Below are 284343 nucleotides of genomic sequence, written 5' to 3'. Positions count from 1 at the left end.
ATTATTCAAATCAGCTCCATAGTTTAGGCGCTACGCTGGAACATACATTAATACAAATACATACAAACATACATACACTGCTGAAAGCATAACCCTTCCTTTGCCTTAATCGGTTAAAAATATTCAATGGGCGGACAAATTATTTTATATAGTTAGTAAAACGGATACGTACAAGAACAATGGGGTGTCGAAATCATCGCGTTGGGTGGCATTGCATTGTGTTAATAAAAGCAAGCTTTCACAGCAATATATCTCGAATAAAAAATGTTATTCAAATTTAACACTTAAAATTAAAGAAATAAGTTCAATTATAGAATATTAATACGATTGACTACTGCACCTACCTACACCGTCGGCTCACTACCGAGCACGGGTCTCCTTTCAGAGTGATAAGGTTTTGACCTCTACTAAAGAAGTCTACCACGCTGGTCAAACCTAACTTTCATAATATCGTCATCATGATCAACCCACCGTCGGCTCACTACCGAGCACGGGTCTCCTTTCAGAGTGATAAGGTTTTGACCTCTACTAAAGAAGTCTACCACGCTGGTCAAACATAACTTCTCATAATATCATCATCATCATCATCATCATCATCATCATGGTCAACCCACCCGCGTCGGCTCACTAGCGAGCACTGGTCTCCTTTCAGAGTGATAAGGTTTTGACCTCTTTTAAAGAAGTCTACCACGCTGGTCAAACCTAACTTTTCATAATATCATCATCATCATCATGAACAACCCACCATCGGCTCACTACCGAGCACGGGTCTCTTTTTAGAGTGATAAGGTTTTGACTTCTACTAAAGAAGTCTACCACGCTGGTCAAACCTAACTTTTCATAATATCATCATCATGATCAACCCACCGTCGGCTCACTACCGAGCACGGGTGTCCTTTCGGAGTGATAAGGTTTTGACCTCTATTAAAGAAGTCTACCACGCTGGTCAAACCTAACTTCTCATAATATCATCATCATCATCGTGATCAACCCACCGTCGACTCACTACCGAGCACGGGTGTCCTTTCAGAGAGATAAGGTTTTGACCTCTATTAAAGAAGTCTACCACGCTGGTCAAACCTAACTTCTCATAATATCATCATCGTGATCAACCCACCGTCGACTCACTACCGAGCACGGGTGTCCTTTCAGAGAGATAAGGTTTTGACCTCTACTAAAGAAGTCTACCACGCTGGTTAAACCTAACTTCTCATAATATCATCATCATCATCATCATCATCATCATCATCACTGTCGGCTCACTACCGAGTACGGGTGTCCTTTCAGAGAGATAAGGTTTTGACCTCTACTAAAGAAGTCTACCACGCTGGTTAAACCTAACTTCTCATAATATCATCATCATCATCATCATCATCATCATCATCACTGTCGGCTCACTACCGAGTACGGGTGTCCTTTCAGAGTGATAAGGTTTTGACCTCCATTAAAGAAGTCTACCACGCTGGTCAAACCTAACTACTCATAATATCATCATCATCATCATCATCATCATCATCATCATCATCATCATCATGATCAACCCATCGTTGGGTCACTACAGAGCACGGGTCTCTTTCGGAGTGAGATGGTTTGGCCTCTACTAAAGAAGTCCACCACGCTGGTCAAGCGCGGATTGATAATATTATTATAATTGTTGTAATTATTTATCAATATTTTTAAGATAGGTATGTATTTGTAAATCAAGTCAAGCTTTGCAGCCGGGTTTCGTCAATAAAATATTCATTAATTAAATCAGTTCGTAAAACGTTCAATAAACGGACATGTAGATACATGCCCATTACTCATGAACATTACTAGGAATGAAATTTCGAAATATCAAACAATGATCGTTTAGGATGTCACATGAGTAGGTACCTGAAGCTCTCTACGGTGATACATGTTTTTCCAATAATTCGATTTTTTAAATCTTATTTAAACATTTACTACTTCTTCAATATTCGCTTCCATCACAACGGACGTGTCACGATGTCCTCAGTAAGTAAAATAATAAATTTTAACATTAAGTATAAGTTTTTTAATTTTCTTTCTATTTTTATCTATGAAACCTAATAAATACTAACAAACTGAAATCCTCTAAGAAGTTTAGAAGACTATGTTTTATAATACTCCTACTATTTAGATAATAGATTTCGATTGTAATGGATTTTAAACTCAAGTACTTTTCTAGGATAATGAGGGCCTCTTCAACTTCGTGGAAAGAGTGCAGTCTGAGCCATCAAGCAGGAAAAGAAGAAATAACGATGATCACCTCTATACATATATCAAAGTCCCTGTGCGAGGAACTAAAATTGTGAAAATAGAGATATTTGATGTAAACAATAAAGACATCTGTACTGACCTAGAAGTTTCAGTGCAACACGTAGTCACATGTGGACTTTTTGACGATCTTTATATTAAAATCAAAGAAATAATAGCACAAATTCAACAAAATATAGGTAAAAATATCTCATAAAAACAAATTTACAATATTAAATTTAAATTTAAATTTGGATTACTTGTGTTTTATTCTACCTATTTAAATAAGTGAATTGTAATAAATAAATAACTAAACTCCATCTTTTAGTGTTTTATTATTCTAATAGATATTTTGGAATTACTTGAAATTTAAACAGATAAGTGATATATCATTTCAAACTTTATATTTTAATAAATGAACTCAAATTTATATTATTTTGTTTTAGTCTTACGTTTCACCTACCTACCTATCCTTTCAAATTCATCCATCCTAATTAAGCGGGTTAACAAATAGATACATTTTGATCAATGTGAATAGGTAAATTTCGTCTATTCAATTTCATTTATATTATACTTATTCATTTACATCTATTTGAATAGATAAATTGGATCTATTCCTAATTGATTTTAAAATACGGTTTGTTCAATGTGAATAGGTAAATTTCATCTATTCAATTTCATATATTTATACCTATCCACTTACATCTATTTGAATAGATGAATTGGATCTATTCCAATGGATGAGAAGCGTCGTATTCTATTAAAACTTATGTTTAAGAAATACATTTTGCTCTATTTGAATAGATAAAATTTCATCTATTCAATTTCACCTATTCATTTACGTCGATTCAAATAGATGATGTTTATCTATTCTAATAGATTGTGGCATCTATTCTAATAGATTGTGGCATCTATTCTAATAGATTGGGGCATATGGATCTCCTATGATCCAGATGCCCCAATAATACCTACTACTCTTGGACGTCACCGGACAAAATATAACTACATACTAGCATTTGGGTCACCTCGAACTTGATTGTTTTTGACGTAATAAAAAAATTAATTTTTTCGTGGCGGAACGTCATAAGTATCATTTCTAGGGTCCCGTTGGCACTCTTCGGGTACGGATTCCTACAAATGATCCTGATGAGTTGATGAAGAAAAAAGAAAAGTTTGTTTATTTTATTATTAAAGAAAGAAAAATCTCAATTGTTCAAGTTAGGATTTTAGATTTTAAGTCTCACTTTGTCCGATGACGTCAAGTTCAATGGAACAAAATGGGACTTACTTACCCATCAAGTTACATAAATAATAATTATCTATTTCCAAAAAACAGTAAGTAGGTATCTACGCGCAATAAGGTCGGAACTCGGAAGGATTTCGGCTCCACCACGCCACATCAGAACGAAATGTTGGAGGTTATGCTTATAAATACAAAAGATATAGAAACTGAACATTGCGGTCGGAGAACGGAACGCGACGGGCGTGAATCGGCGCGCGCTTGGGGCCTATTCTCTCAACTCTGCGATATTTTTAGTGTAAAATGGATATTTGTAATAATCGTGAGAAACCCTACCACGATCATGCTCTTCATATTATACACGGTTGGATCATGAGTCCTAGCCTCCTCCTACTACCCGAAGTTGGAATGAATGCAGGTGGTGTATCCACGAATGTACCTATATAGATTTCATGATCAACCCATCGCCGGCTCACTACAGAGTCAGAGGGTCTCCTCTCAGAGTGAGAAGGGTTTTGGCCATAATCCACCACGCTAGCCATGTGCGGATTGGCAGACTTCACACATCTTTGAGAACATTATGGAGAACTCGGGTATGCAGGTTCCCTCACGATGTTTTCCTTCACCGTTAAAGCAAGTATAAATTGAATAGACCAATAGATTGGACCGACTGCTCATACTGCCACCAAATAGACGTAATATCCCTCCCATTGTTTGGCTTACTTTAGCAACGTGGGTCCCCATTTAATATTGAATGACTCTACCTACACCGTTCGATAAATTTCCGTACAGCATTGGTCATAGGTCCCGGACGCGGACTGACGTCAGGGATTCTTGCGCTCGCGCAGTACCTATACCTTGTGAATCATGCGCCGATGTGTCACCTACGCGCCGCCAACGTCGAAATTCGCTCGACCGAAGTAGCGATGCCTGTTAGGTATAATCGACTATCGATAAAACTCAATACCACAGTATCGATATTTTGACAACTTTCAGGCTATTAAAACGCTCAACGGCCATCATCATCATCAACCGATAGACGTCCACTGCTGGACGTTATAGGTCTCTTGTAGGGACTTCCAAATGCCACGGTCTTGCGCCGCCTGAATCCAGCGGCTCCCTGCGACTCGTTTGATGGTGGCTCATCTGTCCACCTAGAGTGAGGTCAAGGAACGGACTTTTAAGTATCATTACCTATAGCATAACAATATTTTCCTGTATCAATACCCCTACGATACATCGATCGATACGCGGCGGTATATCGGTGCTAGCTCGACGCAGGGCGCTGTTGATAGGTATACCTACCTATTCCATGTAGATGATAAGTGATACCTATAGCTATCAGTTCTTAGAAGTTATAGAACTAGCTGCCTCGCGTATAGCAGCCGGTGTTTCGCGATTAACATGTTTTTAATGAAATGCGGGTAGTCCAACATTAAAATAAATCCGGCTAAGTGTGAGTCCGACTCACTGAGGAGTCCGTACATTATGTAAATATTTTTTCAGATCAGAACCCTTTTTTTGGGGTCCTAAAACTTTGTCTGTAAAGGATTTATAATTCCTAAGGTATGTAGGTCACCGGGCGATGGAGAGAGCTATGCTTGGAGTTTCTAAACGTGATCAAATCAGAAATGAGGAGATCTGTAGGAGAACCAGAGTAACCGACATAGCTCAACGGGTTGCGATCAATGGGAATGATGACCTCACACCGGAAAGCGCAGCGTTGGAAGACCCCCCCCCCCCCCCCCCCCACAAGGTGGACGGACGACATCAGACGAGTCGCAGGGAGCCGCGGGATTCAGGCGGCGAAAGACCGTGCCTTTTGGAAGTCCCTACAAGAAACCTCTTATGTCCAGCGGTGGACATTTATCGATTTATGATAATATCGGTATAGGTATCTCTCAAATAATTTTTGTACCTCTTCTTTGGTTGAGGACTCATCCATTGACGCTCCCACATGGGACTTGTGATTGTTATGAAACGCACATAGGTACTTATAATCTGCAACAGGTCGAGATTGCCATCGGGGAGAGAACGCTCCGTACACCCGCAAAACCCACGCGCTATCCCGGTGAGGACTCATACCCTCAAAGCCATCTCGTTCTGTCGCGTACTATAGCTTATAGGCATGAACTGTGTGCTATATTCACGGTATCTTAGTGCCGATGTCGGGGGCGAATTGAGGGCAATTTGATAAGAACCGCCTCATTTCCATGAAGAGCTGAGGGCGAGGTCACACTTGCTTGTGAAAACTTTAATCTGGCTAAGTTTCGTGGTAAATGATCTCTACCGTCTATAAATCTATTAGATGTTTCGATGATTCTCTACGAAGTTCGATTTTTAGAAAAGTTAATTGTAAGTAATGCTTTTAGCAAGTGATATTTAATTATTACCTAAAACCCACATACTTGACTTCGAAAAGTAATATGCAGGTGCGTACCCGGGATCGAACCCTGGACACCCCGACCGGAGTTATGTGCGTTTTTGTACGGAGAAGGAAAACGTCGTGATGGTGCCCACGCACCTGAGCTGCGTTACACTGCACTTCACCTCGCGGCACATAGCGTCAAAATATTATTATACTTATCATTTTGTATGGTGCATACCGCACTAGAGCGGCGCTGCACAGCGCTTCACCGCGCGTCGCGGCTGGAGAGAATATTGTGAAGCGCAGTGCAGCGACGATAGTACGACATACCCAGGCGGCGCGGCCTGATAAGATACACGCGCATCGTATTAAGTATTTAATGTACCGGCATGATAGACCTCAAAATAAATAACGTAAGTGGTTTTCATTTTTGGCACATGACGTGTTCCTTATGCTCTTAGAAGTATATCCTCAAAAAAAAACGGGCCGAATTGAGAACCACCTCCTTTTTGGAACTCGGTTAAAAAATCCCAACCCCTAGGATGTCGGCTTCCCCACTTTCCCTCTTCACTGTCGCTCATCTTGCGACGTTGTTGCTCGTACGCGAACGGGTATAAAAGTGCCGCGCAAGTGACGCGAGCTGCTGCTTACTGCAGTTCTACACAAATATTTAGTGCGATAGGTACCGACGCGACGCGCGGCCTGAAGTGACGCACCCTGTAGTGCAGTGCCCTGCGCAGCGCAGCTCAGGTGCGTTGGCACCTTAAACTGCATGCATGTTCATAATTCATAATCCATACTCCATACTAATACCTATTATAAATGTGAAAGTGTGAAGTGTGTCTGTCTGTCCGTTTCTCTGTCTATCTGTCTGTCTGTATGTCTGCTAGCTTTTCACGGCCCATCCGTTCAACCGTATTTGACGAAATTTGCTAAGATAGCATCCCGGGGAAGGACATGGCTATTTTTTATCCCGGAAAATCAAAGAGTTCCTACGGGATTTTCAAAAACCTAAATCATCATCTAGTGTTCTCATAAAGATGTATGAATTCAGTCAATCTGCAGTTGGCCAGCATGGCGGACTATAGGTGTGCTATAGCCTAAACCCATCTTATTCTGAGACGAGACGTATGCTCAGTAGTCGGCTGGCGATGGGTTGATCATGATGATGATGGTGATGATACTTGATAGTTTGTGTTGGGGCATTACATCGGTATAAAAAGTAGGCACTGGTATGAGCCAACCGGTACCGGTAGCTAAGCGCGTATTTTTATGTAACTTGTTACTTACTCTGCGCGTTGCGCCATGCCCGACGCGCAGGTTGGCCCGCTGTTCAATTGCGGGAATACTGTATCAATCATTATTACAATCGCAATCGTTGTGATTGGCTGAATGTATGAGGTTCTTGTTACAGCAATACATTGCAGCCAATAGTAAGCAAGCATCAACAAATCAGAGATGATTGCGATCGTGACATTGTAGCTGTCATTCTAACGCAATCGAGCCGCTGGTAAATATATAAACTCACATTCGTAACCGACAAAGAGTACGTAACCACTACGCGACCCGAAGGATGCCAGCGAGACTTGCCTATTATTAAACCTCCGCTATTCGTCCGTCTGGCTATCTGTCAGCGACCTGTATCTCATGAACCGTATACCTATGTATGTATGAATGTAGGTAGAGTTGAAATTTTCACAGAATGTGTATTTCTAATGCCGCTGTAACAACCAATAATAAAAATTTCAAAACGGCTGCGCGTGCCATGTAGATATGGTTACCAATATTTTTTTAATATAGTTACCTTTATATATACCTACATAATTTTGTACGACGGTGGTATAATACGAATTACGGCCAGAATAAATTTTCTAGTATTCACCGTTTAGTTGATTAAAAGACATAGTTTTGAAAAATTAGAGGTGTGTATACATACTTACCCGGAATTGATTCCCAGACCCCACGAACAGGCGGCCGATGACGTCTCAATCACTAGGCAATCACCACTTTAATAACCAGGTAGGTGCAAACTGTGGAACCAACTCCCATCGGCGGTGTTTCCACTAGATTATAACATGGGGTTATTCAAGGGGCGGACTAACAAATTCCTAAAAGGCCGGCAACGCATCGGCGGCGCTGCAAATGTTCATGGGCGGCGGTAATCACTTAACATCAGGTGACCCGCCTGCTCGTTTGCTCGCTATATCTATTTAAAAAAAAACAGGTAGGTACCTAACTACATAAAAAAACTAGTGCCTAATAAAAAACAAAGCATCCGTCCGTAAGATCCATTGATCTACCTACTGCTACCTAGACACATGGTTTACCTTATACAGCCTGCCATTAACCGATGTAACTGCGCGGGGAGCCCTGCAAAACAGCGGGGGTCTACAGTCTAGTCTAGACCCTATAGGTAGGTAAAATCTAAATATATAAAAGGAAAAAGTGACTGACTGACTGACTGATCTATCAACGCACAGCTCAAAGTGCTGGACGGATCGGGCTGAAATTTGGCATGCAGATAGCAATTATGAGTGACGTAGGCATCCGCTAAGAAAATTCCTCCTCTAAGGGGGTGAAATAGGGGTTTGGTGTAGTCCACGCGGACGAAGTCGCGAGCATAAGCTAGTACAAGATAAAAGATGATGCGGTTTTTTTTTACTTTAAAGTTCGATAGTTTTATTCTACTCGTCTTTATTCACATGAAACGCACAAAAACTTCAGTTTTTTAGTAATTTATACGTTTTTAGGGTTTATACCTGCAAGTCGGACTCGCACACCAAGAGTTCCGTGGTATCGTACCAGAAATAACACTTGATTTTCATTTTTTTTAATGGCCGCCATTTTGAAATTATTAATTGTTGTTGTAGCGATAATAGAAATACACATTCCAACTCTCTACCTATTACGGTTCACGAGATACAATCCGCTGACTAATAGGATTCCGTAACCCGTTGGCACCCTTCGGGTATGGAACCTTCAAAAATAAGGTATAGACACTTAGGTACGTACCTACTTATCTATACCATTTCGATATAGTTTTCCAATAATTTGTACCTAGTACAAGCACGCTGAAACCCGATCTAAAACCACGTAAAGCTGCATTAAAACTAAACAATACCTACCTTATCTCGAAAGCTCGTGAAAGTTGCCTCTCGCGAGGGCTCGACGTCCTCCGTACCCTTGGCCTGCAGTTCGCCCTCACGACCCTTCGCCCTTGCCTACGAAGTTACGAACCCTTGTCGCTTCTACGCGTCCCTACTCTCTACAGTCTACCCTACATGCTGATGTCTACTTGCATCAAAGGTGCTTCTTTATTTTTTATGCATTTCACTTGATATTATGTGATGTGAAAGTTTCATCTGTCGTATCTATTTTGATATTTATAAATACCTACTTACTGCTTTTTTAATGTTTGTGTGAAAATCAATGATATCAAAAATCTTGATTAGATGTTAAATTATGATGTGGCAAAAAATCTCGAACAATTTTCTTTTAATTTTTAATATTTATCAATCGCTGTCACTAGATGGCGTTAATAGATCTAATATCATGTGTCTATAAAAACAAAGTTACGAATGGTTTTAAAATCTTTGACAAATAACAGCTAATCCTACCTGCGAATGTCCAATAGGTAAATAATATACCTATTATGCCGCCCTGTAGCGAAACGTAGGTACCTACACATTTTTCATGATATGAATATATTATTAGGTAGGTACCTATGTATGTAATAATTTAATGGTTTTAGACCACATAATCAACCTTGTGGCCTTAACGTAACTAATTATTTCACCGATTATTAATTAATTATTTCATTTAAAAAAGCAATAGAGCATTAAAAACTATAGACAGCGACACTAGCGCCTCACACCTTTCTAATTCGTACTAAAGCAAGCAACGGGTTTTATTTTATTCCCAAGCTTTCTAAATTTTCGTCTGTTGACCTTCCGTTGCCGACAAACAATAAAATTATTCTCTGTACAATTTTCGTGACATACCTAGGTACTCAATTCATGAAAATTAGGTACAGACTTACGTTTTAAAATCTGTAGGTACGTATAGTACGCGACAGCTCGAAATGACAATCGAGGTGCGGACGCCCCGCACACGCGCACAGCCCCCACGCTAACCCGGCGCGGGATAGCGCGGGTGTGCGGGTGGACCTATCGCGAACTATACCTACCTACCTACCTATAAGTACCTACTAGGCTGATCGCTCAGGGTTTAATTTCTGAAATTCCCCTTTTCCTATAGTAAGAGTACGACGCATGAAACCCCTGCATGCAATTTTTTGTTTCTAGACCCATTTGAGCCTTTCACTAGTAAATAAGTCAGTTAGTTTTGTCTTTTATCTGTACCTACCTAACTAGTGACAATATTAGTCCTCTTTACTCCATATCCCGTGGGAGTTTTGAAAATTCCAGATTGTTACCGTGAAAATCAGTTTTGAAATCCCTCTAGAAATTGAGAACCTCTATATAACAGTCTTCTAAGTCAAACAGTTTAGAGTGGCCGTTGATGAGTCAATCAGTGAGACAGGGCTCTCCTTTTAATATTATGGATAAAATGTTTTCAGATTCAAGCCACTTAAAAGTAGAAAATCGTTCAAATGTTATTGGCAACGTGAAAAATCAGTCAAGTGCGAGTTTAACTCGCACAGGAAGCGTTCCGTACTTACCGACGCACAAGAAATAACAATTCTTAATTTTTTTTAATTTTCATAGCGGCAATTTTGAAATTTTCAGTAGATTGATTTTTAGGATTGAAAATTTCAGGTCAATTTCTCTACCTATGGTTCACGAGATACAGCCCTCTGACAGACAGACGGACGGACGGACGGCCAGCGGAGTCAGGATGAAATGTATAAAGCGCACTCTGACTTTGCTTAGTTAAAACGAGACACATGTACCTACATCTCTCAAGTCTCACATAAATCTGTCTCGTTTTAACTCAATCTTAACTCTGAGCAAAGTCAAAGTGCGCTCTATGGATCTCAGCTTCCTCCCGTTAACACCCTTCGGGTACGGAACCCTAACAATGAAAATGTTATTCGTGGTGATTACACTAAGTGCGTTTACTAATAAATAGATCTAATCATTACGTTTTAAAAGTTATTCAAAATAATAAATTGAAGCTCATTAAAAAGTTTGAGCCAGCTGCATTTGGTAAATGCGATCAAATTGGGTGCTTGATAAAATTCGCGGCGTTCCTATACATTTTTGACACCGAATTTGTGGCGCTTTCTGACCACGAATATCGGACACCTCGTACCACGACAGATTGCTTTTAACTATCGATATACTTAATAATGAATTATTTTCAGACTAAAATCGAAAAGACTGAAAAAGCAATGAGAATTGACTTCTCTTGTGCATCCTGAACTCTTTTTAGGGTTCCGCACCTCAAAAGGAAAAAAAGGCACTCTTATAGAATAACTTACTTAATTGTCTGTCTGTCTATCCGTCTATCTGTCGTGTATGTCAAGAAAACCTATAGGGCACTAGGTAGGTAGGGCACTAGCTAGGTAGGTCTTATATGATGTAGATGCATTTGACGATTCAAAACTCAAAAGTACTTGTAAAAGTTAAATTAAAAAAAACTTATTTATTTATTTATTGCACACATAAAGGGAAAATCAAAAAAGCGTGAATTTGTGGTTATATCACAAAAAAATGTGTTCATGAAAAAATTAATTTACTAAATCACATATAGATGTCGCAGTCCTTCATTAACTTACGATGTTTACTTAATATTATAAGTGTTAGGTATACTTTTAAGTTTTAACGATGGTATGGTACGGAACTGTCCGACTCGCACTTGACGGGGTTTTTACTTTTTTTAGTCCAATGATAAGACGTAAGAGACACACTTAGGTAATAATTAGGGTTCTACACTCATAAACTTGTTTTCATGTTGCAGCCAAAGCAGTAGCATCATGATCATCATCATCACCAACCCATCGCCAGCTCACTATCGAGCGCGGGCCTCCTCTCATAATGAGAAGGGTTGGCCATGGTCTACCACGCTCACTGGCCAAGTGCGGATTGGCAGACTTCACACACTTTCTTTGCAGGTTTCCTCACGATGATATCGTTCACCGTTAAAGCAAGTGATACTAATCGCACATAGCTCCGAGAGGCCCGGGATCCATCGTTACCGGGATGAACCCCTGACCCGCCGAATAGGAGGCTGACGTTATCTACATTTTTAGTTAGTCTCACGGAACAGAAAAGTCTGATAACAAAATTCTGCTGCTTAAAAATGGAAGTTTTTTTTTTCAAAGAATATTAGCCATATTAAATGACTAATATTCCTCTTTCATCTCCAATTAAGCGTCAGGCTTGTACTAGGAGTAGGTACGACAATAGTGCAACGGGCGGGATTTGAACCGTCGACCTTTCGGTTTTCAGTCCACTCCTTTACCGGTTGAGCTATTGAGGCAAATCTGTTCCTATAGGAACATCCTATTCACCTGGTAATTCCAAGAAAAGGTAGGACCAAAGAAAATTTAATTATAACGGGTAGCTAGGTAAGACTTTTAAAAGCAGGTAAGTAGTTGTGCATGTTCACACACATGTCCTGCCCACTACAAATAGTAGAATTTGTTTTTAACATTACTAAAAAAAAGAGAAATACTTAATGATACAAAATATCGCATCCATAGAAAAAGAAGCGCATCGTAGGTACCATCGTAGTTTTGTAGTGCAAATATCTATTATGCAAGTAGAAAGAGAACTCTAGTTTCATGAAAACGCTTTCAGTAAATATGAACATAAGTAATTTGCGTTGAAAATTACGCGATTTTTAAATACAAGTTGATATTTTAGTTCGAGTGTCGTGGTAGCGGCCGGCGTAGCTGTTTTTCTGATGCGATCACAGAGTACAAACCGGTTGACCATCGGCGTAATGACGAGCGCGGCCGTTCGGTGTCACCACAGTTTCACAAAAATATAGTTGGGTATAAAAATCAAAATACCCATACTTAATACTATAAATGCAAAAGTGTGTCCGTCTGGCTGTTCAACCGATTTTGACGAAATTTGGTACAGTGTTAACTTGCATCCCGGGGAAGGACATAGACTACTTTTTATCCTGGAAAATCAAAGAATTCCCACGGGGTTTTCAAAACCTAAATCCACGCGGACGAAATCGTGGGCATCATCTAATAGTATATGTAATAATAAGCTGTAATAGGTTAGGACGTCCGTCTCCTAATTAGAGCTCGGGGGTTCGTACCCGGGCACGCACCTCTAACTTTCGGAGTAATTAATTAAATATCACTTGCTTAAAAAACGGTGGAGGAAAACATCCTGAGGAAACCTGCATGCCCGAGAGTTCTTCATAATGTTCTCATTGAAGTTTGCCAATCCGCACTTGGCCAGCCTGGTAGAGTATGGCTAAACCCTTCTCACTCTGAGAGGAAACCCGAGCTCTGTAGGGAGCCGGTGATGGGTTGATCATATGATGATGAATTCTGTATTGAGACTCTTTATTGCCACGACTGCGTTATCCTCTGCACCGCAAGGTCACAACTTTTGCACAGGAGCATTCCCTGCCCAACTGTATAACAGCTAAACTGTGGCATCGGTATAGGTGAATGTCGAATTACTACCTACTTTGCATTAGTCGGAATAGCGTCACATTTTTCTTCAGATATGGCCCCAACGTTTCGAGATATGACCTGACAAATGAATGATTATATGGATGGGTAAAGGGTAAATGATTCTTGTTTTTTTGTTGTGGAAATATATCACTGACAGAGATTTTCTTTGGTTTTAATGATTTTCTGAACATAGGTGGTAATTAGGTATATTTGGCTATGAGAGAACAAATTCCCATGTTAGTGATATTTGGTTACAACTTTACAAGCAATGTACCTACAAGTTAAGGTAGTAGGTAAAATAATACGTTTATGGTACGCGTATATAGGTACATAATGTACTTATAATACACTCGACGATGCCTGACGATGTATTTTTATTAAAAATCTTTCAATACTTTTCATGGTGCAACCCTCTTACCCCCCGTTCCCACTTGTCATTTATCGGGCATGATTTGTACAGTAATTAGATAAGACTAGCTGTCTAAGATGGAAGCACTATCCTCGAAAGGAAATCTCTGGTGTTAAATTAGCCATCCAATCTCTATGTGAGTGGTTTCTGCGTGGCATCCTCGAACTCCTGGATATAGAATCTCTACGCCAGGAAGGTCGTCAATTTGGTTTATGATAAAAGATAAGTAGGTACATTTTTAACTTTTATTTAGTTAGATACCTACTTAATTTTCCTTCTGATTTCATATTAAATACTCCCCATTTTTCGGGTTCTAATTCTTGCACCTTTGCTTAATTTACATATTAATCTTATGGCCTAAATTGTAGTAGTTTTTCCCTTCATTTATAAGCTCGCGTTTGCATAACTGCGTGAAATGGCGGTACCGGCGTAGACTGTAACCCAGTTAAGCAAAATTCGACTTACGACATCATTTGTTGTTACTTGCTGCTATTTATAAGAAGTTGACAAATAATAATATAAACAAAGTAGTAGGTACTTAAACTAGTCTAGAATATAAAACAATAAATAAAAATAATACATAAAGTGATTAAGGGTGTCTGGCAGGGGGTTGCCACGATAGTAAGTGTCTGGCAATGCAATGATTTATACTTAATACTATTCCGAAGAAAATATAAAAAAAAAAACACTTTATACTTTTACCTTTGTTACCTGTTATCTCCCAAAGTCACCAGGATCCAAACTTCATAGTCGCTGATCGTTCCTTGCGGAAACTTCATCATGGAGCATAAAGGTCTGGGCCTCCCGGTCTCTCTCTCTATTAGTAAAGTTTGAGAAACTATACCTAATAAAGTGATTCCCTGTCTACTTTTACTCTCTTTTTCTCTTTATTGTAACTGTTTTTGGTAAAAATAAAAAAATAATAAATAAAATATATTTGTTAGTTATATGTATAATGTAAGTTAGTTTCTATTTACTGCATGAGTTTTCCCAAAAGTATCCCAAAACAGTAGGTAAGTACCTACCTATGCTTTAAAGTAGTAAATAGGTAATATTTGACGATTCAAAAGAGCTTATAATGTAAGCATAAAGGCCTACCTAAGTTATAAGTAGGTACTTGAATAAAGCGTATTTTGGTTATGAATTCGACTTTATTTACGCGACATTATATGCTAAAACCATATGCCTGACAAACAGGCATACCGAATCTAGAACAAGTGCACCGTCAGCTATAAATTACCAAAATAGTGAAAAAGTAAAGATCCTCGTTAAAACCGGAAATAAAAATCGGCCAAATGCAGTCGGACGCACACACAAAGGGTTCCCTACCATCGTACAAGAAATAATACTTTTCATATTTTTTTAATTTGCATGACGGCCATTATGAAATTTTTATTATTTGTTAAAAAATACACATTCTGTGAAAATTTCAACTCTGTACCTATTACGGCGCCCGCTGGCAGACAGGCGGACGAACGGACAGCGGACGCTCAGTAATAAGGTCCAGTTGGCACCTTTCGTGTACGGAACCCTAAAAATACAAAAAATATCTATCAAAGAAGCACTGTTCAACTCTAGGTAATTCAGTGGTTTGCAAAGGGCGGCTTAACTCTGAACTGAACTCTTTCGTAGGTCTTTTTTAGGGTTCCGCACCTCAAAAGGAAAAACGGAACCCTTATAGGATCACTTTGTTGTCAGTCTGTCTGTCTATCGGTCTGTCAAGAAACCTACAGGGTACTTCCCGTTGACTTAGAATCATGAAATTTGCCAGGTAGGAAGGTCTTATAGCAGACTTAAGGGGAAAATCTGAAAACCGTGAATTTAGGGTTACATCACCCAAAAAAAATTAAATTGTAGTCATGAATGATGAATTAGTATTTTCAATTTTTGAAGTAAGATAACTGTATCAAGTGGGGTATCATATGAAAGAGCTTTACCAGTGCATTCCCGCGACTTCGTCCGCGTGGATTTACGTTTTTCAAAATCCCGCCGGAACTCTTTGATTTTCCGGGATAAAAAGTACCCTATGCCTTAATCCAGGGTATAATGTATCTCCATTCCAAATTTCAGCCAAATCCGTCCAGAAGTTTTTGCGTGAAGTCGTAACAAACATACACACACATACAAACTTTCGCCTTTATAATCACTTAGTGTGATGTGATTATGCATCATAGTTTTTCTCGTCATGTCGTCTCTCCATCTAATAGGGTATTAGTATTTCAATTTTTTACGAAAAATTAATAAAATTCGACTGCTCTGCCATATCAGAGTTTTTGGAATTTTTCTCAAAAATATTTATAGCCAGTGTCACTCAGGATGATATAAGGATTCTTATGTTACCCAATATACATCCAAATCTGTTCAGAGCATTTAGAAGTTATGGTGAAACAAACAAACTCAACTAAGGTCATAAACATGCATGAAACCCTGAAAACATTACATTAAGTAAGTAGGTACACTCCTTTTTTTGGCATATTACTTAGTAAAAACACAACTTTCCCAATCCATTCCCAAAGCAACAGATTATAAAATCCAGTTAAACAACAGAGTATAAAAGCGCGGGAACGGTCCCCACTCGCCGCCATCTTTGTCGGGAGTGCGTCCCATTGTGCGCTGGTCGTTCGCCCGCGCCGCCACGTGCAACGCACATCTGTCCAACAATCGGGGTCGGCTGACACTACTGCACCCTACACGTCACATTCTCATGCCAGTGAGCTCACAAATAAACTTTGGAGTGCAGCGAACAGCTTCCAAATAAACATAATATACTTAAGTAGATTAACTTAGGTACTTTAAGACTAACATAAAAATATCATATATAGTCAGATTTCTGAGTTCCAAGGGTTTGTGTAATGTGTTCCTCGTTCACTGATGAGCAATAAAAGATTGGTTGCTTCCAATGACTTATATGTGTTATATTTATATACTTACCTACTACTGCTTCTTTGACTCTCGCCGTAGGGCAGTCAACTTTTTGGGTGCTCTAGAGATTAATTACAATGAACGCGGAACGCAGAAATCTAGACTTTTGCCTATCGGATAGATGTTAGGTAACAAAAAAGGAGGTAGTCGTTGTTACGTATTATTTGGCGTACTAGGTAGGTATATACACCGTCAAGTCACTTTTTGGCAAATACTTATACCTATGTCATTGCACTTTAAATCTATTTTAAGCCGTTTGCATTTTCCTCTTAAACTAAAGAACAGCAAGAACTAAACACGAAAATAAGAACAAGAAAACAGTAATGCGAAAAAGCAACAAAAACGTTCTAATAAAACCGATTGTGCTATATGCGAGGCGCATGCGCGGCGAGAGGGTGACCCTCCAGCCTCCCCTTTCTATTACGCACTCTATTTAGGGGCTGCTACAAAGAACTCGGGGCCTATCTATTTTGGTCTCTCCAGAACATTGTCTGAGACTTCATTGGATTCTGAAAACTCCATCTTAACGCGAGTAGTAGAAGGAAATGATTTCTACACTACTAGCTGTGACCCAGGAAATTTTCAGTATCGTATTTAAGTTTCCAGTGTCGGCGGCACTGAAATAGGCGTCAAGTTCGCTGCAAGAGGTGTGCCCATAGACTAGTATATTTATCTCTATGGGTGTGCCGTACAAAAAAGTGACAGTTATTTTTTGTGCCGATTCGAATCAGCTCATTGACCGTACTGGGAATTAGAGCCACTTTGTGCCAAATACGGGTCTATCCGTTGACGATGACGATGATGACAATGATGAATAAACGTATAGCAAATATTTATCTAAATAAGTAAATAATAAAGCGAAATTATTTACCGTTAATTTGTAGGTTGTGAGTAATTATTGGAAATCCGAAGTTACCCGGAAGCGAGTCGGCAGCCGGGTGCGGCGGGCGCTGGGCGGGCGGCAACTGCTAAAGGTCGCAACTCCGATTGAAATTGAACCAGATCAACAAATTATGAAACTATCACTCACTTCGATGTCTGTCTGTCTGTCGTGTCGTAAAATGAGGAGAATCAGAGTAACCAACATATTCGTAGCTCAGTGGGTTGCGAAGCTGAAGTGGCAATAGGCAGGGCACATACAAGTAGTTCGAAAAACCGTCAGACGTTGAGATCCCGAGCTAGGTACTGGAATGGCGACCTCGCACTGGATAGCACAGCGGCGGAAACCCTCCACTAGGTGGACAGACGTCATAAAACGAGTAGCTGGAAATCGCTGGATGGCGGCGGCACAAGACCGTGGCATATGGAAGTCCCTACAAGAGACCTTGTCCAGCACAGGACGTCTAACGGTTGACGATGATGATGATGATGAATAAACGTATGGCAGATATTTATTCAAATAAGTAAGTAATAAAGCGAAATTATTAACCGTTAATTTGTAGGTTGTGAGTAATTATTATTGGAAATCCGAAGTTTTCCGGAAGCGAGGCGGCCGGATGCGGCGGGCGCTGGGCGGGCAGCAACTGCTAAAGGTTGCAACTTGCAACTCCGATTGAAATTGAACCCAGATCAACAAAATTATAAAACTTCATACTTATAAAATCTAATTTATAAATATGTTGCAGCGAAATGCCACGTCCACATCTAGTAGACACAATTAACAACTAATATTTCTGTATATCTATTAACTTGTTATCATACAATAATTGTAGTCAGTTTTGTGGACTAATAAAAAAAAAAAAAAAAAAAAAAAAAAAAAAAAAAATGGTATAAACTGGGATTTGGTCATATCCTTTATTATATTATCGCTAGATTTGTTTAGTGAAATAGTCAAATTGAGTTGTCGTTTTAACATTTCCCGGTGTTTGACCACATTCCTAAGTGATATGACCAAATCTCGGTTTATGCCATTTCCCTGCAACAGATACATACCTACTACATAGGGTAAAGGTAGGCTATGTAGTGATACTAAGAATTCAAATAAGTCTTAGAATTAATCTTATTATTCAGTTTTTATTTAGATCTTTTCTTAAATCACAGATTAATTATAATCTTAAGTATTTAATTATGACCCTTTTTTTGTATTTAGATCTTTTAAATTAAAAGTTATTCAATTTTACTGACCTCTATTAAGTATGTGACCATAAGTACCTACTACAGAATATATAGTAGTAAGCATACCTAGGTACTAATACGGTGGCAATAATTTGATAACGCTTTTCTGGTGTCAAACCGTCAAAATAAAAATAAACATAATATATTACCCTATATCACCAATTACCTTTGCCCTACAAATAATTGAGATAAGTATGTCTATCTGTCTGTCTCCTAGCTTTTCACGGACTATTCGTTTGATCGATTTTAACGTATCTTTGTACAGCGATAGCTTGCATCCCGTATAAAATCCATTTCAAAATTGAAATGATTTTTGAAAATGAATCACTAAATGTGTTGCTGATCGCAAATCTCGAGAACCGCTGAACCGATTTCGCTAATTCTGTTTTATAATATTCCTTGAAGTACGAGGATGGTTGGTTACGGAGAGAAAAATTCAAAAAATTAGAATCAACTGGTAGGCGGTACGAAGTTCGCCGGGTCAGCTAGTATTTTATATTTATTCGCGCCGCAAAGACGTGTCGAGATTATAAACTATACCAAGAATCAATTTTCCAGCATTATTGTCGTCGTATGAAAAAAAAACTTGAGTTTAATCCGCCTTTACTTTTTTGAAATAAATTGTCTATGTAGAAATCAAAGAAAAACTCTGATAATACTTAACAAGAGCAGCTTTGCCTTTCCAAAAGGAAAACTGATTCTTCATTAGCATTTTTCCCGTATTTCTGCAGTTTTAAATGAAAGTATGCGATGTGAACTATGCATAGAATATGTACTGACTTTAAAGTTATTATGCTAGAGTCTGATGGTACCTATGTGATAAAAATAACATACCTTTTAGCTGTTAAATTACATTAATAAGCTCTCAATCCTTTATTTATTTATTTTTTATTAAAGAAATATTACTTAAATAGGCGGCCAAGTGCGAGTCGGACTCGCGCACCGAGGCTTCCGTAATACAGTCGTATTTTTTCCACATTTTGCACGATAAATCAAAAACTATAATGCATAAAAATAAATAAAAATCTGTTTAAGAATGTACAGTGTACTCTTTCGAATATGATACCACACTTGTTATAGTTATCTTACTTTGAAAGTTGAAAATGAAAATAATAATTATTTGTTAAAATGAAGGTTTCTTGACAGACAGACTGACAGAAGACAACGAGGTGATACTATAAGGGTTCCTTTTTGCTTCCCTAAAAAAGTCAAAAGCAGAGAAAATGATAACGCTAATCGCTACGTCTCGTAGCAACGCATATTATGTATAGAGTTGTAGACGTTTTTTATTAGTAGACAAGTTTTCCCTTGACTACGATTTAACTTACGAAACTTACAGAATGTGTATTTTTATTGCCGCTATAACAACAAATACTAAAAATTACAAAATGGCCGCCATAAAAATAAAAGTGTTATTTCTTGTACGATGGTACGGAACCCTTCGTGTGCGAGCCCGACTCGCATTTGACTGATTTAATATTTCCTTTTGACCTCATTGAAAAATAATCTTCAACGATTTTGCATTAAACTCGTTTTTACATTGATTCTGATTTAATTCTTTGGCAATAGCATTTGTTAGAATTTTCTACCTGGTCTCTTTGTTGTGTAATTTTTTCTTGATTTTAAGATTTTTTTTGTAATTTTTTTATACCAATGGATAGTTAACAAAACGTAGATGTTTTTAAATTAATCCGCAAGATAAGTTCCAAATTAAATTTAAAAATCGAAAACTTGTACAGTTTTTGGGCTGTAATTTGTATACATTATGAATTTACTAAGTAGACTTTTATTTTATTTATTTTTTAATAACGTAACCTAACATAAATCTTAAAGCTAGTAATAATTCCCGCGTGGAACGGTGCTGCATTTCCGCGCTGGACAGCCAGGCTGATCCGTTGCGCAAATGACTTAGCTATACTATGTATTTATGTACTTATAGTAGCCGTAGAATATTCGTTGCGACCGATGTCACAGAAAATGTTAGCTAGCGTACTTTATACATCGAAGTAACTTTCACTTAACCTACATGTTTATGTAAGCTTTTTGGTACGGCTTTCGGTTGAAGCTTTGGAGCCCGCCCGCCTTTAAATCTAGCCCCTAACTTTTTATTTGCCCTTGAATTTAACTCCAAAATTAAATATTAATTCAAATATATTCATTTTTGGGATTTGCTTATATTTATCATATCAGTAACATAATATACCGTTTATATACCTAATATATTACATAAAAATTAAAAACCGACTTCAATACCTACCTGACCACAAACACTAAAAAAAAAAAAAAAATACCGAATATAATTATGTACACAAAAGTTAATAATTATATTTTTTGGAGCTGGTGCCAATTAGCTTATTAGCTGCGCGATCGTCTGTACCTACTTCATATTTTTTTGAGACTCTACAATGGCACCTCATTGGCAACGACCCCAAAAATATTGTTATAGAACTATTTATTAACTCTTGTATACATGATATATCTATACATACTTAAAATAAAACTGTAACTGGACGAATTCTGTACATTTTGAAAATTTTAATCGGAGGAAACATTATTATCGATATAGACTCCAAAACAATAATTATTTTTGGAATTTTTGGCCAAAATTGGGAAACATGGCAGTAGGAGTAGGCGCACTTACCTCCGGAAACGGGGCAAACACGCCTATGCGAAAACAAGTGCGAGTCAGACTTGTGCACTGAGGGTTCCATATTACAGTTTTTTTTATCAAAAACTAGGTATTATGCGTAATAAAAAATAAAACTCTGTTTTCGAATGTACAGGTAAAACCCTTTCATATGATAGGTACCTCACTTGGTAGGTATATGTATTAATTAATCTTATTTTGAAAGTTAAAAATACTAATTTGGACACATTTTCGTTTTTTTTGTGATGTTGCCACAAATTCACGGTTTTTGGATGTTCCCCCTTATGTGTGCTATAAGACCTAACTACTCTATAATACTCTTTGATCCATCTATTGTGTAGGTCTATATTACTTTACTCTATGGAGTAGGTACAATGTGGAACTATTTAAGTATTCGCATGGACGTAAGATGTCGCTAGTTGTATTGTTGTATTATTACAATAGTTTTCGATATTTTAAGGGTAGGCTCACTCACTTCGAAAGTGCACTTACCCGAACAAACCTTACTTTGTCGTAAATCCTATAAGTACATATAGGTACTAAATAATATAAATTTTAAAACGGTTTTTTTAAATACTTAATAAAGATTGACAATTTATCAGTAGTGAGTAGGTAGACCTATAATAGTAAAAATTTACAATCGACAAGCATTCTAACCTTCTCAATTAATTTTTCTAACTAAAACTCACGTTCAAAAACCGCACTACAGTAATGAGCACGACGCGATTGTCCCAGTTCAAACGGGAACTTACCAAGTTGCAAACGTCGCCGAATATTGGCGGTTGGCGAATTTTGCGGGAAATATTGGTACGTAGGCAAATATTGAAGATGTTTTGGCGGATCCTGTGCCTTAGAAGTTAGAACAAAGCTGACAGGTTGCGCCATACGGCGCCAGCTTATGTTTTTTTTGTGTGTTGTTTCGGATTGACTATGCTGCGTAGGCCCTACTGGCCGCTGTGTGGCGTGGCTTATGTTGTGTGGCGTCAGGTTTTTGTATCAATTTGGTAGCTCAACTCGCCTGAAGGGAGGCGGGGTTTATTTTCCGGGGATAAAAATAAAATCGCTTATATCCTACTACATCTATCTCCAGGATACAAACCTGTAGATCTGTAGGTACTAAATAGGAGACGCCCCCGACTTTGTCGGTGTTGACTTTCCAGGTCAAAAAGTAACCTAATATATTTTAGCCCAGGGATGTAAGCTGTCTCTATAAGTAGCAAACATCAAAATTGGTTAAACGGATGGGCCATGAAAAGCTAGCAGACAGAGAAACACATTTATAATATTATTACTATGGAAGTATGCATAAATAATAATATGTCGCTACGCACGAACACAGAAAGTCCAAAACATCCACAACTCACGCATGTAATATTATCGAATGTTTAAATTTCATTGATCACTTGATCAATTTGCCCAGCAGAATCTTGCGTTACAAGATCGGTTGCATATCGTATCGGTCTACGCGGTCGATAAAACTATTCTTTGTCTAAAAATACTTTACCAAGTTTTGCTTTCAATAAAGACATTTCCCAGACACTTAGATAACTCTATGCTAAGGGAATAAGTAGAGGTTAGGTAGGAGGTTTTTAAGTTTGCTAATTTGAAACAAGCCCGAGCCGCCATTTTTTGAAGCACGCTCGAAGGTATTATCAAAACTCAAAAGGTCCGAAAAACCAAGCGCCAAACAGACCATTCCCTGCCGTCATGTTACTACTGTGTGATTTGCAATGATGCCAACCTGGGCGTCAGGGGACAACTTATAGGTAGTATCCGGTAGTCTGTGACGCTACGGTACGTGTCACACACACACAAGCGTCGTACTTTGTCTTCACTTTTAATTAGGTACTATTGTATGAGCTTAGCATATTTTGAGTTTTATAATAAGTAAAGTAAATAGATTTTAAGATGGTCGCTCAATTAAGTATCTGAGTAAAATCAGACATTGGGCGTTTGTGCACTCATCCGTATTCGGTTCGTATCCCTCCCTGATTCTTCGACGTGGCCGTCATACAAATACCTACGTGCATTTGATTCGTATTTTTTACAGATCCGTAAAATCACGGATGAGTGCACAAATGCCCGTTACGTACCTATTTAGGTAGCTGGAGGCTATAAGTACATAAAGTACCTACCTACCTAGGCAAGGCAGAAGAAATAAAAATCCGAGAACGAGAAATCGTTAGTAGTGCAACATAGGTTCTCTTTTCAATGCCACAATGACACTCCATACTCCTCAGTCTAAATGAAATCTCTTCTATTCTAAAAACTATACGAGAAAATGCGAGAAAATTATGACGTGCATTTCAGAAACATTGCGGATCCACGGAAAACTGAAGGAAATGCGACATCTATGAGCGGCACCGCAAACTTCAGCGTACAGAAATGCGTTTAATACAATCTTTATTATCGGCAGCATGGTACTACAAATTTAGTTCTTGCCCTACAAAAAGCGTTTCTCCTTTCATAATAATAAGAATACGTCGAGCGAGTCGGTCGGTTAGCGCACCCGCTCGTTCGATACGTACGAACGAGGCGGGTGATGATTGTGTGCGTGGGCGAGAGAGTGTGCATGGGCCACCCCCCCGCGTACCTCCCGCACCCCCGCCACAGCCGCGTCCGCCGAACGTAGCTTTCTGTTCGCTTATATAACGACATACATATATAAGCGCTGTAAATAATATATACGTTCTGAATAGCGAGCTATGTGCTGCCACCTAGCGGCCCGCTCGACTCAGCGAGCCACAGACTACGTAAACTAGGTTTCTTTTATGCAGCATATTAACGCTCAAGGACCTAAAGTTTTACTAAACTCTTGTTGTAATTTTGTGCGGAACTGGGAAACTTTATTTTTACTTATGCATGTCAATAATGTTTTTTACGACATGCACTCATAAAAACTGTTCAGCCACCGAACAATAACACTGCATTACGAGGTAATTAAATGTGCAACGTTAAAACTTACGTAATCAGGGTTCAGGATTAATTCGATAGTTAGGTAGCTGGTAGGCTTGTCCGCGCATTTATGATATAATTAATATCTAGGCAGTTTCATTTCAATTCTTAACTTACTTGCTTAACTTAAAATGCATACCTAGTTACAAACTATGAAATTATTAATGCGCTGAAAAAATTCAAGCTAATATATTATACGTAATATTTATTAAATAAGTAGGTAAAGGAAAGCGTTGGGTCTACGTTACCAAATTCAAAATAGTAAACTTACCTGCCTCGTAGAAAAGAATTTGTAGAACTTGAGTATGATTCGAAGTCTATGGAAAATGGGAAGATACTAAGAACAGAATGGGAACATGCTATAAAACATAGTACAGTACGCGGTCAAAAGTGATGAACATCGATCTTTAGAAGGAGACAGCAAATTTGTAGAGCACTGTCTCGGTCGTTGAGCCCGACAAAGCGTCATATGGGTATGAGTATGAGTGACAGAGACAACGCTCTAAAAAGATGAAATGTCATTCTAAAAGCCGATGTTCATCACTTTCAGCCGCGTACTGTAACTACATTCTGCTTTTCAATTCTTTGCTAAATAAAAGTTAAATAAAATAAAATAAAACATAATAATGTACTTACTGAAAAAAAATTAAAATTCGTTAGTCTGTGGCTTATAACGTGGCTGGCAGGCTCGCCTTCAAAGCGAGTAGGTAGGTATTTTTCGTATTAGGTACGACTCGACTTGGCTCGTTTGCCTCGACTCGACTGGCTCGACTTTTTGAATCTCAAGCCAATTCGAGCAAACTCTGGCTAACTCGAGCCCAGCTCGAGCTCATAGCAACGGCAAAATTTCACAAGCAGCCATCCATGACGCAGCCAAGTTAACGCGCACCCAGTCCAACTTGTCTTAAAAATGGCGATTGGCGCGCTAGCCTTTCGTTTTTGAACGTAACGAAACAAGGCAGCAATGTTAATTATCTGTAATTTTCTTAAATTTAGATATCAGAAGAAGAACCTACTTATCTATTTTTATTTTCTATATAATATTGTCTGTACATAATAAGTAGATTTTTAGTAGTGCCCTACCCACGAAAATTGACTGTTTTTAACTTCATAATCCAATTTACATGAAGAGTCAAGTCAAGATGCTGTACCTACAGGATTTTCTTACAGTTTTATTTAGTAGTAGCTATAAAATTAGCTTATACATAGTTCCACGTACACCTATAAGGTGCTATTTTAGTGATAAATCTTGACACAAAGAAAAATTTCATTTTAACCACAACTGACTATTAAGTATATATAATTACTAGCTGACCCGGCGAACTTCGTATCGCCTAACGGTCGATTCTTTTTCAGGCAATTTTTAAAATTTTTCTCTCCGTAAGAACCATCCTCGTACCTGCTTCAAGGAATATTATAAAAACAGAATTTGCGAAATCGGTTCAGCTGTTCTCGAGATTTGCGATCAGCAACACATTCAGCGATTCATTTTTATATATAGAGATGTATTTTGTAATTAAGGTGATTTATACCTACTTACTCTAAATTTTATACCATACGGTCTACCAACCATACATTACGGTCAACCATACCATATTAAAAGTAATGCTATGCTTTTCCGCAGAGAACATTGTGAGAAGGATAGCAATATATTTTTAGACTTCTCACGGGCCATTTTAACTTTTTGTGTCAAATTTCATATCAAAAGTACGATTTTAGTTCGTAGGTATTTTAAAGGCATTGACTTATAGTAGTATCACTGTTTAAAGGTGAACCTTACCTACTTTTGACATGACAGTTGATCCAGAGTCAAAATGGTGCATGAGGAGTCATTTTGTACCAAGTCTATAAATCTTGAGATTTTTAGAGATTGTTTTGAATTTGAATAGAACCGAATTGACCCTATCTCAAAATTATTGGTTATTATATTTTACTTAACTGTTTTAGACAGATAACCTAATATATATATAGCAAGTACATGTAGATAAGAAAAGCGGATCATTACCTAAGTAGGTATATAAGTCCCGCACATTACTATTGCGCTGGAACCATGTCTCATTAATTAAATGACGTCATTTTGAGGTCAGCCGAAATAAAAATATACCTACTTACCATCAGCTTGAAACTTCAGTTTAGTGCTGACGTCGCTAAAATGGCAGCCACGCGTATTAGCAATTTGCGGGACTTATACCTACTACATACGTCGAAAATCCTTTTTATTAACGAAAGCCTTCATCTCTTTGTATATAATACCGTTACCTGGTGGGATATTTTCTACGTCATACAGTTCTGCATACATTTCGCATTCGGCGGCGACCTACTAACAGTTTTAAAGGAAAACGTTCGATGTAAACTTCTTGTTAGCGGAAAGCTGAGGGTTCTACGCCATTTATGTCCGGGGAACATCCCCGCGAGTTCTGACGGATTTACCATCTGTTGAGCGAAGACTATACGAAAAAGATAGATAAATAGCCAATGCTACAATATCACTATCCATCTATATTATAAAATGTGATGTTTAAAGTACAAAAATTACAAAAAAAATAAAAACCGACTTCGATATACAAACACTAAAAATTGAAAAATAATTTAATTTTTTACCGAATATTTATGTCATATAAGAGTTAATATAGTTCCATAATAATACTTTTTGGTGCCGGTGCCAATTAGCTTTAGCTGCGCAAATCGTCTAGACTTCATATTTTAATGAGACTCCACAATGGCACCTCATTGGCACCGACCCCAAAAAATATTATTATGGAACTATATTAACTCTTTTATACATAATATATTCGGTAATAAATTAAATTATTTTTCAATTTTTAGTGTTTACAAAATAAAAAAAACCCGATTTCGACAGGTACTATCGAAGTCGGTTTTATTTTGTAAAAAAAAATTATTTCACAATTTTTAGTGGCCCCATAGTATTAAAATATGCTAAGCCTGGTAACACTGATCCGTGTGAATTCCGACGAATTGAGAACCTCCTCCTTTTTTGAAGTCGGTTAAAAAGGCTCAAAAATAGTACCTACCTTCTTGACAAACAATTAATTTTCCAAAGTTATCCATCAGCAAAAAACCGCGTTGTAAATTGTACTTAATTCGTAAAGTTTTGAGACAAAGTTCATAGGTGCCTAAAGGCCCAGAAATCGAATTCGATATATTATGTACCTAATATGTATATGGTTGTTTTTCGAAGATTTTCTATCAACAAAAAACTGTGTTATAAGTTATAAATACTTAGAGCACATCACTATCTAGGCATCACAATCTAGCTAGGTTTTGAAATAAAGCTCATATTGATACCCAAAGGCCCACAAATCGAATCCGTAATCCATTGACATACAAAAGCCTCTAGAGTCTTCTACTTTAATTGGCCTAAAGCCACCAATTTAAATCAACTTAATTTTTCCTTAGACTTGCTTCAGCTTCTTGGACACGTTTATTCGCGAACGCTTCTTCTAAAATATTCTTTGAGTCTGTATTATTGACCGAATGTACACAATAATAGACATTATTTCCTTTCTCTAGGAGTAATAATGCATTGGCGGTATTATGAAGAATTTTTAATAGCAAACGCGTTGCGCGTCGCATGTCAATGACTCAACAGCGCGCAATGAACACGAAACACAAAAACTCTTGATTGTGAGGATATTGCAGGTTGCATGTGCTGCGATGATTCTCACTACTCAGCAGTATTTTTCAACTGACTTAAAAAGAAAGAGTTGTTGCTTATTTACGATGGTATAGTCCGCGACAGGTACAGATGGCAATCGGGGTATGAGGCGAGGGGACGCCTCGCACACCCTCACGTCACCCGCGCTCACCCACACTGCTGCACAGCTTACCCGCCATGGCTTCGATCGAGTGGAATTTTGAAAATCGGTGAGGAGGTGGAATTTCCAAAAATCCTGAACCACATAGATACCTAACTACTGACCTATTTGTTTATTTTTAACTAGCAGCCCAAACAGGTACTAATTTTCATGGAAGTAACTTGAAAAATAACGGGCTTTCATACAAACTTTCAGGTAGGTATATTTAATACCTAAAGTAAAGTAACTAAAGTAAAGGTAGAATTTTCAAATACCGTGAAATGCGTATTTCTTCATTTTTAACCGAAATCCAAAATATTAAGTTTCATGGCCAAAACTTAAAAAATGACGGACACGGATGGAAAAACTGGCTTGGAAGACGGTTTTTTTTAAATAGTTTTTTTTTCGGTCTCATCCCGGATTCAAACCCAGTGTATCTTTTGATCCGCAGCCGCTCAATAATCTCATTAGTTATATAGGCCAACTATGCACCAGAGTCCAGACTATCAAATGTATGGGAAATCCGGAATTATAACAAAAACCTCAACGAACCATTTTAAAATCTTTTCCTACCAAACATGAAAGTCATAAAACAATGAATTTTTGATAGGTAAGTAGGTTCATTGAAAGCAATTTTAAATGAAAAAACCATTCGACAATTTGCTGCAATAAATTCATCAAATCGAGTTATCTTGTGAACTAATCTAAAATTTATTCCATATCCAAGTCGGTTAGACACAAGAAGTCAAAAGTTTTCAATAGATCATGCAAGTCTTGCGAAATACCTAAGTCCTATTTTGTTTTCATTTAAAGCAAAATAATAACCTAATGATTGGAGACGTAAGGGGCTAAACAGGTGTCTTCATAAAGTGCACATAAGAATAAGGTTAAATAATTAGATCCAATTTTATAGAGGAAAAATTGAATAAATAGGTAATAAAAAAATTATTTATGGTTTTATAGACCTCATTTTTTTATTCTGTATCGTATTGAGTTGAGTACTGAGGTTGAGTTAGCTTTCAAATTAATTTTTAAATATACGTTAATTCATAACTAAACACGCAGCATCTATAATAAAAAAGCGCGAGCAAAACGAGCATGAAATTTTAAATTAATGATCCTGATGAAATATGTCAACCTGATAGACTGAAAAGATTTTTGAGGCCCGGGACTAGGGCTTCAAAACCAACGATGTCGACTGTCCGAGGTAACGAAGGTAAATGGCGACTGTCGAGGTAATGATATTCGATGTTGACTATCGAGGTAACGACGTTCGATATCGACTGTCGAAATAACGAAGGTCGTGTCAACTGTCGTGGCAACGAAGATCGATATCGACTGTCGAGATAACTATGATCGATGTCGACTTTTGCGGTAGGTTGCGAAGGTTCATGTGGACTGTTTATATAACGAAAGTCGATGTCGACTGTAGAGGTAACGAGAGTCGATTTCGGCAATCGAGGTAACGGGAGTCGATATTTACTGTCGAGGTAACGAGGGCCGATGTCGTCTGTTGAGGTAACGACTAACGAGGGTCGATTTCGTCTGTAGAGGTGACGAGGGTTGATTTCGACTGATGAGGTAACGAAGGTCGATGATGACTGTCGAGTGAACAGAGTCGATGTCGACTGTCGAGGTTGCGACGTTCCTCCCGAGTAATTACTGTTTTTATACCTATAAAAATGTTTGTCTGTCTATTTTGTTACATGTGTATTCGCGCGTAGGTAGTTCAGTCTACGTTGAAACTTTGTACAGGTGTTGTTGGGACTTACGGGAAGGTTTCTAACCGAGCACGATCAATGTATAGTAAGTGGCGCGTGAGTCGCATTGCAAGTTAAAATACAACGTATGATTGATATTAGCCAATAGGACTTAAAGCTAGCCTTATCTAATTACTATATAAATCATGACCGCGTGGAATGGTGCCAAGAATACTGGCTGCATTTCCGCGCTGGACAGCCAGGCTGATCCGTTGCGCAAAAAATGAGCCAGCCCTTCTGTCACCAGATGAGGCTATTAATCGCGGTGAAATGTCTCGTAAAAATTTTTTAGCACTAAGACTCCATAGCCCCAGGGTCTCCACGGCAAACGGCACAAAAATGTAACTCTCTATAAGAGAGGCATACTTGCGCCGCTTGCCGTTTTCAGCTGTTTCTGCTGCGGCTCCCGGTCTTGATGCTGTCTTCCTGATATGACACGGGCCAATGTGTCAACGCAAGTTGCGTCCCACATTAGCGCCCGTCCCCGTTCCCAGGGAACCAATAGGTAAAATATATTTTATAACAGAACGTGAAAAAGTCTATAATATGTTATTATTTTTATAATAATTATTACAAATCCTGTTGGAATGCTTTGATTTTCCAGGATAAAGAGTATGTCGTAAGAGCCTGTGTCATTCCCGGGACGCAAACTATTTCTGTACCAAATTTTGTCAAAATTTGTTAAACGGATGGGTCGTGAAAGGCTAGCAGACAGACTAACAGACAGACACACTTTCGCATTTATAAAATTAGTCTGGATACTTATATTATCCACTACATCGGCACACAAAACTAATATCACGAATTACAAAGTGGGTATGCAAACATTGATATTACAATTAGGGCTACGAATTCAGTTTGTAAGTTTTCTTCTTATCTTCTATCTATCTAGGTTCCGTTGCATTAAAGTTGCAACGACGCAAAAACTTGAAGGATACTGTCACAGGATATCATGCAATGGTGCGTTGCTATCCTATGTGTCCACTAGGAATAAAACTTGCAGAATTTAAATTGCGTTGTACCTACTTTCCATTGTAAAGCTTGTAGAAATTACATTAGTGTTTACACCGCGGGCAAGTTACTATTTTTATTTTATTTATTAGATGTGTGCCAATAATAGTTAAAAGTAGGTTACAAATAATATTAGTAGGTACGTTACTTACCTACTATTACATATATGTACCAATTACTAGCGAACCATCCTGGCTTCGCACGGGTAGCTTATTACGATTTTCATAGGGATCTCTAATTTTTTTGAAAATAAAATATAGCCTATGTCACTCAAGAATAATGTCGCTTTCTACTGGTAAAAGAATTTTCAAAATCAGTTCTGTAGTTCCAGAGACTTCCTACAAACAAACTTACAAACTTTACCTCTTTATAAAATGCAATTTTTATAATATTAATATCTTCTCGTTACGGAGTCATAAGGAGCTATGTTATACCCGTAGTATAAGATTTTTCGTCTGATCAAATGTTGCTAGAATTCGAGAATCGAAACACAATAACATCAAAGTAAAATGGACCTAAAGAACCTTCAATTGAAGTCAAAAATTCAATGTCACTGATTTTAATTTCGCAAGGTTTCCGCTTGGAGCGCTGGCTATAGATGTGTAGACAAACTTGAGCTTTAAAACAAGGTAATTAAGATCCAGTTTACTATAACGCAGAAGTGTTTCGACTCTCGGATTCTAGCAACGTTTGGTGTGACATAAAATCTTATACTACGGGTACTGCAAGCACGCGTTGGAACCGCGCGCGCAGTTCTGCAGTTGTGCGCTGTCGGAGTCATGCCCTAGCGACTTACTCCATACAATTCTTCTACTTATTTTTTTTTTATTAAAACGGGCCGAATTGAGAACCACCTCCTCTTTGGAAGTCGGTTAAAAAGGAAAAGGACGGATCGGGCTGAAATTTGACATGTAGTTAACTAATATGACGTTGGCATCCGCTAAGAAAGGATTTTTGAAAATTAATCCCCTAAGGGGGTGAAAAAGGGGTTTGGAATTTGTGTAGTCCACGCGCACGAAGTCGCGAGCATAAGTTAGTGAATTATATAACTCATACACACATACGCGCGCGTTCAGTGTGACATCCTTCCGTGGCGTGTTGTGTGTTTCAGATTCAGTCTAACGCTAAAGGATGACTTATGTGGATGTAAATAGAAGCGAGCTAGCCAGCTAGCTCAGTAATCAATACTGCACAGAGCTTATTTGACATTTATTTTTAATCCATTGAAGGTTTTCTATGAAAAATTATTTTAATATCACCCAGTGAAGCGGCAATGTAGAACCAACTAATGCCAAATGAGCCTGATGGGATGGCTATCATTTTAACATCGATCGATATTAAAATAGTGAAAGAGCCGTGATAGCCTAGTGGTTAAGACGTCCGCCTCCTAGACGTGAGGTTGGGGGTTCGATCCCGGGCACGCACCTCTAACTTTTGGAAGTTATATGCGTTTTAAGAAATTATATATGACTTGCTTTAACGATGAAGGAAAACATCGTGAGGAAACCTGCATACCTGAGAGTCTCCATAATGTTCTCAAAGGTTACCTAGGTACCTACGTAAAGTCTGCCAATCCGCAGGTGGCCAGCGTGGTGGACTATGGTCTATGACCAAGCCCTTCTCATTCTGAGAGGAAACCCATGCTCAGTAGTAAACCGGCGATGGGTTGCTCATGATGATGAATTAAACAGTAAATAGGTACCTACCTACCTACGTAGGTTTTAATATTGATCTGTTTATATGTAAGTAGGGTAGGTAGGTATTTATTAGGTTATTCACTTCAGTATAGAGACCCCGAAACGCATCCTTAAAGTAAATTCCCTACCATGGTCCATGACCCAAGTCTTACTGGGCTGGTGGTAGGTAGGTACTTGGTAACCATGGACTTGTTTCACGATCGTTTCCACGCGGTTCCGTGCAGCAATAACCGCGATATTGTATCCTACGCGCTCCGCTCACGGTACAATTTACATCGTTATCAGCGGTCGGCTGATAACACGCCACCTACAATCGAACAACAAACGAAAACACCCACGCACAACCCTAAAACCTTTAGGCTATCCCCGAGCGCGCTCTAGCGGCAGCGGACGGCAAAAAGTGACGCAAGACGGCCACTCAATTTAGTATTTAACTATTTACTCCCATAAATTAATAACAATTAACACCGAATTGGCACAACAAGGAATATTCTGCATGACAAGTTAAGGTTTGTCTTGTTGATGAAAAAGAGGCGTTATTTCAAAATACCTATTTCGGAATTTCAGGACCGAAATCAACTTCATAACAATTAACGATACGACCCCCGCCTCTAAATTCCTCGCCCCGAGCGTGCCCGCTATACGAGGCGATACGACGCCTTCGCATAGATAGAATAGAGAGCGGTTTCGGAACGCACCGTACACGCTGCGCAAGTGTGCGCACCGCGTTGAAGTGTGCGCGCGTACGAGAACCCGCACACAGGCGCGGCGCCGGTGAGCGCTGTTCACCGCACTCTGTGAGCGCAAACAACCATCTATAAGGCCACGCTATAGCTGACACAGGGACGCGCCGCGCTACAGGCCGATCATCGTTTCATATTTTTCTTTATTGTTTACATCGGGCGATGTGCAAATTGTTTACGTTTGAATATGTACGAATTAATTTTATGTTTATGAAAGGACCATGGGCATTTTTGTATGAACTTTTTTTAAGAAGAACATTAGCCAATAATGACTAATATTCCCCTTTCCTCTCCAACTAAGCGTCAAGCTTGTGCTAGGAGTATGTATGACAATAGTGAAATGGGTGGGGTTTGAACGGGGTTTTCGGACGACACCAAGTGTCTGGCAATGCATAACGTGATTTCTAATACAAATATAAAAAATTGACTTTATACTTTGACGTAAGATTTCTTACACCTTTATTACCTGTTAAAGCCACCATGACCCAAACTTCATACTCGCTGATCGTTCCTCCCTGTGCTGGAGACATTACGCAGAGAAACTTTCAGCTTTTTTTGGCTCTTAGTCCATTAAAATTTGCAGCAGATAACAATTAAAAAAAACCGGCCAAGTGCGAGTAAGCCTCGCGCAATGAGGGTTCCATACTACAGTCGAATTTATTCGACATTTTGCAGGATAATTCAAAAACTACGATACATAAAAATAAATAAAAATCTGTTTAAGAATGCACAGGTGAAGACCTTTCATATGATACCCCACTTGATATAGTTGTCTTACTTAGAAAAGTGAAAATACTAATTCATAATATTACATGTTTGTAAAGATATTAAAGATTTTATTTATTTATTATTTATTTATAATTCATAATTTATTGCAAAAATACACGTGAATTGGTGTTACAAAAATATTTTTTTGGCAGCAGTGTATTACCAATTTGGAGTGCAATGTTATTAAGTAGGTACAATAAATGTCAATAATATGTACCTAATTTAAATAAGTCATCAATAATAATTACTACAAGAATATTGAATACAAAACAAAATAAAATACTGCGATTACAAAATATCAATATTAGAATTAATAAAACAGACATCAGAAGTGTAAAAATAAAATACAAAAAGAAGTATGTCAACATGCACTCATTAATTATTATTACTTAGTCATATAGTACTTAGATTAATAGTACTTAGACTAATTATTATTAGTTCATGACCACAATTTAATTTTTTTTGTGTGAGGTAACCACAAATTCACGGTTTTCAGATTTTTCCCCGAATGTCAGCTATAAGATCTACCTACCTGCCAAATTTCTTGAAGCTTCACTTATTCCCACTACACCTTAGGACTTTGTAGTAAATCATCTTTACTATTAAATTTTATATCATCAAGATAGCAGTGCTAGTGATAAGGTCAAATGTCCTTTGTCAGAAGACCACAATGTTAGTTATAATTTGAAATATTTCATGGGAAATACCTATGGGCTGGCTAAATCCGTTGGTAATAAAAAACTTGGTCTTTTTGGATGTTGGTAGACTGTGACAACACTGTAGTTCATGATAAGTATGATAAGTTAGTTGACTGTGACAGCATTATTTCAATTGCAATTTATTTATTTATTTGACAAAAATAAATGTACTTCTAAAATTACAGTCGAACCTCTTTAACTCGGACCCCCTTAACTTGAAATCCTCTCTAAGACAAAGTAATTAATCATTTCCTTCCGTTGAAGTACAAAAACCCTACAACTTGCATTATTTAGATGCTATAACTGGAACTAAATATGATTTCCCTACGATGTACTATTCATACATATCACGTTCCTGTAACGCGAACTACAAAACTAGCAGACTCTCGATCTCGAAGAAGCAATATGCAGCCTCTGTACGTCGAAATTTTGTGCGTAAGACTGTGTAACACGAAGCAAGAATCATTCAATAACCAATTCCAAGAAGAAAGAATTTAGCTCCTAGGGCAATTTTCGTCCTAAGGACTTTCTCACTTATTAATAAATATTGTTTACATTTTTTACATTTTACGTTTACGTTGAAAGTGTAATTCCTGCGCTATCTACATAAAATATTGGTTTACTACCTATTTTCATGTTCATACTTTTTCATTTAAAAGTTGATGTTTTTTCTCTCATGAGTCAAGACTATAACTTGAGGTATTACATAGTTAGTTCATATGCCTCTGTAAATTGAATAATTTAAAACTCCTTCTTTCGAAGTCCTCGATAAGTCAAAGATTCGTTAACTCGAAATTTTTATGCTTTTCCTTGAAGTTCAAGTTAAAGAGGCTCCAATGTATTACTCTTTACAAATTATGATAATAGTGTTGTTTTACATGTGATCCTGAAAAAGAAGTGCTTAGACACTCGTACTAAGACAGCTTGTGTTACGAGTGTCGTCGCCTTCCTCTGCACCTTGCTACATATTATGTATTGATTGTTTTCTAATGGAAAAAATTAATTGAAAATTTATAATTATAATTATGTAATCATTATTACTTATATAATATGTCTGTATAGTGTATGAATTTGATTTGTTGTCAGCTAAGTAAAAAGATATCTTTTTTAAATTAAAACTGGTAACACTGGTAAAATCATTATCTTTACATCATTATCTTATGTTACATTAACTTTAAAAGTGTTTCATTGAAAAAAAAAGAATTCCATTGCATAAACTCAAAATCTTATGATTAGCTGTAAATAAATAATGGTCGTAAGTTATTTAAACAGTAGGTATGAAGAAAACGTGTAATCCGATTTTTTGTCAAATAGTTTATCTTATTTTATTATAAAATATATTATTCGAATAATAAATTGGAATTAAGTTCTTGTTTCGAAAGGAGTTCGTAATTTTATTGATAAGTAGCTATCAAGAGTCAGGGTGTTATTATCAGTATGTACATACAATATTAATTTGATTGTAGAACAGTGGTTTAGTCCTGACTCTGTTTCTAATTGTTACTATATTTTATTATAAAAATGTAAGGGAAGGTTTTGGATAAGATTTTGGTATAAAAAAACTTTTAAAAAATATGTAAGAAAATAATTTTAACTTTAGATTAAGCAATAAATGTGTTCAATGGAATGAGCTAATGCTGTTAAGAATATTTTTACGAAAATTCACATGTCAACAATAATTTTGAAATTTGAACTTTCAGAACACCCCAATACACTTTCTGGGAAAGCTTACCCTATACTTTATAATTTACCAGTAAAATTATTTTAATAACCCTTTCTAATCCTTAAAAAAATCCAGAATAAACTTCCCATACAAACTAAATAGTAAAACGGCGAATCGGCTCGAGGCGCGGCGCAGCCGGTATATTTCCGACATAATACCGCTGCGTCGAGCGATTACTACTATATATTCTATATACATTTAATAGCTATACAGGCGCGCATAGAACTGGCCGTACTTATGTGAGCGCTGCGGAGCGTATCTCTGCATCGCTGTAGCGCTTTTCAGCGGAATGGCGTCTAGTAGAGCAGTATGCTGGAGCGCTTTAGCGCATCGCTCTCTGGGAGCCAGGCTTATTATTATCGTAGATTGGCGTCGGCGCAACTACACGGCGTTAGAAGGACGTTCCGTTTTAAATATCAGGTTTTATTATTATGAAGAGTGGCGCAGCGGAGTGCGGACGAGGCGGCCGGCGGACGGCGGACGGTTGCGTGCGATAACATTTGACATTCGTAATTAGTCGAGCGCGGTCGGTGTCGCAGCGGCGAGGCCGGCTCGGCGGACATTCCGCTTGAGTCCGTGGGGCCGGACAAAGAGGTCGCGCGTTGCGTCAGCGCTGCTCTCGGCGACCGGAGCAGCCGAGCGCGGCGGCCAGGCAGTGCTCGCGGTCGCCGCACGCTGGACGATCGCTCTCGAGTCTCGGCGCCGCGACGTCGTCGCACCTCGCAAGCCCGCATACGCCGCACCTAGTCCTACAAAACCTCCGTCAACCTTGAACACTCTGCCTTATTTATTCAGCTCCCAAAACTCCACATGCGATTTCTTTATGTTGATGCCTACCTACTGGAAGAAGTCGCACTTTTTTATGTGAAACTATAGTTAGGGACTACCAGCGACCTCTACCCACATACTTTCATGAAAGTTTTTGGTAGGTAACTATACTTACTTAACCTACCTACTGAGACTTATTAGCCATAGAATCTTAGAACTTATTGTCCAGAGATCCTATGGCTCTCTGCTCTACTTTTATAAAATGTAGGTTCATTAGGTAAGTAATGTACCTACCTATAATTAATAAATTAGGAAATTATTAAGTAGGTAGGTACCTACTAGTTGTAGGTAGATTAGGTGTAGGTACTTACCTACCAATTAGGTACGTAGTTACTTCCTAACTAAAAATAAGTTGGTATGTACCTTTATATTACAAAAGCTTACAGCTAACAACCTACCGATATATTTTTGTATAAAACTACTGAGATACCTACGTACCTAGGTAGGTACTTACTTAGTAGGTAGGTACCTAGGTACTTTGATTTAAAATGTACCTATATTTGTTTTGATAATATGAACCTACATCGATATCCTATGGTGCGTAGAAGTCACATATCCCAGTTGCCCCGTTAGGTAGGTAGGTACCTACTCACAGAGTTCCACAAAATATTGTGCACCCGTACGCGCGTGTTTAGTGTAAATGCCGAGCAAGTTACCTTCACACGTGGCTGCTGCTGAGTGCCATCACGCTTTGGTTGGCTCCCAGGCCTCATCCTATAATAATTTTCATTCATCATGCCTATCTTTGCTACCGGATGCATGGCATGTAAAATAAGAATGAATCAAAAACTTTAATTTCCCATTAAGTCGCATATTATTGCTACTGTTAACAAAAATGCAAAATACCAAAAGTCGCGACTAATGAGTCCAAAAACGAATTCGCTATCATTGCAATAACTACTCTATCTCATGGAAAATAAAGTTCAAAATATAGAGACACTATTTTTATACGTCAGACGAAGTCAAAGAGCAGAGATATAGATAAAAACGACTGAGGAAAACATCGACGCTGAGCGCCGAGCGATACCAAGTAACGTGGAGTGTACGATACTCCTAAATCCTAAAATACAGAAATGTCTACGCGCAAAAATAGAACCTGTGTTCTACAGAAAAAGAGAGAAAATCGCGTGGAGTTTCATGTCAAGTTGAAGTGATGTTGATCGTTGACATAAGTCGCAAAATCATAATGAGAATGAGATGAGTACACACCGTCCTCTACGGTTCACCTGCAAAGAATGAACAAGGTGTATTCAAATTTCAACTCATTAAAGCATGAACAACGTTGATACATATCCGCCCCACTCTTATGAAAGTTTCAGTAAGAAATAAATTAATAATTGTTTGTTTATCGGCCGAGTACTGAAGGTATGAAACGTCAGTTATTATAATATAAGGCTACCTACGGCATTGACGACTAACGTAAGGCCACGATTACACCTGCAAGTTTTATTCACGTATTGTAGCTTACATGATTAACTTACGACAATTTTCCTAAAATATAAATACATTAAGATTAGTAAATTTGTTGTAAATTAATCACGTAGCCAAGCTACTTACGCGAGTAAAATTTACAGGTGTAATCGTGGCCTAAGGACAAATAAATGAAGTCAGTTAAAGAAAACCAAAGGATCCCTGGACCGTCACCGACGAGTTTCGTGCTGGTTCTTCTCGGTAGGAAAGGCATGAGCCAGTGGTAGATGCATTTGACAATTCAAAAGTAACAGCCGCACTCAAAGTCGCTAATCGTTACTCAAGGCTGAGTTAAAACGAGACAGATTTATGAGAGATATAGCTTTCTCGTTTTAATTAAACTTAAGTAACGTGTAAGTGACTCTGAGTACGGCTGTTACTTTTGAATTGTCAAATGCATCTACCAAACCTAAGTAAGTAAGTAAGTTGTAAAAGCTTAATTGAATAAAAACATATTTTTATATTTTTTAACGTTGTTACCTCGACAGTCGCAATTGACCTCCGTTATCTCGACAGTCAAGATCGACCTTTGTTATCTCGACAGTCGAGATCGACTTTCGTTAACGCGACAGTCAACTTCGACCTTCGTAACCTTGACAGTCGACTTCGACTTTCGTTACTTCGACAGTCGACTTCGACCTTTGATATCTCGACAGTCGATTTCGACCCTCTTTGCCTTGACAGTCGACTTCGACCTTCGTTACCTCGACAATCGACTTCGACCTTCGTTACCTCGCCAATCGACTTTGACCTTCGTTACCTCGACAATCGACTTTGACCTTCGATACCTCGACAGTCAATTTCAACCTTCGTTACCTCGACAGTCGACTTCGACCTTCGTTACCTCGACAGTCGATTTTGAACCTCGTTACCTCGACAGTCGACTTCGACTTTCGTTACCTCGACAGTCGACTTCGACCTTCGTTAATACGAAAGTAACTAATTATAAAAGTTTATGTGAATAAAAGTATTTCTATTCTATTCTATTCTAAAAAGAACGGTGACCGTTAGCCGAAAAGTTCTCAAGCGGAGAAGACCGTGTAAGTCAAGTATGGACTGAGCGCCTTTCAGCACAATGAACTGCAGACGATATATTAGAGAGAGAGCCAGCGCGTGCCAGATCTTCGTTATTTTATAAAAGCCAAAGCTTGGCTGGTTTTTTTATATTTTCTTCGAAATAGTATCAGAAATCACGTCATGCATTAGCAGCAGTCAGACACTTCGTGTCGTGGCAACCCCCTGCCAAAATTGTTAAAGTTTAAGGCTAGAGGCTGAAAGATGATGACAAAATTAACTACATTAGTCAAACTTTTAACGACAAATACCTACCTACCGGTGTACTCACAATGTCTTGTATCGCTTGTGTCCAACAGCTCCGTGCTACTAGTATGATGGAGTCTATGTACCTACTCTTTACCGGGTACCTTCACATGGAGGCTCTACGGTGTTTTACACAATCGGGTAGGTAGGTACGTATTGTTTACTACAAAATCGTAAAAACTTATTTTTTAAATAATCAATCCCATAGTTATTTTGACCCAGCTACAGCCTATTAAATCGTATTTTAATATGGATTTTTTTAAACAAAGAAATGCATTGTTCCTTTGTTTCAATTTTCCACTGATCGTTGAAAAAAATAAGCACGACTCTATTCGTCTGAATAAAAAGTTAAGCTCTCGTTGAAATCATGTTGAAGTTGGTCATGTATCTCTTTTATCCTCAACGAGTCACACTGTGGCACGATTGAGTGTGACTCATTGGGCACCCATCTCTCTTATCAATAACTAGCTGATGCCCGCGACTTCGTCCGTATGGATTTCGGTTTTTAAAAATCCCGAGCGAACTCTTTGATTTTCCGGGATTAAAAGTATGTCACTGTCCAGGTCTTTAACTATACCCATGCCATAAATTACATCAGCCCGGTGTTGCTCCGTCGCGACGTGGTTGAAGGACAAACCAACAAAGACACTTTCGCAGCACCACTCATATTATTGTAAAATGTGATTATTAATATAATAAAAAAAAATAAAAAAAATGGTAAATGTGGTATAATAAAATATGGGATGCATTTCTGTCTGGACCCTGGACGCACCTTTTTAGCCCGAGAGTTCATGGGAAATGAGGATAGGTAGGTTAGGTCTGAAACTTTCAGTTATTATCAGGCATCTTAGAACTCCTAAAATCCTCTTGACCCAAAGAGCCAAAACATTTCGTAATAAAAACGGGTCTTTTTTAAAATAAAATAAATATTAGGATTTCTTTAGAAATGACGTGATAAAATTATTATATTAGTCGAAAACACACGTTTCCGATCCACTTCCCTTCAATGGAAACGCACCTTAAAGGATTTTTAGCTGCAGGTATAGAATAAAATTATAGGATTAATGAACAGAACTACAGTTGCAGTTATCCGAAGTACATAATTTATTACAGATGCTCTTCATGGCCCCTTCGTGATTAGCCTATTTCTTGAGTAGAAAGTCCCTATAGTAAAATTTCACAATAATATTAAATTAAATTAACGTCTCTTTAGATAAATAAATACGAATATGAGTCACGTATGATAACGCGGGGGACACCAGACTTTATCTCCGCAAATCATGCAAAGTTCAATCTGGGCAATTCCAAATTGCAATCGGGACAAACTCCGATTTTTTATGACCCTTCCTTATGATTTAACTTGAAATTTTTACTGGAGTGAAAGTAAGTTGTTAACGATATTTAACGTTAATGTTACGAAGTTACAGGCGCAGCTAGTTAGGGGTACGTTTACACTGAAGCAGAGCGTAGCGGAGACATCTTCAATAGACCAATATATGTATACCTACAGTAAGTTAAGTATTTTATTACTAATTACTACTAACCACTCATTTTAAATTTGTTTATACATTATGCACATTGCACAAGGTTAATAAGCTCTTTTTTTTCTTTTTCTTTTTTGATATTTTAAAGCTATCTGCAATCAGTCATTGGATGGACTTTTATCAGATTTTTATGAGTGCATTCAAGGTTGAGAGAAGGTCACTCCATCAAGAAACAGGTTAATAAGCTAGTTTTCTTTCTTTCATCTTTCAATAATCTGATTTGTCGAAAAGTTATCGCTCTGCTCTGCTATAGTGCTTTAGTAATTATTAACGCCAAAATAGCAAAAATCAAGTTGCTTCAAAAACAGGTCGGCAATCGCAGGTCCAGCGTACCTACTTGTATTAGTAGAGATCAGTGGCTCGAACCAAGCTGTACGTTAAGAAATGAACTGAAAATGAGTGAACGTGCGAAGTGTCTAGAAACTAGACATTTTGCACGTTGGCTTTTCAGAAATTTCTAACGGACGAAGCCGGCGCGAGTTAACTTGTTTATTCTTCTATCTTATTTAAAAATCAATTCTATCTGCTAAAGTTATAATTTTCTTCGTAGAAATAAACACCTGAGGAAAACGGTTGACGAACATTTACGTCATCCATCGAGTATATCTACTGTATAATAGTTAGTTATCCCTACTACCAAGTAGGTACTAACGCTACAGGTCTACTGCCAACGCTACTAACAATGCGAATTTATGTCTTATTTTCTTTATAAATAAGGTTTATTATGTACCTACATATATCATATTAAGGCTGAAGTATCGTAAGTTACGTTTTTCAGTCAGGTACTTGAATATTTTTTAAGTATTGTTTACGAGTTCGCACTCGACTAAAATCTTACAACTTAATAAAAAAACGGTCATCAGGAGCAATCAACTTTGTAATATTTCACTTCTTGCGTCCACGTTCAAGAGCGTTCAATCCGAGAGGAGACCCGCGTTTAGTAGTGAGCCGGCGATGGGTTGATCATGACTTACGAATTTGAATATTATACAGAGACTAGCTGATGCTCGCGGCTTCGCCGGCGCCGGCGTGGATATAGGTTTTTAATATCCCGTAGGAACTTTTGATTTTACAGGACAAAAATAGCCTCTCCGTAGTAGCCCGTCCCCGGGATGCAAGGTAACTCAGTACCAAATTTCGTAAAAACATTTACTTAAACGCATGATTCTTTAAAAAATCGGTTCAGAAATCTCGGAGATTTCGGTGATTTGAAAGTCGGTTTAAAAATATGCCTATGTTACTCCTTGGTTAATCTTATACTTGTCTGCAAAAGTCCTGTCAAAATAGGTTCAGCCGTTCCGAAGATAAGCCCGTTCAAACAGACAGACAGACAGGCAGACAGACAAAAATTTTAAAAACGTGTGATTCATTTATGGTGCAGTTAAATAACCATATGAGCTTAATATGAGGTATTTATTTCTAAATTACAGACAGACACTTCAATATCATTTATTAGTATTCAGTAGTATAGAATATAGATAGCTAGAAACCATGCTTTATGATCAGATGAAATAATCAGCGGCTGAAATCATTTAGGCTTTAACGAGGCCTTTACAGTATTTTCATATGGAAATGCTTTTCCAATGTACAATTTTTTTTAAAATATAAATTGTTAATCGTAATTCGTAGCTATTGATGCTATTCGTAACAGCGTAATAAATGCGTGGTGGTGGCACACGAGGTGGTGGTGCATTTTGCTTGCTTGGTGGTTGGCTTTTCCTACATGTTTAGCAGTGGGAGGGCGGGCGGTGCATATCGCATACTGCATGTTGCACCATATAGATTAATTGATCTGTTATAGCGGAAAATATCAAATTAAGCTTTTGGTTCATTGTGTACCGTAACACTTAGGCGGCCTGCACTTCATACATAAAGACATTGCCTACAGACTAAATAGTTTTTATAACCCACTAGCGACCCGCCCCGGCTTCGCATGGGTGCAACGTAGATACTAATGTGGTGTCATTGAGGTGTCATTGCCTCGGAAACTCTCAAATGAGAGGATTTTTTTCCGACCTAATTCACATTATTTCAATTTCTCTAGGGATCTCTAATTTTTTGAGAATTAAAATATGGCTATAAACCTTCCTCTTGAATCACTCTATCTATTGGTGAAAACCGCATTAAAACCCGTTGCGTAGTTTAAAAGATCTACGCGTTCATACATACATACAGACGCGGGAAGCGACTTTATTTTATACTATGTAGAGATTTATAATCCGTATTATGATTAGAGAAGGATTCTACCTTAGGATTTTACATTATATACCATCTACGTAGTGGCAAAAGTACCAAACTAACTGCAAAGTACCAAAGTAGTGGTAGTAGCGTAGTCAGCGTCATCATCATTATCAATCGATCACTAGCTCACCACAGAGCACGGCTCAACTCTCAGAATTGCAAGGGTTTTGGCCATAGTCTACCACGCTGGCCAAGTACGGATTGGCAGACTTCACACACCGTTGAGTACATTATAAAGAACTCTCAGGCATGCTGGTTTCCTCACGATGTTTTCCTTCACCGTAGCAAGTGATATTCAATTACTTAAAAGTTAAAACGCTATATGCGTAACTCCAAAAAGTTTGAGGTGCGTGCCCAGGACCGAACCCTCGACCTCCGATTAGGAGGCGGACGTCGCATCCGATCCGAATCCGAGAAAATTCAGATATATAAAACTAGAAAACTCTAATCGAATCCGGATATCGATTTTACGCTGCGACCGTTTCGACGTTGTTGCTTGCGTATTCTTGAGACTGGCATGACGCATGACGGCTCGAATTCGGATCGGACGCAGTGGGCAGGCGTTCATAGTTCATACTGATACAAGATTTACTTACTTATAGATATATTTCGGTTAGTAAATAATGCTCCGATTTAGAGATATTCTTGGACTCTAAAAATGAAATTCAGATCTAGTGCGCAACCCTTCAAAGAGGTAATATCTGTAAGTTTGTTTGTAGGGGGTACCTAATCTTTGGAACTACTAAACCGATTTTGAAAATTCCCTTCGAAAATTGCAATAAAGTAAAAAAAGTCGTCTCATCTGTGAGCTTTCGTGGGCGTGCGCTGCCTCACGAAAACAATGTTTAGTGAAATTGTTCATCTTAAACAGCTCTAAAAAAGTCCGCGATAGCATATTATATCTATCTTTTACGGTAGGCTCACAATAACCATTTTTATGATTTTCAAATGTGGTCTAAAACAAAGCTTTACTTTCGAAGATGTTTTTACTATCATAGTGTTATTAACCTTCTGAAAATAAAAAAAATTGTCATCTCAAGTATTTAATTTAGACCAAAATTGTCCTTTGTATCATTTCATTTAGAATAATATCTTAGGAGATATCACGAAATTAAAATAAATTGCGACGGCCGCGGCAGTCCGTGCATGCAGCGCGATTACGTCGCAGTACGATGATATTGGAGCTACGTACCTAAAAAGTAAAGACTTTTTGAACTCGAGGACCCAACTCCTCAGCCCTGATGGTGTAAGGAATTGCATACTTAAATTGTGGGTATACCACGGGATTTTTAAAGAATCATGCGTTTAAATGTTTTTACGACTGAGATATTTATCTTGCATCACGGGGACGGGCTACTACGGATAGGTTACTTTTTGTCCTGGTCAAATCAAAAGTTCCTACGGGATTTTTAAAAATCTAAATCCACGTGGGGATCAGCTAGTAATAAAATATAGTAGGTAGGTACCACGGCTATTTCGAATCGAGAATTTTCAGATTCGGATCGGAATTCGGATGCAATGCGCAAAAATCCTTACTACTGCTAGGTGCTTACTTATCTATTTTTATAGTAGTCTGATGGCTAGTCGTCTTTGTTTATAAGTTGAATAATGTTTCATAACAGAGTGACTGTGCAAGGCGTGGAAATTACTGGGCCCAATCAACTTCAATGAACGTTGGTGCCATCGCATTCGAGTTCGCTACAAATTCAGGAATTTATACTTTTACACAACTATATCAATGGACTAAGAGCCACCGCGGGCCAGACCTGCGTTATTTTATAAAAGCTGAAAGTTTCTCTGCGTAATATATTATCCCCAAATAGAGAGGAACGATCAGCAACTATGAAGTTTGGATCATGGTAGCTTTGGCAGATACGCTCTTGGCATACGCTCGGCGGGGCTCTTCGAATCGGCACAAAAAATAACTGTCATTTTGTATGGCAGTGGCACACCTCTTCCAGCGTACCTACTTCTCTACATAGTATAAAATAAAGTCGCTTCCCGCGTCTGTATGTATGTATGAACGCGTGGATCTTTTAAACTACGCTACGGATTTTAATCCGGTTTTCACCAATAGATAGAGTGATTCAAGAGGAAGGTTTATAGCTATAGTTTAGTTCTTCAGAAATTAGTGATCCCTAGAGAAATTGAAATAATGTGAATTAGGTCGGAAAAAATCCTATCATTTGAGAGTTTCCGAGGCAAATACACCTCAATGACACCACATTAGTATCTACATTGCACCCATGCGAAGCCGGGGAACTTGTATATATGTATAATGTATATCCATTCCAGTATTTAAAGTTTTAAAGTACTTTAAAGGCTCCCCACACATAATAACGCCGCAATGGAAGTAGGACGTATTATCGCAGCAGTGTGTAACTACATGACCATCCTAATACAAAACGTACTGAAAACAGATATCGCAATAACGCATGCGATATTATCGACCTATAATAACGCGCCTGTGTGGGGGAGCCTTAAACCTTAATTTGCTTTAAATTCTGAATTCTGAAATAGAACGTAACAAAATTTGAAAGACGTGCCCGTCTCTCATGACATTGCAGCAAACTTGACATTTCGCCTCTGCAGGCTGAACGGCTGAGATTCGGTGACGGACATACAAAGCTGCCAAAATCTGTATATAGACTGAAACCCAGTGACCGTTCTTTAAACTACGGTAAGCTGAACGAATTGTGTATTGTGTAAAAAGCTAATGTTAACAAGTCGAACCTAATTGAATTGAATTAAAAAGACGACTGCCTTGGCAAAAAAACCCGCCCAAGTGAGAGTTAGACTCGCGCACTGAGGGTTCCGTACTCAATACCAGCCTGTTTGCGTCCACTGCTGGAAATAGACCTTCCCAAGAGCGCGCCACCACTCACGATCCGCCGCCTTCCTCGTCAGTCCAGCGAGTTGGAGGTCGTCCCACATTGCGCTTGCTGATTCACGGTCTCCACTTTAGAACACGTCTGCCCCAGCGGCCATCGATTCTGCGGCAGACGTGGCCTGCCCACTGCCACTTCACTCTGGTTCTCCTGCGGATTTCCTCATTAAGGATTTTGTCTCTCATAGAGATACTCGACATAGCCCGCTCCATAGCATACTGAGCAACTTTGAAATTGTGGACAAGGCCAACGGTATCAGTGTCCATGTTTAAGCGCCATACGTCATCACTGGTAGGACACACTCATTTAAGACTTTCGCCTTTAGGCTTTGGGGTATCAACAAATTGAAGACTTGGCGCAATTTTCCAAATGCTGCCCAGCCCAGCTGTATTCTTCTGTGAGGGTTCCGTACTACAGTCGTATTTTTTCGACATTTTGCACGACAAATCAAAAACTATTAAGTACACATAAAAATAAATACAAATCTGTTTTATTATATTTATTCATGAACACATTTTTTTGTGAAGTTCACACAAATTCACACTTTTCGGATTTGTCTCTTTGTGTGCCGATAGACCTACCTATCTGCTTGATTCTAGGTCAACGGGAAGTACCTTATAGGTTTCTTGACAGATACACAGACAACAAAGTGATCCTATAAGGATTCCTTTTTTCCTTCTGAGGTACGGAACCCCATACTTAATTTCTCAAAACGCAAGTAACTCCGAAAAGTTAGAGGTGCGTGTCCGGAATCGAACCCCCGACCTCCCGAATAGGAGGCGTACGTCCTAACCACTAGGCTATCACGACTCTCACTCTAGGCTACTACTACTAAATGTATTAATAAATATAACTAAGTAAAACATTAGTGTATCACTTTTGAAAATACATACCTACCTCCCAACATGGCCTGCTTTCTCACATAGCCGCGTAAAGTGACACCAACTGAGGAGTCAGCTTTGCGTTCGACACGGTACAGTAAACCACAAACGATGCTGCATATTCGAAAAAATGTCCAAATGAAAATGTACCTTTGAGCAATCACAATAGAGGCCAGAATTCCTTGGGTTAAGTATAGTGTGTAAAAGTTATGCGTTAGCTAGTGTCAGCGCATTGCAGATCGTGCAATATACATGACTCGTCTGCACATGGATCCAGCGCGCGCGCACCTTGCGAATTTAAAAGTGCCTAGACTGTGTTTAGCGATGTCCAGCTTGTAGAAAAAGTTTTTTCTACTATAATATTATATACGAGTAGGTAACTAAATGATGCCCGACTATAATATTATAATATGGGTATAGTCCGCGACAGATTGACGTCACCCGCGCTCGCCCGCACCGGGTTAGCGCGGGGGCTGTGCGGGTGTACAGAGCGTTACATCCCGATTCCCATCTCGACATGTCGTGTTCTATAACTAAATAATGCCCGCGACTTCATCCGTGTGGATTTAGGGTTTTTTTTGGTTCCGTACCTCAAAAGGAAAAATATATATAAATATAGGATCACTTTGTTGTGTCTGTCTGTCTGTCTGTCTGTCAAGAAACCTACAGGGTACTTCCCGTTGACCTAGAATTATGAAATTTGGCAGGTAGGTACTAGGTACATCTTATAGCTGACATTTGGGGAAAAATCTGAAAACCGTGAATTATAAACTAATAATTAGTATCAAGTGGGGTCAGTAGAGTGCAGGTCATAGAGGCATAAATACACTGCTTACCCCAGTTGTAAGCTCAATGCATATTTTTCATTAAGACCTGCCAGTAAACAGGTTCCTATTTAACTAATGCCTACCCTGGCTTCAAACCCTGTGCACGCCACTGAGTGGGGTATTATATGAAAGGTCTTCACCTGTACATTCTAAAACAGATTTTTATTTATTTTTATGCATCAAAGTTTTTGAATTATCGTGCAAAATGTTGAAAAAATACGACTGTAGTACGGAACTCTCATTGCGCGAGCCTGACTCGCACTTGGCCGGTTTTTCAAATTTCGTGCCTCGTGGTTTAGATTCCTAGCATAACAATTACCTAATATAGCAATTTATAATTTCTAAATTGTGTCTGGTCTAGTCTAGTGGGTAGCCTGCGACCGTGGCTGGTTACCACTGTACTACCCGTGCGCGATAAGTTGAGACTCGCCTGGAATGAAACCCTCCGCCCGCTTGCCCTGTAACTTCCCCTCAAGCTCCCGTGTTGTACTGTAGACAACGCCATTTTTTTAACGTCTGTCTCGTACTTGCTTATGTCACGCAACGACGACGCGCTCCGATTTTTGTCTACAGTACAACCACGCGTCTGTGGCGTCACCGCCCCCGGTCTCAACTTATTGCGCACGAGTAGTACCGGTAAAGCCATGCCGTCAAGCGGTTTAGCGCTCCGGTACGATGCCGCGTAGAAACCGATCAGGGGTATGGGTTTAATAAAACTGCCATGTCCTTGCCAAGTTAGCCCACTTTCATCTTTGATTGCATTATCAGTCATCACTTACTAGCTACCAGCAGGTGAGATTGCAGTCAAGGGCTAACTTGTACAATGGAATAAATTAAAAAACAAAATTTAAACCGCTCGGCTTAAAAAGTTATTGCTTCAATACGTAGGTACCTACTCTCTGCAACGTATATAACGTATATAGTCTCTCTATATCTCTCTACCCACGAATGGATTTAGAGAAATTCCAACGAAATCTTTAAAAACCCTAACTTGACGCGGACAAAGTCGCGGGAAAAGCCCATAGTTTATGGAATAAAACTGCATGAACCAATCATAATGTGTAAAATATTTAAATGACCCATATTGGTTCATAATATTGGAAAACTTACAAAATCACCGGCTAAATAGGTTTACTTTATCCCCTGAATCAAAACCGCCTAGTCATCGCGATAAGAAACGCCGGTACAAACAGACGAAAGTATGAAATGCAATTACATTAATTTCGTATCTGTTTGGAGTTTTCATCGGAATCGGAATAGAAATTGGCGCGGATTTTTGGAAATTGGAATTTTCTTTGTTATATGAGTAGTACTTTGTAATATTATCGATCTGCGTGCGGCACATTGCTGCGGAGAGGGGCGTGTGACTCTGCGCCGCGTGAACCGCACGCGGCATGGACCGACTATTAAATGCCGTGTCAAGAATTGTTTGCGAAACTGACTACAACGCGGTAAGGGCGTCCTTGCTAGTCATGCAAGTGGCGCTCTCTCGTGAGAGATGACGGAATAGATAAATACACCAACTAAATGAAGAAATGATTATATTTATTATTCGATGTACATCGATTGTTTTGTTTTACTTTATTAAAAAATGTGTTGAACATAAACAGCAATGCAATACATCCAACTGCGAATTATAGAGCAAATTAGGAAAAGTGCGAGCACGAGTCGCAGGGCCAGGGAGCTAGTGCGGCCTCGCGGCCCTCTTTGCGGCAACACAAATCGTTGAAATCAAAACTTTCACGCTACGAACCGCTACGAAGTTTTGCTACGAACTTCCTGCTACGCCGTTGCGCCCTGCACTCGAAACTTTGTTTGGAAAGCGTTTTTATCAGTCACATTCCGAGCCGTTATCAGTGCTTGCACTGAACTTCACGTCTTTATGTCTGCGTCTTAACGTACGCAGTTCTCTGCGCTGTTTTGTTATCGCATTCGCGAATAAATACCTCGGTCACATATCAATCTTTATCAGATATTGCCAGCTTATATCTATCGAGATCTTTATTTTTATTAATCGACTAAATAGGGAACTAAGTATGACTTGATAATGGAAATTATTTTCCTAGGAAGAACCAACCAACTATCTAACATCTAACACCTACTGGGTCCTACCTACCTATGTACATTTTACTATATTACACGACACTATTAGTAACTTGGTAAATAACGGTATAGTAGGATTTCACAACGCTTTAACGCGATTAAACTCAAAGCGTAATCAGCGAGACCTTCAAATACTCAGAAGGTATTTCTAGCAGGTAACTGGTAAGAGGTAGAACCCAGTACTGGGTACGGCTGTACAGCGGTGGTTTTGTTGTTCGAGTTGCAGGTGGGCCGAGAGCTGCCGACGCGCGTCGAACGAGGAAAGTCGTAACCGCCCGCGAGCGCTCGCCGTCGTCGCCTCAGTCTGCGCTCGGCCTCCGCACACAACGCCAGTGAGTGACGCCAGTGCGAGTGACTTTGAGTTTTGACAGTTGTTATCGTGATCGTGTCATGTTTTCATATTGGAACTATGGTGTATCCCCATGAAAATGTGGAGTGATTTCCAGGTAAGACTACTCAGATTCACCTCTTTAACCATATTAACAATTTGAGTGTTAATTTTGTCAAGTTTTTATTCAACTTCAACTTAGTTTCCAACTTCGTTATGTTGAGTAACATTTCGGTGTTTCTGTTATAGAATGGGTTGAATTGTATTTAACTCTAATATCTTAGTTTTGAAAGCCTTGTTTGGTTGAATTTCGGAATAAAATTTAATTTCACAACTTTCCGTTAAAATCTTTGAAATTCCGCATTTCGCAATCGTGGCTCGTTTTTAAATGCCGCAATGCAAATTTGTGGCATTTTATTTTAATTTAATTTTACAAAATTAAAAATTGACATTTGCTTTGAAGATAAGTTTATTTTAGTTTTAATATTTCTTTCTACCCACATCATTTCAAATGCACTCTAAAAGTTAATTTAGTTTTAGTTTCCTGTAAAACTTTCAAACTTTTTTGTACGTAATCTGGCTATTCAGACCATAATAAATAGTTTCTACCATTTTCGTGATATAATCGCTAGAAACTTGATTTGTCAATGTAGGTTTTTCAAATACATACCACATACCAAGTACATACCAAGTTAATACTTTATGCTTTTCAATTTAATTAAGTTTTATGTGGAATCTAAAATATAATGAGCAAGAGTTTTTTAAAGCTATATTTTCCGTGCCATTAGATGTAGTCACAGGATGTAGTGTTAAAATTGTGAAACGCGAAAAATGTTGTTTTGTTTCAAGGAGCGCGCCTTTTTCGAATCTGACATCTCGGTGCGTTTCCAGCGACCTGTCAAACGTCATGTGATAAATAGAAGGGCGCACTCTGTGGAGTATTAAATCAAATCGCCGTATTCTGATAACTGCGCCGGGCTCGAGGCGAACGAGAACTCGTCACAGAAATACGTGCTCGTTGCCGTCTCGCTCTATCGCATGGGGGCGTCTCGCTCTAGCGACGGGTGTTTTTGTGGCAGAGCGGGTTTTTTGTCGACGGGCGCGAGGCTGCCGGCGCCGCTCGCTCGCTCGACTCCACATTAATTATCGCCGAGTTGGCTCGCCAGTTGCCAGCGCGAACGCACTTTACTTTCTATAACGCTTTATTATGGATTCTTGCTTATTTTTCGGCAAGTCTTACCGTAGAACAATAATACTTGCGCAGCTTTTTTTAATTTTTATTCTAAATGGTTTTTTTTTCATTTTGCAGACACTTAACAATAAGACTAAATTGACACTAGAATAATACGGAAGAATGTCTTACGGACTGTTGGATGTTTTTAATACTAGTTATGAGTCGTTGGGTTTTCCTATGAGCGAGTCGAGGGGCGAATTGCCATAGCAACAGCCTAGGGGCCCCGCCCAGAGCCTACCTTTTACTTGAAGGCATCTACTTATATTATTTCAACTCGGTTTTCATTACTAAAACTTTAATAGCTAGGTATTTCCTCAATCCTCATACATAATATCAGCAAATAATGAGTTACCACTATCAGAGATAGGCTGATAAAATTTGCCTACCTACCATTTGCGAAATCTGTTGTTTTTATAAGAATCGATATTTAATGGAGTTTTTCGATAAAGCAGTTCAACGTCTTCCCTTGAAAACGCGGAATTGAGAATGGTTCTAGGAAAACTTCCATTTATATCTTGCGGTCTTTATTTAAAAAAAAATTACCTAACTTCGCAAATTTGAATTCCGAACTTTTTTACAAAGTAGATAGGTACATTATTTTTGTAGTCCTACATTGAAGATTTTACAAATACATACCTACCTAGTACCTACCTACCTACTACATAATGCCCGTAACTTCGTCTGCGTAGCTTAAGGTTTCCATAATCCCGTGAGAATTATTGAATTTCCGAAATAAAATGTAGCCTGTGTGCGTCCCCGGAATACAAGCTATCTCTGCACCAAATTTAGTTAAAATCGGTTACACTGTACACATATGGGCCGTGAAAAGCTAGCAGACAGACAGACATACTTTCACATTTATATTTATTAGTAAAATTAGTAGGTACCTATTATGGATAAAAATGTTTTTGCTCGTTCTATTTTCGTGTTTTATCATCTTAGCCTTGACATTTAGGCTACACAAGGTGCATGTTTTCAAGACTGACATAACATGATAGGCCATATTATAAATTATAATCAACTTACCACTTAGGCGGGCCAACCCGTCGATAAAAACTAGTAAAGTAAGAACTTTATAAAAACTTAAAAGTTTCTAAACTATTAAAAAAATCTATCACTGACCACTGTTGTTGATCGAAGACCTTCTATTTATAATGAAGTGACCGCTTTTCGTGTTCTGGCGTGCCGTTGCTTTGAGCATAGAGCCTCTTTCCATCACGTAAAAAATGAATAGGACGTAGACTTCATAATTAAATTAGGGAAATTATAAAGGCTGTTTTACTCCGGAGGAACAACATGCGACAACAACAACTTTAAAAAAACAATTGTGTTGCTTGTGGCAGTCTATTTTATGCCAAGACATTATAAAACTGGTAATTAGAATATAGTAAGACAGTCTGCCGACGATTCTTGTTGCATTTTAAATTATTGTAGTAGGTATGCAGCTCTCGACATCCCCATAATATATATTATTATGTCGCATAGTATTGCTATGCAGTTTTGTTGTTGCTTATCGGCTTACCTCCACTACTTTTTCCGATCATGAACAACAATCCCTTACTTTCGTGTATTAATTTTTCATGGAAAATAGCCTTTAGATATCCTTAAAAGTGGGCATAGATTTAAACATCCACAACGTCAAAGCTTTCTTAGGCAGTAATAACTTGTAGATTCTTGGTTTACATTACCTACGAAGTAAACCTCTGTGCAAAATTTCAGCTTTCTAGGTCCGAGGGTTTTGGGCTGGGCGTTGATGAGTCAATCAGTGAGTGAGTCAGGTCTTTTCTTTTTTTTGTACAAAGATGAATGTATCCGAATTGTTGAAATAAAAACTCTATATACTTATAATAACTAAAATCCTCGGATGGATTCCTCCATATTCGTAGAGATATCCAAAGGTTTTGGACTGGGTGTAGATGAGCCAGTCAATGAGTGAGTCAGGTCTATTCTTTTCGTTGTATGAAGACGAAGGTAAAACTGTAATCCAAAATGTTAAAACAAAAATGCTCTTTTACCTAAGATCCTCGGATGGTTTCCTTCATAGTCGCATATGATATCTTCATCATTCGCGAGATATTTACGAAAGTCTGACTTCTCAAATCTCTCCGCTTTAATATGTAGCAAGATGTACATGCAATGTAAATAAACCCCCACCTCTGCTCTGTTAGTAAAAAGTTGTAGCCTAAAAACTTTTAGGAACAAACTACTTCCATTTAGGCCTAGTGCGTGGAGGTGGTTGGGTGGGAAAGGGTGGGTGCACTCAGGAATGCGACTTGTTGCAGTCACGTGCATCCGCTGTCAGACGTCACACGTTAACGGCTTACATTAAAGCCTTTGACTATTTGCCTTTGTTGCGTTTGACGTAAAGGTCAAACTAAAAAGTAACTTTGATTTTAGGAACACCCTCAATTATTGAAATTATTGATCAAATAGGTAGGTATATCTATTAATAACTTGATGCTGCTGGAAAATGAACTGATCCTTGTGGTTTAGCAATGTATTTATTAGTACTGAAGATATAGAGTGTATGTAGTCAAAAAGACGATAAATTCGTAGCTACATAATAACTTGGAGTAACTTAACAATTTAAATCAGTTCAAAAAAAGACGAGTTTGTTTTATTACAACGCAGCGAGAAATGTAGAAAAATAATGTGAAGAGGTAATCTCGTTGCCGACGGATAATAAACACACGCAGCATTTCGCGCATCTCGTCACCATTTTTATTACACATCACGCCCGTTAACAATCAACCACGTGGGGCAAGTAAACATATAAACAAATGAATGAATTTGCCGGAACGCATCCGACGTCATCGACGAAGACACGCATAATAATCGCTTATGCAAACGAGCCTTATTATGTAAAACATTATGAATCGTGCCGACATGTTTTGACATAAACATTTACGACCAATTATGAGCCTATTGTGTGACTCAATGAACTTGAAAGACATTACAATAATATAGGGCATCGACACCGGCTTATGAATGGACATAAAGAAACACCTGTTTAGAAAAAAATACGAAGCTTAGCCGTTGTCAGGTGTACCGAATTGAATACGGACGATCATAATATTTTTATTACCGTTGTATTGAGTTACACAGTTAAGATTCTTTCCTTTCTTCGCCGCATATCGCATTGTGGCATTCTGGTATATCACGGATTCACATGTGGCGCCAGCAAATTATTACATGTTTTATTATCTTCGCAAGTTTTTTATCCTCTTACATTATAAGAAGCGCAATTAGTATAAAACTTGATTCTTTTCTATTTTCGTCGCATATAGAGTCATGGCAATTATGACTTATCACGGATTCACTTGTGGTGCCAACAATTTATTTTACGACAAATTATTTTGGGACTTTTTGTCTTTTTGCATTGTACAAATCTTAATCACGAAATGAATTTAGACATGACATGATAGTCTAAGAAAATCATTCGATGCCACAATGCGGCAAAATATGATTTCTTTATCGTGGCATCGTCGCGCGTCGTGTTTAAAATAAATGATATCATGAAATGTATTATTTGCAAGGAATTAATATGGGATAAGGGATAAGTAATAGATGGATGGGATACAATATGTGAAATAAACAATAAATAACACAAGTGTCGCATACCTGCCTATTCAATCAGAAAATCCTGACATACCTACCTACCTACAGAAATGTTATGGAGCATTTACTTACCTATAACTGCCTATAATTAATACAGCATTCCTATAAGTCGTACAAATCACAACCTTTAATAATAATCTAGTACAATTTTATACCCACCACCCAAAAAAAAAGAATAAAATAGGTACATACGTACCTATTGCACTAAAATCAAAATATGAAACCAGAATCAAACTACCTGATTCATGCGATTATTCTATCTGATTTAATATTTACGAAATCTGTCTAGAAAAAACCCGGCCAATTGCGAGTTAGGCTCGCGCAGCGAGGATTCCGTACTACCAGTCGTATTTTTTCGACATTTTGCTCGATAATTCAAAAACTATGATACATAAAAATGAATAAAAATTTGTTTTAAAATGTACAGATGAAAACCTTTCATATGATACCCCACTTGATATAATTATCTTACTTCTAAAATTGAAAATACTAATTATTACTTCACGACCACAATTTAATTGTTTTGGTGTGATTTAACCACAAATTCACGGTTTTCAGATTTTTCCCCGAATGTCTGCTATAAGACCTACCTACCTACCAAATTTCATGATTCTAGGTCAACGGGAAGTACCCTGTAGGTTTCTTGACGGACCGACAGACAGACAACAAAGTGATATAAGGGTTCCGTTTTTACTTTTGAGGTACGGAACCCTAAAAATCATGTCTGCAAAAAGGTGGGACTCCGCGAGCGAGACTTGCGAAGTGTGTGAAACATTGCGAATTCCTAGCTATACCAAAGTAAGGCAAGTGACGAATGTCGAGCAGTGAGCACGGAGCAACAAGCAAACGTACAGAACAAGTACACCGTCATTATCTCGACTCTCGAGTCATGAATGAAACGAAACGTAAATTGAAATGTATCGCGTGCTATAATCCGCACATTAATCTCACTCAAATGCCGATATCGTTGCGTAACATTGAACACAAACGGCTCAAGTTCATTGATCCACTTAATGTCCGCTAAATGTGTCGTTGTTGTCGAATGTCAAAACAATGTTACATAATTAACGCGTTTACATGCCATCTGGGCACGTTCGTTCCGGCGCCGCGCCTGCCCGCTTCCGAGGCGCCGCGGCTGATCACCACTGATACGTCACCATGTTTATTTATGAGCTTATGATTATAAAATGACGTTTTAGCCCATTCCGATATCGTTGACCGCTTGCCGTATAATAATAGCATTCATTCATAAGTGATTTATAGTAACTACCTACCAAATAGATTTGTAGTGGCATTAATAAAGCCATTATCGCATAATGATTATACCTAGATACAAGATTTTACACCACTTGCCGTCTTGTGTCTGTAGTAAAACATAAATCAACCTCGTTTTGTTTACATGTTTCGCATCTAATTTACGTAGGAATGCTTAACATTTTTTTTGTTGCATTTAATTAATTTACTACACGTAGTACCGACATTCCTTGCTTCAGTGTTATCATTGATTCTGAGTTCCGACCAATGAAACAAAAACTTACTTTTATATCTATTAACAATCCAACTTCTTGAGATTGAAAATCAGTAAGTATAGTCTGCGTTTATGAAACCAACCTTTAAAACGAGAGGCATGTGAAATTATCGATGTAGTTAGATACTTTTTTGGATACACCTAATTAACCTAGTAAGGATACTCGTAAAAGAGTTCATCGCAACAGATTACAGAATAACAAGAATCGAAGGCCACTGAATAAACTTAAAATGTTAGCAGTTAAACAACAAAATGTATGCGATGGTCACAAAAAATTACTTTTAAGATTTATTGCAGTAGTTAAACTTTCACCCCGGGCCTGAACTTGACCGTCAAAATGAGAAAAATGCCCATAAAAAACATCAGTCTTGTGCGATGATGTGAATTTACATAAATTATTGGCGGCGGCGCGTCTGGGGGCGCCCGTGTTTACCCAATGCACTGTTTACATAGGCATACCGAACCAGAGTTCAACGACTCGTATATGGTTTTAATGTTTTACGGCCATGAAATTGGGTCGCCTTATTCCGGACACATGCGAATAAACGGAGGCTACTTGCGAAATGCGAATGTCAGGTGCTCGATTTCAGGGCTTTTTTGCACATTTCCGGCAAGTGACCGACCGCTACGGAACATACGTGTTATCTAGTCGAATAACTTACTATTAACTACAAGTTTGAGGAGACGGAGGGGTGAAGGGAGTACGTCTTCACTCATTGACGGTTGAAGCGGCCCGCGACACTTTCACTAGCTCCGTTATTGCACTGCGCGCCTACTGCACCGCTCCCCCTCGGCCTGCCTCCCCAATGCATTCACCCCTGCCTCCCTATCCCTGCACAGGGCCACCCGAATGTAAGGGTGCCTTTCAAACCCAAGAATAGCAGCTATCTTTGAATAACGTTAATCATTTAACTTTTTACGAAAGCTTGTTAAGATCTTATTGTGCTAATCAGAAGCCCGTGCTTCGACTAAGAAGCCTGGGAAATCGTTATTTTACTGTTTTCTTTAACTGTTCCGTAAATATCAGCTGTTGGAATGCGACAATGAGTGGGCGCTCTTGACAGCTAACGGATTAGAATGCTCGAAAAAGTAACATTGTTAAAGATATCTCGGGAGAAGGTCGGCGACCTCTGTCACTATGTCAGCCGTGCAAGGAGACAATGCTCGGTATGCTAATAGTACAATGATTGCATCAGAGCAATCGGTATATCAACGATCGTATCTTGAGTCTAGACGAGGAGCCGGCGGGCTGCGGAGGCGAGTGGCGAGTGAGGGCGAACTGGGACAATGTCATTGCTGAGGGCTCGCCGTTATTTGCGTAGCCGTGTGTCAAGTAACGCGTCCCCGAGTGACAAGTGCTCGCAGGTCGTGACGGAAGTTTGTAAACACGGCCGGCCTTGCTCCCGACTACCACCGCACCGTTAGTCACGCACGAAATACCCCGATATCGCATCTCTCAATGAGTCGATCGCTATCTCCGCACTATCGATACTATGCAATCAATAATGCAAATCAATACGAAACGATTCAGTAATCATTACGTAAACCGAGTGACGCGGTTAATCTAACTGTAATTAGCTATTAGTTTCAATCGTTAAAGTACAAGATATGCGATCCCGTTCAAAATGTGGGTACTTAATACAAAAAGTGTTCGCTAGCTTTGAGTTTATACTTATTGTTTCTTATCATCATCTTTATCAACCGATAGACGTCCACTGCTGGACATATCACATAGGTCTCTGTGGGGAGTTTCAGACGCCACGGTCTTGCGCCGCTTGAATCCAGAAGCTCCCGATTCGTTTGATATCGTCTGTCCATCTAGTGGAAGGTCTACTAAATATTCTCAAAGGTGTGTGAAGTCTGCCAATCCGCACTTAACGTGGCGTGCGGATGGACTATTATTATACACAGCGTGGCGGACTATTACCTAAACCCTTCTCATTCTAAAAAGAGACTCGTGCTCAGTAGTGTGCCGTTGATGGGTTGATCATGATGCAAGCATAGCCGTAATGCCTGCCATAGCCTGCTGTACAGGACGATATTGCCTACACCATGTACCACCTATATACCTCGAATAAACATTATTCTATTCTATTCTATTCTAATAGTAATTGCGATAAGTTTGCGTTGCCCATGGGTGTGCGCCGCGAAGGAAATCGACGTCGGGAACGGGCGCGGCGAGCGTCGGGCGCCGGGTCCCGGCTATCGTTGATTGATGGCCGATAGATAGCTCGACATTGAACCCGCTGCACGGCTACTGTAAATATATCTAGCGGACTTCCGCCTGTGACGTCGTAGCGGTGACGCGGCGTGACGTAGCACCACGTACATATTCTTTTTGTGTTTAGTGTTTACACTATAAAGCGTATTTATTTACATTGTTATTGCATAGCGGGGTCGTCGCCTTATCTTTTATTGCTTTTGGCTTTTCTCACGTGTTTGTACTGCCTAACTTTCCGTTCTGTTTCGGAGTAATATTTGTTACTCAACGATTTGGTTTTATCGTTTGTTTATGTAATAACTAATAACACTTAAGATTATTTGCTTTGAATACATTAAATGTTTTAAATGGCATTACTTTATCATGAGTTGTTAACGGTCGTCTATTATTATGACTGGTTGATTGCTAATTATGTTTATCTATCTATTAGTAAATATGCCTACGTAAGGTGGTCGCATATCAGTCTGCAAGAGAAGAGAAAATCTGCAAAACGCTTGTAAGTTACTAGCTATTGGCTCCGACTGCGTCCGCGATACATATAGAATTTATAGCCTAAGTATGTTACTTCTAGACGAATTAGCTTCTAATGGTGAAATAATTATTAAAATTGATTCTATAGTTTCAGAGTTTATCGGTTACAAACAATCTTACCTTTTTACAATAAGTAGATACTATATTATAGTTTAGCCATTTTCAACACTGTTTAGTTCAAAATGAAAGATGACATTCAAGCGCTCGAAGAAATTGTCAAGCATATTTTATTCGTTGCGACCTATGCCACCGAATCTGTCAATAGGAATGTTGCCTATATTATCACAAATAAATTATTTCTCAGTAGTTATTAAATAGAGGGTCTTCCAAAATACGTAAAATCCACGATTATCGATTAAACTAAAAGAGCACGTCAAATCATTGTGACGTCACATACTAGTTTTTCGTAGAAGCTCGCATTCTAAGCGCGCGTTTTGACATATGATAAAAAGTTACCGATTTGACTAGTAATTGTGAAATACCGGAATTAACGTGACGTATCTTACGTCCGTGTGCAATCACCTTTATTCCACTTTTATAATTCCCGCGAGTTAAATACAAAGCTAATGTGATAGTAAGAGGCAAGAGCTCGCCTTTGACCTGTTATAGGATTGTTGTTAGTCATTCGCCTAGAAGGCTCCAGGGACTAATCTTCTAAGTGCGCAGCCTTCAGAAGAGGGCACGAGCCCCCGTCAGGGCGGGCGGGGGTTCATTAAAAATTCATTCTTATTTCGGAGCGCTGTAATCAGCCGCAAAGGGGGAGACGCACGTTTCAGCTTCTCTCATTATTTAGTATCGTATCCATTAGTATTGTTAATGTATAATGTCTGAATGAAAAATAATGTGTTATGTGGGTAAGTATAGTCCGTACAAAATTACTTCTCACGCGCCATCTTAACTCTGTGGGTCAACTGTCATGTCAAAAGTAAGGTTCACCTTGAAAATAAGGACTAAAATCGTACTTCACATGAAATTTGACACATAAGGTTTAAAAGAAGTCATTTTTTTACGCGTTATAGGTAGGTTGACATGTCTGAAAAGTGAAAACTTATAACTTTATTTACTCTATATATATATAGAAGTATAGGTATACTTTATTTGATAAAGCTATACTTTTTTTGATAATCGTAAATCGTAATAGCCTTGTACGGCTACGCAGGCGCCTACGCGTAATTTAGGTTCTACGACATTTATGATAATTCGACTTTACGCTAATCACGACAAAAATAAAACCCTAACTAAAAGTAAGTGTAATAGGTAATTCGATCCTTTTCTATAGAGTACCTACCTACATTGTGAAAAGGATAGTGTTACGTTTAGGTTTGTCCGGTTCTGTCGAAACTCAGTTTAAGTCTAGATTTGTGTGCAACCGCATTAGCACCTATGTCTGTTATTGTTAGAGAGACCTTTACCCAAACTTACAAACTTTACCTTTTTATAATATCTATATTTAGTAGGTAAGTATACCTAGATATAGATAAAGATTTCAATAAAGTTTGCGGTAAATTCAACCCCGTACACTTGTTGTTGTATAATATTGTACCTACTTAACCCTAAAGCATGCAATAAAAATTACGATTTTTGGTTCTATCATTTCGAATAGGTAGATTTTGTTTTGAACACAGGCTGCCCGATAGGGTCGTAGGATGACAGCTACAATGTCACCATCGCAATCACGTCTGATTGGTTGATGCTCGCTCACTATTGGCTACAATGAGTTGTTGCAATAAGAATACCATAAATTCATTGTAATAATGACTGATGCAGGTTTACCGGAATCCTACAGATTTCGATGATGACACAAAATTAATGTGCTATAAATACTAATACGTTTTTCATAATTGGATAATTACGGTAATGTAATGCACGAATGTGTGGGTTTTGTTCGACACATTTCTATGGGGAGGCCTCCCTTTCATCCCGTCCCACGAATGATCTACCATTTGTTCACGATTATATTCTAGGTTCTAGTTTCGAGTAAACTCGAAGTTTTTTTTAAATGCTATGTATTGTAAAATGCAATTAGAGAGAGTGCCAGCGCGTGCCAGAAAATCTAAAAGTTTTGCTGCGTATTGTTTCCAACACTGGGAGTAACATTTGTTTGGATGTTTGTTTGGATCATGGTGGCTTTGGAAGATAACAGGTAATAAAGTGCGTAATACGGTGACGTATGGGTATCGACTTTAACAGTATAATAGAATACATAATATTGAGTAGATACAGTAGTAATTTTTTGTAGATACATTACAGAAAAAAGGAAAAACATCAGACAAAACAGAGATTTTGATATTCTCCTCGATTTCAATTCGAGTTCTATATTTAGTATCAATGGTAGGGGCCCCGGGGAGACGTCGTCGGCGTCAGGTCGCCCCCGCATGCCATCCCGTCTCCTCCCCTCCTAATCTTTTTTAGTCCTCCCATCGAGCCAGTGACGTCACTGCTCACAGGTTTTTGCAATGAAAAAATGATTAAGGTTTTTTTTATAGTGAAAGGTTAAATCTATACATTGCGAAGTAAATTAGTAACTGCTAAAATACTTACTGGGCAGACTTTCATTCGAATTTTAACGAATTATTAAGTACTGGCTGATGCCCGCGACTTCGTCCGCGTGGATTTAGGTTTTTAAAAATCCCCTAGGAACTCTGATTTTCCGGGATTTAAAGTAGCCTATGTCCATCTCCGGGATGTAAACCAACACTTTGCCAAATTTCATCAAAATCGGTTGAACAGTTAGACAGTGAAAAGCTAATAGGCTGGAAGTATGAATTTTTAAACAGGTGTATTCGTAATTCAGGTACCTACTTTACGAAACGTACGCGTACAAAATTTGGTACAGAGATAGCCCGCATCCCGGATGCCGACTTTGTTTTATACCGGAAAATTGATTGATTGTTCCCACAGGCTTTTTAAAAATCTAAATTCACGTGAACGAAGTCGCGGGCATCAGCTCGTAATTAATCATTTAAAGGATTATTGTAACGGTAGAGATGAACAGGTTGGTTTGCACGTTACGGGGTTGCAATGCCAGGTAATCTAGTATCTGGATGCACGCATCACATCAGCTGATCGGGCGTTTTCCTTTTCATCTCGCACTTCGCGTAATTAATTGAACGCCACGGGCGGTGCGAGCCGGCGATCGACTTTCATACTTAACTACATCACCGTTATAGGCCGAGAGATCAACGATAGTTTTCCTGTCAATTACACAAAGACTTTACATTGTTAGAATTTTATTATTAAATATTTCATCAAAAATAAGAAACTTACCTGCCAAATGCCAATATATAAACAGTTTTTTTTATTTTACAAAAGCTGTGATAGCCTAGTGTTAGGACGTCCACCTTCTAATCGGAGGTCGGGGGTTCGATCCCGGGTACGCACCTCTAACTTTTCGGAGTTGTGTGCGTTTTAATTAATTAAATATCACTTGCTTTATCGGTGAAGGAAAACCTGCCTCCCTGAGAGTTCTCAAAGGTGTGTGAAGTCTACCAATCCGCACATGGCCAGCGTTGTAGACTATGGCCAAAACCCTTCTCACTCTGAGAGGAGACCCGTGCTCTGTAGTGAGCCGGTGATGGGTTGATCATGATGATGATGATTTTTTTATCATGCAATATTTATAAAACCTAATAAGTAAGTACTATAGAAACTTTTAACATTACGACATAACTAATTGTGAAATAAATAATTTTAAAAATAGTGGCGACTAATTGTTTGTTAATCTCTTTGTTACCATACGTGATCAAAATTTTGAAATTCTTGGTGATGCGACCTCCAAGATATCATATTATACGTTTATACAAAAAAACATCACAGTGTTTATGCAGCTCTTATAATATATACATATATACTTAGTTTTAATATTTTTTTACGAGCGACCGCCCATCGCTTAGCTCGGCGAAAAAATACTTAAAACCTCGTTATTACCTATCCATAATTTTGAAAAATCAGGCCTCCTTATATATATTTACATTATAAAGGGACCTTCTGTGCAAAATTTTAGCTTTCTAAGTGTTTGGGATAGACGTAGATGAGTCGGTGAGTGACCTCAGACTAAGGATTAAGGAGACTTGGCATAAAAATAATAATACCTTGTTAGAGCAAGCTAGGTGTATAGAAAAGCTCTCAAGAGTGATAAAGACAAAAACACATTTTTTGTCTTTGTCATAGTTTAGCTTTTTGGGCACAGATGACAACTGTGCCCAACAAACCTCTGTGATAGTACCTAATTTATTGCGAGTATTACGAGTTTTTACTACTGTAACAGTTGTAGCGAACGCAAATTATGAAACATAACCTTTCATACGTAAGCATGATTTCTTTTGTTGTTTTGTCCCTTTCGGGTATACGCGTCTGACAAGTCCATTGATCCTTTGTCCGAGGTCCCGACAGAATGATGTAAAAATATCTGTGTATTTTTTCGTAGATAATCTAGTAGCTGTCTCTTATCCTACAACCATCAAGTGCACCAAAGCCATTAACCTTGATTCTGATTACTGAATGAATCTACGCCCCATCTTTAGTTTAATCTACACTCGCCCGTGGACAGACGTCGCATTTCGCTTTTTATTGTCTCATTTTTTGCAACGCGATGTAAAGAAAATGTTTTTTTCCCGCCGCATTCAGTTTACCTTGTTATGTCATAGAGTTCATAGACAATGGCGGTTTCTCAACCATTGACGATTGACGATTGCATATGGCTGACGTTTGACGCATTTTTTAACGTGATAAGCCTATCGCTTAATGAACAGCTAGTGATGCAGTCGACGACCATCTATGCATGGTGATGCAATGCAGTCCATGGGGAAAAGTGAGTCGCCCCGGTTTCGCACGGGTGGACTTACTTATTTTATGCGCTATAAAATGAGAATGTGAAATGTGAAGCCGGACATTTAAATCCACTAGGAAGTTAAGAAATTATAAGTTGATATTTAAAGTAGTAATGTATAGGATTTTTTTGTCCTTGGGCTTAAAACAAAACAGTACGATGTGTAAAGCCAAATTAGTAGTATGTTCCGTTGAACAATATTTTCCATGCCCTGGAACGCGACTCATTAACCTCGCACTGCGTCATACATACCACCAAGTCAAATAAAAAAAAAAATTGGCAGGCAATGGGAACTGCTGATAGAAGTAAAACAAAACTGTGAAACAACAGCGGATTTTTCTTGGATTTTCAAATTAATTCCAATAAAATGAAGGCCAATAAACAATACTAGTTTAGTTTTTACATCTGTCAGCTCTCCGAGCACTATTAATGTTAGCATGTCGATGACGCGACCTTGAAGCTTTTTTTTACCCATCCCAAAACCGTCCAACGTGCCTAAAGAAGTTTTCTCAAAAAAAAACTGGAGTCAATCGCACAACCTGTCATCGATAACAAAAATAATCTCGCTGTCAAAACAGGTTCAAAAGGGATTAACAGGTGTAATATTCATATCGTCCGTATATCGAAAGAACGCAAGGAGCTACTGGCCTAAGAGCCAGCGCGTGCCAGACCTTTCTTATTTTATAAAATCTGACAGTTTCTCTGCTGATTGTCCCTAATACTGAGAGGAACGTCTGTTTGGATGTTTGTTTGGATCATGGTGACTTTGGGAGATAACAGGTAGTAAGGTGTAAAAAATCATACGTCAAAGTATAAAGTCTATTTTTTTACATATTTCTCAGAGTAGTACCTATTAGAAATCACGTCATGCATTGCCAGACACTAAGGGTGGTATCTATAGAGCGCGCTCTGACTTAGCTTAGACTTAAGACAGAGTTAAAACGAGACAGAGTTATATCTCTCACATAAATCTGTATCGTTTTAACTCAATCCTAAGTCTGAGCAAAGTCAAAGTGCGCTCTATAGATCTCAGCCTTAGTATAGTGGCAGCCGGACCGCCTGCCAGAAAACTTTAAAGTTTAATAAATTATTTCTTAACGTTTAGGGGTGTCTGACAAGGGTTCCCACGACACAGTGTCTGACAAAACATGACGTGGTTTTTAATACTACTCCGAAGAAAATATAAAAAATAGACTTTATAATTTGACGTAAGATTTTGTACACCTTTATTACCTGTTATCTCCCAAAGCCAACATAATCTCAAAAAAACGTTCCTCTCAGTGTTAGGGACAATACGCAGAGAAACTTTCAGCTTTTATAAAATAAGGAATGTCTGGAACGCGCTGGCTCTCTCTCTATACAGCCCGCATTCACTAACAAGCCCGTATAGAAGCCAATTAGTAAGAGACGGGGAACGCCCATAATCCTCGGGTAACAACTATTTGCGTTAACATCCATTTTATTGATGATTAAACTAGTGCGTAAATAAACGTGTTTCTAAACTAGTCTAGTTTAGTAATAGGTTCATTTATGCACTAGTTTGTTAAACGATCACGGGTCTCAACATTTTTTTAAAATTATGTTTTCGTTGTTACACTCAAAAGAACAATTGAATAGTTATGCTTATAACTTATAGCTATTAGCCTTCATAGTTAAATATCAGGTATTGGTGGTATTGCAGTGCAGTAGGTAAAAAGCCTAGATAGAAGCGTATGATGTGTTCGATCTTTTCCAATATAAGAGAAAATACTCGTAGGTGTGTGTAGGTAAGCTCTTAGACTAGCTATCATCTATATCAAGTTTTTCTATGGTCAAGATTCAAGTGATCTTCTTATTTAAACATAATAAAAGTGTTTTCCTGTTATGTAAGCCAATGTACCTGGTTTTGTTCTATATGTGCCTTTATATCTAATCTACTATATTTTATGATAATGAAAGTGTACCTAGTATTTAAACAGGAGTGGAATTTATAAAAATCGGTGCCAATTCCACATTGGCAAAAATCCTGTAACGCGTCCTTTTTCATTTTTTACTGAAAGCCCGAACACCTATTTACTAATTTACATCGATATAACTTGAAAAATTCATACAAACTTTCATTCTAGGGGTGGAAATATGTATATCCAGAACTTCTTCTTTCTTTCTTCTCCACAACTGAGTTTTCTAGTGAGCCTATGTTATAAAAGGTACCTACTATCAAATTTTCAAAGTAGAATAATTAATGTACTTACATAGTAATTCAATGGTTTCTATCCCAACCTTAAAGCCTATGCGTTGATAGAACAGTTAGGGTCAGGACAAGCCTTTTTATATGTAAAGATTTTATTGTACATATGTGTGAAGCGGAGTCAAGCCAAGCTTGCATAAAGTATTTTTCTGTTGGGCAAGCGAACGTGTCGAGAGAGGCCAGGCCGCGTATCGAGCCGGTTGAGCGTATTTCTCATGCGCGGTGTTGCAACGCGTGGTTGTGGCAAGACGCAAGAGTAAAGCCTGCAACACACAGGACGCGTGTTATATTACGATAAAATTGGATACATAATTAATATGCTAAAATTCATCTAATCATAAACTTGGGAGTCTGAAGTAAATGTTTGTTGTGATGTTTAAAACAGAATCGTTATTCCGTTTCCGGATACAATGTCAATGTTCCTAGTTTCTTACTGTCATCATACAATACAATAGTGTAAAACTATTATTGTTTATTTTTGTTTAATTTGGTATCTAGGAATATGAAAATATGAAAAATAATATTATATAAATTATCAATACATGTCACTAATTATTCATTGTAAATTAAATATTGTCACTGTACTAAGAGTGACATTATACTAAGCTATTGTCAACATACAGTTGGCAATAGCTATTATGTGAAATAATAATGTTGTGTAAACTGACAATTTAAGTCGCTTATTATTATTGTAAATTATTAATACGTAGACCATCAATGTCACTGATTTTATTATTGTAAATTGGGTGTGTCAACATACCTTTTGTCAACAAACCTAAAATAAATAATGATTAATATTAAGATCATGTGATAGTCGATATCCGCCTTGTTTGCGATGGCAGTGTTATAAAAGTACCCTACCTCGACAGAGAGGGGACAGTCTTGTATCGACAGCTCAGAGCAAACACAGCGGACCTTACTGAAGTTAAGTATTCTAATGTTTTATAATGTAATGTAATCATTTGCCTTTTATAGGTTACCTGTTGTAACTGTGTACCAAATATGTACCTACTACTTTACTCAACGTTCTAATGTTTTAAAAGATGTGTGTTATGGAGTTTCTTTGCCCTTTCTTCTCCATGACTAAACACCTTAGCGAAACGGGTGGTAGATTCATTTTAATATCAATAGATCAATGCTGAACAATACAATTCAATTATTATTCGACTTGGTTGGTTTTACTTCTGTATTTATCACCTACCCTCTTGTACTATTTATTTTATACATTGAGATAAAAGTAAACACTAGGTTGTTAGCTTCTAATTATTATAGAAGCCTGTTTAGATGATTAGGATTCTTACTTTGAAATAATACGGCAGATGCTTTGCTTGATTTTTAATTACTTAGTATTTGGCCTTACCTGACAAATAATTGATAAATGATAACTTTCATTAGTAATCATTGGATTTAATTTATCATCACTATTAAAGCCCACTGTCTTAACTTCTCTTTTTTTTATCTAAATCTCACATCAGAAGTGGGATACGATAATTCTTTTCTTGTCGAAATACTAATACTTTTCAAATGCTTTCAGCAATCGTGGATACGGCTTCTCCTCGAAGCGACAGGCTACCGCCTGTCGTCGGTGGCACTTGATGTTGGTGCCCGATGATCCCAAAGCGAGGGGCAACTCTGTTGTCAGTGGCACTTGGTGCTGGTGTGGCATCGCCGGTTGAAACGTCGCGTCGTTGAGCAAGCTAAGTACAATTTTGTGCGTTGTGTGTGAAGAAAAGTGTAAATTTAAAACCACGATTTTGTGGTATAGTTTATATGAAAAAAGTTTCTGTGAGGTGAATCAGTGAAGATTTTTAATTAGTTAGATAAACCACGTGTTGTGGTATAATTTATTTAGATAAGAATAAGTCTAGTTGGAGGTCAGATTAGCCGAACGGTTTTTGATAAAGTATATGTAAATGTGAAATCATTTAGAAAGTTATGATATACCGAAACAATAATACTAATCAAATCAGTAGGTTTGCTTTTGAGAAATTGCATCGTACTTACAACTCGAAACTTGAAGAAATTACCTTATTCTGATTTATGTAACTTAAACATAAACTATATTTATTTATTTATTTTGCTTCTTAAAATAACTCAACCATTTTTCTTCTCTTAAAACAACACAAAAGAGATGGTCCATTCAAGTAACTTTTATTATTTAGCTAAATTACTTTTTTAGCAACGTAAGGCAGATTACCTGCTCAAGTTTTTTTTTCTGTTTAGTAATGCTATCAGAACATTTTAATTTTATAAATACCTACGTTACGTGTTATCAATTTATTCTTGTTTTGAGTTGGTTTGATGTACATACACTACACTTGTTTATAAGACATAATCAACAGAAAACATATTCTCTTCTACTCTAATTTTGGTCTGACGTCTAGCTATTCTAGTTTTTATGACAGTAACATTGACATTGAATCATTGAATATCGTTTTGTGAATGAAGCAATCTTATATTTTTTTATGTCAGTACTTTTGTTGCCGCTGTTCATTTAAGTTCACTGGCTGCATTTTTCTATTTTCCTATGTACTTCGGGAACGAAGTACTTATCAAGATGGCCGAATTGTAATAAAACATACTAATAATTTATGCTAAATGACAAAAGCAGAACAGAGAAAAAAAAGAAAGAAAAAAAAGAAAGAAAAAAAAAAATTTTTTTTGGCATATGATACAAAATGTTAAGACTCCCAATGGGACAAAATGTTAAGACTCACTATGTGACAAATGTTAAGACTCCCAATGGGACAAAATGTTAAGACTCACTATGTGACAAATGTTAAGACTCCCAATGGGACAAAATGTTAAGACTCACTATGTGACAAAATGTTAAGACTCCCAATGGGACAAAATGTTAAGACTCACTATGTGACAAATGTTAAGACTCCCAATGGGACAAAATGTTAAGACTCACTATGTGACAAAATGTTAAGACTCCCAATGGGACAAAATGTTAAGACTCACTATGTGACAAATGTTAAGACTCCCAATGGGACAAAATGTTAAGACTCACTATGTGACAAAATGTTAAGACTCCCAATGGGACAATTTTTTTTCTTTTCTTTCTGTTTTTACCTATGTACTTCGGGAGCGAAGTACTTGTCAGTATGGCCGTGTTATATTACGATAAAATTGGATACATAATTAATATGCTAAAATTCATCTAATCATAAACTTGGGAGTCTGAAGTAAATGTTTGTTGTGATGTTTAAAACAGAATCGTTATTCCGTTTCCGGATACAATGTCAATGTTCCTAGTTTCTTACTGTCATCATACAATACAATAGTGTAAAACTATTATTGTTTATTTTTGTTTAATTTGGTATCTAGGAATATGAAAATATGAAAAATAATATTATATAAATTATCAATACATGTCACTAATTATTCATTGTAAATTAAATATTGTCACTGTACTAAGAGTGACATTATACTAAGCTATTGTCAACATACAGTTGGCAATAGCTATTATGTGAAATAATAATGTTGTGTAAACTGACAATTTAAGTCGCTTATTATTATTGTAAATTATTAATACGTAGACCATCAATGTCACTGATTTTATTATTGTAAATTGGGTGTGTCAACATACCTTTTGTCAACAAACCTAAAATAAATAATGATTAATATTAAGATCATGTGATAGTCGATATCCGCCTTGTTTGCGATGGCAGTGTTATAAAAGTACCCTACCTCGACAGAGAGGGGACAGTCTTGTATCGACAGCTCAGAGCAAACACAGCGGACCTTACTGAAGTTAAGTATTCTAATGTTTTATAATGTAATGTAATCATTTGCCTTTTATAGGTTACCTGTTGTAACTGTGTACCAAATATGTACCTACTACTTTACTCAACGTTCTAATGTTTTAAAAGATGTGTGTTATGGAGTTTCTTTGCCCTTTCTTCTCCATGACTAAACACCTTAGCGAAACGGGTGGTAGATTCATTTTAATATCAATAGATCAATGCTGAACAATACAATTCAATTATTATTCGACTTGGTTGGTTTTACTTCTGTATTTATCACCTACCCTCTTGTACTATTTATTTTATACATTGAGATAAAAGTAAACACTAGGTTGTTAGCTTCTAATTATTATAGAAGCCTGTTTAGATGATTAGGATTCTTACTTTGAAATAATACGGCAGATGCTTTGCTTGATTTTTAATTACTTAGTATTTGGCCTTACCTGACAAATAATTGATAAATGATAACTTTCATTAGTAATCATTGGATTTAATTTATCATCACTATTAAAGCCCACTGTCTTAACTTCTCTTTTTTTTATCTAAATCTCACACGCGCGACGGAAGTGGCGCGATGGCAACTTGTTATACAACTGTATGAAGACATTCACACTGCGAATGGCGTATTGTCTCGCAGCTTTTCTGCAGGGCTAGAATCGTAGTTTGACAGCTACAGAGTGATTGACACCGACACTAACTCTATGTATTGATTCCCACTTATGGGTAAAATGCCCTGTCGCAGCAAGAATACCATTACTTATTTTTTTGTATTATGGTCCAAACTGAGTAAACAATGTGACTAATATCAATAACAAACATCTTATAAAGAGAAACTTATAGATACAGACTTGCTACAAACCAATAATTCAGCAAATGACAACAACTGCGATTCTAGCAATAAGATAATCAAAATTTTCGTGCTAAGAGGGTGGCAGTAGACGTCACGCGCTCCAGAAGAGTGACTATAGAGTGTTACTTGTACACTGAACGCAAAACAAGCAGGTCATAATCAAGGATGTACACAGGCACCAGGAGACAAACCCCGCTGAGATCTGTTTTTGTAGCATAGTACGCCTCGTGTTCAAATTGGTCTACTTACTTGCGATCACTGTACATTTATTACAAGTTCAAAGTGGAGTTTTGCCGTGCATTTTCCGACACGCGTTGTGTGTGTTTCAGGCTTAACGGAGAGCGGCGCCCGCGCAGCTGTCACGTCGCCATCGCCTTACAGATAGTGATGGTCTTTATACTAGAATTCCAGCGAGTTTAAATCGATTAAAACACAAATCGAATCAACTTAAGACTTATAAAGATTCGTTTGGTCCAATCGCATTATTATCAAAAATAATAAAAATCATCATCATCGTCAATATATAGATATAGATATTTTGTACGGACTTTCACATACCACGGTCTTGCGCCACCTGAATCCAGCGGCTCTCTGTGACTCGTTCGACACCACCTAGCGGGAGGGTCTTCCAACGCTGCGCTTTTAAAGCGAGGTCCCAAACAAGCAATAATGCATATGCTGAAAGCTAAATATTATGTAGATAGAATTGCCGAAAATTAATTAAACAAGAGTTTCATGGACAGCTCAAAAGTCATCATGTTAGACTAGATATTATATTCTATGCACCTAGAACCCAGATATTTGGAGTAAACCATTCGCAGTTCGAATCATTAACTATCGATATCGCTCAAGTCGAGTCGGTGCTACCTCTAGCTCATCACTTGGGAGCAGCAGCCAGCAGCGCACAGCACGCACGTGGTGCGCGTGTGTGGGTGACGTCAACGCGCCACTTTCACCGCACTTTCGTCGCTGGCGCGCTAAAAAACGGAGCGCGATTAGACGTTACTATTGGTACATGCGATGCGACTTGCGTTCTGTCGCGCGAAACGATACGGAATTATTTTCTAAAGCGCTGTATGATGTTATGTATAAACTTATACATACTGGAGTTTAGACGTTGCACGCGCGACACGACATCGGGGGATGAACTAGTACGAGAGCACATGAGGTAGAAGACAAACTCGCTCTAGAAAGTTCTTGTTTGATTGGATGACTGCAGTGAAAAGGAAACAATAAAGAGATGTCGCATAACAGATGAAAACCAGCCCAATATAAAAAGAAATTAGAAGAAAATTATTTCTACCAATATCATCATCAACAACCCATACCCTGATCATGGGTCTTCTCTCGCAACGAAAAGGGCTTAGACCATAGTCCGACATGCTGGCCAAATGCGGATTAACAGACTTCAGACCTTTGAGAACATACTGGAGCTCTCAGGCATACAGATTTCCTCACGATGTTTTCTTTCACCGTTAAAGCATGTGATATTTAATAACACTGAAAAGTTAGAGTTTCGTGCCCGGGATCGAATCCCGGACCCCCAAAATGGAAGGCCGACATCACCATTAGGCTATCGCCACTTTTTCACCTAACGTTCGTACATTTAGTCCCGCACTAGGTCTGGTACATAAGCTTTTACTGTTGAAGGTGTTGGCCACATGTTGCCATGTCGACTGTGGAGAGTTGCATAAGGCTTCACGACTAGAGAGACCAGTCTTGCGTCCTTTCATTTTTGACCTAGTCATACCAGTCTCTTTTTTAATCTAACTCACATCATCTGCACCGTCGTGTCCCATACATATTCAGTCAGAAAGATCTTTAAGAATCCTCTTTTCGTTGTACAAGAGCAAAAAGTTTCTACTCTCGCCTAATCTATATCTAAATAGGTACACTTATTAAAAGAAAAGTCCTGACTCACTTGTCATCGCCCAGCCAGGCCGAATCCTTGGACCAGCTAGGTGATTCGCTAACTCAGTGTCAGTAACACTGAATGATAGTCACAGAGGTTGGGTGGTTCTTCATTGCTGCTTCACTGGGTGATATTAAAATATTTTTTCGTAGAAAACCTGCAACGGATTAAAAAATGAGGTTGGTGTGCCTATCATTAGGTACCTTAGTGTTAGAGACCGAGTTAGCGAATCACCCCGCAGAAATCTAAAATTTAGTATAATGTAAGTATAATGTAAACAAGGAATATGGCCGGATTTTTTTGAAATGACCACGAAAGCGAAGCCGCGAGCGGTCGCCAGTATTTAATAAAGTATTAAACATTAGGCACGATAAGAAAAAGGTTTTATTTTATTATGAAGCGAATAGAAGATCCATAACGTGATGCGAATGGCGACTCCACGAGACGGTGCTAACTCGGTCTACAAATACCTACGGCCCGTCAATTACAGGTTTCAGTCGGCACCTGCCTGCACTCCATATACCTTCGACTAATTTTAAATCGCCTACGATCGCAAGGACTCGCGCGCCGTTCGCTGCAAAACAAGTAAAATCCATTTGTTGCTATCACGCCTGTCTAATTACCGCTCTGTCATAGACTCTTCGAAGGCTCTATTACTGGTTCCAAACTTAGAGCGGACTATAACACATTTGGTAGCCCGTAGCACGCAGGGTAGAGTGGATTTTATGCGGGGGTAGTAAGGTCGATATTGAGGGTGGAGTTTAATTTCGCTCAGTGTGACAATTACGGCGATGCGGCCCGCCCTCGCGCCGCAATCGATAGGCCTAGCGCGGGCGAGGGCGGGCGGGCGCGGGGGCTGGATTGAGGGGGGAGGAATGGTCATTACTTATGCAAAGCAGCGGCAGCGGCAGTCGCGACCACACGTCCGTGGCCTCCGCTTCATACCTACCATCATTGATTTGGGCTGATGACGCGCATGATCATTAATAATTTTGACCTTGCGCTATTGAGGCTAATTCTGTTGTACAGTATCTAAACTAAACCTAAATCATCATGATCAACCCATTACCAACCCACTACTGAGCACGGGTCTCCTCTCAGAATGAGAAGGGTTTAGGCCATAGTCTGCCACGTTGGTCTGCCAATGCGGATTGGCCGGCCTCACACACCTTTGAGACTTTTATGGAGAACTCTCAAGCATGCACGTTTCCTTACGATGTTTTCTTCACCGATAAAGCAGGTAATATTTAGTTGCTTAAAATTCAGATATTATATCTAACTCCGATAAGTTAGAGGTAGTTAGAGGAGGGATTGAACCTTCGACCTCCCGAAAAGAAGGTGGACGCCGAAACTAACATAAATGACAGGTCTATATATTGCTATTCATTCAGTAATGTTCCTTGCTGAAAAGAATAGCACTCACTTAGATCTGTAAATTTTTCAATAAGTAGATATTCCTGCCATTCTTTAAATAAAACAGAAAATGTGCGCAAGCTAGCCAAATTCAATTTTCGAAAATTGCCACTCGAGAATCGAATGTGGGACATTTGCGATGTGAGAATTCCACTACGCCAGAAGGGCCGTCCAACGTATTTCTATCTCCTCCATTTGAATGTAGCAGGGGACGTTACAAAGGGACTCGCAGGGCCCCTAATCTGCGAGTTAGCAATGGGTTAAGGGAGCTCATTTCGAAATTCGGGGCTTGGTCTTTGTACGCTCCCTCGGGCGCGGGCCCCTTGCAGCGGGAACCTTTATTGCTTATTTCGACTAACGGTCTAACGAAGTAATATAAACTTTGCATCTTGATCTTGCTTACTAATAACATTTACCTGTACTGATGCAACTACGTAGAAAATATATAGTGCACATGACTGTGTGTGCCCAAACACAGACGTGATCTCTATCTACTCCCTCACTCTCATAATCCAAAGAGACGACAATCCGGCGACCGGAGAGAGATCCCAATTACTTTTTGGCTCGACAACGTCCCTCCGGGACGCGAACCCGGGACCTCATAATCCGTAGACAAATAAGCTCAAATCAACGCTCAAACCTTGATTTGAAGTTTAATACGAAATTTTCTAGTTTTCTAGATTACACTCTTACAGTCTGATGGGAGACTTCGCCCGTGGCTAGTTAGTAGTTACCACCGTCCACCCCACAGGCAAACGCCCGTACCGCCAAGTTTAGCGTTCCGGTGTGATGCCGCCTATAAACCGATCATGGGTTTAGGTCTAATGAAACTGCCATACCCCTTCCAAGTTTACCAGCTACCATATTAATAAGTATATCGCAGTCAAGGGCTTAACTTTTATCAGAATTAAAAAATCCTCTAGAAACAAGCGTATAATTTGTGCTATGAATAAGAAGGTACGACAACTAACATTTGAACCAACGCGAACGTATTAGGGTTTCAGGCCGCCCGCACGCTTTCTACAAAATTCTAAACAAACTATTCTGACATGCTCTACCGTAAAAAGTCAAGAACGTCTAGCTTTATACTGATAAAAGAAAAAAGTGTCCGAGAAAATTCCTGAAAAGAAAATAGCTTGCAAGTTCAGCTTATAATCAAATTCTCGCACGAAAGACAATTCGCTGGCTTAGCTTGCGGCGGCGACGCGACGTCATTCTAAGCTTAGCTCGTGAAAAACTGTCTCGCAAAGACCAAGCAGTAAGGGCCGGTATAAGTTTTCGCGGGAAAATTCATTCCCGCGCTTTGTAACGAGTTTTCTTGGGAGGGAGGCGGGTATATAAGGACGTCGCCGCCCTCCGGCACTCACTACCTAATGTAATTGAGAGCGGAGAGGAGCTCAGTCCTGTAGGCTTTGGCTCGTGGGCGCACGTTTAAGAGATTACGAATTCATTGTCATTACACTTTCATGTCGTACGAGTCTACTGCGATATGTTGTGTGTCTGCTATTGGCTTATTGTGCTGTTACGAATATTTATTTCTGAATATTATGTAGGACATGTATGTACTTATTATGTATGTTATAAAAGCCGATCCTTGATGGTTGAGTGGTTGGACCTAAGGGTTGCAGATCAAATCCACAGAGACAATATTTGTATTCCTGAAAACTGCTTCTAGTTTTCTTATGCACTTAATTCTATATAATTTGATTAGACTTTATTTGTCAGAGATATTTTGTGATTCTCATACCCATACTTCAGTCGCCGTCGCATACTTACGCATATAGGTACTTTTTAATCTTACTTATTGTAATTATCAATTTTCTGTAATGAAAAATATTATCTTGTATTAAAGCTTCAGCAGGTGTTTTCATCCTTTTCCACCTCATCATTGCTCTCCATCGCGTATGATCGCGTTAAGCGCATGGCTGTTGCATGAAAAAAAAAACTAAACTCAAACTAATGAACAAAAGATATTTCCACAGTTCGGCATTCAATTTAAAGAAATCATTATGAGACAACGGCTGTCACTCCTAGATTTGCGTAAGAATAAAATATAAAACACAAAGCAAAGCGCTAACTCGGAATGTTGCAAGCGATATCGCTCTTATCACCGCTTATCACCTTCAAGGTGACGGTCCGATGTAACTCCCGACGATTGCCGTATCACCCGCAATTAAATACATAAACGCCTATTACACAAGTATAAAAATATATTATATGTTCATCCAATGTAATATGAAAATTACAATTTTTCGTTCACAACAAAAGATATGTAGTTTTTCTTTTAAAGAATATTAACTTCTTTTAAAGAAGTTTATCATGCTGACTAATATTCCCCTTTCCTCTCCAATTAAGCGTAAAGCTTGTGCCAGGAGTAGGTACGATAATTTATAGTGCAACGGGTGGGGTTTGAACCGGCGACCTTTTGGATTTCAGTCCGCTCCTTTAACCGTTGAGCTATCGAGGCTCTGTGAAATAAGTAAATGAGATATATAAGTACGCACACTCATTGAGTTTCACGTAGGTTCTAATTTGGTGCCGTAGAATTGAAATAATTTAATAATGTAAGTGTATAAAAATTGGGCGGGCGAAACAGCTGTAGGTAGGTACGGTACATCGTATCACAATAACTCGACGGAATAAGGCTGGAACCATGAATAGTCGTAGATTCGAGCTTGAACCATACTTACCTACCCCTTGGGTGATTGGATGTTGTACTTATCTCATATAGACCTAAATTATACTGAAAATGCGCCACTCTTTAAGAACTTTTAGATACATGACTATGATATAAAATACTTATCTAGCGAACGATAAAATTTTATCATTAAAGTGGATATTTCGCAAATTGCAATCGCAATTAAAATCACACAAAATAAAACAAAGCGAAACAAATAATAATTATCGAAAATCGCAAATTAGTCGAAAATATTGACATTGATTGTTGAAACTCGAAAGTATCGGCGATAAGTTTTCACGAAAGGCGGGAGACGCGGCAAATTATGTATAGGTAATATCGAAGGCCACGTGCTCGGTTGACGTTAACAAAGTTTCCCGATGCGGAGAAAACTTTGTGACATGTGAGTGGTAGACACTTACAATATGTGCCCCTCCTAGCCGCCCGCCGCCCTCGCCGCATCCGCCGTCGTGACTCAGCGGCGCCCTCGCGCGACGTCGCACCGTCTGCCCCCATGGAAAATTTATACCCACCCTCTACCCAAGAATATTAGACTTCCACCCGTCTGGATTCGACTCTACCGCTCCGTAATACAATTCATTTTCCCCCAGCGGTCGGACCAAAGACAAAGGAGCGCTAGCAATTTTGCCGAAAACAAACCCTAACTCCAGAGGGATATAGTTTGTAATTTATGAGACGAGGTGACTCACGTGCTGCGAATCGCCACATTGACATCGCAGAGTTCGGACGCCAGCTGGGTTGTGAAATAAAACTCTTTTTGCTAAGACCAAACCGACGTACCTAATCGTACCTAGCTACCCTACCAGGAGGCTACAATGTTATTAAAGACTACAGAAATGTCGCATTTGCATAGTTTCCTTAACTCTCTTTACTTTAGAGTTTTGTCTGATACAAAAAAGAAAATGCAAAAATCAGTAAAGAGTCTCCAATCAATTCATTAACGTTCCTCATCCATAGTGCATCGTCAGCAACATTGGCCGACTCAACAATTTCTCGTTTATTCGTCGCTGGCTCGATGTTTCGCTTCTCGAGAGCGTGTGCTCTCTCATCTCCTTAATTCGTCCTTCGCCACAGCCCCCTGCCCCATCCAGCGCTGCCCGGGGGCGGGTGCTCACTCTCTCGTTAAGCGGAGTTGCCCCCCTTATTTATGCCTGGCGCGCGGTGGTGGGCGGCGGGCGGCGGACCCGGGGGCGCTCTATCGACGTCGGTTCGTATCTATGTACTGGTGAATTAAGAGCGAGTCGGCTTTCATTTTACTTTAAAGCTTCCACGCTCGTGTGCTCGCCTTTCAGACGAACGACTCCGCCCGCGCAAACTTCGACTCTGTAGCCCCCGGCTCTACGGTTAGAAACTCCGTCGCCGTTATATTCGCCTTCAGTGTTATAACTTCAGAGTGGGCGAATCGGGTGGCATGGCGGGCGGGTTTTTGTGAGTAGAGAAGTACTTTTTTGACGTACGTTTTTTATGTTTTATTCGTTTAGGGTTCGCTAAGATAACGATGTCATACTGAGGGTGAAAAGTACGCTCAGAGGAGCAGGTTCGGAGTGCTGCATATGTATTGTTGCTGAAATAGTTCTGAAAGCATGAATTAGCACAAGAATCGCTTTTTAGGTCTATTTCATGTTTTCAGTTCTATATCATCTCACTATCCCAGCACTATAGAAGCAACTGCCTTCAGAATTCAGATACTACAATGTAAGCCTGTAAAATTAATCAAGGAACAAATGTAAGTTGTAACTACACAACTTATTTGGAAGTAGGCGAGGGAAAACTATTTTCTAAAGTTTGTAAGCGAGAACGGGTGGAGTGGGCGGCTAAGTGTAGGTACGCACAACGTCTTCAGAGAAAGTGAAATTTAGCACAAGTTCGGAGAAATACAACTCTACGCGGTTCCCCCTCCGCCCTTTGAGGAGTCATCTTCGAGGGTGGGAGTCGGCAAACCCGGCTTATAACAATTAAGTTTATTTGCTCGCGCGTTTTCCACTCTGCCTCAGTGAGGCAACATGATTTTCCAGCGCGTCTTATAATATTCATACATACTACACTTTGTTACACTTTATCAACAGTTTAGATAACTTTACCGCAACTTGTACTGCCTATCTTTAAGTTTGTATTGGGCGTAACATAAAAGAGGGATCGTATTACGTTTACGGTCTCGAGTTTGGGCTCCGACTGGGTAGATGGGTACTAGACGTTAGGGGTCTTTGTATCACACGTGAAAAATCAGAAGTGGCAGTACCCCGTGACGGTTGAACGACCTTTGTTAAGGTGTCGCTTTCGGGCAGGTTATTTAGTGCGGCGGGCGCTCGGGGGCGGCGCAGGGCGGGCGGGAGCTCGGCCGGGCGCCCGGGTCGCCGGGCAACGCAACTGGGTCACACCGGGCCTTCCACCACCCACCAATTATGTACACGCTCGTTACCGGACACGCGTTTTTCAATCACATCCATATTTAATTGGGCATCACAGCCTGAAAATATGTACCGCCCTGTTTTACCCGGAACTCTATTTAAATTGCTATGTCACCGTTCAAAGGCAATGTGCACCATTGCAAATAGTGCACGGCTGCGATTGGGTGTTTATATAATCGATAAATTAGTTCGATACCACTGAACTCTGTGGACGATTATAACTTTACGTTTTTGAGTTTCGTAGAAACTATAAAGTAGAGTTTAGAATGTTTAGACTTTAGGTGCGCGAAGCGAGAAAGTTTGGGTGGGAGCGTGAGTAAAGTAGTTTCAGAGTTTTAGTGCGTCGTCTTGCGGAACTCCTTACAAGACGGAAACTGTGCCCTAACTTGTTGCATGGATGCACCGCGGGGGGTGCGGGTGGCGGGCGTGCGCGGGTCGCGGGGCCGTCTTCATAGTGAATGGGCGCGAGATGTCGTGGCCGGCCCGCGTATGGAGATGCCGCCATTGATAACCGTGACCTAGCCCTTATCGCGGACGCTTGCCGATGACTCCCGCATAGATTACCCTTTACACCTATGAGTACTGAGTATACGGCTCATATTGTTTTGTATTTTCTAGTCTAGAAAATACTTAGGACGCCCATAAGTTGTACTAACTTACCAAATTTTGCTTACGGATGGTGTTTATTCGAAATTAGGGCGAATGATCGAAGATCGACTTTTGTATTTGTTGTTTACAAAGTTATCTTCTTACTGTTTAAGAGTTAAAGGTTTATAGGGAGGTTTAGAGTTATAAATTATTGTCCTAATGCTTAATTTCATACGAATTATTATTTTTTCGCTATTTCTAAGTAAAGAGATCAGATGAAAATCGTTGTAGAAATGATAATAAAGCAGCAGAGAAATTAGTATTACGGAAACAATTGATAGAGTCAAGGAAGTGATGAAAAAGTGATAAGAGAATGGGGGCGGCGCTTATCAAATACAACCTTGACATTGAATATTATGTCGTCGGATCGATTGTCAGAACTCACAAAACCATCTCAAATAATAATAGTGTCGGGAGGATGAATGAGCACATTAGCGAGCGGAGCGGCGCGGGCGGCGGCGAGTCATTACGCGCCCCCATTAATCACTGCAACAATCGGCCGATATCTCGCTATTTACAAACGCGGGAGCACGTGTTCGACGCTCGTACTACGCGGAGTGTATTGACCCATTTAGATAGCTCGACCTTCGCGCGGCCATTGTGAGCGAAAAACATAAAAATAAGTTTTATTGCGGCGTCGTTATGCGTATCGCTGCGAGTGCGGGCCCGTCACGCTCGCGCCGCCCGACAGCTGATCGCTACGTGACATTTTTATTTTATTCGCTCTCTTCCGGGGATTCTCCGAGGTACGTGCCGTGCCAGTGACGTCATTATCCCGCGCGCCGCTGATTTATCGCCTCCGAAGCGCACGCCGCGAAGTTCATCCTGCGGTCGGAAGATTTATGCACCGCGTACGCACTACGTCTCACAATGTCAGTGCTAACCGCTAAGTGCACGGCCGCCTTGAACCAGTCCCGTTGCGATTGTCGCACGGCGCGCTGATATCGCGAATATTGCTTTCCGGCTACCTAATTGAATTGCAATAGCGGCGAAGCTTTATCCTTCATTAAGTGAATGCGGCGGAGCTAAAGATAGACCAGTGTTGTAGACTATTTATTTAACAAGATGATGCCTACAACTTCGTATATGTGGATTTAGGTTTTAAAAATCCTGTGAGAACTCCTTGATTTTTTGGGACCAAGAATAGCCTACGTCCTCCCCGGGACGCAAGCTTTCTCTGTACCAAACGTCAAAATCGGTTAAACGTATGAGCCGTGAAAAGTTAGCAGACAGGCAGACACATAGGTATCATTTGTACATAGCAATCGCTTAACTATGGAGATGGATCATATAGTTTTTATATGGAGGCAAACTGTAAAGTTTAAAGAGTCTTCTTTAAAGTTGGGTAAATATAATATAGTTAGAGCCAAAGCCGTAAGCAGTTTACGTCGTTAAAAATTACGTCTTCGACATAAAGAGCTTCTGGAGCACGAGCAGAACTTAGGGAGCCTGATTGGGCCCTGAAATGCCGAAAGTCAGTACCAACTTGATGTATTTTTCATCCAATAAATCTTTGCAAACCATTGTTTTCTTGGTTCAATTCAACGTATCACTCTGACAGCCAGGATTGCTTACAAGAAGTTTCCTTTTTGAGACGAATTGCTGCCAACTACAGACTTCAACTTTTCACTTAATTCTGATATCTTTGGCTTTATAAAAGGGTCCTAACTGAACTCGCTCTTGCATGGCACAAGACGGCCCGCCTAGCAGTCATTCAGACGGCTAAGAGTAGGTAGGCATTATCTTTTCTCTACATTAACACACATCAATGTCTATGGAATGAACGCAACTGCACTTAGGCAGGTTTAACCTGCCTACCTATAGTTTTGTTTGAAACGTTTAGTCTAGTCTTGGGTGCACTTGAGAATAGTCATTGTAATGTATTCCTAAGCAAAAAGTTTCTACTACATAGTCTTTAGCATAGAGTGCAATAGTTTTAATTTTATGCACTTGCCTGTTACTATGTAGGTGCACTAAAAGATATAGTCCGCGACAGGTCGAGATGGCAAACGGGGAGGGAACGCCCGACACACCCGCACAGCCTCCGCGCTAACCCGGTGCGGGCGGGCGCGAGTCATTGGCTTGGCCAATTTGGTATCAGTTTCTGCCAATTTTGGGATTTGGCGTAAATATTGACGCAAGAGGAAATTGAGGAGGTGTTTGAAAAAAAAGCTGAAAAATCGCGCTCCGGCTGCTGGTATAAACAGGTCACACAGAAGAACCGCGTTACCAACTCTCAGAGTTTATTTGGCACCTCTTCGAATTCGGACTCTCGGATTTAAAATGTGTGAATTTTCCAAAAATAAAACCGGTTATTCTAATTAGTAATTACCTTCAAGGATGAAATTAATGAGCGTCTTCTAGGCAAGCAACCTAGACCTCATCCTCAAACCTGATGAGGTTTGAGGATGCATGGTTATCGTCAAGACATGTAAGCCTATATTGCAATAAAAAACTGACAACTGATGTACGCGACCGACATCAGCGTCCGAAGAATTCAGGCATATTATAAGACCTCTTGTCAGATCTGGGTATTGATTATGGTGCCTATAGGCATCGATGCCTATAGGGTATTATTAGGGTATTACATATATGCCTAGGAGCAAAGTTTAACTAACATACTCATACATGGTATTGGAAGTATAAAATATATGCATCGAAAGGGAAAATGGTAGTTTTTGCTCTGTTAGATGACGCACGGTTCCCCGAACGCGGACGGCGCGGCGGCGGCGCGCCAATATGGGAGGAATGTCGGCTCGCCACTCATGGCCTCGCAGGCTGATCGGGTGTTTGCTCTTAGTTCTTACATATCATTGTAATATGTCTGTGGATATCTAACTTCAATATTTATTCCAAATTTTGGCGACCTCCCTGGCGCAGTGGTAAGCACTGTCGTCTTATTAGTAGGAGGTCCCGGGTTCGATTCCTGGCAGAGGTTTGGAATTTTATAATTTCTAAATTTCTGCTGGTCTGGTGGGAGACTTAGGCCGTGGCTAGTTACCACCCTACCGGCAAAGCCGTGCCGCCAAGCGATTTGGCGTTCCGTTCCGGCGTTACGATGCCGTGTAGAAACCAAAGGGGCATGCGTTTATTAAAAACTGCCATACCCCTTCCAGGTTAGCCCGCTTCCATCTTAGGGCCGGTTGTTTCAACAAATTTTGACGGACACGTAACCTTTAAATATGGCGCTAACGAACGTAAGAAAAGAAAAAGCGTTGATTCAGCATCTATTAGCGCTAACGTTCGTTAAAAAGTAACGTTTACGTTAACCAGTGCTGGCGCCATTGGTGATCGTCAAATCAGTTCGTAACTTCATACTTCTTACAAACGGAATATTTTATTTACAAACTAGCTGATCCCCGCGGCTTCGCCCGCGTAGATTTAGGTTTTTAAAGATCCCGTATAGCCTATGTCACTCAGGAATAATGTAGCTTTCTACTGGTGAAAGAATTTTTAAAATCGGTTCAGTAGTTCTAAAGATTACCCCCTACAAACAAACTTAACGACATTACCTCTTTATATAATACAACGGGCCGTGCAGCAGAAATCGTAATATTTTAATTTCGCCATAACTTCAAAACCAAACGTCCAATTTTAATCATTCAAAGACCAAATATTATCTCCATAAACTGTTCTTAGTGATGAAATCATTTATTTTGATAAGGATTAATAGCATGAGTAAAATAAACGCGTTTAAATGTAGTCCAAAAAAAATTCAAGATTTTTAAATAAAAAAATGGTTGCTGTGCCTCACTCGACATAGATGGGTATAGTGTGTCGCGGACTTTTTTGTAGATATTTATAAGATCTACAATTAATTAGAACATTTTATGGTTCTATCTTTTATAGTTTAGGCAGCGTACGCAAAATAAGTAACTTTTCTGGTTGATTTTTTACACCTTGTGTCCGAAAAACCCAAATATCTTACGGAACCCTATTTTTTTCCAAAATAAAATATAGCCTATGTTACTCGTGGATAATGTAGCTTTCGAATGGTGAAAGAATTTTTAAAATCGGTCCAGTAGTTTTTGAGCCTATTCAGTACAAACAAACAAACAAACAAACAAACAAACAAACAAACAAACAAACAAAGTTTTCCTCTTTATAATATTAGTGTAGATTATAATGGAATCAATTGAATTCAATGCTTTTAATGGTAGTTTTTTGAGGATGAAAGAGAATTTTTAAAAAAGAAAAAGTGTTTAAAATGCGAAGTAGCAATATCAATACCTATATAATTGAATATAAAATGAAATAAAAAAGAATACGGAAAAGTAAGTTAATTTTTAGGGTTAGTTTCGTAACCAGAATAACAATGACGAACAGTTTTTTGTACAATGAAGCAACGCTCTTAAATTAACAGATGTTAAAATTCGTCTACGTCTGTTAAATTTTAACGAACGTATCTTACGAAGACCAATGGTTTGAAACAACCGGCCCTTAGACTGCATCGTCACTTACTATACTTGATACTGAGATTGCAGTCAAGGGCTAACTTGTATCTGAACTAAAAAAAAACCGTGGCTGAAATTCGGTCATCATCATCAAGCGATAGACATCCACTGCTAGACATAGGTCTTTTGTAGGAACTTCTTGTCTTTCGGGCGCCATTCTAGAACCTTTGGCGTTTCGAGCTATAATATAGCTGAAGTGGCAATGGGCAGGGCACATAATAATATGTGTAAACACATATATACACACTTCAGCTTCACAACCTTATTGTGCCTATGTTCGCAACCGGCTGAGCTATGTCGGATACTCTGTTTCTCCTCTCTCCTCATGTTTGATTTGATCACATAGAAAAACTCCAAGCACTATCGCCCGCTCAGTGACTATGGGCCTCATAAGAAAACTCAGACAAATCTCAAAAATTCGGTCGGAAAGACATTATTAGCTAATTGCTTATCATTTCTTAAACCCTTGTATAAAAAAGTACTCGTCACAAGCTGTGATAGCCAGTGGTTAGGACGTCCGCCTTCTAATCGGGGGTCGGGGGTTGGGTCCCGGGCACGCACCTCTAACTTTTCGGAGTTATAGGTATAATGCGTTCTAAGTAATTAAATATCAGTTTCTTTAACGGTGAAGGAAACTTGTATGTCTAAGAGTTCTCCATAATGTTCTCAAAGGTGTGTGAAGTCTACAAATTCACACATCGCCAGCGTGGTAGACTATGGCCAAAACCCTTCTCTCTGAGAGGAGACCCGTGCTCTGTAGTGAGCCGGGCGGCGATGGGTTGATCATGATGATGACTCGTCAAAAACGCCTAGCCACGTCTCGTACGAGCATAGTAATTCGTAAACAATGTGTTTCGGGATTTCCCTCCCTTTTTATGCGGGAACACATTCCTGAGGGATTCCTTTTGTTTGCTTTTAAGCGGTCTTGTTCATTTTTTCACTGTCACCTTGGAGTTATTTGACGCGAGATTGCATAACTACGTTATACACGCATAACTTAGCCGATACAAAAAACTTCTACCTGTCGATTGTCGATCAAATAGATGTTTTATTTAAAAAAATAGGGTAGCGCTATTTATACTCAGACTGATGCGGTACTGTTTTATCTATACTAATCTATACTAATATTATAAAGAGGTAATGTCGTTAAGTTTGTTTGTAGGGGGTAATCTCTGAACCGATTTTGAAAATTCTTTCACCAATAGAAAGCTACATTATTCCTGAGTGATATAGGCTATATTATATACACGCGGGCGAAGCCGCGGGGATCAGCTAGTAATTAAATAAATAACTTACATCTATTTCTTTTTCTTAAAAATAAGAATTTTACTTACTACATTTTCTTACCCACTCTGAGAAATATTTTGTGCCTATAGTACCTACCTACCGTACAGATTTGCTAGCCATTTGTTATTTATTTATTAGTGCTAATGATTTTATGTATAAATAAAATAAAATTGTGCACTAATAACTTTTAATTAATTTAAATAATTATTACAACTTAACAACTTGTATATGGCAACGTAAGCGTCCAGAGATCACAGCAAAAAAAAATAGAAGACATTGAGCCATAGACACAGTGCTATGAAATAAGTACGGGTAACATTAGTAAGATGCTTCAAATTTTACATCTAACACTCCCACTAAATTTAAGCCCTGAATTTAGTGGGAGTATTAGATGTAAAATTAATTATTATTAATTAATGGTTTTATTAAAGCCATACCTACCTACCATTATGTAGGTATGGCATTTTAGTTTATGAATGAAATCCGCAATAAGCACATTGTACAATACCTATCACTAGACAGGAAAGAAGCAAAACCTACCAATAAGTCGTCTAAGTTCAAATATTGATGCCTCTAGTGCTAGGTAACTGAACTTGAAATTAATTCTAATGTACCTAATAAAATAGGTAAATATTCCATTACAACATATATCAACAGAATACCTACCTAGGTAAAACCTAGTTTCATTATGTGTTATTCAAAAATATTCACCTACAAATCGCAAGCCAACTTAAAACTAAAGTCTAATACAAAACGGGACAGTCGTATAAAAAGCTCCGAGAAGCCGAAGCTGCGCGGGCGCAGACCGAGAACAGGATGTGAGACTGGTCGGCGCACACAGGTCCGTTTGCCGTGTACGTACGCGCCAAGCACGCACACAAGCGCGCGCGGCCTCGCTCGCCGCCGCTCACGGAAATGTGCGTGCCAGCGACTGCCTTGGCTCATGCCGAATAAACCCGAGTAGGTACAACTATACTCGTTAAGGAAACTTTGGCTCTAAAATGCTCTCTACGGTTTTCTTTTTTCACCAAAACTAACACTATTTTGATACCTACTTAGAACAATTACATATATACATATTATAATAATTTTGAATAAAACTTGTAAGGTATGTTAACTAGTAACAGGACTAACAGGCACTGCAGGATTTATTTAAACTTCTTATTTTTTAAATTACAAAAATTATTTTGTATAAAATATATAGATAGGGTATGTAATTGGTTATCTAATACTTTGTGGATTTGTCAAATGTAACGAAAAATTATGCTAATCTGACAATTTTTTTTAATCATTGCCTTAAAAATATTAAGTGGATTAAACTTCAATCTTTAAAATCTACTTGACCAAAAAAAATATTGTTTAGATAACGATATGTCATGTTAAACACCACAAAAATGATTTACATAATCAATTTGGTTTAATACCTAGTCCATGAAATGAAAAACAAGTAATACCTACTGTTTGGAAGAAGAAGAGAGGATAAAATTGAGTGTAATTAATTGTAGAACGAATTAATCAAAACAATCATAATCAGATCTACATCAATAACAATCCACATAATCATTAAAACAATTGTTATGGCTTCCGAGAGCCGAAACAATCAATAAATCATCCCGCGCGTAAAGAATTTATAACGGTGCTCCACTCGGCTAAGCTAATCTACAATCTTAACCCACCTGTAAACTAGACGAGCTGATATTTTGATAAAACCAGTGTTGCCAGATTGGGAAGGGGTGGAAATACTTGCTATCTAAAATCTGCATTCAAGTATTTTTATTTTTTAGTTAACAAATATATTGTGCATTTGTGCATTTGTAAAACAGCATCCATAAAGTTATAAAAAATATTCTTATACATCTAAACTAAATAAAGAACTAGTGTACTTATGTACTTTATTTTGTTTAAGAAGTTACAACTTTGTAACTCAGAACTTCATTTTTTAAACAGTGTTATGTTTGTTTTCAATGTGTGATTTGAACAGTTTGTATGAAAATCTGTATAGAATCATTAACTAAGTGCAAAGAAATCCGTATCAATTATGTAGCATTGTTCTGGCAACTCTGGATCAATCAATGAATGAGCTCGCCTATGATCACGTGTTCTATTGTACTAAAAAGGAATGTTAATCATAAATCGGTCGTTCAATGGAATTCGATATCGCAGATTAACACCTCTTCACGCTATCAAATTTTATGAATGGACCGCCCAAAAAAATACTATCTGGATCATTTGTAGTAAGTTTTTACGCATCTTTATTATCATCGTTTATCTTCAAAATATTAAGCAGAAGTTATAAAAGCACTCTGTTTGTCGTTCCTTCGCCCACGTCGTTGCTCGAATTCTATTTTTTTATATTCAAAACCGGCCAAGTGCGAATCAGACTCGCGCACCGAGGGTACTACTGTCGTATTTTTTTCGACATATTACACGATAAAGATCTACCTACCTACCAAATTTCATGATTCTAGGTCAACGGGAAGTACCCAATAGGTAGGTTTTCTTGACAGACACGACGTACAGACGGACAGACGGACAAATTTAGGTGCAGAACCCTAAAAATAATTATAATATGTAATTAGGGACCAAAAAATAGTTTTCAGTATCAAACCCATGATTTAATACTTATTTATTATAATTAATTAATAAAATAGATGGTAGATAGACCCAAGTGACATTGGATTCGTTTCCTAAAAAAAATATGTTTTTTTTAAACCGTTATACCAGTTATTTAAATGCTAAACACGAGCTATTTGCGTTTTCTCTTATAGCCTAGCTTCATAATGCAGAACTGTACACCCCACGCTATCAACCCCATTTTATAGTTGACTATAATATAACGCTCGTCGAAGCGTAGGTAGCTGGCTGTAGCGTTAGATAGAAGCGGACGGCGGCCGCTACGCGATGTTATTATGTGCTGAGGCTGTGTGAACGTGCACGTGCACAAGACTCACACAGAAAAGAAGCCCTCGGCCCCCGCTTCACGTGCCCCTCGCCCGCGACCCGTTCTGCCCCCCGCCCCGCCGCTCCGACCCGCACTCGTTCGACAACGACATGGCTTAGCGCGCTGTGAGGCAATGCGGTGCCGCCATCTATTCGCTCTTTACAATGCCATAGAAAGTTCGTTCGACTCGCCCCGCCGATCGAACTTTTCCTACCTTCACGGGCCGACTGACCGATTATATGCACCGCTACCTTAAGTCAACCCGTACTCATACTTTGAAGTAGAGTTGTTGCCAAATGTAAACCAACTCTACGATGGAATTTTACTTAAATCCTAATTTTAACTCTGCATAGAAAACGAGGCTATAAAATGCTGCGCGGCTATCCGTAGGTAGCGATAAAATAAATGTCAGACATTTCCAAGTTTCGAGCGGACAGAACGAGCGACGCAGCGCGCATCAGAAAAAGAACTTTACGACAAGATTAGAAAGAGCGGGCGGTGTGGCAACCTCGCGCGGCCACGTTCCAAGGCGCGATGCGGCAACGCCGCGAGTCAACGTCATATTATACTAAATTTATTTTCATGAGCGCCAGCGCTGGCGACGACACCGCTACATTACATACATTCGGGACCGCATGATACTATAATGATATCACGCGGTATCGTCTATTTTTGAAGCTCGCAAAACATCCACTGCACGGTTTTTAACGTAGCCGAGTGAAGCAAAGGGGTCGGCGAATTGCGCTCGCGAATGAACAATGGAACGGCCCGTTTTCCGTGGAGCGATAAAATGGTGACGCAAAATGATTATTTGCAGCGTTGCGATGAGTGGCCGCTGAGTCAACCGTGCCACTGCCGCGCTGCGACTCTTAGCACAGCGCCTCGATTCTCATTGCGTTATCTACTCTACCACATTCAATGCAACGTCTCGAAATAACTCTGCTCAGCTGCATTATACCTAACTTATAAAATAGACACCATAGGTAGGTATTATATCGTAGAACTTCTGCTTACGTCTAAGGTTTTTTTTACATATGTACCTACATATATTTAAGTATGTATGTAAAAAGGTACTTACCTACTACTTAGATGACTAAATTAAATACACTTAATAATGAGAATGATGATTTATTACTATTCTGTAATGTTACATAATTTATAAGAATAAGTACAGTAAGTAGGGTACCTGCCTACCTGAAATGAGTTCATGACTCTCTCTATACATATAGATTAAAAAGGTTAACCTCTAATTTAGAATTTGGACAGCGGCAAACAACTTGAGGAAATAAAAAAACGGCCAAGTGCAAAATAGTCACGTGCACCGAGGGTTCCGTACTCGGGTATATTTTCGACATTTTGCACAATAAATGAAAAACTATTAGGCATAAAAATAAATAAAAATCGGTTTTAGAATGTACAGCTAAAGCCCTTTCATATGATACCTCACTTGATATAGTTTAGTATCTTACTTTGAAAATTGAAAATACTAAATTATTTATTCATGAACACATTTTAATTATGTTTTTGTGATGTAGGTAATCACAAATTCACAGTTTTCGGATTTATTCCTTTACTTGTGCTATAGGACCTACCTACCTACATGATTCTACTTAGGTCAACGGGAAGTAGGTATCCTACAGGTTTTCTTTACAAACAAGACAGACGGATAGACAGACAACAAAGTGATTCTATAAGGGTTCCTTTTTTCCTTTTGAATTGAAATCATATGTATTAGAAAAACAATTCTATGATTTTACCGTTGCACTAAAATGACATTAGCATGGGTTCATCCAAAAAGAATCCTAATAATGCAACGATAAAGGGCTAAAGGCCATATAAGTCATTGCTAAAGGCGGATAGAAATGCAAGTGGTCGGAGATTGGGTTGTTTACCCGTCGCGTCGTTGGATTATTGACTATCAACCCTAGTACACTTTACACTTTATCGAGGAAATAGTAGGCACCTACCTGTTAAATCAAAAGATTCTGATTGGTTATTGCATCGTCTAATTTTTTTAAAGAAATAACTAAGTAGGTATTATACGCGACAGGTCGAGATAGCAGGGCGAGCGAGCGCGGCTGACGTGCGGGTGTGCGGGGCGTCCCTCCGCCTCATACCCCGATGGCCATCAGAACCAGATGGTTGTAAATGCTAAAGTGTGTTTGTTTGTTGGTTTGTCCTTCAACCACGTCGCAACGGAGCAACGGATCGTTGTGATATTTTGCATGGGTATAGTTAAAGACCTAGAGAGTAACATATAGGCTACTTTTTATCCAGGAAAATCAAACAATTCCTATGGGATTTTTAAAAAACCTAAATCTACGCGTATGAAGTCGCGGGCATCGGGTACCTAGTAAGTCATAAAAATTCTACCTAGTTTATCTACTTATGATAGCGGTTTGTTTATAAATAAATGCATAAGTCTGCGAAGTGCGTAAGGCGTGTGCCGCCACCTAATTGTGGTGGCAGGTGCACTGGCATCTGTCCCGGGTGGACTTGGTCTTCATTTGCTTTTTTAAAACCTCCCTTTTTCACTACCATCGAAGGCTCCGCGTTGCGAGGTTACATTGCTCCGACTGACTCCTCGAATTTATCGCGCGATGTATAACGTTCCATAAAAATGTCTGAAGTCGGGCCCCTGTCAACTGTCTATCGCGTACCTACACACATTGCAGCTGCTAAGATAGAGCAGCTTGTTTTTCCAGTTTAAAATTATAAAAAAATAAATTTCCACTAAACTGCAATTCTTTTAATCAAAGTCTTTGTTTCGTTCACTAGGTACCTACCTACTCTCAGAACGTTTTATACCTAACCTAATAATAACTAATAATACCTAATAATAGTCGAATTTTGTCGTAACAATTTAGAAAGGCCCCAAGCTAACCCTTAGTTTGACTCTGGGATATTTTCTTAGTGAAAATCTTATTTTTAGCACTTATTTTTTATCGTTACCACATTTTACAATAAAATTATTATTTAAAAAGTTCGCTATTTTTTAAACTGCCTAAAAACCAGAAGAAATTTTTTCTTCTATCACCCTAGTGGCCCTTCGAGCCAGATCTGGAACAACCTACAGATTATAAAACTATTTCTGGTTTACGGCGCCGCGCTGAGTAGAACTGGGACATCTTTGTTGATTTTCTAATTTGGCTGAAGATCCTTTGTGTAGCGAACAATTTGTAGAGGAAGAATGCAGACGCCAGTTGTTGTCGGGTAAATCCCACAGTTGTATCGCCGAACACGAACTCTCTACCTGGCCTGGGCCGATCTGCAGGGGTTGTTCCCCGGGTGCATATTGTGCCTAAAAAAAGGGAAGGGTCCCTTCACAAAGCGGGCCCAGGTATCTTTATCATTGCCGGCAAGGGATCCGCGCATTTGTTTCCTAGAGGGATCCGTACTTTTAGTATTATTTTAGGTACCTACCTACTTTTTTGATGACCAGAAAATCTTTGTTTTACGTCGTTCCAAGACTCAAAGTTGTTTCAATAATTAATTTTTACGGATTTGGGCGTTTGTGCACTCAACCGCATTCGGTTCGTATCTCTCTCGTATCGAAGTGGCCGTCATTCGCATTTTTACGGAATCCGTGATTTCACGGATGAGTGCACAAACGCCCTTTGGTTGACACTTACTATCCTCTCGAATAACAATAATTACAAATTGTAGGTATGTTTTGTAGTTTTAACGTAATGTGGTTGTCTTTTGCAGGGCTCGGGCGGCGGGTGCGGCGCCAAGCGGCGCGCCGGCTCCCCGTGCGAGGGCGGCGGCAAGGTCGCACGCTGGGAGGACTCGATCGCGCGGCTCGAGGCGGTGGCCGCCGGCGCGGGCGGCGAGGAGTGCTGGCGCGCCGACGAGGAGCGGCGCGCGTGTCGCCGGCGCTGGTGCGGCGGCTGGTGCGGCGCGCACGACACCATCCGCGCCGAGAACGGCAAGTCCTACCTGGAGCTGGGTGGCGCCGCGGCGCGCGCCTGCTGCGACGGCCGCGCGGCCGGCCGCTGCGCCTCGCGCCGCTGCTATCGCGAGCGGCGGCTCAAGATGATGAACCTGTGCGCGCTGAAGCTGGCGCGCTTCCGCCAGACAGCGGACCCGTCGCTGCGGCGCTCCGTGCTCGTGTGCAACACGCTGCGCGGCATCGAGCGCGAGATGGAGCGCGAGAGCGCGGAGGAGCCGGCGCCCGAGCTGGCGTGCGCGTCGGCGGCGCTGCTGGGCGCGCGCGACCCCGCCGCCGGCCGCGCCACGCCCTTCCCCGCGCCGCCGCCGCCCGACCGCGACTCGGGCTACGGCGACGAGGAGCCGCGCGCCATCGACTGGGGCTCCGTGCTGAGCCTGTCGTCGCGCTCGGCGCTGGACCCGCCCGAGGACGCGTGGCCCGACGACTGGGGCTGGAGCGAGGACAGCTTCGTGCGGTTGCTGGTGCCCACGAGTTAGTGGTCGCCGCGCGGGCAGGACGCGCCCGCGCCGCCCTGAGCGCCCGCGCGCGCGCTCGCCGCGCCGCCGCCAGCTGAGCGCGGCCGCGCGGCGCGGCCCGGCCGCCCGCGCGGCATATCTAGTCGGCGCCACGCCGCCAAGCAGTCACTAGTTAGTGTTATGTGATTTTTAATGGGAAGGTGCTAGCTTCGGACACACGCGGGACTCGTACGCGACCCGAGTTATTTTTGATAGTTTTTTCCTTTGAGTGAACTCTGACAGAAACTGGAGTGACTTAGCTGAAGACGTTATCGGATGTTTGAAATTTTTGTTGAAATTATTGTGTAATTAATTAGATAAATGCTATATTTATTACGTTGAGAAGGAGGAGTGACGATTTGAAATTATTTCTGTCTTGATATTTTCTATGTATGTATATGTATCGGATGTGTCTCTAGGACGAAGCGTGACTTCGGGTGGGTTGTTGCGGTACTGCCGTTCGAGGAAGTGTGATCTTTGTTTTAGACTCCTTATGCAACACTCGTTCTGTTCAGTCTGTTCGGTCGCACAAGCAGCGCGGGGCAGCACCGGAGCCCGCACAGTTAGGTACGGCAGAGCAAAGAGTGGACATTGTGCTTTTCTCGGGCACTGTAGAAAAGACTGCAGTTCCGATATAAATGTCATTTGAACAAATTGTAATTAAATACGTAGTTAGTACTTAAATGAACCGATGAACTTTCATTAGTTCCGCATCCACTGCTCCCGGGCGGCATCGGCACTGTAATTGGGTGTCAATTATACAGCCTTATCGACAGTCCTTATGAAAGTCTTGCGACTTTAGCATTTTCTGTTGAAAAATTGGAATTCGTCAAATGTGATTTAACATTATTGTGATTGTACTTAAGACATCTCAGTTGGAATTGTGAATGAATCTAAATCTGTCCGTGAATCCGCTGGCCCCCTGGTGAAACTTCTCTTTTATCTGTGTACCGATTGAGACCAATAAAAGTAATAATTTAAGAACAAACGTATACTAATATAAAACTACCACTGGATAATTTTTTACGGTATTAACTACTAACGTTAAATGCAGTTCCTAATATGTAATGATTTTAATATAAGTGAAAAATAACAATTAATTTGCAGTATTTAATTCTAGTTTTGTACTGACGTTCACTAGGGGGCCATCGGGCACAATCGAGGGAATCCTCCAGTAGCGACATCTAATAGAGAGTAGGAAGACGAGCGTTAGAAATGCAATGAGATTTGAGACATCGAAAATACTGAATATAATATTATAGCAATAGACGACCCGACCTTCCTAAGAGAGTTCTAGTCAATGTGATTCTACGCCATTCAAGTAATGAAAGGTTTGGTGGCGAGATAATGATGGAAGTCCTCTAATTAGTGACGTCGGGTGGGAAGCATCTTGCATGAAAAGTGGCTTATTGTAACTGCGTATCATCGGGATTCGCGGTCGGAGCACCGTGAAAAAACGGCATTTGACATGCATAATTTTACTAAATAAATACGGTCGACGAGCTTAAAGATCCTTTGTTTTTGACATTGAATATTTTACAAAGTCAATTACTCTTTGTTGCACTCCGTCTCAACAAAGACGACCGCCCTCCCGAGGACACCGCCCGTGCCACTATCCTCGGAATTGCGACTGCATGGACCAAACATACCTACCTAGCACGACTTTTAAATAGAGCAAAGTACAAATTTCAAATAAAGTAAGATGCATTAGTGCTCCGGCGCATGTTTGTCCACCGTTGTCAATTACTCAAATATTTGAATTGTGATTCGGTAGCTAATGAGAGAAACTCTATGTTCTTAAATTTAGTGTACATATTATATACGGAGTTGGGCATTATGGCGCAGTGATCGCGGCCGTTGTAAATACATTATGTAAAGTAACTTTATGATATTCGATGTGGAGCGGCGTCGGGCCGCCCGCCGCACTCCGCCGTTCCAACAGCCCAACAACTCAATTGGGAAAGGTACGTTTCGGTAACAGTTGAAAGACTTACGATGCTTTAAGCTAAAGTTAAAAAGTTGGTCACCACGTGCCAGCTGGATCAAATTGGGTTTTCATCACTTTGTTTTCGGTGTATTTATCCGTAGAAGAATAAATTCTAATTTGTGTTTGTGACAAAACTATTCGGAGTAGAACAAGCTGAGTATTTCAATTTTTACCGAAAGTTCCCCTGATTGACTTCTTGGGCTCTTGGAATACGTGTTGTATCATACGACCTCTATTCTGTCCATTACATGCAAGTACAGATTTACAAGATACATATCGCATTCCTAGATCAAAACTGTTACAACTCACAAATTATTTTTTTAGAAACTAAGAAACACTAATTTTTTTTCATAAATTACAGAATATATTTAACATTTTAAAAATGATTTAAGAAGTAATTACTTTAGTATTACATTTACTTAATAAAGCATATAAAGTAATAGTTTCCCGTACAGATAATCAAGTCAGGGATTGGCAACTGAGGTTCTATCAAAAGGCAAGGTTTTTGAATTGAAACAGTTTTGATCTAGGAGTGCGATATTATAATTCGTTTTAATATAAGTGTCACAAAATATTGCCAGTACAGGTTGGGAGATGTCTAGTTAGGTCCATAGGTATATGAGTTTTAAACTCGGAATCCATCCACATGGTCAGAAGGTCTGTTTTTTGTTTGCCAATTTAATGCTAAGAATATTTTGCATTCCGCTCATTATTTTAAAATTCAAATGGAAAAGTTTCACTATTCTGTGTGCAATAAAGCCTTAAACTCTCTAGCAAAACAATAGAGAATTAGTTTTTAACTCATTTTTTGTACCATTTCATAACTCATCAATATCATACAGTGTCTATCATCTCTTAGAAAGAGGACCCTTATTACAAAAAAAATTTGAACATTGATTTTCATCAAGCACAGACTTTCGAATAAAAAAACCGCATTCCAATTGAGCTAACCATCAATTGAGTGCTATAATACCACAGATAGACAAACTTATTTATAACAAGACAACTGCAACGGTCAAACTTATAACATTCCTCTTTTAGTGTCGAAGGTTAGTAAAAAAAGGAATGATAAAATATTTTCACAAAAAAATGGAATCTACCAATTTTAGTAGTCAACTCTACCAAATTTTTATTTGTTACCTAACAGTTTTGCAACTCAATAATATGTCTAGGTATGCTGTGCCTATCGTATACCTTCCGGCCGTGTTCGTGGGTTCAATTGGTTCACTCGATAGTTTTGTGTTGAGTTCCGATCGGTTTTTCATCTTATGATTTATTTTGTATACTTTACCTATCTAGATATTATTTTTGTTAAACTTGTCCGTATGGTTGGTTGTGATGGTTTACTTAAGTAAGTTAGTAAAATATGGATAAACGCGTCTATTTGAAATAAAATACTTTCACGTTTGTACTAAAATTTAGCCTGCGAGTTTGTGCGTCTGTCGTATGATTTTTTCAGTTTTCGTTACGTACTTAAAGTTAATGAGTCTGATACTTGCGAGAGACTTTTTCTTTTAAATTCTTGACTGTACCAATTAGAATAATAAATAAATGATATATGAACATCAAACGACAGATGCACATACTTATATCAAATGCTTGCAACATGTACAAAATAATATAACAGATAAAAAAATACCTTGCAATTTTTTTCAATGAAATAAATATTGTTTTCAAAAAAATTATATATTATATTGGAAATTGTATAAATTATCAAATTAAATTTAAAATTCATCGTGCTCAACACGTATGAACTTTTGGTATGAATTCCGGTATAAGTATGTTTGTTCGAAATTATTTACAAACTAAGCGGATAGCACTATTTATTACATACATACGCCTATTCCTTGTCTTTTGTTACTGGGATAGATGTACCCTTCACGAAAGTTGAAAAAGGTGTAAAAGAGAGCGCGCATTCTTACGTTGGCTATCCGCTATACACGATCAAGTTTACCGTCAAGTTTGCAGCGGACTTGACTTATCACACACACTGAAAGCTACACACCGTCAAGTTAACTTGACGCCGCTTCATATCCAATGCAAACTTGACAGTAAACATAATCGTGTATGGGCAGCGTTACACGATTCGTAGGAGGCGCCAGAATCCCGTTTTCCTATAAGTACTGAAAATGCGAGTGACGTGAGTGAGTGTTAGATATGAAGAGATTACACCGACCTCTGCTGACATCGGGACATCGAATAAAAGCCGATGCTTTTTATTCGTTGCCCGATGCGGCTGAAGTTTACTGCTGGAAACACACGCATTTTCAGTATGTAAATGTATTGGAAAAGTGGTCGTCTTGATTATGCGATCAACTTTACCGCGCAGTAGGTCTTGCGCGGTTTTAGAATTATGATTGCTGTAAAATTGGCTACAACTTTCGTGACGAGTACTGTTCTTGAACAAGGCGAGGCACGCACGGTGTTGTGACTATAGCAATAATTGTGGACAGTAGACCTTGTCTTATCCGTCTTCTGGTATGGCTACGTTACCAAGCGATTATCATTTCCCAATTTTTAAAATATAAAGGCTAGGAGCCTACTTAAATCCGTACTTAAGTTGGCCGTTAAATTGTGCACGACTCACTCTTTCACTCACTCCCTATTCACATCACAATCATTCGCACAGTTCTCACTGACATTATTGTTCATTCTACGAACAAGCGGTAAAGATAAAGACTAATATGCTCAAAAAGGCACGTGCATTTGAAATAAAATTCAATTAGTAAGTAAGTAAGTTTTCATAAGTTTTATTTAACATAAAATTAACGGGAAATGATTCCAAAATGGTAATGTAGCCATACCGTCCGTTGGGCGCTCTTCCAAGAAGCGTGCCCGACATCATCATACGTAACTTTATAATTATCTAAGTGTAATTCCTTAGTGTTTTCATTGCCATTGGTTACCAAAAATGACAGGATTTTTATTGAAAGGATTGTGTATATTCTAGAAAAATACTCCCATTAGAAAATCGTGAAACCAATTCGAACAAACTTGCGCTGTACATCGAATTGTTATACGTTCCTCAAGAATAAAGTTCTCCGAAATGGTTTCCCCATGTTCTAATGCAAGAAATATTGTAATATAATTATTGTTTAAGCTGTTGTGTCGAAAATAACAAGAACAGGAATAATTTTGTGAAGCAATGGCACAAAGAATGAACATAGAATATTATATATATTATAGATACAGAAATGTGGCTATAAGAGCAATTTTTATAATAAATATTTACTGTTGATGAAAACGCTGGCTTTTATTTGAATCGTCATTAGACCTTAAAGATTTTCCTCAAAGTTAAAAAATATTGCAATGTCCGCATAATTACAAGGCAGGGGTGAACGTCCTCACAATACCTATAGTATTTTATTATTAGGTATACACATCCAATTTGCATGGGCTATGATCACACTTGATCGTATGAAACTGAAAGAACTTCATAGAGCAAGTCTAACGACAATGCTATGGTCAATAGGTACGAAATCTAGGCTTAGCATAAAATAATGGAAAGTACAACTCCTCGGAAATATCAAAGAACCTGGCTCTATGACGTCATGCGCTTGCGTTGGCAACTGTACTAAATAGGCGAAAATGGACGAGCTGCGGGGAAGCGCATTCCAGCGAGGTGCCCAGATATTTCCGACCGGTTGTACCTACAAGATTATAGATGCATGGTTTCCTGCACCAGAGGGACCGCCAATGCATTGTCTTGGCTTTTCAGGAATTTGTTGATCTGCCCCTTGATTCTTGAATAACCCCTGGATGTTAGTCTAGTGGAAACACCGTCGAAGGAAGTTAATGTCTACAAATTAACATAGCCAATAAAATTATTTTATTTACAAAAATAAATCTCCTGGTCCTGACATCTATATAGCGGATAGAGAGTTGAACCGGTTGAACGCTGTCCTTACCTACTAAGAAGAATTGCCATCATCATCATCATGATCAACCCATCGCCGGCTCTCTACAGAGCACGGGTCTCCTCTCAGAGTGAGAAGGGTTTTGGCCATAGTCTACCACGCTGGCCAAGTGTGGATTGGCAGACTTTACACACCTTTGAGAACATTATGGAGAACTCTCAGGCATGCAGGTTTCCTCACGATGTTTTCCTTTACCGTTAAAGCAAGTGATATTTTTAGAGGTGCGTGCCCGGGATCGAACCCCCGACCTCCGATTGGAAGGCGGACGTCCTAACCACTAGGCTGCCACAGAAGAATTGTATAGGGTAGTAGGTAATTACTGATAGTAAGATCCATTCAAAACTGGTAGGTAGCTATTTATTATCACAATTAATTAATACTGTAACTGGACGATACCTATCTGTACACTTAAATTAATAATCTGTACATTTCGTCAAAATCGGTTGAACGGATGGGCCGTGAAAGGCTAGCATACACACAGACAGACACTGTAGCATTTATAATATTAGTATGGAAGATAAGATGGACACAGTTTTTTTTTTTTTTTTTTTTTTTTTTTTTTTTTAATTTTGATGACCTCCCTGGCGCAGTGGTAAGCGCTGTGGTCTTATTAGTGGGAGGTCCCGGGTTCGATTCCTGGCAGGGATTTGGAATTTTATTATTTCTTAATTTCTGGTCTGGTCTGGTGGGAGGCTTCGGCCGTGGCTAGTTACCACCCTACCGGCAAAGCCGTGCCGGTACGATGCCGTGTAGAAACCAAAGGGGCATGGGTTTATTAAAAACTGCCATACCCCTTCCAAGTTAACCCGCTTCCTGTCTGTCTGCTAGCTTTTCACGGCCCAACAGTTCAACCGATTTTGATGAAATTTAGTACAGAGTTACCTTACTTCCCGGGGAAGTAAGGTAACTCTGTACTAGACTAGACTTCATAGGCTATTTTTTATCCCGGAAAATCAAAGAGTTCCCACAGGATTTTTGAAAACCTAAATCCACGCGGACGAAGTCGCGGGCATCATCTAGTAGATAATAAATAACACCCTGCAGCCTGAAATTCTTCCACATGATTCTTCTAATTGGCATCACCATTGACAGCTTGGATCCCGTGAAGAGTCCGTTTATGTTTCCACATATCTCCTGAACGTCTACAAAACAAAAATGGACAAGATTATAATATGAGTTCGTATGGGTTAGTTGGTATAGATTGTGGAAATCCCTAAAAGCATAAGAGTGCAGCTTGGGAAGGGCGACCTCACACCGGAAAGCGCAGCGTTGGCAGACTATCCAATCAGATGACATCAAAGGAGTCGCAGGGAGCCGGTGGATTCAGGCGGCGGCGCAAGATCGTAGCGTGTAGAACTCCTACAAGAGACGTAATGTCTAGCAGTGGTATAATATCGGTAATATTTGCAAGTATTTGGCATTATTCGGTTGATGACAACAGAGAGAGAGATCGAGTCTAGCGTAAGATATCCATGGTTGATGGTTGACGACAATATTATTTAAGTATGTACCTACGGAAGGTGTCACTATAGTCGTCAAGTTCAAGGTAATATTTGAGTACCTTCAAGGAAAGATAGAATAGGAAAATGTCGTCATTATCATCAACCAATAGACGTCCACTGCTGAACGTATTGTCTCTAGGGACTTCAACACGCCACGGTCTTGCGCCGGCTGATTCCAGCGGCTTCCTGCGACTCGTTTGATGTCGTCTGTCCACCTAGTGGGAGGATGCAAATGTTGAAGCCAAGTTCATTCCAATCCAGAAGCATAAAGAAGTCTTCCAAAGCAGCGGTAAAAAGCTTGGAGGAGAAACCTCTTCCTGACTCATCGCCCGCTGCAATTCCCGGTCCTGTATACGGACCACCGGACTCACATGGTGGCGTTTTCGTTCAGCACTTAGACAGACAAATGGGAAATGCATATTGCGGAGCGTAATTAACGCAATGGAGTAAGAGCCAGCGCGTGCCAGACCTTTGTTAGTTTATAAAAGCTGAAGGTTTCTCTCTCTACAGTCTACACGTACACAATTGTAATTTAAAAATACCCAAAGGCAGTTCCACACACGTCCCACTTGCGCGCCCGTGTATATGAGGGTGTTGCACGGTGCGCGGTGCGCGCGTACGGCCTCCGGAATGCAGCGCCGCGCCGCAGATATCAAACATAGAGAAATAGATAATTAGCTACCTAAAGGCAGTTCCACACACGTCGCACTCGTGCGGTTTCTCGCCCGTGTGTATGAGGGTGTGCACGGTGCGAGCGTACGGCCTTCGGAACGCGGCGCCGCAGATATCACACTTATACGGCCTGCAAACCATACCAAAATCTCAATCAAAAGATTACATTTCTGCCCACAATACGGTATTTTACACCAAGCCAGGTCAGGCGCACTGCGCATTTTAGGTACCTAGGTATAAAATAAAGCTACAAGTACCCGGCGGTACCCGTCCGTCCATGGCAGGCCAACTCAGACGGTTGCCGCGTGCCGCCTAGCACGCGGGTCTCACGCGTTATTTTGGCATTTGGGTACTCACGTGCTGCGTCGCGTCATCTGTTCGTCGCATATATGCAACCGTTTCATAAACTATTATTATTGCATGATTATTGCACTTATCGATCGAATACAATTTTTGTAAATTCTTTGATAGTGCATTATCACTTTTGGATCAAATTAAGACACTTTTCAAAAAAAGGGGTAAAATACCCCATTGGCCATTACAGATTCTAACGGTCGCCGTCGACGTCGCCGGGCGACTAGTCGACCGCGCGTGATGGGTGTTAGCTGTGATAGTGTCATAGATAATACATAATATAGACTAGGAATGTGAATATAGACTAGAAATAATGGATAGCCGATAGTGTGGTGGTTGGTGTGTAACCTTTGGTCGGTGTGGATGCGCGCATGCTCACGCAAGCGTGCCGCGGCAGTGAACGTCTTGGGGCACTCGGCGCACGCGAAGGGGCGCTCGCCGGTGTGCGTCCGCCGGTGGTCGTCGCGCTCCACCTACCGCCACATTTCACACACTATAACCTATAAAAATACTGGGAACCCATCTGACCTTTGTGGAATGTTGATAGGTATAAGTGCTAATTTATTGCTTTTCAAAGTACGGCCATTTTTTTTAAATTCAGATACAAGCTAGCGTGTTATGACAAAAACTTAAATTTTGAGAATAAAAGATTTGCAATGGCTGTAAGTTAGTTTCTATTGAGCTTAGAAGCATGGTGTGTTCTGTGGGATTGTCAAGATATAAACTCGTATTAGGGATTTACAGAATTTGAACTAAGGATTTAAAGAGCTACTAAGGCATGATACACAAACATACTTTTTTCCCTGCGTCTTATTTCTTATCTTTGACCCCTTAATCACTTAGGTAACAGAAGAATTTTTTGGGGTAGGTACCTACGAGTAATATGTACACTTATAAAGCCTGCATCTCATTCTGTATACGGAAGTGAAGATCGTAAAGAACGGTACCTACAACGAAGTACAAGATAGGTTGAAGCGACGTAAGCACAGTAACACGGGTAGCTTGGATAGCTTTGTACCAAGTTCAGTTACCAGGTCGTTACCTTATCTTTGAAGGACTTGGAGCAAAGGTCATAGGGGTAAGGCCGTTTCCCCGGTGTGCATGCGCATGTGTATCGCCAAGTGGCCGGACTGGACGACTAAGCGACGACCGCACACACGACATAAAAGTGTGGGTAGCTATGTAAGTTCAGATAGAGGTGCATTGCGCAAGGAGTTACCTTAATAATATCTGTCCCGGCTGTACTCACGTGTGTAGTCGACGTTAGCCGGTAGTTAGTTAGTCAGTCAAAACCGCGGCGCGTGCGCGAACGGACTCCCTTGAAAAAGGACCCCGTATGGGTTCGAAACTAGTCGGGCTAACGTCGACTACACACGTGAGTACAGCCGGGACAGATATTATTTAGAGTTACCTTAACTTTGAAGGCCTTGGAGCAAAGGTCGCAGGGGTAAGGCCGTTCCCCGGTGTGCATGCGCATGTGTATCGCCAAGTGGCCGGACTGATTGAATCGACGACCGCACACTCGACAAGGGTAGCCCTGGATGTAAGCAGCTTTATTTATTCTTATTATCTCTATCAATTCTACTCCAATCATCCATTGCGATTTGCGGAGAGTGACGATGCGACGACTCCTGCGCACGCACCGATATCACTACCCCTATTATAAATGTGAAAGTGTGTTTGTTTGTTGGTTTGTCCTTCAATCACGTCGCAACGGAGCAACGGATCGACGTGATTTTTGCATGGGTATAGGTTAAGACCTGGAGAGGGCCATAGGCTACTCTTTATTCCGGAAAATCAAAGAGTTCCCACGGGATTTTAAAAAACCTAAATCCACGCGGGCGTAGTCGCGGGCATCAGCTAGTATATTAAATATACGTCGTAACATTGAAACTGCTTATTTTTACGGAAATCTGACAGACCACAGGTTACAGATATGTATAGGTTTTTAGAGCGTGTCTACTTTGATTGAGTTTGGCGACAGTGTGTCTGCTACATTTTCAGGGCCCGTTTAACCGATTTTGACTTTGGTACATGGGCTTCCATTCCGAGGACGGACATAGCCTAAATTTGTCGCGAAAAAAATATTCCCAGGGGATGTAAAAAAAATTAATCCACGTGAAGTCGCAAGCATCACCTAGTATTAAAATAATCAAAGTTCGTTTGTATGTGGCACGCCCTGAAACGCTCGAAGGAGTTTGACAAGAAGAACTGTCAATGAAGAAAATTGACTGGTAATGAAGACAACTTACAGGTTTGGAAACTTTGTGCATTTTCTTATGTGTGTGCAGAGCGCACATGCTGCCCAGGACCTTGTCGCAGTCCTCGCAGACGAACGCCGTCAGAGGAGTGCCGGCCGGCCGGTCCTCCCCGCGCTTGTGGCGGTATAGGTCTCTGGAAAATAGCTGTATTATGTATCCCTTCTAAGTTAGCCCGTTTCAATCTTGGACTGTATCATCACTTACCACCAGGTGAGATCGCATTCAAGGACTAACTTGTAACGGAATAAAAAATGATGCTGTACCAGATACGCCAAGGAAAAATCACTACCCATATTATAAATGCGAAAGTGTGTTTGTTTGTTGGTTTATTGGTTTATCCTTTAATCACGTTAAAGAAAGGGTAAAGATCTGGAGAGTGACATAGGCTAATTTTTATTCCGGGATTTTTAAAAACCTCTAAATCCACGCAGACGAAGTCGCGGGCATCAGCTAGTAGGTACATAATAATTCAATGACATATAAAGGTGTAAACAGAGCGCTGGCAAAAATGAAGGCAGGTGAAAGTACTGATGATTACTGATATGATACGATAAAAAACGCGAAAAAATACCAAAAAAAATCCTATATTTTGTAAAAGTTTTGTCAAGTTAAACCGATATATTGCAAAAAAAAAACAAGTGGCTGACGCTAGAGGTCAACGAACGTTGCGTAAGACTCGGAGACAATGCTGCCAGCTGCGTCGTAGGTGTGGCGTTGACCCGAATTTTGCACGCTATACATTGCGGGTTTGAAAAATACTAGATCACTAAAACTACAAAATGAGGCAAATGGTTATTGGTATTGGATTGTTTTTATATAGTTACGCTAAGTTTTTGCGAGCGATCTGGTTACATCCTGTACAGGCACTTGTTATATCTCACCTAGCTGTAGCAAACAATTGGTTACACGAACCGCAGTTCCACATCTTATTGTTATTCCCAGTCGAGTAAGGTCTCCGCTGCCTGACCGTGGTCTGCTCACTAGCTGCTTCCAGGTTTGGGTATAGCTTTTCATTAGTACCGTTGATCTCAGAAGGTATCGAAGTCAATTTTAACAAGGATTTATCCTGTGCATGAACAATGGTGTTTGTGACAAATCTAGCAGGATTTTAGAGTTGGTTTCCGCTTTTATACCGGAAAATGAAAGAGATATTCAAAAACCAAGGCATTATAGGTTTCGCAAATTGCTATTGCGCGTGGCCGCCATTTCAGTGACGTCAGCACTAGGCTGAAGTTTCGAACTGAAGGAATATTTTTACTTAAATTTACGTCAAATTACGTCAAAATAACGTCATTTTGATGGTTCCAGCGCAATAGCAAGTTGCGAGACTCATTGCTAGTTTTAATATATTTAGTTTTTAAATATGTAGGTACTTAAAGTTACCATTTCCCCAGTATAAAAGTCCTCCTGGCCCAAGCATATAAGGCGGTGGCGATCCATAGCTTCTCCGTTAGCGAAGAGGTAGCTGCAATAATCGCATACGAACATTGTGCTGAATTTGCGCACGTTTATATTGCTCTTGCCGTTCAGATCCGTGCAACATAGCAGTTCTGAAAAGAACACTTTTGAACTTATCTATCACTAGCTTATTCCGGTGACTTCGTCACAAATTTCGAACCCTTTTTTATCCTATCCTGTTGCCTGGTGGGAGGCTTGGGCCGTGGCTAGTTACCACCCTATCGGCAAAGACGTGCCGCCAAGCGATTTAGCGTTCCGGTACGATGCCGTGTAGAAACCAAAGAGGTATGGGTTTCATAAAAACTGCCATACCCCTTCCAGATTAACCCGCTACCATTTTAGACTGCATCATCACTTACCACCAGGTGAGATTGCAGTCAAGGGCTAACTTGTATCTGAATAAAAGAAAAAAACCGGCCAAGTGCGTGGCGGGCCACGCGCAGTGTAAGGTTCCATAGTCACAATTCAATAAAACTATAATATACATTAACTAGCAGTTGCCCGCGACTTCGTCCGCGTGGCGAAACTATAAGGATTCCTTGTTTACTACGGAACTCTAAAGAAAGATTCTCTTAGGGGTTGAATTTCGAGGGCTATCGGGGCGTGAGTGCAGAACAAGAATCAGCCCGGGTGAAGCTTCAAACCACCCCAGTCCAATAAAGAGAATATGAATCCAGGTATCTGGTTCGGAAGATTTTATTAAGTTGCTCTTGGGAAGTTATTTGTACCCATGTGGATGTAAGTAGTAAATAATAATTCTTCACATTGTGTCAAAACATGCTGCATCAGTCTATTCAGAAGTTTGAATTCAGAAGCTTGTTAACTTGTCTTGCAATTGAAAATTAGAACCAACCTCTCAAGGCTGAAAAATGTAGGTGATGTTCCTACTAATTAGTACGTGGGTAGGTAATTAGTTTACCTCGTGGTTCCGTCTCCAGCGCGGTTGATAGCACTCTTTCGCATACATTGCATACAAACCATTGCATTGCATGCAAGGATTCGCACTCAGAGTTAATACCACTGGAATTGCTTATATCTACAAAATAAAACTAAGTAAGTAGGTAAATAAATTGCAGGTTACCTACCTACACAAGCTTTGAAAAACACTGAATTAGGTACCTATACTGAACTGAACACTGAAATATATATTATGCTTCACCCACATGAGGGGGAGCAAATTTCCGATTTCTTAATTTTCCCGTTATTTATATACAATTCCTAGCTTACATACCAAATTTCAGCCTTCTAGGACTTCAGGAAGTACCCTGTATGTTTTGACGAGCATCAGTAAGTCACGAAATGATAAATCATATCAATAAATCAAAAGCTTGATAACTGATACTTGGTATTTTTAATCGTGAAAATTTCAGCTTTGTAGCGTCATCCAGACCGAAGCTATGACGGTCCGAAAATACGACGAAACGCTTCTAGAAAAGTTACGCAGTGCACCTTCCCTTTAGATTGGCTCGCTCGTCTTCTGATTTTACTTCGCACTATTAATTTAGTACGGTCCACGTAAGTTTATAGAGACCCGGCTGAGTTTGTTGTGCCCTTCTTCTCAGACCAGGGCGCGTTTGGAACCCTCGTTACTTACCTAATAAATTGATCACCAACATCAATTAATTTATAAATTAAACAATTGACAAACAAATAATGTACCAAGTACTGTGTAAGGGACTACGGACTTATTTTGAATGACTGAGTTGATAATATTATGAATTTAAAGTGAAATTAATTATAAAATTCTCTTTAAAATTCGTTTCGCAAATGAAAATATGTCCTATCTATTTTGTTTCGTATACTGCTTAAAACTAAGCATAGTTCAGCAATGCAATTAGGTCGAATGCTTTGATTTTCTCTCGTTTTTGGTCCGGAATACGAACGAACTCGCGACAAAAGAACGAGCTCCGTGCGCTCTGCATTTATAAAATAGGTCAGCAAATTGCATACGTACGGCTAAATGCTAACACTTATTAGGGTTTATTAGAGACACAATTGTGGACAGGGATCTAATCCAACTATACGCTGTGAACGTACGTACCTACCTTAGACAAAAAAGACAAATGTTTATGTGGATAAGCAAGTAGGTACTTATCTCAAAATAAAAATAAATTGTAACGTTGCATTCACAATATTTTTTTCCGTTGGTACATAAAAAACTAGCCTGGGTTTTTGAAAAAAGGAATACGTTCAAACCCAAACTCAAATTATTTATTCAGACTAGGTAAAATTTTACGCTTCCTGATCGTCAAATTTTTTATTTGTAAGATGCTATAGTGGTAAAACTAAAGCTACGAGGGTTCCAAACGCGCCCAAGTCTGAGAAGAGCCCAAAACAATCTCAGTCCCAGTTTGCAACAAGGTTCCAAATGGCAAGATCGAGAAAGAGGAGAAGTGGCATATTGTTATAACTTATAACATCCGAATACTAAGCAAAGATTTAGATAATTAATTGGTTTTTCGTAGGTTTCTAAAATGTTAGAACTTAGAGCAAGTAGCTGTTAGATTTAATTCTATTTTCTTAAATTTTTCTATGCTCGTTTAATGTTGATCCGTTTATTATTATTTTGACCTTAATTATAGCAAACACGCACGCTTAATATTGCTAACACATTTAAGTAGGCGCATTAAGTACGAAATAGGTAAGAAGTAAGAACTAACTTAGTAGGTACCTTCTAAAACAGGATCGTCTAATGCAGAGGTTGACAAAATTCTTGGTTCCTGTTCTTTGTCAGAGCAATGTAAAGAAATTGTGTGATCAAGCAGATCCGCATCCGTTGCGAAAATCTCGTGACATATCACGCATGAGTGCAAGGCTAATAGATGAGGCCCCGTGTCCTCTGTCTCCTATAAAAAAAATTGTACCTAGGCATTATCTACACAAACACACACATAAAAAGATTATAAAATGTTTTGTGTGTCTGTTAAGTGACTGTCTGAGCCAGGCACGTGCATCAGGGTATAATATAAGTGGAGCAAGGAAGTGAAGGAACCTCTGACTTCTGAATTTCAGGTGTGAAAACTTGGAAGTGTTTGAAACTTTGATTGTGTGTTAAAAAAATGAAACTCAACCTTATTTTTCTCAGAAGATACTTGTATAGGCAGTAAAAATTGATTGACTGTATTATCGTCCAGCAAAGTTGGCTCGTAATTGAAGAAACTATCTGGCTGTACTACGTACAGCTCGGAATTTAATCCATTAGTTCCATTTACCTCCAGAAGAGGAAAATTCTCAACATTGAAGTAACTTCCAGAAATATTTGAATTCAATGATAGTTCTGTTTCTACTGTAGAAATAAATGATTCAGTATCTTTAACATTATCACTTTCGTTTGAAATTGTATCGTTAACCACTGTGTTATTAGTGAATAAAAGGTCATCTGATCCGTAGTGATCCCTTAAAGATTCTGTTAATTCTTTATATGGAAAATCAGGTGGATCAAACATCATTTTTGTTGGATATCTGAAACAAAAGTTTATCATCATCATCATCATCATCTTCATGTAATGTTTGGGACCTGGGTCGCAGCTAACAGGCAGCGCACAAAAGTGCGCAGCAGCTTCCCTTTTATATTTAAAACTTAAAAAGAGACCATAAAGAAATCTACAGCAAAATTTAACTTGGAAGAAGAAGTTTTTTTTGAATCTTCTGAATATTGTTTGATATATTGGTGATTTCTGAACGCTATCTATAAGTGTCAATGTCAAAATTGACCTTGACAATTTATAGGTACTTGACAGCTCAGTGTTGACGTTTAGGTATTGTTAGTAAACGGTCAAGTTCAACATAGTTTTTCGCTAATTTTTGAATAACAAAAATGAAAGTAGATGTGCAACAGAATGTCGATAAGCCAAAAATACCGCTGCCGACACTCTCTCAGATAAATGCTGATCGAATAACACTCGTAAGTATATTTTTGAGGTTATATTTATGTTTCTACAATTCCTGGTATTTTCTGCAAATTTAAGTCATAACTGATCCAAAAAGCGCTTGTTGGGAATAGAAAAACAAGATAAAAAACTAATATTGCGTACGAAGTTGATAAAAACAGTTTTTATTGACATATATCGTATAATACAAACAGCTCTACACTTTTTGAGGTTGTCTACATTTAAAAACATTTTGCAACTTTTCAGTTGGTATTTTAGATTAAAGACAATAAACTTAATAATGACCATTGTCTTAGGTTTGTTTTGTGCAAAATAATGCCAGTTTTCACACAAAACATCTAGGAAATATTTTATGTTTTTGGTACATATTTATTTATACACAGCTAGATGATGTATATAAATAAATAATGATGCCCGCGACTTCGTCTGGGTAAGTGTCAGCTTTTTTAAGATCTTGGGAATTCTTTGATTTTCTGGGGCAAAAATTCCCTTTTAATATTACATCATAGATGTGACTTATTATACTCTTATTAAAGAAAAATACACATTCTATACTCCAGTGATAGGCCCCAATCTATACTTAATATTAGAAATGCGAAAGTGTATCTGTCTGCTAGCTTTTCACAACCCATCCACATAACCAATTTTGACGAAATTTGATACATAGATAGCTTGCATCCTGGAAAAGGACATGGGATACTTTAGTCTAGACATTCAAAGAGTTTCCATGGAATTTAAAATACCTAATTGACACAGATGAAGTTGAAGACATCAGCTAATGCTTTATAATATTATGAATTAGTGGTTCAGTAGCCATCAAACCATTCAATGTAGACAGATAATTATAATAAAATTCTTTAAAACACTAGGCTCATATCCACACTTTTTTTATAGTGTTTGATATAGTTACTTGTCCATCTATGATATTCATCTATATATATAAAAGGAAAGGCTGACTGGCTGACTGATCTACCAATACACAGCTCTACTACTGGACGGATTGGGTTGAAATTTGGCAAGCAGATAGTTATTATGATGTAAACATCCGCTAATAAAAGGTTTTTAAAAATTCAACCACTAAGGGAGTAAATAGGGATTTGAAATTTGTAGAGTCCACACAGATGAAGTCGCGGGCATAAGCTAGTATAATATAATAGATAGTGAAGTATTTGAAGACACTTTGTAAATATACTCATTAACCATTAATATTTACAGTATTTAAACAATATTTAAAACATTTCATGTGGGTTACAGCTTTTTATATAGTGTGAAGCCCACTAGTCTTGCCCTTTTCAACAAAATCTATGTAACACTCCACACTGAATTTGAAATCAATATGGTTTAATGATTTTCAGCTTGCAAATCAGTATTGGTCACCACAAACTAAGGAGAACCACTTACCTTTCGATGCAGCAATTGTGGAATCAATTTACCAAGCAGAGATCCTTGGATCCAAGTAAGTATTTTTTTAAACAAAAGAAAATTAAAGTTACTAATTATTGCACTAATAAAATTTCTTAGCCCCACTGAAGTTAACAAAACACTGTTACAGGGTCATTAGCCTCATGGATTTGGTTCATTGACCTCATTTTAATTTTTGAAATTTGCCAGTTACGAATAATATTATTATTAAATAATGCCTTTTTATTTATTGAACTTATTGATGTTTTTTATTTATTAATTTAGTAAGTAATACTATATTATTTTATTTTTGACTTTCTTATATTTAGTAGTACAGTAGAAAATGATGTTAATAATACGGAGTAATAGGAATTATAAACAAAAAAATTGTTTCCCTTATTTTGAAGAGTAGGAGAAAATTGTAATGGATAGCAAATAAATCTACCTAATTAAGTATTAAAAAAAATTAAAATGTAATATTAATGGGAATAATATTTTAGAATGCATGTGTGAATAAAAATACATGTATTTTCATAAATACAATCTTCTCTTAAAAGAGTTAAAGCCAAAATCTTAGTTAAAGCTCGAATCTGGATTTGGACTAGCATGAAAGTTTTTTATATAATCTGGTAATACATAGTATTCTTTAGTATTTTGTACATATGAGATTTACATTCAATACAGCTGGTACAAATCAGATAATACAGAGAAGTTTTGGATAGAAGCAGGTGTTACTTTGAGTAACTCCATGATACCTGATGGATTGATAGAAAGATATGGATGTTTGGATATATGGATTGATGTTTGTATGATTGCATGGATGGATGAGTTGTAGACACTGCAGTGTGTAATGGCAATGGGGAGGGCAATGAGGATAGACGTTGGGGTCCCAAGACTCTAAAATGGCGACCTCGCACCGGAACGCGCAGTGTTGTAAGACTCCTTAAGGTAGACAGACAAAGACAACATTGAAAGTCTTAGGGAGCCGCTGGATTCATGCGGCGCAAGACTGTGGCGAGTGAAAATCTCTACAAAATACCTTTGTGCAAGTCAAGTCATGATGATGACTAGTGTTTCTATTTTAAAGACATCTTAAGAGCTGTAAAATTAACTTTTACAGCTTTTTTACTGGGTTTTCTCACGAATGTATAATTCATGTGTGCCTTAAAAAGTCTTGCCGATACTTAATACAGTCGCCAGCGGCTCGGGTTTTAAAATGTATGCCTCGACTATTCATCCATACTACCTATATTATTATTATTTTTAATAGACTAAGCAGCTTTCGCTATCAGAAGTGCTTCGAGCTCTTGCACATCCTTAGGCAATTTATTCCATATGTGAACAACTCTGTTGATCAGAAAATGTTATAATGGGTTTGATGATGGCAATTGATATTGTAGCTTCATATCACACTAATATTTATTTAATGCGAAAGTATGTCTGTCTGCGTGTGTGTGTTAGTTAGCTTACACCCCGGGGAAAGACAGGCTATTTTTTATCTCGGAAAATCAAAGAGTTCCCACAGGATTTAAAAAACCTAAATCCATGCGGACGAAGTCGCGGGCATCATCTAGTCTAGTAATTTATAAGTAACTATTGTCATGTTGGCGTAACTTTATATTACAGTTTTGCAGTCCGTCGTATCATGATGCTGGAGTTCTCCCAATACCTAGAGAACTACTTGTGGCCACACTATGAGACAGGAAAGGCGTCGCACGCGCACATGATGTCCATTATTGTCATGATCAATGAGAAGTTTAGAGAAAGAGTGCCTGCTTGGCAGGTTAGTATATTTACCAGTATAAAATTCATATTAAAAAACCGGTCAAGTGCGAGTTGAAAGTCCGAAAGTCGTTTTAAATTTTAGACTTTATACAAGTTTTAAAAATCTATTAATATTATAATTGAGAAAATATGCCTGTCTGTCTGTCTGCTAGCTTTTCACGACCCAACAGTTTAACCGATTTTGATGAAATTTGGTACAGAGTTAGCTTACAGGCTACAGCAAGACATAAGCTACTTTTTATTCTGGAAAATTAAAGAGTTCCCACGGGATTTTATAAAAACCTAAATCGACGCGATCGAAGTCGCGGGCATCATCTAGTCTAAAATTTAAATAAAACATATTGTTTCTTCTTTTTCAGCCATTTCTCAAAAAACCGGAACATTTCCCTGCCTTCTTCGAACAAGTGCTAAGAGCAAGCATAATGGAAGAAGCGAAGAATATGCGCGAACAGACTGCACTGCTTCTCTTCCTTAACCACTGCTTTGGTAGTATGGAGGTGCAGCTTTGTAGAGACCAGGTCAAAAGGCTCGTCTCGCTTAGTATGTGGATCAGTTTACAAGAAGGTAGGTGTTCAATTTATTGTCTGTCTGTCCGTCGTGTCTGTCAAGAAAACCTATATGGTACTTCCCGTTGACATCATGAAATTTGGTATGTAGGTAGGTCTTATAGTACAAGTAAAGGAATAAATCCGAAAACCTTGAATTTGTGGTTACATCACAATTTACATCAAAAATTAAAATGTGTTCATGAACAAATATTAGTATTTTCAATTTTCAATGTAAGAAAACTATACCAAGTGGAGTATCATATAAAAGGTATCATATACCTGTACACTCTAAAACAGATTTATTTGTTTTTGATTTATGGATGTGGACAAAGTTGCTAGCATTATCTACTTGGCACAGAGATAGCTTGCATCCCAGAGATGGACAAAGCCTACTTTTTATCCCAGGAGTTCCTACAGGTTTTATAGAATCCAATCCTCGCGGACATCATCTTGTAACAAATATACAGACAATCGCTAATCCATAAACTTTGTTGTTCTAGGAAGACGAAATCAAGAGTTCAAAGCCGTGCCGAAATGGCGTAAATACTGGCGCGCCATACAAAAGAAGGATAAGCCTGAACTTATGGACAAGTTGATGTGGGAGCGACGCTACTTGCAGAGGCTAATGATCAAGTTTATGCGCATACTGGAGAGCATTCCCGAGACAGAAGATGTTGATCCACATGCGGTTAGGTAAGAACTTTTTAGGGTTTTGGATAATAGAACAAGGAACCTGTATAGTACAGTCCTTCAGTCCGTATGTCACAGCCATTTAAAAAAAACTGGTATTTTTAAGGTCCAAACTCATTCGCGCTGCGCGACGCGGCAGCGCCTTGCTAATATAGCTTATGAGTTTGTATGGATATGGATGCAAACCAGTGGCGTGCACAGACTTTTAAGCTAGGGTAGGCATTAGTTAGGTAGGAACCTGTTTACTGGCAGGTCATAATGAAAAATGACGACCTCCCTGGCGCAGTGGTGAGCGCTGTGGTCTTAATAGTGGGAGGTCCCGGGTTCGATTCCTGGCAGGGGTTTGGAATTTTATAATTTCTAAATTTCTGGTCTGGTCTGGTGGGAGGCTTCGGCCGTGGCTAGTTACCACCCTGCCGGCAAAGCCGTGCCGCCAAGCGATTTAGCGTTCCGGTACGATGCCGTGTAGAAACCAAAGGGGTATGGGTTTAATAAAAACTGCCATACCCCTTCCAGGTTAGCCCGCTATCATCTTAGACTGCTTCATCACTTACCTCCAGGTGAGATTGCAGTCAAGGGCTAACTTGTATCTGAATAAAAAAAAAAAAAATAAAATAAAAAATATGCATTGAGCTGATACAACTGGGGTAAGCAGTGCATTTATGCCTCTATGACCTGCACGCCACTGATGCAAACTCATATAAACTATATTTGCCGCACGGCGCAGCGTAAGTGCGTTTGGACCTTTAAAGTTGAAATTAAGTTCAGTTATCATCAATATATTATAATGTAGTAGTTATAAAAGGTACAGAAATATACATAAATAGAGGCATATTTAAATTTTGAAAAAATAAGGCTTATTAAATTCCCTTGAAAACTCTTCGATTTTCTCAGAAACAAGGACCCTATGTCCATCTCCGGGATGCAAGTTATCTCTGTGCCAAAATCCATCAAGAGCGGTCAATCAAATTATTGGTAACAATTCGAGACTTGGTGGTTATTGTTAGATGACGTGATATTCCTTGACGTCACTCAATAATTTGACTGGTTTAAGACACACGTTACCACTCTGGCCCACTTCAATGGAAATGCACTCTTAACCGACTTCTCTGAGCATATTATATTATGGTTATATTATTTTGTAAACATACCTAAATACTCCATCCACGGAATTAAGTTAATATAGCTCTCTCTCTCTCTACCTAATCCCATACAAAAACAGAGAGAGCGCTATAATACTAACTTCATTCAGCGGAGAAGTTAGTATAGCACTCTCTCTGTTACATATCCATAGAGCCAGAGCCAAACAGATAGAGCGCTATATTAACTTGATTCCGTGGATAGAGTATAGAGAAGGACGCCTCTTTAAACAGACTTTGATTTACGATGGTTTCTAAAGGTTTTATTAAAAAAGGTCGCACATCTTACTAGGTACTGTGAGCGGTTCCTGGAGCTGATGATAGACCTGGAAGCTCTGCTGCCCACGCGTCGCTTCTTCAACACAGTGATGGACGACTGCCATCTCGTGGTGCGATGCCAGTTGGCGCCACTGGCGAGGCGGCCGGAAGGACAGCTGTTCATACAGGTAAGTACTTTACGTTTTTTTAATCAGTAGTTGTATTAGCTTTATTTTTAAAGCCAAGCTTCAAAACACACTAGCTGATGCCCGCGACTTCGTCCGCGTGGAATTAGGTTTTTTAAAAATCCCGTGGGAACTCTTTCATTTTACGGGATAAAAGTAGCCTATGTCACTCTCCAGGTCTTTATATAGATAAACAAAAAAAATCACGTTAATCCGTTGCACCGTGATTGAAGGACAAACCAACAAACAAACACACTTTCGCATTTAAAATAAGGGTACTGATTTTGGGATGGCACAGCGTAAATACATACGGTAAACCAACACCCTTGATGTTTGCGGACGAGCCGAATTCACGTTCGTATACGTATACATACCTGAACGACCAATCCACTAATGACTAAGCCAATTTAGCCAAATAATGTTCTACCGGTAAGTATACTCGCTCCCACCTTGACTCCGCAGGGTTATTCTGTCAATAAGACGTCTGCGTCGACAGACTGTATGAAGTATCTCTTTAGGCTGTGGAGCAAATGATAATTAAAAACGAACGAACGCGACCTCTCATAGGCTAAATAGTTACCCATATGAGTGTGAGAAACAGTTAATTAAAGAGTAGGTTAATGGTATGAGTTCTAAACGGGCATACATACGCCTTTGGGTTACTGCAATCCCATCTTAGATAGTATAGACAATTGATCTACATTTTTTACCATTATGTGATATCGCGGTTGAGCGTATACATACCTCCATCCATACTAATATTATAAATGCGAAATTGTGTCTTTCTGTCTGCTAGCCTTTCACGGCCCATCTGTTCAACCGATTTTGACGAAATTTGGTACACTGATGGCTTACATCCCGGGGAAGGACATAGGCTATTTTTTATCCCGGAGAATCAAAGAGTTCCCAAGGAATTTTTAGAAAAACTAAATATATGCGGATGAAGTCCCGGGCATCCTCTAGTCTATATATAAAGAACTAGCTGCCCTGGCGAACTTCGTTCCGCCTAGTAATTTTTTTAAATTTTTCTCTCCCTAAGAACCATCCTCGTACTTCAAGGAATATTATAAAAAAAGAATTAGCGAAATCGGTTCAGCGGTTCTCGAGATTTGCGATGAGCAACACATTTAGTGATTCATTTTCATATTATAGATAAACTGACTGACTTTAATGTACTTACAGTTTGAACTGCTGCAACTAGAAACTTGAGATTTACCCCTACAAAGAGGTTTTTTAGAAATTACACTCAACGGGCCGGGCGGGTCAGTTAGTTCATAAAAAATGAAGCTAGTCAACATTAGAGTTAAGCAATGAATAATAATATTGTAATTGGAGTTGACGGAAATTAATTTAGTAAGGAAAGGGCAGAATTTTTAGTAGGTATAAGATAGTTTAAAGTACACTGTCACATTACAGTACATTATGGTAAAATAAACGGTAAATTTTTGAATAACACAATTAAAAATTGTATCACGCTTTTATTCTGATAAGTATTATAAATCATAAATATTATAAAAATAAAAATGACTACATTTATATTATAGCGAAGTGTAAAAGTGATCAAGTTAAACATTAGTGCAAGAGAGCAAAAAAATCATGTAAAATTGATTACATTTAGTATCTAGCTGCATATAGCTGCACTCAATAGATCCTATTTTTTTAATCTAATAATTAATTTAATTTGTAAACATTGGGACGGACCGTAAGATCTTAGGGATTTTAAAATACAGTCTTACATATTTTGTGTTTTCACCCTTGCGGTTTTTTCTTGTAAACTTGTCAAATATACAAGAAATTAATAAAATACACATTTTTATACTTAAACATAGGGAAATAATATAAGTTTGATAGTAGGATCTATAATTATAATAAAACTTAATATCTAATTAAAATACTGTAAACAAACTTAGGTATAATTTTGGTCCAATTATGTAAGACTAATTAAGTATCTTTAATGAGCCCAAATAAAATGGAATTAAAATTACATTAATATTAATTAAGTATAAAATTATGAGCCCAACTAAAACCGAATTAAATGTACAAATTCGTTTATTATATAATTTTTAATTAACAATATTAATTCGTAATTTAAGACGCTCTATAGATTTCACCCTGAGTCCCTTTTGAAGCGCATTTAACAACCTTCAACTATGTCCAAATTAAAATGTCATGATGTCATCAATAGAAAGGCTCTAAATCTAAATGTGATACGTAGACATTTACAAAGTAGTATCTGACCAAAGTAAAGCACAATATGCGTCGCGCACACAAACATCTTACAATGCAACCAGCACCAAACCATCTACTAAAAACCTATTTACCTACTTAGTTTACATTGGATAAACTGAATAACTTTTTCTATAATCGAATTCGTGTGTCAACCGTAAATGACCTATTGCGTACATCGATTCTTTTCGTTGATCTATGTATTGCTTTTGCACAATACTGTTCGTTTTATTTATTCTAAGGCACGGTTGACTATGGAATCACAGTAGATCAAATTTATATACATAACAGTGCTATTTTTGGTATCATTAAAACTCTAAGTTCGTGAAAGTTATCAATGTTATTTCAACGTCAATAAACACATCTTAATATAGACAAAATTTGCGTAAAGTAGTCTATTTAAAATTCATATAAAGAGTATCGTGTGGCTATATCGTTCGTTTTTACTTCTCCAATGTTTTTGTAAACATAATATCGATTTTCAATCAATTTTTATATCTATAAATATTTGCGCTTTTTGTTCAGAAGAGGAGCTATATAATATCCATTTTCAAACAATTTTATATCAATAAAAATTTGCACTTTTAAGCAGTTAACGATTAACGTTGTCTTTTATAAGGCACTACATAATACATGCATGTAATTTTGTCTACCAATAGGTAGTTTGTGAATAAGTCAATATAATGTCGAGATTCTAATCATAACAATAATTCTGGAAAAGTTAATGCAGTCAAAGTAGAGAGAAGCTTATTAAGTTTCATTTTCTGTCTCTCTTTTCTATTTCTGATGATTTCGACCCCTTATCAATATTATAACAGTTGAGTGCTAATTCAGACATGGTATCCTTTTCCTCAATTCTGAAACATTTTTTAGATATGGCGATTTAGTTCAGATTAAAGATTTTGGGTACATCTGAATTAGAATTAAACCATTTTGTACCTACTCCGACTGCACGTTTTATTAAGCGTACTAACCGAAATCTGAAATACGATTTGCTAGTCCCAACTATTAGGATTCCGTAGTCCATTCAGTAATTCCCACCATTCATATGCGTCATTTCATCACCCCATTCTCCAGTTGGTATAGGCTCGGCGTAACAGCAGCTTTTTCTCAACAAAAAAGTGACGTGCGATTGTCTGACTATGCACACATAAAATATAAAGATAGCTTGCAATAGATTCACGACTATGTGTGCGTAGAAGAGTCCATCGAAGTTCAGCCAGGATAGCAAAAGGAATAACCAAGCTGTTGTCATTATTAGGAAAAGCTGCATGAATAGGTCGAAACTGAAAGAAATTATTTAACCACTATAGAACAATCTGTATTAGTAAAAATATGAAAACTATGGGTACAGACTAAGATGATGGTATGCACAGTGTTTACAACTAAAAATCTAAAACTAGTAAGAAAGGGTCTGTAAATATTAATAAAAAAGTACATAACATTCACAATATTCTGCAATTTTTAAAATTAGTATTGTAACTCTATGCATATTGTATAAATAAAAAAATGACATACCATCCTTTAAGCTTGTAGTGTATTCGTCCATATATGTTTATACGTTTGATAACTTTAAGTGTTGTGACGTAAAAGAAAAGATTGAAGATAATTGTGAACGCAACAGGCGTAAAAAATACAGCGATACCCAGCCATCCTGAAAAGGACAAAATACGATAATTAATACCACATATCAAAGTGTACTAATAAAGCAGTCTTATAAATAATAAGCGTTCCAGTCTAATCATTTTACAATCCCTCAAGTCCCAACCTTAGATGTCGCCGCTCCCAGGATGCCAACCTCAGAAAATAATTAAGGTACAAGTCCGAGATGGGCTGCAAACTGCAAGCGACACCACTCGTTTCTGTGAATCTGTATGCAGTCTGTGGCCTGCAGGTATTGCCACACTCGGAATCAATTTCATACAGATTCATAGAAACCAGTGGTGTCGCTTGCAGTTTGCGGTCTGCAGCCCATCTCGGACTTGTACCTTTAATATCTTAACGGTATAGTACGAATTTAAATCCAAAATTTCAATTCAGTAAGGCACACTTTCACAAGGACCACTGATTTAGTTTTTTATGCTGTCATTTTTTGACAGCTACATAATATGCTCTTGTTATAAAGTGACAGTATTACAAAGTATAATTCGTGAAAAACGAGTTTTCACGCGCCATTTTAACTGTGTCAAATGTACGATTTTTAGTCCTTATTTTAAAGGTTTAGACCCATAGTCAAAATGGCGCGTGAGAAGTCATTTTGTACGGACTGTACATGGACATCATACAACTAAATAAGTTTAACTGTCTTTGTACAAGAGGGCCTAAATCTTAAATTATTACTGTCGCAGTTAACATTCACAATTTCATTTAATGTCGTGAGAGTGAAAGATAAATAGTAGGGTAATAAACTAATATTGAAACCAGTTGTGACGCGGCCAAAGGCGATTTGTGCAAACTTTAGTTTCTTAACACTTACCTATAGTTTCTTGTTCAACATCTTCAAGTATAATCGTGTTAGAGAGCCTCATCTTCTTGTAAGGGTTTGAGCCAGAGTCCAGTAGGAAATGTGCACATATCGCCATAGCGGCCATCACGCCAACAGCGAACCAAACTACACTTGAATAGTAACAGTATTTACGCACATCTGTTACGCGCAAGAAGACATTTCTAGACCTGCAAGACAAACTAATATCAGCTTGAACAATAGTTCTTCCTTTCTTTTTCATTTAAATTATAGCATAATATACACATTTTCCCTAGCACAATGGGCATCTACCAGTGTTAGCGAGAAAGTAATATTTTTGGAATTATGGAGAATAGGGCATGTAGATTGTAGGTATATCAAAAATTTTCTTTCAATTTAAAAACTTACTTAAATGTCTTCCAGATGTAGAATCCAAAACTGTTTAGCCAGAAGAATGCTCCCAAAAGACTTATGTACAAAATTATGTCTGCAATACAAAAATAAATCAATTATTAGAAAAACATTCTTAACTAGCTTATGCTCGCGACTTCGTCCGCGTGGACTACGTAAATTTCAAACCCCTATTTTACCCTCTTATGGGGTTGAATTTTCAAAAATCCTTTCTTAGCGGATGCTTACGTCATAATAGCTATCTGCATGCCAAATTTCAGCTCGATTCATCCAGTGGTTTGAGCTGTGTGTTAATAGATCAGTCAGTCAGTCAGCTTTTTCTTTTATAGATATAGATATATTATGATTCATTAACTAACTAACTTAATTAAATTAAGATAGAGTAAACGAAACTCACCTGTAACCATAAAGCTAACATGATTGCTCAATTCTGTGAATATCCTAACCAGATCGGCTGCCTGGCTGACTATCAAACACATAGTAATGGTAGTTATTATATTGCCTGCCAAATCCCGTAGCGTTGGTAACACAAAGTATATTATGGCCACCAGCAGATATAATACCATAGCAATGGCGTGGAAAAGTGGATTTAGAATTTTCTTCATCAGAAAACTTGTATCTTTCCAATTTATAATAACTTCTGGGATGCACACTAATGCGTATTGACCTGTTATGTTCGAGCTTGTAATAAATATCTGGAAACAATTTTTTTGTTATAAAGGCTACAATTTTAATTGACTTAACCATTATGAAGAACTCTTATCTAATACAAAATTAGATTATGCAATTTTATCAAGACAAAATTGCAATTCAATACACTCTGTTGTGGGTCAACTATAGTTGGCGACAGGTCGAGATGACAATCGGGGAGGGAACGCCCCGCACACCCCCCGCGCTAACTCGGTGCGGGTGAGCGGGGCGTCCATCCGCCTCATAGTCCGACTACTGCCATCTCAACTTGCCGCGTACTATGGGCGGTTAATCTACAGTGAATCAATTTTAGTGAAAGAGATGAATGATGAATTTACTCACGTGTTTAGTCGACGTAAGCCCGACTAGTTTCGAAACCTTCCGGGTCCTTACTCAGTTCGCGCACGCGTCGCGGTTTAGACGTCAGTCAGTTAGAGATATGTACAATGGAAATCACTCACGATAGTTTAAACGCTAAAATTATCTATTATTGATATTAACTAACCTTATCCATGCAATATTTAGCTTGATCATGAATATAAGACGATGGCTCCTTAACCTCAGGAATAGCTATGGCTTCATGGATGCTATATGTGTTAGTCATGAGTGGATCATCCCTGATGTGATCAGAACTGTGCTGATGGTGTATCAAATGCTGTAGACGTCCATCTTCTAATAGGCTCAGTCTGAAATGGAAATATTTTAGGTTATTTAATAGGTTTTTAGGGGTGCATACCTCAAAAGGAAAAATGGAACCCTTATAAGATCACTTTGTTGTCTGTCTGTCTGTCAAGAAACCTATAGGGTACTTCCTGTTGACCTAGAATCATGAAATTTGGCAGGAAGGTAGGTCTTATAGCAGACTGAGGGGCAAAATCTGAAAACCATGAATTTGTGGTTACATCACAAGAAAAAAATTAAAATGTTTTCATGAACAAATATTACTATTTTCAACTTTCAAAGTAAGATACCAAGTGGGGTATCATATGAAAGGGCTTTACTTGTACATTCTAAAACAGATTTTAATTTATTTTTAAGCATAATAGTTTTTGATTTATCATGCAAAATGTCCATAAAATACGATTGTAGTACGGAACCCTCAGTGCGCGAGCCTGACTCGCACTTGGCCGGTTTTATTCTAAAATCATTAATGTTAGATGTTGTAGGCATAATATTGTTTATATCAATGATCAACCCATTGTCAGCTCACTACTGAGCACAGGTCTCCTCTCAGAATAAGAATGGTTTGGCCATAGTCTACCACACTGGCCAAGTGCAAATTGGCAGACTTCACATACCCTTGAGAACATTATGGAGAACTTTCAGGCATGCAGGTTTCCTCACCATATTTCCTTCACCGTTAAAGCAAGTGATATTAATTGTTTAAAATGCACATAACTTCTAAAGGTTAGATCTTAACCACTAGACTATTACAGATTTGTATTGGTTGTTTAATAAGGGCAATTAAAATGGCACAATTCATCACATTTAGAATTTTTTGCTACAAATAATCTTCAGTTACTGTATAAGGTAAAACTGATTGACTAACATAATTGTCAGCATACAGCTCAATCATTGTGTCTAGAAACTTCCGTTTATGCATTGGTTTTACCTATAGAATCTCACTAAGGATCTTAAAAAAACCTGAATCCATGCAGCCTCCCAAGCTTAGCATCTAGATTCTAGTCCCACAAGAGTACCGATTAAACCTCCAAAAAAATAGTACATTAAAATGTTTTTGTTTTAATTCTATAATTTTTGGGGCTTTACTTTAAAAAAGAGAATGCCAGCCCCATTGTTCGCTAAACTAATTGTACACATTCAACTTATAAAGATGTATCTTTTAAGCATAAAAAATATTGTTGTAGTTTATTCCATACTTACTCATCTTCAGATTTTCCCAAATCAAATATTGGTCGCTGTTGTGTCGTTGCACAGTCTGGTATTCCAGTCACATAGTTAAAGTGTTTCACTGTCGCATCCTTACCATCTTCAGTCTTAAACTGTGGCTCCCACACACCTAATTATATAAATTCATATTTACCACAAATTATTCTCCATTGTTTTATAAAACAAAGCTGGCATTCATTCAGCATGGCAATGGTGCCAGCTTAATGGGCTGGGCACCTTTGGCTCAGGGGCAACCAGGGGCAGACTTTTTGACAATGTTTAATTTTAAGCTAGTAAGGTTTATTTAAGTTTGTATGTTTTAATTTAATATTTTTTAAGTACTTTTAATTTAGATTTTAATATATTTAATATTTAAAAGTTAAAGTAACATAATATGAAATTTAAATACAGCTGTATCTAGTTATTTAACAGAACAAACTGATTGATACAACAAAGTAGATACATTCTTGATGCCTGGACTAGTTTTAATTTTAGCATAATTTAAGTGTATAAAGGCAGCCTTTTTCGTTAGCACAGCAACATAATATAGCTCAAACTGCTGAATCTAAAAACTTCAGATTGTGCATATATTATAGGTTTTCTCTATAACATGGACCCCTCATAAACCATAAATCCTTTAGATTGCTAAAAAAAATTACTACCATTGTTACATGTATTCTAGCATGCTAGATTTTTTTAGGACAAGTAAATATCAACGTAATCAGCCATTTCTGGCATGCAAAATTGTTCTTATTATCAGATCAATAAATAAAATTCTAATAATTATTCTAATCCACCATAATTAATGGATTTTCAAAAATTCCACTTGAGTAGGGCCAGTCAATAAATAATATAGCAATTGGTCTAAATCTGTCACATCCATACAAAACCCAACAGTGATTGAGCTATGGCTGCTGTAAAATCATGAGATTTGATATGTTGAACAAATGGTGAGCAGCCTTAATAACCTTCTCTTGTAATTTTACACGACAGCTGCTGTTACTGTAATATTTATGTTATACTGTCTCAGAGTTTATCCTAGTGAGTCACTTCTGTCGTAGCTAGAATAACTATTTCAATATCCAGCAAGAATTATGATAATATACAGCAGTGTATTAGTAACAATACATCAATTTTAGGCTTGTTATCGCACCGATTCTAAGCACAACCTAATTTTAGAGTGTTCGCACCCTCTTCTTACTATTGTAATATGAAAAGGACAGAAGCAGTTTGACATTTCTAAATTTAATTTTTAGATGGTAAAATCCGTGATTTTAGCACGCACTCGCGAACCTACTGTTTAAATTTGTATTGTGCATTAAAATTTAGAGTCTTTAAATGTGAAAGTCATGTTCCGTTCCTTTTTTAGCATTAGTAAAAAGAAAAGGATGCAGATACTCTAAATTTAGTTTAGAGAGAGACTAGAGAATCGGGGCCCGGGTCACATTTAGGTTAACACATTTAATCTCATGTTTAAGTAGATCATAGTTACATCAAGTCAGGTAACTATGTTCTACTTAGATTATTATTTTCAATTTTCATTTACAATTCAATGAGATAATTTAACAACTTGTATAGGTACTTACTGCATTTATAAATAATTAGACAATACAGTACTTAGTATTTGTATACTTACTTTGATTATAGAGTTCCACTAATCTGCAAACAGAGTCGACCATGATTTGGTTAAGTTCGCAACATTTATTTATTTTCACTGCATAAACCTGGTCAGATACTTCGTTGAGATCATCATCCCCTACTTCCGCCCCGGCCGCAGTTACCCATATTAAGAGTACTAATGTTTTTGTATAAACAAGTATCATTTTAATTTATTAACCAATTTTAAATCCAATTAAATCGTTACACCACATACAAAAGTATGGTGCATTTAAACTTTTTGTTCGAACTTTTCTATTACACAAGGCACGCAAAGGCACTTCTAATTTACTATGTAACCTTTAGAGCACGGGAAACAGGTTATCTTATATTCCATTTATTTTCGTTGCTGCAGCTCATATTTTGTACTTTATTTGCGAATTATTATTTTAATAGGAAAACCATTTACAAAAAACAACACTTCGTCCACAAACGATTCGATTGAAAGTAAAATTGACATTTGGCAGTTGACAATGACGTTTGTTCATGATTTGTTCCATAGAGTAAAGATAGTTGTCATAGTAGAGCCATAGTATATAAAATAGTTGATTTGAAATAGTGCTCTATGCCTGTGCTCTATGCTATGCCAAGATGTGCTTCTGTGGTGTATAGGTAATGCACGGTAAAATCCTGTGGTAAAATCGTAGGTATTTCAGGTCTACAGTACGCGGCAGAAAGTAATGTACATAGACCTTTAGAAGGAGATAGCGGATTTGTAGCGCATTGTCTCTGTCCCTTCGTATGCGAGTCCGACTCGCACTTAACCGGTTTGTTCTAACAAAAGATATAATATACTGTTTTATTAGTTACTAGCTTATGCTCGGGACTTTGTCCGCGTGAACTACACTCAAGCTCCTATTTCACCTCCTTAGGGGTTGAATTTTCAAAAATCCTTTTTTAGCCGATGCCTACGTCATCTGAATTCCAATTTTCAGCCCAATCCGTCCAGCAGTTTGAGCTGTACGTTGATCGATCAGTCACCTTTTCCTTTTATATAATATTTTATTAGATAAAGGATCTTCTCATAGAGGTCAGTGGTCGAGGCGCAGTCTTCGACTTCTACTAATTACCTTTATTCTATACTCGTTCCATCATCCAACAGCAGACTTTTCCTAGGTACTATACCCTATCCGCGGAATGAACTTAGTATAGCGGTCTCTGTTTGGTTCTATCATATTTTGTATTACGTAACAGCGCTATACTATAACTTCATTCCGCGGATAGGGTAAGGTTGCTGTACAGAGTACTTTGGTAATAGGGTTGCTCCAAACGTTGGATTGGAAACAAAGATTGAATACTTTAATTATCATCATTTTTACTAACATAAACAGCATGCGCTCTGCTCTGCTTACTACTTAAATTCTCAATAATCAACATGCATTTACTTCATTGCAGAGTTCAATTTAATTTATTTTTAAATCGCAATGAACAAAAAGTACGTTAATAATCTAGTTCACATTTTTAAAATACAATTTATACACGTCCTTATACTACGGGTAGGTAGTACCTAACTAGAAGTTTATTATACTTACCTTACCTATTTAGTTACACAATAATAAGTAATTATTCGTATTGTAAATGTAAATGAAACAAATGTTACTCGTAATGCATAATACGCTTATTTAATTTAATTTTACATAAATAGCTGTAGGCATAAAATATGGCACATTTAATAAAATTTAAACTGATTTGGCATACTTGTCTTCGATATTTAAATAAATTTTCAATTAATTAGAATTAGGTACTTAAGAGTTCAATAAATCATTTGAGATCTTTTAATCAACAAAAAGATAACGATTATCGAACTTGGATTACATTGAATGAATAAAAAATAGAATTAAATAATAATAATAATTGGTCGGATACGTAAAACAGAATGATCTTAAAGAATATTATAAATTATAAAATTAATTTTATTCTGGTACTTGTATACTTAGTTATAATTAGAGTAAAACAAACTTATTTTAAGATAGACAAGTAGGCAGGTATAGGCCATAAAAATAGCATATCTTTCGGTATAAGTACTTAAAACAGTAAAATAATTTTCGTGGAAACAACAAGCGATTTTTAAAGAACCTACTAAAATATACATAGAAAAACATATTACTTATTAGCTTATTACTTATTTAATAGTGAGACATCATTAATTATGATAGAAGAAATTACATTACTTATTGGTGTTTAATTTTTTTAACTCATATAATTTATAAGTAATCTACTTACTTTACTTGAATAGACTCGACTGTACATTATTATTAGAATACCTATGGCTTATTTTTACAAATGACTAATTTTCTCCATCACGAATTTTGAGAGGTTACGACAATAGTTCAACGATTAGACCTACAATTGCTTATAATTTAAATTTCAGATATCTTACCTATATGCTATAGGTAAATATTAGTAATTAGATGTGTACATTAATTATATAAATTCGTAATTTGAATGTAGGTATATTCTTTTAAAAATTATAATTACCTGCCTAATTAAGTCTAACCTCTACTGTATCATCAGCCAACATTTCCTGATCGTCTTCATCATCGTCCGGACTCAGTTTCTCCGCCCACGGTCGAGTGATGAACAAACAGCAGTTGTCGCTCGCCAGGCCTTGTATGACACGCCTTCGGAATACGACCAGGATCAAAAAGATCACTACGCCTTGGAGGCAGTTGAATATGTCCATTATTCGCCTGCAAATAATTTGATTGTCAAGGGTCTGTACTCTATCCGCGAAAAGAAGTTAGTATAGCGCAGAAGATTGGTTGGTGACTCGAAATGCCCGTGATACACATGCCAGTGAATGGTAAGCTGGCATGCCAGGTACTAGCAGAATGACAGTGCGTGATATACATGCTTGTGAATGGTATGCCAGTTTCTAGAAAGGCTGCGTACCGTGCCAGTGACGTGCGAGTTGAAGATCACAAAATGAATATTAATTTATGAAGAAATTAACAGTGTTATAATATAAATCGCGATTATATTAGTGGAGAAACTTTTTATAGCTTGGAATACTTAGACGCAAAAAATGCAAAATAAAAACCAGCACAAAAGATTTAAAAGATTTTTTCAGAGGTTGAGAGTGCGATCTACTAGCAAACACCACGGCGTGTTTTGCGTGCTGGTAGCTGGCGCGTCTCCCGTCCCACTTCCCCTCAAGAGAAAAAATCAAACGCCTTGCGATCTACTGAAATGCCTTGTCCTGGCACGTGAACTACTGTCAGAACCTCGATACAAATGCACATGCGAGTAACTCGTTCTTGCTTGTAACTGGCATGCTTTTGTGCGAGTGTCTAGCATGTGTATAACGAGCATACTGTGGGCGGACATACTGCAGAAAGAAGTTGGCTATTGCAATTTAGTTGGTTAATTATATAAATCGAGAATTACATGTCGCTGAATATACCTATGATAGAAAAAAAAGTATCAAATGAATAACGCTTACCATATAATGTGTGATTCGCCGTGAGCAAAGCTGGCTATTTCGAAGATCCAGGAAATTCCCATGACGAGGAAGAGCTTGAGAGATATTAGGAACCTGAAACAAAAACGCAATAGCGTCATCCGCCGATTCAAATACTGTCTGGAAATATTCCTCACTTTTTGCCCTTTTCTATTATGCATTCTTGAGACCACTTTTTACGTGCAGATTCCTTTTATTGTGTAATATTTTGGGCCCCAACAAGTCCGTTCCGTTGAAATAACCCTTTTATTTTGATTTCATTTGCGCTTGAGGATTTTGACGGCAAAACGTAATATACTTATAGGTATAAGGCGGAGTAATGAATATTTTTAAGGCGAAAAATTACTTACTTATGCTTAAGGTTATTTAACTTGTTGACCTCATATTTTCTCGTGCTCTTCCACAACTTCAATGATGACAAAACAAACAGTATGACGTTCGCGGTAATTAGTGTTGCGATAGGTCCATAGAAAAATATCCATGTTTCAGTGCGACCTGAAAGAGTTTAAAAATGAATTGAAGAATATCTTGACTTCTTTATAGGGGCAGTAGCAATACAAGCAAGAAATTATGAAAAGAGATGTTTCCAAGTAATTAATGCAATTGTATTCATAGCTTTTATTTAAACGACGATCTGCCAAAATGTCTACAGCTTTTGGGTTCAAATATGATTTAGGAGATGAGTTACGGAAGGGACACAGGTGCCAAACTCAAATTTTCAATGATGTCAATATTCGCAGAATGCAGACCAACCACTGGTTTAGTTGGTAGTTCCCACGGCATTCTTAAAAAACCTAAATCCATGTGGATGAAGTCGCGAGCATGCGAGCATTATCTATTTGATAGTTGATATCTACTGAGATAGCTTGCATTCTGGAGACGGTCTATTTTTAACCCTGGAGAATCAAAGAATTCTCAAAGGATTGAAAAAAACTAAATCCACGCGGACGAAGTTGTGGGCATCATCTAGAATCTAGATTCTAGTACCTATAGTATACCATATATTATCAAATAAATAAAATTGATTGATTCAGTTGATTGATATAAATCCTTCTGTCGCATCATGTGTCAGTTGTTTGTCCGCAATTTTAAGAAGCTTACCGCTAAACCAGCAACTGCCGTCCCCAATGCCTGGTTTAAAGTGGTCTCCTTCAATCAAATCGGTGGTTAGTGAAACAAACAGGAAGAAAATGGCGAAACCCCAAGCGTAACAGTTGTATATGAGATGCTGTTTCCTCTCGGTCTTCTTTAAGTATGTGGCATCCCTAAAAAAAATTCCCTTGTTTTCATTTTGCCATATCAGAAGATCACAAGTGATACAATATTATACGATTAAATGTGAAAGTTTATATAAGTTTTATAATTTGTTACCTACTTTTACTAAAAATGAAAAATGAAAAAAAAACCTTTATTTTTGAAAGTTTGAAATGACTGAACTGATTTGGCTGAAATTCGTAATGAATTTGAAATAACTCAGTATATACTTTTTATAGAGTTCCCGCGTAAAATCGCATTTTTTATTTTTACAAATCTATATGTATATCCACGTGGACGGCTTTCTATATTCATACTACGAGTAGGTACTATTATAAACGCTATTCCTTTTTCACTTGACTTTTCCTAGACATATAGCTTGAATCCTGGAGAGGCTTGTTACTTTTAAGCTATCCACGTCTTTAGGGACACTAATAAGTAACCCATAAATACTCAGGTAAGGTAAATCAGATCTACCTTTACATCACTTCTCTTAGAGCGATCACGCACTCATCCGATCCGAAACCGTGAAAATACGGATATAAAAAACTCGGACCGAATTCGGATATTGCTTACGCACTAATCCGATCTCTGATCCAAATCCCAACTATTCAGTGGATATCTTTGACATATCTATAGGTATCATATTATGTTCGATTTAAATCCGAGGCACATGCGAGATATTCTCACGGATGACGGAGAGAACTCGGATGTAGTGCATAAGCTACCATACAAATAGTTCTAACTGCTTCGGACCGTATGTTCACGGACTCGGATCGGATGAGTGCGTGATCGCTCTTACTCGTAATCTATATCTATATATATATATAAAAGGAAAAGGTGACTGACTGACTGACTGACTGACTGACTGACTGACTGACTGACTAACTGACTGACTGACTGATCTATCAACGCACAGCTCAAACTACTGGACGGATCTGGCTGAAATTTGTTATGCAGATAGCTATTATGACGTAGGCATCCGCTAAGAAAGGATTTTTGAAAATTCAACTCCTAAGGGGGTGAAATAGGGTTTTGAAATTTTGTAGTCCACGCGGACGAAGTCGCGAGCATAAGCTAGTACGACTATAAAACATAGAAGATAGTATAGATATATAACATAACTTACTGCACGCTTCGGTACATGTTAATGCTTATGACGTTCATCCAAGAGAAAGTAGCTAACATCCAGAAGTACACTAGGAATCCTGAAACGATTGCGGTCAAATATAAATTACATCGTACAAAAAAAACAATATTAGAACGAAGACAGAAAGAAAAACGTTTAATTCTTAAATTGTGCCACACATCTCTATGTTAGAGTTGGTTATTCCGGCGCTTCCTCTACCAGAAGCGCCGGAATGAACTGTCATGTGTTGCACAACCCCAAAAAAAAAAGGTTTCAGCTCAGCATTATGCTGTATGCCTTGATACACTTATTAAGCAGTACAGCAGGTATACTTTTAAAAATGTCTTTTTTTAAATTTACACAATAGGTAGTGAAATAATAGATTACCTGTTATGGTGCATATTTGGCCTCTGAATCCAGGACTGAGTTGCAGAATTCCAAGCGATAAAAACCCAAAAGCCATACTGACACACATGCACATGTAGCATACCCCCTGAAGATCCCTGTAACAGTAAATTATTATTTGAAAAATATTTATTCCTTTATTTATTTTTATTATTTACTTAATGGCACCCGCGACTTCACCACGCGGACAGAAAAGTCGATTTAGGTTTTTTTTAAATCACGTGGGAACTCATCGATTTTCCGGCATAAAAAGTAGTCCATGTCGATTGTCCGTATTTCTTTCGTATTTCTAAAATATTAGTATGGATGTATCAAAAATTGTTGTTACATATTATAATAAACTAGTTTATGCTCGCGACTTCGTCCGCGTGGATTAAACAAATTTCAAACCCCTATTTTACCCCCTTAGAGGCTGAATTCCCAAAAATCCTTTCTTACCGGATATCTACGTCATAACAGCTATCAGGATGGATGCCAAACAGCCCGCTCCGTCCAAGTATTTGAGCTGTGCGTTGATCGATTAGTCAGTCAGCTTTCGATTTTATATACCTATAGGTCTACGATACCTATTTAGATATTCTAACTGTAAAAAAGAAAATACCTATAGATAGGTATTTCCTAGTAAGACTTATCACCGTAGAAATAGTTATTTCTATGCTTATCAGCTATCATACTACTCATATTACTAATGTGTAATGTGTACTGTTGGCAGCTGCAGCTGTTGTCTACACTTATCTACACTAATATTATAAAGAGGAAAACTTTGTTTGTTTGTTTGTTTGTTTGTTTGTTTGTTTGTTTGTTTGTTTGTACTGAATAGGCTCAAAAACTACTGGACCGATTTTAAAAATTCTTTCACCATTCGAAAGCTACATTATCCACGAGTAACATAGGCTATATTTTATTTTGGAAAAAAATAGGGTTCCGTAAGATATTTGGGTTTTTCGGACACAAGGTGTAAAAAATCAACCAGAAAAGTTACTTATTTTGCGTACGCTGCCTAAACTATAAAAGATAGAACCATAAAATGTTCTAATTAATTGTAGATCTTATAAATATCTACAAAAAAGTCCGCGACACACTATACCCATCTATGTCGAGTGAGGCACAGCAACCATTTCTTTATTTAAAAATCTTGAATTTTTTTTGGACTACATTTAAACGCGTTTATTTTACTCATGCTATTAATCCTTATCAAAATAAATGATTTCATCACTAAGAACAGTTTATGGAGATAATATTTGGTCTTTGAATGATTAAAATTGGACGTTTGGTTTTGAAGTTATGGCGAAATTAAAATATTACGATTTCTGCTGCACGGCCCGTTGTCCACGAGTAACATAGGCTATATTTTATTTTGGAAAAAATAGGGTTCCGTAAGATATTTGGGTTTTTCGGACACAAGGTGTAAAAAATCAACCAGAAAAGTTACTTATTTTGCGTACGCTGCCTAAACTATAAAAGATAGAACCATAAAATGTTCTAATTAATTGTAGATCTTATAAATATCTACAAAAAAGTCCGCGACACACTATACCCATCTATGTCGAGTGAGGCACAGCAACCATTTTTTTATTTAAAAATCTTGAATTTTTTTTGGACTACATTTAAACGCGTTTATTTTACTCATGCTATTAATCCTTATCAAAATAAATGATTTCATCACTAAGAACAGTTTATGGAGATAATATTTGGTCTTTGAATGATTAAAATTGGACGTTTGGTTTTGAAGTTATGGCGAAATTAAAATATTACGATTTCTGCTGCACGGCCCGTTGTCTACACTAATATTATAAAGAGGAAAACTTTGTTTGTTTGTTTGTTTGTTTGTACTGAATAGGCTCAAAAACTACTGGACCGATTTTAAAAATTCTTTCACCATTCGAAAGCTATCTACACTAATATTATAAAGAGGAAAACTTTGTTTGTTTGTTTGTTTGTTTGTTTGTTTGTTTGTTTGTTTGTTTGTTTGTTTGGTTGTACTGAATAGGCTCAAAAACTACTGGACCGATTTTAAAAATTCTTTCACCATTCAAAAGCTACATTATCCACGAGTAACATAGGCTATATTTTATTTTGGAAAAAAATAGGGTTCCGTAAGATATTTGGGTTTTTCGGACACAAGGTGTAAAAAATCAACCAGAAAAGTTACTTATTTTGCGTACGCTGCCTAAACTATAAAAGATAGAACCATAAAATGTTCTAATTAATTGTAGATCTTATAAATATCTACAAAAAAGTCCGCGACACACTATACCCATCTATGTCGAGTGAGGCACAGCAACCATTTTTTTATTTAAAAATCTTGAATTTTTTTTGGACTACATTTAAACGCGTTTATTTTACTCATGCTATTAATCCTTATCAAAATAAATGATTTCATCACTAAGAACAGTTTATGGAGATAATATTTGGTCTTTGAATGATTAAAATTGGACGTTTGGTTTTGAAGTTATGGCGAAATTAAAATATTACGATTTCTGCTGCACGGCCCGTTGCGAAGTGGGCGTCACCAAGGCGGGGGTGCGCGTGCGGGAGGGGAGTTTAGTAATATTATAAAGAGGTAGTAGAGGAGGTAGGGGGTAATCTCTGGAACTACTGAACCGATTTTAAAAATTCTTTCACCAGTATTAAGCTACATTATTCCTGAGTGACATAGGCTATACGGGATCTTTAAAAACATAAAACCACGCGGGCGAAGCCGCGGGGATCAGCTAGTATTATATAAAGAGGTAATGTCGTTAAGTTTGTTTGTAGGGGGTAATCTTTAGAACTACTGAACCGATTTTAAAAATTCTTTCACCAGTAGAAAGCTACATTATTCCTGAGTGACATAGGCTATACGGGATCTTTAAAAACCTAAATCTACGCGGGCGAAGCCGCGGGGATCAGCTAGTCACAAATAAAAGAGAAGATTTCTTTAAAACAAAACGCACGTGATGAATTGTAAATTAATCATATCTACCTAACTACCTAGGTACCTATTATGTTCTAGTTTCCCTATAGCTGGTAATTTCCTCGAATTGATATTAGACAATATCCATTTCTAAAGATCTATGCGCGTTATTCGCTTTCCTTATGATAAATTTTTCTGTGTAACTCCATACTGATAATATTAATGTTACAAATGCGAAAGTGGGTCAATCTACCTGTCTGTCTGCTAGTTTTTCTTGGCCCATTATCAGTTACACCGATTTTGAGAGCTTGCACCTAGGGGATGGACATAGGCTACTTTTGTCCCGGAAAATTAAAGAGTTCCCACGGGATTTTTACTAAAACCTTATTTCACATGGACCAAGTTACCAAGTTATCACCTATTTAGTACAAAGCTAACTCGCATCCTATATACGGATGTAGACTACTTTTTATCTCGCAAAAACGAAGTGTTCCCTTGGGATTTTTAATAACCTTAACCCACGCGGATCAAGTCGTTGCATCGTCTAGTAACTATTATGTACGAAACAAATAAAAAGTAGTGGCTTACCTCATTTGCGGCAAATACATATAAATAGCGAAGGTAGCTAGAAGGAAGACCACAGAAACAAGAGTCAGAATTCCCCCGGTTTCGATGTCATTCCTTTGGAACTTCTCGAAGCACGTCACTGCCACGGGTACCAGACCCTGGCTCGGGTCTGTGGCGTTACGATACATTTGGCCGACACAATATCTGGAAATATATCATCATGATCAACCCTTCGCTGGACTGAGCACGGGTCTTCTCTCAGAATGAGAAGGGTTTAGTTTAGGTCATACTTCGCCGCGCTAGCCTAGTGCGGACTGGTAGACTTCACACATGTGAAGGTGCACCTTTGAGAACATAATAGAAAATTCGTAGGCTTGCAGGTTTCCTTACGATGTTTTCGTTCACCGTTAAAGCAAGTGATAAATACTTAATTGCTTAAAATGTAAATAAATAACTCCGAAAAGTAAGAGGTGCGTGCTCAGGATCAAACCTTCGACCTCCCAAATAGGAGACCAGCGACGTCTTAACCGATAGGGTCCTCTCAAATATTATACCTATAGAAATCCAGTTTTGGAGGAGTTTAATGGTACCTACTATTGTTTTATTTCTATTACAATTTACAAGCTAACCCTTGATTGCAATCTCATCTGGTGGCAAGTGATGATAGTCTAAGAAGGAAGTGGGCTAACTTGGAAGGGGTGTAACAGTTTTTTTATTAAACACATGCCCCTTATCGGTTTCTAAACGGCATCGTATCGGAACGCTAAATCGCTTGGCAGCACGGCTTTGCTGGTAGGGTGGTAACTAGCCACGGCCGTAGCCTCCCACCTGACCAGTTCATCATACTAATCCTCATCAAAACAGAATAAATTATCTGGATACAGAAATCGTTTTTGCCTTGACATTGCAAAGACACTGATATGTATAGTGCGCGGCAGGTCGAGATGGCCATCGGGGTGGGGAAGCCCCGCACACCCGCATAGCCCCCGCGCTAACCAGGTGCGGGTTAGCACGGGTGACGTGCGGGTGTACCGAGTGTCTCCCCGTCTCATACGCCTATTGCCATCTCGACCTATCGCGAACTATAGTGAATAGGTGAGTTTCTCAATGAATACTAACAAGGTTGGGTCCTCTACGAAGATGTAATTGGGCGAGTCTTGCGTGGACACCTTATTCCCGTTGAGGATGATGTCTTTGAGCAGCATATGGCCCATCTCACATTGCAAATCGATCTGCTTCGTGTTGTTGCAATATCCACGATACTTGATGATTTCATTGTTTGGACAGCAGGGGTCTGCTGATAACGCCAGCTCGCTGGCTATCAGCAGCAACAGTAGACATTCCTGAAAAAATATATTTACAGTACGCGGCAGAAAGTAATGTACATCGGCCTTTAGAATGACATTTCGGCTTTGTAGAGCGTTGTCTCTGTCACTCCTATCTTATATGACGTTTTGTTGGTCTCAACGACAGAGACAACGCTCTACAAATCTGCTTTCTTCTTTTAAAGGTCGATGCACATTACTTTCGGCCGCGTACTGTATGTGAGGTTTTGGAATACACTTGTAAACCACCGATACGTTGTCCAGAAAAGGCGAATTCGCCGCGAATCAGTTCGTGCGAATACGCGCGTACGTCCCGTTGTTTATTTAATTCTCTAGGATTTTTTCTTAAAATTGATTTTCTCGATCTCATGCCCTTTTCCAGACATTGTCATTGAGGCGTAAAGAAGAAACAAACAAACAGATACACTTGCGGATTTATATGTACTGATTATAAATTAATATATTATACTTAATAGGTATATATTATAACCTGTTTATCCACTATACAGCCACAGATGCCGTTAAAATGAAAATTAACGTAATTTGAATAAACTATACGTATAATCATCACCGGTCGTGGCGAACCTAGATACTATATCGAGCACAAAGCTACTATCGGATACTAGTGACCCGCCACGGCTTCGCACGGATACAATGTAGATTTCAAAAGAACAAGCCTTTTCGATGAAAGCTCTCAGTCTAATCAGCTTGTGATTTCTTCCCATACTTTGAACAATTATTGGTATCGTCATATTTCGAAAAATTAACACAAAACAATATTAAACTAGGAATAGGTACCTACATATAAATCTTCCTCTTGAAACTCGATCTATTGATGAAAACCGCATTAAAATCCGTTGCGTAGTTTAAAAGATCTAGCGTACAGAGAGACAGACAGCAGAAAGCGACTTTGTTTTAAACTATGTAAAGACTTTCAAGTAGGTATTATTATACCTATCTACATTTAAAACTGTCTGTTGGTCTGTAATATCATTCATCGCAGGATCCGGTTACATATATTGACATATCATAAGTTTATTGAACCGATTTTATTTTTAACTTATTTATTAACTGCTCAGTTGTTAATTAGAGCATTCATAATATTTTGTAACTCATTGTGATGAGCTGACTTTTACTGTAGTGCTATGAGAGAACGAGTATACCTAGTATTATGAATATTACATTTCTTTTATTCTTACCTAGTAAATCAAGGTTTAAATATTAAAAGCCATTATTTCTAGTGTTCCGTACCTCTAGAGGAAAAAAGGAACCCCTATAGGATTACTTCGTTGTCTATCTGTCTGTCTGTCGTGTCTTGTCAAGACAACATTGCGATAAACAAACTTAAAATGAGTGGTAGTAGTAATTTGTGGTGTTGTGTGTGGTGTGGTGTGGTGTGTATTGCTTGCTTTTCCTGCTTCTTTAGTAGTAGTAAGAAGGCGGTGCATATCGTATGCTGCCCGTTGTATTATACAGATTCTGGTATATCATGGATTTCCGCAAATTAACGCCTACTGCAGCTATCCAACATACTCAAGTATGATCACTCATAGACAAGCAGAAAATTGAGTGATATAAGCATCTACAAGTTGATCTAGACGAATCAGCAAACAATTCATTTGCTCCTTGGCCATGAATCGCGAGTCGACCTTAGTTTAGGAGCAATAAAATTAATAAAGTTACCCTCCTTACATATCATTATATCGATCGTTGATTGCTCGCTGACCCATTTTCAGGAATCACCTGTGTGATTGAGGACTAGTTCGGATAATACGTTAACATCATGCGTATATATCTATTGTTTATTAAATCAATCATAGAAAAAAAGACTGTCTAAAGGTATTGATTGTTCTTTAAAATTGAAAGACCTGCCCGAGTTTGAATTTGCAAACTTTAAGTGAGCAGTTCAATTTAATATTTTCCATAAAGATATGAAAGCGAAACTAACTACAATATTATCTCACCTACATTCTTATGAATAATGTATTATTTATCAGTACCCTTATTATAAATACAAAAGTATGTTTGTTTGTTGGTTTATTGGTTTGTTGGTTTGTCCTTCAATCACGTCGCAACGGAGCAACGGATTGACGTGATTTTCTGCATGGGTATAGTTAAAGACCTGTAGAGTGACATAGGCTACTTTTCATCTCGGAAAATCAAAGAGTTCCCACGGGATTTTTAAAAACCTAAATCCACGCGTACGAAGTCGCGGGCATCAGCTAGTTTATTTATATTTAGTAAGGTACTTAATAAAATAAAAAATAGCCTAAAAGGAAATGTGATATGAATTCTGATAAAGTTCAGGGTTATGTGTTCTCTATTTTTACCCGACTAACCACAATTAACCGCTAGAAGCAATAATGAAATACAAACTCCCGCGGAATCAGTAGATACGGAAATAGTCAAGTCAAGTATAAGTTAAGTTGAATATGGAATTATACAAAATATAATACCTGGAGGCTTAGAATATAGGAGAGCCTGGAGGGTTATACACGCCACCGAGAGCTATTATGTCTACATACTTATAATGAAACTGAAAGTTTTAATAAGAGTTATGACTATCTTATTGAAAAAAACCCGGCCAAGTGCGAATCAGGCTCGCGCAACGAGGGTTCGGCATTTGCACGACAATTCAAAAACAAATATGCATAAAAATAAATAAAATTCTGTTTTAGAATGCACAGGTGAAGCCCTTTCATAAATGATACCCCACTTGATCTAGCTATCTTACTTCGAAAATTTAAAATACTAATGACCACAATTTAAGATTTTTTGTGTGATGCAACCACAAATTCAAGGTTTTAAGATTTTTCCCCTAATGTCTGCTATAATAAGACGGAATTTCCAAAAATCCTGAAACACGTATTTCTTCATTTGTAACCGGCAATCCAAATACCAATATTCATGGAAATTACTTTAAAACATAGACTTATATAATTAAAACAGTTAAAAACGACGGACTTTCATACAAACTTTCATCTCATATTTTAACCCTCTTGAGAGTCGAATTTTCAAATATCGTGAAACACATTTATTTTTAACTGAAAGCCTAAATCAGGGGGCACGGCAGTGCCCAGCCAAGACGAGCTAAACTAAAGGATGGGGCACTACGTAACGTACCTTTACTCGAAGCGTTTCGTCGTATTTTCGAACAGTCGTAGCTTCGGTGACGGTAGAAACCTGAAATTTTCTGGATAAGTTGTCCTCAGCAAATTTATCAAACATACTAAGTATCAATTATCTAGCTTTTATGATTTCAGATTTAGTGATACCTGAAATACGTTGATTTCGTGACTCACTGATGATCATAATAAATCAAAATCTCTAATCAAAAATTCTAGGTTACTTCCTGAAGTCCTAGAAGATTGAAATTTGGTATGTAGAATTGCATACAAACAACAGGAAACCCTGTTTTACCCCTGTAGGGATTGAGTTTTCAAAAATCCTTTCGTAGCGGATGTCTATAGTACGTTATAAGAACTATCTGCATTTTTTAAAATTCATTATAGGCAAACGCTTGACCACAATTTCAACCCGATCTGTCCAGTAGTTTGAGCTGTGCGTTGACACATCAGTCAGACAGTGATGAGTCAGTCAGTCAATCAATCAGTCAGCTTTTCCTTTTATATATGTATATAGATTAGGATTTAGGTATTTTAGGTTAAATATAAAGTGCCAGAACACGGCTATTACTTGTCATCTCTAGAAGGTACCTAACTAAGTCCGCTATCGAAGTTTTTGTTTGTTTGTGATCGTCGTCGGTGATATCGATTCTTGGAATCCTCAAACAGATCTGTTTACTAAAGAAGGGAATTCCATTGATCAGTCGGTTAATTCCTAATTATTCTTGTGACTATCTTTATTTTACTAGATCTTATTTGTTTTATGAGCAAACAATTAGTTTAGCGCGTCATTAATTTAAGCAAATAATAGATTATGCGTAAATGAGGCGTTAATGGTACCTAAGTACTTAGCCATAATATTGTAATAGGGTCTTGTTTTTCAAGTCCAAAATATACAAAAATATACTTATACCTATTTAGGAGAGTAAACAAAGTAGTGAATGAGAATGAATTTTTGTATAATTACTTTAGAGCTCTTATAGGGCCAACTTCACCAATATAAAATAAGTCTTATCCGAGAGTGATATTTTGGCAGATTTTCAATACAAAAACTGTCATTACGCCCAATTCTTCGGTTAAACGTCACTCGACGTGCGTTGGTGAAATCGGCATTTAGTGTGATAATGAGGCTATCTTAGGGTCACACCGAAAAATCACCACATGAGCTACAAAATCATATTATTCCTTGTTCTTGATCACGGTTCGATTTATGTATTGTAGAACTAGCTTATGCACTCGACTTCGTCCGCATGGCCTACAAAATTTTAAACCCCTCTTTTACCCCCCTAGGGGAATTTTCAAAAATCCTTTCTTAGCGGATGTCTACGTCAAGGTCAAGCTATCTGCATACCAAATTTCAGCCCGATCCGTGAGCTGTGCGTTGATAGACTCGTCAGTCTGTTAGTCAGTTTTTCCTAAAAATATAGACAAGGGATAAGGCCGGATTTCAGACAGTCACAACAGACGGAAACGTTTAAGTGCGGAAACCAGCCCAGAGCGAAGAAGAAGAAGAAGAAGGCCGGATTTTACGAAATTCCAACGGGATATGGGATAAAGAGGATTTATATTTTCGCCGCTAAAGTGAAGCTGCGGGCTGTATTTATTTATGTAGATTTATTTGTTACTGTAGATAATACGTTTGTTTACAATGTAATATGTATAATATTATATATTGACATAATATTATCAACTACTAAAATCTAAGTAATTAAATATTTTATGGATGTAATTACAAATATGAGTTAAGACATTTGATTTAAGATCTGTGACCCATGGGACGTAACAGACAAAGATAAGATACCTAAAGTGTAATCAATAATTTAATATTAACATTTAACAGACAACGTTTTAAAATATTCGCAACTTCGCATAGGGCGTTACTTAGAACTTTTATTGCATTCTTGTTATTCCCGAGATTGTTTTAGGAAACTCATCTTTTAACAAGATAGAAATTCAAAACTAAAACCAGACTACGGTCCTTCTAATAAACGCTGAAATATAGTTAAATTGGGTTTCTGTCGCTTGGTATATTTTAATAGTATGTATACTATATTTATATTTATGGACTCAGTATTTTTTCCTCTTTCATTTGACATCCCACTCGGTACAATAACAAAAAAAAATTTTGGAGACCCCCACTTTTTTGGATGTAGGTAACATCCGTCAGATCAATTTTGTTTGTAGCCTATGTCATCCGGATCATAACAATGAATCAATTGACACCTCATTCATCAAAATCGACCCAGTAGTTTAGCCGCTACAGTGGGACACACATAAATACATACATACATACTCTGCCAAAATCATAACACTTCCTTTTGGCATCGACTTTGCCGTAGTCGGGTAAAAACCACCACAACTTAAAAAAACTGGTCAAGCGCACGTCAAACTAGCTCACGAAGGGTTCCATAGTCCATACCGTCGCGTCGTACAAGACATAATACCTAATGTATTTTTGTGAAGTAACCACAAATCTAGACGATTTTCTGATTTTTCCCTTTACCACCTTATGCTAATAGACATTGCTACTGCATTTCTTGACTCTAGGTCAACTTGAAATAAGATACGCTATAGGTTTTCATTCCCTTGACGGATCTTGACTGGTGGCCAAATATATCTATTAACAATCGGCAGAGAAGAGTAGGAACCAGGAGTTAATATTTTATGTATTCCCATAATAATAACATTGATGTCCGTGGGTTCCATGAGAATCAGTTCAGTAGAAGTAATTAAATATCTAAAAATTTGAAAAAAAAACGTAGAAAATTCCCTTCCATTTTTATATCATCATCATCACGATCAAACCATCGCCGGTTTCCTCTCAGAATAAGAAGGGCTTGGCCATAGTCCTTCACGCTGGCCAAATGCGGATTGGCAGACTTCACACAACTTTGGGAACATTATGGAGAACTATCAGGCATTCAAGTTTCCTCACGATGTTTTCCTTCACCATTAATTAAAGCTTTTTAATTTACTTAAAAAATGCATGTATAAATAGCAAATTTAAAAATGTTTTTCTTTGTCAGATGCTTCTATCAAAGTAAATGTAAATTCATGACGAGTTGTTTTGATTTCGACACAATATTTTAAGTTTAAAAACAGATTTGGCGCCAATTAGGTATGTGTAAAAGCTGATAACGTTCTGCTAAAGTAAATGACCCAGAATCTTTCCAATACACCTAATTTTAACTGATATTTTACCACATTATGTTGTTGTTATGTTGCTTGAAATTACTTTTATATCTCACTCAGTAGTCAGTACCTATTACGAGTAGTTTCGACTGCGCCTACCCTACGCAGAACTCGAGATCGATTATGTTCGTTTACATCGTGGTTTACATCAGATTGGTTCCGGAATGCATCGACTTTTAATTTAGATTGTCTATAGATTTAGACTAATGAATCGATGTTGATTGATAGTAATTAATATATGACTAGCCGATGCCTGCGATTTCGTCCGCGTGGATTTAAATTATAACTATTGTGGGAACTACTTGATTTTTCGGGATCAAATGTAGTACTATGTCCTTTCAACTATTTCCATGCCAAAAATCAAGCCGATTGGTTGCTTAGTTTGGGCGTGAAAGAAGGACAAACACACTTTCGCATTTATAATATTAGTATGGATACACCTACACAGCCCCCGCGCTATCCCGGTGCGGGCGAGCGCGGGTGACGTGCGGGGCGTCCCCCTGCCTCATACCCATCTCGACCTGTTGCGGACTATAGGTATCAGGCACTACGAAAGCTATACAAGAGAAGAAGAAGATGGATTAGTGATCGAATATAATATATAATATCGATCGAATATTATATATAATATCGATCGAATATAGCTAACCGAATAACCATTAATTACACTACTCGGTATCTGCAAACAGCTGTCGGCCTGCAATCGAATACGACCAAACCGAATGGTCACAATAATATACTTATTTAATTTGAATAGTACATAGTTTAAATACAACCATGATAACTCTTGCGTATCTGTCGACTAGGTTCACTATCTGCTCCAATATTTCATAACAGACGCCTTTTAAAACGATAATGCTATAGTTATTGTTTTAATACTAAGCAACTAGTAGGTTTTTCTGAATTCGCCACTTTTCAAACCAATGAACAAAAGTAGGTGGGTAGGTTCTGAAGTAAAAGATATAAAAAAAGTTTTTGTTTTTTCAGCCATTGTAACAATATTATAATAAAACAAGCTTATGGTCTGCTTGCATAATATGTTTAGGTCTAAAATCTAAAAAAATCAAATATAAAGAGACAATGCATGCTAAACATCGATGATGTTAAAGGATTCATAAGGGCAAAGTTTGTCTCCCGAAGATTCATATTAATCATTTTTATAGAATATTATAATATTTACGTATTACTCTTGTAATTTTAGGAAATGAACGATCTTATCGCGTTTAATTAAATTATTATTCTCGTCTTTGTGCACGAATCTTGCACAAAACTACCTTCCAATTAAATTAAATCAACGAATGTTCCTAATAACTTTATTAAATTTTTCAAAAGGCTTATACACAGATTTTCTAGAATCGATCGCTATGAATTAATTATTATAAAGTAAATCTTACCTTAAAATAAAACATTTTAGTGGACAGATCGAAAATGGGCCAACACAGCAAACCAGCAATAGGTTCGACACGCGCGGTCTCACTTCACCCCACGAAATGAACGGTAATGGCGTAACGATTAACGAGGGGCGTAAATTATCGAGAAATTGTATAGCCTCTCGATACTTGCACTGGATTTTGGTGTGAATCGAGATGCGCGTGCGCCGACGTTGTCACCGACAGAGTAAACACCACAGAGCACATTCATACGTAAACACGTTCCTTGTACGATTTACATCCCGAGCCGGTTCCTTTGTTATGGGACGTAATTATAAATGAGTACCTATTTAATTTTACATTTTGCTCGGAATGACTCATTTTATGTTAATCAGTTTTACATTTTTAGCTTACCTTTCATATAAATCTAGGTCAATACTGATTTTTAGGGTTCCGTACCTCAAAAGGAACCTTTAAATAGGTTCACTTTGTTGTCTGTCTGTCTGCCTGTCTGTCTATCGTGTCTGTTAAGAAACCTACAGGGTACTTCGCGTTGACCTAGAATCATGAAATTTGGCAGGTAGGGATGTCTTATAGCAGACATAAGAGGAAAAATCTAAGAACCGTGAATTTGTGGTTACATCACAAAAAAATAATTGAAATGTGTTCATGAACAAATAATTAGTATTTTCAACTTTTAAAGTAAGATTACTATACCAAGTGGGGTATCATATGAAAGGGCTTTACTTGTACATTCTAAAACAGATTTTTATTTATTTTTATGCATAATAGTTTTTGATCCATCGTGCAAAATGTCGAAAAATTCGACTGTAGTACGGAACCTTCAGTGCGCGAGCCTGACTCGCATTTGGCCGGTTTTTAATAGCTACTTACTTCTTTTGAATAGATTCGCTTAGAATTTTGCATTCGAATCAAATTGAAGTGTAAATGAATGAATGAATAAATGAAAGATTTATTTATTCAATAAATTGCAGGTACAATAGGTAGGTAAACTAGGTGATTTAATTTCGCTCCATTGTTGTATCATTATGTGACCTCCTGAGGTCATCTTAGGAATTTCGGGTTCCAATTATTCAACCCTTGATGTTTATAGAGGCTGGGTATAAGTCACGCAAATTGCTATTGCGCTGGAACCATGTAACATCGAAATGACGTCATTTTGACGTTAGCCGAAATAAAAATATACCATCAGCTCGAAACTTCAGTCTAGTGCTGACGTCACTAAAATGGCGGCCACACGCATTAGCAATTTGCGGGACTTGCTGGTGGTACAGATAAAGAGTATAATAATAATATTACGATGCCGTGTAGAAACGAAAGGGGTATGGGTTTAATAAAAACTGCCATACCCCTTCCAGGTTAGCCCGTTTAGATTGCATCATCACTTACAAGGTGAGATTGCAGTCAAAAGCTTTTTAATCAATGAAGAACTATTATTTACGATACGTGGAGATTAATACGATAAGTACCAACGAGTACCACGCACCTTCACCACAAGTTTAACCGCGAAGAGTGACATTTGCGGTTGTTAGTTCATAAACTACTTTGTTAGCATTGGTGACGACCTTTCGCGTGCACCACTGTAAAAGGGAACGGTCAAGTGCGAGACGGACTCGTACACGAAGTGTCCTGTACCATTGTACGAGATTAATTACTACATTTTTTTATATTTACATGGCGACCATTTTGAAATTTTTATTATTTGTTGTTCTAGCGGCAATAGAAACCGAAAGTACACACTCTGTTAAAATTTTAACTCTCTACCTATTACAGTCAATGGGATACAGCCCGCTGACAGACAGACAGACGTACAACGGAGGCTTAGTAATAGGGTCCCGTTGGCACCCTTCTTCGGGTACGGAACCCTGGGTAGGTACTATATCTTTTGCGCAGATTGCAGAATGATCGTTTCCCCCTTGTAGTTAAGTTTAGGAGTGCGCGCAGATTGTTTTGCGCTGATATGAATTTTTTTTAGGGAAATGAAAATTGAAACCACAGTTAGTATTACGTATGGATATTTATTTTCATGTATACCTACCCATTTAAAAAAAAAGAATATTAGTCAAGTTAATTGCTGACTATTCCCCTTTCCTCTCCAATTAAGCGTAAAGCTTGTGCTAGGAGTAGGTAAGACAATAGTGCAACGGGTGGGATTTGAACCGGCGACCTTTCGGTTTTCAGTCCGCTCCTTTAACCGTTGAGCTAACGAGGCTCTTATGGTAATGATTAACATAAACCTATAAGTAGGTAGGTATCTTTGATAAAGTTGGGTAAGCGTTAATTAAAACTATTGTCGAAATAATTAAGTCACTGAACTTATTAAGTAGGTATAGGAAAGGATATTAAGTAGACATATAGCATAGAACTATTAAAAAATTATTATCTTACTACTTACAACAAAATAAAGATAATTAAATTAAGTACCTATATAAACTTTTAAAAATAAAAATAAAAAGAGATCTCATAAGACTCTTTTTTTATTGTGACATGTCCAGAATCACGTATGTAGAAAAGTATTTTTTACCTCGGCTGAACTTTGTTAGGTATATTCGTATAGCAAATATATATGGTTATATTATGCCTTGAGCCTGCCCGGGTCAGGTTGGCCGGTCCCTAATTTTAAAAATTTTGTAACCTTTTTGTAAATTATACAAAAAGGTTCTCGAAAAAATTTTTTGCAAATCGGTCCAGAAACCTCGAAAAAATCGGTAAACATACATTAAAAAAACGGGCCGAATTGAGAACCACCTCCTTTTTGGAAGTCGGTTAAAAATAGTGTTAGGCATACCTACTATAATCATGCCTCGCCTCAATAATCAACCTATCGCCGGCTCACCTACTACAATATTACGAATCAAACTGAAGTTAACAAAGTAGAAAAATGTCATAAATGCACTTAATGTAAGTATTGTAAGTTACAACTTACAATTATAATTGAAAAAGAGCGAGCGAAGCAAGCGCAGTTTTTTTTAGAGTACTGTCGTATTATTGAGTACCTTGCACCGCTGGCACCACCCCGAGCACACGAGTATCGTAAGCACAGATCGTAAGGGATGATTCATGCTAGACCGTGCCGTGTCCGAGTCATCCGAGCCTCGTCCGTGTTACGTTTCTTCATACAGAATTGCAATCCGTGGATCATCCGCGCGTCGGACGTGCCTCCTCGGACGCGGCACGGCTCGGGCCCGGCACGGTCTAGCATAAATCATCCCTTTACTCTGTGGCCCGGGGCCGGCCCTTTATTCTTGATTCTACCACTACTACCTTATGTCCGAGATAAATGCAAACAATATACTTATACTTATACTGTTACTATATAAAAACATACCTACTTTAGGGATAGCTATAAGACCCGCAAATTGCTATTGCGCTGCAACCATCTCTCAATAACATCGAAATGACGTCATTTTGACGTCAGCCGAAATAAAAAATATACCATCAGCTCGAAACTACTAGACTAACTAGTGCTGACGTCACTAAAATGGCGGCTACGCACATTAGCAATTTGCGGGACTTTTAGTAGCCTAGTAGCTGTTTTCTTTCATAATGTTTGAAACTCACGAATTACGGTCACATTATGCCTAAAAATAAAAAGTCGATACATAGTACATAATGCCTAATACCTATGTTATACGATTATTCAGTAATACCTATAATAATCGACTAGACAGAACGCACTTATTATACTTAATAATTATTATTATAAATGCGAAAATGTGTTTGTTGGTCTATTGATTTGTCCATAACACGAACGTCGCAACGGGGTAACTGACGGGGTTTTTTTGCATGGTTAATGTTAAAGATCTTGAGAGTGACATTTTTATATTATATACAATCATCTCTTAATAAGTAAGTTCTTGATTCTATACATTGCTATTCGCGGTTTGCTTCTTTAGGACATGGAAGCCAATTTTAACCAGAAATGTTTCCTACCTACTTTCCTATCCTACTTTCTTATCTTATCATCTTTAGACCGGATCTATCTCTACAACAGTAAGTATGAGTCAGTCATTTAGTAAGTTGAAAGTCCGGCTCCATAAGCGGTAGGTACAGTACGCAGCAGAAAATAATATACATCGAACTTTAGAAAGAGATAGCGGTTTTGTAAAGCACTGTCTCTGTCGTTGAGATCGACAAAACATCACATAAGAATGAGTGACAGAGATAACGCTCTACAAAGCCGTAATGTAACTCTAAAGGTCGATGTAAGATGATTACTTTCTGCCGCGTACTGTACCTACCTATGTTGCTAAAGCTATCGCAGAAGTCAGTTCTTTACAAAAAACCGGCCAAGTGCGAGTCAGGCTCGCGCAATGAAGGTTCCGTACTACAGTCGTATTTTTCGACATTTTGCACGATAATTCAAAAACTATGATGCATAAAAATAAATAAAAAACTGTTTTAGAATGTACAAATAAACACCTTTCATATAATACCCCACTTGATATAGTTATATCACTTCGAAAGTTGAAAATACTAATTATTAGTTCATGACCACAATTTAATTTTTTTTGTGTGATCTAACCCTAAATTCACGATTTTCAGATTTTTCCCCAAATGTCAGCTATAAGATCTACCTACCTGCCAAATTTCATGATTCTAGGTCAACGGGAAGTACCCTGTAGGTTTCTTGACAGACAGACAGACAGACAACAAAGTGATCCTATAAGGGTTCCGTTTTTCCTTTTGAGGTACGGAACCCTAAAAACGATAACGAAAATGTTTATACTTACTTAATAAGTGTTTTAAACATGTTTTTAATTATGTTTAAAACATGTTTTTTTTAAAATTTCTTTTTGACCAAAAAATGTAGCGACGCTTAGTATCTACTTTTTAAATTCTTCCTGAAGACCGACGTCCATGGTTTGGTGCACCACGTCTTCTTCGTCGTCATCACCCACGGCCAGGTGGCGTTCGATGAATCCCGAAATACAATCTAGCCAACCTCTCCTGAACATTGCTTTTATCACGCGTTTTCGGAACACGACGAGCAGAAGAAATATGAATATTCCTTGTAACGTATTGAATATATCTGTTATGACCCTGAAAAGCCATATTAAATAATCAGTATTGGTTATTAAAGATAATGTGCTGCGAGTTCTATATTATTGAAGTGAAAACTTCTAGGCGATTTTGATTTTGTAAAAGATTAAGGTCGCGTCACCGACATGCTAATGTTAATAGTGCTCGGAGTGCCGATAGATGTAAAAAACCGGCCAAGTGAGAGTCAGGCTCGCGCAATGAGGGTTCCGTACTACAGTCGTATTTTTTCGACATTTTGCAGGATAATTCAAAAACTATGATACATAAAACTAAATAAAAATCTGTTTTAGAATGCACAGGTGAAGACCTTTCATATAATACCCCACTTGATATAGTTAACTTACTTAGAAAATTGAAAATTCATAAAAAAAAAACACTTTTAGTTCATAGTTTTAAGTTTTGACTTATGTCGGCAGTCGTCACCACCGTCGCATCGTCTGCCAATTTTTTTTCTATACAATAGCTCTAAAAAATCAATATGGTGCTTTTCTTTGCTCTCCCTCTGTGCTCATTAAACAAAAAAATTTGGATTTTGTATCAAAAAATAACTTTTATTAGCGGTTTAATAAACGGAAGTGCTTATAAAATAAGGAAGTAGGTATACATATCACTTACCAAAAAACGTGAGGTTTGCATAATGCACTGATCATTTCAAATATCCACGGCAATCCCATTATGATGAACATTCTTACTGTCATAACGAACCTGCAAGGTAAATAAATAAAAGTTCCTTAAAAAATTACTAAAAATTTTAGCGTTTAAACTACCGTGAGTGATTTCCATTATAAATACTATCTGTCCCGGCTTACTCACGTGTGTAGTCGACGTTAGCCCGACTAGACTAGAAAAGGACCCCGGATGGGTTCGAAACTAGTCGGGCTAACGTCGACTACACACGTGAGTAAGCCGGGACAGATAGTATTTATATCTAATATTTAAAGAAATTTAGGCTCTTTTGATCTAATTTTAGTAGCTTTTACCAGCTTCAAATAAAACATTTTTTCTTGTATTTGTACACCTATTTTGAAGTTAGGCTATCGTCTGTTCCGGCGTCTCTTATTTACCGCTAGACCACATATTATGAGTTATGCGACATACATACATACAAATGTGTGCGACAGACATAATAATATGTGTACTACAAAACTAATGTTTTTATTTAAGCTGGTTAAAGCTAATTTTAATAATTAGTTGTCTCCATACTTAAAAAGTTTTGTACAACAAAATAAAAACCGACTTCAATACCTAGCCACAAACACTAAACATTAAAAAATAATTTAATTTTTTACTGAATATATTATGTATAGGTACAAGAGTTAATATAGTTCCATGACAATACTTTTTGGTGCCGGTGCCTTCATATTTTTATGAGATTCCACAATGGCACCTCATTGGCACCGACCCCAAAAAATATTATCATGGAACTCTTGTATGCATAATATATTCGGTAATAAATTAAATAATTTTTTAATTTTTAGTGTTTGTGGCTAGGTATTGAAGTCGGTTTTTATTTTTTTTATAAAAAAAATTTATTTCACAATTTTTAATGACCCCATGGTATAAAATATGCTATGCCTGGTTAAAAATCTACTGTTTATTACTAAGCTATTACACTGATCGCGAGCAATTTACTCTTATCCGTTGAGGAGTTCCATTATCTATCTTCAAAGATGTTCATCAGATCTCCACCAAATTTATATGGGACTTTGAAGTATACCCTTTCAAACAAAAAAAGAATTTTCATAATCGGTCCAGGCATCTTCGAGTAATCGGGGAACATACATAAAACATAAAAAAAAAGATTCCGACGAATTGAGAACCTCCTCCTTTTTTAAAGTCGGTTAATAAGGAAATTTAGCATACAATAGAAATTGAAGGAGAAGATAATCCGACTATTTTGAAGTCGGTTAAATACTCTTATGTTATTTAAGCTGTTTTGAATATAATATCTTGGATTAGTTCGTTGATATAATATTTTATCAAAGGTCCCACCCACCTCCCACTGAGATTCAGAGAGAGATTTCTTTTTATATTCATTTTTAGGGTTCCGTACTTCAAAAGGAAAAAAGGAACCCGTATAGAATCACTTTACTGTCTGTCTGTCTGTCCGTCTGTCCGTCGTGTCTGTCAAGAAAATCTATAGGGCACTTCCCGTTGACCTAGAATCATGATATTTGGTAGGTAGGTAGGTAGGTCATATAGCACAAGTAAAGGAATAAATCCAAAAACACAAAAAAAATGTGTTCATAAACAAATAATTAGTTTTTTCAATTTTCAAATAACTATACCAAGTGAGGTATCATATCATCAGAGCTTTACCTGTAAATTCTAAAACAGATTTTATTAATTTTTATGCATGATGGTTTTTGATTTATCGTGCAAAATATCGAAAAAATACGACTGTAGTACGGGACCCTCGGTGCGCGAGCCTGACTCGCACTTGGCCGGTTTTTTGGCTATATATCGCAGCTAAATATTTTTTCACTCAGGAAGAAAACACAATAAAATGGGATGTTACGGATAGTCCATGACGTAACTTACTTATATTTAAGCGCCTTTATGTGACTGGAGGCGAAGGAATGGCGACAGAGATGAGTCGATATGTAAAAAAATATGCAGATGTTTGCAAGGATCAAGATTGTCATAACGCTGTACATATATTGCCATTGTTCTCGCTTGCCTGAAAAGAGACAGATTAGATATTTTAGTATCTGTTATGAAACAAGGTTTCTTTGACGCGTTTGTTTGTCTAAACGTTAGGATCTCGAGAACTACTGAAGGAATTTTAATTTAAACCATAGACCAGCTGACTCTCAAGAGAGGTTTAGGTGTGCAGTTGATTGAGGTTTAGTGTGAATTGGCCAAATTAACTTATGATTAAAACTTGAAGATTAAAAACACCTACCCGGTATGTAACTGAGAGACTAAGTGTCTCTAACACTTTTCCAAAGGCATGGCAGCATGATTTGAAAACAAGTTTTAATTTTAGTATAATTTATTTATTAGTACATTTTTCACTTTACCTTGTATGTAAAGGATATTATATAAAGGAAAAGCTGATTGACTGGCTAACTGGCTGATCTAGCAATGTACAGCCCAAACCACTGACTGGTCAGATCGGGCTGAAATTCGGCATGCAGATATCTATTATAACGTAGGCATCCGTTAAGAAAGGATTTATGAAAATTCAACCCTTCAGGGGGGTAAAATAGGGGTATAGGGCCCACACAAATTTCAAATTTGTGTGGGCCACGCGGACGAAGTCGCAGGCATAAGTTAGTGTAAATATAGGTGTGATACTTACTAAAAAACCAGCAAGTATGCAATCCTATACCAGGCTTTCGGTGATAGCCAGAGACAGAGTTAACAATAACCATAGATACTGTTAAAGCCGCTGGACATCCCCAAGCGTACAGAGCGTACCAGAAGAACTCCTTCCAACCGTAGTCGAATCTACTTGGACGTCTGAAATCAATATAATCACAGATATTAATTTTTATAATATGTATGGATAGTATAGATTTTCATAAAGGTTGTCATTTTGAGACATAATTTTAGGATGCATAGATGCGTATACATACACTCTTCCCATGAAGTCACTCAAGTTATGTGGCAGAAAAAACTGGTCAAGTGCGACTCGGACTTGCACACGAAGGGTTCCGTATCATTCGTTCAAGAAATAACACTTCTTAATTTATTTTGTGCTGTAACTACAAATTCACGGTTTCCGGATTTGTCTTTTACTTGTGCTATAAGATAGTAATTGCTACATGCCTTTAATGATTCTAGGTTAACGGGAAGTACGGTATAGGTTTTGGTTCCCCTTGTCTTGACAGACACGACAGACGGTAAGATAGGCAGATAGACAGACATACAACAAAGTGATCCTTTAAGGGTTTTTTTTTTCTCTACAGATAAGGAACCCTAAAAAGGACGCTGGGAAGGGCGTTCTACATGCAGCACCTTAGAGTTTCTCTCGTCTCGCGTAACGCCCTAAAATTTCAGCTTTACTTTCATCGAAAATTTAAAATAACACGGCACGGTTTTACTTTCTGTCAAAAAGATGAAACTTACTTTATACTTAGAAGAATCTGTATTGATATAGCGTTCATCCAAAAGAAGCTTGCTATTAAAAAGAAGTAAGTGAAGAAACCTGAAACAATAAATTAACATGTATATAGGTACCTATTACCTATATATTATTAATTATAGCTATAGTTACTAGTAACTGGCGATAGTGTTTAAGGCTTCGGCCTCCTAGTCGGGAGGTCCGGGATTCGATCTGAAGGACCTCTAACTTTTCTGAGCTATGTGCGTTTTAAGCAATTAAATACTCGTACCACTTGCTTTAACGGTGAAGGAAATCATCGCGAGGAAACCTGCATGCCTGAAAGTTCTCCATAATGTTCTCAAAAGTGTGTGAAGTAAGCCAATCCACACTTGGCTAGTAATTTTATTTTCTCCTAGATTTTGCCAAGTTGAAAAGGAGACTATTGTATTACTCACAGAGCAGAAACGAAGAGGAGTTGGCCTAAGCAACTGTGCACTGTGATTTTCAACTAGGTCCTGACGTCATCACTGTGGGCGGGGCCTTAGTTAGTATGCTGTCTGCGTTCGTCAGGTTCACATATATTGAGACTCGTATTATCGGTGTGTTTTCGAGTTTTTAAGAACAAAAGGATGAAGTGTTGTGTTTTATCGTGTCAAAGTTATTCAGACAGACGTTCTGATGCTATGAATGGTATCACATTTCATTTGTAAGTAATTTTATACGTAATTAATACACTTATTGACATCTAGTGTGAGATAGCTGAACTATGTAGTGACATCAATATATCGATGTTAGGTCGCTAAGCGAGTAGTTTTGCTACTAACCCGCAGATGGAAAATTGAGAAGTGGGCGGCGTTCCACAACCCCTCACCCCGCAAAATGTCACTCGATATTTCATAGGGAAATCTTAATACAACATCTCCTCTTTGTTTCTGCTCTATGGTATTACTAGTCCCAAATAAGCTTCAATTATATGAATACAACCGCACTGCGCGCCACCGTAATTAATTTCACTCTCAACACCTGGGTGTCTGTTGCACTTCGACAGTCCGTTGTCCCAGATTCTTCTTTCCACGCACGTGCAAACTGTGATATCTTGTCCCATCGGCGGTGTTCCCACTAGATTATTCAATGGGGCGAACCAACAAATTCCTGAAAGGCCGGCAACGCATCGGCAGTTCCTCTGGTGTTGCAAATGTTCACGGGCGGCGGTAATCACTTAATATCAGGTGTCCCGCCTGCTCGTTTGCTCGCTATTTGTATTTAAAAAAAACACGGTGTAAATATTGGAACATACCTCTTGCAGCACATAATCCTAAATGTGTATAACTAAAATTTAATTTTAAGGCACCCAAAATGCCGAGTCCGATCGCCAAGCTTCCACAAAAGTTTATCAAACTTTTCCCTTGTAGGTCTCTGAAACGTAAAAAGTTTATTGAAATTAATTTAAAACCGGACACTTACAAGTTTTTCTCGCACAGTGTTGCATGGTAGAAAACAAGCATCTGAGACAGACGAGCAAAGTAGCATCCAAGAATGTATCATGTAGGATGTAATAACGATTCCTAAAAACTTCTTATTGCAATTTTGAGGAAATCTAAAGTAAAACGAAAAGCTGACTGAATGACGCACAGCTCAAACTACCACACGGATCGGGCTGTTTAGCATGCAGACAGCTGTATGACGTAGACCTTCGCAGAAGAAAGGATTTTTGGAATTCCGACTCCTAAGGGGGTAAATAGGTAGGTTTCAAATTTATGTAGGCCACGCGGACGAAGTCGCGGGCATAAGCTATTAATAAATAATAATTCAATGTATTGCAATTAAAAAAAATTGTTACATTTTTGGGTTTAGTTTCTCTGCATTTTGTCTCGAATACAGAGAGGAACGATCAGCGACTATGAAGTTTGGATCATGGTGGCTTTGGAAGACAATGGGTAATAAAGGTGTAAAAATCTAACGTCAAAGTATAGTCTAATTTTTTTATTTTCTTCGGAATAGTATTAGAAATCACGTCATGCATTGCCAGACACTGTATCGTGGCAACCCCCCGCCAGACACCCTTAAAGATAAAGTTTAAAGGCGTCTATTAGCAGGGAGTTGCCTCTACACTGTGTTTGATAATGCATGACGTGATTTCTAATAATATTCCGAAGAAAATATAAAAAAATTACTTTATACTTTGACGTTAGATTATTTTTTTACCTGTTATCTCCCAAAGCGACCATGGTCCAAACTTCATAGTCTCTGATCGTTCCTCCCTGTGTTGAAGACAATACACAGAAAAACTTTCAGCTTTTATAAAAAAACGAAGGTCTGGCACGCGCCGGCTCTCTCTCTATATTGTTTCGTTATCATCGTCTGTAGGTTTTAGGGATACCTATCTGACGTATTTCTATAGAAGCTAATCTTACACTTGGTATGTATACAGTACATTATGTAAGAGTGCAATCAAATTATCTTTGTTTTAGGTATTATGCTTGCGAGTAAGCTGCGCTGAAATATTTCATATAACCAGTACTAACTCATATAGCAACGCTGCTAAGAATGCTTCAAGTATAAAAATATATAGAAGAAAATATTACCTCATTTCAGGTAGTGCGCAGTATACTATCAAAGTCAGGAACAAGAACACAACTGAGACATACATACAGTATGCGAGGATACTTTCGTCTATAATTTCTTCTTCTTCCGCCTCGTCACAGAGTACTAAAATTCGATCATTATGGGATAACGTCCGATTGGCAATACAAAATCTGAAAAAAATATATATAATTCTTAAAATAAATCATGACGTGTCCCGTTGGCACCCTTTGGGTACTGAAACGTATTTCCTTGCTCATCGCTCAACTTTCTTATCCAATTCTAGTAGAAGGCCAGTACTTAATTGTTTCATGGTCACGAGAGCTATCGTATGGTTCAAATACTAACTCCATACTTGCAGCCGGTTCAGCTTTGCATTATTGGAGATGACTTTTCGTCACAACTCGGCGTTTCTATTAACCATGCACCGTTATTCTGTCAGACCGTGACCAAAAATCGCTCTAAAGGATGTTTAAGTCATAAATTCAAACTTACAAATCAGTATCAAAGTGTTTTTCTAGTTCACCCATTAACAAGATCATCCTTCCATCATCAGTGATTGTATAGTCTAAGTAAGATTCATCAATATGAGTGACATTCTCGCACGCCAGTTTCGCAGGCGTCTTTATAGTATTATTGTTTATATCCACACATAAATTTTCACTTTCTGAATCTGCCAAAACACCCTGTTCCGGTTTGCAGCAGAACGCAACTTCAGGTTCGCAGCCGCAGGAAACCAGACAGAAAGCCACGAGAAACAAAATTAGTTTCATTTTAGCTTTGTTATGAATCACTAAATATAGAATAGAATATTTATCTCTACACATGTAATTGAAAAGAAAGAAAACTATGTTTTAACTAAAGATTCGTAAGTAACGAGCGCTCAGCGAAGCGTACGCCTTTGCATGGCGCCTGCGGTGTGTGTACTAAACAAGTCTGCCTCTGCGTCTACGTACTGACTGTGGAACGCCATCGTGAACGTTTACATCTCGAAACGTAATACACATACTATTATAAGTTCACCCATGCTCCACCCATGTGAAATTCTGACGCAAAATATAAAAGAGTGATCTGGGTGGATTGTTTTGCTATCAGTTTCGTCCGCGTAAAATCGCAGTGATGATAATGTCAAGGTTAAACTCTACCGTTTTTGCCGCCATTCGAGCCCATGGGGAAAAAAATCGTTTTATGATCTGACCCATCCGGTTATAAAATATAACCTGATAGAATACAATTTAATAATTTGAAAAGTCATAGAGATGTAAACGAAGTTCTGAACAATTAATTATTATTAGTAGTTTGAACTGTGCGTTGATAGATCAGTTAAATAAATTATAAATAAATAAATTATTTATTGATCAAAAACATACATAGGTTACAAGTACATCGCCATATTTAAGTTTGTCAATCACCTTTTCCTTTTATATATTTTATATTTATATAAAGTCGGGCGAGCAATAATAAAAGAAACTAAAAGTCTGCGTGAAGCTCGCCCGACTTCAACATGTAGTTCAATCGTGACAAATGTTCAGTCCTGACCTTTGGTAAGTTCGGTATCCTATGATACGTGAGTATAAAATGGATGAAATTCCTATTACCAGAGTACAGAATGTGAAAGACCTGTGCGTAATTTTTGATATCAAATCAAATTAACCTTCCGAGACCATATTGACACCATAGCAGCTGTCTCATTTCGAAGATTAGGATTTGTACTGCGCAACTCTCGAGAGTTCCATAGTCCTTTGGTAATACGATTACTATATTACGCCTTAGTCCGAAGCAAGCTCAAAACAAGCACCTCTGTCTGGCATCCATCCGTACGAGACAAAAAACGGGCTCATACCTATTAGAAAAAATACAAAAGGTCTTCTTAAGATACGTTGCTATGGATATTACCTATTCTTATATCCAACCAAATTTAGGTATTCTCTTAGGTTCCTTAGGTTTTAACTCCCTGGAGACGGACTTCTTGAGTTGATCAACTACAAATTATGTGTCGAATTTTGCGAGGAGATGTCGATGCCCCAGACCTTCATGACCGTGTCGTATATGTGTCCCTTAAATCTAACAGTAACCTTCGTCCATGAAAGAACTAACTTTTCGTGATCTCACATCATCGCACTATTGCTAGAGCTATGGCACCTATACCGCGTTCATTGGCATCGTTCAACGCGCTTTTGGACAATAATGCTCAATGGGATCCATACAATGACGGGTGGATAACTTTGATTGGGGAGTTACTGAAGTACGCGGAGAGCATTGCATGAACAGGTCATTCAATTTTCTCAGCGTACATTCAAAATCCTTTAATGTTTTATGGTTTTGTATTTTCTGTCTTTTGTGTTTGTATTTAATTTTATCATTAATCATTTTAGTTAGTGTAAGTGGCACTGCCGTTTCAATTAGATGTACAATAAATAAATAATAATAATAATAATTTCCGAATAATAGTAATACATACACGTGTGGAAACGAAAATTGTTTTTTTACTTTGTAGTGATTTTGGAAGTCGTTTTTTTTTATTTATTTTCATTTACATAGTTATTACAATGTACTCAAGTGTTTTGCAACTTCCTGCAGATTCTCCGATACGCGGGCACCGATCATTTAAAACAATAGTTTGTTTGTTTGTTCCAGCTCCTGCAGATGCTTAAATTTTACGCTCGGTTTGAAATCAGCGACGAGACTGGCGATCCCATGACTGACCGTGATATGACCCTGCTGCATTATTCAAGAATTACTTCTCTGCAGGTAAGTTGTGAATTCTACCTCCATAGAGCTTGGACAGACTAAGTGAGGGCTGCGATGGACGTCCCCTTACATGAGTACACAAGGAAGCTAGCCGTCAGAGAGAAATGGAGACACATAGGGTTCATATTATTGTCACGTCACGAGTCACGACACACCCCGGCCCAATAGTACGAAGCTAATTCGAAGCGCTATCATATAAAACGCCCATCCAGCATCAGTTTTCCTCTTCAATGTGTTGTGTGTTTACGTTTATTCTTTTACGCAAAAACTACTAAACAGATTTGGCTTAAATTTGAAATGAAGCTGCAAAATTAATTCAACATTTTATCTGTTGTTTTTATCAAGACTGCACAGTTATCTCCTATACATTATCTGTTGAAAAAACGTATCTCAGAAAACTTAAGAACAAAATTTCTGTTCCATCCGCAGTGTTTCCTATTCCTTTATACATTTTACAAATAAGCATAGGTGATTTTTTCAGGCCCGCCTAAAATTATCGAATACCTACTGATACTAATGCTTAATTTCAGAAAGCCGCTTTCTCGAAGTTTCCAGATCTAAGATTGTTTGCCCTCGCCAATGTCGCCAGCGTGGACACAAGAGAATCTCTGCAAAAACACTTCGGGAATCTTAGGTAAAGTAACGTATTGGACTAAGAGCCAGCGCTTGCCAGACCTTCGTTATTTTATAAAAGCTGAAAGTTTCTCTGCGTATTGTCCCCAACACAGGGAGGAACGATCATTGACTATGAAGTTTGGACCATAGTGGCTTTGGGAGATAACAAGTAATAAAGGTGTAAAAATTCTTACGACAAAATATATGTCTAATTTTTTAAATTTTCTTCGGGATGCTATTAAAAATCACGTCATGCATTGCCAGATACCTAGTATGGTGGAATCTTCCTGCCAGACACCCTTAAACTTTTAAACTTTAAGGGCATCTGGCAGGGACTTTCCGCGACACACATATACAGGGCACAGTTGAAACCGCTGGCTCTACAGACTTGACTATTTTCTTGTAGGTTTTCTCTGTAACCTTATGATTTTTTTTCAAAAAAGTCCATCCGGATGAAGTCGAGGCGAGTCAGCTAGTTGTAATTTTTTTTACTATTATTCTATTACAAGATAGCCCTCCACTGCGATCTCACCTGATGGTAAATGATGATGCAGTTTAAGATGGAATCGGGCGGACTTCGATGAGGTATGGCAGTTTTCCTCTTTTCGGTTTGTACATGACATCGTACCGGAATGCTAAATCGCTTGGTGACACGGCTTTGCCGGTAGGATGGTAACTAGCCACGGCCGAAGCCTCTCACCAGACCAGACCAGAGACAATTTAGAAATTATTGTCCCTGCCGGGAATCGAACCTCCAGACAGCAACGCTCAGCACTGCGCCAGGGAGGTCGTCAAATAAAACTAACCCTTAAAGTTTCGATATTGAGTTGTGTTACTTTTTATTCTACATTTTAGTGATAAGGCTCTACGAGCTATTGCTACGTACTTGAATCTCGTCCCGCCTGAAGACAAAAAAGACGAAGCGCCATGGCACCGACTGGATAAAGATTTCTTAAAAGAATTGTTGGTAAGTCTGTTGTTTCTTTTGCTTTTCAGCTTTCTTTGTTCTTGTGTGGTTCTATTTTTCCGGGATCTGGTTTTCACTTAAAATTTACTTTTAACTAAAATCTATTGACGAACCTAGAATATAATCGCGTGTGGGATTCCGCAATCAGAAATCGGCATTTCGTCCGCACAGATAATGTATCCACGTCTGACGTTTCCATGACTCTATCGACAGGATCTCCGCACACGTATTTAGCTAAATTTGTCCCTGTACAATATATCCGGCATAAAAAACTGGAAGATTCATCATCATCATCGTTTCAATTCTCTACCAATCGAGAACGGGTTTCCTCTCAGAATGCGTAGGGTTTAGACCATAATCTACCACGCTGTAAGTGTGGATTGGCAGATTTCACACACTTTAAAGAACTTGGAGAACTCGCAGGCATGCAGGTTACTTGAGTCATGTTTGTCATAAAGGCTTTTTGTTACGTTGTGTTAGGTACTTATTCACATTGAATTTAAGCAAGCCAAACGGGTAGCGGAGCTGAAGTGGTAATCGTAGGGCACATAGTTCGAAACACCCATTAGGTGGATAGGCCATATCAAACGGCACGGCGCGCATGACCCTGGCGTGCGGAAATCTTTGCAAGAGAAGTCCAGCTGTGACGTCTATCGCTTGATAGAGATGATGATGGTGATGATATAGTTTCAACTAAGAGCTCGAATTTATTGCTTGTTGCGTTAAATTGTTTGGATGTTGAAGGGTATTTCAAAAATAATTATTCCTCAGATATCTCGGCACGAGCGGCGTATATCACAATTAGAAGAGTTAAACTCGATGCCTTTGTACCCGACCGAAGAGATTATCTGGGATGAGAACGTTGTTCCTACTGAAATATACAGCGGGGAGAACTGCCTCGCGCTGCCCAAGCTAAACCTCCAGTTTCTGACTCTACATGACTATCTGCTGAGGAACTTCAACCTTTTCCGCTTGGAGAGCACGTGTAAGTACATTTTATTTCTCTTCTCAGTGGTTCCTTCCCTGCATAAGTTATTTTCAGGGAAAAAATATAAAGCTGACTTTAGCGACTGCCTGCAGCTTCGCTTAACGAACTGATAAATATATCCTCTTTATCCCCTATCCCGTAAGAATTTTGAAAAGTCATTCATTTTTAGGGTTCCTTACTTAAAAAGGAAAAAGGAACCCCTATAGGATCACTTTGATGTCTGTCTGTCTGTCTGTCTGTCTGTCTGTCTGTATGTCTGTTTGTCTATGTCTGTATGTCTATCTGTCTGTCTGTTCGTCTGTTCGTCGTGTCCGTCAAGAAAACCTATAGGGCACTTCCCGTTGACCTAGAAGCATGAAATTTGGTAGGTAGGTAGGTCTTATAGCACAAGTAAAGGAATAATTCAGAAACCGTGAATTTGTGAATATATCACAAAAAAAATTAAAATGTGTTCATGAACAAATAATACTATTCCAATTTCAAAGTAAGTACTATACTAAGTGGGGTATCATATGAAAGGGAAATTACCTGGACATTCTAAAACAGATTTTTATTTATTTTTATGCATTATAATTTTTGATTTATCGTGCAAAATGACGAAAAAATACGACTGTAGTACGGAGCCTCTACAGCCAGCGCTCCAAGTGGAAACGTTGCCAAATTAAAATCAGCCGCATTGAATTTTTGACTTCAATGCAAGGCTCTTTAGGTCCATTTTACTTTGACGTTATTGTGTTTCGACTCTCGAATTCTAGCAACGTTGGTGAGACGTAAAATCTTATACTAAGCGTACCTACTGTAATGCCCAGATATGTATCTGAAGTCTGAACCAAACATTATCGCATATACATCTGGATACACTATAGTTTCTCTTGTGGTCTGGCAGATGTATTTTCGTGTCGTCATCACGTCATCGCGATTCGCGTTATCAATAAAATATTTTTCCGTGGTCTGTTTACGACTCTACTGTCATCATCATTATGATCAACCCATCGCCGGCTCACTACAGAGCATGGCGTCTCTCAGAGTGAGAAGGGTTTTGACCATAGTCTACCACGCAGGCCATGTGCGGATTGGAAGACTTCACACACCTTTGAGAACATTATGGAGAACTCTCAGGCATGCAGGTTTCCTCACGATGTTTTTTTTCACCGTTAAAGCAAGTGATATTTAATTAATTGAAACGCACATAGCTCCGAAAAGTTAGAGGTGCGTGATCAGGATCGAAATCCCAGGTCCCCGACCTCCGATTAGAAGGCGGACGTCCTAACCACTAGGCTATCATAGCTTGTGACTTGACTGGACTCTATACTGGACACTAATACAAATAAGAGTGTATACCTACCATATGACGTTTACTAGCTGATGACCGCGACTTCGTACGCGTGGATTTAGGTTCTTTAAAAACCCGTGGGAACTCTTTAATTTTCCGGGACAAAAGTAGCCTATAACACTCTCCAGGTTTTCAACTATACCCATGCAAAAAATCGTTTCTCCGTTGCGCCATGATTGAAGGACAAACCAACAAACAAACTTTTGCATTTATAATATGGGTAGTGATGAAATATATCCACCGACTGTTTAGTTTATTAAATGTATATTATGTAGTATGTAATTTTAAACAATAGAGTACCTAATAGTCCTCATTAATATCCATACCTGATAGCTTTTCACGGCCAAACCGTTCAACCGATTTTGATGAAATTTGGTACAGATTTAGCTTATATCCCGGGGAAGGATTTAGGCTACTTTTTTATCTCGGAAAGTTGAAGAGTTCCCATGGGATTTCAAAAAACCTAAATCTACGCGGACGAAGTCGCGGGCATCATCTAGTTATAAATAAGTTTTAACACTACGCCAAGATAATTCTCGTATCTGATGTCATCAAGTCATTCTTAGATTGCATTCACGGCACTCGCACACTTCGAATTTGAAAGACTGTAAATAATGTAATATTATTCTGTTTAATGTTAGCATATTTCCGATTCAGGGATGCTTATTATTAGGCTACAAGTTTATAACGGTTTAGAATAATAAGCAGAGCACGAACTGAACTAGTATATGGTGGAGTTGGGTCAAGGTCGTTTTTACTTGCCACCCTATGGGCAATATCGTGCCTTGAGTCTCGACTCTCGACCCATGGAACTAGGAATAAGCTTAAACTGTGCCTCCACAACATATCCTTTTGAAGATAGTCCGCTGCTATCCATTAGACTTTAGGGCGTTTGTGCACTCATCCGTATTCGGTTCATATCCGTGATTTTTCGAAGTGGCCTTCATACAAATACGTACTCATTCGATTCATATTTTTACGGAATAAGTAATTTCACGGATGAGCGCACAAACGCCCTTAGACTGCAGGAGATCGCAGTCAGGGAGTAGGTATGTATAACTTGTCAACGAATAAAAAATGTATAAAGTATTGCCGGTCTGCAAAGAAGCTCATGAATACGTCCATGTTACCGGCAAAACAAGAAGGTTTAAGTCGTGAACATTATGGAACAAAGATAGAGGTACGATGTGATTATTCGTTAGTCACTGATGGATTTATCAAGGTCTATCATGATTATACACGTAGGTGTATGACCTACCTAGGTGGGGCTCCAAATGATACTATTTAGTGATTTCATGCTTGATGGTGTATAATCCGTGTCATAGATAAAAATATACCTAAGTACCTACAGTAGGTACTGTCGGATCGAACATCGTTCTCATGAACTCGATATTTATCATTCAATTTGATTGATTTGTAAAACCAAGCGGCGTTTACTGGTTTTACCCATGGTCAATGTCACTCTTATCTATAAACTTACTCTTAGTAGTAATAAAAATATCCTCAACTTATAGGAACTGACTTTATTCCATTTAGACAATACTTAATAAACTTCAATCTTAGTTAAACTAACTACTAACTATTAACTTCTTCAAGACATAATTATAAATTCTAATTTTCCCTGCTTCAAATCAATAGCTCCCGCTCTTATTGCCGCCATTTTTTACCTCTCCTCATAATTCTTTTTTTAAATTCAACTGTAGGCAAAGCAATGTCGCTAACAATCGGCCATTCTGACTTCATGTCTGTCCTCAGACATTCAGGCTCAATTGAAAGAGATTCTCATTCTATCAAACTCATAGTTTTATCTTGATTTCATGATCACTAACTTTTCATTAATCAAACCACTTCTTTGGTTGAATTCGAAAAATTTCATCTTTTCTTGTCAGGGTTTCTTATTTTATCAAACTTTATATTAATTTCATAATCACCTAAACATAATTACTTAAACCAAACTATTTCTTTGGTTGATTGTTGCATTCGAAGTATTACATCTTTTCTTGACAAGGGTTCTCATTCCATCAAACTCATAGTTTTATCTTAATCTCATAATCATCACCTTTGCTTAAACTAAACCGCTTTTTTGGTTGATTGTTGCATTCGAAGAATTTCATCTTTTCTTGGCAGGGGTTCTCATTTCATCAAACTCATACTTATATCTTAATCTCATAATCACCATCTTTGTTTAACCAAACCACTTCTTTGGATGATTGTTACATTCGAACTTGTCAGGGGTTCTTATTTCATCAAACTCATAGTTTAATATTAATTTCATAATCACCATCTTTACTTCAACCAAACTATTTCTTTGGTTGATTGTTGCATTCGAAGAATTTCGTCTTTTCTTGACAAGGGTTCTCATTCCATCAAACTCATAGTTTTATCTTAATCTCATAATCATCACCTTTGCTTAAACTAAACCGCTTCTTTGGTTGATTGTTGCATTCGAAGAATTTCATCTTTTCTTGGCAGGGGTTCTCATTTGATCAAACTCATACTTATATCTTAATCTCATAATCACCATCTTTGTTTAAACCAAACCACTTCTTTGGATGATTGTTACATTCGAACAATTATTTCGTTTCGGCCATCCTTTTCTTAGAATGTCCTCATTCACACATCAGACAGACATAGACATCAGTTTAATATTCATGATCATTGTCAATGATGCCTAATGGCCGCAAACTAATAGTCTCAGTCTCTTATTATGATCGTCATCATATCCCCAACGTCATGACATCAGTAAAACATCCATGATCGTTCGTCAATAATGCTTATTATTACTTGTCACCTTAATTAACTATATCATTTACGCCATGACAGCCCGCTCACTAGCCTATGGTCATTCTCTTATCATCTTAATCATCATCTTAATTAATTATATCATTTACGCCATGGTGGCCCGCTCACCATCCTGATGGCCGCAAACTAATAGTCTCATTCTCTTATGGTGATCGTCATCATATCCACAACGTCATGACATCAGTAAAATATCCACGATCGTTACGTCAATGATGCCTGAAAGGAACAAAATAAAAACAATTAAGCAGTATCTGAGTTCTTTAAATGTGTAAATGCAGTGTAACTTAAGAGATATACTCACTTATTATTAATTGTCATCTTTAACTAACTATATCATTTACGCCATGGCAGCCCGCTCACTAGCCTATGGTCACAAACTTAATAGCCTCATTCTCTTATCATCTTAATCATCATTTTAATCATTATTTTAATCATCATCTTAATTAACTATATCATTTACGCCATGGTGGCCCGCTCACCATCCTGATGGCCGCAAACTAATAGTCTCATTCTCTTATGGTGATCGTCATCATATCCACAACGTCATGACATCAGTAAAATATCCACGATCGTTACGTCAATGATGCCTGAAAGGAACAAAATAAAAACAATTAAGCAGTATCTGAGTTCTTTAAATGTGTAAAATATGCAGTGTAACTTAAGAGATATACTCACTTATTATTACTTGTCATCTTTAACTAACTATATTATTTACGCCATGGCAGCCCGCTCACTAGCCTATGGTCGCAAACTTAATAGTCTCATTCTCTTATCATCTTAATCATCATTTTAATCATTATTTTAATCATCATCTTAATCATCATCTTAATTAACTATATCATTTACGCCATGGTGGCCCGCTCACCATCCTGATGGCCGCAAACTAATAGTCTCATTCTCTTATGGTGATCGTCATCATATCCACAACGTCATGACATCAGTAAAATATCCACGATCGTTACGTCAATGATGCCTGAAAGGAACAAAATAAAAACAATTAAGCAGTATCTGAGTTCTTTAAATGTGTAAATGCAGTGTAACTTAAGAGATATACTCACTTATTATTAATTGTCATCTTTAACTAACTATATCATTTACGCCATGGCAGCCCGCTCACTAGCCTATGGTCGCAAACTTAATAGTCTCATTCTCTTATCATCTTAATCATCATTTTAATCATTATTTTAATCATCATCTTAATTAACTATATCATTTACGCCATGGTGGCCCGCTCACCATCCTGATGGCCGCAAACTAATAGTCTCATTCTCTTATGGTGATCGTCATCATATCCACAACGTCATGACATCAGTAAAATATCCACGATCGTTACGTCAATGATGCCTGAAAGGAACAAAATAAAAACAATTAAGCAGTATCTGAGTTCTTTAAATGTGTAAAATATGCAGTGTAACTTAAGAGATATACTCACTTATTATTACTTGTCATCTTTAACTAACTATATCATTTACGCCATGGCAGCCCGCTCACTAGCCTATGGTCGCAAACTTAATAGTCTCTTTCTCTTATCATCTTAATCATCATTTTAATCATCATTTTAATCATCATCTTAATCATCATCTTAATTAATTATATCATTTACGCCATGGTGGCCCGCTCACCAACCTGATGGCCGCAAACTAATAGTCTCATTGTCTTATCGTGATCGTCATCATATTATCCACAACGTCCTGGCAATAACATGGCACATTTTGCTATAAGTAATATCTTCTGCATATTTCAATAGCTTATAAATTTTGTTTCTTGTATGACATCAATCTCTTTATCAAACTATGATCTTTAAATTGTACCGCATTTACATCTTGATCATCATTACAGATTCTTGCTGAAACAGAAATAAAAACAAAGCAGCAACAAAATCACCATTAAAAGGTGGTACATAATTTATTATTGTTAATTGTCGTGTTTTAAAAACGTTTAACTTTCAAGAGTAAAAGATTAATTTTTTTATTACGATTCCCGCGCATAATTTTTGCGCAAATATATATTTTTTCAGATTTTTTTTTAATGTGCTGTTTAGTAATTTTTTTTTAATTTTACAAAAAATTATATCACAATTAAAATATTTTAAGTCATCTACGATTCACCAGGCTGCATGATCTACGACCTTTGCCTTTTCGAGGAACGAATCGAAATATGCATACTACACCTATACAGCTGCATTCCAATTTATGATTGATCCAAAAAGATAACAAATATGGCGATACTGATCACGTGACTTTATTTTGACTTGACCTCTAGTGATGCGCTATTGCTGAACTAACTATATTGGGAATGTGGAAGTTTGAATGAATTAACTCTGATGTAAAGAATTATATTTTCATTTTATGTACTTGCAAAACTTATAAGTCCGTAAACATTATTACGAGAACGCAATATAAAATAACTTTATATATCTATTGATGGTTCGTAAACAATGGGGCCGATTCTGTTGTACACAATGCTATATTAAAATAACAAATTATTTTAATATAGCATTTAAATAACTCGATCAATTTCCGATTCTGAACGAATTATCGATGTGTACGGTCCCTAACATTCATACATTTTCGTCTGTGGTTGCAATGTCTAAAGAAATTAAAGAATGCGAAACGTCAAACTAGCATTTTAGTTTACTCTGAGGATCTTAATTTTGTTTTCATTTCATTTTTAATAAAAAATTTGCTTAAATCATGGATAAAAAGAATGAATTTTACGTGTAGGTATATTTGATATGTTGTTCGTGGACCACAAGGCGTTAGTGAGTGTTTTAAACTGTTTTATCATCGGGAAAAGTGTTAACGACGTTTATGTCACGGTGCTTTTTACTTCGAACAAAACTATGGAAATATGAACTGATATAGGTAGTTTGTACATCAACAGCTAATAATATTTGTAGTAGCAATACCAAAGATTATTTTTAATGCCGGCATACTTTTTCTCTAGAATCGTTACACGTTTCGTTATACGCATATATTTTTTTTTTTTGTTAAAATAATCAAAATATACCTAGTGTATTATTTTAATAATTTCGACTGTAATATAAATTCTTATAAACATTTTATAAATCAATAAACTGATTGATTGCCTCCTAATGCCCTTTTCATTTTAAAATTATTAAATTTCTACATTTTGATGAAATAATAAATCGACATTAATTAGTTTGACATCATACAACTTTTCTCACTTCCCGATTCTCCCGGGTTAGGTTATCCCATAGATTATCTACTAAGTATATTGTTATCCTAGAAGTTATTGGTAGGCTCAAAAGAGCTAGAACCCAGAGCCGTAAAACCAGTAAAAAAAAGTTATCGATCTGTGGTCAATGAAGTGTAGTTAATAAATAAAGGCCTTAAAGGACTGTTATCCAGGGCCGTAAACTAAAAAAAGTAAATAAATAAACCTTTATTTTATGTTTCACCCAGTTTTTTTTTTTTTACCCTTTTTTTTTGGTCGGTGTGTTTTACTACATTTTTCATTCGGATTCGTCCAGAATTTGGACAGTAAACACTAGACACGACGTTACTGGTTTTTTTTTTTTAATTTAAAATGCTATGTTATACTTTATTAAGTTTAATAAAACAAAGATATTGTGATGATATTACTTTTGTTTTAAATAGTTCACACTCAACTTAGACACAAGTTTTACCTCTTTCATTGTTACTATGTTAAATATTAAGCAACAACAATGAAAGAGATAAACTTGTATCAAAATAACCTCGAAAAATTATAACAACAATAGGTGTAGGATAAGGGCTATATATAGCAGAACAACAGAACCATAGTTATGGGTATATCTAAGAAAATTAGTTCGTACACCAACTACTAGGAGCGCTGATTTCCTTGATGGTTTTGTATAATATTTTCCGCGAGTGATAACTCTATACCCTAATATAATACTACTCTATTGTTTATGATTCCGGACTTTTCCTAAAGTCCATTTGAATATTTTAAAATATAAATTATTATAATATCTATGTTCTGCATTTTAGTCGAGACAAAATCAAAACTCAATTTAACACTCAAAGTACATAGGTACTTTAATAAACGAATAAAAATAGGTACTCACAAAATTGTGGGCGATGAGTAATCTTCACTTCGGAACTAATAAAAATATCCTCAACTTATAGGAACTGACTTTATTCCATTTAGACAATACTTAATAAACTTCAATCTTAGTTAAACTAACTACTAACTATTAACTTCTTCAAGACATAATTATAAATTCTAATTTTCCCTGCTTCAAATCAATAGCTCCCGCTCTTATTGCCGCCATTTTTTACCTCTCCTCATAATTCTTTTTTTAAATTCAACTGTAGGCAAAGCAATGTCGCTAACAGTAGGTACCTACTTACTTATTATAGCAGGTTCGCGACAGGTCAACATGGCAATCGGGGTGAGGATGCCCCGCACACCCGTACAGCCCCCACCGGTGCGGGCGAGCTCTGGTGACGTCCGGGTGTGCGGGGCGTCTCCCCGCCTCATACCCCAATTGCCATCTGAACCTATCGCGGACAATATCTACTTTTATTTTCTAATCCGTGTAACCGCTTATAGGTGACAGAATAAAAAACAGATTTACGAACTTATCTTCAAAAAACTTTTCAAAAATTAAATAAGTAGGTAGGTAGGTATAGGTATAGTACGCGACAGTTTCCTACCGACCTACATTTTACCTACCAATATCGATTTCATCAGTTTTGATTTGTACTTAGTTATTATCCTCATCCTCCTTTATGTGAAAACCTCGATGGGAGCTTCGTATTCGTGCCTTTTGGTGTGGAGACCTTGGGGCCGTGGGGCCCGGGGGCTCGAGCTCTTTTTGAAGAAATTGCGAAAAGAGTTATCAAGTCAACCGGGGACCCGAAAGCTGGCAGCTACCTTGGTCAAAGAATTAGTTTGGCCGTCCAAAGGGGTAATGCTGCCAGCATCTTGGGTACAATGCCTCGCTGCGGTGGTCTCGACGAGGTTTTAGATTTAATTTAATTTATTTTAGTTTTAATTTAATGTTGTTTTTTTTTAGATTTAAGTTTATTAATAGTTTATTTGTTAACCATTGATTATAGTAAATTGTGTCAGGGTGATTTGTTAAATATCTAGTTTAGTTTAGTTTTATAAGAGGAATGCGCAACATCCATACAAACTCAACAGCGTTTTAAGATGTTAAGCGTAAAATTGTATAATTATTATTTGGCTGAATAAAGAATAAAAAATAAAAATAAAGTTTGAAATGGCAATTGGAGAGGTAACGCCACGCACACCTCAATCTCGATTGCTATCTCGACCTATCGCGGACTATACCTACTATGTCTCCAAACCGAGTGATACGATTTAAAGGAGTTTAACTAAACCATTGCCGAACCTGTAGATCGGTACTGCCTCACCCTTCCCTACTGTCAGTTTTACCACCAGGGTCACAGACGAGATTACGAGACAATAAAAACATTTTTTCTAAGAAAAATGCCTTGAGTGGATGGTCACCGAAATGACGACACGCTAAGTTAATCCCTCTACAAATGTTTGTGATTCTGTAAAAAGAAAATATGTACTTTTCTTACTCATTTATAAATCATTTTTTTCCAACGTTTCCGAGACGACCGCTATGGTAAATACTACCTTCCGGCGTTCGTGTTTCCTGCCACGTATTACTTGAGTACCTTCAAGGCATGCGCGTTCCGATCTGAACCTCATCTATATATAAGTATATAAAGGAAAAGCAGACTGACTGACTGACTGATCTATCAACAGCTTAAACCAATGGACGGATCGGGTTGAAAGGCATGCAGATCCTAGTTATTATGACGTAAAAGGATTTTATAAAATTCAACCCCTAAGAGGGTAAAATAGGGGAATGAAATCGGTGTAGTTGACGCGTATTAAGTCGCGGGCACGAACCAGTAAATTATAAATGTTTTTCATAGTTGCTGTCAAGCGCAAGCGTATCATTTAATAAAAACCGGCCAAGTGCGTGGCGGGCCACGAGGTCACAATCCTCGAAAAATAGACATAACTCCTGAACCTGTGAACCCTACTTAGCCATGATAGTTTTTCTATAAAATTGATTATATATACTGCTGCTGTGAATTGTTTCACGTTCCTATATACTACTATTTGGCTGATAGAGGGGGGGGGGGGGGGGGGGGAATGGAGAGATTAACCGAGGATGGACGGACAGACGGACGGACATGGCGAAACTATAAGGGTTCCTTGTTTACTACGGAACCCTAAAAAGAGTGCCGAAATTCGAAACAAGTAGTCGGCCAACGTGTTTTTTGCGGGTAACCAATGTGTTTTGTTTTTGCGAATTGCACATGATCGGTCCTTTGATGAATGTATAAAGACACACTGTTCGATAAGTCGGCCAACGTTGGACGCGCGGTTTACTCAAACGAGACAAGTACCTACCTAGACATAACCTTGATTGCTTGCAAGTATATATTTGCATATACTGTTGATAACGGCCCATATACAATTGTGTACCTAACATTCTATAATGTTTGTCGAGATATCCATAACAAGCAGATATTATTAATGGCCAACTTTATCACGTGTGGTACGAGTTAATGAGGTCTATTTACCCCATTATTATAAACTAGCTTATGCCCGCGACTTCCTCCGCGTGGAGTACACAAATTGTAAACACCTATTTTACACCCTTAGGTTTGATTTTTAACTATGAGATTTTAACATATAAAATATGTCATACTGCTAATTGCAAAAATATTAACTACAAAACTTCTTTATCGATACTTCAAAACTGACAGACTTTCATACGAACTTCAAACCTCTATTTTACCCCTTTAGGGGTTGCATTTTTAAGAATCCTTTCTTAGCGGACGCCTACGTTATAATACTATTTGCATGCCGAATTTCAGCGTGATCCGTCCAGTAGTTCGAGGTGTGCGTTGATAGATCAGTCAGTCAGGCAGTCACCTTTTCCTTTTATATATATAGATTACTAGCTGACCCGGCAAACTTCGTACCTAACAGTCGATTCTTTAATTTTTTTTAATACTTTAAGTTTTTCTCTCCCTAAGAATCCAACTCCTCGTACTTCAAGGAATATTATAAAAAAGAATTAGCGAAATCGGTTCAGCTATTCTTGAGATTTGCGATCAGCAACACATTCAGCGATTCATTTTTATATATAGAGATAATATAAAATATTTATATTATCTATTTTATAGATACTAAGAGATATATTAGATAGATACTAAGGTATCTATCTAAATATAAAATATCCTGTACTGCCCCACGTCGGGGCAAAGACCTTTTTTTCCGCCATTCTCTATTCTGTGCCTCATCAGACCACGTAACTGTAAATTTATTTAATTCATCACGCCATCGTCGCCTCGGTCTACCACGCTGGCGTTGATACAAGGCTTGACAGGCCGTTGTCCGGTAGTAGCAATAGGTTTATAGGTATTAATTATATCAGTTTGCTTGTATAAAGTGTCGGGGGTGGGCCACTACTAAAAATGGATTTTGAGAAATTCCATCCAAACAAAGCTAGGGTCAACTAGTGCATAGAACCTAATAGATTTTATCCATTGATTCCAGATGAAATCCGGCAAGATATTGAAGATGCAGTTTATCGTTTAGCGCCATGGTAATTGTTTTAATTAATAACAATTTATATTATGTATTATAATTATATTATGTACTAGATCATGTCCGCCCCTTCGTCCGATTTTGAATAAATTATTTATTTGAATTTTGACTTTTTGAATATAAATAATATAAAGAATTAAAGATTTCTTGTATCGTTTCTAATGCGAACCGCTAAGTTGGGGAACGTCCTTTCAGCCTCCGTGTTTTCTGTCACGTATCTCTTTAGTACTTTCAAATTAAGATTGAATATAGGTCAAGTGGCGACCACATGCGTCATCATTTCTTTCCATCTGGTATATGGTCTGGTAAAGCGTAAACCCATTTTGCATAAGAAATTGATGATTTTAATCTATCTATAATCTGCTGAAACAAGTAAGTTACCTAGCAACGTTATTCTTCTTCTTCTTCCTTACCTTATCCCACGCTATGTGGGGTCAGCACAACAATTTGTTTAAATTGTATGCATGGTGTATTTTGACAAATAACCACGTTGCTAAGTGACCTATCGTCAGATAGACGTCGTAGAGATAGATTGATAGACGTTGAAACTTGTATGTGACTCTCCTTCTCAACCGCGACGCGTTGCGAATTGATTCCCCATGACAAAGGACCCGGGATGGGTTCGAAACTAGTCGGGCGTACTTCGACTAACCACGTACAGCCGGCAGTATATAAGTACTTATATTTTTATAATTTGTTGGTACGCGCTTTTGAGGTAGATTTTCATGGGCATGTAATACAATGATAGCGTGTTGTATTGAAAAACTAATCAAATTGCAGGCGAGCAGAAGACAGCAGCGTATTCTTCGGAGGTTGGGCTCGAATGGCGCACCCGATCCAAAGTTTCGCAGTTGTCGAAGTGGCGAAGCCAAATATAGGAGAAAAGGCACCTTCGAGAGTACGGGCTGATGTTACAGTAACGCTCAGCGTTAGAAACGAAATCAAGCACGAGTGGGAGAGTTTGAGAAAACACGATGTTTGCTTTCTAATCACCGTCCGACCCACGCAAGGAATTGGTAAAAATGGCTTGATTCTTTAATTCGGCACATTAATTTATTTTGGCAACAGTCAGTTTTAGGATTAATATTATAGTCAGGGTTTAAGAAAGAGACTATTTTAAAACACAGAAAAACTGTAGCCTAATTTTGTAAATGATTGAATATCTTCTACACAACTTCGATTCATTATTTTTCTTTAGAAATGAATTTTATTGCAATAATTTGTTTGTAACAAAGAATATAAAGAAAGCGTCTTGTTTTCGTTTTTCACGAACAACGATCGTTTAATGATAGTTTTCTAATAGTAAAAACCTTTCGCCGCATAATACACTGTATACGTACTTTATGTCAAGAAATAGTAAATTTCATTCAGTATATTTATAGGAACAAAATATGACTACAAGAAGAGTATGGTGGAACAAGCTGGGATAGTTTACGTAAGGGGTTGCGAGGTCGAGGGTATGTTGGATGCATCCGGCAGGGTAATTGAAGAAGGTCCCGAGCCAAGACCTGAACTGGATGGTGACTCGAGGACTTTCAGACTACTTCTGGACCCCAACCAGTACCGGTTGGATTTGGACCAAGCAAGTAAAGGAAAAGAGGTAAGTCTATGTTTGTGTTTATTTTGCGCAATTTTTGTATAAGCCATCGCAGACTTGCAGAGTGGAGTTGCATCGAAACGCAGCGTCTTTGATAACAATTAAAACTCAGTTTTACTTTGGTATAGTGGCATTTCATTAAAAGTCTTACAAAGTTAAGTTCCACTCCTGTCTCATCTCCGCAGGGCATGGTTTGCGCCTTAAAGACGCAAAGAAAGTGTCGCGCAACAGCAACTTATCTACTGAAATTGAGTCCAAAGTTCGTGATTTCAATCAAAACGGTATAGTGAGGTACAGTAAAGTTAGCATCTTTCATTCAATTTGTCGCTTCTCCTGTAATAGTACATTACAGTGTGACCGAGTAATATTGGAAGGCCGAGGCGAAGCCCGCCAGCCGAGTACTTTTAAACTATTACTATATTTCGACCGAGACTTGTATACCCATTTGGGAGGAAACAATAAAAAAATAATTGAAGAAACAAAGTTTTAATTCTTATGAAAATGTATAATATTATATCTACTATTAAAAAAAATGAATGGTAAAAAAAATTTAAAAAATACAATATTTAAAAACCATTAATATTTATATAATTAAAAATTTATAAATTAATAATAAAAAATATGTAAAAAGATATACCTACTACCTGATAAAATAAATGAAAACTATTGAGACATAAAAATAAAAATGTATTATAAAAGATAAAAAAATAAAAATAAAACACACATTAAAAATAGTTATAAATCAGAATATTAATAAAATTGTGTACCTAAAAAAACTTAATTTATTTTAGTCTACAACATAAAGAACCTCGTCATCATTAGAAACTGTCCAGCAATTTCCATTACAGTTCTCTGGGAAATTGCTGGCGTGCGGCCAGTAAAGACCCGATAACAGTCCTCTGTAGTGAAATCCTTTCTTCAGTAAAGTAGCCGATTCCGAGCAAGTGGGAGAAAAATATTAGGTACTATGTGCAACGACACCGTTTTGTTCGCCAGCTCTTCAATTATTTTAGGAAACGCGTAGATCAAGGTTTTAGTCTTGCGTTTTGTTTGTACCTTAAACAAAAAGAAGAGGAAAATATCGAGGCGCCCAGAATTCAGGGCGCTCGCGGTACCTTAAAACATCCTTGCCAAAAACTTTCAAGGTCGCTGCTAACAAGATTGCTTCTAAGACTAAAATGCTGATCCGTTAATGTAAATGGGTAGGTATGTTAATTTGATTCTAAACTGTCTGTGCGAATTTATGTCTCGACTTTTGCTATGCCGTCATCAATATTATGAGTACTTATCTTAATTTATGTAAATGTCAGTGTCTTTGTTTATCTGTAGGTATACATATGAATATTTTTGCTATGTAAACATACTGCAAGAGCAAATTAAATGCAGTTTAGTAATGTGGATATAAAAAGAAGCAAATAACCATTGAATTATTATGTACTCAAATAACTTAGAATACGAAATTATTTGCAATATATATATATATATGCAGGTTTATAAATGTATACGCGCACATGATAGATAGACAATAATTACAAAAAAAAATGTTTTGGGGTTTATATCGATAATAATGTTTCCTGTAGGTATATTCAAAATTTACAAAATATATTTAATGTACAGAAATCGTCGTTACAGTTCTATTATAAGTATAGATGCCTAGATGGCATCATTATCACCTATGAATATTCATACATACACGAAAATGTGATAGCCAAACATGCAAATAACGCACATTTATCTACATCTGTACTTATAATAAATGAGTATTCTAAATCTGTTGTTAAGTCCATCCACCTATACAACTATATTTTTTGCCGAAAACCAAAACAAGCAAAGTCTATTGTACTCGTTTGTAGATTGCCATCAATCTTTGACTGTTTAGTTTGATAGCATCGTGGAATATTAATTTGATACCTGTACCTATTATTATTCATCAACATCGATTTGATAGGATTTATTTTGGGTCTGCTTAAACAGGCCACGCGACCTGTTTAAAGCGGTGATGAAAACCCTAGTCCAGAAACTCGCTTCTGGCTTCGCGCTTTACAAAAACAGTCTAGGGGTAGGAGTTAGGATAGACAAGACTGCGGATTCGGAGTGCTCAGATTTCAATCTGGGCCACATTCGACCTAGTGTTATGCATTATTTATGAACTTGATGATGATATACCTAAACTATCAGTCTTTTGCCATTTCACTACATTTGTTTAGTGAAAGGAGGTAATTAATTGGGATATTCGGCTTCGTTTGGGTCCGGCACGTAAAATGTCTCCTTCAGGTCACTATATCTACGTGTGGCCCGTTTCTGCAAGCCTAAATTCATGTAGGTATGTCGATTCATGCTTGCAGGCATGCAGATTTCAAATCAAATTGACGTTAGTACGAAAGGAAAAAAAAAACTGGACGAGTTAACTAGAGCCTTAGATTTTAAGATCATGCCTGAGGTTCACAATAAAAACACCCAATTTTTAGGCTTCCGTACCCAAAAGGTAATTTAACTCTCGTGACGCGAAATATTATGCTCGTGCAAAATCTCCATTAAAAAAAATACTTTCTCTCATGATTGTTTTTTAAACAGATTTTCCTTATAATCTGTTGTATGAGATATTACATCTATTTCGGATGATTCTATTTCGGATGCGAGCGTATAATTAAAATCGCAAAGTGTAAACATTTTTCCACGAGTTTTTTTGGCACAGATGCTATGCATGATTTTCCTGTTAGTGTTTTTGTTTTTTTGCTCTCTGTTCAATTACTGTCGAGTTTATTGAGCTCTCTTTAACGTTTCCGAAACTCACTATTTTTAACTCTTGATACAATAAATGTTCGCCACGATGTTTTCCTTCTTATGTAAAGGTGCGGTATTTGGTATCCAAAAACATTCTAAAGGCATTAGATAGGTAGGTACGCAGGGGAAAGTAGGGCAATTAGATACAAGGGGCACATTAATCATCATGATCAACCCACCGCCGGCTCACTACAGAGCACGGGTCTCCCCTCAGAGGGAGAAGGGTTTTGGCCATAGTCTACCACGCTGGCCATGTGCGGATTGGTAGATTTCACACACCTTTGAGAACATTATGGAGAACTCTCAGGCATGCAGGTTTCCTTACGATGTTTTCCTTCACCGTTAAAGCAAGTGATATTTAAATATTTAAAACGCACATAAATCCGAAAAGTTAGAGTTGCGTGCCCGAAATCGGACCCCCGACCTCCGATTAGAAGGCGGACGTCCTAACCACTAGGCTATTTAGGCACAGCTTATTAGGCACATTAATACACCAAAGATATTTCATTTTGGATATTAGTGGTATTTGAATCGTGACAATGCTAAAATATGTCTTTACATATTGTGTATGTGTAGTATGTAGGCGGATGCCCCGCACATCACCCGCGCTCACTCGCACTGGGTTAGCGCGGGGGGTGTGCAGGGCGTTTCCTCACCGATTGCCATCTCGACCTGTCGCGGACCATACATTAGTCTTCCGTGTTACTCAAGAGTATGAGTTCAAATCTCACTTCGTCCAAACATTATTAATTCTGTTCTCTCAGAAAAGCGTTTAAAATATCAAATCTTTCCTCATTTACAGAGTAACGAAAAAGATTTGATGTTTTCAGGAGGAAAAACCCCTTGTTAATTTTCTACCGGGAATTCCAGCCTGAAAAAATCCGACGCGTGTGCGCAACATTTGGCTTATCTGCTTATATAGCGGGAGTTTCAGGGAAGTGGGTGTGATTAAAATATGTAACGAGCAAACAGACCCCTACTATATTAAGTACTAGATAATGCCCGCGACTTCTTCCTCATGGATTGAGACTTTTAAAATCCCGTGGGAACTCTTTTATTTTCCGGGATAAACAGTAACCTTGTCTTTGTCCTTCCCCGGGATGCAAGCTATCTCTATACCAAATTTAATCAAAATCAGTAGAACGGATGAGCCATGAAAAGCTAGCAGACAGACAGACACACTTTCCTATTTATAATATTATTAGTATGGATAGTATAGAAGTATGGATTAACCATTAAAGTCATTTTCTAATTTGATTTTTTTTTTAAATCCAGGACGTTTACGAAACCTTCAACATTGTGATGCGCCGGAAACCCAAAGAGAACAATTTCAAGGCGGTGCTGGAAACGATACGCGAGCTTATGAACACTGAATGCGTGGTACCAGAGTGGCTGCACGACATTGTGCTGGGATATGGTGACCCTGGCCAAGCGCATTATACCAGGTATGAAAATTGAAAACACAGGCATTTCGCTCTTAAAGTATGATTCCGAACCACGCTGCACGTAGCAGCGCTGCCGCAACAGTGCTGTCACCAGCTGTCACAGTCCTGTCGTGGCACTACTGGTCCCCATACAATCTCTATAAGCTTATATGACATTACATTCCGAGCTAGGAGCTATGTCACGGCAGCAATGTAGCGGAACATTCACCTGTTTGATTTTCACTTAACATTGTATGAGAAAGGTGAGAGCCACGATGATTTTCACTGAAATCAAGCGCGCGAAAAGGGTTTAGGAAAAGTATTTTTGAGACAAAAATACCAAATGTATGTTTGTAAAGGAAAAATATTTCAACGAATAAATAAACAAACAACGAAAACTGTCTAAAGTTGAATTGTTTTAGAATTTTCACACTTCGTATTTTATTTATTCACGCCCAAAGTTGTCATAAATTAAGTGTTAAAATAGGAATATTTCGAGGCTCGTATCTTTTTAAATCGATATTTTTATCAATGTTTTATATATCAATGAACCTAGATGATGGCAAGACAAACTGATTTAATACTTAGTTTTGAGCGTACAAAATCAAATAATGTAGTAATCACCCTCCTACGTTTGTATGAAATAAGCACCGAACTGCGCCCTCTTAAGACCAAGAGTTGAGGCGGCGCGGACGATGACGAAGGCATTCAAGTAGAGCGCCTCTTCCGAAATCCAATGTAACTGTGGGCACTGCCAGGAGTCTCCATCGCCTTTTTCCTGCTTCATTATTCTACCACAGAACAGCGAGAAATCGTAAACGTTAGAATTCCTTATAATAATCGATATCCAATCTATACTCGCACGAAACGTTTTTATTTAACGTTTCTCATACTAACCGCTAAGGTGTGAAACCCTTCCGGCGTCCGTGTTATCTGCCACGTACCTTCAAAACAAGAGTGACTAGGCATCTACTGGAGAAGTGTGCAAAGATTTCAAAATCCTATAAAAATAGTCTGGTATCCTATTTATAAATATTCAAAAATCTCTAAAGATCCAATCTAAAAATAAGATAAAAATACTATGTGGTATTTTCACGTTCGATAATATTATTATCTAGCTAACTATCCACCCACTAGTTCTTTTAATGTCGGTAAAATTACAGTGTAAGAAAAAGTACAGTGACTCAACGCCAACGCTTTTAATATTTGCAAAAGAGCCGCGTCAATAAACACTAGGGATGGTCCATTTCACAGGTAGCATGTGAAAAAACACATAAAAGCAAAGCCTTGAATGACATATGAAAATATGTAACACGTGTACCTTACTTAAAGTAGCCCTATATTTAAATCCGCTTTAATGTTTCTATTTCCCGGGCGCATCGTTATAGACCTAATCCAAGACGCTAAAGAGCGAGAGATCACTCGCATTGAAAGTGTTCATTGAATGGGAGTTCGTATGGGAGCCCCCCTGAAATAAAGCTTTGTACATATATTTTTTTACAATATTCGGCTGAAGGCCATCATTTTACTATAATAAATTTTAGTAATTCAAAAATTATACGGCTTTGACAGACAAACAGACGGACAAGTGCAATTTCACTCAAGTAGACTCAGTGACCTTCGTTTCGCTCGGTCAATAAATAGATAAAATAAAAGTGGCGTATGAAGACACTTCTGTGTCTCGGTCCTCACATCCCGCACGATTGCTCTGTCTAGACGTCTCCGTTGGTCGACTGTATTTGTCCCTAGTTAGACTGTGGTATAACCTTGAATAGTTTTCGCATGAATTGCCACCAGTAAAACGTGGGAATGGAAAAAAAAATAAGTTCTATAGATAGTAAGGATTTATTACCTAAGTATTTCTATTTTTTTTATACTTTTCCTTAAATGAAAATATGTGTAATTCCTCTTTCCTCTTCAATCAGAATGCCCAACGAGATCCCGTCTCTGGACTTCAATGATACTTTCCTGGACATGGAGCACTTACGCAACAGCTTCCCAGGATACGAGATAAAAGTACAAACTGACGATCCGAGGAAACTAGTACGTCCATTCAAGTGAGTCCATAACATATTAGAAATTGAAACCAGCATACTTAAAGTCCGCGACAGGTCGAGATGACAAGCGGGAAAGGAGGCTGGGGACGGACATTTTGCGGCTTTGAACATGGCCGTTTGCGCAGGTCATAGACTAAGAATTGAATACACAAGCCCGACTGAGATCTGTTTTTATACAATGCGCCTCGTTTTCAGGACTTTGGAATTTTGAATTTGGAATTTGAACACTTCTTTTGCGCACACTGTTTTGACTGTACTGTGTATCTTTAGGTTGGAACTTGGTATAAGCATGTCACGTTTACGCGGGGGTCAGGGTTCATAACGTCGTGGTGCGTCTTCCAGTTTCTTATTGTTAGTTAGTTACCTATATCACGCATGTTTTCTTTACCTAATATTCATTGTTTTTTTTTATGGAACTTCTCAATCTGGAGGTGGGCGTTAACAACTGTAACACAGTTTCTAACTAATGCAGTTGTTACCGTTCCTTAGTTTTAAGGCAATGTAAAGAGATTTTTTTTTTAATTTTTTAACCAGACTAACATTTGAGAACGTGATGCGTAAACAAGAACTAGGCGAGAATGCAATGGACGAGGACGACGCTCGCAAGGTGATCGTAGTCGAACCGCACGTCCAGCCGAAGCGGGGACCCTATCTCTACAACGAGCCGAAGAAGTAAGTGGTAAAACTTATTACTTATAGAATACCTGAAGGTAGTATAGGGCTTAAACAATTTTTTAAATCCCAGGAATTGAGTCAAAAGCCTTAAATTTTTGTTTATTTTTAGTTTAGTTTTATTTAATTTTTGAACATTTGAAATGTTATTATTGAATTTAAATATGTTGTAATAGTATATGAACTCAAGTAAGTAGATATTTGCATGCCATTGCGTGGCAAATGTAGTGATACTATTCAAGTAAGTTGTAAAACATCTACATTTGAGCAAATAAAGATTGATTTGATTTGATTTGAATTTGAGATCATCCTACAAAATCAGGATGGTTTAAAATTCCTTTCTTTTTTAACATAGATACCTCCAAAAAGGAGGAAGTTCTCAAAGAGATGCTTTTTATTCTATGAATGTACACCGATTTCTCCGAGTTTGACCGATTCGCAATTTTTTTTTAAATCAATAGTGGTAGTTTGTGAAATGGTTCCATAATTTTTAGGGTTCCGTACCTCAAAAGGAAAAAACTGAACCCTTATAGGATATATATTACCCTCACTTTGTTGTCTGTCTGTCTGTCTGTCGGTCTGTCAAGAAACCTACAGGGTACTTCCCGTTGACCTAGAATCATGAAATTTGGCAGGTATAGGAGGACGAAGTCGCGGGCATTATCTAGTAAATAAATATAGTATACAGTATACACTATACACTAATAAGAACTGCCATACCTGAAAAAGGTATGGCAGTATTTTAAGAACACCAGCATTGTACCGGAACAGTAATTCGCTCTGCAGTACTATTATTGAAACAATTTTAATTAATACGAGTTTCGCTTTTAGGAACAACATCTTATTCACTCCTACCCAAGTGGAAGCAATTCGGTCGGGGATGCAGCCTGGACTCACCCTAGTGGTTGGACCACCCGGAACTGGTACGTACTTTTTTTTTACTATTTTAATTCTGTTGTTCAATTAAATCTAAATATATAAAAGGAAAAGGTGACTGACTGACTGATCTATCAACGCACAGCTCAAACTGCTGGACGGACCGGGCTGAAATTTGGCATGCTGATAGCTATTATGATGTAGGCATCCGCTAAGAAAGGATTTTTGAAAATTCAAAACCCTTAAGGGGGTTAAATAGGGATTCCAAATTTGTGTAGTCCACGCGGACGAAGTCGCGGGCATAAGCTAGTTGAAACAAAATTGTCAGGTCTCAAAGCGGTGCTATTCTCATCATCAAGTTCCAGCAAAAGAATAGCAATAGTAAATTCCTACCGAGGATAACCAGCAAGAAACTCTGCGGTTGCTCTTTTCAAACATTCTATTTACAATAATACTATACTATATATAAAAACTAGCTTATGCTCGCGACTTAGTACGCGTGGACTACACAAATTTCAGACCCCCCAGAAAGGATTTTTGAAAATTCTTTCTAGCCGATGCCTACGTCATAATAGCTCATGCCAAATTTCAGCCCGATCCGTCCAGTAGTTTAAGCTGTGCGTTGATAGATCAGTCAGTCACCTTTTCCTTTTATATATTTAGATAATTGCAATCCAGCGCATTGCTGAAACGAGCTGCGAGTCAAATCCTCGCTCTTTGCATATCCTTGAATTGCCAATTAAGTTTAGAGCCGAAACTCAAAACTGCGGGTGTGACATCGCGTCGCGTTGCATCATCAAAAAGTGCAAGCTCGCTTGACGCTTTGTAAAAACTTTATACGATTTGACACCTACGCATCGCGTATGTTACGATGTTTCATGGATGAACGGTTACGCAGATTGAGACTATATGACGCCCGCGACATTGTTCGCTCGGATTTAGTTTATTTAAATCCCGTGAAAACTCGTTGATTTTCCGGTATATAAAGTAGAAGTACAGAGTTAGCTTACATCCCGATGTAAGCCAACTCTGTACCAAATTTCGTCGAAATGGGTAAAAATAATAGACCGTGAAAACGTAGCAGACGGACTGACACACAGGCACACTTTCGTATTTATAATATTACTTAGTATGGAAGTATAGATTAGAAAAGATTACCTTGCTAAACATCTGCAAATTGATAGAAATAGTACACAATATGCCTGTGTTTTTCACAGAACCGTGGTATATATAAACATTTCAATTACTTTCAATGAAGCGCTAAGTACTTACGCCAAAGTACCGAATCATGGTTCCTGTTACAATAATAAATTGCCCACTTGAGTTTCGGTGTAACAAGTGTTGTTCAAATTATCACCTACTGAAATTTACTGTTGAGTAATTCTGAAAACTATTAAGACGAAATAGCTCTAAAATAGGTATTTTCTATATCAGCACACTATAATATAAAATTAATTCAATAATCCATACTAATACTACATGATCCCTAAAATTCCTAAAAGGCCGGCAACGCATCGGCGGTTCCTCTGGTGCTGCAAATGTTCATGGGCGGCGGTAATCACTTAACATCAGATGACCCGCCTGCTCGTTTGCTCGCTATCTCTATTAAAAAAAATGATGCTGGTTCGTTCGCGTAAGTTTCGGTTTTTTAAATTCCTGTGAGAACTCATTGATTTTACAATAAAAAAGTAGCCTCTATCTCTGTACCGAATAGATGATGCCCGCGATTCGTCGGCGTAGATCTAGGTTTTTTTAAGAATCTCGTGGGAATACTTTGATTTTCCAGTACCTACACAAAGCCTATGTTTTCTTCGGGATGCATATTATTTCTGTACCACAATTCGTCAAAGTTGGTTAAACGAATGCGCCGGGAAAAGCTAGCGGCCAGACAGACACACCATTTATCGAAATCAAAGAGCTCCCAAGTCCCACGGAATTAAAAAAAACCTAAATCTACGCACATAAAACCGCGGGCATCAAGTATAGTTACCTAATAGTTGATTATTGCGTCAAAATTGCGTAAGTAACTGATTTATTAACATTACCTATTGTATTATAGACAAAACAGGACGTAGCCTTACAGATGATCTTGAAACTGTATGGACCACAGCTCGCGGCAGCGAAGGCTCAAACTCTAAGCATTAATCAAAATGGGTTCCATTGTAAACTTTTTGATTGTCAACTGTTGAATTTGTAAGATGATTATGTAATGGTGATAATTGACGTTAACCTACGAGGATTCCAAACTCGCCCGTGTGCTCATCTATACAGTAAAATTGAGCCCTCAATCAGTTGTTTGAGAAAGTATCATTATTTACATTATCCTTCTTTATTACAGGAAAAACGGACGTAGCAGTACAGATAATCTCCAATCTGTACCACAACTTCCCCTGGCAGAGAACATTGGTGGTCACCCACAGTAACCAGGCCCTCAACCAGTTGTTCGAGAAGGTGGCCGAGCTCGACGTGGATGAGAGACATCTGCTGCGTCTGGGGCACGGTGAAGAGGCGCTACAAACAGATAAAGATTTTTCGAGGTTTGTTTATAAATAATTCATCATCAACATACGCCTTTCTCAAAAACTATGTATACTGGGTTCTTTGCCTTTAATAAAAAACTTTATTATTATTATTATTAAAAAGCGTCACCACATCCAGTCCTATGCCTTCTTCATACAACAACTTCCCACCATCCTCTTTAAATCATCGGTCGATCATTTTCATTTAATCATGCTATGAGGGCGCTCCACACTACACTTACCTGGTCTCTACTCTAACACTGGAAGTCATAGTCAAGATAGGGGCTTTTTAGGCGAACATTCAGACGACATGTGTCATATTCAACCTCAATGCAATATATTAAGGTTGAACATTACATATTTCATCTAAATGGTCCCCTAAAGAAGCCCCTATCTTGACTATGAATTCCAGTGTAAAAATTTCCGGCTTCAGCCGCCATCGCTTTTACAATAAGCATGGCAGTGGGCACTTTCCACTGCAACGATGGTTTGGGCTAAGTCAGCGAACTTGGTTCTCGGTTATCCTGCAGCTAAAAAATTATTATTAGGTATCGTTTGACAAAATGTAATGTGTGAAAACGACACAAATCTTTCCAGTAACTATTTATGGAGGAGGAGTAATTGAAACTAAGGCATTACTGAAACAAGATAGGTACATGAATTATTTTATATTACTCACTGATTCCTAAGATTCGGAGTCAGAGCTATTAATATAACTAAGAGTGAAATCGAATGAGTTGAACAAAATTGTTTCATTTATTTATTACTTAAAGATGCAATGCATCTTGTAAATCATAGACTCGCACTGTTGATTGAAATTAATTGTCTACATTGTTCGAACAATTCATTCATTCATCATCATACAATTCATTCTTCGAATTTTAAACGAATCAATTAAAAATCCATAATTCACGAATAGCAATTTATCAGTTGCTCACAATTTGGATTGAAGATTTTTTCTAGTTTCAATTTTCTAGCCATTCTTAAACTTCACAAGATATTACGTTGAAGTCATAATATTTTTATTTTCTAATAGATTCCTTGTCACCAAACTTTTTACAAAATTCAACCCATGGCATATGTGGCTATAGTTTCTACCCCGAAACAATACTTAAGTAGATATCCCCTGTAGTATGGGAAGCCATATTTCGGTAGTATTTGACTTTGTGAGAATATAATAATAAAACAATTAAGATTACTTACCTACACAAGATCGCTTTAATCCGTTAATCCCTATAAATCTTTATTGCAATGTTTCGCACGCCATCCCGTTACAACACAAGCAGGAAAAGCTATTTTAAACGAGAGGGTGCGTTGCGTATAGCGCATGTTGCACTTTGCACCGTACAGATTTAACTGGTTTTTACGCGCTATAGCACGTCATGTTACTATATTCACAAAGATTTTTTTTACTTTATGCGATATTTTTGTCTCATAGATACGGTCGTGTGAACTACGTGTTAGCGAAACGCCTGGAGTTGTTGGAGCAAGTGTCGAGGCTGCAGAGCACACTGGGCGCGGGCGGCGACGCGGGCGCCACGTGCGAGTTGGCGCACCACTTCCACGTGTACCTCGTGCGCCCGCGCTGGCAGACCTTCCTGCACACGTGCAGCAAGGATCAGGTAGCTCTAGCCTATATACTTCCCACGTAGACCATCGAACAAAAAATCCGGTCAAGTGTGTGTCGGATACGCACATGAAGAACCCTTCATGTACTTACCATCGTATAAGATAAAATAACACTTTTATGTGTAACACTGCAAGTTAAATACGGACAGCGCCATCTATGATGTGATTTTGAATTGCTAACTAGGCCAATTATTAATTATTATCTTATATATATATATATATAAGGAAAAGCTGACTGACTGACCGACTGATCTATCAACGCACAGCTCAAACCACTGGACGAATGCGCTGTACTTTTACATGTAGGTAGCTATTATGACGTAGGCATCTGCTAAGAAAGGGTTAAAATAAGGGATTGAAATTTGTGTAGTCCACGTGGACGAAGTCGCGGCAATAAGCTAGTAACTTACAAAACTAATTTTATTTGTTTAGACAAAATCGATAGAGACGATCAGCAAAGAGTTTCCATTCCACGAGTTCTTCGACGATGCTCCCAAACCACTTTTCCCCGGGAAATCCTACCAGCAAGACATGGATATTGCTGAGAGCTGTTACCGGTATTTATTTGACTTTGTACTAGCTTTCGTGATAGCCTAGTAGACGGGTTACTTAATTTGCTGAAAAAAATAATCGCCTAACCTAGGAGTCGATAATTCCAATAAAAGTTCTGTGAACGCTTTTTTAGCTTTACTAGGTGTCTGTATCCTAGAAAAAAAGTCAACCGGAATGTTGGTGTGACGAGGCCATCTTAAAAATAAGTGGTCCACTTTTGGTATTATGCGTACAAAATGACTTTAAACGCGCCATTTTAACTTGATGTGTCAATTGTCATGTAAAAATGTCGATTTTAGCTCTTATTTTAAAGGTGAACCGTACTTTTAATATGACAGCTGACCCATAGAGTTAAAATGGCGCGTGAGAAGTCATTTTGTTGCATTCATTGCATAGGCGCCTATCTTATTTACTCACTCCAAAACTTGTTTTATATCTTGCACTTAAAATGACACGTTTTGATTTGCTGCATTACATCATCACCTGATTTGCTGTATCAATAGATTTAAGATTCGCCATGCTCGGCAATCTACAACCGTCATCGTGACATTAACATATATTTTCAATGCCAGTGATCTAACGTTATTTTATTACACTCGTTCTATGGTGATTCAGTGGCACACCAATTAGTACTTACCGTTTATTAATCCTGGAATGTTTCATGTTTTCATGATAGGTACATCATATAAAATGAAAATTCGTTTTTCATTTTCGTGTATGACTGGAATGCATATATTGCAATAAAAATGTTGCCTTTTTGTCCAAATCGGATTTTAAAAGTGTTTTTACAGTAGTACCTATGGTTTTCCATAAATATTAACTTCTTCATCTCGATAAAAAAGTTCATCATCATTATTATGATCAACCCATCGCCGACTCACTACAGAGCACGGGTCGCCTCTCAGAGTGATAGTCTACCACCCTGGCCAAATGCGGATTAAAAAAAAGTTTGATTTCAAAAACTGGAATTATTAGTTTTTGTATAAATTAATAATTCACTCTTCAGTTAATATCGATATGCGTAACTAATAGGTATAGAAATCTAGCAATGGTTGCGTACGAGTTGGTAAAGCTAAGTTTGAGAACGACTAAACAAATACGTGCTTACAGTATCCGGCAGGGGAAATATTGATCGACCTTTAGAAAGAGAGCGAGCGTCGTCGTTAACACCGAAAAAACGTCACATAGGGAGAGACAATATAACTCTCTACGAAGCCGAAATCTCTTTCTAAAGGTCGATGTACTATATTATTTTCTGCCAGCTACTGTACACTCGTAGCCTCTTCCGCACCCGCCACCACGCCTAAAGTAATAAACGTATATACCGTATCGTTTTAGTTTAGTCGATAATTCAAAAAAACTAACAGAAGATTTTACGTATTTTGAAAGACCCGGTAGGTATTTAATAATCACGAAGATTTTTTTTGGCATATCCAAAATCCCTATTGGGGCGGTTCCTTCCGCGTCTTACCCGTCAAATGCGCACGGTTGTTCAAAAGTCTCTGTTGGGCCACTGTATTGGTTCCTTTAGACTGTGGTAATAGTTCGTAACTTTGTTTACAGATACATAGACCACATATTCGAGGAGTTGGAAGAGTTCCGCGCGTTCGAGCTGCTGAGGTCAGGCCTGGACCGCTCCAAGTACCTGCTGGTTAAGGAGGCCAAGATTATTGCTATGACTTGCACACATGCCGCCTTGAAACGTTCAGAACTAGTTCAGATGGGTATGTTTATACCTATTTTTGTTGTTGTTTGGAAATGGCGTTTTGAAAAACTCAGTTTTTTCCTCGAGACTATTCAAACTTTGAGTTCAAGTCAAAAGTAAAGTGAAGAATAGGTATCTTCTAGGCAAGCGCGCTCCATCCTTAGGCTGCATCATCACTTGCCACCATGTCTGATTGCAGCCAAGCGCTAGTCTATAAATTTAAAAAATAAAAAAGATTTCGTTGAACCGAGCCTGAGCAGTCAGAACTTTGAATTTCATATAGTATACAGATTTGATTTCACTGCAATTTTACCAATAAGTATACATTTTTATATTCATTTGATTTTCATCAGGTTTCAAATACGACAACATATTGATGGAAGAGTCGGCGCAAATCCTAGAAATTGAAACCTTCATTCCGCTTCTCCTACAAAATCCCCAAGACGGCCGCTCGCGTCTCAAACGCTGGATCATGATCGGCGACCATCACCAGCTGCCGCCGGTGGTCAAGAACATGGCCTTCCAGAAGTATTGCAACATGGAGCAGAGCTTGTTCACTCGAATGGTCAGACTTGGAGTACCCTATGTAGAATTGGATGCGCAAGGAAGAGCACGATCAAGGTTAGTTCTTAATCAGTTTTATTTTTACTTCTAAACCGACTTCAAAAAAGGAGGAGGTTCTCAATTTGTCGGAATTTTTGTTTTATTTTATTTTATTTATGTTCCCCGATTACTCGAAGACACTTGAAAAATTCTTTTTTGTTAGAAAGGGTATACTTCCCAGGTAGTCCCATATAAATTTGATGAAGATCTGATGAACATCTTTGAAGATAGATAATGGAACTCCTCAACGGATAAGAGTAAATCGCTCGTGATCAATGTAATAGCTTAGTAAACAGTAGGTTTTTAACCAGACAGCATATTTTAATACCCATGGGGCCACTAAAATTTGTGAAGTATATTTTACAAAAAAATAAAAACCAACTTCAATATCTTACAATGAACACTAAAAATTAAAAAATAATTTAATTTATTACCGAACTAGCTGATGCCTGCGACTTCGTCCGCGTGGATGTAGGTTTTCAAAAGCCCATGGGAACTTTATTTTCCGGGATAAAAGAAGGCAGGTCATGCCTGTCGTAGAGGTGATGGCCGTTGGAGCCGGAAAGTCCTTGAGAGGAGACCGCGTAGGTAGGCAAGCATAGTGTGGGACGCCCTCCAGCACGATGGACCGACGATATAAAGAGGCTGGCGGGAAGTGGCTGGATGAGGAAGGCTGAAGACCGGGTGTGGTGGCGCTCTTTAGGGAAGGCCTATGTCCAACAGTGGACGTCCGCAGGCTGATGATGATTGAAGAGTTGAGACTTGGAATTCAATAAAATAGTCTATGCTTGGCATTTACAATATTATTTCACCATGAACAGTTCCTGAATCTCTGTGGTTTAGGAGTGCTGTACCCTGCATCATCAGGTTAGAGTATTTCGGACTGGGAGTGTCATCGTGAAGCCGTTGCTTGATACCTAAAATATCAATTCACTATCAGAAATTCTAAAATCCCCACGATTTAGGACTTTAGTACTTTGCAGCATCAGGATTGAGGAGTTAGGATCCGAAGTTCAATGATGTAGCCTATGCTTGGTACCTAAAATAATTTTGCATCATCCGCAGTTCCTGAAACATTATAGTTTAGGAGTGCTGTACCCTACATCATCAGGGTTGAGGAGTTGAATCCAGAATTTTTATGTGACCGACACGAAAACTTTTTTTGTTGATTTAAAAAAGAAAATTGCAAATCGGTCCAGAAACCTCGAAAAATCGATGTAGAAAAAAGAACCACCTACTTTTTGACAGTCGGTTAAAAACCGATGACCTTGAAATATTTACGGAACAATCTTTAAAATATTTCCTTTCTAACAAAAAAAGAATAAATGAAATCGGACTGCTGACGGGAACCATGCTGAATTTCGGGATAAAAAGTATCCTATATTCTTCCTCATAGTATGACCTCAAATCGTACCAAGTTTCATTGGAATCCATTCAGTAGTTTCAGCGTGATGCGCGGCCGTGATACAGACAGACAGACAGACAGACAGACAGATAGACAGACAGACAGACAAAAATGAAAAAAATTACAGTTTTGGGTTCAGTATCGATTATAGAGTGCCCTCGAAAAAAAAATTTCAAAACACCTTCAATGTACAGAATTTGACCTGTTACAGTTTTATTATAAGTATATATATATATATAATATATATATTATAAGTATATATTGATGATGATGTATTTCCACGTTGACCGTTGCCGATCTATTGTGATCGCCCCCATTTTACAGTTCCCGTCCAATACTAATTGCGGCCAGGAACAGCAGCAGATTCTTGGCTGAGATTTTTTCGCCTCTTCCGGGTGCAGTATGTGTTTCCCTAGGTAAAGAAACACCGGCGCTTATGTATTAGCGCCGGTGCCTCTATATGGAAGACACCTAGTATGCCCATCAGTGGATGTCCATCAGTTGATGACAACGATGACGAAAACCATCGTATTGACGTCGCTTATCTCCCGCAGTATATGCAACCTGTATCGCTGGCGGTACCGCAACCTGGGTGACTTGGCGCACGTGTGTCGCCTGCCTGAGTACCGCGCCGCCAACGCCGGTCTGCGCCACGACTTCCAGCTCATCAACGTGGACGACTTCAACGGTGCGGGCGAGACTGAACCCAGCCCGTACTTCTACCAGGTAAGACGCCATTTCGCACACGTGTTCGTGCAATTTATGACCTTTTAAGGCATATCGGTTACAGGGCCATGGATCAGAGCAAAGATAGAAAGATCAAAGCAGCGTCACAAAGACGCATCAAGGTTATATGATCTTACTAGCTTTTACCCGCGACTTCACTCGTGTGGTAATTTGTAAAACTTTGCCTGGAGAAATAAGACACCGACCATGAATACGGTGATAGTGAGGATTATTTTAACATTTATTTCTTGCCAAACTGGTAGGCCAGTTTGTTGGCGAATCCTAACTTATTCTAATCATGTGGATGGGATCAGTGTGGATGGTGCAAGCTATTTGGTTGAAAACGTGCTTTAAGTGTTTGTCTCTTTACTGACACATAATGTGGTCTGTACCAAATATTTCCCGAAAAAAAAAACATTTATTTTATTGAATGCCTCGTAGAACTTGGCGGAGGCCGAGTACGTGGTGGCGGTGTTCATGTTCATGCGGCTGGTGGGCTGGCCGGCGCACCGCATCTCCATCCTCACCACCTACAACGGCCAGAAGCACCTCATCCGCGACGTCATCACCAAGCGCTGCGCCGACAACCCGCTCATCGGCAGACCACACAAGGTTGGTGGATATGCAGAACTCTAGGCTAATATAATACTGTACCATTTGTGACCAAAATGGAAGATATCAAATTCCGTACCGCACTAGCTACCTCGAGAACCGACGTAGTTAAACAACAGACCTACAAACACACAGACCTATAAACAAAATATCTACTCCACGGCACATATATCCAGCAGCGTCTCTAGCGGAAACTATTGTCCCTCGCACCGCATAACAGATCTATGACCTGCCTGTCAGCTTAAGTGAAGCGGAATGGATACGTGCTAAGCAGACCTATAAGAGTTTTTGCATGGTCTGCCTTACACATCTTCGCTCTGCTCCGTCCGTTTAGTGGATAGTGATGGGAGTATTATTCGTACACCACGGCTTTCGTATTATCCCTTTTTTCCCCGTAGGAGAGGAAATGGTCATAGACATTCGAATTCGTATCGGATAGTGCCGGACTCCTACCGGCTAGAACTCCTGCCTGTACTACTGCCGCAGCCCTAACTCATCCTCTTCTCTTTCATCCTTTTTCCTTTCTTTCCATATGCCTTCCATGTATTTTTGGATTGCTAGCCACTTCTTTTTCGTCTCCGGCATCATCTTTTTCTTTGACATTTACAATGAATGGTTTGCTACCAAAGATAACGCTCTTGTAGGTGACAACGGTGGACAAATACCAAGGGCAGCAGAACGACATCGCCCTCATATCGCTGGTGCGGACCAAGGCCGTGGGCCACGTGCGCGACCTGCGGCGCCTCATCGTGGCCGCGTCGCGTGCGCGCCTCGGCCTCTACGTCTTCGCGAGAGCCAATCTGTTCAGGAACTGCTTCGAGTTACAACCTACGTTTAATCAGGTGAGACAAATTTGCTCAATCTATTGTACTCGGTGATAGGAACGGGGGGAAACCTTTTTAAGATACCCGACGACGTCTTTCGAAAGATATCGGGCTATGTAGAGTCTTACCTATCAAAAACTCCTCGGTGGGCAAGCTATGACAGCCTTGTGGTTCAGACGTCCGCCTTCTAATCGGAGGTCGTGGGTTCGATCCTGGGCACGCACCTCTAACTTTTCGGAGCTATGTGCGTTAAAGTAATTAAATATTACTTGCTTTAACGGTGAAGTAAAACATTACTATGAGTTTTCCAAGTAATTTTCTCAAACAGTGTGAAGTCCACCAATCCGCACATGGCCAGCGTGGTGGACTTTGGCCTAAGCCCTTCTCCTTCGAGAGAAGAGTGGCTCAGTAGTGGGCAGGCGATGGGTTGAGATTATTGTACTCACTTTGACACTTTGGGTAACTTATAGACTAGCGCTTGACTGCAATCAGACCTGCTGGCAAGCGATGGGTTATTTCCGTCGGTCATAAATAAATTTTATCATTGTCCAAGCGTCAGTCTAATGAGTTAGTGCGTCTTATTATTCATTCATTAAACAAAATACTGCATAATTAGCATTGTGATTTTTGTAAATGTTGAGGAAAAATAGAGTACATTTTTTAATTACCTATTATTATTATCATATTAGTGGACTGAATATAATTCATAAATTATACTGACCCGACCTGTGGCACCCAACGCGTTTAGATTCAAACCAAATCTGATTATTTTCTACGTCCAGCGGGATGATTCACTAACTCATTGTCTAACACTGAATATTAGCCACCGAGCTCATTTGACATGTTCTACATCGCTGCTTCATTGAGTGATATTAAAACAATTTTTCGTAGAAAACCTTCAATGTATTAAAAATAAATGTCAAATAAGCTCGATGGCTATCATTCAGTGTTAGACACTGAATTAACGAATAAGTAGACACCCACTAGAGCAACCATTTGATAATATGTCGCCACAACGCGGCGTGGTATCAATTGTTCTGTGTTGCAGAAAATCAAATCTAAAAAAAAATTAAAAATTAAATTTAAAATCTAAATCCACGTGGACGAAGTTGCGGACATCATCTATTTGGTACAGAGATTGCTCGCCTCCTAGATACCGATATAGGCTACTTTTTTCCCGAAAATCAAATAGTTCCCACGCGATTTAAAAAAAATCTACGTGGACGAAATCGCTAGTCACTTAAGTCTCTATGCAATTAATAAATTTTGAAGTGAACATTTTCAAACAGCCAAACTATCATTACTCGATTTTGCCACTACCAACCATGCTACCGTGCTACCCTTACTGAAACTGATTTTCATCATTTGCTTTCCAAGTCTTCAAGCAAGAAGTCAAGTTCTTCGCATGATCTTTGTGGTGAACAATAAAAGAATATTCACTCATTAATTTATTCATCCTTTTGTCATTTAGCTCGTGGAACGTTCCCTGGAGCTAGAGATCATCCCGGGGGAGCGCTACCCGGCGCAGCGCAGCGCCACCGCGGCTGTGCCTGACTCGATGGTGCTGAGCGTACGCGACATGCCGCACATGGCGCGGTTCGTGTATGACATGTACTTGGACATCGTGCGACAATCCGACTCGCAGGTAAACCTCCACTTGGGAACTTTTTTGGAACGTTTTAGGAATACGTACCTCAAAACAAAAACCGGCCAAGTGCCAATCAGAGTCGCGCACCGAGGGTTCCGTACTACAGTCATATTTTTTCGACGATAAATCAAAAAGGTTTCCTTTTGAGGTACGGAACCCTAAAAATGGAACACTTAAAGGATCACGTGTGTCTGTCTGTCAAGATCCTTTTTATCAGGAACGCGTGGAGGTACCAAGTTGAAATTCAAGTCTAACAATCCCTTGGTTGTGAAAAAGTCGGCCTGGGCGCGTTTGGAACCCTCGTAGCTTTAGTTTTAACTTAACCTCTACATCATTGTATTGCAAATTCAGCAATTAACCATCAAAAAGTGTATACAATAATACCCAATCTGAATAGGTAAATGATTAGAATTTTGAATTTTGAAACTTTTAAGTCCAACGCAATCAAAAGATGCGGTCGTTTATGCCGCATATTTCGACACTCGCAAGGAAATCAAAACCCCTACTTGCCGTTGACCTAGAATCATAAAATCTGGCAAGAAACAATGTTTTATAGAACAAGTAAAGGGAAAAATCCGAAAGTTCGATGGTCTTGCGTTATTTACATCTCTAGCTACGAACAAGCGAATGTATCTGTCAACAAGCCAGCTTCAAAGGCCAATCCTTACAGAATAAGTGTACAGTTACGCTCTGAAAAGCGTAAAATTACCGAAAAAGTACTTTTCTATCAAAGGTAGGTTAACGCTTGACCCCTATGCTACCTGATAAGCTATATCAGTGGATAAATCAATCAAATGTGTGACAGTTTTGCAGTACAATACCTACAGTACCTACAATGATAATCCTTATCGAAAATACGTTTATATAGAGAGTATACCTGCCATAGAAATGTCGATAATAACTACAACTAGTAGAGAAATGGCTCAATTAAAAAATCTTCAGCATTTCGTGGCGGAGTGTAGTGTCTTCAATCAGACTATTTGCGTCCACCCCTGGATATAGACCGTTCTGAAAGCTCACTGCCACACACAATCTTCTGCCTTCCTCATTCACCCCCTTCCTGCCACCTTTTTAGGATTCCGTACTCAAAGAGTGCCAATGGGGCCCTATTACTAGTCCTCCGATGTCGTCTATTTATGTCTGTCTGTTAACGGGCTGTATCTCATGAACCGTATAATAGGTTAAGCGTTGAAATTTTCAGTATGTATTTCTATTTCCGCTATATTAACAAATAATAGAAATGTCAAAATGGCCGCCATGTAAATTTAAAAAAATTAATAGTACCTAGGTACGTAATCTTGTAAGATGGTACAGAACCTTTCGTAAGCGAGTCCGACTTGTACTTTTTTAAATTCTGATACAAGTTAGTCCTTGACTGCGATCTCACCTGATGGTAAGTGATGATGTAGTCTAAAATGGAAGCGGGCTAACTTGGAGGGGGTATGGCAGTTTCATTAAACCCTTTATGCCCCTAATCGGTTACTACACGGCATCGTTCGGGAACGCTGAGCTCGCTTGGCGGCTTGAGTGGTTTTTTATTCATTTTATTTTGTACGTCAGAAATCACAAAAGTCTTGGAGCGCGCCGGGCTCAGGCGCGCCGGCCTCGCGCCCCGAGCACTTCGTGCCCGCGCATCCCGGCGCCGCACCCGACAGCGACGACGAAGAGCCCGACGCTGGGCCCTCCTTCACGCCCACCGATATCGTCAACGAGGTGGACGAAGCCAACGCCTGAAGTCTCAAAGCTAACATGTTTTTGATGATCGAAATACATACCACCTCTGTAACTTAAGCATAAGTAAAATATAACAATAATAAACAATTTTGCTGTTTCTCTTATACCTACAATATGTCCTATTTTCGATAGGTCCCGCCACATTCACGGCCATTGACGAAGTCAAATACACACTTACCCAACTTTTGATAGGTGCTTAAATAATACTTCGCACATTTAGAATTAAGCATAGCTCAACTCATTTTGTGTAGAAAACTACCTATTTTGAAATTTTAAGATTAAATTTTGGGTCATGGTCACGGTGAACGACCTTGAATGACCATTTTCATCGATTCTTATTAAAACGTAAACCTGTTGTGGCGTAGAAAAGGACAAATTCACTTAAAATCAAAAATCCTTTTGCGACTTTTGTTTACTTATTATGCGAATATCTTGAGCCAAATTTTTTTTTTTCATACTCTGCTGCCTCGTCAAGGGGATCTGGGTAGACATTTCTATTAAAACTCAATACAAACATTGTCTTGTCAACAACACCATTGGGGTGTTGTTTACAATATTATTAAGATGTAAGTGTTCACCGCGGACTAGTAAAATTCGTACTCACTACGGTAGTCTGGTTACTTACTAAAAAAAATTGTAAACGACATACAAGGTATGTACTAAGGTATAAACTCTGCAAGAAATTAGTAATATTTATGCTACCTACTACTTCTAAGGGAATTCCATTCACCATAACTAAATTGATAATAACATATTTTCAGTGATTCAAATCGCAATAACAGCTGACTGTAAGCATAAGCACCTTTTAGCTAATAGTATACACTGCGCGGGCTTCATAGCAAGGCGTGCGATTCGATCACCAATTTAAATATTTCAATACTTACGAATTTCGTTAAAAAAAATCATCAAGTTTATTAACACAGTGCAGGTGTTCAAGATTCTATAAGTATTTAATAAGCATTTTTTTTAATTGTAATATGAAAGTGGTTTTAATTTTCGTGGCTATCAGCCTGATTTCCTGCGAGCCTGACACCTCGTATTGCTGTAAACCAGACCAGGGTGTTATGGCAGATGTCGAAAATCACTGCGTGGACATAGTCGCCAATATGACGACGCCTACCAAACTTTCTTGCGAGGTCGTCTACCACTTCAATCAATCGGATTATAACTTTATGGTAACTGATGATGGGAGACTGATCTTGTTGTTTGGATCAGATCCACAGATTGAGCCTGAACAGTAAGTGGGTATATATTGCTTCTTCTTCGACTTGCATTGCTTAGTTCCACCTACCTTCCATATCACCACTCCACTGTCCGCTTTCCTGCATTATCTCGCAAACTTTGCCCGATCTTGAGTCTAAGTATATATTGGTTCTCTGGTCTGCGCTCACAACGTCTAGCTAGCGCTTCCTTGGACAGCCGCGGCCATGAGACGGTGACGATGTTGAGATATCTGTAGTTACTAGTTACCGAATACCGACTTTGTGATTTCCGTGGTACGTGAGTAGGTATGTGACCCTACCAAGGGAAGGCCATTTTATTGGTTAAATTTTTTGAATAAAACCGCAATGGAGCGATTTTGATCCTGTTTTTTGCATATATACAATTAACCCAGTGAAGCTTTGGCCTTAGAATATGCAACCCTCAGAGTTCAAACTCCTCTTGGCTGCAACTTTGTCCGCGTGATATACTTACCTACACACGGTGATAAATGATAATCTATCAATGAAAGTTTTTTTGCAATCAGATGTGAGATGAGTAGTTTCGGAGATTATCACACAAACCTACAAACTTTACTATAGGTATTAGTAAAGCATACTACTTTAAGATTTAATAAAAAAAACAATCTTTTTACAGGTTTTGTATAACAAATCGAACGGTAAACACAAATGAGAGATCCGCAGTGGTATGCGATGAAGTGGAGGAAGAAATCATAGACGAAAGTGTCCTTGGATACTGTATGATTGTATCCATCGTGTTCCTGACCTTGACTCTGATAGTTTACTGTGCATTGCCCGAAATGAGGTAACATATAGTATGCGACAGGTCGAGATGGCAATCGGGGTATGAGGCGGGGGACGCCCCACACACCCGCACGTCATCCGCGCTCGCCCGCACCGGGTTAGCGCGGGGGCTGTGCGGGGCGTTTTCTTCCCGATTGCCTATACATTTCGTAATACTAGCTTCGCACAGGCAGGTTTACCTATTACTAAGACTCCACTGTCCGCCCGTCCGTCTGTCTGTCAGTGAGCTGTATCTCGTGAATCCTCCACCTCCCATAGCCCCATGTTTTGTACTTGCTTTTGGCGTTTTTCCGGGGCGCGTTGACCCCTACAAATTATTTTATGACTCTTCCCCTTATGCTCACTCCCCCCTTGGGGGCTAGACGTCACTATCACAGCTGAGATCCCGCTGTTGCTCCTCGTGCTGTATCTCGTGAACTGTAATAGGTAGAGAGTCGAAATTTTCACAGAATGTGTATTTCCGTTGCGGCTATAGGTAACAACAAATAATTTTAAAATGACCGCCAAAAATTAAAAAAAATACAAGTGTTATTTCTTGTACGATGGTACGGAACCCTTTGTGTGCGAGTGCGACTTGCACTTGACCGAATTTTATTAGGTAGGTACCTTATACCATTAGTAATAAAACTAAAAATACTACACAAATCGCGAGTGATTTTGTTGCTGGGCGCATTGCGCGTTCCGCCAAAATTTCAATTGTACTTATTACGCGCGGCGCGACACGCCTTAATGAAATTGAAAACGCAATGGAAAACTTCGTGACGAAATCTTGAAAATTCTACGAGAATAAGTGTGAATAGTATGTCTAGAAGTTAAATACTCCTATTCTCTCCTAAGTCGTGTCTACGTGCCAATAAGAAAACTGCCTCGCGTGTTGAACCGGTAGAATGCTGCAGCTGTAGTGTAGGTATGCGACGTAAATAATTTTCTCGCAAATTCGAGCATTTTGACCGTTCTTTGATGTCCATTTTCCCATTTTTTAGGGTTCCGTACCTCAAAAGGAAAAACGGAACCCTTATAGGATCACTTTGTTGTCTGTTTGTCTGTCTGTCTGTCTGTCTGTCGGTCTGTCAAGAAACCTACAGGGTACTTCCCGTAGACCTAGAATCATGAAATTTGGCAGGTAGGTAGGTCTTATAGCAGACATTCGGGGGAAAATCTGAAAACCGCGAATTTGTGGTTACATTACACAAAAAAAATTAAATTGTGGTCATGAACTAATAATTAGTATTTTCAATTTTCGAAGTAAGATAACTATATCAAGTGGGGTATCATGTGAAAGGTCTTCACCTGTGCATTCTAAAACAGATTTTTATTTATTTTTATGCATCATAGTTTTTGAATTATCGTGCAAAATGTCGAAAAAATACGATTGTAGTACGGAACCCTCGTTTCGCGAGCCTGACTCGCACTTGGTCGGTTTTTTATATTTAAAATACGTCCACTGTGACGGAAATTTGTGCTTCTACTTACTGATACAAAATATTCCGCCAAACACTTACAATTTTTTTGTGTTGTGAATGCGGCTTTATAAGAATAGATTTTTTTCATGGATAAATAGAATGGTTACAAGAAAAATTATTGTATTGTATAACGTACCTATTTCTTTTATTCGTAGATATTTAAAATGTGTTTCATGTTTCAGGGACTTACAAGGAAAGAGCATAATTAACTTCTGCGCAAGTTTAGCGCTTGGACTCAGTATTTTAAGTATATTGAAATTGCAATTTGAGTACTCACATATGGGACTGTGCGCTGCACGAGGTAGGTAAATGATTTCCCTTTTATGTACCTACATGTAGGAACACGCAATCATTTACATGTACCCTACCTATAGATAGAACCGCCCTGAAACATGCTGAAATCGATATGATAACACTATTTACATTAGGTGGATACCTATTTGTAGATAGGCACAAATAATAAATTAAGCATGCTAAAGTGACGTAGGTAGATAGAGATAGGTATAAATAACATCTTACAAAAAAAATGCCCTACAGTTTACGAGTAGGTACCTATTCAAAAAGGTATCTATTTAAAAAACTTACATTTTACATACAGCTACCAAATCTGCTTACAAACCAAACTGTAGTTGTATCAGTAGGGCCGAAGCAAAGAGTATTGAGCTTTTTAGCCCTTTGCGAATTATTGTAACCTTGAATATCTATTTTGACCTATAATGTAACTTATATTGCGTAGTATGAAATGAGCTTTAGACTTCTTTCTTCAAAGGGCAACTCAAGAGCAACTTTGAACATTTATTTTAAGTTGTGGACGTAACATGTAGTGTACAGCGCCAGACCAATCTTGATAGTTACAAATATTTCCATCGTAAATAATTTAATGTTTCTTTATTGTTTTAGGTTTCTTCATTTACTTCTTTTTACTTGCAAGCTTCTTCTGGACGAACGCGATATCAATACAGATTCTTCTGAATTTAAAGTTAGTATAAAATTTATAGCAAGTAGGTAAGTACCTACTTAAGTATACCTAGTTACGCGGCGATGCATGCAATTTAAAACGTCCTTGTAAATCGTCAGTCATCTAGAAAACTAGATTAGGTAATTGAGATTCAGTGTTAATTGATTTTTATAATGTTTCTTTTTGCTGAAATAAATAACCAATTGCCTGTTCAAGTATACCTACTTTAACCTAATTAAAAAAACATAGGCATAACTACTTTAGGCATATCGAGTCGCTATGCAATCACTTAATATTGGTAAGCTCGTTGGTTACAACTCGCGGGTACGGTGCGGTGGATACCTAATCGCAAACTCAAACCTACTCTACGGTAACATAATATTTTAGTTTTAGCCGGCTTAGTAGGTGCAGCCGTTGCTTAAACTCAGGTGTATTCTATTTATACACGGCTAAAACTAGGTGTAACCGGTTGCATTTGACTAAACTGCAATTGACTGCAATTTGGCGAATTGCAGATTGGGCCCAGAACGAAGTCTGGTCACCCCGACTTCACACAGTCTTGTCTGTCACACTCCTAGAATAAAGCACGAAGTCAGATGGCGAGCGAAGCAAGCCGCCATCATCCGTAGCAAAACGAAGGTTGAGTAGATTTTGTCTATTGATTATGTCTTAAAGATAGGAGCTAAGACGGTCACGGGTTTTGATTGTAGGAATCGTTAAATGTGTTATAAAAAAAAGGGTATATAGGTAAAGTTGGATAAAGGGACGATGAAACAAGTCTTTTGGCGTAGTCTATTTTAGTAGAATGCAACCGTTGACCAACTACTACCGGCCGCACTTTGTTGTATACAGCTAAACCTAGAAGCTACCGCACTTTGGCTTTTAGCCGTAACATTTACATAAACTATTGGCGCCAGACAGTCAATTCCAAGGTGTACAATGTACCTACATGCACTTTACGAATAAACTGCCAAACAATGCCGTCACGAGACATAGTTGTCTACTATCGTAAATTGTAATGCCTTATTATCATAAACTCAAACAACCTTTGGTTAGACAAGACATAGCTCACCTATTAATAATTCATATAGGTAAGTATTAAGTATAGGTAATATTATATTCAGTATTCTAGTCAGAGAAATGCTAATGGGTGGATTTAAGCGCCACATTATGTAATCGCTTAGTATAACATAATCATAATCGTAAAATAAGATTTAAATAACTTACTCATCATCATCAAAATCAACCGATAGACGTCCACTGCTGGAGATAGATTATAGATCTCTTGTAGGGATTTCCACAAGCCACGATCTTGCGCCGCCTGAATGCTTCCAACAACGCTGCACTTTCCGGTTCGATGTCACCATTCTAGCACATTGAGAGCCCAACTTCTCAACGTCTATCGGGTTTTCCAACTGTCTAGCCTGCTTTAATTACTTACTAAGTATTATGATTTTATTACAGACGACCAACTACCTCCGACTACGGTTGGAAGGCGTTCGCCTGGTACGCTGCGTACGCTTGGGGATGTCCAATAGTTCTGACAGCAGCAATGGCAATTGTCAATTTTCTCCCAGGCTACCATAGAAAGCCTGGAATAGGATTAAACACATGCTGGTTCTATAGTAAGTATAAGTGTATTTTTCAGTACCTTAGGCAGATACATAATAGGTAGTACTGAAAAAAACGCATACACAAAACGGGAGGTACACTACGCAGCGGAGAATATTATATAGGAGTCACTTGTCTTTGATATTGGACCTGAAATATCTACTTATCAACACTGGCTAACATAGTGGTGACTCTAGTTTCTAATATAGTCCTCGCAATATCCCGCTGCAATAAAACGTCTTTTGTTGTGAAGCAAACAACGAAAGACGTATTATTGCCCCGCATGCAGTGAGATTTTGCGACTAGTATACGCTACGCACCGTCGCTACGGTGTACGTAACATACGTGAGCCACGAATTAGGATTAGCGGTTAACCACAGTCACACCTAATGTTATTGCTAGACCACAATATAATAGGAGTTTGTTGACGTCAATTAATTATAATTTTATTATTAATTAGTAACAAACAATAAACCACCAAAGTTAAAAAAATACCTGTTAAAAACTTTGTTGGTCACCGATTTATTCTCATGGGCAGCTTTTATTGGTGACGGAACACAGAACTTTACCGATTTTCTTCTGTAATATCGTCTTCATTCATTAAACCCTTCGATAACATACCGTGTCGATACGATTTGGTATCGATCTCGTATAGATTTTTTTTTGTCGTGCAATTCAGAACGTTTGATAGAAGGATACGATTCGAAGTCGATTACGGTATCGTTATCGATAAAATACAGTGCGGTTACATGAGCATTTACAAAGTATGCTATTTTACCAAAATTTTACTTGTTTTTAAATTCATGTTAAGCATTAATAAATTACTTTTAATCATCTTGAAGGCGACTAAAGTCATAATTTAAAATGATAACCTAATAAATTGTTGATTTCAAAAGAAAAACATCGAAATATAGTTACTACTACAGTTTTAAGTTTTTATTAAAGCTATCCTCTTAAATACCACACAGATGTCAAGCATCTGTCAATCAATTTTAAGTTTAAATTGTAAATTTTTCGGGCGGTTTTTAGAGTTCCGTACCCGAAGGGTGCCAAAGGGATTTTATTACTCCACAGTCCGTTCGTCTTTCAGCGGTCTGTATCTCGGAACTATAATAGGTAGAGTTGAATTTTCCTTGAATGTGTATTTCTATTGCCAATATACAACAAATAATAAAAATTTCAAAATGGTCGCCATGAAAATCTAAATATATAAAAGAAAAAGGTGACTGACTGACTGACTGATCTATCAACGCACCGCTCAAACTACTGGACGGATCGGGCTGAAATTTGGCATGCAGATAGCTATTATGACGTAGGCATCCGCTAAGAAAGGATTTTTGAAAATTCAACCCCTAAGGGGGTGAAATAGGGGTTTGTAATTTGTGTAGTCCACGCGGATGAAGTCGCGAGCATAAGCTAGTTAAAAATTAATAAAAACTCTAGTACGATGGGACGGAAGTTCCGTACCATTCCACGGAACCCTTCGTGTGTGAGTCTGATTCGCACTTGACCGATTTTTTTATTTTTGCATAATTATTAAAGTCTCAGAAGACTTGTATAGTCTTCATTTCATCTTCTTAAGACTCCTTAAAATTGTGGCCCCGAACATTTTTTTTACGAAATAACAGTATCTAACGCAGTACGTAGGATATCCGATGCCCTATAGCTTTCGATAAGTAATCATCCAAAATTATCGGACGTTCGGATAATCTTATTCGATTAAGTTGTTGTGAATAGCGTTTGATAGTCGTAATCGTACGATATCTACGTAAGTTCGATTCGGTTTCGGTTTCGACAACTTTACTTGTCGATACGGTTATTCTGAATTGAAAATACATCTTATCGTACGACAACTTACCGAATCGATCGATAATTATGTTATCGAAGTGTTCTGAATCGGCCTGGGTCGGCAAGTACCAGTACCAGTACCAGTAGTACCAGTTGCCTACTTCGATTCTTATAGAACCATACTTATTATGGTATAACGAATTATCTTGGGTTCTATTTGGTCCTTTTCCACTTTGGTCGGACAGATTATTGTCATCGTCAGCGGTAGGTACTGTGGAAAATTTAGTTTAAGGCACGGTACACTCTTTGTTACCGACATATTATTATATAAAATTATATTTTTTATTTCAGACATGCGTGTACAGTGGCATTATATGTACAGCGTCATGACAATCTTGATCCTTGCAAACATCTGCATATTTGTTTACATTTCTGTTCACCTGTGGCGACTTTCGTTCGCTAGTACTCACATAAGAGCTCTAAAATATAAGTACGTTTTCAATTTTGTTTCAATGGTTTTTAATTTTTATTATTAATTATTATTTGTCAAGTACAATCACGGCATGTTTTCTGATAATTAATTATAATTGCAGGTTCGTTATGACTGTTCGAATGATTATCATTATGGGCTTGCCTTGGGTTTTTGAAATGATCAGTTCGTTAAGCAAACCTCACATTATTTGGTAAGTAGATTTCGTTAATCAAAATAAAATAAGTATATAATATTTAAGTATGAATCTATCCCTTATATCGTAACTAGTAGCTCTCTTCAGTTCTATGGGATGTATAAAAATTCCATTCTTTATTTTCGTCTCATATTACAATTTAATACATCACATGCCGTATCAAAACTTTATCTTCAGAATCTTGTCCGAAGTAGGTATGTACTTAAATTAAATATAAAACTGTTTAAGTGGGTAACTAAATTAAAAGATGACGACACATTTAGCATAATATTATTATAAACTATGGTGTTAGTAGGTACTAATATTAAATAACATCAAATGATTTTATCATAATTTTGTTTAAATATTTTTCAGGGTAATAACAGACATATTCAATATGTTACAAGGACTACTAATCTTTCTGCTGCTCGTCGTGTTCCGAAAACGCGTGATAAAAGCAATGTTCAAGAGGGGTTGGTTGGACTGCATATCGGGATACGTAGAACGCTACCTGGCGGTCGGTGATGACGAAGAAGACGTGGTGAACCACACGACTGACGTTGGTCTGCAAGAGACACTCACAAAATAGCTGGTGCTCGCTCTGTCGCTACGGCGTCGAAAGGTGGACTTTACAGTATGATGAATGACTTTACAGATGAGACTGAACTGAATGTAAATGTAGGTACCATAGGTACCTACCTACTTACACTATTTTATGTCGTACATGCGTTGTAGGTATATTGTACTTGGATAGTACTGTGTCAGAAACCTTTACGCAAGCGCCGACAACTGTACCAAATTTCAACCCAACGCGACGGATGAATGTTGCGCGAACGGATAGGTAACAAATAAACAGATAAACATTAATTTTTATTAAGATATAAAGCAGGTATTAATATAAACCAACCTCGTGAAAAAAGTCAAAAAGCTGTAATTTACGAAACAAAATTTTGGCATAAATAAACACAAATCCAGTTCCAGGCGTTCAAATTTGTCGCGTATCGAGAATCGAGATCGACCTGCTCGTTATAGATTTACTTTGTACGCTTCTCGATAACTTTGATAGATTTCTTATATTGCAAACACTAACTAAAGTCACGTTAGAACTACTGCTACAATGTTTACAGTCTACGCTGGAGCGCTGCGCTAACTGTAAAATGTAGATATACCTAGACCTATAGTCCAACGAGAATTTAGGTGCATGTTTTTACTCTGACGTAGGTACTTCCCTATGTATACCTACTAAATTATTCAGATTCACGAAATTTATTTAGGATTGCGAAATGTTCAAACTCGTACTAAGCTAACTGAAATGTAAATACAAAAAAAAACTATTTTCGTATTAAACCGGCCACCTTCTTCCGTGTAACGATGTTTACCTTATGGCCGCTGATAAGTAAGTAGGTCTGCCATGTCTGTGATATTTTCGGAACAGCGCTCCATTAAAGGAGTGGAGTCGATATCACGCTTGGGCGGTTTTTATTGCAGATTGATTAATTGAATGAATATGATTTGAATGAATTATATAAGTACATACAAACTTATTACCGCACGGATATTTATTTTACAGGAGTATAGTAGTCTTCCTATGATGATGAATGAGTTTTCGTGTCATTTTAACACGAAACTTACCTACCTTCTTACTTTAAAGCGCAGTGGTCGTAAACTAGGTACCTATATTGTTCGCGACAGATCGACGTGGCGTGGAGCATATTTTAGGATAAATTTTTTAAACCATAAAAAGTAAATAAAAACAAGATATAACTTGTAAATATCTAGGACCTAATTCCACTTCTGCAATTAATTATTATTAATTAGGACCTAACTTTTAATTGCAAACGTTTATGGGGAATTTTAAGGTGGTTGGTTACCTTTTCCATTAACCTCGATGAGTACGTAGCTATACTGTTGATAATTGATAATAATTGATAAATAGTAGTTGACCGTGTTAGCAATTAAATACCATGAAAACAAACAAGGGTAACTAGAAAACGTTGTGTCATAGCAAGTACGGCAACTCATCACACGCCTCGAGGTCTGTGCAATGTGCATGGTCATAATCTAAAGATACCTAATACATTACCTGGAAGGTTAGTTTTCTGCGTATCTATTACCCGGTAGTACGTTATATACATACCTACATACGTCATACTGATGTCAAGGAAGTTTAATGACTGCCTAAATAACTGTATAAAGAGGTAAAGTTTGTAAGTTATTTTGTAGGAAGTAATCTCTGGAACTACTGAACTAATTTTAAAACATCCTTTCACCAGTGGAAAGCTACTGAGTGACAAAGGTTATATTTAATTTTCCAAAAAATTAGAGATCATTACGAAAATTGTAATAAGCTACCCGTGCGAGGGCGGGTCTAAGCAGTCTAAGCAGTACCTAAGCATCTATCGTAATATCGTAGGTGTGTATTTATTTATTTAAGACCGTAGGTATTGAGAAAGAACGCATATTTTTCTGTAGGTGAGTATGAGGTCCGGTCTATGTAAGTTCAGTCAGTCAATACAAAGAAATCAAGTAAAATAAGAACTTGCTATCTCGTACGTCTCGGGGAAGTTAAGGGTACGGTGTTGTTTTTCCTCATTTTACCTTCAAGCGGCAGCGGAGCCCAAACATCCATAAAAAAAGCTTCACTTATAACATGCTCTCTCATTTTCTTCTTCTCTAATCGACTCGGGTAAAGTAGTACTCTGTGCTTTGCACGTAAAGTCAACCAATATTAAATGCTGTACCTACCTATTACTTTGTACCTACATACATAATAAAGCTAACACAGATATGTGTTACCTTTATTATGTATAATTAAAATATTATTATAGTGTTACTTATTGTTTACTCTATTACTTAACTAATTAAAAATAAACTGACGATAGCAGTTTAATGATTTTTTTAAGTTAATCTTGTTACATTAATTTACTCTTACGTGCCATACCGAATTATTTTCTAATTCTCAATTTTAAAAACAATAATTAAGTATGGTGAACTGTTATATAATAAGTAATTGCCTACATAATATAATTATTGCACCTTTTTATGCAATACCTACTTATTAGTATAAACTTAAATATAAGTACTGAAGAACGCCCGTTGAAATAAAAATAATACACGGTCTTTTTTAAAATTTATTTCAATCCATCCTAAGATCGTCGATCCTCGTCTGAATCCACCTCGTACAAAGAGAACGTACCTGCGTGTTGACATACTTATCTGAGTTTGTAAATATGTGATAGATTTAGCACAAGGCCTTTCCTTCGATCCAATCATATTTGATTTAATTTTACAATTTTTAAAACTGGATCAGCAAGGGCAATGCTATCAATTTGATGAATGGAATAAAAGTAAATTTTTAAAATTTACATTTAAGTAGCCGACAGGTGGAGATGGCAATTGGGTTATGGATCGGGGGGACGCCCCGTACACCCGAACAGCGCCCGCATCGGATTAGCGCGGAGGCTGTGCGGGTGTGCGGGGAGTTCCCACCCCGATTGCCATCTCAACCTGTCGCGGACAATAGGTAAGTTCATATTCCCATCGCAAGGTGTCGCGCCGTCGTTGGCCGTTTGCCCGATTGGACTTGTCACGCATCTCTTCTTCGCTCTGGGCTGGTTTCCGCACTTAAACGTTTCCGTGTGTTGTGCGTGTCACGCATCTCATGAAGGCGCGGTTGCGAGACGGAACCGGAGATTAGAGATGGACAATTTCATAGGTAGGTATTTAATATGTAAAACATCACGTGAAAAGCCTTTTCATTTGTAACATTTGCTACCTTATTGAAACCTATAAAAAACACGAAACAAAATCTCACAAAGTTTGAAAATTATTACATTTTAATTCTGCTTCATTGTTAAAAAACAGAGCTAAGATGCTAAAGAACGTGCGAGCTAGAACACTCGCATCGCTGCGTATTATAAAGTGAAAAACTTCTAATTTTAATGTAGCAAGCAATCTTTTCGCTCTTACTATCATATCAAGTGCAAGCGCACTCGGTGCGCCCTCTTACGAATTTGTGTATCCTGTTAATTTTGTGTGTGTAGCGAGCGCGAATTGAAAAGTGCAGTCAATTAAGCTAAAGCTATTCAAGTAATTGTTATCAATGAAACTGCAGTTTAATACAAAATATTGATTTATTATTAACTAAGCATAGTACGCGACAGGTCGAAATGGCAATGAGGCGGGGGAACGCCCCGCACACGTCACCCGCACTCGCACGCACTGGGTTAGCGCGGGAGAGCGGGACGTTTCCTCCCCGAATGCTATCTCAACCTGTCGCGCACTATAGTTATTTTTAGACTTTAATGAACGTTACTTATAATATTATACAATTCACAAGACATGGTTATAAACACTGCACATAATATTTAGTTTGGAGATACAAATATTAACACCTAGTGCAATCTGTGGTGTCAAACTAACAGTTTTTGTATGAACACGTGTTAAATGTGACGTCGCAAAATGCGGGTAGGTGGCATAAAAAACATGCTCGGTTTGACACCAATTTCGTTAAGTTACCAACATTGTGTTATTTGGGAATGAACTTAGCAGGAGATATAAAATCGTACATGCGGACAGTCTCGATTTAATTTTCAACGGATCAGATTCCGGTATTAGAAAAGCCCTTCAATTTCACCGCTCTGGGTATTCAAATCTATATCGTAGATGCTGGGACGGGTTGGCAGACCGGGCATTTTGGATATTTCGCCCACCATTGGTACCACGAAGCCGGCGCCCACGGACACGAAGATGTCATTGATGCGCAGCGTGAAGCCCGTGGGTGCGCCCTTGACACTTGGATCACCGGTCAGCGAGTTGGATGTCTTGGCCATACAAACTGCTAGCTTGTCGTAGCCCTGTGGAATAACGTTAACATATTTAGAGCAAATTTTTCAGTCCCCACCATTCCACACTTTACTTCCGCAACTTCTCGAATTGCTAATCAAATTGTCTCATACCGAAAGCAACTGGCGATAAATCTAATTCACACACATTTTGTGAAATGTGTGTGAATTAGATTTGACTGTGAATCAAATTGTTCCTTATGGAATAGGCTTATTTTTTATTCTTTATTTGCATTTATGTCTTCGAACAGACGTATAAATTTTCAATACAAAAATTGCTTAAATATAGTATAGAACATTGAAACGAACACAATGAAATGAACTAATGAACGCGGCAATGAAACGCATCTCATTGATTTCGCTGCTGTCGAGCGTCCAACAACACCTCACAGCTTTGTATAGTACCTATACATAGTTTATAGCACAAAGTAAGTATATGACATTACGTACAGAGTTTCGACGAAACCGTCCAGACAGAGTAATCGTAATAAGTAGGTAAGTATAATTTATAAAGGATACACTAGTACACTTACCCTTTCAGTAAACACCTTAATCTTCTCCAAGACCTCATCCGTGTATTCAATCTGTCCGGCGCCGTACATTTCCTGGGCGATCTTCTGTATTTTGTCCGGGATGGACATCTGCAGCGGGTAGAGGAAGGCGAAGCGCGAGGGGTGGTCACACGCCGCGATCACAGCGTCCGCGAGCTCTAACGCGCCCGCTCCACCCGTGGCCCAGTGGTTGCATATCACCGCTCTGAATGCGCCATTCTTTGCTGCGTACTCTTTGACCATGTTGAGTTCCGCATCGGTGTCGTTGCTGGTGACGATTAATTACAACGAAATGTACTAATTATAATGAAATATATATAAGTACATTTTTACGGTTCCGCATCTCCAGGGAAAAAAGGAACCTTTATAAGACCACTTCGTTGTCCGCCTGTCTGTTTGTCAAGACCCGTCAAGGGAATGAAAACCTATAAGGTATTTCCCGTTGAGGGATCATCTGGGGATCATGAAGTTTGGCAGGTAGCATTGTCCTGTAGCACAAGTAAAGGGGAAAATCCGAAAACCGTGAATTAGTGGTTACATCACAAAAAAGTGTTATTTTTGTACGATGCAGGTACTGACCGGTTCTTTTCTTTAATAATGGAAGTCAAGGCAAGGATTTCCAAGTTCACCACCACATTCTGAAGCACTCACCCGTGTCTGTTGACAGCAATGACGACGGGGACGCCGAATTTGTTTCCGTTGCTGATGTGTTTGCCCAGGTTGCACATACCCTTACTAAGCAACTCCAGATTTTCCTGTAACACAACGATAATTCAGAATTTAATATTTATCAAATCTGAATCGCAGGATTTCAGAATGTTCTAGATATATGAAACAATATGTAATATTTGAGCCTCCTAAATAGAAAAAAATATGAAAGATCACAATCACCGCGCAGTGCGGCGTGTCGCTACTAGGGCGGCACTTTATGTCGAAGAACTTCTCCATACCTGGACAAAGGCATAGCTCGTACCTGCAAGTAGACGTCGTGTAGCGGCGCGCCGGGGCTCACCGCGGGCCCGCCACCGTGCATCTTGAGCGCGCGCACCGTGCTCACGATCACCGCGCAGTGCGGCGTGTCGCCACTCGCGCGGCACTTTATGTCAAAGAATTTCTCCATACCTGGACAAAGTCAATCCAAATTCATACTAATATTATAAATGCGAAAGTAACACTGTCTATTTATTCCTTTCAAGCCTATAAAAGCGTGAAAAGAACAAATAGAGAGAGGTACTTCCGGACAATAGGGAATAGACTGAAAACCGCTGAACTGATTTCGACATTATTTGCTGACATTTTCTTGCATCCTGAGGATAGACATAGGCAATTCACATGAAACGCCTGCGAAATATGCAGCCAATCTAATGGTGTCCGGCTTGATTGAAAGGTTAACCTTTAATCACAGAGACAGAATTTAAACTACGGAAGCATCCAGCTATTTGGAGCTGAGGTGACTTTCCCAAACTCCTAAATATGTTCAAAGAAAGCGGTTAAAATAAGAGAAAAATAAAAAATCCACGTGGATACAGTCGTGGTATTGTTAGTAATAAAAATATTTGTAGCTTGGTTAATGTGAGGAAAGACCTGTCATCCTTCAGAACACCCGATCGGCCTGAAGCGGAGCAGGACAGCGATTAGTGACACTAACAGCTTCTGAGACCAAGACCCGGCCAGGGGTCTATGAGCCAGCAAAGTAAATTTACCGATATCAGATCCGAAGCCAGCTTCAGTAGCCACGTAGCCGTCAGCCCGGGCCAGTTTCATGGCGATCTTATCAGCCAGGATGGAGGAGCAGCCGTGGGCAATGTTCGCAAAGGGCCCCGTGTGTACCAATACCGGTGTCCCTTCCAATGTTTGCATCAGGGTCGGCTCGAATGCATCTTTGAGTAACACCATTAGGGCACCCGTTACTCCCTACGGATGTGCATAAAAGTTTTTATTACCTATTTGCAGAGGTACTGAAAAAGCGCACAGAATAGTCGAATAATTTTAACTTTCTTCCTTCTTCTTTCCTTCCCCGGGCCTAAGCACTAGCTCCAAAATTTCTCAGTGCTTGAAGTTCAACTCACGCTCAGTTTAATTCACGCCCTCGCTAGTGAGGTATAGTCCCACCTACCACCAGTTTACTCAATTCCCTTTTTCACAATGTTAAAAATGTAATTATTAAGTCTAATCTTGTAATTTATTGTAAAAAAATGATATTAGGTATGTTAAACTTACCAGATCATCAGCAGTAACAGGATTGCCACTCTTATCCAACGCTACAACCATATTAGCCAGTCGCTCCTTGATGTCTTCAATATTTTTTCCCAGGGCTAGTACTGCCATGATTTCCGAAGCTACGGATATATCGAAACTGCTCTCCCGAGTGAAACCTTTCTCGGTAGGTGATTGACCGATTGTAATTTTACGCAGGTATCTGTCGTTTAGGTCCACAACTGCAAAGAAGTGCAGAAACCATAAAGTTTTGTTTTTTAACGACTTACAAGTATTATTAATCGCACAAATCAGACAATAATTCGTAGGTACAAGTATACCGGCCCGTAACTCCGTATGCGAAGAATTATTTAGTTCCGCGAGACGTGCCAATGATGTCACGTGTGCATTTTTTTTGGTGCATCCGATTGGTTACGTACCTACGCCGTACCGACGCAGGTACGATTTGTCCGTAAAAAGCGAAAAGCATAAATTGAGGTTTTTTTAATTTTCAGTTTGAAAACTCTAATTTATATTAAAAATGTAATAAGTAAATTAAAATCTTTGTTCAGACAAAATTAAGAAAAATGATATCTCAACAAAAGGCTGCAGAGATTGCAAGCATTCGAAATAAAAATTTATTAATTTACCTCTGTTCCACATAATTTTATTGGTGTCGATATTCAGTCTAGCAAATTTGGTTCTTTCCTCCGGCGTCAAAGCGTCAGGGTCTGTTTTGTTTATACCCAATCTCTTAAGCCTTCTGAGTTGAATCGCGGAGAACTTCCTCACTCCCTTAATCTTTGGTACAAGGCGGTCGTAAAGGGGACCGTCCTTTTGTGTGAGCTCGTGGAAAATTCTAGCATCCATTTGCGCTGCTAAGAGGTTGTTGGCTGCGGTGACAGCGTGAATGTCACCCGTAAGATGGAGGTTGAAGTCCTCCATTGGTATAACCTGTGTAGTTTTGAAATCTCTTTGAAAATGTGAATATATTCTGAACAATAAATATTTAAGAAGCTGCGATTTTTTTTCAATTATAAGATAATTTTTTTCTACTGCTGTAATTTTATTTAAAACTAGATAGGTAATGGCCGTTGCTGTGTCCGCTTGGATTTAGGTTTTTTAAAATCCCGTGGAAACTTTTGATTTTAACGGGATAAAAAGTAGTACTCTCCAGGTCTTTAACTATAACCATACTAAAAATCATCTAGAGCAACTGATCTGCAGCCCGCAGAAATCGGTTGTTTACCCGGGATAAAAGTAGTCTGTCACTTTCCAGGTTTTAAACTATATCCATACAAAATGAAATAAAAACCACGTCGATCCGTAGCTCCCTAGTAGATTGAAGGCAAACTAAAGTGTGCTTGTACACTTTCGAAGTTATGATATTATTAGTAGGGATGAATTTGTCTTTTACCTGCGAGTAACCTCCCCCAGCGGCGCCTCCCTTAACGCCGAACGTAGGTCCTTGACTGGGTTGCCGCATACACGCGAATGCGTTGCGACCACGGTGCGCCCCCAACGCTTGGACCAACCCTAATAGAGTGGTACTCTTACCCTCGCCGAGTGGAGTCGGTGTTATTCTGCACCAAAAACACAAGTATGGCACTTGGCTTGACTTGTTGGATTGTTTTCGTTAAACTAAGGAGTTAGGCTGAAATCTAAAAAGTGCATTTTCACTTTGCTCGGACTTAAGACACTGTTAAAATGAAACAGCATTATATAGCTAATGCTAATATTATATATGTCTCGTTTTAACTGGAACTTGAGTCTGAGCAAAGTCAAAGTACGCTCTATAGATTTCAGCCTTAGAATGTAGAGGGAAGAAAATTAAATTCTGCAACACACCATCAACTGCTCTGCCGTGGTAAACGAGATGGCATTAAAAGCTAATTTTGCTGTTTTCCTAATTACATAACTAGTTCGTCAAATGATCTTTCTTGATACCTCTATACATGAAAGTATAAAAAAAGAAAGACATGAAAATCGAATGTTTTCACAAAACTTTAAGCGCCATTTTCTCGATACTGGTTTTTCTGATTTAACATTTCGATTACGGCGGCAGCGGTCTGGTGGTGGTGGCGGATCAACAAACTGGTGCAATCACCAGTAGCAAAACTAAGAAAGTTAGAAATTACTTACCCAGCAACGACGATGTACTTTCCACCACGTTGGTCCCGCAAACGGTCAAGGACAGAGAGCGAAATCTTTGCTTTGGTGTTGCCGTACTGTGACACCTCGTTCGGGAAAAGTCCAATCTCCTCCGCCAGCTGACTTATGTGCTTCGGTTTTTGGGAGCGCGCTATCTCGATATCACTAGGGGAAAAATCCTTCGGTTACGTATGGCGATTTTTTTTTGAAGGAATTAATTTGATGTTTAACTATGTGTATAGTCCACGACAGGTTGAGATGGCAATCTAGGTGTGAGGCGGCGGGACGCCCCACACACCCGCCCGTCACTCGTGCTCGCCCAGACCGGGTTAGCGCCGGGCTGTGCGGGTGTGCGGAGAGTTCCCTTCCCAATTGCCATCTCGACCTATCGCGTACTATTCTAATGTCAACACTCAAAAGACAAGATAAAAACCACATTACCAATTTTTGTGCCTTTTTTAGCTATATCGCAGGGAAATGATTTTTTTTATTCTATATTTTATTTGGGGCTTTTCTTTAAAAAAAGAATGCCAGCCCCTTTGTTCCCTAAACTAACCGTACCTACATATTGAACTAATTTTATAAAATAAAAACTAAGATTTGATCAAATCCTCTATGCATAGGGTACCTGGGCGGTGGAGTAAGCGTATTGAGACGCAGCGTCTGCAGCGGCCACACGGGCGCGGTGGCACGCTCAAGCTGACGCCGCGCCGATATCACAGTGTTCCTCATGAGCATCGCGACGGTCATCGGACCCACGCCTCCCGGCACGGGCGTTACGTGCGACGCTACTTCTATAGCCTCTGAGTATGCGACGTCTCCCACTAAACGCTGACCGCTCTTCTTGGATGCGTCTTAAATTATAAAAAAAACATCATAGCTCGTTGACACTTTACCACGATCTCAAGAAGATAATCACTGATATTATTAGGCGCACTTCACAATTACCTATCCAGATAAATTCAAAGTTCACACAAAACACTACACAGTAAGAACTTTTCTGAGACTATATCCTAATTGCGGTAAAAATCGCAATTTATAATTGCCTTTTCGATTTCGAGTACCTAAGAAGGTGTCTGTCTAAATTGTTTGTTCAAGTGCTCAATGCGAAACAATTCCATCATTTATCTACGTTAAAAAATTTAAGTAAACAATTATTTTGGATTTATATGTATTTTAGAAGTGAATTTCAAGACAATTTGTGTAAACGAGATTGATAAACGTTTTATACCCACATTGATTACCTACTTGCAAATAGAAACGTTTTTTACTTAAGTAAAATACGTTTTATATGTTAGGTACCTACTTATACTTTCTTAATTCGTCAAAAAAAAAACAACACTGTTGAAAACAAAATGGGCACTAAAATAATAAATGTTTCTTAAAAGACCTAATTAAGATTTAAAAAAAGGTTCAAGATGGAACTTGTTGCAAGTGCACATATAATTATTTGCTAATAAAGATTGTTGGTACAAATCACTGAACGCGTTAAATATTTTGTAAACATCTGTATGTTATTTTGTCGCCTTTTGTTCTACCTACGGAACAAGCTAGTAAACAGTAGTCAGACGTAAAGAAAAGCCCATAGCAAAAGCAGAAACTACCGAATTGTATGATAGGTAGGTATTAGGTAATAATTTTAAGTTTCATACAAAAATATTATCAGATAGTTTAGGTATAACAAACGGGCGAACGGGCTGCAATCGACTAAACTGTTGATTGCAGCCATCGACAGCAGCTGCCGACATGCGACCACGGCAGCAATCGAATAGTGCCGCTCGTCTGTACAATACGCGGCAGAAAGTATAATGTAGTGCTTTTAGAATGACATTTCGGCTTTGTAGAGCGTTGTCTCTGTCACTCATACCTATATGACTTTTTGTCGGTCTCAACGACAGAGACAACGCTCTAAAAATCTGCTTTCTCCTTCTAAAAGTCGATGTACATTACTTTCGGCCGCGTACTGTAAGTACTCTTAGCTAACCAGGAATCGAACCCCGTGTCTCTTATTTACAAAGCGAATTCGCATGCACTACTATCCGTGAGATCGTAAAAGAATTGTTATAAAACACCCATAATAATTATTAGGTATTATTATTGCCTACAATATGCATTTTATGGCTCAACAAAATCAGTTTTATTTTTGTTACTCTGCCAGAAGTTCTACGTTAATGTTCTACGCATAATTCACATTATGCACAATTGCGAAGACCTTGTGGAGTCAACACCTTCTGAGGAAGTTCTATGCCAGAGTGAAACGTGCTTAGTTAGAGTATTGGAGTGTTGTTTAAAAGGTTTGTGTGGTAGTGTGTATTGCATGCTAGTCTTGCATCAATGTGAAGTAGCGGAAGGGTTGGCCAACGCCAGATTACAGATTTTTTTTAAAACCTGATGCCACGTGGACGAAGGTGCATGCATCATCTACTTGAATCGAGATAGCTTGCATTCCGTATCCGTATGGACTACCTTTTGTCCCTGAAAATCGACGAATTCTCTTGGGATTTTCAAAAAAACCTTAATTCATACGGCAGAAGTCGTGAGCATCATCTAAAAAGTAGATAAAACAATGCTAGAGTAAAGGAAATGCTTACCAGGTATGGCATTAATTCCACAATCGATGACCACTGCTCCTGGCTTAATCCAAGATCCACGAACTAATTCGGCTCTGCCTATTGCCACTACGAGGATGTCGGCAGTCTTGGTCTAAAAAAACAAGTTGGGTAACAGGTTGGGTACTTTGAGTACTTACCTAACTAACTGACTGACAGATTTGTTTTGAATGGAACCAAGCAACGACGACTAGACTGAGATCACATCATCAGATTCTGTAGGTATTCTCGTAAGTATTATCATGACCTCAAATGATTGCACATTATTTAGACAGATAGCCATTTCTCCTTTATTCCTAGATTGTAACCTACACTTTATTTGGTAAGGATATAATATTAATAATTTAAGAAATGTTGTTGAAAAGATTTGGCAAGGAACTCAGAACAACTTCCCGAAAAAAATCTTTGATAATATACCTACAGGCTTTTGACAATTCGAAAGTGCGATACCATAAAGTTGTAAAAGAAACTCACATTACACTACCTACTTTTTTGGGCAGTCTTGTAAAAAATTGTAAAGCCTTATTTTACTTCATTGGAATACTAACCACTTCACTCAAGTTCTTCGTCTTCGAATGGCACACAGTAACGGTAGCGTGTTCCCATTTCAGAAGCTCGGCGACTGGCGTGCCCACGATTCTGCTCCGACCCAGCACTACAGCAGTCTTGCCGGCGATCGTGACTCCCGTACGTTTGATAAGTTCCAGGCAACCAGCGGGCGTGCAGGGGATGAAGCCCGACATATCGCCGAGGGCGACGCGACCTTCGTTCATAGTGTTCAATCTGAAATACAGGGCCTACAATAAATATACCTACACCATCATCATCTTTGCGCACGGGTCTCCTCTCTGAATGAGAAGGGTTTGACCATGCTTAAAATGCATGTAACTATGTACTTATGCATGTAAAATTTCGAGGTGCGTGCCGGGGATCCAACTCTAGGCCTTCCCGACTAGGAAGCAGATATCTTGATTTCAATTCAATTTTCAATTTTATTTGTTTTACTAGGTTAGGTTAGGTTTTAACCACTAGGCTACCATCACTTGGACATGGACGACTTAGGTATTCTGAAAATAAAAGGCGATTTTTCCTCTGTTTTAATCTATGATCTCGGTAAAAAGATGTATCCTGAACTCCTGACTCCCTCACTAACTCATCAAAGCCCGGCCCTTGTACCTTGTAAGTATCTAAAAAGCTGAAATGTTGCATAGAGGTTCTTTTTATAATGTAGACAAGGAACAAGGCCACGGTATTAAAGTCGCGGCGGGTGGTTGCTAGAAATTTAAAATATGAAAATAGCCTGCTAAAACCAAATTCATTGAAATGATTATGCGTGATCTTACCCATCAATATCTTTCTGAGGAGAAACGGCGTCGGTAACCAGGGTGGCATCCATGGAGTGCGTGGAATCGAGAGGCATCTGTACGATGATGCCATGAACCAGTGGAGAGTCATTGAGTGCTGCCAACTTAGCCAGTAACTAAGAAAACAGAAAAGTAAACATTACAAAAAAATTCAACGTCTTTGATATTTTTATATCAATGACCGTTTCTTGCTCGACTGTATAATATCGGCTTAGATTTGCGCTGGAATATATCCTCACAGGTGAATGATGAAATAAAATAATGAAATTACCTACATTAAACGAAAACAACTAACAATTCAAGATCATGCAACACAAAACAAACGTTTCATATCAGCTAAGGTCGGTCTGGGGTATCGCGGTTATGAAAAACATCGTTAAATTGTTTATGTAAATACTTGTAAATAGAAGTTACCAATTATTATCTATTGTTATAATATTACTTGAGTTTGATGAACAGATTTTGATCAAACTTTCACAATTGCGTACTTTAAGATAATATGGCATTTTTATATTGAAATGAGGCTTCATCAGGCGTGGTAAAGAAGAGTCGATTTAGATGCTTTATTATTATTTGACCACGGTGGATTTTAATGTCGTTCAGAAAAAAGAGATGGTTCCAAAGTTAATCATTCTCCCTTGAATAAAAGGAGAAATTATAACTGACATCAACATACAACGTACGCCTATACCTATTCAATGAACCACGTAGACCTGTTATGAAATAATTTTCAGAAATTCCATCTGCGCTAAGCCGCGAATTGCTACAAGCTACTGCACAGCCAGGGCACTCTGGCACTGAACGATGATGCTCGTAAATTAAAAAAAAAATACTTTAATTCCCTACACCTCACGATCTTTTTCCGTCTGAAAGTAGCCTTGATATGCCTCAATGTTTGGTAATGGCTTGGTAAGAATGTTCTCAGTCCGAGTCTCAGAACGTCCCTGACACTGAATGATCATCGGTATCGGATCACTTGCGGTAGACGTCGCATCGCAAGAACGATGTCGCACCTCAATGCGATTCCCATGCAAATTCCCACGATGCGTTGTAGACATAGTACGCGACAGATCGAGATGACGTGATGAGATATCGTGTACTATACGATGACGTAAAATTCTACGATGCGTCATGCGACGTCACATCGCAAGAACTGTGAAAGGGCCCTAAGTCTGTAAAATCATTAAGTACCTCCGTTTGAGTACAATCACGAGGCAGCTTGATATGCTCAGCAATGATGCCGATGTTCTCAGCTGCCTTCAACTTCATGCGGATGTAAACATTGGAGTCCTCTCGTCCGCCCACCTGCACGATCGCCATGCGAGGCTGGAAGCTTGCCGACAGTCGGCGCATGTCCGACACTTGCTGACGGAGGTCATTTTCGATAGATCTGAAGGACGAAGAGTAGAAAAGCAACATACAAAATATAACAAGTAGGTTAGTTGGTAAAGTTCCTAACTTCTATGTAACTTAACGGTAAAAGGTGGAGATAATAATAAGTATACCGTATAGATAGTTCAATCCACGATGACGAGCCACACTCTTTGTCCCAATTGGTTACAATGCAGCTGTTAGTTTGTGAGATCTATCGTAAGTCATACGCACCGATCAGCGATGTGGGCACACGCACAAGAAGATAAATTAGGCAAAGATCATTCCCCGCACCCGTGGTTTCCCCGCACATAAAATAGTGGGGCGCGTCTTCGTGGATTGAACTATGTACATATCTATATAATTAATCAAAATCACACCAAAATGAACCATTTTAGACAAATTCATGGTAAAAATTGGATTGGTATACTGTACACATCTCTCCGCTCCGTTTAGGTGGATACCGGGCCAAGTCCGAGAGATTGTAAACAAAAATAGTCGGAGAAATATTTTGACGAAAAAATATAGATAGCTTAGATATTTTTATAAAATTGATACTTATTCAGATGTTTTTCGTAATAGTGAAGTGTAAAAAAATTCGAATGAAAGAAACAAAAAAAATAACAACAGAGGGTAGTCATACCGAGCGACTTCAGTTCCCGAAATTAATTTTGCCGTCATCCTTACAAGTGGACTGGCAGATAGCAAAAATCCCACTGACTTAGCTCATTGATACATCAGTCTACTCCTCAACCGTCACCTTAGATAACCCGGGGTCGATACCGCTAGCAACTAATTTATGCTTTGTACAAATTAACAAAAACTTTCATCATACAGATAATTTTCATATGGGAATCATTAGGAAGTACCTATCAAGTATCAATCCTACGCATTTTTAGTAAGTAAGTAACACTGTGTGTTGATTTGTGTGCCTCAATGCAAATTGTACCTGACCGACTGACCACTCCATAATCCATAAGTACTACTTTATGGGGGTTCAAGAATTATGAAAGAAGAATGTTCAAGACTATTTATAAGATTTTGCAGTCAGTTTTGCACTAATCAATGGTGGCTGGTGCAAACTGGTGACTACGGTGATACTAGCTGACAAAATAATATCGGTAGGTATAACTCTGCTCCATCAATTATTACCACTCATGATATATGATTACTTCTAGGTCACAAGAACATAGTGAACTGTAAGTACGTGTTAGAATAAACTAAGGACAGTTACTGGACTGTAAATTAGATTTAAAAATTAATCATAAGTAGAAGTTTAAGCTAGAATAATATTACTTATTAGCCCATAGGCTAGATGGTAGTAGCAATAAAGCTACCATTTTATAATGGTGCTTTATGGTAGAAAAAAAAAAAAAATGATTGATGTAACTGACTGATCATAATAATCAATCGTCAAGCGGACGCCCACCTATAGTCCGCGTCAGGTTGAGATGGCAATCGGGGTATGAGGCGGGGGGACACACCGCACACCTGCACGTCACCCGCGCTCGCCCGCACCGTGTTAGCGCGGGGCAGGGCTCCCCGATTACCATTTCAACCTGTCGCGTACTATAGGTATCTAGCGAGCGTTTGCGGGTAGGTACGCAAAACTGAGTTGCCGTGCATTTCTATGAAATTAGATAATATAATTTTTAAACTTATACCTTGTAGATAAAAAACAAATCTAAACCTACCTTGAGCACTCAGTACTAAACTTTATAAAAGAATTTTTAAATAATGATCGGACAAAATTTATCGTCATTTTGAGCTTAGATACCTACCTACTTAAACTATAAAATATAAATCAATAATGATATATAAAATGATTCCAACACACATCTTCCTTTTGTAAAATTGTATCTAATCTAATAAAAGTTTGACCTGATCCTAAATATCTGTAAATAATATTATCATAAACAATAAATTATCTAATGTAATGCGTGTATTGTGTAGGTCGTTAATTAGCTTCTTTATTCATCGAAAGCATTTTAAACAACGCATAAAAGGGTGGTGGGAAGCTGCTGGAATCTGGATGAGGAAGACTGAGGACCGAGCGTGGTGGCGCTAAGTTAGTAGCGAAGGTATGGACTATTCAACATTGGACATCCGCAGATTTTCAACAAAATATAATAGACTTTAAATCACATATGAACGTTCAAAGATCTACCTGCCTATAGGTTTAATCAAACGAATGGCTAATCTAAATGAACCAGACTGTCTACTTGGTGTGCAGTCAGATGTTAATATTATCTTCCTATCGTCATAATATAGGGCGACTAACGGTAGTCGGGACCGCGTCCATTTAAACATTAGTACCTAGGTATTTGGTATGCTTTATTTTAAATCCGACCATTCTTACTTAAAAGTTATTTTCTTTCACGAAGAAGAAATCTAGCCATATTTACTTCAAGCACGGATAACCTAAATAATTTCTGTATTTTAAGCAATAGTTAAACTTGTAGTTACAAAAATTAGAACAACAGTCGGAATAAGTTTATCTAGGTATTTCTACTTACAAAAGCACGGAATCCAAATCTTCTTGAGTTTTCCACATGTTCACAGCCGGTACGAATTGTTTATTTATTGTCACTCACAACTGCATAAATGAGTAACACAATTTACAAGCAATTCAGTTAGCGTCAGGCCGCACACTAATTGACGAGGTCCTTTTATAAACCGGTTCCACCTGAGAATATTGTAGGGTAAAGTATAAACATACGACGGTAGACCGTATCGATCGTCTTTTACATATAGAGAGCCAGCGCGTGCCAGACCTTCGTTATTTTATAAAACCTAAGTTTCTCTGCGTATTGTCTGCGTACTGTACACTACGAGGAACGTTTGTTTGGATCATGGTGGCTTTAGGAGGTATCAGGTAATACAGGTGTTAAAAATCTTTCGTCAAAGTCTAATTTTTTTATATTTTCTTCGGAATAGTATTAGAAATCGTCATGCATTGCCAGACACGTAGTATCTGCCAGACACCCTTAAAGTTTTAAACTTTTATTACCTGTTATCTCCTACCAGATCCAAACTTCATAGTCGCTGATCGTTCCTCCCTGTGTTGAGGACAATATGCAAAGAAACCTTCAGCTTAAAATAACGAAGGTCTGGCACGCGCTGGCTCTTAGGCCAGTAGGACATATACTTAATGATTACTACGAAAAGTATGGGAATTATCTAGTACTTAACTTTAGTCTAGCTATAATAATAATATCGATAACGTTATAAGTAATTAGAATGATAAATACCTGCATGTACTATGCTCAATTGATATTATAAGCAGGTCTTTAACGTATTTTTATGTGAGATGAATAATAATTATGACTGCAGGCCATAATTATAACAGCCGATTATTTCGTAATAGTAGATGAAACGCATTCTTATTTAAATAAAACAATTTCATTTTAGTCCAAAGAGTCGACTGATTTTGAACTGAATATAATTTTCGTTACCTACCCTCGTATTTTTATTGTAACCCGATAACAACGATGAGTCTGGCATGTCCGTGTCAGACAAAATTCCCATAAAAATTAAGTAATATAATAAAAAAACTAGATAGTAGGAATTAAAAAAAAAACAATATATTGACTTTAACACTGTTTATTAGAATCAACAAAATGTTTACAGATGGTAAAGATTTTAAAATCTAACAATTTTAGAGTACCTAATTGGTATTAAGTAAATTAACCTGAGGATAAGGTCATACTGAAGTTATACCTATAATGACTTTATAATCAAAATGATTTGATCAATCTATCTAATACTGACGTTGCCACCCAGTCAGCTGGTGTTGGTCTTGGATAGATTCAATCGCAATAGCACATTGCGAAAATTATGCTCGGAATTTGTATTCGTTTAGAAAATTTAAATGCTGGCGGAAAAAGGGCTTACTGAAAATATTTAGGGATTATAATGAAAAAGTAAGAGATTCTAGTTTTAATTCTAATTGTAAGTGACATCTTTTTCGACAAACAGTTTTCGGCCAACATTTAAAACTTATAATTTTTTTAAGTAAAAAAACAGTTACCTTATTGTCTAGAAACATTTAACAGTTATAATTAAATGCTGGTCATTTTGCACAAAGGGTGATACAGTTTAACTTTCTTTTTTTAAATGTAAACTATACTACTATAATGCTGTTTTTTTTACAAAATGCCAGCTAATAGTGGCTAATCAGTTGAACACAAATGTCTAAGCTAAATTGACAGATCTAAAATAGTAGGGTCAGCAACAAAGCTAGGTTTGCACCTGTATTTACAAAGGTGAGGTGCAAACCTAGCTGTATAGAAAGGTAGCTTTGCTGCTTAGTCGCTTACACTGGCGAGTGCATACCTAGCTTTGTCGCTGTTTTTTATACTATCCTTTTTAGCAAGCTTTTTTTTAAAGTACTAAAAGCAGTACTATACTGCTTTTACACCTATCAATTTACTTTAGATATTAGTGTACGAATTAGCCCCTCTATCTAACTTATCCTTAGTAATTTGTTTGGCATAGAAAAATATTTATATTGATAAACATAATATCACAAAATCACATCGTACCTACTCGTGTAACATAAAAGTACCATTAAAGTTTAGCCTTTATTACAAAAGGAGAAAAGTTCTTTCCAATAAATTAGACACAAGTTTTTGAAATACGAATGTTTGGGAAGTATTTATTGAAACTGAAAATAATTAGGTTTTTTGGTTACTCAACCATTTTATAAAGATTTTGCGGTTAATTGAACAACACTCTCGCAATGCGTTTTTTATTGTACTGAAATTGAATATATAATTTGCAATTTTTAATTAATTCGTTTTGAAATGGACCGATCGATTTCACACGGCGTAAACTCGTATGTATGCGACTAATGTGGAGCCAACTTAACTGAGTGACGATTGCGAGTGCATTGCTAAAATAAACTCGTGTATGATTCAGTAACCCTCACATCATGTATTTATTGGTTGTAAGTTGTAACACATATTTTATTATTTATTATTTATTATAAGTTTTACACGCATCAACTGCAAAAAAAGTGGCTAATAGGAAAGGTATGATTTTGACAGGAGCAAAAAGGTCAAGTTACGTAATTTAGAACTCTTTTATGCGAGCTTTTGCACAGAACTGAGACATCGCCTTTGTATGTAGCCCGTCAAAAATATAGTTTTGGTACACGACTTTTACAATTCAGAGTGGGTATTAAATGAGGTGGTTAGGTCTGAATAGGGTCTTTTAAGATTCCAAGTGGCGGAAATCTTCCTCTTTGTCGAGATGCGCGTTGGAGCACAGATGTATGCGCATCGCGTGTGCGGGCATCGCAGGCGTGGCACAGAGCTTGCAGACAAGCTCCGATGACGATGTAGATGTCCTGGGTAACAAAATGTCTTCCTTATTTACTGGTATACGTAACGAACCATAAGAGTGAAGCCACACGATGCGTTGCCTGAGCGGTGCCGCTGCGTCTTCCTACATAGAAATCACTGTACCATGCTACACGATGCGTTACGACCTCGAGCGGCGCCGCACCGCACGCGCAACGGACTTGGGACCAGAGAGACGAGGCGGGGTGGTGGGTTGCGACGCCATACTGGAGCGCCGCCGCAACGCACCGGAAACGCATCGTGTGACCTCGACGTCGGCCTCCTATTCGGGGTTCCGGAGTTCGATCATGCGCACGCACCACTGTAACTTTTCGGAGTTATGTGCGTTTTAAACAACTAAATATTACTTTAATGGTAAAGCAAAACATTGTGAGGAACCCTGTATGCTGGAGATTTCTCCAAAGGTGTGTAAAGTCTGCCAATCCGCAATAAATTATGACCTAAACCCTTCTCATTCTGAGATAAGATCTGTGCTCAGTAGTGGGCCGGTGACGGGACGATGATGAAGTAACTTACCTTCCAACCAGCATCTTCAGCTCTTCATTCTCCCGCTTCATAGCGAGTAGCACTTCCCGAGGTAGCTCGTCTATTTCAATAGGCGTGTGGGGAGGGTACACCACAGCCTTTTGCAACATATCCGGGATAGTGATCTCCAGGAGGTCGTCTTCAGGTATGGATTTCCACTCCCATGCGTTCACCACACACTGAGGTTCACGACGCTTGCGTCGTTTTTGTAGCAACCTAAGTTAATTGTTAATTAGTTTATCTTTTCAGTTTCAATTTACTAGAATCTAGATAGCCAGCACCTTCGCCCGCGTATTAAAAATTTAAATAAATTAAACATGTTTTTAAAAATCCCGTGGGAACTCTTTGACTTTTCGGGATAGAAAGGATCTTATGCCCAACCCTGGGATGAAGCTATTTCTGTACTTTTCGTCAAAATCGATTAAATGGATGGGATGGGACAAAAAGTAGCCTATTGTGACAATATTGTGGGCGAACCCAATTTTGTTTAAAGTTTTGGTTAAGAAAAGGTAAAAATTAGAATGTCTTTTTGTTCACTTACTTCATAAGATCGTCTCGTATAAAATTTGGAATCTTAGGTCGGATATCGTCCTGGGTAGACGGGACGTCTTCACCTTCATTGCAGAACATAACGTAATCCATCAAGTAACGTATGTGGTTTATCTGCATAAGTAAACAAAATCATTAATCCATGGATCGTGAGGGCCAACCTTCGTAATTTTATAAAAGCGGAGCAGCACGCTCACGTAGCGCGACTTGTCGCCGGCTCACGAAGCTGAGGTGCCGTAAGCATGCACGGTACGTATACGTACGAGACCGATGTCGCTGACGGAGAGGTCCGCGTCGATGTTGACGAGTAGGTCGTGTTCCGGGAAGCGCGGCGACTCGTCCTCGTCGCTGCCCAGCCCGCACAGCACGCTCACGTAGCGCGACTTGTCGTTGGCTCGACGAAGCTCCGCCCTAGGGTACGTAAACCATCACTTTGAAATTCCGAAAACTGAAGCGCTTCTTAAAATCAATAAAATAAAACATTTTGCTATTTTACTCAGACATTCTGTGACCAAATTCTGCTCTATCATCTGATTGTGATTCTGATCACTGCTAACTACAGTACGCGGCCGAAAGTAATCGACCTTTTGAAGGTAGATAGCAGATTTGTAGAGCCTTGTCCCTGTCGTTGAGACCGACAAAACGTCATATAGGTGTGAGTGACAGAGACAACACTCTACAAAGCCGAAATGTCATTCTAAAGGATGTACATTACTTTCTGCCGCGTACTGTACGTCGACTTTTAGAAAGAGATAGCGGTTTTGTAGAGCATTGTATCTGTCGTTGAGACCGACAAAACGTCACATAGGTATACATATATACATATACCCTAATATACATCCTACTCTATGGGTATGAGTGACAGACAACGCTCTACAAAGCCGAAATCTCATTCTAAAGGTAGATGTACATTACTTTCTGCCGTGTACTGTACTCATCGAGATCAAATCAAAGCTTACTCTGGGCAGAACAGGAGCGAAATGATAGCTGGTAAGCCTCTGATGTTGGGAAGCAGGGTGGTGTGACGCAGGGTCAGCTTGCTGCTCAATTCGTTCTGACCCACATCGGCCGCTACCAACAACCTGCGGACGATAAAGTGCATTACTATTTACTATTCCATCGATAGTCGACGCATTTTAAACTGAGTCGTCGAGTTTCTCTGTCTGTTTCGCACGCACTTACAGGTCGTAGGTAGGTGTGAGCGAAACAGACAGATAACACGACGATTCAGTTAAAAATGCGTCGACTATACTATCTTATAAGGAAATATCTCTAAGACTAAGGCGGCGTCGCACCGCTGTTGGTTTGAGTACTAGGTGCCCGAGTGGCACCCAGCACTGTGTTGCCCTCGTCTATCTGCTCCCAAGTACATTGCGTGTGCGTTGCAGCACCGCATGACTTCGTAACGCATCGTGTGGCATGGCACAGCGATTTCCATGTATGATGACGAGCGGCACCGCTCAAGGCACCGCACCACCAACGCAACGCATCGTAAGGCTTCATTGTAAGACAAATGTGATGAGTCGAGTTGTCGAGCATATTCTACCTATCAGACGATCGTCAAACGATAAGACGTCCACGACCCAACATAGGTCTCTTGTAGGGACTTGTACACGCCACGATCTTGCGCCGCCTGAGCGACTCCCTGTGACTCGTTTCATGTCTTCTGTCCGCCTAGGAGGTCTGCTAATCGACCATGTCTCGGATCCATAAATATCATTACTGACAACATGCACTGTTCGAAGACTTTGGTCTTCAAGTACCGACGAATTTTGGACGCGAAGACATTTCGAAGCTGCTCGAGTGCTACCCAGCCGAATTGTGTGTCCTAGGTCTACTCGTCTAGGATTTCGAGTGCAAAGCTCTCAACAATTACTGGGTGGGGGTGAGATATGACATGACATAATTTTCTAGACCTAGAGAAGACGGAAAGCTTACATCGTTTGAGTATGTTACCTTTCGTACATCTCTTGAGGTTCTGTATCCAAAAGAACCGAATTCACGGAGTTCCATTCTACGCTAACCATTTTTTCACGGCTCGCATACATCAGGTTATGTAGCGCTGACTCCAGTGGGCTACGAAAAACAAATATAAGAAAACTGTCAAAAAATAAAATACTACCTATATTGATATTTTTGAGTCAAATTTAGGTCAAAAGTACGATTTTAGTCCTTATGTTAAAGGTGAACCGTACTTTCGACATGACAGTCGAGTCATTTTGTATGGACTACATTTATTTATTTATTTATATTTTTCATGTACCGAAATTGTAGTTACATAGTAGTAATAAATTAAGTTATATTGGAAATGCTTATCTCTTAACAAATTAAATATATCCAATGAGTAGACATAATACGAAAAAAAAATAGTTTTCACTGACTTTAAATTGACTAAAACCAGCTAAAACTTCACTATTCATATTTCATCCACACAAAAATCACAGAACAAAAGTCCCCCAGCGTTTTGGATGGTCTACAAACGATATTGGGTGATATGCTTTAGTGCCAAGCCTGATACCACCTTTTTTTTGAATATAAATAGGGAACAAACGAGAAGCCGGGTCACCTGATGTTAAGTGATTACCGCCGCCCTTGCATATTTGCAGCACCAGAGGAACCACCAATGTGTTGCCAATAGAGTTATATTTTCACCACTAACCTGTCAGGTCCCTTAAGGCAGGCGGCAGAGATGCACTCCTTGTAGTTAGGAGGTGCAATCTCGTGCAGATGATTGAACGCCAGCTCTGCTTGCTCCTTGTTCAATGCACGCTTCTGAGCCAAATTAAGCTCTGTGGCCGTTTGCCTAAGGTCGTGATTTAACTGGGGGCGAAATGATTTTGACCATTAAAAATATTTATTAAATCTACGACACTTTTTTGCATTAAGAGAAGGAGAAGAAAAGAGAAAAAACTGTTCAACGAGAGAGTTACTCCTTACCTTGCTGAATAGAGCTAAAAACATCTACTTTTCAACTTTCATCCATACTAATATTATAAATGCAAAAGTGTATCCGTCTGTCTGTGTGTAGCCTTTCACGGCCCATCCGGTCAACCGATTTTGACGAAATTTGGTACAGAGATAGCTTGCATCCCATGGAAGGACATAGGCTACTTCTTATACCGGAAAATCAAAGAGTTCCCACGGGTTTTTTTAAACCTAAATCCACGCGGACGAAGCCGCGGGCATCATATAGTTTTTCATATACGGGTTTTTTCAAATATCTTGCAATATACCAATTGCATAAAGAATACCATCAAACGGTAACAGAAACGTCTTCCATGTTACGGTACATTTTCGCCTAACGCGAACGTAGGCACGTTTAGCGACAGAATGGTCTAATATAAAAAGTATAAGTTATTGCGAGCAAAAGCAATGTATATACGTGTAAATACCTTGGAATCGTAACTTTCTTCGCAAGGAACTGCAAATCCTTTTTCCAAAAGTACCTTGTTCACGTTAACCTTTCCTCCTTCAGCCAACAATTCAATGGAAATTACTCCGTGAGCCACCGAATAAATCTGAAAATAAGCATTATTACATTACCCGGCCAGAAATATTGAACACCGACCTTTAGCTTTCGGTAGCGTAGAGCGTTGTCTCTGCCACTCTTTCCTATGTGACGTTTTGTTGGTCTCACCGACAGAGACAACGCTCTAGAAAACCGCAATCTCTCCATTTCATGCCGGGTACTGTATTGTGCAAGTTCATATTAGTACACCCCTAATTTAATTATAGTCCTTAATGACTACTCACGCGCCATTTTAACTCTATGGGTCAACTGTCATGTCAAAGTACGATTCACCTTTAAAATAAGGACTAAAACCGTATTTTTGACATGAAATTTGACACAAAAAGTTAAATGCCGCGCGAGGAGTTAAATTTTACGCGTTATACCTATTACTACTACCGGAACACTGGCATGTCCTCACAAGATGTGTGTATGGGTCACGTTGGGTCTGAGGTCTGAGCGAAGCCAATCGAGCAGGACAAGGACAACGCTATACGTAAGCAACATCAGTGCTTCTCACTCGCATGACAACAAGGTGAGGACCGAGTGACGCCAGCACGGCAGGACAAGTAGCCGTGCCATCACGTTGCGGGCGACGACAAAAGGGGATCCACACTGCCAATTTCCGACATTGTGGTAGAGCTTGTTTAAGCTGAAATGACGCGCCCCACTACCGCATTTACACACACAAGCAAATTTAAAATACGAGGGCAATACACATATAGAGGCTATTGTAATTGGCCGTTCAGTTGCCAGTATGACTGGACAGATTTGTTGCCGAACTTGTCATAATTGATCTGAACGCGCGCGAGAGTGGACGTAATGTTTCATATAACGCGCTTCTTTACGTACTAATGGTTTGTATTCTATGATATTAGTCTATCTTTCCTCTAGCGCTGATTGTCGTAGTTGAAGCGCGCTCCAACTTAGACCTAATCATTGCTTTCTTTAACGCATGATTGTCGTCAAGCGCAAGCCTAACATGCAATGTAGAACATTATCAAAGACGAAAAATGCCTCTCTTACCTTGCCCAGAAGCCTGCCTTTGGACACCATCTCAGTAAACAGTCTCACAGCATGCGGGCTCCACTGCGCATGTGCATGCAGTAAAGGAGCGGGCGCGATGTTGGTCAGCACACACTGCATGGCTAGCGGTGGAATGCCACTGCACTCTTCCGGAAGCTCCCTCAGACCGCAACTTCCCACGCGACCCATGCTTCCGTAGTCAATATAGGACACCTGTAAACATTTTCTTACCATCATCATCATCATTAACACATCGTCGGCCTACTACTGAGCACGGGACTCTTTTCATTAGGCTTTTGGCCATAGTCCACCACACTGGCTAAGTGCGGTTTGGCCAGTGTGGTGAATTTTTTTTAATTTATTCAAACCACTCAATAAGAGCAATGGAAATAGTTAATAGGAAGAAGAAAAAGTACATCAAAGATACATAGAATGTGGGACTTGTTTGATTTTGGCATTGTCACAAATGTTTGCTCCAATGTTGGTACCATACAAGCTTACCTCAACCATTTCCTTGGGGAGCAGGCGCGTAACTCTCGCGCGGAACAGCAGGGTACCATTGGCGTCGCTGTACGGAGCTGCGACCAGCGTGTCCACGGCCACGGAGTGCGTGTACGCGAGCAACGGCTTGCGGTTCAACGTAACTTGTATCATTCGCAGTTCCGAGGCTGTCGACTCGTCAGCGTATTGCACCCAGAAACGACCGATATTAATGAGCTGTCAGAATAAAATTTCATGTACGTGATTAACGCTGTTGCTAGCTGTAGTGTTTTATATTTTACTTTAATATGTATAATGCGAACTCGTCATCCTCACAAACTTCGCCATCCTCTGAAAACTGTGAAGTTTCCAGAGGATGGCGGTCTATGTATTTTAATGTACTCAACTGTATATTCTGTTCTCCTGCAGATCTCATTTCTCTTTTGATCACGAAGAGAAACTCCAATTGTGTAATCGAGGTGGATTCTAATTAATATTTTATACAGTAGCCCGCAAGAAATATTGCACATCGACCTTTAGAATGAGATTTCGGCTTTGTAGAGCGTTGTCTCTATCACTCATACCTATGTGACGTTTTGTCGGTCTCAACTACAGAGACAAAGCTCTACGAAACGATGTACAATACAATATTTTCTGCCGCGTACTACGTAAGTGATTGTTTATTGTTGCTGTCTGACTGTGAAGTGATTTTCGAAATTATTTCAACGTAAGCAAAGCTGATAATGGTTTAGTAGTGAAAACTTACCTGTGAAATTAGCAAGGGGAAGTGCGTATCATCAATCTCGGGTAGGCGCGGCACCATTTTGCTAATTTCCATATTATTTTTCTTCAATTCGGCGATCGCTGCGGCCAGCGCGTTTGCTTTTTCAATTCTAAGCAAACAGTTATTATTTGGCAAATTATTTCGGGTTTTATTCTACGAGAAAATTCTTAGGCTAAGACTGTATCAGACCCGAATCCGACAAGATTCAGATCTTTTCTAGATCTCGGATCGAATCCATTGCTTCCGTTTCGACGGAAGTTGCTTACGTATTTTTGAGACTGGCCATTCAACTTGACGGCTACTAGTACTAGTAATATTCTGATTAATACATTTCTCCGAATAGGACATATTCTCAGCTTTGGATAACGAAATTCGGGTGACGCAACCCAACATACAAATACTACTAAGGCTACTTTTGGATCGAGAATACTTGGAAACGGATCGGATACAGTGCTTAAAGTGCCTAAAAACGCTAAGGAACATACGTAATATGCGTATTCGTGCATGTGTGTGCGTGAGTGTATATGTGCGTTGAAATTTGTAAGAGTATTTCCAAAAGGAAAAGTGTATACTTACGGCAGCAATGGAATTCTTATATCCATTTTTAAGTGCCTCGCTTTGATCGCTTTGTACACCGGCAATACTACCTGACCAGGGATAGTTGGGTCCTACAAACGAAAGGTTTTTGATATATTATTACCAGCTACATATGAATTGAATATGAATTGTTGATTGTAGTACTTACACCACCCTTTTGATCACTTTTTAGGTTCTGATTGTCTTGGAAGGTCAAGAACACTTTTCTGAAACAAAAATGAAAAGTTTTAAACTGTTTATGAATTTTTATGAAAACCAAATGTTTGTGCGTGATATACTCGTCACGTGATATCAGTCGAACCCACAATCTATCATAATAATCAAATATTGAGGGTGGAATGCCATGTACAAACCCATCAGGCATTAGCTAAGTACATTTACTAGCTAATGCCTGATGGGTTTGTACATGGTGAAAATGAACTTTAGTTTTCAAGGCTAACATTGGCCAGTCACCAAAATTATTAAGCAAAATGGCAGAACCAAAAATATCTGAGATAGCATCATTTTTAGATCAATCAAAGAAAATAGACTATATAGGCAATACTGATAGGAATTTCACCTGTTATCTTCACTCATTTGGCTATCAACGGCCGTTTAAGTAAGGTCTGCTCGGGTGGTACCAAATTGGTCGTCAAGTATTGTGGTTCTAGCAAGCGTCTCAGGCGATCCAGGTGAGTAGTTTTTTGATATGTTTTTGTATGAATTCAAGGTTCAAATTATATGGTGCTCATTTTAAATCATAGCAAATCTTTTTAACTGAGAAATTCAAGCGGCTAATGTTTCAACCACTTACAAAAATAAAAATAAAATATATAAATTTTTTTTTTATTTAATTAAACTTTTACAAGTACTTTTGAATCGTCAGATGCATCTACCACTGGTTCGGAATGCCTTTCCTACCGAGAAGTACCAGCGAGAAACTCGGCGGGTGCTCTTTTCAAAGATTTGATATACAATATTATGCCATGTATAAAAATGTGTTTGCAATCCCGCGCGTTGCTGGAACGAGCTACAGGTCACGTCCACGCTCTTTTATCATTTAGATAATCTTCAATTGTGTAATATGATATGGCTATGCGGGTGGTCCCCACCCCGATTGCCATCGCGATCTCGGCGTGTCGCGTATAATATAGATGTCACTCTCCGGTGTTTTTTAACTGCGCAAAAAATCACATCAATCCGTTGCAACGTGATTGAAGAACAAAGCAACAAACCAAGAAACAAACACACTATCTCTGTTATAATTTCTGTGATGTAGGATCTGTAAAAAAAAAAAAGAAGTCTCACCGGCCGTTCTTGTCGAACGTCACTCTCGGCTCGTCACCTATTTGCTGAATCACTATATTCTTGATGGCCGCGGCATACACTTCCCCCGGCTGTCCGTCGGGGAAGCCCCTCAAGTACACAGAGTTACGAGGATCGAGGCCCCCCAGGGCCTTTACCGCGTCTCTCTCGCGGGCCTCGTCTGTTGACACTTGCACGAAGTATTGAGGGTAGAAAGCCCCGGCTAGTATGACCTAGGGGCAAAACAAAATATTTATAGGGTTCCGTACTTCAAAAGCAAAAACGGAACCCTTATCATCATAGGATCACTTCGTTGTCTGTCTGTCTGTCGAGAAACCTAGGGGGTACTTTCTGTTGACCTAGAATCATGGTAGTTAGGTCTTATAACACAAGTAAAGGAAAAAATCCGATAACCGTGAATTTGTAGTTACATCAGAAAAAAGTGTTCAAGTGTTTCAGTGTGAAAAAATTATTAACTTATCACAATATATACTCCGTTATTAACTTGCAGTGTTCCACGTAAAAGTATATCTTGTACGATGGTACTGAACCCTTCGTGTGCGAGTCATACTCGCTTTTGACCAGTTTTTTTAGCTTACCTTTAGTATCAAAGGCTGCTCATGTTTGTTCCAAGGTGAAATTCGGGTATTAGGATCGATGCCTTCCCTTGAAAGGCGCATCCGTATTTCTTTGACCATATCGTCGAGTTCCCTGAGAGATCGAATCTGGACATAGAAACGTCTTGCCCAACTGACTTCGCTATTGCCTGGCTGCTTGAAATAATTTTGCTGACGTAGATGGTTCCAGACCTACGAAAAAAATTTAAGACAGACTTTAAAAAAATAACAGGTAACCAGTCTAGAAAAAAATCCTAAGGCATTTATCGAACGCCCGCGACTTAGTCCTCGTAGATATAGTTCTTATAAAAAACTCGTAGTAACATTTGCTTTCCCGGGATAATAGTATCGGTCTTTCTTAGTTCTAATTAACACATACATACATATGTATATATTTTTCTTATTTGCTAACTAAATTTTTTCAAATTTTGATGAAGCACTAAAGAGTCTTGCGAGTAAAAATATCTCTCTACTACTTAATTGTGATGACCCAGAAATATTAATCGACCATTTAACAAATAAAATCAAAGATTCTCTTGATGAAAATACTAAAACTATACTTATTCCTAAATGTAAGCGAGTAATTAAACCCTGGATTACTCCAGGAATCTTGCGCTGCATAAGGCACAGAAATAAATTACAGAAAAATCTTCGTTCTGACCCTACTAATGAAACCTTGAAAAGCACGTACAAAAGATATCGCAATTTTTGTAATAATTTGATTAAAAAACTGAAACGCAACTTTGAGAAAGAACAATTAGCTAAATCGACAAAAAATTATAAAGCTCTTTGGAAGAATATTAAAAGTTTTACTCATCTGAATAACACAAAAAATAATAATACAGATCTGTTAAGTGTTAAGTCCTCTCCAATTGAGTCTGTTAATCAGGTTAATTCCTATTTTGCCAGTATTGGAAAAAGATTGGCTGAAAACATTATTCAAAATAATCCTCAACAGTTATCACCTAGGTTTGTTAGCTCGTCTTACTCCCACTTTTCATCTTTTGGCCTCCTTGACACAGATCCTAAAGAGGTTAATGCTGTACTTATGAATTTAAAAACTGGTAGTGCACCAGGTTGGGACAATATTTCAACGGAGTTCTTGAAATTGGCTAACAGCATCATTGCTCCTGTAATTGCGCATTTCGTTAATCTGTGCTTCTATAAAGGTATTTTCCCTGCGATCTTAAAAAAATCTATTATAACGCCTGTGCATAAGAGTGGTAACAGCGATGACGTCAACAATTATAGACCGATCTCGGTTTTACCAGCTATCTCAAAAATATTGGAAAAGTTAATTAACGTTAGACTTATTAATTATCTAGATCAACGTAATATTATATCTAACTCCCAATTTGGATTCAGACGAGGCAAATCTACAGAAGATGCTGTCACAGCTCTTAGCACTCTGATCGTAGACCAGTTAGATGGTAAAAATAAATGTCTCACGGTCTTTCTTGACCTAAAAAAAGCGTTTGACACCGTCTCTGTGCCCATTCTTATGCACAAACTAGAATCCATTGGTATAAGAGATAAGACCTTGTCTTTATTTTGGAGCTACCTAAGTGGGCGTACCCAGATGGTTAAGATAGATAAGTACATAAGTCAAGAGATAGACATTAGCTACGGTGTGCCACAGGGTAGTGTTCTGGGCCCAACCTTATTTATGATATATATCAATGAACTATGCAATATGAAGATACCGAATGGGAATGTTATCTCGTACGCAGATGACACTGCCATTGTATTCACCGGTAATTCTTGGGAAGATGTTCGTAATCATACCGAACAAGGGCTCATGAAAATTGCTAAGTGGCTTAACTTGAATCTCTTAACCCTAAATACAGAAAAAACAAATTATATGTGTTTTACCATATGTGAACGTTCCCAACCAGTCTCTAATTTTAAAATAAAGATCCATACATGTGCACAATTGGACAATAATGTAGACTGTAACTGTCCGGTTTTAAAAAAAGTTTCCACTATCAAATACCTTGGTGTGATGCTAGATTATCGTATGACGTGGTACTCACATATAGATTTAGTCTCAAATAGAATAAGGAAATTAATATGGATTTTTAAAAACCTTAGACATATAGCTTCCAAAAATATTTTGACCACTGTATATCTAACTCTTGTACAATCCATTATATCTTACTGCATAACTGTCTGGGGCGGAGCAGCCAAAACAAAGCTTCTGGAGCTAGAGAGAGCCCAACGCTCTCTTTTAAAAGTTATGCTCTTTAAACCTTATATGTTTTCTACTACTCAGCTCTACTCTGACTCGGGCTTACTTACGGTCAGAAAGCTATACGTTTTAAGCATAGTCTTAAGGAAGCACAAATCTTTACCTTTTTCACCTTCCAATAAAAGAAATAGATTTATTGTAGCAAAAACATCTCGAACCAGAACTGCTTTTGCTCGGAATCAATATTCCATACAATCAAGTTATCTATATAACGTGATTAACAGGAAGCTTAAAACATATCCACTAAAATACAACGCTTGCAAAGAAATTTTGAAAAAGTATCTGTTATCACTAAACTACGATGAAGTGGAATCGCTTTTATTACGTACCATATAACAACTATTGTAGTACTTACTAGGTTTATTTGACTATTTTGTTTAATACTCACATAATATAAGCATAGACCACGCGCGCACACACACACACGCACACAACACACACGCACACACACACACACGCACACACACACACACACACGCGCACACACACACACACAAATACACACATACATATATCTATCTATACACTTACTAACTCACACACGTTTGCTTGATATCGCTGATGAAATATTGTTAAGGCAGCTCAGTTCGGTGCTTTCTTCATACAAACGTAGGAGGGAAAATACAACAATATTCGATATTGTACGCACAAAACTAAGAATTATATCGATTTATCTCGTCATTATCTAGGTTCAATGATATCTAAAACATTGAAAAAAATATTGATTTAAAAGTTACGAGCCTCAAAAGATTCCTATTTTAACACTAAATTTATGTCAACTTTGGGCGTAAATAAATAAGATTAGGAATAGGAAAATTCTAAAAAAAATTATCATTAGACATAGTTTATTTATTCATTAGTTGAAATAACTTTACTTTGTAAACCTAAATTCAGTAGTTTTTTCTCAAAAATACTTTTCCCAAACTACTGTTCAACCCTTTTCAAGCGCTAGATTTCGGCTAAAATCATCATGCTTCTCACCCCAAAACATTAGACACCGCGCGGGTGGCGGAGGGAAGGGCCAGCCCAGCGGCGCGCGGCTGCGCGTGTAATATTGTGGTTTCTATGACGACAACTGTTGTTATTAATATGTTTTCAAAAACAAAAGTCGTAATGATTTTATAAAATTAATTTTTATTCAGTGGCTATGCAAATGTGTAGAAGATTGAGCAGAGCAGAGTCAATAAGTCCTTCAAATACTTATTGCATTTTGTACATTGACCTCTGGAATTTGAAATTTGGACACCAATTTTATTCATTGGTTTATTGACCTGACTTTGTTGTTGAGGTCCTAGTAGGGATATCTACTCGTGTGGTCCTAGTACAATAGGTAAGTAACTTTGTTTAGTTATTTATTTTATCTAATTTTAAAAAACCGGCCAAGTGCGAGTTGCTCGCGCACCAAGGGTTCCGTACTCAGGTATTTTTTTGACATTTTGCTCCATAAATCAAAAACTATTATGCATAAAAATAAATAAAAATGTGTTTTAGAATACACACAATACAGTAAAGCCCTTTCATATAATACCCCACTTGGTATACTTATTATACATTGAAAATTGAAAATACTAATTATTTTTTCATTAACACACTTTAATTTTTTTTTGTAAGTTGTAATCACAAATCTATGGTTTTCGGATTTATTCCTTTACTTGTGCTCTAAGACCTACGTACCTACTAAATTTCATGATTCTGGGTCAACGGGAAGTATCCTATAGGTTTGTGTGACAGATACGACACAGACGGAGAGACGGACAGACAGACAGACAACGAAGTGATCCTAAGGGTCCCCTTTTTCCTTATAAAGTACGGAACCCTAAAAAGGTACCTGTATATGTATAATAATATATATAGGTAGGTAGGTACCTACCTGGTGGTATTTCTTTGTATTTTTAGGGTTCCGTACCTCAGAAGGATAAAACGGAACCCTCTGTCTGTCTGTCTGTCGGTCCGTCTGTCCGTCCGTCCGTCTGTCCGTCCGTCCGTCCGTCCGTCCGTCCGTCCGTCCTTCAGTCCGTCCGTCCGTCCATGCGTCTGTCGGTCCGTCCATCGGTCCGTCTGCCCGTCCGTCTGTCCGTCTGTTCGTCTGTCTGTCTGTCCGTCTATCTGTCTGTCTGTCTGTCTGTCCGTCTTACAAATAAAGTACGCAACGCTTCGTACAAATAGTACTTTTTTATTTATTATAATAGGTAGTTATAGCGTAGGTATAAGTAAGCGTAGTGTGGGACGCCTTCCAGCACGATGGACCGACGATATACAGAGGCTGGCGGGAAGTGGCTAGGTGAAGAAGGCTGAGGACCGGGTGTGGTGGCGCTCTTTAGGGAAAGCCTATGTCCAACAGTGGACGACCGCAGGCTGATGATGATGGAAAAAATCACGTTGATCCGTTGCACCCCTCACACGTCCCTATCCGCCTTCTCCACTCCTGTCACGCTGGCGAATAAGTTTGGAATAGAATAGGATTTCGATGGAGTGCGTGGATTTTTGTGAACGGAGTTCAACCATGCAGTCGTGGTTTGGTACAATAGTAAATGGTACAATATTAATTCACCAACAACAGTTCCTAAAACCCATAGAATAGGAGTGCAGTACCCTGCAGCATCAGTATTGAAGAGTTGGAACTTAAAGTTCAATAATGGTATATATGTTTGGCATCTACAATATTATCTCACAATCAACAGTGGCTTAGGAGTGCAATACCCAGTACCCTGCATCATCAGGGTTGAAGAGTTGGGATATCGAGTTGAATTATGAAGTCGTTGCTTGGTACCTAAACCAGAGATAGTTTATTCTAAGCGTACCTTTAATATCAATTCAACATCAACTATTCCTAAAACAGCTGATTGAAATCCAAAAGTACAAAAGCTACCCGTCATTATTATGATGATGGTTGAGAAGTTGGAACTTGAAGTTTTAACATGTATGGTTTCTAACAAAAAAGAATGAATGAAATCGGACTACGCGTTAATGAATTACAGCTCAGTATACATTTTAACTTTCAACCCCTCTCCTAAGGGAACCATGCTGAATTTCGGGATAAAAAGTATCCTATATTCTTCCTCATAGTATGACGTCAAATCGTACCAAGTTTCATTGGAATCCATTCAGTAGTTTCAGCGTGATGCGCGGCCGTGATACAGACAGACAGACAGACAGACAAAAATGAAAAAAATTCCAGTTTTGAGTTCAGTATCGATTATAGAGTGCCCTCGAAAAAAAAAATTTCAAAATATCTTCAATGTACAGAATTTCACCTGTTACAGTTTTATTATAAGTAATAAAATAATAATAATAATATTGATTCAGATACAAGTTAGCCCTTGAATGCAATCTCACCTGGTGGTAGGTGACACGGTAGGTGATACAGTCTTGCTTACGACTATTTCGGATCGGAAATTCTTGGATTCAGGTTAAATGCAGTGCAAAAAGAGAGATCATTAGGATTCCGTACCTCAAAAGGAAAAAGGAACCCTTATAGGATCAGTTTGTTGTCTGTCTGTCTGTCCGTCTTACAAATAAAGTACGCAACGCTTCGTACAAATAGTACTTTTTTATTTATTTATTCAGATACAAGTTAGCCCTTGACTGCAATCTCACCTGGTGGTAAGTGACGATACAGTCTTGCTTACGGCTATTTCGGATCGGGAATTCTTGGATTCAGATTAAATGCAGTGCAAAAAGAGAGATCATTAGGATTCCGTACCTCAAAAGGAAAAGGGAACCCTTATAGGATCAGTTTGTTGTCTGTCTGTCTGTCTATCTGTCAGTCTGTCAGTGTGTCTGTCAAGAAACCTGTAGGGTACTTCCCACTGACCTAGAATGATAAAATTTGGCAGGTAGGTAGATCTTATAACACACGTAAGGGGAAAAATCTGAAAACAATGAATTTGTGGTTATATCACAAAAAATAAATAAAAATGTGTTCATTAACGAATAGTTAGTATTTTCAACTTTCAAGTAAGATTAGTAAACCAAGTGTGATATCATATAAAAGGACCTTACTTGTACATCAAAAACCGATTTTATTTATTTTTATCCATACTAATATTATAAATGCGAAAGTGTATCTGTCTATCTGTCCGTCTGTTTGTCTGCTAGCTTTTCACAGCTCATCCATTTAACCAATTTTGATGAAATTTGGTACAAAAATAGCTTGCATCCCGGGGAAGGACATAGGCTACTTTTATGATAAATAAGATTTAGTGGATACCGCTATTTTTCTGGAAATAACGTTAGATGCGAAACTTCAATGGGGCTCTCATATAAATAACTTATCGAACAGACAGTTCTGCTGCATATGCGGTAAAAAAGATTCGCCAGTTGACAGACATAGAAACGGCGAGACTAGTATATTTTAGTTACTTTCACAGCATTATGTCATATGGCATATTATTAGAAAAGAAAAAGAAAGAAAAGAAAAACGTTTATTTTTTAAAGCTGTACCACACATTACCAGTTACCAACTGGTTAGGTTATCCCAGCGCCTCTTATACTTGAGTAATAAAGTCAAAAAACCTCAAGTAGAAGAAGCGCCGGAATAAAGTATGTCATGTGTGGCACAACCCAAAAAAAAAGGTCCCTACTCAGCATAAATGCATATTGTCTTGCACAAGTACAAAAACATACAGCGCTGGTTTTCAGTAGAAACCCTGATTCAGGTGGCACCACGGAATTATTATGGGGTAATGCTGCTGATATAAATTCTATTTTTGTGCTGCAGAAAAGGGCTGTTCGAGCCATATATAGTATGGGACCACGAGAGTCGCTGCGAACTAAATTTAGAGAAGTTAAAATTATGACAGTGCATAGTCAATATATTTTTGAAAATTTATTGTACGTATATAAAAACATAAATAAATTTAAAAAAAAAGTGACTGTCATAAGTTCAAAGTGACTGTCATAAGTTCAAAGTTTTCATAAAACGTAAACTAATTAAAAAATCCTATTACATTGTAAAGGATTATTTAAATGATAAGCAAGCTTGGGAATGAGTTGCTCGGCTTTGTGATAGTTCTAATAAGTTTAATTTATGATTTTGTAAAGTGGTGATAATAAAAAGAATACCCGGCTGAGTTAGCTGTGGGCTCTTCTCAGTCTTGGGCACGTTTGGAACCCTCGTAGCGTTTGCGAAATAATTATATATCACCACTATATTTTACAAATCCAACAACTGACAATCGAAAAGAGTAATTTATTACCTATTTTGAACAAATCATTTGACTTTGACTTTTGATCCCGGAAAATCAAAGTTCCCACGGGATTTTTAAAAAACCTAAATCCACGCGGACGAAGTTGCGGGCATCATCTAGTGCATACTAAATAGTTTTTGATTTATCATGCAAAATGTCAAAAAATACTATTTACCTATTTATTTATTTTTATTTTTCACTAGCTGCCCCGGCGAACTTCGTACCGCCTAACAGTCGATTCTTTTTCAGGAATTTTTTAAAAATTTTCTCTCCGTAAGAACCATATTCGTACTTCAAGGAATATTATAAAAAAAGAATTAGCGAAATCGGTTCAGCTGTTCTCGAGATTTGCGATCAGCAACACATTTAGCGATTCATTTTTATATGTACCGAAATTCTAGTTACATAGTAGTAATACATTAAGTTACATTGTAAATGCTTATCTCTAAACAGAGATTTAGAGATAAACATTTTACTATTGTAGTACGGAAACCTCGGGGCGCGAGTCTGACTCGTACTTGGCCGGTCGGTCTGTCGGTCGGTCGGTCGATTTATTTTAGAATGCATCGTATCGACAGCTGGTGGTAGTAGTTTACATATATCCTACTAATATTATAAACTAGGTGAAGCTATGATAGCCTAGTGGTTAGGACGTCCGCCTTCTAAACGGAGGTCGGGGGGTTCGATCCCGGGCACGCACCTCTAACTTTTCGGAGTTATACGCGTTTTAATTAATTAAATATCACTTGCTTTAACGGTAAAGGAAAACATCGTGAGGAAACCTGCATGCCGAGTTCTCCATAATGTTCTCAAAGGTGTGTGAATTCTACCAATCCGCACATGGCCAGCGTGGTAGACTATGGCCAAAACCCTTCTCACTCTGAGAGGAGACCCCTGCTCTGTAGTGAGCCGGCGATGGGTTGATCATGATGATGATGAGGTGATGCCCGCGACTTCGTACGCGTGGAATTAGATTTTTTAAAATCCCGTGGAAACTCTTTGATTTTCCGGGATAAAAAGTAGCCTATGTCACTCTCCAGGTCAACCATACCCATGCAAAAAATCACTTCGATCCGTTGCTCTGTTGCGACGTGATTGAAGGACAAACCAACGAACCAACAAACAAACACACTTTCACATTTATAATAGGTGTAGTGATGTGTGTGTGTGTGGATGTTTGGATGTTTGTTACTCAATCACACAAAAACGGCTGAACGGTTTTGGATGAAATTGGGAATGGAGATAGATAAAAGTGTTAATTTAGGGTATACCCTAAATTAACACATAGGCTACTTTTTATCCCGGAAAATCAAAGAGTTCCCACGGGATTTTTAAAAACCTAATTCCACGCGGACGAAGTTGCGGGCATCAACTAGTAATAAAATATAATTTGGACTTATCCGAATTCCGAAAGTCAGGGTTGTCAAATCACACTTATATTATAAAGGCGAAATTTTGTATCTGCGTGTGTGTGTGTATAGGTTTGTTACCCTTTCACGCAAAAAGTACAAGACGGATTTGGCTGAAATTTGAAATAGTGATCGCTTTTGAAAGAGTTCTCGCGGGATTAAAAAACCACTATATCCTCGCGGACGAAGTCGCGTGTATCATCTAGTTACAAATATAAGTATGTAGGTCATATTGTGTGCTTAGACAATTTAATTATATACTTGAGTTTTCATGTAACAGAAACAAAAATGGATTGGCGGAAGAGGAAAAAGAAACGGTTTAGACTCGCAAAAGCAAATCCCTTGCAAAGAGGAGATCTATTAAAATTCATCAGAATCTTTCCAAACCATAATATTATCTTGTGATGATAATGCCATTACTTTTTCGGGGTTATTCCTGTGAGTCACACCCGACGTGAATAACAATGTGACTCGAGGGGAATTTTATTTGACTGAATATGTACTTTTCCGGGATGCTGAATTTGATAATGACATTTATTTTCAAATCCAAAATAGCAGACATGCACTTTTCACAAAAAATAGAAATGGGTGTCGTTTTCAGGGTTTCCAGGATGCTGGTTTTGATAATGACATTAATTTTTTAATCTAAGATGGCGGGCCAGCACTTTTTATAAAAAATAGACGCGAGTGTCGTTTTCAAGGTTCTCCAGGATGGTGAATTTGATGATGACATTTATTTATTTTTAATAAATACTTATATATTATACTTCTATTTTAGTGGATCACAGGATTTTCTTTGACAAGGAAACGACAAAGCAAAAAATCGAATTGAATTAGATTATGATGCTATCACACCGTACCATTTAGAGCCAGCTTCTGAAAATTTGACACTGTGTTTGTAAGTTGATATTATTTAGATACTAGCTAATGCCCGCGACTTCGTCCGCGTGGATTTCACATTTTTCAAAATCCCGCGGGAACTCTTTGATTTTCCGGGATAAAAAGTAGCCTATGTGTTAATCCAGTTAAGAATTCTAAATTTCACTCAAATCCGTTCAGCCTTTTTTGCGTGATTGAGTAACAAACATCCAAACATCTACACTTTCACATTTATAATTCCACTAGCTGCCCTGGCGAACTTCGTTCCGCCTACGGCCTAACAGTCGATTCAAATTTTTTAAATTTTTCTCTCGGTAAGAACCATCCTCGTACTTCAAGGAATACCTAATTTAAAAAAAGAATTAGCGAAATCGGTTCAGCTGTTCTCGAGATTTGCGATGAAATTTAGTGATTCATTTTTATATTATAGACTAGCTTATGCTCGCGACTTCGTCCGCGTGGGCTACACAAAATTTCGAACCCCTATTTCACCCCCTCCAGAGTTGAATTTTCGAAAATCCCTTCTTAGTGGATGCCTGCGTCATAATAGCTATCTGCATGCCAAATTTCAGCACGATCCGTCCAGTATTTTGAGCTGTGCGTTGATAGATCAGTCAGTCAGTCAGTCAGTCAGTCAGTCAGTCAGTCAGTCAGTCAGTCAGTCAGTCAGTCAGTCAGTCAGTCAGTCAGTCACCTTTTTCTTTTAAATATTTAGATTAGGATTAGGATAATATAATTATTATGTTACTAGCTGCCCCGACGAACTTCGCACCGCCTACAGTCGATTCTTTTTCAGGACTTTTTTAAAAAAATTCTCTCCATAAGAACCATCCCCGTACTTCAAGGAATATTATCAAAAAGAATTAGCGAAATCGGTGCAGCTGTTCTCGAGATTTGCGATCAGCAACACATTCAGCGATTAATTTTTATATGATATAGAGATTTACTATTTGTTGTCAGATTTGTCAATGCTGAATTATGTTGTATTTTAGTGACTCTAGACATTCCTTTTAGAAGAAAACAAGGAAAATAAAATGAATATGCCCAATATACGTACCACTGAAATCCAACATGATGCTGCAACATTCAATTCTGTACTAAATATTGAAAGGTCTACCATACCATACTTGTAAGTTGTTATGCTATGTTTTTTGCATACATTCTATATAGATAATACTCACAATATAATTATGTTGATTGTATGTTTATTAATTCCAGAAATGAAATGGAGAGCTTCAATAGTTCTGCGTCGAATGATACATCTAATGTGACTGTTGAAACAGAAAATGATACATATTGTGTTTATGTGTGTAGTGGGCTTTTAGAGGGAAATTGAATTGTACCTACTTCCTACTTATAAAAATAAAATTTTCATTTTTGAGATCAAAGTGGAATTTATTTTGACTTTTGTATACACAAGTAGATAGTATATATAGTTTTTAGTCGCTACTAATAGATAAGTGTAGGCAACAAAAGTTATTTTCACAGACAAACGAATGTGTAATCATGTGTTCCTAATAGGTAATCCGCCAGCACAGAGAATTCAACTCCTAGAGTACGCATATACAAGGTTTTACATGAAAATCGTAAAATGTTGGCGGGGGACAGGGGAGAATGCTTTGTTGTGATTGGTGGACTGACTAATCAAAACAATGTGCGGAATGAGGGTACCGAACGGGCGTGGGCGATGATTCATTTAAAATTCCGTGGGATCACCACGATTTAGCAATGCAATTCCTTAGGTACAGCATCAGGGTCGAGAAGTGGGTCTTCGAGTTCAATGATAAAGTCTTTACTTGGTAGATATAGGTACCTACCTCCAATATCAATTTATAACCGACAGTTTCAAAATCCCATAAGTTTTGGTGGTCATGTCCCCTGCAGCATCAGGATTGAGGAGTTGAAATCCTGTGTGTCCTATATAAAATGACATTTTATATAGGACAATGTTGCAAAGTTTCTTTATCAATTAAAAAAAATACGCAAATCGGTTCAGAAATCTCGGAGATTTCTGTGTACATAGGTAGAAAAACACAACTCCTTTTTTAAAAGTCGGTTAAAAAAGTATCCTTTGTTAATCCTCTACTTGTCTGTAAAAGTCCCGTCAAAATAGGTTCTGCCGTTCCGAAGATTAGCCCGTTCAAACAGACAGACAGACAGACAGTTTTTAAAAACGTTTGATTCAGCTGTTATGGTACAGTTCAAATAACAATATTATGAGCTTGCGGTAGTTATTTCGAAATTACAGACAGACACTTCATAGAAGTATGGATTTCTATAATATATACGAGTTGTTTATACACGCTGAGGCAGTAGTTACCTAATAGGTATGTATGTAAGTGAGATTTTATAGTATTCATCAAAAGATAAGTAGGTAATCATTATCATTCAAAAAAAATTTAAAAAATATTTGTTTCAGTAGGTAAAACAATTTCACATAGTGCGTAGTAATTGGGACCATCCCAGTAACTGTTTTAGTATTGCTACGAGTACTCGTGGCAGGCGACCCCGCTCTTCCATAAAATCTTATACAATAATAATTGAAATAAGTAGTTCCTTCATAAATCATATATTTACAAAAATTCATCGGTGACATCTGTCCAACTATCTGTGTGCCATCATCAATATATCCGGACGCTAGTGTGAGCGCATGCACTCGCTACACTGCTCATCACTGAGTCTATTTCTTTCTATCACAATGTTAGGTGAAATAGCATACAGGTTACCCACGTGGGCCGAGCAGTTCGGACGTGCATCCAGCGTCACCTTAAGGAAGAGCGGTGTCTTCTGACACAGGAGTAGTTCGCCTACTCCTAAAAGAAGGCTCCAACCTCCTACAGCTACTGTAATCTCAAGTTATTTGAAATAAATTATTTGAATATTTGAAAAACTATCCACCACCATAAGATTAAGTTTTCATGGCGTTTTCATATATGAATCATGTGTACACTTGTTATTGATATACGTATCAGCGCATAAAACAATGTTACTTTAGTAAACGTAGAACATGTATGTTGTAAGTGTACTTTATTAAATAAATCGCTCGAACATACCATATCAAAAATATAAGCTAAGCTTATTAAATTTTATCAACATCAGTTGAATGCTTTAGCCTTGAAAAGGTAATAGGATGATAGATAAATAGATGGGTAGTGTACAGTGGCGTGCACAGGGTTTGAAGCCAGGGTAAGTATTAGTTAGGTAGGAACCTGTTACTGGCAGCTCATAATGAAAAATATGCATTGAGCTATTACAACTGGGGTAAGCAGTGCATTCATGCCTCTATGACCTGCACGCCACTGGTAGTGTACCCATCTATTTATCTATCATCCTATTTAACATTTACAGTTGAACCGATTCTGAGCACAACCTAATTTTAGAGTATTCGTATCCTCTTCTTACTAATGTAATATGAAAAGGACAGACGCTGTTTGACAGTTTTAAATTTAATTTTTTAGATGGTAAAACGCTCGATTTAAGCGTGCAGTCACGAACCTACTGTTTAAATTTGTTTTGTGCACTAAAATTTAGAGTCTTTAAATGTGAAAGTCATGTTCCATTCCTTTTTAGCATTGTTAAAAAGAAAAGGATGCATACACTCCAAATTTAATTCAGAGAAAGACAAAGGAATCGATGCCAATATTGATATAGATTCATTCAAAGTAGCGATAAAATTACCTTGTAAACATTGAGTATAGCAATGCAGTCACTTGTAGAACCATCGGCCCAAGTCAGTTTGGAGTTGTAAGCGTTGAGGCGTTCTCTGAAGGGACTACTGAATACATTCTTCACGGACATACCAGCAGCTGTACAAATCAAATATAATTAATGGATCAGGCTTTGCTGGAAGAAGTTTTGAAAATATTTCCCCATATATATTCCCCAATACTAAGTTAATAAAACGGAGGATTCTCAAAGTAAAATCTCAACCTCAGTATATTATTATAAATTAAGGGCGCTGCATACGTAACGTGGGTTTTTCTCGTGACTCGTCTCGTTCTTTTCTTGACATCGTTGCATATAAAAATATTGCGACAAAATAAACGAGACGATACGTCCCGTCCCTGTTCTAGGTAGTTAGTGTTTTTTCTTGTGCCTCGTAGAAAAAACGTTACGTATACTGTGACCTTCAAAGTCCAACACGGTGCTGAGTCGTTTGTACTAATCTCAGAAATATACTATAATGGTACATAATCTCAAACTAAACTAAATTGACAGGTCCTAAACACAGTGCTTTAAGGCTTTCGTACGTCCGAATAAAAAACGGAACCATTAGAGAAACACTCGTGTCTGTCTGTCTGTCCATCTATCACAGCAAATTTGTTCCTAATCTACTGGACCGATTAAGTTGAAAGGCACATATGAACTTCTGAGACCCAAACACGTACGTGTAACGTAAAATAAATGAATTTTGAATATGGGAGTCACTTCTGAGAGGTGATTTCAAATTATGTAAATAATTTAAGAAAATGAATATAAATAAACCATTTTAATTTCAATTTATTGCAATTCCATATACTATACACGGTACAAGGTTGATGGATAAATTATGGACACCCAGTTTGGGTGTCGCAATTTGGTCTGAAAAGTAGACCTTAGTAGGGAGACCCATATTTTTATTTGCGTCGTTTATAAAATCATTTATGGCATAGTAGCACTTTTCTAATAATTTTTTTTTAACATTTTGTTAAATTCATTTTCGTTGTCTACGTTACGAATTTTGTTGTTTACCGTTCTCCTCCCCTTACCTCCGAAACTACAAATACATAAAATAGTTCTTTACTTATTACAGGAAATTCTATTAGAAGTCCTAAAACCTAAAAAATACCATGGCAACTATTTTGTGCATACAAACATTGTACGGCACAGGGGACTCCCTTCAATCTATCAACTCACGCTCGTTCGGTTTTTTACAATGTAGGTATCTTGGTATCTCGCTGAGAAGCGGAAACAGATCTCCAATATCTGTCAGATTCTCACCCATTATAATACTCTCTTCCAAGCATCCAAATATGTATCCTAGCATAATAAGCTTGGAGACTTTGACGTCGAGCGGAAGCTTGGCCATTATACGCCCCAAGTACGTGATATCGCCGTCTGAATCACTCCATTCGCCATAGAGCGTCTTTTTTAATGCTCCCGCCTACAAAAAATGTATTTTTTAAATTCTCATCTATATATACAAAGCGGACTGACTGACTGATCTATCAACGCACAGCTCAAACTACTGGACGAACCGGGCTGAAATTTGGTATGCAGATAGATAGCCATTATAACGTAGACGTCCGCTAAGAAAGGATATTTGAAAATTCAACCCCTAAGGGGGTAAAATAGGGGTTTGAAATTTGTGTAGTCCACGCGTACAAAGCACATTGGCACTTTATTAGAAACCCTCATTGAGCCCAGTCAACCAGGGGGTTTGAAGTTTGGTGGATTTGAAAATTTTTGACTCTTATCAGTGGTAGAAGTTATATACTACAAGAAGATGGCGTTCTAATTTAAAACACTTAATAAAATAATATCATAAATTGTGTCTATTTTCATCAATAGGTACTTGCCTCCTTCAGCACAAGTATGGTGCGTTGTACATTGGATATATCTGGAGGGTTCATAGCTAGTGCCAGGATGTCGCTGGGCTGGCCCATGTCCAGCATTTTGGCTATAAGTACCAAGCGCTCTAGGGGACACCGAAGAATTTCTGGCTCGCATTCTTGCAGCAGGTCTTGCTGTAACAATCATTTGGAACTAGATGATGTCCACGACTTCATCTATAGTATGCTACAGGTCGAGCTGGCAATCGGGTAGGGAACCGCCGCCTCATACCCCGATTGCCCTCTCAACCTGTCGCGGACTATAAGTTATTTTTTTACATCCTACTCTGATTTTTAATTCAGTGGAATTCTGACGTTGTCATTTTTATACATCAGGGGAGTTATTTGTATAGGAAACAGGGTGACCACCACCTGTAGTTCGATTTTACCCCAAATTAATTAGATGCCAGACTTCCACGGAATTAAATTCTATCTCGTAGTTCATTTTATAGTGCCTTTCCGCCCACGAAGGTTCGGTTGATTTGAGGATATATATACTTATAGATTTAAATAATAAACTATGTTGTTACTGATGATAGCAGAGATAGGTACTGATCTTTGACGTCAATTTTAAATTTATTAAGGGGTTCAGCACGATGAATTTGCGAGAGAAGCTTGTTCCATAACAGGCCTTGACCGTGAAGGAATGTGCTATAGACCTTAGAAAGTACTTGTCTCGAACCCAAATACTTAGGTACTTGAAGCTTTGAGAGTTGTAGGTATTTGTAACAATATTATTATTATTGTACTAGCTGATGCCTGCGACTTCGTCCGCGTGGAATTAGGTTTTTTAAATATCCTGTGGGAACTCTTTGATTTTTCGGGATATAAAGTAGCCTATGTCACTCTCCAGGTCTTCATATATACCCATGCGATTGAAGGACAAACCAACAAACAAACACACTTTCGCATTTATAATAAGGGTACTGATTGTACAAATGAACTCACGTATGCCTTGTTGTTGACGAGTCTATATACTCTGCCGTCGCGCACGCGGCCGGCGCGTCCGGCCCGTTGCTCGCAGTTGGTTTTAGACGCCCATTTCAGTTGCAGAGACGTAAAGTTGGTGTGCTGGTCCGCGACCAATACTTTCATTAGACAGAAGTCAATGACTGTTGGAAAACAATAATAATTATATTTACTAAAATAATATATTATAATAATTTAATATTATATCCTTTAAATTTACTAAAAAACAATTTTAATATATTTCGGCACTGGCAGTAAGTTAACCGTGGCCTAATGGTCAAAGGCGCTCCTGGCGCGATATCCAGGGGAGACGCAGGTTCGAAACCTGCCGGTTCCACAATTCTTGATATACGACGTTAGTTTTAATATACGCAAAACCTGAAAGTAGTTTGTTCAGAATAAGTAACAAAATCGATTGCAAACATTTTTCATACAGGTTATATTTTGACCAAAAAATATTTTAAAATCCTGGAAGTTTGAACACCTAGTTGAATAAGAAACACCTAGCCACGCAAGCGGGAGCGCGCAATATCGACGCCAGCCCTCCCGTTTGGTCACAGCCGCTTGCTTGGGATGACCATGTTTTGCGAGGACAACGACTCAACACAACAAGCTTATAACTTTGTAAATTTTCATTAAAAATGTTTCAAATTTTATAGTTGTTTCGGTTTTTGCGTATACTAAAACTTCACTTACATAGTTTTGACATGAAAGTTGACACATATATATAAAACTAGTATTTTGCTCGCTGCTCGAGCTGCTAAAGCAGCTCTCGAGGTCTATAATGGCCATTTTGAACAATTTAAAAAAAGTTTTAAATTTTGTATGAAAAAATAAATTCCGCCATTTTGAATTTTTTTTCCACCCATCGAGTAGACCTTCGGATCCTGATCATCTCTTGCCAAGAAACCATTCTTCCATCTTTCATACCCTCCGAGATGGACGCCGATGAAATTTGTATGGCGGCCATCTTTTTTTCGGAATTTTAAAAAAAAAATCAAGTTTTTGGCAATTGGATGAGGTTTCGAATGACATTTGGTCGAGCACCTCCCACCTATCTTCAATACCTCGAGCGTGCCCTTCACCCGTCTCCGAAATCCTCAATCATCAGCTCCCTCCATATGTTGCCCTAAAGAAATCTTGGTCTTCTATATGAAACCATAAGTGAAAAAAAAAAAGTTTCATACAAAATTTTACAGGAGGGAATTTTTTGAAAATCTCGGCCGCCATCTTGTTTTTCCAATTTTTTTTACATTTTCTAAAAATCGTTTACTAACATCTACAAGTGCTGCAAGTTTAAACAAAATCGGTTGGAAAACAAAAAAGTTACAAAAGTCAGGTCGGCCGCCATCTTGTTTTTCTGAAATGTCATAATTTTTCCCTACTCGAATCCCACTTCTGAACATATCTCCCATACATTATTATATCATTTTCTATCTCTTTCTAGGAGAACAATTATGTCAATCAGTGAGTGAGTGGTAATTGAGCTATATATAGTATAATGGCGCGTGAGAATTCATTTTGTATGGACTATATACTCGCTTGTCAACAAAATTCACTTACCATATTTAACATCAGGTACAGTGATGGAGCTCTCAGCTATGTTAGTAGCGAGAATAATTTTGCGGTGTCCGGGAGGAGCTCGCTTGAAGACCCGTACTTGTTCATCGGCGGTAATGGTAGAATGCAACGGCAGTACCCACCATTGGTATGTAGCGCATTCCGCGCCGGCTACTTTTATCCTAAAATAAATTCAAAATAAAAAAGCCGTAACTTACGTATACTTAGAAGCGGCGTTGCACGGTCTGGCACGCGCTGGCTCTTAGTGCCTGACCGGGACGCATCGAAAACTAAAGGTTTTAATTTTGTGTCAAACGAAAAACGTGCCAGGAGGAGCGGCAACAGTTACTAACAGCGAACTGGCAACGCCGCATCTAAGTACATACAAGCAGCGGAAACGCACACTACTAAACGGACATTATAGCGTACGACACTGTCGCCGTCCACTCCTACATTGAAAAAAATTAGTAAAAATTTCGATCTCATTTAGCTATTAATCTATTGTTTATTTCAGATAAATATATTTTATCGCAAATAAAGATCTAAATAAATGGCAATGGATGTGATTTCAGCATGAAATTATGCCCTAGATGCCCCATAAATTGAAATATAAATTAGTATGGAAATCGAGCCACCTTAAGTAGTTCGTTTCAAGTGTGCACAGCCAGAAAGACAAAATTAAAAAAAAAACTGATTTGGCTCTTTATAAACAACTAGATGATACCCGCGACTTCGTCCGCGTGAATTTAAGTTTTTGAAATCCCGTAGGAATTTTTTAATTTTCCAGGATAAAAATTAGCCTATGTCCTTCCCCGGGATGCAAGCTATATCTGTACCAAATTTCATCAAAATCGGTTGAACGGTTCGGCCGTGAAAAGCTAGCAGACAGACAGACACACTTTCGCATTTATAATATTAGTATGGATAATGCTTCCTCCGATTAATCCAAAATATACTTAATGTAGAGAAATCGTCCAGTTACAGTTTATTATACATACATATAGATTGAAGTTGATAGAGGCAAACTTACCTCAAATTGTTATCCATGAGGCATGCATAGAGCTCCTCAATTTCAAATATCCCTGGTAGGAATATGAGAACAGAAGGAAGGTCTGCTTCAGATCTATCTGTATACTCTTCTGTTTTGTCAATTTTCTCAAAAGCTTCGATCAGATTTATAACGAGGTGGTACATTTCTGGTAGGATTGCTGCTTCATTTCCCTTTGGTGTTGCTTTCTCATTAACCTGGGGGATATCAAGTGATTTGAAGAAATCAAATCAAATAATTTATTCAAAATCAGTACCCTTATTATAAATGCGAAAGTGTGTTTGTTTGTTGGTTTATTGGTTTGTTGGTTTGTCCTTCAACGTCGCAACGGTGCAACGGATTGACGTGATTTTTTGCATGGATAAAGACCTGGAGAGTGCTACTTTTTATCCCGGAAAATCAAAGAGTTCCCACGGGATTTTTAAAAACCTAATTCCACGCGGACGAAGTCTTGGGCATCAGCTAGTAGGTAATAAGTTACACTTTTTGATTGCCGGTTGTTGGATTTGAAAAATATAGTGGTGATAATTTTACGCGAACTTAAAACTAAAGCTACGATGGTTCCAAATGCGCCCAGGTCTGAGAAGAGCCCACAACAAACTCAGCCGGGTATTTTTTATTATCACCACTTTCCAAAATCACTTATACTTATTAGAACTATCATAAAGCTGTTAAGCAACTCATTCCCAAGCTTTCTTATCATTTAAACAATACTTTACATTGTAATAGGATTTTTCAATAAGTTTACGTTTTATGAAGTTTGAACTTGTTGAGAGACATCAGCAACATATCTTCTGGAAGCTTATTATTTTAAAAACGTATAGAATTACCAACAAATGAATTGCTAACTTTACTATTGCTAATCACGTAGTCATCTCATACCTACAACTAATATGTGTTCCTCGTTTCTAAAATACCGAACTGCCAGCCCTATCCATCCAGACTGCCAACCGTTATAGATTTTTGCTTATTTCTTGAGTTCTAATTCATCAAATAGGTCGCATGAGGTCTTTTAAAAGCTTATTTTAATGATATATTAGTTCTTCTTATAGACCTATTATGTCAGCGTAGTGAGCACAAAAATATATGAAAAAAACCAGCAATGTGCGAATCAGACTCGCGCACTGAGGGTTCCGTATTACAATCGTATTTTATCGACATTTTGCACGATAAATCAAAAACTACTTACTAGATCTCGTTCAAACCAATTTTCGGTGGAAGTTTGCATGGTAATGTACATCATATATTTTTTTTAGTTTTATCATTCTCTTATTTTAGAAGTTAAAGGGGGGGGGGGGGGGACATTTTACCACTTTGGAAGTGTCTCTCGCGCAAACTGTTCAGTTTAGAAAAAAATGATATTAGAAACCTCAATATCATTTTTGAAGGCCTATCCATAGAAACCCCACACGTATGGGTTTGATAAAAAAATTTTTTTGAGTTTCAGGTCTGAGTACGGCGAACCCCAAAATTTATTGTTTTTTTTCTATTATTGTGTAAGAATTTTAATGCGGTTCACAGAATACATCTACTTACCAAGGTTCAACAGTATAGCTCTTATAGTTTCGGAAAAAAGTGGCTGTGACATACGGACGGACAGACAGACAGACAGACATGACGAATCTATAAGGTTTCCGTTTTCTGCCATTCGGCTACGGAACCCTAAAAAGAAATCATGTACATACCTATATCAACATTTTTAGTTAGTTTTACTGAAGCTGATATTTTAATATTTTTTTTAATATTGTCATTTATTTTATTTTAGTTATAAGACTCCATTGTATTGGGGTTTTATCATTAAACAAAAAAATATTATTAATACTCACTCCAAAATATTTTTGCAAGTCGTCCAAATAGAATGTCTTCACAGAGAATGTTGGTTCGTTAACTGTAATTTTTAGAAACGATGCCTGCTGTCTCGTGTCCGCCATTGGAATCAAGAAGTAGTTGGCAAAGGTCTCGCAGTTGAACGTAGCAGACATCAGAATTACTCTGACCAAGGGTGATACTGTGTAAAGGAATTTCTTGACAACAAGCATTAAGAAATCCATCTCTTGTCCACGCTCGTGAACTTCGTCGAGTATTATGTGTGTGTATTCATTCATATTCTTTGCCATCACTAAAACAAGAAACTACGTCTTTAAATGGTGCTCCGTGATCATATTGTGACAAAGCTAGGCATGTGTCCTATATATCAAAACGTAACCCTGAATACAGTTACTATACCGCAACCGCCGAGTTTCTTGCTGGTTTTTCTCGGTAGGAAAGGCACTCCGAACCAGTGGTAGATGCATCCGACTATTCGAAAGTACTTGTAAAAGTCTATTTGAATCAAAAAGATTTTTATTTTATTTTTATACAATATCCACGAAAAGAAGTTAGTATATTCCGCGACAGGTTCAGATGGGAATCGGGGTATGAGACGGGGAGACGCCTCGCACACCATCGCGTCACCTGCGCTCGCCCGCACCGGGTTAGCGCGGGGGGGTGTGTGGGGCCATTTCAACCTGTCGCGAACTATTATGGCTCGCTCTGTTACGTAATCAGTACCCATATTATTATAAATGTGAAAGTGTTTGTTTGTTGGTTTGTTGGTGTATTGGTTTGTCCTTCAATCACGTCGCAACAGAGCAACGGATCGACGTGATTTGCATGCGTATAGTTAAAGACCTGGAGAGTGACATAGGCTAATTTTTATTCCGGGAAATCAAAGAGTTCCCACGGGATTTTTAAAAATCTAAATCAACGCGACTGTTTTTGAAAACGTTTTGTTGAATTGAATTTCGAATGTTTTTGAAAACATGTTTGAGATTTTCGTCTCTGTCATTTGTATGGGGTTACATAACAGAGAGAGCCATATACTAACTTCTTTCCGTGAGTAGAGAGAGATAGCGTAATAATATAACTCAAAGTGTCATACATGCCAGTTTGTCCATGTGACATTGACAAACCGGGATACACTTGGATACTGGGAACATATTAATTAAACAAATTGAAATTGAACACTGCAAGGGTTAGACAAAATGGAAAGCTAAAGAAGTATGGAAGATGGAACAACTTACCTAGCTTTTGTAACAACACTCCTGTGGTCACATAATGAATCCTTGTGTCACTTGTTGTTCTATTCTCAAGTCCAATCTAAAAGTAGCAAAGCAAATAAATAACAATTTTTTTAATTAAGTACCAAATCCACAAATCTTAAACAAATAGCCATTGTGGCTAATTCCGTTGTACACAATCTCTAAACTAAACTAAAATGGCACGTCTAAATATATTGCTATCCCTTTCATAGTGTTGTTTGCGGAAAAGGATAGCACTAGATTTAGACCTGTTAATTTAGTTTAGTTTAGAAATTGTGTGCAAGAGAATTGGCCCCAGTGTCACTCAATAATCGAAGTAAAAACTGTCAAGCCATTTTAATCAAAGCCTGGAATGACAATTTATTATTCTGCTGAATCTTTCGAATATCATTTCCGTTTTAAATCGATGCCTAATACTAGGTGCTGATAATCGTTAATCGATATATACTAATTCAATTAAATGTTAACCAATCTCCAGTCATATCAAATTCTTGCTTGTCACCCACACCATGCAACAACGAAAAAATTATAAAAACAATCATTTGTACAAAATGTAGGATCATAATCCCGGAATTGTAGCCATACTAACGATATTGTTTAATTAATATTGTTTACCCCAATTGTACTAATATCTAGACAAGACTATAATATTAGTCATGATAAACATGGCTAATGTTCTTTTAAATAAAAAATGTAGTCCACACCTGATAGCCCACAAGTCCACCAACGTCCCATCCCCTTTCCTGAGCAACTCGCCTTGCTATAGATATAGCTGCTATTTTCCTAGGTTGTGTGACAATAATCTTACACGGCTTTCTGCTGTTGTATGCGTCGTCTAGAATCCACTGAGGTACTTGAGTTGTCTTACCACAGCCTGTAGGCCCTTCAATTATAACCACTGGAAAAGCCTTGATTCTATTCAATATCTGAAAATAGATGGCAAGATAAGGCAGGCAGGGTTTATCCATCATATTTCATCAGCCTATTTACAAAATTTTTGAACTCTGGTATATTTGGGGTATCAGCTCTTAAAGAATGTATTAGTACTGTTGAAAGGGAACAGTGATATATATCAATCAATCGATCAGTTTGTTTGCGTCCATAGTTGGACATAGGCCTTGCCAAGAGCGCGCCATCACATACGATTCTCCGCCTTCCTCATCCACCCACTTCCCGCTACCTTCTTAAGGTCGTCAGTCCAGCGGGTTGGAGGTCGACACTGCGCTTGTTGATACGCGGTCTCTACTCCAGAACACGTCTGACCCAGCGGACGTCGCCTGAACCCTTCTCATTCTGAGAGGAAACCCATGCTCAGTAGTGAGCCGGCGATGAGTTGATCATGATGATGATTATTATTATAGCAAAGCATGTTCGCATGTCGCATCTGTCACAAAATACATAGAAAAGTTATATGTCCACACACTCTAAAAACACAAAATTCATCTTGCCAAGCAACCAAACCCACCAAAGTCTCTCCTAGTTGCCCCAAGGCCCAAGACTAAAAAGATTAAAACAAACAACAAAAACATGCTCAATGTCTGATGGACTTTGGAGCTATGGCTCCTTCGTTTTTAATGACTAATTAAGAACAAATAATCTTACTCCCCAACTGATTACAGATAAATGAGAGGGGGGAAAAAATATGTCTACACACAGCTTACACATGTGAAAAAATCTTATGACAGCAAAAAGAAAGGTTGTTACAGAAAAATGTGTGCAATTTGTCTTAATAAAACAAGCTAACATTTGGAACATGGAATAATTGTTTTGGTCAAACCTAACAAATGTGCCCGTCACAATTTTTCACCAAGTTTCTAATACATTTATTAAGAACTAGCTGATGCCCGCGACTTCGTCCGCGTGGAATTAGGTTTTTAAAAATCCAGTGGGAACTTTTTGATTTTCTGGCATAAAAAGTAGCCTATGTTATTCTCCAGGTCTTTATCTATACCCATGCAAAAAATCACGTCAATCCGTTGCGACGTGATTAAAGGACAAACCAACAAACAAACACAATTTCGCATTTATAATAAGGGTACTGAAATAAGGGTACTGATAATTTATTTCATATTTGTGTTTTTGCTTTAGTGTGGTAGTGCTTATTTCAATTTACTTGAGATAGATACTGGTGCCAAGAAGAGCATAGAGAAGTTGAAAAGTGATCCTGAAAATGGTGTTTGTTATAGGAAAAAAAACACATAATATATTGTCTGTTGTTATAGAAATAAAAAGGAAGAGGAAGGAAATCATCTAAAATAAAAAGTATCTGAAATTGACATTTCTGTTGTTCCATAGAAACAGGTTATTTATAAAACACATTTTGTTACTTACTTCATCACGATAAGCATTAATTGCAAGGCCTTTAGTGTCTTCCCTCATCTGAAAGGAGTATTTGCTGTACACCTCATTCATTGCTTCTTCTGTCAACTTCTCTTCATTCAGCATATTCTGTGCTGAGGAACCCCATGATGTTAAATGTTCCAATGAGTCCAAACATCCAGAGTTCAATCCTCCAGAGTTGTAACACTCAAAGTTTGACCGTTCCCTATCATTCTAGAATTTACCAGAAAAAAATGTTTTAACAACTGAACTCGTCAACATACTGTCTCAAGAAAAAAAAACCCTCCCTCCCTCCCCTACCCCACTCCCACCCCCGTGCGCAAGTACTGGATGACTATACTTTTACCAATTTGAGAAGTAAGCATTTCAGTAGTTCAACAACTATGAAAGTACAACTTGGTTGAGTTAACGTGGCACCTTGTTGGAATACGGCCCTGCTTTCCGTTTCTCCGCACCTGGCCGCGCCCGCTTTGTGAGCTTGATTAGCGTCCTAGTACCTACTTTCCCTGCCCTATTTCAGTCAGTCAGTTAGAAATCTTAAAACGCAATTTGCTCATAATTTTTGCGATTTTTCCTTACAAGGATTTTTCCCGGGGCTATCCCGGAATCCCGGGATCCCGGGATTGTCTGTTTATAATACCGAATTCAAGTTAACTGGACCGAGTAATGTTTATGAAAAACAACGGCCATCACATGGCCATGAATAAAAAGTAATAGGTAGGTATACTTACCCTAAGATAAATTGCGGTTTCCCTTGCCTTAATTTCACGCGCATAATCGGTGCCGCTTACCAAAACCGATTGGCGATGTTTTTCACATCTATTTAACGCGTTTATAGAATCATTTTTTGTAATACGTTGCCCGCCAGTGAGTGGACCCCGAAGTTTATGAACTTGGGCAGCCGGAGCGTTAGGAGTATTAAAGAATGCACGTACTTCATCCATTATTTTGGCGTATTATGGAAAAAGCGGCATTAAAATACAAACAGAAAATATCTTTTCAACGACATTTAACTATACAATATACAAAACCCTGTGGTCCAAACGTAGGGTCCAAAACATTCCAAAATGTAAAAAGTACTCCACAGAGTACTTTGTAAATATATGAAGTACTCTGTGCACAGAATACACTCTGTGGGTCGAAACAAACAAGGGCAGGCGACAGGCGTAAGATATTCAATGTACTCTGTGGGCGTAAGGTGAGCCGCAAATATAATCCTACCTAGGACTTGGCGGACGTGAAATTTTCGTGCTTTGATTTTATTAATTTGTAAATTCAATTTGGAAAAGGATTGTTTCCCTAACTTTAAACTTTAATAAATAACAAACCTGACATTGGCTAATCTGTGTAAAGCAGTGTCCTAACAGCCCATACAAATCTTTTTTCTTCGTGAAAAATAGTTCGTCACTTTGCAGTAGATGGCGCTACTTCGGAGAATTATTTCTTCGGTGAACTTCAGATGTTATTAGTCTGTGTTCTGTGATTTTGTTTCCTTTTGTGATCCGTGAATGTGTTCTGTTTGTGTTTTTATGATAAATTCTACGATTTTGCTTGCTCCCTGGACTCCGACGGCTTCGTTTTTCTCACTGGACTTACGCGCAAACCCCTGGACACTGATCTGCCTAACGATTTGGACTATAGCTGCTTGTGAGAGAGGTTATTTTGTTGTGTGCCGAGATACGGTAAAACTCGTAAGTAATCAACTTATAAATTATTATTTAAAGCAAAGACTAATTATTAGTCTTCGTCGCCTTCGTGTCTATGCTAAAAACTGATGCAGATTTCCTCACGAAAAGAGGAGTTTTAACAGTGTTATGAAACGTTTGATATATTAAAAACTTGAGTCCATCGGTTAAGCTACTGGTGGTTAGGGCTTCATAGTAAGGTAGCTTCACACTATATTTGCTGTCTTGAGTACGTCTCCTTCTGTATCTGACCTTTGGTCTAATAAAAGCTTCATTAAATGTTGCTCTTCATTATTTATATTATAAACTAGCTTATGCTCGCGACTTCGTCCGCGTGGAGTACACAAATTTCAAACCCCTCTTGGACTACACAAATTTCAAACCCCTCTTTCACCCCTTTAGGGGTTGAATTTTCAAAAATCCTTTAGCGGATGCCTACGTCATAATAGCTACCTGCATGCCAAATTTCAGTCCGATCCGTCCAGTAGTTTGAGCTGTGCGTTGATAGATCAGTCAGTCACTTTTCCCTTTTATATATTTAGATAAAATGTAATTTTGGATGTTTGTTACCACATCACAATTAAAGAAACAATTTGGATTAGGTTAATTAGCAACAGAGATGGTATATTATGCGGTATGCACCAATTCTAAAGTCCTCGCAGACAAAGTCATAAACAGAAGCTGGTAGTAATACTCATTGATTTATGCAACGGTATGTGGTCAGTTCTCACAAATTTTTTTCAGGCAAAGATGGTACAATTCTATATTCATTTCTCAATCCTGAAAAAGAAATGGATCTGTATCTTGCGTGGACTCGAGCTGTTGGACTAGACACATCTTTGGATCCTCACTATGTGTATCGAAACCGACGAGTGTGCCATGCTTATTTTGAATTGAAGTTTCAGATTAAGACGAAGGTGATATAATTAAAATGTTGGCATTTAATCTATTTAATAAAAGAAATTATAAAAAACTGTCTAATCGCTACACTGTTGTTTTATTTGCCTAAAGTAATTCAAATTCCACTGTCTCCAAAGTAATTTCTAAAAGTCAAATCAATTAATATTTGATTTTTGGAAATTACTTTGGGGAATAATATTATTTAAGAAATATCCTGAGGAGCGCGATTTGTTCGGCTTTAGGGATGTCACATATCGCTAGATGGCGCTATGCAATCAATCTGAGTGTTAACTCTATACCCTATATTCAATGTACTCTGTGGTGTAAAGCCAGAAGAAGAACAAAAAAAAATCCTACCTAGGTACTCCTTTTATCTTTCATCGATCCTACTCTAAGGTGAGCCGTGACGCGAAAAACGAGAAAAGAGAATGGAGAATGGCCATAGAGTAGGATTATTTTAGGGTAAGAACCTCAGACTAAGAATATGGAGACTTGTCAAATGTGTATACCTGAAAGGGACAAAACAACAAAAGAAATAATACTTACGTATGAAAGGTTATGTTTCATAATTTGCGTTCGCTACAACTTTTACACAGCAACGCAACATAACTAAATGGCTTCTACACACCTTCAATACTAAATTTAAAACAGAAAACTAAATATAAACTCGTAATATTCGCAATAAATTACTATCACAGAGGTTTGTTGGGCACAAACAACAACGTGCCCAACAAAAAACACTAAACTATGACAAAGACAAAAACTGTGTTTGTCTCTATCACTCTTTAGAGCTTTTCTATACACCTAGCTTGTTCTAACAAGGTATTATTATTTAAATGCTAAATCTACCTTGATTCTTAATCTGAGGTAAGAACATAGAGGGCCGTAGACTAAGTAAAAAAGCTAGACCAAAATACTGTGTAACCGCGTCTGAGATAGCGATAGCACGACGTTAAGCTGGGGTCCCACGGCCCGTGTTATCACAGGCCAGGCCGGATCGTGCCACGCCTGTGGATGCCTGTGCGTCTGATTGCGTCTCGCGCAGTGCCGTTCCCAAGGTCTGTGTCGACCTGTAGTGGCCTGTCGTTACTGCTAGTTCAACATGTTAAGTGATACGGAGCGCATGGCTGCGTGTGCAGCTGCTGTGGTTTTATTCAGTGGTCAACATTTAATGAATCAAGCAAATAGAAAGCAGAAGAAACGACGCTGGTGGGTGTCGTCATTCAACAAGAGCCGATCAAGGTAATTTTAACTAACTAAACCCGATTACAATTTGTATTCTTCAGCAACAGAAACATATTTTTCTTTATTACTTACAGATATAATGAAACTGATATTATGCTGAGTGATTTTATACGGGAACCGATTAAAACATTTGAAACGCACAGGCCGCGGCAGGCACCGTCGCGCCGCGCCTTTGAACTTACCGACTCCCGACGGATCGGACGGGCATGGACGGGCGACAACAGGCTTCATCGGGTGCGATCGTTCCCATGGCCTGTCGGTCTGGCCTGGTGCGATCTGGCCTGTGACAACACCGTGGGACCCAGCCTTTAGGATGAATAACACGACAATTACCATTGTTTAGTAGTCAATTTGTATTAACCGATCAACAATATTTGTAATAAACATTTTTTATGTGAAAACAAGTAAATAGGTAACTAATAAGAAATACAATGACGCCACGAATTCTGTTTGTTTTGCAACTAAAGTTGGAGTCCTTGAAAAAAATGGGTTCACGATAAGGGACAAAAAATAGGTTAGCTGCGTCTCTGTTTATCACATTAGTAACTTTATCTGTGCTCTTTTTAGTGTGAATGAGAAAGCAAAGCAAAGTTCCTTTGTCTAGATTTCTTACCGTAGAGGGCCCTATTTTTTATAAATATTCCTTTATTTCTATTTCTGTATCGATTCAACAAGGCAACGCAAGTTTCAACACGCGTTTCTTTCTGCAGATCAGTCAAATCATGAGGCACCCATTTTTCATATTATTGATTTGCCGCAAATGAGTCAATATTGTTGGTAAGGTAACGTTAAACCATGCCGCTTTCCTGGGTAGTTTGGCTCGGATCGGCTTCCACCATCTCTTTCAAATCATTGTTATTCACCTGTGTGGGCGGCCTTCCACGTGGTTCGTTCTTCAAATCGAAGTTTCCATCACGAAAGCGTTTAAACCAAATTCGCACAGTGCGTGCCTGTATTATTGTGACCACAAAGGTTGTTATACATAAATATTGAACAGAGACACTAAAGGCCCCCCACACAGCCGCGTTATTATCGGTCGATAATATCGCATGCGTTATTGCGATATCTGTTTTCAGTACATTTTGTATTAGGATGGTCATGTAGTTACACACTGCTGCGATAATAACGCCGCAATGTAAGTAGGACTAATAAAACTACACACAAAATATTAAATTTAAATTTTGTTTTTTATCAATTTATAATTTGTCAAACAGATAGGTCAGAGTAACAAATATTATATAATTTTTATTTTGTATAATCTTAATTCCTAATTTAATCATAATAGGTAAGTACATGTACAGTTTATAAAGCTGTGATAATAATAATTAAAATATGCAACCAGGCCCTCAGTAATTTAAAAATAATAATCAACACCTACTAAATTAATTACTTGCTAGAATAAATTCTAATAAAACTATTTTCAACATTTAACATAGTACAAACAAACAGTTTTGCAATTAATAAAAATTACATTTTTTTAAATTGTGTTCAATGATGACGAGTAAACCCTTGACTGCTACCTATAGGTATTGAAAGAGATGGACTCATAGTCAAATCTCAGTGCTAATGGCTAAGAGCTTCCGAGACGGTCAAGCGGCTTGACATTTGAGTCAAGCACTTTGACCGTTTAGAAAGGTTGTTTGATGCTGAAGTCAAGCATTTACGTGCTTGATGCGATTTTATATTTTAGCTTGATGCGACGTTCAGACAGTGTTCGACGTATGAGAAATTAAGCTGCTTGACGGGCGCATCAAGCAGCTTGATCAAGCAAAACAAATCAACGTGTGTGACGTCAAGCCGCTTGACCTTGTCGGAAGCGGAACAGGCAGTTTTGCAACTCATAGAACGCGAAAAATTTAACCCATCACGCACCATTTTAACTTTTTGTGTCAAATTTCAAGTGAAAAGTACGATTTTAGTCCTTATTTTAAAGGGGAACCGTATTTAGACCCATAGAGATAACATGGCGCGGGAGGAGTCATTTTGTACGGACTATACAACACAATTAGTCATGATGGAACTTCAACGTTGTTGCTGCTATGATTTCGCGCCAGAAATGTGCAAAAGGCGTAAAAAAATAATATTATGTGGTACAACCTAGAAACCTTTTGTAAGCGAGAGGCATTTAGTTATAATATAGTTTAAACTAAGGACGTATTCAAAATTCGATCTTTGGTGAAGAATCAACGGGTGCTAACTGCTATCCAACGTTGACAGAATTCGAGCGTCGAACGAAACACGATAACGTCAGTGTTAAATGAATCTAAAAGTCAATGATTAAAAATTAAAAATTCAGTTAGTATAACCCAATGAATAATAACCAATTTTAATTCACGCAGCATTCCCGCTTGGAGCGCTAGCTAGAGACGCCTTGACAAACGTCATGAGGCAATAGGGTATTTTACCCTTTTTTGAAAAGCGTCTTAATTTGATCCTCCTAAACTAAAGTAAACAAAACATCAATTTTACAAAAAATTGATTCGATCGATAAGTGCAATAAAAATATATTTAAATTTTGCATTTCAAATTTCGCCGCGAAAATGCTACCCGCCATCATTTTAGGCTCATGAGCTGTCGTGACATCACACGGATTGGTAAACAACACTATTTTCATAGTAAAATACGTTACAACTTCAATCCATGTGACGTCATAGTCGGAAATAACATGGCGGCTACGGTATGGATATTTGTAGAACAGATGAAAAAGTGAAATGTTTAAAATGAATATAAAATTCTTTATATAATTTTATAAACTGAAATAAACATTTTTCAATTGCCTATATTATCTAGTTTATATATTATTCGATTTTTTCTCGCTTGGTGTAAATACCGTATCAATTAAGGACTATTTTACTGTAACGCTGAAGTGTGTCGATTCTCGAACTCTAACAAAGTTGCACTGCTAACAGAGCTAACAGGATAACAAACCACGTAAAACAAACGCTACACAAGTGATTTATAGTTTTCAAAAAAAAAAACACCGACTGTGGTTTGCACTGCAACTTTTTCAGCTGGCACATAAAAGCGCATAAAATCCGCCATTTTGATTTTTTACAATATTGTGATGATGACTATGTCGAAAATAAGTGATGTCTTAGGAAATAATACATAGACTCATAGAGGGTCTTCCAAAATTCGTTAAATCCACGTCCGCTGTTAGTTTAAAGTTTGCTAACCATTTTAAATTATTGATGTAACCAAAAAAGTACGTGGCAAATTGGGTCAAACGTTTATGACGTCACATCTATGATACAAGCTCCCTTACTAGCGTTTTCAAAGAGCCACCAAACAAGAGCAGAAGAAGCAAGCGTTTTGACGTTTGATAAAAAGTCGCTGATTTGATTAGTAGTCATCATCCCTATTATTTTATGTACATAGTGACATTCTCGCCACTAAGACGAATCTAATGACGTATCATTTATTAAAATCGGTTGAACCATTAAGTAGTTACGGACATATATACATACAGGTCATACACATAACCCTCTGTTAGGCTTCGCTGCAGTCGGGTAAAAACTTGAACCTGATGAACTTTGATGTCATCATAAGACACTCAAAACCACAAGAATTACAACGTACCTCGATTAATACGATGATTTTGAATTATCGATATTTCGACCCCATCGATATAAATTACAAGATGCCCAAGCGAACAAAATTTTTCACAGTTTTGGAACCAAATAAATCAGCGCAACCTCTTAGACACTAATGAACGACCCGTTTGAAATCCAGACGTCACTGAGGTTGCATTGGTGCTAAATAAACATTTTAGGACCAATGAATCAGTGCCATTTTGCTTGTTCAATGGCCCTGTCCTTACGAAGTAATATATAAGTCAATGTTCGACCCCGTTGCACAAGTCGTGGGGGTCTCACGACGGGATTCGAGCAACTGGTTCAAAACTCGAAATATCGATAATTCAAAATCATCGTATTAATCGTGATACGTACCCGGTATTTAAATTATAATATAATTTCGTTAAATCACTTAATAAGCCTAAATCACTATTTAACATGTTAGCTTCCATTGCCATACTTGACTAGGAAAAATATTTTATACATTATTAGTATCCACTGGTATATCTAAAGATATGTTTTAACTGTGATGCTTAAGATATACTTTAATTTCAATATGAGAAAACCAGTTTGGTTCAGCAAGTTTTTTCACACGCATTGGTGACCCTGAGATACATACAGGTTTTGCAAACTTACTTCAGGGTCCCTGGCACAATTTTTAAAAAGACCTTTTAAAACAAATAAATCATTTCATCATTAAAAAAAATTGGTATACTTATCTCTCTCAATGAATACACCTAGTAAAGGAAAATAACCGGTCACAGATCTTTTGATAGAGTTTGTACCAGTTAGGGAACGTTTTTTAAATTAAATCGATCCATCTATAATAGTTATACCTAAAAAACTCCAAATCCAACATTGTAAGTTACATAAGACCAGATACCAAACTTATATGTATACATAGACTGATTATAAATAACTAAATCTTAACATTAGAAACTCCTAAAACCCAACAAATTGTTTTCTGCAGCATTTTTAAGCTATCATTTTGTGCAAATTAGATTTTTAGAGAATTTTTGTAATACAAAAAAGGGCAATACGCGCAATTTATAACGTAAGACCACGCGATTCCCTTCGAGAGAAATTTAAGGAAATAGATATCCTTACTGTAGCCTCTCAATATATTTATAATAACATAATTTTTGTAAGACAAAATATTCTTAGTTACAAGAAAATTGGTGATCTACACAATAGGCTAACTAGAAACAGAGACAAACTTGCAGCTCCTACCTTCCCCCTTAGGAAAGTCCAAAAGTCATTTGTGGGTATGGGTATTACCTTTTATAATAAAATCCCGCAAACTATTTTGGACTTACCTTTGCACAAGTTAAAAAAATCTATTAAAAATATGCTCCTGAAAAAAGCATATTACACAATTGAAGATTATCTAAATGATAAAAGAGCGTGGATTTGACCTGCAGCTCGTTCTGGCAACGCACAAGACTGCAAATACTATTTTATACATGGCCTAATCTTGTACCTATATCACATATTTGAAAAGAGCAACCGCCGAGTTTCTTGCTGGTTCTTCTCGGTAGGAAAGGCATTCCGAACCAGTGGTAGATGCATCCGACTATTCGTAAGTACTTGTAAAAGTTTATTCGAATAAAAAAGATTTTTATTTATTATTTTATTTATTTATTTAGATTTGGTCATTCAAAAATAAATAAATATCTGTTTTAGAATGCAATGATACCCCTTTCATATGATACCCCACTTGATATAGTTATCTTACTTCGAAAATTGAAAATACTAATTATTAGTAACCACAATTTAATTTTTTTTGAGTGATGTAACCCTAAATTCACGGTTTCCAGATTTTCTCCCTTATGTCTGCTATAAGACCTACCTACCTGCCAAATTTCATAATTCTAATTCAACGGGAAGTACCCTGTAGGCGGCTCCTTGACAGACCGACAGACAGACAACAAAGTGATCCTATAAGGGTTTCGTTTTTTTTGAGGTACGGAACCCTAAAAAAGGATAGCACTATTTTTGGATTTCTCAATTTAGTTTAGAGATTGTATACAATAGAATTCGCCACATATTTAAGTTCTAGGTGAATATTGAGGCCGATTCTCTTGTACACAATCTCTAAACTAAACTAAATTAACAGGTCTAAATCTAGTGCCATCCTTTTCCGCAAGCAACATTATGAAAGGGATAGCAATAGATTTAGACGTGCCATTTTAGTTTAGTTTAGAGATTGTGTACAAAAGAATTAGCCACATTGATTCTATCACAAACTTATACTTATATTTTATTAACAGGTTATTCTCACTGATTCCGTTTCTTTATACACTGCTACTAAAATGAAAATATATTGTGGCTAAATCCGTTGTACACAATCTCTAAACTAAAACGACACGTCTAAATCTATTACTATCCCTTTCATAATGTTGCTTGCGGAAAAGGATAGCACTAGATTTAGACCTGTTAATTTAGTTTAGTTTAGAAATTGTGTACAAGAGAATCAACCCCATGTGTACTAAGCGATCCAGATGAGTTGATCTCATCGTGTCTCATCGAGTCGACAATATAACTCATTCACCACAGTTTTAAATTCTTATGTTTTTGAAAAGAAATGTAACACATTTTTCTTTTCTAATTAAATCATAGTGTATAGTATAGAACCAGCAAGATACTCGGCAGTATTAAGCTGTGCCTATATATTAGTGTGAAAATGTAAAAAAATATAATGATTTTTAATGGTAATGTACAAATACACCAATTCTACTATTATTATATAATCCTTTATTTACCTATTGATATGGATTGCTAAGAGGGGTAACATAGTTAACTAAGAGAAAAGTTAAAATATAGACAAATAATGTAAAATTATTTACTGACCGACTTTTTAACGGCCAAAATAATCTTTGACTGAGGAATAAATTAATCGTTTCAACTGTTATGAAAAAAATTGAAAAATTGGTTCAATGGAATGGTTCATTTCGACCTGTCCCGTACTATAGGTAGTTAATATGACAGATTTCCTGTACATACTGTCATAATGAAAAAAGTATTCTGTTGAAGATTATTTGGCGATTAAAAAATTGATTACATCCATACTAATGCGAAATACTAATGCAAATTAATGCGAAAATATGCCGGTCTGTTTATCTTTTCACGGCTCATCAGTTTGACCGATTTTGGCGTTAGGTACAGAGATAACTTGCATCCCGGAAGGAGGCATAGGCTCCTATTGATCCCGGAAAATCAAAGAGATTTTTTCTTTTTTCTTTTACTCAGATAGCAGTTAGCACTTGACTGCAACCTCACTTAGTGGTAAGTGATGATGGAGTCTAAGATGGTAGCGGGCTAGCCTGGAAGGGGTATGGTAGTTGTTATGAAACCCATACCCCTTTGGTTTTCTACATGGCATCGTACCGGAACGCTAAATCGCTTGGCGGCACGTTTTCGCCGATAGTGTTTTAACTAGCCACGGCCCAAGCCTCCTACCGCACATTAAAAAATCTAAACCCATACGGACAAAGTCGTAGGCATCAAGTAATATAATATAATAACAACGATAATAATGCTAGAAAATATATAGTAATTTATATCTAAATAACAATTTTTTAACTTTATTTAAATAAAAATCCATAAATTAAATATTATTATATTTAATGATGAATGATAAAAGATACCGACCACGACTTCGCCCGCATGGATTTAGGCTTCTAAATAAAAATAGCTTATGTCCGTCTTTGAATGCAAGCTATCTCTGTACCTTTTGATATAGACTGTATGTACCCGTCAAAATAGGTTAATATGAAGCGGTCCCGAAACGATTTATTTATTTATTAGACATACAAATAATTATGACAGTAATAAGTAACAGAAATATAATACTGCCATGAGATATAAACTAATCACCCCCCAAAAAATATGTCTACAGAAGCAGCAATAACTTAAGTAAAGGAAGTGTCTATATTGAATTAGAAACTAAAATATAAATATTACTTCCTATAATCAAAGGAAAGGTCCATAAAACCCAACGAATCACACCCAACTATGTCACAGTCTGGCTTGTGGGGAATTTATCGGAACTTTTTCCCATCGAGTCATCCACAGTAACAATGACAAAAACCATTATCAAAGTAATTATTCCTTCAATTGGATTACCTTGACTATTCAGAATATGGTACTACAGTCCACTTACCCATCGAAATTGTATCCATCCAAGCAACTGTTAGTGAAACCTTCTAACTTTTGATAAACTTTCAAATGTCCAGTTAATACACACAATTTAGCAAAATAGTTTAATTTTGTTTGATCGTCTTGGGACAGCTTTACAAGTGTTTAGTGCTTAAGTCAATTGTTACAGTATCAGAACCTGATACCTGATACCTAGGTGCGTAAGGCAGTAAATCAGTTGTCCTTAGATGGCTGGATGGACCAGCCGAGGATGCGGCGGTCGAAGCCGCAGCTAAAGAAGTTGATGCTGGACCCTATGTCCTCGGCCCACGCCACCGACGTTACCATCCGACGGTGACCCTACGAATAATATTTCTTTTTAATATTATAAATTGTTGGATAGAAGCAGGTGTTAGTTTGCGGAAGTCCATGATACACAAGGAACAAGAAACTTAATTAGGTAATCCGCCAAAACAAACAAATCTGTATAGTACAATTTGTAGCATGCGATATATACACCACCCGCCTTCGCGCTGCACTGGTCTCCGAAACTACCCAACAGAGTTGGAGCGAATCGTCGCCAGCGCTGAGCGTCACCTGGAAGAGTAGCTGTTGATTGGAGCGGGGCAGTCTCGCCAGACGCTGGCCCTGCAGGTCAAAGTGGCGCTACTTTGTCTTACGGTTGTGGTGCGGGATCGCGATAAGGCCGCTGCCGCTCACGGCCACGCGGTTCACCGACGAGTCGGAGCGGATGTCAGTGCTGAGCGCATGTTGCGTACGTCCCACACCTGGAAGAGATGTCATACCTGTCGACTGGAGCGAGGCAGTCGCGCCAGGCGCTGGCCCTGCAGGTCAAAGAGGCGCACTTGGCGGTTGTCGTGCGGGATCGCGATGAGGCCGCTGCCGCTCACGGCGACGCGGTTCACAGACGAGTCAGAGCGGATCGTCGCCAGCGCTGAGCGCATGTTACGTACATCCCACACCTGGAAGAGATGTCATACCTGTCGACTGGAGCGAGGCAGTCGCGCCAGGCGCTGGCCCTGCAGGTCAAAGAGGCGCACTTGGCGGTTGTCGTGCGGGATCGCGATGAGGCCGCTGCCGCTCACGGCGACGCGGTTCACAGACGAGTCAGAGCGGATCGTCGCCAGCGCTGAGCGCATGTTACGTACATCCCACACCTGGAAGAGATGTACAAACGGGTTTAACGTTTGTTTAAAATTTTTGGGGTAAGCCAGACTGAGTGGTGCTTCATGAACATAACAAACGGAACGCACTTCGCAGTATGTTTTAAATAGATGCACTCACATCCGAAGGGTGTTTGAGCACTAACTAATGTATGCCAAAAGTTGGTGACTCAAAATGGCTAATGCCTACTTAGGTTTTCGTTTCTGTCATTTGTACAGGATTACATAACAGAGAGGGCTATACTAACTTTTTTCCGTGGATACAGTATATGTAATTAAAAGTTTTAGTACCTTTACAGATCGATCGTCTGATCCAGAGACGACTTTATCTTCGCGAGTAAATACTGCAGAAGTTACACTCCTAAAAATAAAATGTGATGAGATTATGAATATAGATTTTAATAGGCTCCGCCTGCTGATTCGCTAACTCAGTGTCTAATACTGAATGACAGCCACTGAGCTCATTTGACATTTATTTTTAATCCATTGAAAGTTTTTAAAGAAAAAATAATATTTTTATATCACTCAGTGAAACTGCAAAGTAAAACCATTGGCTATCATTCAGTGTTATACACTGAGTTAGCGAATCACCGCTCTGATAATTTAAATATGTTAAGAAATTGTATACTACTATCGACTGCACAGTCCGCATGCAGTTGGCGTGCAATTCTAGTACGGGCATTCAGTGTGAACTGCACTGCATTGCAGTGTCATTGCACAGTCGGTTGGCGATTGCGATCTAGTTGTGTCAACTGCAATAAAACTCCATCCCAACTACAATTTTGCAATCTGCCTGCAGTCCATCTGTACAGATACTAAATGTAATGTTCTTCAAATTAATACAATGTGGCTTGCTATAGTCCATTTGTACATTCTAAATCAGATTTTTCTTTATTTTCATTTTTGATTTATCTTGCGAAACTACGAAAAAAATACCCGAGAACGGAACCCTCGGTGCGCGAGTCTGGCTCGCACTTGGCCGGTTTTTTTTTGTGATGAAATCAAAGTTCCTGGTTTTCGGATTTTTCCCTTGTGCTATATGACAGCTACTTGCCAAATTTGATGATCCTTTTCAACGGGAAGTTCCCTATAGGTTTTGAATCCCTTGACGGGTTTCGACAGACAGGCAGATAGACAGACAACAAAGTGATCTTATAAAGGTTCCTTTTTCCTGTGGATAAGGAACCCTAAAAGTCAGGCATAAAAAGATGAATCTTACTCAGTGTGTCCCTGGAAAACGGAGACGGAGTGTATGGGCTCGCGGAAATCCCACAGGCGGAAGGTGGTGTCGCGCGACGCGGTCACCACGAGCCGCGCGCTGTGGTGTGCCGACGCGTGTGTCAGCTCGTGATCATGACCTGGTAAGTATATATTTTTTTCAATACTTGGCCTATAATATCTAGGCCTAGGCGCCATCCCCACAGACGAGAGAATCGCGGCGATAGTCTCTCCGTGCCACTAAATGCGATACAACTCTTATAGAGCTATCCCCACAGGGCGATACTATCACCGACGCGGACTCGTTGCGATTCCATCGCCCATGGAGCCTTAAGCGCGATTTACACAGATGGGGCGCGACGCAGATGTGGAACGAATAACGCAGGCAGCGAAGTATGCCGTTTGAGTATAATTCACGATGCGTCGCTTTCATACATTTTGTATGAATAAGTTTTGAAGCGTCACCACATCTGCGCCGCGCCTTTACGCATCTTTTGTCTAAATGGCGCCTTACTTAAATTCGTATTTTTTATTTAGGTTTTGAACTCCATGGTTATGAGCATACTCTCCAATGTATATCGGTCCTAAAGACAAAATAATTTCAATTTAATTTTTGCTTTACATATTTTTTTGACAGGATGACAGATCTTCCACATTACCTGTTAATATCTGCAAACAGTCCCCAGTCTCAACGTCGTACAAGTTAGCCGTCCTATCCCAAGAGGCGGTTATGACGTGATCACCGCCGGTCAGCCAATCAGCTGCAACTACAACGCCCAAGTGACCAGTAAGTTCTGTGAGCGGAGTTCGAAGCACTTCTGGCCTATCGCCATCGCCTAAGCTTTCTTCTCCACCCCCGTCTAGTTCCTCTTCGGAAGACTGGCCACGCTAGAAGCAAAAATTGATGCACATACTTCTAATCCATACCAATACCAGTCTAGATACTAATAAAGGGACTAACACTGGAATTCATAGTCAGGTTAGGGGCTTCTTTAGGGGACCATTCAGATGACATGTGTCATATCCAACCTTTATGCAATGTACTAAGGTTGAATATGACACATGTTGTCTGAATGGTCCCCAAAATAAGCTCCTAGCTACTATACCATATTTTTAATTAAACAAAGCATTCTGACATTAGTTTAAGTCAAATTTAAGCCAATTTAGAGCCTCGATAGCTCAACGGTTAAAGGAGCAGACTGAAAACCGAAAGGTCGCCGGTTCAAACCCCACTTGTTGCACTATTGTCGTACCTACACAATTAACAATACAAACACCAAACAACAAATACTAAGGGACACACTATTATCGTCCTAGCACAAGCACTTAATTGGAGGGGAAAGGGGAATATTAGTCAGCATGATAAACTTGGCTAAAAAAAAGTACAATAATGACGCCATATCAAAAGTAATAGTGATGTGATACGGTTCACTTGTGATATTGTGAACAAGTCAATAAAACAGTTCCTATTTTAAACTGAGCTCACATAATTTTTAGGATTCCGTACCTCAAAAGGACAAAAGCAACCCTTATAGAATCACTTTGTTATCTGTCTGTCAATAAAACTTACCTCCCGTTGACCTAGAATCACAGATACATATAGTTTTTATGACTTGAGTGGACAAACTGTTCATCACACAAAGGTATGTGCAGAGTGAGAATCTAACCCATGGCCAATGATTCCCTTACAAACTCAGATATAATTTGTTTTTCGGAAACATCTGGCAGCCTAGGAAACATCAATTTGCTTTGTTTAATTAAAAATTCGACTCTCTGTAGAAGTAATTACCGGTAAATCCCAATTAACAGCAGCTTGCCACACATGAGCAGTGTTATCACCGCTACTGGTGAGTGCAATGTCTCTTGTTGGATGAAACCTGATGGAGTTTACTGAACCAGAGTGCCCAGTGTACTGCAGAAGGCATTTGGCCCATTCTACACTCCATACACAAGCTGTGTGATCTGAAATGGGCCAGAGAAGGGCATTATTGCGACTTTGTAATCATTTTCATTTGGTGAAGTGATTATTTTACTCCTCAGCTGAGGACATACTAAAGTAAAAATTGTTAGACATTCTTTAGCTTTGTTTATCTACATTGTGCAGTAAATGATGTTCCAATTATTTGATTTTGCAGTATAGATTTCATTGCACAATCAATTTTATTCAACCTCAGTCAGTGATTGCTATTTAGGATAGTACCAAATTTAAAGAACATTTTTAACCCATAGTCAGTTTATTACATAAATAATAGAATTAAGATGATTCTAAGGTTTAAACTTAGACAATTATTTAAACTCTGATAAAAAAACTTACATATTCATATGTATGGGTAAGATAGAGATTTGTCTAATTACCTGCAGAAGCAGTCCCAATTAAAGCTTGTCCAGGGCGAGCAGTGGAAAGATCCCAGATACCATCCTTATGTCCTGTGAACTCTCTAATCAGCTGGCAGTTGTATGTAGGTGCCTTGAAACTAGATACTATCTTACTGGTTTGAACCTTTAGCTTGTGACTTGTCTTCACCTTTTGAGAGTTGTTTTGAGACACTGTTCATAAACAATCCATTATAGATTGCAATAATTGGATGATAAAATATATCAGAATTAAATATACTTAATGTGGTTTACTATGTGAACTTACATTTAACTTTAGAGCTCTTTCCTGTAGTTTCAAACTCAATATAGTCAATGTTTTGTTTATCTCCAACATAGCTTTCACGTTCTAATTTCTCGCTCAATATGTCTATTTTCTCTTGCACTAAAAATTTAAATAGATATTATTCTCTCATTAATGCATAAACTACTCTTAAATTCACTAAAAATACCTACAGGTACTTATACCTACGTAAAAGGTACTTACAGTTTAAGTTTTCAGCGTACAGAAGGTCAAACTCTTTTTCTATTTGCGAAAATAGTTCGTGCAACCGAGATCTAAAAACAGGGGGTATCGATGTTTCAGAGTCTTCCATTTTAAGATAATTTGACATTCCATCGGAGCCTTCAGTAAGCGCTTGTAGCCGACGCTTACTCGATTTCATGATCGAAGATGGATAGGTACTGCATAAGACAGGAAGATTTCTAGATCATTACATTGCACACACGAATGCACACTGAAAAAAGTTAGTAGGAAAGATCAATTTTTAGTTTCTGCGAGTACAAGATATTGCAACACGAATAGTAAAGCTACAAAACAAAGCACTCAAAACAACAATTATTCATACTTTGCTACTAGCAATTCGATTTCGCTACAAGCAGCAAATCTTTAGAGTTTAGAATAATTTTATTACAAAGGTATTCATATATGCAGAAAAATCCAAAAAATCTATGCAAATTTACAAGTTTCCAAACACAGACCAATAACATACACAGATCATAACAAATAGGATAACTAGCTTCTGCCCGCGGCTTCATCCGCGTGGCCTACAGGAAACAAATGGCATTTTTTCAGAAACAAATATTATATTAACATCAAGACACGCACCCTGAACAGCACCGAATAACACATAATTAACCTTCCAACCTCCATTTCATCCCTTTAGGTAGGGATTTTCTCAAAGTCGTTAGGTACTTAGCTGACACCTAACCTCAGGAAAAAACCTACTTTCCAAACTTCAAGTTAATAATATCAATAATTAAAACTTTCCCATACAAACTTTCATCCCCTATTTTACCACCCTTATGGGCAAATTTTCCAAAAATCCTGAAACACGTATTTCTTCATTTGTGACCGAGAACCCAAATACCAATTTTCATACAAATAACTTGAAATATGACGGACTTTCATACAAACTTCCATCCCACATTTAACCCACTTAGGGGTAGAATTTCGAAAAATTCTTTCTTAGTGGATCCCTACTCATTACAAAGAATAGACCCTCCAAATTTCATGTCTTTAGGACCAGTGGTTTAGGCTGTGCGTTGATATATATGTCAGTCAGTCAGTCAGGACTTTGAATTTTATATATTTAGATTTGAGAAGTGCAATTGTCATAATTTTTTTTCATGGTTTATTTCTCATGCTCATAAAGGTTAGTTTACACTTTGATTAAATGCGAGTGCAGGTGTTTAGAGATGAGTACAAAACACGTGTGAACTGTAGCTGATTACTGCGAGTCATTAGTAATCAGCATAGTAAAGTGAATAAAAACGTGTTCTATTTTTTGCGAGTAGCCCCATCCCGGGCGCCCTTCCTTCACCATGACTCGCAGCTTGTCTGGCTAAACACATTTGTACATGCGTGTTTAGTGATTAGTGTTTAGCATTGTTTGCGCGCGCGGTAGCTGCGCTATGAATGGATCTTCTACTTATTCACTTTCGTTTCCATAATCTGCTTGGCCTTGCAAAATCCGATTCCAAGAGTTTTTCAGTTTCAAACACTACCGCGCATATTTCTTGCAATAGCAAGCGCGCTTGTTGTTATTCGTCCATACTTGTTGTTCAACGCCCATCAATTGAATTTTACTAAGAGCAGGAGCTAAACAGTATTGGACACAACTAGCGCTAAGGACTCGCACTCGCAATTGCTAAACACTTGCACTCACGCTAATCAAAGTGTAACCTAGCCTTAAGCCGGTGATACACATGCTACCTAGTTAGCTTTATCTATGTACTAGATTGAGTCTGTGCCAAAGAATTTGTATGTACTAGGTACTACGTGACTACTACGTAGTACACCTGTGGTGTATTCCTATGTTAATGGTCTGTGCCCTGTTGGGTCTGTAGCGTAGGTTGAGTAAAAAAGCTAGATTGAAGTACTGTGTAACCGCGTATGAGATAGCAATAGCGCGACGTATACACGACAATTACCGTTGTTTAGTAGTCAATTTTGTTAAAACTGATCAACAATATTTGTATTAAAGGTTTTTTATGTGAAAACAAGTAACTAAATAACTAATGAGAAATAAAATGACGCCACGAATTCTTAAAAATTGTTTTGTAACTAAATTTTTATTCCTTCCTTGTAAAAATTGGTTACACAATAAGGTACAAAAAATAGGTTAGCTGCGTCTCTGATAATCATAATAGTAACATTATCTGTGCTCTCTTTTTAGTGTGAATGAGAAAGCAAACGTTCCTTTATCTAGCTTTATTACTCCATCTACGGTCTGTGGTGTCTGTGGCTGTGACAAAGAGTATAACAATAATAATATTGTTTGCTTCTATTTACCTGATCTGTGGGTGGTACCTACCTAAAGGACTATCCAGTTTTATTTCTGGTTGGTGCTATCCAGGGCTGTTAAATAAATTAAAAAATAAATAAATCACAAGTTTAAAAATAGTTTTTTTGTTGTTATTTTTATTTTCCTTTTAAAGTTTTTCAAAGAGGAAAAAAATAACTGTATAAAAAAAGGGACTAGATTTTATGATATAAATATTATTTCTTGATATAAATTTAAACACATTCTTCATTATGATTATTATATTGTTATTGTATAAGTACCTGCTCATCACCTAGTTTAAAGATCTAAAGAAATGGCACCCTGCAGGGCCGCCTCTGTCAAGCAAATAGACCTCCTACTCGAATTTGCTGAAGGGCACGCAAATCTGGCACTTGGTGGCCTCGCTGGAGAACCTTTCGGCCGCCAAGTTGCATTAAAAAAATGGGAGGAAATCAGCAGGAAGCTGAATTCTGTGGGGACAGGCTGTAACAAAACCCCCACAGAATGGAAGCGAGTAAGTATCCATAATGTACTGCCACTTTTAATATTTGTTGTTATTAGGGTTCCGTACCTCAAAAGGAAAAACGGAACCTTTATAGGATCACTTTGTTGTCTGTCTGTCTTTCTGTCTGTCTGTCTGTCTGTCTGTCTGCCTGTCTGTCTGTCTGTCTGTCTGTCTGTCTCTCTGTCTGTCTGTCCGTCTGTCTGTCAAGAAACCTACAGGGTTCTTCCCGTTGACCTAGAATCATGAAATTTGGCAGGTAGGTAGATCTTATAGCTGACATTTGGGGAAAAATCTGAAAACCGTGAATTTAGGGTTAGATCACACAAAAAAAATTAAATTGTGGTCATGAACTAATAATTAGTATTTTCAAGTTTCGAAGTAAGTGACTATATCAAATGGGGTATCATATGAAAGGTCTTCACCTGTATATTCTGAAACAGATTTTTATTTATTTATTTATTTTTATGCATCATAGTTTTTGAATTATCGTGCAAAATGTCGAAAAAATCGACTGTAGTACGGAACCCTCATTACGCGAGCCTGACTCGCACTTGGCCGGTTTTATTAATTTATACTGGTTTTATTGATTTTATAGTACTACTAGATAATACCCGCGACTTCAGGTTTTTTAAAACCCTGTGGGAACTCATTAACTTTGCGGGATAAAAAGCCTATGTCCTTCCCCGTTATGTAAGCTAACTCTGTACCAAATTTCATCGAAATCTGTTAAACTGTTCCGGGATAAAAAGTAGCCCATGTCTGTCCCTGGGATACAAGCTATCTTTGCACCAAATTTTGTCAAAATCGGTTGAATGGATGGGCCGTGAAATGCTAGCAGATAGACAGACACTTTCGCAGTTATAATATAGTATTTATTATCAATTTTATTTTATACAAGTAATAGCAGTAGGTACTGTGATTAGATTGCTAGCATAAATGGCGGCTTAAGTTTTCTAAGATAAGTGTAAACTTACAGTAAACTTAAGAGTGTGTAAACACAAGTGAAATAATTTTAAAAAGACCGTAACTATGTTTATAATTTTTTTAAGTATTGGACACTACTTAAAAGCCGTACAAAGTGTAAGGCTGGAGATGTGCGACGTGCAGCCTCCGAAACTGGAGGGGGACCAAACAATACAACACCTTTGACCCCTCTAGAAAAAAGAATCATTGGCATAATTGGTAAAGTTGCAGTAGAGGGGAAACCTGAAGCCCAAATCTCGATAAATGTTAGTTTGTATAAATTATTATTTAAAGTACTTTTAGGGTTCCGAACCCAAAGGGTAAAAACCGGCCAAGTGCGAGTTAGACTCGTGCACCGAGGGTTCATATTTTTTCGACATTTTGCAGATAAGTCAAAAACTTATAAATAAAAATCTCATAAACTTGGTAGTTATGTTACTTTGAAAATTGAATATACTAATTATTTGTTCAATTTAATTTTTAACTTTTTTTGTGACTACAAATTCACGGCTTTCGAATTTATTCCTTTACTTGTGCTATAAGAACTACCTATGTACCAAATTTCATGATTCTAGGTCATCGGGAAGTACCCTGTAGGCTTTCTTGACAGACAGAAAGCAAAGTGATCCTAAAAGGGTTCCCTTTTTCTTTTAAGGTACGGAACCCTAAAAATGGGGCACTATTTATGTCGCTCTGCCGTCTGTTTGCTCTAGAGGTTTGTGTCTGAGGGGCCCGACGTCTCAACACAAGCTGAGTGGCCTACCTGTTCGAGGTGTTGCACTGCTGTACAGAACGATATTTCCTACACCATGTACCAACTACATACCTCGAATAAACATTATTCTATTCTAATCTATTCTATTCTGTCAAGTGTCAACATGTGACAGGTCTCTAGTTCGTAGACGAAATTTTGGTATTGCGTGTAGACTGTTGACCCAGAACCAAATATTGAATTAGAAATTAAATGAAATTATTTTTCAGGGGGGCTCCCATACATGAAAAGAGCTAGAGAAATTTTTTTTCTTATCTTACCCTCGCATTTGGAGTGTCATTGCTTAGAGCTTATTAAGTGGAGTATGAATAATTCTTTTTAATCTTAAAAAATAAGGAAAAGGGCGGCGATTAAAGTTGTCAGTTTCGGACCATTTTTGTGACAGGGGCTATCTCAAAACCTAAACTAGTTAGGTATATGAAATTTCAGTATATGTATCATTATACTGTTTAAAAAACTGACTGACTGACTGTGGACTGAAAACCGAAAGGTCGACGGTTCAAACCCCGCCTGTTGCACTATTGTCGTACCTACTCCTAGCACAAGCCTGACGCTTAATTGGAGAGGAAAGGGGAATATTAGTCATTTAATATGGCTCATAATATTCTTTTTAATAAAAAAAAAAAAAAAAAAAAAAAAAACAAATACTGAAAACAACAATTTATAAAATAGTTTGTAAGCTGTGACCTAAACAAAGAACATTTTTTGGGGTTTTCTTTCATGGTTTATTGCGATGTTCTAGCTCGGGAAAGAAATATTTCATATACCATAATTATGTACGGAACTCTAAAACAGAGAAGCCTAACTCGCACTTGACCGGTTAGTTAGCTGTTTAGCAATATTCTTCTTGCCTTAGTTTTCAAGAATTATGATGTTTGTTAAAGATTTTAGGCTTATTTTGTGATTTAACAATATTATATCAAGAGTAAATAGCAGATACCACAATAAATGATGATTTTGAATTATAGAGAGTATTTCTACCCAGTTGCATTATTGATAACTAGCTTATGCTCGCGACTATGGACTACACAAATTTTAAAGCCCTATTTCAGCCCTATTTTAAGGGGGCTTAAGGGATGGATTTTCAAAAATCCTTTCTTAGTGGGGATGCCTACGTCATAATAGCTATCAGCATGCCAAATTTCAGTTCGATGCCTCCAGTAGTTTGAGCTGTTCGTTGATAGATCAGTCAGTTAGTCACCTTTTTTATTTTATATATTTAGAAGATTCAAAATCATCATATTAATAATTGTGGTATGTACCCACTTATTTATATCATAATTTTAGTATGCATTAAATGGTTCAAGCTGTTATTATGAAGATATATTTTATATTTTTTTTAAAGATTCCAGATTTATCTACTCAACCAAGTATGTGTCCATCACCAATAGTAGAAGAAATTGTTGAAGAGCAGGCAAGAGACAACACTCTATCGACAATGTCTACCGACAATATTACAGGTAGGTAGTGCATTCATGTTCTCAGTGTATTATATTTATTTACATTACTAGCTGATGCCCACGACTTCGTCCGCATGGATTTAGGTTGTAAAAATCCTGTAAGAACTTTTTGATTTTCCAGGATAAAAAGTAGCCCTCACTGTCACTCACCAGGTCTTTATCTATACCCATGCAAAAAATCACGTTAATCCGTTGCACTGTTGCGAAGTGATTGAAGGACAAACCAACAAACAAACACACTTTCACATTTATAATAAGGGTACTGATGTGAGTGTGTTTGTTTATTGGTTTGTTGGTTTGTCCTTCAATCACGTCACAACGGAGCAACGAATCGACGTTATTTTTTTTTGTGTTGGTATAGTTAAAGACCTAGAGAGTGACATAGGCTATTTCTTATCCCGGGAAATCATAGAGTTCCCATGGTATTTTTAATTCCCGAATCCACGCGTATGATGTCGCGAGCATCAGCTAGTAACTGTTTAAGTAATTTGATGCAGTTGTTAACGTGTTAATAGGTAACTATGTATTTCGCGAATTTTTTTTTTGTATATGTTAAACAGAGGAGCCTGCACAAACGCAAGCCAGTGACCCACTACATATTTCATCATTGCAAGAGGTTTCTCCACCTGCCTCTGAGCCTGAAATACTATCACTGCTATCAACGTCAACCAACACCAGCCACCGCGGCCGACCTTTAAGAAGTAATAAACAACAAAATATAATATAATGTTACACAAATAACCCACAATATTAAAGTTGTGCATTTTTTAACTAAAGTGGGATAAGTCCCGCAAATTGCTAATGCGCGTGGCCGCCGCTTTAGTGACGTCAGCACTAGACTGAAGTTTCGAGCTGATGGTATATTTTTATTTCGGCTGACGTCAAAAAGACGTTATTTCGATGTTAATAGACATGGTTCTAGCGCAATAGCAATTTGCGGGACTTATAAAGCTTGATTTGCTGTTTTTTTTTTCAGGAAAGTTATATGTGCCGGAGACACTAGACGATATCATGACTCAATGTGATAACCAAGAGCCATTTATAGATATGGGTGAAAATTGTCCAAGGTGGGATTCTTTGACAGTAAATCAATCTGAAAGTGAAACCAAAGTTTTTGAAACAGATATTCAAAGGAATAGATCTGGGCTCAGTTCGTCATCCACGCAAACGTATACTACTGCCACAACTACTACTGACGAAAAAAAAATGGAGTTAGCTAACAATGCTTTTGGTGTGTTAGTTGGGCATGAACTGAGTCATGTACCTTTATTTAAAAGAAGATATGTTATGTATAAAATACTGCAACTAATAGACAACAATTCATGATTATTAATAAACTACTAATTATTATAATTAAGCTTGTTTACATTTTTTGTAGTAGTAATGTCTATTATAATATACCTAGAGCTATTTGACCCTTACCCCTTCTTAAAACTAAAACTATTTTTTTAAATATCTATTGAGCATTCAATAAGACATTTTATTTTAAAATAATATAATATAAGTATAGTACGCGACGACAGGTCGATATGGCAAATCGGGGTATGAGGCGGGGGGACGCCCCGCACGTCACTCGCGCTATCCCGCATCGACTTAGTGCGGGTGTGCAGGGCGTCCCCACCCTGATTGCCATCCTGGACCTGTTGCGTACTATAGTAATGATGCCACGAATTCTCAAAGTTTGTTATGCAACTAAAGTTGTATTCTTTTACAAAAATCGGTTACACGATAAGGGACAAAAAATAGTGTGAATGAGAAAGCAAACGTTCCTTTATCTAGCTTTATTACTCTATCTACGGTACAAATCGTTAGATTATTTTCTTGGGTGCCTCAGTGGACACCAAAGAGCATAGATTATCTACTATATACTAGAGATAGATGTGCGACTCTAGATTTCTTTTTCAAAGTTACGCGTGTGCTCACATCTAGAGGGCACTAAAAGCGCGCTAGGCGTGCGGGAGCGCGAAAATTTAAATGCTATGTAAATGTACTTTACTAGAATATTTTATATTTTTGAACATGTTTTAAAAAAATATCAATAATTCCATTAACGTTTGTTTAAAACATGTTTAAAAATATATATTACAAGACTGACTCTTTAAGATACTAAATTATAAAACACTATAGAAATAAAAAGGTTTTAAGGTTTTGTAAAATATTTATTTTCATAAATTCGTAACTAGGTACATAAAATACATACCCAAATTCAAGACCCACGAGATTGTGAAATAGGTAACGCTCAAATCCAAAATTTTTGGTTATTTACTTTTCATAACTTTCATATTACTACCACAACTGGTGTATTTCAACGATCTTCAAACTGGTGATTGCAAATTTGATAATTCGTAACTATATATTATTTCATTATCAGTCTTGCTTTCTAAATGTTGTCCTACTATCTCTTTTCATTGTTTAAATGGTTTCAAAGAGAGGAGTAGCCAGGTTTTGGAAAGCCATGCAGACATCTGAAAAAGTAATAACATAAAATATGCATTAGTCTATAC

At 38.2% G+C, this 284343-nt stretch overlaps 11 protein-coding genes across 17 annotated transcripts; 4 read left to right on the top strand and 7 right to left on the bottom strand.

Annotated features, from left to right (window-relative positions):
• The first annotated feature begins 41708 nt into the window (after positions 1-41708).
• On the top strand, positions 41709-99387 carry tara (taranis). 2 transcript variants are annotated; one of them, XM_069504740.1, is made up of 3 exons: positions 41709-41860; positions 51062-51281; positions 93419-99387. In XM_069504740.1, the coding sequence occupies exons 2-3, from the start codon at positions 51258-51260 to the stop codon at positions 94136-94138; spliced, it is 744 nt and encodes a 247-aa protein (XP_069360841.1). In that variant the 5' UTR covers positions 41709-41860; positions 51062-51257; the 3' UTR covers positions 94139-99387. The 2 variants fall into 2 exon arrangements, with proteins under 2 accessions (XP_069360841.1, XP_034834050.1); XM_034978159.2 differs by lacking the exon at positions 41709-41860 and having other exon boundaries at positions 50674-51281.
• LOC117990687 (probable G-protein coupled receptor Mth-like 3) lies at positions 51479-144526 on the bottom strand. Of its 2 annotated transcripts, XM_069504735.1 has the most exons (10): positions 144288-144526; positions 136371-136594; positions 135273-135455; positions 131771-131886; positions 131384-131462; positions 130102-130265; positions 129351-129495; positions 128983-129075; positions 128019-128230; positions 51479-51497 (listed from the first exon to the last, which is right to left on the bottom strand). In XM_069504735.1, exons 1-9 carry the CDS (start codon positions 144300-144302, stop codon positions 128023-128025), a joined length of 1227 nt encoding a protein of 408 aa, XP_069360836.1. In that variant the 5' UTR covers positions 144303-144526; the 3' UTR covers positions 51479-51497; positions 128019-128022. The 2 variants fall into 2 exon arrangements, with proteins under 2 accessions (XP_069360836.1, XP_034834049.1); XM_034978158.2 differs by lacking the exon at positions 51479-51497 and having other exon boundaries at positions 127137-128230.
• LOC117990833 (zinc finger protein ZFP2-like) lies at positions 100996-111675 on the bottom strand. The gene is made up of 11 exons (XM_034978327.2): positions 111599-111675; positions 109379-109769; positions 108979-109153; positions 107227-107343; positions 106233-106399; positions 105731-105915; positions 104841-104982; positions 104000-104125; positions 102937-103061; positions 102245-102364; positions 100996-101202 (listed from the first exon to the last, which is right to left on the bottom strand). Exons 2-11 carry the CDS (start codon positions 109754-109756, stop codon positions 101130-101132), a joined length of 1608 nt encoding a protein of 535 aa, XP_034834218.1. The 5' UTR covers positions 109757-109769; positions 111599-111675; the 3' UTR covers positions 100996-101129.
• LOC117990683 (RNA helicase aquarius) lies at positions 110044-196482 on the top strand. The gene is made up of 27 exons (XM_034978153.2): positions 110044-110211; positions 111553-111653; positions 113225-113381; positions 113743-113947; positions 114432-114624; positions 116053-116206; positions 158599-158712; positions 159243-159346; positions 160183-160294; positions 161066-161279; positions 172978-173026; positions 173809-174044; positions 174411-174628; positions 178685-178854; positions 180759-180890; positions 181425-181562; positions 182394-182485; positions 184777-184975; positions 186396-186579; positions 187019-187143; positions 188702-188862; positions 189197-189464; positions 191406-191577; positions 192019-192189; positions 192834-193031; positions 194485-194658; positions 196222-196482. Exons 1-27 carry the CDS (start codon positions 110125-110127, stop codon positions 196393-196395), a joined length of 4302 nt encoding a protein of 1433 aa, XP_034834044.1. The 5' UTR covers positions 110044-110124; the 3' UTR covers positions 196396-196482.
• Positions 117667-125968, bottom strand: mthl5 (G-protein coupled receptor Mth-like 5). Its single transcript, XM_034978154.2, has 8 exons — positions 125521-125968; positions 123879-124014; positions 122500-122680; positions 121702-121999; positions 121302-121380; positions 120906-121102; positions 119948-120083; positions 117667-119715 (listed from the first exon to the last, which is right to left on the bottom strand). Exons 1-8 carry the CDS (start codon positions 125705-125707, stop codon positions 119457-119459), a joined length of 1473 nt encoding a protein of 490 aa, XP_034834045.1. The 5' UTR covers positions 125708-125968; the 3' UTR covers positions 117667-119456.
• LOC117990685 (probable G-protein coupled receptor Mth-like 2) lies at positions 146293-157542 on the bottom strand. Its single transcript, XM_034978156.2, has 8 exons — positions 156457-157542; positions 155964-156134; positions 154676-154794; positions 153402-153480; positions 152632-152792; positions 151869-152007; positions 149943-150032; positions 146293-149327 (listed from the first exon to the last, which is right to left on the bottom strand). The coding sequence occupies exons 1-8, from the start codon at positions 156786-156788 to the stop codon at positions 149111-149113; spliced, it is 1308 nt and encodes a 435-aa protein (XP_034834047.1). The 5' UTR covers positions 156789-157542; the 3' UTR covers positions 146293-149110.
• A 732-nt stretch (positions 196483-197214) lies between the features above and the next one.
• On the top strand, positions 197215-208021 carry LOC117990686 (G-protein coupled receptor Mth2-like). Its single transcript, XM_034978157.2, has 8 exons — positions 197215-197632; positions 198253-198420; positions 200065-200183; positions 200783-200861; positions 202305-202465; positions 204591-204729; positions 204833-204922; positions 205280-208021. Exons 1-8 carry the CDS (start codon positions 197373-197375, stop codon positions 205491-205493), a joined length of 1230 nt encoding a protein of 409 aa, XP_034834048.1. The 5' UTR covers positions 197215-197372; the 3' UTR covers positions 205494-208021.
• Positions 208022-209018: 997 nt separating this feature from the next.
• Positions 209019-222658, bottom strand: pug (pug C-1-tetrahydrofolate synthase, cytoplasmic). Of its 2 annotated transcripts, none has more exons than XM_034978195.2 (15): positions 222507-222658; positions 219811-220009; positions 218599-218735; positions 217804-218038; positions 217238-217349; positions 215275-215500; positions 214638-214811; positions 213913-214078; positions 213146-213449; positions 212520-212737; positions 212003-212213; positions 211273-211421; positions 210951-211054; positions 210282-210567; positions 209019-209760 (listed from the first exon to the last, which is right to left on the bottom strand). In XM_034978195.2, exons 1-15 carry the CDS (start codon positions 222542-222544, stop codon positions 209518-209520), a joined length of 2802 nt encoding a protein of 933 aa, XP_034834086.1. In that variant the 5' UTR covers positions 222545-222658; the 3' UTR covers positions 209019-209517. The 2 variants fall into 2 exon arrangements, with proteins under 2 accessions (XP_034834086.1, XP_034834085.1); XM_034978194.2 differs by lacking the exon at positions 222507-222658 and adding an exon at positions 220634-220778.
• A 919-nt stretch (positions 222659-223577) lies between these two features.
• Positions 223578-260131, bottom strand: spn-E (spindle E). Its single transcript, XM_034978193.2, has 26 exons — positions 259768-260131; positions 259028-259249; positions 257401-257622; positions 256679-256754; positions 255443-255735; positions 253599-253813; positions 252572-252750; positions 250988-251151; positions 250007-250174; positions 249429-249591; positions 248127-248254; positions 234706-234915; positions 234110-234339; positions 232971-233028; positions 232802-232893; positions 232208-232334; positions 231463-231678; positions 230962-231174; positions 229820-229945; positions 229087-229247; positions 228384-228503; positions 227387-227509; positions 226691-226838; positions 226420-226541; positions 225870-226094; positions 223578-225340 (listed from the first exon to the last, which is right to left on the bottom strand). The coding sequence occupies exons 1-26, from the start codon at positions 259978-259980 to the stop codon at positions 225205-225207; spliced, it is 4350 nt and encodes a 1449-aa protein (XP_034834084.1). The 5' UTR covers positions 259981-260131; the 3' UTR covers positions 223578-225204.
• Positions 260132-264028: 3897 nt separating this feature from the next.
• Positions 264029-276358, bottom strand: Wdr37 (WD repeat domain 37). 2 transcript variants are annotated; one of them, XM_034978395.2, is made up of 9 exons: positions 275841-276341; positions 275622-275738; positions 275336-275527; positions 274770-274942; positions 273640-273868; positions 272982-273120; positions 272054-272123; positions 271580-271756; positions 264029-270938 (listed from the first exon to the last, which is right to left on the bottom strand). In XM_034978395.2, exons 1-9 carry the CDS (start codon positions 276016-276018, stop codon positions 270813-270815), a joined length of 1401 nt encoding a protein of 466 aa, XP_034834286.1. In that variant the 5' UTR covers positions 276019-276341; the 3' UTR covers positions 264029-270812. The 2 variants fall into 2 exon arrangements, with proteins under 2 accessions (XP_034834286.1, XP_069360835.1); XM_069504734.1 differs by lacking the exon at positions 264029-270938 and having other exon boundaries at positions 271559-271756; positions 275841-276090; positions 276202-276358.
• A 1811-nt stretch (positions 276359-278169) lies between these two features.
• On the top strand, positions 278170-283186 carry LOC138403575 (uncharacterized). 3 transcript variants are annotated; one of them, XM_069504737.1, is made up of 5 exons: positions 278170-278653; positions 279694-279873; positions 281725-281839; positions 282400-282540; positions 282816-283186. In XM_069504737.1, exons 1-5 carry the CDS (start codon positions 278453-278455, stop codon positions 283163-283165), a joined length of 987 nt encoding a protein of 328 aa, XP_069360838.1. In that variant the 5' UTR covers positions 278170-278452; the 3' UTR covers positions 283166-283186. The 3 variants fall into 3 exon arrangements, with proteins under 3 accessions (XP_069360838.1, XP_069360840.1, XP_069360839.1); XM_069504739.1 differs by lacking the exon at positions 279694-279873; XM_069504738.1 differs by lacking the exon at positions 282400-282540.
• The last annotated feature ends 1157 nt before the right edge of the window (positions 283187-284343 follow it).

The sequence above is a fragment of the Maniola hyperantus genome, chromosome 18 (genome assembly GCF_902806685.2).
Source record: "Maniola hyperantus chromosome 18, iAphHyp1.2, whole genome shotgun sequence".
NCBI lineage: Eukaryota > Metazoa > Arthropoda > Insecta > Lepidoptera > Nymphalidae > Maniola > Maniola hyperantus.
This window is presented reverse-complemented; position numbering and strand designations above follow the sequence as displayed.

Bases quoted from the DNA above. Each gene is read 5' to 3' on its own strand.
- tara (XM_069504740.1), top strand. From the start codon at position 51,258: ATGAAAATGTGGAGTGATTTCCAG. The intron at 51,282-93,418 runs GTAAGACTACTC...TGTCTTTTGCAG, and splicing joins AAATGTGGAGTGATTTCCAG to GGCTCGGGCGGCGGGTGCGG.
- LOC117990833 (XM_034978327.2), bottom strand. From the start codon at position 109,756: ATGATGTTTGATCCACCTGATTTTCCATATAAAGAATTAACAGAATCT. The intron at 109,154-109,378 runs GTTGAGTTTCAT...TTTTTTTTATAG, and splicing joins TATCTTCTGAGAAAAATAAG to GAGACAGAGGACACGGGGCC. The intron at 102,365-102,936 runs GTTACACACCAA...TATGGTTTGCAG, and splicing joins CGCATCCACACCGACCAAAG to GCCGTATAAGTGTGATATCT.
- LOC117990683 (XM_034978153.2), top strand. From the start codon at position 110,125: ATGAAAGTAGATGTGCAACAGAATGTCGATAAGCCAAAAATACCGCTG. The intron at 111,654-113,224 runs GTAAGTATTTTT...TTTATATTACAG, and splicing joins GCAGAGATCCTTGGATCCAA to TTTTGCAGTCCGTCGTATCA. The intron at 173,027-173,808 runs GTAATTGTTTTA...ATCAAATTGCAG, and splicing joins GTTTATCGTTTAGCGCCATG to GCGAGCAGAAGACAGCAGCG.
- mthl5 (XM_034978154.2), bottom strand. From the start codon at position 125,707: ATGATACTTGTTTATACAAAAACATTAGTACTCTTAATATGGGTAACT. The intron at 124,015-125,520 runs GTAAGTATACAA...TTATATAATTAG, and splicing joins AGTGGAACTCTATAATCAAA to GTGTGTGGGAGCCACAGTTT. The intron at 119,716-119,947 runs GTATGTCATTTT...AATTTCTTTCAG, and splicing joins CACTACAAGCTTAAAGGATG to TTTCGACCTATTCATGCAGC.
- LOC117990687 (XM_069504735.1), bottom strand. The intron at 129,076-129,350 runs GTAAGTAATTTT...TTTTTGTTTCAG, and splicing joins TTAAATAACCTTAAGCATAA to GTTCCTAATATCTCTCAAGC. The intron at 128,231-128,982 runs GTAAGCGTTATT...AATTATTTGCAG, and splicing joins GGCGAATCACACATTATATG to GCGAATAATGGACATATTCA.
- LOC117990685 (XM_034978156.2), bottom strand. From the start codon at position 156,788: ATGTGTAGAGATAAATATTCTATTCTATATTTAGTGATTCATAACAAA. The intron at 153,481-154,675 runs GTATGTTCCAAT...TTATTGTTTCAG, and splicing joins AGGATTATGTGCTGCAAGAG to GTTTCTTCACTTACTTCTTT. The intron at 152,793-153,401 runs GTAAGTTTCATC...TATTGATTTCAG, and splicing joins CAGATTCTTCTAAGTATAAA to ACGTCCAAGTAGATTCGACT.
- LOC117990686 (XM_034978157.2), top strand. From the start codon at position 197,373: ATGAAAGTGGTTTTAATTTTCGTGGCTATCAGCCTGATTTCCTGCGAG. The intron at 200,184-200,782 runs GTAGGTAAATGA...TTATTGTTTTAG, and splicing joins GGGACTGTGCGCTGCACGAG to GTTTCTTCATTTACTTCTTT. The intron at 204,923-205,279 runs GTAAGTAGATTT...AATATTTTTCAG, and splicing joins AGCAAACCTCACATTATTTG to GGTAATAACAGACATATTCA.
- pug (XM_034978195.2), bottom strand. From the start codon at position 222,544: ATGTGGAAAACTCAAGAAGATTTGGATTCCGTGCTTTT. The intron at 212,214-212,519 runs GTAAGTTTAACA...GCACATCCGTAG, and splicing joins CTGTTACTGCTGATGATCTG to GGAGTAACGGGTGCCCTAAT. The intron at 209,761-210,281 runs GTAAGTGTACTA...GTTATTCCACAG, and splicing joins TTAAGGTGTTTACTGAAAGG to GGCTACGACAAGCTAGCAGT.
- spn-E (XM_034978193.2), bottom strand. From the start codon at position 259,980: ATGGATGAAGTACGTGCATTCTTTAATACTCCTAACGCTCCGGCTGCC. The intron at 251,152-252,571 runs GTAAGTGAATTT...GTTTTCCAACAG, and splicing joins TGTACCTGATGTTAAATATG to TCATTGACTTCTGTCTAATG. The intron at 229,248-229,819 runs GTATTTACACGT...TTTCGCCCCCAG, and splicing joins AAGAAAGTTACGATTCCAAG to TTAAATCACGACCTTAGGCA.
- Wdr37 (XM_034978395.2), bottom strand. From the start codon at position 276,018: ATGAAATCGAGTAAGCGTCGGCTACAAGCGCTTACTGAAGGCTCCGAT. The intron at 274,943-275,335 runs GTAATTAGACAA...GGCCCATTTCAG, and splicing joins AATTGGGACTGCTTCTGCAG to ATCACACAGCTTGTGTATGG. The intron at 273,121-273,639 runs GTAATGTGGAAG...TATACTTACCAG, and splicing joins CTGTTTGCAGATATTAACAG to GTCATGATCACGAGCTGACA.
- LOC138403575 (XM_069504737.1), top strand. From the start codon at position 278,453: ATGGCACCCTGCAGGGCCGCCTCTGTCAAGCAAATAGACCTCCTACTC. The intron at 278,654-279,693 runs GTAAGTATCCAT...AATTTTTTTAAG, and splicing joins CCCCCACAGAATGGAAGCGA to TATTGGACACTACTTAAAAG. The intron at 279,874-281,724 runs GTTAGTTTGTAT...TTTTTTTTAAAG, and splicing joins AAGCCCAAATCTCGATAAAT to ATTCCAGATTTATCTACTCA.